The 243,793-nt window shown below is 45.5% G+C and overlaps 2 protein-coding genes across 3 annotated transcripts; one reads left to right on the forward strand and one right to left on the reverse strand.

Moving 5' to 3' along the window:
- The first annotated feature begins 89,482 nt into the window (after window positions 1–89,482).
- On the forward strand, window positions 89,483–243,242 carry CLVS1 (clavesin 1). Of its 2 annotated transcripts, none has more exons than XM_088469354.1 (6): window positions 89,483–89,562; window positions 101,071–101,672; window positions 158,397–158,571; window positions 207,582–207,692; window positions 225,554–225,789; window positions 242,415–243,242. In XM_088469354.1, the coding sequence occupies exons 2-6, from the start codon at window positions 101,284–101,286 to the stop codon at window positions 242,500–242,502; spliced, it is 999 nt and encodes a 332-aa protein (XP_088325480.1). In that variant the 5' UTR covers window positions 89,483–89,562; window positions 101,071–101,283; the 3' UTR covers window positions 242,503–243,242. The 2 variants fall into 2 exon arrangements, with proteins under 2 accessions (XP_088325480.1, XP_088325481.1); XM_088469355.1 differs by lacking the exon at window positions 89,483–89,562 and adding an exon at window positions 89,684–89,766.
- Window positions 122,609–123,694, reverse strand: LOC148527229 (uncharacterized). Its single transcript, XM_088469346.1, has one exon. It carries the CDS (start codon window positions 123,692–123,694, stop codon window positions 122,609–122,611), a length of 1,086 nt encoding a protein of 361 aa, XP_088325472.1.
- Window positions 243,243–243,793: the final 551 nt, after the last annotated feature.

Here is a 243,793-nt window from a genome sequence, read left to right on the forward strand (position 1 = left end):
GTCCCATGGGGGAGAATACACTTCCTCCTGGGACTGCCTGTCCTATGTGTGATTGATGAATAGTGCTTTAAATGAGAAGTCAAGCCACTGCCAATATAACCAGTGCACGGACTCGCTGGCTCACTAGAGGTGGCAGATTTTACTGGGGGTGTCTGCAGCCCCTAGGTAAATTTTACCACTGATGGCATGTAGTTTATATCCCGGATGTCGGGATGCCAGGGCTCAGAATGCTGGCGCCGGAATCCCGACACCAGTCAAATTCCCTCCACAGCATCCCGACCGCTGGCAGCCCAACGGTAATATTGAGGTTAGGGGGAAGGTTAGTCACTAGGGGGAGGGTTAGAGCTATGGTTAGGCTGCAGGGGGAGGGTTTGGTTTAGGCAGCGGCGAGGGAGGGTAGGTTTAGGGTTAGGATTCTGACTGCCGGGATCCTGAGCACCGGCATCCCATACCCAACCCTTATGCATTTATCATGAAGATGATTGTACATAAAGCATCCTAGCACACCGTCACTGAACAACTATGTAAAATTATTAATAAATAACATTTGAATATTTGTTTAGGTTTATTTTGAGAAAATCATTTTTGCAAACTATATATGTAGTAATGTGCTGCAAAATTCATTAAGAAGACAGCTAAATCTATATAATAAGCAAGAAAGTGTGTCTGTCTGTCTGTTTTTTTGTCCTTTAACTTCATCAGGGCCACACACTGTCACACAATCGCTAAAAATGGGGACACTCTTAAATTACAGATGCTCCTCACTTAATGACCTACCTATTTAGTGACTGCTCGGACTTACAACCCACCCTCCAACCAGCTAATGGTGGCTTGCACTGCAGTTCCAAAATAGTTGCAGACTCTTCCGCAAGACGGGGCGTGGCTGTAGCGCGGTACACACAGAAGACCCTGCCTGCATGAGGGAAAGGACAGACGGGGATGTGGCGCACTCTCGGAGGAGCTGGGGAACATACAGGCATGCGTCACCCTCTGCCCGAGTCCTGTTTCTTCCCGGCCACACTATACATCCTCGCTTAGCAACTTATTCATTTAACGACCTAGTCATAGGTACGGAACTCGGACGTTAAACGAGAAGCATCTGTACACAGGTTCCAGTGGAAATTGGTAGTCTGCCAAAAATCTGTGAGAAAGCTACAAAAGTATCCTTTTAACATCAGTCTGAGCAAACCTGCTGACTCATGTAAGTTCATATGAAATCTAGAGCCTATGTGTGTGCATGCAAGAACTTAACTATAACTTTGTGGGTCACATAACAAGATCTTAAAAGGCCCCCCCAGAGGTAAGCTAATTACACACAATTTGAATCTGATGCCGGTCACGAGCCAATCGGAGCTCGCAAACAAGCAGCCAATCAGGAGCCGCAACTGCCAGTCCACGAGCTCTGATGCCGCAACTGCCAGTCCGCGAGCCTCATGACCAGCGGCACTGTCTCTCCGTGACTTCAATGGAATGGGGTTATAGATGAGGACAATGTAAATAATGGCTGCAGGTGTACTTCAGGGTCCAGTCTACAACTTGGGCAACGCCGAGTGTCTCATCTAGAAGTTTAATATAGTCTCAGCTAACACCTAAGAGCAGTTAAACTTCGACCTTTGACGTTGAACAAGCACATTGTAAAAAAAAGGTGCAAACTTGGTAGTGTTGTATGTAACAATTATAATCTCCATGTTTTCAATTTTAGCCATACATAATAACTTTTTTAATGGAATCAGTTGGGAAGCCGACGGACGGAACCTCGACCGCCAGCTTCCTGACTGTCTAATCCTGGCAAGGGTTAAATGTCAGGTGTCGAAATCCCGGCGCCTGTAATTTTCCCTACGCTGGGAGACCGACGCCCAGCTTCCCAATCGAAAGTAAGCCCGGCGCAGGACGTGGACAGCTGCGGGGGGGACTTAGGGTTAGGCACCCCCCCGGGAGGGTTAGGTTTAGGCTAGGGCAGGGGGGGGGTTAGGCACCCCCGGGGGCAGGTTAGGGTTAGGCACCCCCCCAGGAGACTTAGGTTAGGGCTGCGGGTAAGGGGGGGTTAGGTTTAGGCACTTGGGCAGGGAGGTTAGGGTTAGGCACCCCTAAGCGAGGGTTAGGGGGGAGGGGGTTAAGTTAGTTTATATTTACCTTTTCCGCTGTCGGCATTTGACGATGCGGCAGGTGGTAAATCATACTGATCCCCTTTTTTACTGCATAATTTTTAGTACACTATATCTAAATATAGATGTGTGACCACACAAGGCAGTGCATTAACTGACATGGGGCCTGATTTATTACGGATCGCTACTGTGATCGCAGCTACGATTACACATGCAGTCCCACTGCAAAAATATGGTAATGATTGCGATTGCAATGCCATATGCAGCCTAACATAAGGACACCCACTTCACCTTACACACATCCGTAACACTTTTCAAGTCTGCAAAACCATCGTAACATTGAGTACCATCGGAGCCTCATGCACACTTGCACAAGGTCTGACCCTGTAACGGTGTCCAAATGCACTGGCACACCTGCGTAAGAGGGAGAGACTGAAAAAAAGCAGACTGGCTGAGACTTGTGGTCCCATGCAGAGAATACCGCTAAAGTGAGAGCTGTACTTACCTTTTGCAGGCTAAGTAGCATCCTGACTATACTACTCCTGTAGTAGGGGTGTGCACCGGCCACTTTTCGTGTTTTGGTTTTGGATCTGGATCTTTCTTCGTGTTTTGGATCTGGATTGGTTTTGCCAAAACCACCCTTCCGTGTTTTGGGTTCTGGGTTTTGTGTTTTGGATCTGTATTTTTTTGAAAAAAAGCATAAAAACAGCTAAAATCACAGAATTTGTAGGTTTTTCTGCTCCTATGCTATTATTAACCTCAATAACCTTAATTTCCACTCATTTCCAGTCTATTCTGAACACCTCACACTAGTGTTTTTATGTCCAAAAGGTTGCACCGAGGTAGCTGGATGACTATGCTAAGCGACACGAGTGGGTGGCACAAACACGTGACCCATCTAGGCGTGAAACTGCAGTGGCAGACAGGATGGCAGTTTGAAAAACTAGGCCCCAAACTGTACATAATGCAAAGAAAAAAAAGAGGTGCAATATGGAATTGTCCTTGGGCCCTCCCACCCACCCTTATGTTGTATAAACAGGACATGCACACTTTAACAAACCAATCATTTCAGCGCCAGGGTCTGCCACACAACTGTGGCTGAAATGATTTGTTCGTTTGGGCCCCCACAAAACAAGCTGGCAATTAATCTGTCCCTGCACAAACTGGCTCTACGGAGGCAAGATGTCATCCTCATCCTCCTCATCCACCGATTCCTCACCCTCTTCAGTGTGTACATCCTCATCCTCACAGAGTATTAATTCGTCCCCGCTGGAATCCACAAACACAGGTCCCTCTGTACGTTCTGGAGGCTGGTCTCCCTGGAAGAGTTGATAATTCATTTTATGAACATCATCTTCTCCACATTTTGTGGAAGCAACCTCCTACGCCTTTCGCTGACAAGGTTCCCGGCTGCACTAAACACTCTTTCGGAGTACACACTCAGGTAAAATAGAGCCAGTTTGTACAGGGACCTCCAAATTGCTTCTTTTTCCTGCCAGTACAGGTACGGACTGTCTGACATGCCTACTTGGATGCTGTCACCGATGTAATCCTTTAACAGACAGACGCACGCTTGTCGCTGCTGCTTTGAGGATGCAAGTGCGGCTACAGCCCACACAATTCACAAAGACAGAAAAAAAAGAAGAATATTTTTATTGTTTGTGGAGCGCACTTTGAGGGTTACACCACCCTTTAACAGACAGACGCACGCTTGTCGCTGCTGCTTTGAAGATGCAAGTGCGGCTACATCGCACACAAGTCACAAACACATTAAAAAAATAGTTTTTTATTTTTTGGAGCACTTTGAGAGTTACACCACCCTTTAACAGACAGACGCACGCTTGTCGCTGCTGCTTTGAGGATGCAAGTGCGGCTACAGCCCACACAATTCACAAAGACAGAAAAAAAAGAACAATATCTTTATTGTTTGTGTAGCACACTTTGAGGGTGTCACCACCCTTTAACAGACAGACGCTCGCTTGTCGCTGCTGTTATAAGGATGCAGTTGCGGCTACAGCCCACACATTTCACAAAGACAGAAAAAAAAAGAACAATATTTTTATTGTTTGTGTAGCACACTTTGAGGGTGTCACCACCCTTTAACAGACAGACGCACGCTTGTCGCTGCTGCTTTAAGGATGCAGGTGCGGCTACAGCCCACACATTTCACAAAGACAGAAAAAAAAATAACAATATTTTTATTGTTTGTGTAGCACACTTTGAGGGTGTCACCACCCTTTAACAGACAGACGCACGCTTGTCGCTGCTGCTTTGAGGATGCAGGTGGAATCTAGACGGGATTTGGAACCGGGGACACACTACCTCCATCAATTGTCTAAATCCCACTGCACTAATGGCGGATACCGGACGCACGTCTAACACCAACATAGCAGTCAAGGCCTCAGTTATACGTTTTGCTTCAGGATGACTGCTGTCGTACTTCATCCTCATCGCTAGGGACTGTTGGAGCGTCAATTGTTTAGTAAAAGTAGTGATGTTCCTACTTCCTCTCTGGGATGATGAACAACTCCCAGCAGCAGCAACAGCACTATGAGGAAGTGGTTCTTGATCTTTCCCTATTTTATTTTTATCGGAGAAAGTTTGGTCCTCCATTTATGTTATATTGATATATACGTGCGGCTAAAGCGCACACAAACACAGAAAATATTTTTTTATTTTTGCTGGAGAGTAGTGCACTTTGTGGGTTACACCACCCTTTAAGAAATGAGCCAGCCGGCTCTTTACTTATGGGACACAGGCGCACGCTTCGCGCTGCTCCTTTGTTGATGCACGTGCAGCCACAGTGCACACAAGTCACAAACACAGAAAATATATATTTTTTTGGTTTGGACTGGAGTGTACTTTGGGGGTTACAGCACCCTTTAACAGTCAAGCCAGCCGGCCCTTTACTTATGACACAGGCGCACGCTTGGCACTACTTTGTTGATGCACGTGCGGCTACTGCGCACACAATTCACAAACACAGAAAATATATATTTTTTTGGTTTGGAGTGTACTTTGGGGGTTACAGCACCCTTTAACGGTCAAGCCAGCCGGCCCTTTACTTATGACACAGGCGCACGCTTGGCACTACTTTGTTGATGCACGTGCGGCTACTGCGCACACAATTCACAAACACAGAAAATAATTTTTTTATTGGTTTGGACTGGAGTGTACTTTGGGGGTTACAGCACCCTTTAATGGTCAAGCCAGCTGGCCCTTTACTTATGACACAGGCGCACGCTTGGCACTACTTTGTTGATGTTCGTGCGGCTACTGCGCACACAATTCACAAACACAGAAAATATATATTTTTTTGGTTTGGACTGGAGTGTACTTTGGGGGTTACAGCACCCTTTAAAGGTCAAGCCAGCCGGCCCTTTACTTATGACACAGGCGCACGCTTGGCACTACTTTGTTGATGCATGTGCAGCTACTGCGCACACAATTCACAAACACAGAAAATAATTTTTTTTTTGGTTTGCACTGGAGTGTACTTTGGGGGTTACAGCACCCTTTAACGGTCAAGCCAGCCGGCCCTTTACTTATGACACAGGCGCACGCTTGGCACTACTTTGTTGATGCACGTGCGGCTACTGCGCACACAATTCACAAACACAGAAAATATTTTTTTATTTTGTTTGGAGTGTACTTTGGGGGTTACAGCACCCTTTAACGGTCAAGCCAGCCGGCCCTTTAGTTTTGACACAGGCGCACGCTTGGCACTACTTTGTTGATGCACGTGCGGCTACTGCGCACACAATTCACAAACACAGAAAAAATATATATTTTTTTGCACTTGGGAGGAGCACCCCTGATGGACAGAGCACCCCCTGGACAACACTACAGCACCCCTTTAGGACTGGGACACTGCACAGGACTTTGGAGTGGACACAGCCCCTATGGACAACTCACTGCACAACACAGTCCAGCCAGCCCCTATGGACTTTGTAGGAGTGGACACAGCCCCTATGGACAACAGCAGCACAGCACAACACAGCCAGCTCCTATGGACTTTGGAGGAGTGGACACAGCCCTTATGGACAACAGCAGCACAGCGCAGCACAGCACAGCACAGCACAACACTACCCTGCACTACACTACACTACACTACACAGCCCAGCCAGCCCTAACTCCCACCCTCCCTCTTCACTGTCCACAGCCGAGTGAGAAAATGGCGCCGACGCGGGTACCTTATATAGGATCCAATACCCGCGAGACCCGGAAGGCAGGAGATGACGTTTTGCCTCGATTTCAGATCCGAGTCAGGTGGGAAAAGTTGAGCCTGACTCGGATCGGCCTCGGATCGGGGGGGCTCGGGGGGGTTCGGATTTCAGAAATCCGAACCCGCTCACCCCTAATATATACATATATATATATATATATATATTAATAAAACATGTAGAGGGGCACTCACAGTTCAGTAGATAAAGTGCCGGGGTGCCTTCCTTGTATTAGTATACTAATCCAATGTCCATACAAAACGGAACAGGCGGCACTCCCACAGACTTCATAAACAAATATTCTTTATTTAGCCAATGTTTCAATGCCCGGCAAGCCTTGTCATTAGTGTGTAATAGTGCCTTGTCATTAGTGTGTAATAGTATAAATGGTGCATGTGCTTACCTTAAATAAGGAGACTAAGGACCTTATTCAGAGGCGGTCGTTAGTTGCAAGCGGTCGCACTGAATCTGGACGGCCGCTTGCATCCTGAACGACCACCTCCTTGTCGATCACTAAGCTGTGGGTTAACACCCACAGCTCTAGCGTCGACATGGGTGATGGTCACGATGCTCAAGACCATCGCGACCACCGGGGCTTACGACCAGACCCTAAGGTTGGGTCTGGGCACTCGTAAGCCCCAGGGAGCTTCCTGCTCGATCAGATATATTATTTTTTTAGCACTTGGGGGGAGCACCCCTGATGGACAGAGCACCTCCTGGACAACACTACAGCACCCCTTTAGGACTGGGACACTGCACAGGACTTTGGAGTGGACACAGCCCCTATGGAGAACTGACTGCACAACACAGTCCAGCCAGCCCCTATGGACTTTGAAGTAGTGGACACAGCCCCTATTAACAACAGCAGCACAGCACAACACAGCCAGCCCCTATGGACTTTGAAGTAGTGGACAACAGCAGCACTACACTACACTACACTACACAGCCCAGCCAGCCCTAACTCCCACCCTCCCTCTTCACTGTCCACAGCCGAGTGAGAAAATGGCGCCGACGCGGGTACCTTATATAGGATCCAAAACCGCGAGACTCGGAAGGCGGGATGATGACGTTTTGCCTCGATTTCAGATCCGAGTCAGGCGGGAAAAGTCGAGCCTGACTCGGATCGGACTCGGATCGGAGGGGCTCGGGGGGGTTCGGATTTCAGAAATCCGAACCCGCTCACCCCTATCCTGTAGTATACTATATTGGTGAAATATAACCATGTATATGTCCAAAGGCATCCATTGTTGTGGAATAGTCATCGCTTGTGATACCTTTATACATAGCAGTGCTGCTACGCTGCTATCTGACTCCTAGTTGTGTATACTCCGTGCACACGTAGGCTCAGATGTGACCCGAATTACAAGCTTTGACATCATTTAGAGAGTCTTTATTAGATTACATAGTGTCCTGGACATTGGTATTTGGGGTAAAGGACCCTACATTACTGTAAGGGATCTTTGTAGAGTGCTAGAGTAGCAAAATGCATACCATGTGAGGTTTATGTGAACATCCCGATTTTGTGTATAAAAAATATGGGTCAATTCAGACCCGCTCGCGAGCGCATAGCGCTCACAAGCGGGTCGATGGTGGGCCAGTGCGCACGCGCGGGGCTCACTCGCTCCGGGGCTCACTACAAGATGGGGTGGCTGTCAATGTTGATCGCCCCGTTTTGTAGGCGGGGAGGGGGGGTGGCTGCACAAACGGAGGTGTTCGAGAAGGAACGCCTGCCGTTTGTGGGCGGCCCTACTGACTTCAATAGTGATGTCAGTAGTGGACTTCCTGCTCTATTAGAGCAGGAAATCCACTCGGGCTTGCGAGACCTGAGACCCTACCACAGATACTTTGTTACCAAAACAGACATACAGACATTTTGTTGAAGTTATTGCTGCAACATTAAACTAGAGGGATTCTACATAACTAATTGAGGATTAAAATCTTGGCTTTTACCTCTGTTGTACTTCCAGCGAAACTGCTATACAATATTAGATACGTTTAGCGCAAAGAAAAGGAGCTAGTTACAGCTAGTTATCCACCGGTGTAGTCATTTATATTACACTTTGAACATCGGAACTCTCCCACCGCTAAAGCTGGCCATACACGCTACAATTATCGGCGGACCAATAATTATAGCGTGTGTGCGGGCGACCGAGGGTTAAATATTGCTCGGTCGGGCATGCTGGATTGTCCACAATGCCCGCCCGATGCAATATTTAAGAGGTAAACTGTCGGCCGCATCGGGCAGTGTATGCCCAGCCGTGGCCAACAGACAGACACTTCCTGTGTTCCTTCCCATGGAAGGTACAGGGAAATGTCTCCTCCCCGGGGGTGGAGCGCAGATATCGGGCTGATACACTGAGTAATCTCACAGTGTATGCCGCGGACTTCTGAGGCTGGCATGCTGCCAGATAAAATGTCTGTCGGTCTGACAGGCATTTTATCTGGACGTGTATGCCCAGCTTTAGGAAGTTTACAGGAATACTCAGGAAGCCAGTTATAAAGGACTCATATTCACTATCTCTAAAGTAGGACTTTTTAAACAGTTAGTTACATGCCAAGGAACTGCTTGACCTACAGGTTATTCTGTAATTGGAAGGAATTATACTCCCAATTGGATGTTCTTTAGTAGCTGATTTTATACTTGCTAACTGTTATGCATTTGTGATATTCCCATTCTGTTCAGATAACACTTGAGATATTTATGGTGACAGGTGTACTGTATATGTATATTATGTCTGTATAATAATATGTAATGTGAAAACTGTATTCACTGGACAATATTTGCCAATATAAATGAAAAGTTAATATTTAAATATAAGTGTGTTATATACCTGAGGGAGCTTCAAAATCAATGTGATACGTAAAAGGAAGAAAGAAAGATAGAAACAGGTTAGAACACATAGGGCTGTATTCAATTGCCGGCGAAAAGTCTCGGACTTTTCACATGCCGGAGTTTTCGGCGTCATCGCTAGTTTTGGTTCCGGAAAAATATTGCACTCATCACAGTGATTCGCCCTATTCAATTGTGAAGAACGCGAGAACGCATCCCAGCAACACTGAAATCAGCAAAACGTCCTGTCAGATTTGGGCAAGTCACCCTGATACCCCCCAAAAGCTGCACTGACATGGGGGATCACTATGGTTACCCCCGAATAGCCCTGCTGAAGGTATTTGGGGTGCTTAAATGCTCTAAATTGGTGCTATTTTGTGTCTTTGCACAAGTAGTGAAGAATGGCATTTAGCATTTTTTGGGGGTACATGCAAATGGGTGCAAGCATGGTTAAAGATCGCTAAAGTGCATTTTTAAAAATGTAAAAAACACACCTTCAGCACACACCTGCAATCAAAAAAAAAAGCATGGGCATACTTGGGGGCCCCCTGGAGTCGATTTTGCTAGTTTTTAAGTTTGTTCCCCAACTTTGTTTTTTTTTGCCCCCAAAATGAAAGTACTTTTTTGGGATGTTCTAAAGTATTTTCAAAACTTTTTTACGCAGTTTAACTTTGGGGGACTGTCCCAAGGCTGCAAGTGTGTTCCCACAACTTTGCCCCCAAACTCCCAATTTTTACCTCCTTTCAGAGGCAAATCTTCCCCGCCGGTTACAAGGCGCAGACTTTTCGCACCGGTGAAAAGTCTTTGGAATTAAATACGGGGAAAAGTTCTCGCCTGGCGAAATTATGTCACCGGTTAGAACTTTTCGACGATCACGGCTTTTCGCCAGCAATTGAATACAGCCCATAGTGATAAACCATACCTTATATACATAAAGCAAAGTTACTAAAAAATTTGGTAAATTTACCAAAGTGGGAGTTTTTAGATGTGGAGATGTTGCCCATAGCAACCAATCAGATTCTAGCTATTATCTTCTAGAAGGTGCTAGTTAAATGTTAAGTAGAATCTGATTGGTTGCTATGGGCAACATCTCCACTTTTAAAAACTCTCACTTTAGTAAATTTACCCCTTAATGTATAACAGGCTTACCCAAGCAAGCCTTTTGATAAAGTATAACTTTATTCCAGTGTAGCTTGGGTTGAGGCACTAACACAACTCAGAGAGAGGGGGTTACATGAAGAAACATTCTGTAGTGTTATAGTGATAGTTTATTAGTGATAAAGCTACCAGTAATTGTGAGGCTGTATTTCATTTATTGTGAACCTAGGGCCTGATTCTGAGATTTACGATAATGTAATCACAACTAGAATCTCTTTGCTAATGCCTTCCAAAGCACAGCAGAGCATAGGGACGCACACTGCTGCCTTCTCATATCCGTCTGACGACGTACAACTGCGTAAACATCGGTGACAATGAGGCAGATCGGACAGCCATGCAGCATGTAAGTCAAATCTGAACAACTCTCATGCTGCAAAGGAGATCGCAATAGCTAATTTATGCACGCCCATGATACAAAGTTTAAATGGTCCCTACATGCCTGCGTTTGCCTAGCCACCCCCGTTACCTCCCCATCCTCTGTGCAAGCTTGATCGCAATACAATCGCTGCGTGGCATTCACAATGCCTAATAATTGCTCGATCTGCGTAAACATCGGCATTTCCTAAGTCTCAGAATTAGGCCTATAATGTATATGTAAATCTCCTTTAATTTATTACAACAATTACAGTACTCACCTGGGGTCAGTTAGATTAAATATTCCATTCTTGTGTATGCTAATCTGGTTGCACATTTATGGTGTCTGGGGGAAGAACTCTTGCTTCTCTGCAGGGGTGCCTTCTGAGTTGGAAGTTGCAGCCGAACAAGAAGCCAAAATGTCGATTACTCATAACTTTTATTTCTGAATAATGGGGTTCTGGATAAGAGAATATGTTCGTAGACGCAGTCCCTGGCTTTGCCACTCTCGGTAAATGGGGCCGACACGCCCCCGTTTCCGGGAACGCAGGCCTTCCCTGCTCCACCCCTTATATTCCCTTGCCTCTCAATCAGGCAGAGGCATAGAAGAGTCTGCATGCGATCACGCAGGACCCGTTGTGCACATTCGCAGAATGGGTCCTGAGCACGCACAGATTCCCGATAATCGGGAATCTGCATTCAGGGCCTGATCCCGGTGCTCCGGGTCTCGCCCAAAGGGGGCGAGCTGTTGATGTTGAGTGAAAGCTCGCCCCCTTTGGTGGGTGGGCCGGGGTGGTGGCTGCCCAAATGGAGGCGTTCCTATGAGAACGCCTGCCGTTTGGGGGCAGCCCCACTGACATCACATGTGATGTCAGTGGAGAGCTTCCGGCTCTGTTAGAGCCGAAAGTTCTCTGGGGCTTGCGATAAACAAGACCCTACCACAAGGGTCTCGTCGCAAGCCCGATGGTCGCGATGGTCTTGACCATCACAGCCATCATCATGGCCGCTCGCTATAGCTGTGGGTGGTCCAAAAAAAAAAAATCCCGGCCCTGATTCAGAGCGAGCGCTCTGTCAGAGCGAGCGGCTCGGAAGCAGGCCCTCAGTTTTGCACGTACCTGCCATGCTGAGTCAGACCCAGAGTCTGATTAAAGTTGTATTACCTTCCAAAATGACATTAAGCTGCCATTGCTGTCTTATTGCGTCCTGCCCAGTTGCTTGTCAGACAAAATATGACTGCAATAGTGCCCTAACCTTCTACAGAGTGACAGGGAGAAAAACTGTTTTATCACACTACCTGCCAGCCCGTCATTCTTCCTTCCATTTACTAGGGAATAAGTAGGTGAGTGATTTATAATGAAAACAAATATAAGTTATGACTTCCCTGGAATACACAGATGTAGGAGGAGTCTGGAGAGAGGTAAAAATGTGGTTTATATTCTTAAGGAAAATACTGTATAGACACCAAAAACCCTACAGCCACACATAAATGAACTCAATACATGGAGATAAAGCATAATAAATAACTAAAGAACATGTCAGACAATTAATTGATAAATTAAACAAATAGTAGACTGCAATATGGAAAACTCTGGCTTTCAGAAAAAATAAACACCTAAAAAGATATAGGGCTCTATTTACTACAATCCGCATTGGTAATGCAGATTGTAGTGTGATATTACCGAGGCAATATCACAGGGATTTACTACAAATCCCTTGCAGGGACAGAGCTTGCGATAAAGCTCTGTCCCTGCTAATCCCCTTCGGGGTCTTATCACGGTATTTTCGCAAAAAATACCGTGATTAAGTGCCCGCGCATGTGCCGACCGTTTGCCGCAGCTACCCGGCGCTAAGCCCCACCCCCGCAATCACGGACCCCCTGCGACCCCCCCTCCACCCCCCCTCCCTTACTTACACTTACCTGCATGCTCCAGGCCTCCGGTGATGTTCTCCATTCCTCCGGTCAGGTGATCTCCCATACTGCACTGGGGCCCGATCACCTGATGACCGGGCAGCAGTGCACTGTGGGAGACCAGCTGACCGGAGGGGAGTCATCACCAGAGGCCCGATCACCGGTCCCTGGAGTCAGGTAAGTAATTTTTTTTTTACTATTTTTTTTTCTTTTTTTTACAGTAATCAGCTTGCGGTCTGTTTAGACCACACAGCTGATTACTGGGACTGACTACCGGCTCTGCTCTCCCCGTTAGAGCTGAGCAGGAGTCCGGTAACCGGGGGAGACCCTGGATAACGCCACCTCCAGGTGGCATTATTATCACAGGGCTTCCCCCGGTATTTTTTCACATTTTATTTTTAGTAACTATGGGCCTGATTCAGACCCACTCGCGAGCGGCTGTCCGCTCGCAAGTGGGTCGATGGTCTGCACTGTGCATGCACACGACGGAGGGAGCTCTGTCGTGCGCATGCGCGAGATGCGACGAGCGAAGGACTTTCCTTCGCTCGTAGTGTCTGATCAAAGGGGGTGTGCTGTCGATGTTGATTGACAGCACGCCCCCTTTGGTGGGCGTGCCTCCCAGACGGAGGTGTTCCCAAGGGAACGCCTACCGTCAGAAGCCGGCCCCACTGACATCACTAGTGATGTCAGTGGGAGTGATTTTGGCTCTGATAGAGCCAAAATCACTCCGGGCCTTGCGGTTGAGAAACTCAACCGCAGGCTTCTGCTCGCTGTGGCGATGGTCGCGATGGTCAAGACCATCGCGACCATCATCCTGCACGCTCGTATATGCTGTGGGTGGTGACCCACAGCTATACGAGCGTCCAGGAGGACACTCCATATTTATGGAGGTGGGCCCTGATTCAGAGCGAGCGCTCTGGTCAGAGCGTCCGGCTCTGAATCAGGCCCTATGGTCAGATCACATTTCCCATTACAATTATGGGAAATGCGATCTGCTTACTAAAAATAAGTGATACTTAGGGGTTGGAGTAGAATTTTACGAATTCTACTCCAATTGCCCTGTAATAACTATAGGTGATACTAAAATAATGTGAAAAGGGTGTGAAAACACCCTTTTTCACATTATTTTAGTAAAAATAATGTTGATAAATAGAGCCCATAATATCATTTAAAAATGAAACAGAATGTGATATTATGATAATCTCTAAGCTGCAAGGCAATAATGTTTACATTTCAGAGAATAGTACCATATAAGATACAATTACATATACCAGGGGCGTAGTGCATATACAGGAGTATTTGAAGGTCCCATAGCAAAAGTTTGTATAGCCCCTATATACCACCCAATGGTGATATATATATACAGTCAGGTGCATAAATATTGGGACATTGACAGAATTTTCATATTTTGGCCTCTAATCACCACAACAATGGCTTTGAAATTAAACAAACAAGATGTTCTTTAACTGCAGACTTTCACATTTAATTTGAGGGTAATTACATCCAAATCAGGTGAACGGTGTAGGAATTACAACGGTTTCTATATGTGCCTCCCACTTTTTAAGGTGCAAAAGTAATGGGACTATCAACTCAAAAGCTATTTCATGGACAGGTGTGGGCTATTCCCTCATTATTTCATTATCAATGAAGCAGGTAAAAGGTCTGGAGTTGATTCTAGGTGTGACATTTGCATTTGGAATCAGTTGCTGTCAACTCTCAATATGAGATCCAAAGAGCTGTCACTATCAGTGAAGCAAGCCATCATTAGGCTGAAAAATCAAAACAAACCCATCAGAGAGATAGCAAAAACATTAGGTGTGGCCAAATCAACTGATTGGAACATTCTTAAAAAGAAAGAACGCACCGGAGAGCTCAGCAACACCAAAAGACCCGGAAGACCATGGAAAACAACTGTGGTGGATGACAGAAGAATTATTTCCCTGGTGAAGAAAAACCCCATCACAACAGTTGGACAAATCAAGAACACTCTGCAGGAGGTAGGTGTATATGTGTCAAAGTCAACAATCAAGAGAAGACTTCACAAGAGTAAATATAGAGGATTCACCACAAGATGTAAACCATTAGTGAGCCTCAAAAACAGGAAGACCAGATTAGAGTTTGCCAAACAACATCTAAAAAAGCCATTACAGTTCTGGAACAACATCCTATGGACAGATGAGACAAAGATCAACTTGTACCAGAGTGATGGGAAGAGAAGAGTATACCACCTCATCAAGTGAAGCATGGTGGTGGTATTGTCATGGCGTGGGCATGCATGGCTGCCAATGGAACTGGTTCCCTTGTATTTATTGATGATGTGACTGCTGACAAAAGCAGCAGAATGAATTCTGAAGTGTTTCAGGCAATATTATATGCTCATATTCAGTGAAATGCTTCAGAACTCATTGGACGGCGCTTCACAGTGCAGATGGACAATGACCCGAAGCATACTGCAAAAGCAACGAAAGAGTTTTTTAAGGCTAAAAAGTGGAATGTTATGCAATGGCCAAGTCAATCCCCTGACCAGAATCCGATTGAGCATGCATTTCACTTCATGAAGACAAAACTGAAGGGAAAATGCCCCAAGAACAAGCAGGAACTGAAGACATTTGCAGTAGAGGCCTGGCAGAGCATCACCAGGGATGAAACCCAGCGTCTTGTGATGTCTATGCGTTCCATACTTCAGGCTGTAATTGCCTGCAAAGGATTTGCAACAAAGTATTAAAAAGTGAAAGTTAGATTTAGGATTGTTTAGTTTGTCCCATTACTTTTGGCCCTTAAAAAGAGGGAGGCACATATAGAAACCGTTGTAATTTCTACACCGTTTACCTGATTTGGATGTAATTACCCTCAAATTAAATCTGAAAGTCTGCAGTTAAAGCACATCTTGTTTGTTTCATTTCAAAGCCATTGTGGTGGTGAATAGAGGCCAAAATATGAAAATTCTGTCAATGTAGCAATATTTATGCATCTGACTGTATATAATTATATATATATATTAGGGGTGTGCACCGGCCACTTTTCATGTTTTGTGTTTTGGTTTTGGATCTGGATCTTTCTTCGTGTTTTGGATCTGGATTGGTTTTGCCAAAACCACCCTTCCGTGTTTTGGGTTCTGGGTTTTGTGTTTTGGATCTGTATTTTTTTTTTAAAAAGCATAAAAACAGCTAAAATCACAGAATTTGTGTGTTTTTCTGCTCCTATGCTATTATTAACCTCAATAACCTTAATTTCCACTCATTTCCAGTCTATTCTGAACACCTCACAATAGTGTTTTTATGTCCAAAAGGTTGCACCGAGGTAGCTGGATGACTATGCTAAGTGATACGAGTGGGCGGCACAAACACGTGGTCCATCTAGGAGTGACACTGCAGTGGCAGACAGGATGGCAGTTTGAAAAACTAGGCCCCAAACAGTACATAATTCAAAGAAAAAAAAGAGGTGCAAGATGGAATTGTCCTTGGGCTCTCCCACCCACCCTTATGTTGTATAAACAGGACATGCACACTTTAACAAACCAAACATTTCAGCGCCAGGGTCTGGCACACGACTGTGGCTGAAATGATTGGTTCGTTTGGGCCCCCACAAAACAAGCTGGCAATTAATCTGTCCCTGCACAAACTGGCTCTACGGAGGCAAGATGTCGTCCTCATCCTCCTCATCCACCGATTCCTCACCCTCTTCAGTGTTGTGTATATCCTCATCCTCACAGAGTATTAATTCTTCCCCGCTGGAATCCACAACCACAGGTCCCTTTGTACGTTCTGGAGGCTGGTCTCCCTGGAAGAGTTGATAATTCATTTTATGAACATCATCTTCTCCACATTTTGTGGAAGCAACCTCCTACGCCTTTCGCTGACAAGGTTCCCGGCTGCACTAAACACTCTTTCGGAGTACACACTGGAGGGGGGGCAACTCAGGTAAAATAGAGCCAGTTTGTACAGGGACCTCCAAATTGCCTCTTTTTCCTGCCAGTACAGGTACGGACTGTCTGATATGCCTACTTGGATGCTGTCACCGATGTAATCCTTTAAAAGACAGACGCATGCTTGTCGCTGCTGCTTTGAGGATGCTGGTGCGGCTACAGCCCACACAATTCACAAAGACAGAAAAAAAAAGAAGAATTTTTTTTTTTTTGTGGAGCGCACTTTGAGGGTTACACCACCCTTTAACAGACAGACGCACGCTTGTCACTGCTGCTTTGAGGATGCAGGTGCAGCTACTGCGCAAACATTTCACACACAAACACAGAAAAAAAGATTATTTTATTTTGTTGGAGCGCACTTTGGGGGTAACACCACCCTTTAACAGACCGACGCACGCTTGTCGCTGCTGCTTTGAGGACAGTATCATATGCAGTGACAGTAGACTTGTCAGAAATTGTTGGCACGTCCTTCAGTCCAGACCAGATGTCCAAACCGGCCCTTGACTTATGACACAGGCGCACGCTTGGTGCTGCTACTGTGTTGATGCACGTGCGGCTACATCGCACACAAGTCACAAACACAGAAAAAAAAATGTTTTTTATTTTTTGGAGCACTTTGGGGGTTACACCACCCTTTAACAGACTTAAGGGACACAGGCGCACGCATCGCGCTGCTCCTTTGTTGATGCACGTGCAGCTACAGTGTACACAATTCACAAAGACAGAAAAAAAAGAATTTTTTATTGTTTGTGGAGCGCACTTTGAGGGTTACACCACCCTTTAACAGACAGATGCACGCTTGTCGCTGCTGCTTTAAGGATGCAGGTGCGGCTACAGCCCACACATTTCACAAAGACAGAAAAAAAAGAAGAATTTTTTTATTGTTTGTGGAGCGCACTTTAAGGGTTACACCACCCTTTAACAGACAGACGCACGCTTGTCGCTGCTGCTTTAAGGATGCAGGTGCGGCTACAGCCCACACATTTCACAAAGACAGAAAAAAAAAGAAGAATTTTTTTATTTTTTGTGGAGCGCACTTTGAGGGTTACACCACCCTTTAACAGACAGATGCATGCTTGTTGCTGCTGCTTTAAGGATGCAGGTGCGGCTACAGCCCACAAATTTCACAAAGACAGAAAAAAAAAGAAGAATTTTTTTATTGTTTGTGGAGCGCACTTTGAGGTTTACACTACCCTTTAAAAGACAGATGCATGCTTGTCACTGCTGCTTTAAGGATGCAGGTGCGGCTACAGCCCACACATTTCACAAAGACAGAAAAAAAAAGAAGAATTTTTTTTATTGTTTGTGGAGCGCACTTTGAGGGTTACACCACCCTTTAACAGACAGACGCACGCTTGTCGCTGCTGCTTTGAGGATGCAGGTGGAATCTAGACGGGATTTGGAACCGGGGACACACTACCTCCATCAATTGTCTAAATCCCACTGCACTAATGGCGGATACCGGACGCACGTCTAACACCAACATAGCAGTCAAGGCCTCAGTTATACGTTTTGCTTCAGGATGACTGTTGTCATACTTCATCCTCCTCGCTAGGGACTGTTGGAGGGTCAATTGTTTAGTAAAAGTAGTGGTGTTCCTACTTCCTCTCTGGGATGATGAAAAACTCCCAGCAGCAGCAGCAACAGCACTAGGAGGAAGTGGTTCTTGATCTTTCCCTATTTTATTTTTATCGGAGAAAGTTTGGTCCTCCATTTATGTTATATTGATATATACGTGCGGCTAAGGCGCACACAAACGCAGAAAATATTTTTTTATTTTTGCTGGAGAGTAGTGCACTTTGTGGGTTACACCACCCTTTAAGAAATGAGCCAGCCGGCCCTTTACTTATGGGACACAGGCGCACGCTTGGCGCTGCTCCTTTGTTGATGCACATGCAGCCACAGTCACACAATTCACAAACACAGAAAATATTTTTTTATTTGTTTGGAGTGTACTTTGGGGGTTACAGCACCCTTTAACGGTCAAGCCAGCCGGCCCTTTACTTATGACACAGGCGCACGCTTGGCACTACTTTGTTGATGCACGTGCGGCTACTGCGCACACAATTCACAAACACAGAAAATATTTTTTTATTTTGTTTGGAGTGTACTTTGGGGGTTACAGCACCCTTTAACGGTCAAGCCAGCCGGCCCTTTAGTTTTGACACAGGCGCACGCTTGGCACTACTTTGTTGATGCACGTGCGGCTACTGCGCACACAATTCACAAACACAGAAAAAATATATATTTTTTTGCACTTGGGAGGAGCACCCCTGATGGACAGAGCACCCCCTGGACAACACTACAGCACCCCTTTAGGACTGGGACACTGCACAGGACTTTGGAGTGGACACAGCCCCTATGGACAACTCACTGCACAACACAGTCCAGCCAGCCCCTATGGACTTTGTAGGAGTGGACACAGCCCCTATGGACAACAGCAGCACAGCACAACACAGCCAGCTCCTATGGACTTTGGAGGAGTGGACACAGCCCTTATGGACAACAGCAGCACAGCGCAGCACAGCACAGCACAACACTACCCTGCACTACACTACACTACACTACACAGCCCAGCCAGCCCTAACTCCCACCCTCCCTCTTCACTGTCCACAGCCGAGTGAGAAAATGGCGCCGACGCGGGTACCTTATATAGGATCCAATACCCGCGAGACCCGGAAGGCAGGAGATGACGTTTTGCCTCGATTTCAGATCCGAGTCAGGTGGGAAAAGTTGAGCCTGACTCGGATCGGCCTCGGATCGGGGGGGCTCGGGGGGGTTCGGATTTCAGAAATCCGAACCCGCTCACCCCTAATATATACACATATATATATATATATATATTAATAAAACATGTAGAGGGGCACTCACAGTTCAGTAGATAAAGTGCCGGGGTGCCTTCCTTGTATTAGTATACTAATCCAATGTCCATACAAAACGGAACAGGCGGCACTCCCACAGACTTCATAAACAAATATTCTTTATTTAGCCAATGTTTCAATGCCCGGCAAGCCTTGTCATTAGTGTGTAATAGTGCCTTGTCATTAGTGTGTAATAGTATAAATGGTGCATGTGCTTACCTTAAATAAGGAGACTAAGGACCTTATTCAGAGGCGGTCGTTAGTTGCAAGCGGTCGCACTGAATCTGGACGGCCGCTTGCATCCTGAACGACCACCTCCTTGTCGATCACTAAGCTGTGGGTTAACACCCACAGCTCTAGCGTCGACATGGGTGATGGTCACGATGGTCAAGACCATCGCGACCACCGGGGCTTACGACCAGACCCTAAGGTTGGGTCTGGGCACTCGTAAGCCCCAGGGAGCTTCCTGCTCGATCAGAGCAGGAAGCTCCCTGGGGCTTACGAGTGCCCAGACCCAACCTTAGGGTCTGGTTGTAAGCCCCGATGGTCGCGATGGTCTTGACCAATTTCTGATCGAGCAGGAAGCTCCCCACTGACATCAGCAATGATGTTAGTGGGAATGCCTCCGTTTGGGCAGGCACGCCCCCTGCCCGCCTCCCAAATGGGGCGAGCTGTCACTCACCATCGACAGCTCGCCCCGTCTGCTGCGAGACCCCTAGTGACGGAGCGTCTGTCGCTAGCCGGGTCTCGCGCATGTGCACGACGGAGCCGGCTCCATCGTGTGCATGCCCAGTGGGACAACATCGAGTCGGTTGCGAGCGCTCAGCGCTTGCGACCGACTCTGAATGACCCCCTAAGTCTCATAGTGAGCCATTACTGGTGTGGCTTCCTCTTCCTGCAAAGTGGAGCGCGAAGTATGACATCATGGGACGCGGCGCTGCAGCTAATGGCAGAGAGTGGGTAACCATAGGAACCCAGGACGCTGTCTGGTACAGAGCCCAGTGTGGGTCAAAAAGCTGTTAAACGTATATCGCGCGGCACCCTGGAGGAGAAGGAACATAGCCATATGTGTTCATAATCCATAGCTTCAAGTAAATTTGCATACAGAAATGAGTAACATGGCAGCCTCTACTATTTGATGATAAGAAGAAAGCAGAAAGCACTGCCCAGGGAAATTAATCCCTAATAAAGATAAAGATAAATATCTACTGAATATATAAATAGAATCACAAAAAAGACACATTAAATAAAAGCGTTCCAAGCAATTTTGTCATTTAAACCTTTAGGGGAGATGGTATCTAAAAGGTGTATCCATCTTGATTCTACCTGCAACAATCTTTTGGCCCGGTCGCCTCCTCTAGTGAAAGGTGAGACGTGGTCTATGATTTTATACCACAGACAAGAAAGAGGGTGACGAGCATCCCTAAAGTGTCTGGCTACTGGTTGGTCAGACTCCTTTCCAGACACGAATAGAGGAACGATGCATAGCCATACGCTCCTTGAACATGCGTGTTGTCTGACCCACATAACTGAGGCCACACGGGCAAGTGATTAGGTATACAACATATTTGGAGGAACACGAGACCACATGTTTAATTTGGCATTTTTTACCTGTATGAGGATGGTTAAAGGTGGAACCCACCTCTAGATACCCGCAGGTGACACCTGAGACACATTTGTAACAGTCAGGTTTTTTATAGATAGTGTCCTATCAAAATGGAACAGGCGGCACTCCCACAGACTTCATTAACAAATATTCTTTATTTAGCACTTCTCACCTCTGCCCTCCCTGTCTCTCTGCTCCCTGGGTGCCATAAAATTAATTTTTCAGCTCCTCTTCATAATAAACGATGGTTTATGGCCGATGTTGAATGCTTTAGCCACCGATGGGGGAGAAGCAGATGGTTTCCCTCCATCGATGTCTAAGCATAACCAAATGCTTTTTGTTTTTTATTAAAAGGTGGCGGGACTCCGCCCCCGGTGCCCGCGAAGCTCCGACCTCATGTTCTGATTGGCCTACGGGCCAGTCAGTCACAAAAAAGGGATGACCATCGGTTGGTAAAACCATCGATGGCCATCCATTGAATTATTTGTAGCCATCGATGGCTACTTGCTATTTTGCCATCGATGTTAACCATCAATGGTAACACCACTGGTGGCCATCCCTAGCTCCTCTTCCCTGACAGACTCCCCAATAAGCCCCGCCCCCTTTCTCCACTCTCCAGCTTCTAGGGTTCCTGGGAAAGGACATCTGGCTCCCCACCAGTCGACAGTGGCCATCTTTATGTAGCCTGGTATGGGGGCAGCCATTGTTTCTTAGCCTCTGCAACTCAGATCTCTCTAGCCAGACAGCCACCCGTCGGAGCTGAAGCATCATCTGCCTGACAGTACTCCCACACAGGGGCGTATCTATAATGGGTGCAGGATGTGCGGGGAACACAGGCCCCTGGGTCCAGGGGGACACCGCACTGCAAACCCTGCACCCATAATATTACTTACCTCTCTGGAGTCCCACGACGGCGCGGGGGTCCGGGGCTGTACAACGACTGGAAAATGGCCACGGCGCCCATTTTCCCATCGTTTGCGCATGCGCAGTACAGGGAAAATGGCTGCCGCGGTCATTTTCCCGGTGACCTGTGCAGACACTATAGACTCTGGGCACACTCTAGTGCCCAGAGTCTATAACTCCGGCACTGGCCGCGCAAAGCTCAGTGCACTGCCGGCCGCTGGGCGGAGAGGAGGGGGCCCGTGTTGGAGACTGCACACAGGTCCCCTCCTCTCTAGAAACGCCTCTGCTCCCACAGCCAGGCGGCCATTGTACATTGTACCAGCCCGGGGGGGCAGATGGCACCCTGCTCCCCGGCCCAGTCCGCCACTGATTGCATGGCTATCTTGGGCAGTGACTGGAGGGTGTTTAATGGCAGCAGGGGTATCAGGGGAGTGCCAGTGTCAGGGACTGCGTCAGAAGATGCACCAATGGGTTGCTGAAATGTCTGATGGTGTGACCGATGTTGGATCGATGGTGCGCCTTTGTGCACACCGTCTGACTAGCACCGCAGTCAGTGGGCGTCTCATTAGGATGCCCATAGGCCACAGCATTACCATCCGCTACTGCGTCCATCTCTGAATCACCCCCAATGTCATTCACACATTTATTCCACCCAATTTCTCTCATGTATAATGAGTTTTGAAAAATACTGTATGATATTTTATTTTATTGGATCTTGATTTTCTTTTTTAACCAGAAAGTATATTACACACATTATTTACATTTTGAAGCAAACTCTGGGCCTGATTCAGAGCCGGACGCTATTTGCGCTCGCTCGTTCAGAAAAAGGGGCCGGCTATTTAAATTGAGCGCTCGCTCTTTGCGGTCTGTTGACGCCTCTATGTCTGAGCGAGCGAACGAAACATGCGCTCGCTAATTGTAAAGACGCCCCCTGGCCGCTCGCATCCTACGTCATCTCCGCTATTTATTTGATTAATCGAGTACATCGAAAGGCGTCTGAACTGCTCGCAGTGCTTATGGTAGGATTTTCCTACCGCAATCATGCGAACAGTTCAAGCTAAGAAACAAACCAAGTGACGTGATCGATGACGCTGCTTTGTTAATTATGCACACCCTTAAAACGCCCGTTTTGACCGTTTGGCACGCCAAGGTTCGGATCTCCACTCCCCGTTTTCAAGCACCTTCCCCTGTTACCACCCACAAACGCCTCATCCTGTCACTCAAATTAGCAGGCACTCGCTATTTTGGGAGCGCTCGATTTCCGACCGCACTGACTGGTTGGCGCATGCGCATTACGACCCATATGCATGCGCAGATGTGCGAACATCGCTCGGAGCGAACGAGCGGCTCTGAATCAGGCCCACTGTGTTTTATTATATTTTGTTATCCTGTGGTCCTTTATTAAAAGTGTAAATATAAAATTTTAGAGCAAGAAATACCATTGCTGCCACCTACTGATTAGAAGTGGAACCATTATCTTTTTAGTGATAATACATTTTAATAATAATTGTATTGCTAATATTAAGAGAACTACTTTATGTTTGTATAAATAGAAATGGAAATGAAAGAAAGACAATAGTAACAGTTATACACATGTAAAGGCGTTTTCTGTACGTTTGCTAAAAGTGTCATTACCTGTGACAATATTGGCTACTAATAATCCTGATTTGCGATTGCTCCCAGTAAATGTGTTGTGTATGGTTAACAAATTATTTTCTCTTACCATAAGTGTTGGCAAAGAGATAAAACAAAAATGTTACCAGTCTATGAGCCTAATTCAGAGATCTACATAAATGCGATAATTACGTACATCCCCAATGTTTGCAGATCTGTGCAGGAGCTGCACTGCCTATGTGCAGATCTGTTTCTGTGATATCGCTCGCAGTGCCCCAAAAGCCGCAGCATGATGGACATGCTGCTGGCGTTTCGGCTTGGTGATGAGGTGGCGACGGGCAGCGTTCCAGAAAACAAAGGCGTGACATCAGTGGCGGGCCGGGCTGCGGGGCAGGGTGCCATCTGCTCCCCGGGCCGGTGCAATTGTGCAGCACTAGGGCCGCTGCTGCGCTCTATGAGCATATACCAGTGACAGCCGGGGAGGTTCCTGTGCCTGCCTCCCAGCTGTCACTGTCAGGCTGCGCTGCAGCAGTGCAACTAGATCGAGAAGATGCCAGCCCAACAGACACAGACAGGCACTAGGGAAACTAAAAGGTGGTCTCCCGGAGGTATGTGCTGACCACATGTGTCAGCACATACACTAATAGCTCCGAATCTGCAGGAAGAATGGAGGGTTCGGGAGGGTGGGCGGAGCCTTAGGGGACCACCTGCTGAGCCTGCATTACATTGAGAGATCAGTGCTTTCAGACAGGGGGGCGTGGTGTGGGCGGAGCGTGACTCGCTACTCCTGCCACGCCCACACCACACCCCCAGTATGGAGGCACTGATGATCTCTCAATGTAATGCAGGTTCAGCAGGTGATCTCTCCCCCCTGTGTGTTCTGTGTTAGGGAAGGCGGGGATCTATGTGTGGGTCAAGCACTGTGTCAGCATGGTGGGGGGAGAGCTGTGTGGGGGGTCCAGAGTAAGTGGGGAGAGTGTTTGTGTAAGGGGGGATCTAAGTAAGGGGGAAGATCTTTGTGAGGTGGGGGATCTGAGTGAGGGGGATCTGTATGGGTGCAGCACTGTATATATGTGAGGAGGTGATCTGTGATTGGGGAGAGGTGTGTGGGGGGGTTCCTAGTCCCAATAATTATAATTTCTTGTCGCCAATATTGCACGTGTGTGTGTGTACACAGTATATAAATGGATATAATATGCACCATTCCAAGCTCTAACTTGTCTCCAGGTGAATGGGATGAACTTACGCTGCTGGGTGCGGTGGTTGGATGTTGTATGACGCAATCGCAGTTTGTCAGTGTGAAGAGGAGCCGGTAAAGAGGCTGAGGAGCTGCAACCAGGGACAGCCAGATGCTGGCAGTAATACTGTTGGCAGGACAGCTGGAAGAGAGGCAAGTGTGTTGATGCTGGATGCTATAGGGGCGGGCTGCGCATGTGAGGCCATGGCATATACTAAGTCCTGACAGTGACAGTCGCACTGGCAGCCGCAGTCATCTCTCTCATGTCTGTGTGTGTCTTCCCTCCCTCCTGGCTCTCTAACATTTGTTAATGTACTTTGTGAGGCGCTGTGGAACCCTTGTGGCGCCATATAAATTAAGGATATTAATAATATCCCCCTTCTGTCTCTATCAGCTGATATAGTGTATATATAAAAAATAAAATATTGGTATGTATCCACAGTCTCCCTACCCCCCGAAATGTTTTACCTGCTCCATTTCTTCCTTTCCTTCCTCTATGTCAGTGGTTCTCAAACGTGGCCCTCAGGACCCCACACAGATCACGTTTTCCAGCTCACCCAGCAGGTGCACAGGTGTATTCATTATTCACTGACACATTTTAAAAGATCCACAAGTGGAACTAATTATTTCAATTGAGATTCTGTGAGGAGACCTGGAAAACATGCGCTGTTTGGGGTGCTCCTCAGATCCTATTTTCCTATTTGGAGTTGTGGCCTTTGCTTGCCAATTGGGTGCAGCCAAACAAAGGAAGCAAGGTTGAAATAAATGTAGTGTAGGGATATACATGTGCACTGTGTGCCCTTAACTAAACTGAGGGCCTGATTCAGACCTGCTCGCAAGCGGGTCGATTGTGAGCCAATGCCCACTCGCGGCGTGCGCGAGCCCCGGAGCGAGCACAAAAAGTACTCGCTCCGGCGCTCGCATCCAAAAGGGGCGGCTATCGATGTTGATCGATAGCTCACCCCGTTTGGAAGGTGGGGAGGGGGGAGGCTGGGCAAACGGAAGCGTTCCTGCAGGAACTCCTGCCGTTTGTGGGCGGCCCTACTGACATCACTCGTGATGTCAGTAGGTGGACTTCCTGCTCTATTCGAGCAGGAAGTACACTGTGGCCTGCGGCAACGAGACCCTAAGGGGTCTGGTCGCCCCACCTGGCTGCCCGCTAAAGCTGTGGGTGGTCACCCACAGCTTAGCGAGCCGCCAGGAGGCCGGCTCAGAAAAAACAAGCAGCCGCCCTGATTCAGAGCGAGCCTCTGAATCAGGCCCTGAATTCCTTAACCACATACAGTCCCGCTGCTAAAAAGAGCAGTTCAAAGAAAAAAATCTAAATTCAGGAGTGCTATAATGCACAGGCAGTGTAGTGTGACTGCAAACTGGCCTAATAAGAACAACTGAGAGAGGGAATCAGAGGAATGTGGCTCTCCCCTTACTTTGGCTGCTCTGGTGCTGATGATCCGTTTCATCAGCGCCGCTATGTCAACAACGCCATTAGTCATTGCCGATGCCCATGTCTTGCTTTGCACACGGACATAATCAGGTGATCTGCAGTGCTTTTTTACAGAGGGAACCACCTTAGCAGGTGGGTATGGCTGCCCCCAGTGTAAGCCATGGGCGGAAAGGCATAACGCTATTACACTGCTTTCTGGTTTGGGTCCTCGGTGCACGTTGTGCATGCACGGCTGTTGGTCGGTGCATATGTCACTGGGGGCTGACGGAGAGGGAGCCAGAGCACCCCTCTCTGGAAGAATTTGCTAAATAGTAGCCCAAAGGCTACTATAGGATAATGGCCCTGATTCAGCAAGGAACACAGTTGCAAAGACGCATGCAATCGGTCGATTGTTGCGTTATGCGCATGCGTATGCATAAACTAGCAATTGTGATGGAAACTGCATTTGCAGAGGCTATTCAGACCCAGAGCATAGTGATTGACAGGAAGTGCCATTTGTGGGTGGTGACGGGGGGTGGTCGGGCGAATGCAGGCGTGCTGGTGCGTTTCAACTCTGTTACATGGGCGTGCATAAATTAGCTACTGTGATACCTGACGCCTCCTGAGGTCTCATAGCCCTATCAGGGGCAAGCCCTTAAATGCCCTATCAGGGCCAAGCCCCTAAATGCTTCGCAATATGCTAGTAGAAAAGCCGGAGCCACTTCCTTGTGTTTGCCCCCCCAGGCTGAAAGTTGCCAGCCAGCCCCTGCGTGACATTATCTTCCTTTGCCGAAGCAAATGGCAGCATCACTGGCCCCGTTAGCATGATTTCACCGGACATCCTGAGTAACCTGAGGATTACGCAGATGTCTGATGTTCACACAGTTGATCAGATGCTGCGTCTTTGGATGCAGCAGCTGATCACTGAAGCCAGCAGTGGACGTCTTTTTACTTAAGACACCTTTGGCAGCTTTTGCACATACAGCCACTGTATACATAAATGCAGCAGCTGTGCTATGGCGCCAATCTCTGAATCAGGCCCTATTTTTGGTAATCCATGGAATTAAAACTATTATGTGGTAAGAAGATGATTTTTGCTAATAACATACAGTCTGTGAAAGGAACTCACCGGAAGTGTTTTACATAAAAGGGGGGGTTCCGGTTGCCTGGAAACCACCCTCCCCAGTCCACACGATGTCCACATTAGAAATAGTAACAGAATAGAATTTTACTAATGCTGCATGCAGTGGCGTCACAAGGGGGGTGCACTGTAGCATTAAGTGCAGCACTGACACAAAGGGAGCCGGCCAGCACTCCACACAGATGCCTCCTGTACCCCTTGCTCCCCCCTAAATAATAGGCACGGGTTCGGACCATGCCCTACCCACGTGGCCACGCCCACTTTTCAGCGGGGGGTGCTGCTTCACACCTTTCCTCCCAGAAGCAGGTGACAATGCGGAGAGGGTCGCCGCTGGCTGCATGTTCTTCTCAGTGCCACAAATGAAATAATCAGCACCACCTGTGCATTTTTTAACAAGTGTCAGCCAGTAATAAATACACATGTGTACCAACTAGGAGCTCTGGAAAACATGCACTATTAGGGGTGCACTGCATCAGACCAATGTGTACATATATGTCCAGGGTAGTGCTAGGTTCTTCTACTGCTCCCCCAGAAGGGATGCGGTTAATATACCGACGGAGTGGATTCCAGTGGTCAGAATGCCGGCGCCAGAATCCCAACACCTGTCAGAATTCTGGTGTCGGCATCCAGACCACCAGAATCTCGAAGGTAAGTAGCGGGGTTAGGGGGAGGGTTAGGGTTAGGCACTAAGGGGGGAGGGTTAGGTGTAGGGGCGGGGAGGGAGAGGTGAGGTTTAGGCACTAGGGTGGAGGTTAGGTTCAGGCACTGAGGAGGGAGAGTTAGGGTAGGCAAAGGGGGAGGGCTAGGATACCAACCAACAAAGTGTCGGGATTTTAACCCTGTCACGATGCCGGCTCTGACCGCAGAACACCGGCATATCGTACCCATCCCCCCAGACTTGCTCCAATACTCTGGAATGGTGCCCACATCTTATATATAAAGTTCATTGGCCTTTTTATTTGTTTATCTGTCTGTCCGGTTATGCATTCGGACACCCCTGCACTGATTGGGATGAAACCAACGCAAAGTGGTCCAGTTGGATCCTGTCCAGATTTTAGGGGGGTTAGGGTCCCGTTCGGACCTTCTGTTGGTGTACGCAGGGCCGAAATTTGACTCAGGGAGCATGTTCTCAGCCATCCACTGGATGGATTTAGACAAAACTTCACAGAGTGGTAACATTGGATCCCAGAAGACATACTATTGGGTTGAGGTCCTGGTTGGACCTCCCGATGTACGCTGGGCAGAACTTTGACCTGGGGATGCTGGCCAGAACTTGAACCCGTGGAGCCTGTTTTGGGCCTTCAACTGGATGGATTTGGATAAAAACTTCACAGCGGGGTGGCAATTGTCCTGGGATGCCTAATGGAGTGGGTGGGGTCTCGGTTAGACCCCATGGCAGAGTGTGCCGGGCAGAACTTTGACCCAAGGAGCCTGTTTTGGGCCTTCCACTGGATGGATTTTGGATGACGTCACAAAATTTAGACAAAAACTTCACAGAAGGTTAACTTGGATCCCAGAAGACATACTAGTGGGTTGAGATCCAGGTTGGACCTCCCGTTGGAGTACGCTTGGCAGAACTTTCACCCGGAAAGCCTTTTCTGAGCCTTCCACTGGATGGATTTGGAAGAAAACTTCACAGAGTGGTAACATTGTAGCCCAGAAGACATACTAGGGGGGTTGAGGTCCTGGTTGGACCTCCCATTGTACGCTGGGCAGAACTTTGACCTGGGAATGTTGGCCAGGACTTTGACCTGGGGAAACTATTCTGGGTCTTCCACTGAATGGATTTAGATAAAAACTTCACAGACGGGTGGCAATTGGGCTGGGATGGCTAATGGGGTGGTTGGGGTCCCGGTCGGAACTCATGGCGTAGTGCGTCGGGAAGAACTTTGACCCAGGGAGCCTATTCTTGGTCTTCCACTGGATGGATTTAGACAACAGCACATAATAAAACTTAATAACGTGAAGATTTAAACTCTGGCAATGCCGGGTACTTCAGCTAGTATGAAATAAAAATATTCAGCTCAGGCAGGATGGCCCTACTGCAGCATTTAATGGCTTACTGTGATCGCTGGTCCTGTATATGCTGGAATTATGACACACAATACACTTTGTAAGACGCATATTAAAGCTGGTTAAGTGCTAATTATGCCCTCTTCATGGACTGGCCACACTCTAAAATCATGAATTTGGTCCCTCCCCCCCCCAGAAATTCTGCGTTTGCCACAGTTCAAACATTCTTTGCAATGACCATATATACTGTATTTGCATCCTGTTATAATGTATTTCCCAACTGTGCTTCTTCTGGAGAAACTCTTTCCTTATACTGTACGTCATCTTTTCTGTTTTACCACTTTAATTTGGGCCTGTGGGTCTGTTGTATCTATACATACTGTAGTATAAAATAAAGTCCCTGGTAGGCGTCTGTCTGTTTGTTCAGGCAAATCTCGAGGACCACGGGACAGATTTTGATGCAGTTTTCACTATTCTATAGTGCTTTTGTCAAGGAAGGTTTAAGTGTATGAAACATGAATGTATGACAAAAGCAGCCAAGCAGTGATGATTTTAGTGAGCAAGTCAATGAAAAAATGGACGTCCAAGTGCTTATTTGGCTTATGCTGCCAAAACCATTAAAGATATATCACGATGATGGACTTTATTTTATACCATGCAGATCAAATATATCTATATATCTATATACAGTATATCTCTCTTTCTATATATATATATATTAGGGGTGTGCACCGGCCACTTTTTGTGTTTTGGTTTTGGATCTGGATCTTTCTTCGTGTTTTGGATCTGGATTGGTTTTGCCAAAACCACCCTTCCGTGTTTTGGGTTCTGGGTTTTGTGTTTTGGATCTGTATTTGTTTTTAAAAAAGCATAAAAACAGCTAAAATCACAGAATTTGTGGGTTTTTCTGCTCCTATGCTATTATTAACCTCAATAACCTTAATTTCCAGTCTATTCTGAACACCTCACACCTCACAATAGTGTTTTTATGTCCAAAAGGTTGCACCGAGGTAGCTGGATGACTATGCTAAGAGATACGAGTGGGCGGCACAAACACATGGTCCATCTAGGAGTGACACTGCAGTGGCAGACAGGATGGCAGTTTGAAAAACTAGGCCCCAAACTATACATAATGCAAAGAAAAAAAAGAGGTGCAAGATGGAATTGTCCTTGGGCCCTCCCTCCCACCCTTATGTTGTATAAACAGGACATGCACACTTTAACAAACCAAACATTTCAGCGCCAGGGTCTGCCACACGACTGTGGCTGAAATGATTGGTTTGTTTGGGCCCCCACAAAACAAGCTGGCAATTAATCTGTCCCTGCACAAACTGGCTCTACGGAGGCAAGATGTCATCCTCAACCTCCTCATCCACCGATTCCTCACCCTCTTCAGTGTTGTGTACATCCTCATCCTCACAGAGTATTAATTCGTCCCCGCTGGAATCCACAACCACAGGTCCCTCTGTACGTTCTGGAGGCTGGTCTCCCTGGAAAAGTTGATAATTCATTTTATGAACATCATCTTCTCCACATTTTGTGGAAGCAACCTCCTACGCCTTTCGCTGACAAGGTTCCCGGCTGCACTAAACACTCTTTCGGAGTACACACTGGAGGGGGGGCAACTCAGGTAAAATAGAGCCAGTTTGTACAGGGACCTCCAAATTGCTTCTTTTTCCTGCCAGTACAGGTATGGACTGTCTGACATGCCTACTTGGATGCTGTCACCGGTGTAATCCTTTAACAGACAGACGCACGCTTGTCGCTGCTGCTTTGAGGATGCAAGTGCGGCTACAGCCCACACAATTCACAAAGACAGAAAAAAAAAGAAGAATATTTTTATTGTTTGTGGAGCGCACTTTGAGGGTTACACCACCCTTTAACAGACAGACGCACGCTTGTCGCTGCTGCTTTGAGGATGCAAGTGCGGCTACAGCCCACACAATTCACAAAGACAGAAAAAAGAAGAAGAATATTTTTATTATTTGTGTAGCACACTTTGAGGGTGTCACCACCCTTTAACAGACAGACGCACGCTTGTCGCTGCTGCTTTGAGGATGCAAGTGCGGCTACATCGCACACAAGTCACAAACACATTAAAAAAATCTTTTTTTATTTTTTGGAGCACTTTGAGAGTTACACCACCCTTTAACAGACAGACGCACGCTTGTCGCTGCTGCTTTGAGGACAGTATCATATGCAGTGACAGTAGACTTGTCAGAAATTGTTGGCACGTCCTTCAGTCCGGACCAGATGTCCAAACCAGCCCTTGACTTATGACACAGGCGCACGCTTGGCGCTGCTACTATGTTGATGCACGTGCGGCTACATCGCACAAAAGTCACAAACACATTAAAAAAATAGTTTTTTATTTTATGGAGCACTTTGAGGGTTACACCACCCTTTAACAGACAGACGCACGCTTGTCGCTGCTGCTTTGAGGATGCAAGTGCGGCTACAGCCCACACAATTCACAAAGACAGAAAAAAGAAGAAGAATATTTTTATTATTTGTGTAGCACACTTTGAGGGTGTCACCACCCTTTAACAGACAGACGCACGCTTGTCGCTGCTGCTTTGAGGATGCAAGTGCGGCTACATCGCACACAAGTCACAAACACATTAAAAAAATCTTTTTTTATTTTTTGGAGCACTTTGAGAGTTACACCACCCTTTAACAGACAGACGCACGCTTGTCGCTGCTGCTTTGAGGACAGTATCATATGCAGTGACAGTAGACTTGTCAGAAATTGTTGGCACGTCCTTCAGTCCGGACCAGATGTCCAAACCAGCCCTTGACTTATGACACAGGCGCACGCTTGGCGCTGCTACTATGTTGATGCACGTGCGGCTACATCGCACACAAGTCACAAACACATTAAAAAAATAGTTTTTTATTTTATGGAGCACTTTGAGGGTTACACCACCCTTTAACAGACAGACGCACGCTTGTCGCTGCTGCTTTGAGGATGCAAGTGCGGCTACAGCCCACACAATTCACAAAGACAGAAAAAAGAAGAATATTTTTATTGTTTGTGTAGCACACTTTGAGGGTGTCACCACCCTTTAACAGACAGACGCACGCTTGTCGCTGCTGCTTTGAGGATGCAAGTGCGGCTACAGCCCACACAATTCACAAAGACAGAAAAAAAAAGAACAATATTTTTATTGTTTGTGGAGCGCACTTTGAGGGTTACACCACCCTTTAACAGACAGAGGCACGCTTGTCGCTGCTGCTTTGAGGATGCAAGTGCGGCTACAGCCCACACAATTCACAAAGACAGAAAAAAGAAGAAGAATATTTTTATTGTTTGTGGAGCGCACTTTGAGGGTTACACCATCCTTTAACAGACAGACGCACGCTTGTCGCTGCTGCTTTGAGGATGCAGGTGGAATCTAGACGGGATTTGGAACCGGGGACACACTACCTCCATCAATTGTCTAATCCCATTGCACTAATGGCGGATACCGGACGCACGTCTAACACCAACATAGCAGTCAAGGCCTCAGTTATAAGTTTTGCTTCAGGATGACTGCTGTCGTACTTCATCCTCCTCGCTAAGGACTGTTGGAGGGTCAATTGTTTAGTAAAAGTAGTGGTGTTCCTACTTCCTCTCTGGGATGATGAACAACTCCCAGCAGCAGCAACAGCACTAGGAGGAAGTGGTTCTTGATCTTTCCCTATTTTATTTTTATCGGAGAAAGTTTGGTCCTCCATTTATGTTATATTGATATATACGTGCGGCTAAGGCGCACACAAACACAGAAAATATTTTTTTGTTTTTGCTGGAGAGTAGTGCACTTTGTGGGTTACACCACCCTTTAAGAATTAAGCCAGCCAGCTCTTTACTTATGGGACACAGGCGCACGCTTGGCGCTGCTCCTTTGTTGATGCACGTGCGGCTACAGTGCACACAATTCACAAACACAGAAAATATTTTTTTATTTTGTTTGGAGTGCCCTTTGGGGGTTACAGCACCCTTTAGCGGTCAATCCAGCCGGCCCTTTATTTATGGGACACAGGCGCACGCTTGGCACTACTTTGTTTTTGCACGTGCGGCTACTGCGCACACAATTCACAAACACAGAAAAAAAAAATTATTTTGTTTGGAGTGTACTTTGGGGGTTACAGCACCCTTTAACGGACAAGCCAGCCGGCCCTTTACTTATGACACAGGCGCACGCTTGGCACTATTTTGTTGATGCATGTGCAGCTACTGCGCACACAATTCACAAACACAAAAATATATATTTTTTTATTTTGTTTGGAGTGCCCTTTGGGGGTTACAGCACCCTTTAGCGGTCAATCCAGCCGGCCCTTTATTTATGGGACACAGGCGCACGCTTGGCACTACTTTGTTGATGCACGTGCGGCTACTGCGCACACTATTCACAAACACAAAAAAATATATTTTTTTATTTTGTTTGGAGTGCCCTTTGGGGGTTACAGCACCCTTTAATGGACAAGCCAGCCGGCCGTTTACTTATGGGACACAGGCGCTGCTCCTTTGTTGATTCACGTGCAGCCACAGTGCACACAATTCACAAACACAGAAAACATATTTTTTTTTTTTAGCACTTGGGGGGAGCACCCCTGACGGACAGAGCACCCCCTGGACAACACTACAGCACCCTTTTAGGACTGGGACACTGCACAGGACTTTGGAGTGGACACAGCCCCTATGGACAACTGACTGCACAACACAATCCAGCCAGCCCCTATGGACTTTGAAGTAGTGGACACAGCCCCTATGGACAACAGCAGCACAGCACAACACTACACTGCACTACACTACACTACAACACTACACTACACAGCCCAGCCAGCCCTAACTCCCACCCTCCCTCTTCACTGTCCACAGCCGAGTGAGAAAATAGCGCAGACGCGGGTGCCTTATATAGGATCCAAAACCCGCGAGACCCTGAAGGCGGGATGATGACGTTTTGCCTCGATTTCAGATCCGAGTCAGGCGGGAAAAGTCGAGCCTGACTCGGATCGGCCTCGGATTGGGGGCTCGGGGGGGGTTCGGATTTCAGAAATCCGAACCCGCTCACCCCTAATATATACACATATATGCACACACACATTTGTAATCCACAGGGAGGGGAATAAACCACTGTCCAGTTTTCGTAAAATTTGCAAAAGAAAGTCACACATTTATTTTAACATACGCAGTGAATACACCATACAGCCTTCTTCAAGGTGGTCATGCTTTTGGCAAACACAGTATCATGCTGATGTCACTTCTGGGGAGTCACGTTTTAATATTTTTTTTTACATAAATGGGGTATTCCCACTCTGTAAAGACATGTACTAGGTCCATAACAATTATCTTTGTTGACATATTGTGCAATGGTATCACTTCCGGGTATCTGGTAGCATAATCCATTAACACTAAAATATACTGATGTCCCCAGGCAGAATTTATAAGTAGACCAACCAAATCCAAAGCTATTCTCTGAAACGGGACCTCAATAATGGGTAATGGGAAAAGCAGACTTCTATAATGTGGCCTGGGAGCATGGTAATGACACTCAGTAGTCAGATACATCTTTATGGACCCCTGGTCGGAAAAATGCTGCACAGTTCTCTCAGTTGAAAAAGGGGGGAAAGGGTAAAATATTACCCAACTCCTGGCGCTAATATTGATGAATGTAAAATTGTCAATCGTGATTAGCTGCAGCTGCTTAGAGTTTAGTGTGAACTCTAAATATAAACACATATACAACGACACAGGCACTGCGCTGTAATCACATATGACTAGATAAAATGTTCTTACATACAATGGGACACACACTGTATAATAAAAAATGAATTTTACTTCTGAAAAATTAATACACACAATACAAACAATACATGAAACATGTATAGACACTGAACATAAAAATGGAAACAAATAAATGGATGAGTAGTAACAGCATAGATATTTGTATCAGAAGGTAGATCTTCTATTAAGCATGTGTCTGATAATTAGAAACACATCAGTTCCATTGTATCACATCAAAAAATGGAATAGTGCTGAATGTGTCCTTCTACATGTACAGGTTGAGTCTCCCATATCAAAAATGCTTTGGGACCAGAGGTATTTTGGATAACGGAACATTCCGTATTTTGGAATAATTGCATATCATAATGAAATATCTTGGGAATAGGACCCAAATATACACACAGAATGCATTTATGTGTTATATACACCTTATATACACAGCCTGCAGTACTTTTATACAATATATTCAATAATTTTGTGGCTCAAACAAAGTTTGTGTACTGTACATACATAAAATTCATTTATGTTTCATATACACCTTATTCACACAGCCTGAAGGTAATTTTATAATTTTAATAATTTGTGCCTTAGACAAAGTTTGTGTACATTGAACCTTCAAAAATCAAAGGTTTCATTATCACAGTCATGCCAAAAAAACTCAGTATTTTGGAATATTCCGTATTTCGGAATATTTGGATATGGGAGACTCAACCTGTAGTTCAAAAGTACTGCATTCTGACACCTGAAATAAATAATTAGAATGGTTGTCTTTATCCTGTAGATGTAAAGAGTGGTATTAGGTCCTGCTGGCGTCCCAGCAATAATAGACTCAAGTAGAAACCAGGTATAATATGAGACTTCTAGTGTATTGTGAAGTCTTATTCTTGAAAAAGTCTCTGTGATAGAGAGACTAAACGCGTTGACGTCACTGCCTGCCAAGTCCTTCTACTGCATTCCATACACCTGCACCTGGGATAGATTCCGGAGCCGATCGTGCAGCCACAGACAGCGGAGACATTGGTCTCACGGAGCGCTATCATTCAGCCCCCCACAGTGACTTCATTGGTCTGGGAGAGTGCTACCATCTAGCTCCTGACAGCGGTAAGACACTTCTCATCTGTGCCGACGGACACACTCTCCCACGGGGAGACTTCACAATACACTAGAAGTCTCATATTATACCTGGTTTCTACTTGAGTCTATTATTGCTGGGACGCCAGCAGGACCTAATACCACTCTTTACATCTACAGGATAAAGACAACCATTCTAATTATTTATTTCAGGTGTCAGAATGCAGTACTTTTGAACTACATGTAGAAGGACACATTCAGCACTATTCCATTTTTTGATGTGATACAATGGAACTGATGTGTTTCTAATTATCAGACACATGCTTAATAGAAGATCTACCTTCTGATACAAATATCTATGCTGTTACTATTCATCCATTTATTTGTTTCCATTTTTATGTTCAGTGTCTCTACATGTTTCATGTATTGTTTGTATTGTGTGTATTAATTTTTCAGAAGTAAAATTCATTTTTTATTATACAGTGTGTGTCCCATTGTATGTAAGAACATTTTATCTAGTCATATGTGATTACAGCGCAGTGCCTGTGTCGTTGTATACAATTCTCTCAGTGGTTTTTTCGACCCCTAGATGTACTGCAGTTATGTGACCATGAGCCAGGTCTAACACCGTTCTTCTATATGCCTTAGGAACTATCAATTGTTCCACAATATATTCTCTTTCTTGAACACTTAATACAGCAAGTGTAGACATACTGCCATGTGAGGGTATGACTAGGGCACACATACACACTCACTGTCCAACAGTCTCCAAAACAGGCTGCCCCATAGCCTTCCCCCATAGCCACACACACTGCCCCATAACCACACACACTGCCCCCATAAGGACACACTGTCCCATAGCTCCACACACTGCCCCCATAGCCACACACACTGTCCCATAACCACAGACACTGCCCCCATAGGTTCCCTCATAGCCACACACTGCCCCATAGTCTGCCCCCATAGCCACACACACTGTTTCCATAGTCACACACACTGCCCCATAGCCTTCCCCCATAGCTGCATACACTGGCCCATAGCCACACAAAATGCCCCATAGGCTTCCTCCATAGCCACACACACTGCATCATAGTCACACACCCTGCCCCCATAGCCACACACACTGCTCCATAGTCTGCCCCCATAGCTACACACCCTGCCCGAGAGCCTGCCCTCATACCCACACACACGCCCCCCGTGGTCACACACACTGCCTCATAACCTGGTCACATAGCCACACACACTGCAAAATCCATAAAATGTATCACTCACTGCCCCATGAACCTGGGCAAACTGGTATTGAAATGCCGGCGGTTAATACCGACTGCGGATGCCTGACAGGAAGAAGATCCCGACTGGGGCAGGTAAGTACTATTCCCCTCCCATGCCCCCCTAACCGTCCCTTAGGGGTGCCTAACCCTAAAACTCCCGGGGTGGTGCCTAACCCTAAAATTCCCAGGGTGGTGCTTAACCCTAAAACTCCCGGGGTGGTGCCTAACCCTAAAACTCCCGGGGTGGTGCCTAACCCTAAATTCCCCTAGGGGTGCCTAATCCTAACCCCCCCTTTCAAGCACCCTAAACCTAACTCTCATGGGCATTTGGCTAACCCTAACCTCCCCCCAATGGCGCCTAACCCTATTCCTAAGTAGGAGGTACATCATTCTGCGCCCCACTGCTTGGGCAACACTCCCACTGCCACTGTCTCAGTAACATTATCAAATGGGTTTGGGTTATTTATTTCTGTAATAAATTGGGTTTCCCACAGCTTCCGGAAGTGGGGAAAATCTCTCCCCAACATAGCATCAAGCCCATGTGTAGTTGTATACAGGTTACACCAACAGTTTTCCCCTGACATTTTGAGGGGTTCACCAACTCGGCTTTAACAAAATTAACAAGGCTACCAGAATCTAACAGAGCCTCTACCCGTTTGCCTTCTACAGTAATTACACATATTTGTTTATCTGGCTCAGTCTGTCAGTCTGCAGTGCAGGCAACATGAGTAAAAAATGATACTGCTTATGTAAATCGTAGAATATCATATTGCATAGGTTCAGAGGTAAGTGGACAATTAGCAGCAACATGACCCAAGCCGCCATATCTAAAAAATGTGATCTTATTTTTATCAAGTCTTATACAAGGCGGGAATGTTCCTGGTACATCTTTTTTTCCCTGGAATATTCTTACTAAAAGTCACTAGAGATCACCATTGCGGGACTAAGGGCTGGTGAGATGCATTCAATAGTTCCTCAGCTATCACATACCTCTCCACCATTTCAGGATAGTAGATATTGGTCCATAACGAGCATTTTCACAATCTGTGGTCCTATCAGAGTCTCTGCCTGTAGCCACTTCTTGGTAAGATGGGAGAGGTCATGTATTTGGGAGTGTGATAGTTTATCCACTTGTTATCCCCAGCGATGAACTCATTGTGCTCAAACGACATCGTGTCACCCAAATGAGTTAAAATTTCAGTTTTGAGTTTGTCATAGTCCTTGGCATCAGTAAGGCTCATGTCAAAATATGCCTTTTGCGGTTCTCCTAACAAGAACGGTGCCAAAAGGTCTAAGTGCTGATCTTTAGCCCAACTTTCTCTCTCAGCTGTTCTTTCAAAAGTTGTTAAATAGACTTGAACATCATCACTGTTTGTCACCCTTGGCATAAAATGACTAGCCTGTATTGAGCTGGGGCTAGTTGTGACCATTGTGGCAGCATTTCCAGACAGTGCTGCTAGATGCTGCACCACCTCTTTTAAGGTTTCGTGGTTGTGGTGCTGTTGCCTGAATTTTCCATCTATAACCAATTGCTGTTGCCTCTGGGTCTCCTCAGTTGCCAATTGCTGCACCCTGGTGGCTTCCTGCTGAGCTCTGGTGGCTTCTTGCAGCACCAATATAGCCTGTAGCAAGACCTTAACTATGTCTTCCATGTATATTATCTCTTGGTAGAGGGGAAAATCAGAATCTGGTTTCCCTAAGCTCCTGATGAAACCACCATGAAGTTCATAATATTACAGTCTTTTTAAAAAAAAAAAAAAAATGGTTAAAATAAAAAGGATGTCTTCACTTTTCACATAGATCAGTGGTTCCCAAACTGTGCGCCGTGACACCCTGGGGTGCCTTGGGACACTTAAAGGGGTGCCTCAGGTTGGTGATCCAGCACCAAATCAAATTATTTATGGTCAATGTAATGTATATATGTGGACAAACAGAAGTGAACTGAACCTAAGGATGATAGGTAAGCACAATTTACTTCACTTTACTACTTTACTTCATTTTTTTCTGAATTTCTCAATAACAAACTTAAACTTAAGGGTGCCGTGAAAACAATGCTGATACTCTAGGGGGCTGTAATTCAATATAAATTTGGGAACCACTGACATTTTTGTCAGTGGTTCCCAAATTTATATTGTTTATGGGTGCAAGTTAAGTGTAGTGCTTGCATTCTCCACCATGTGTCGCAGCATAAAATAAACAAAACATAAAAAGGGTCTGCATGTGTTGTGAGGTCTGAACTGGACCCCAACCACTTGAACCAATCAAATAGGCATCCCAGAACAATTGCCACCCGTCTTTTCATCTAAATCCATCCAGTGGAATGCCCACAACAAGCTCCCCCGGGTCAAAGTTCTGCCCAGTGTTCCCAGGTCAAAGTTCTGCCCAGTGTACACCAAAGGGAGGTCCAAGGAGGTCCATATGAAACCAGTATGTCTCCTGGGATCCAATGTTACCACTTTGTGAAGTGTTCATCCAAATCCATTCAGTGGTAGGCTCAGAATAGGCTCTCCGGGACAAAGTTCTAGCCAGCATCCCCAGGTCAAAGCTCTGCCCAGCGTATACCAATGGGAGGTCCATCTGGGACCCTAACCCCCCTAAAAACTGACAAGGATCCAACTGGACCACCTCGTGTTGGTTTCATCCAAATTAGTTTAGGGGTGTCTGAATGCATAACAAATAAACACACCAATGAATATATATGTGTATATATAAATATATATATATATATATATATATACATACACACATGTAGTCCAATACAGACAATCCACACACCTTGATAATATGCCGAAAATCTTTTATAAATCCTTGTATTTATTCCATCAGCCAGCAGATCACCAATAAAAACTGCAACAGTGCAAAAAGTGCATTATATTAGAAATTACAGAGTACTTATCATCTCAATATCTTCTTAAGAGAGGATCTGTGGCAGAGGACCGGCAGCAACGTTCAATTAATATGATGAATGTAAATTATTGTGTATGAATTTACATATGGCAAATGTGCACAAGAAGCTGTGTTATTTGGCAGAAATAAGTCAGAGTGGTGATAATACTACATTTTAATTAAAAGGAAGCACATCATTAGCAAAATAAGCTTGTTGGACAGCAGAGGTCACTACAGTATAAAGATAGAGGTTCCTGCTACTCCACATAATTTATGACACAGGCAGGTTATTGAATGAGGTTCAGCATTCAGCTACTGAACTACATTGCAAGGACAAACAAAAGATATAAAAGCTTTGCAGTTTTGCCAAGATTTACTATACAGTTGAATATATACAGTATATATATCATACAAACTCAGCACTCACCATTATATTCCAAACTGTACTTTTAATTCCAAGGGATGTTAGTTCCAAAATATTGCAATAATCTTTTATGCTGACCCACCACTTCACGGTCTTCCCATTCTGGTCCGTCCCTACACTGACTCTTAAAAATATGAGCATTTGCCTCCAGGTATCACATAGATTTTACATGCACATTATGCTTCTTCAATGGGTTTAAGCACTGACTCACTGGGCAAAATTTACTAAGCGGCAGTTTGACGGCGGGTTCTATTCTGTTCTAAACCCTGGGGGTTTGGTGGCGGTTTTGCAGCGGTTTCTAAATGATAGCCATGTTCTATTCTATTCTAAATGTGTTTTGACTGTGGTTTGGCGGCGGTTTTGCTATCTGCAGATTTACTAAGGCCAAAACCGCTGCAAAACTGCCATCAAAACACATTTTAGAATAGAATAGAAAAGGGCTGTAATTTAGAAACCGCTGCAAAACCGCCACCAAACCCCCGGGGTTTAGAACAGAATAGAACCCGCCACCAAACCCCCGGGGTTTAGAATAGAATAGAACCCGCCGTCAAACCGTCACTTAGTAAATATTGCCCACTGGCTTAAAGAGACAGAACCACACCCAAGCATACTAACCAATGACACCTGGGAGATAAGCTGACAAAATCTGGCTTACATATGGGAACTTTGGGTGCAAGAGTGTGACCACAAAAAATTTCACATAAACAATTGATATTGTTTAGATATAAATACATATAAATAAATACTCTGTGGATGATCACTTAGAATAATTAGTATTAAACATAAGCAGGAAATGATGTATGCACAAATGCGCAATTAAAAGTGTATGCTTGCTTAGTCGAGCAACTCAAAATAAGAACATTGCACCAGACGTACTGTACATCATGCACACGAGTATAAACTTATACTTAAATCCGTGTAATAAATGGGAAAGTCACTTTACCCTTTTTTGTAGAAATATAATAATGTTATAATACACATATACACTGGAAACAGTAGTTTGCAGGAATCTATGACCTGCAAACTTTATTTGTTCTAGGGAATAGGATTGCCACCTAGCAACAGCTGGTGGGTAGATGAGCAAAACTCCCAAATACCGCTGGGACAAGGTAAAGTGAAAACATTTCACTTACTTAGCTTGTCCCTACACAGGAGGGCGGGGCCAAGCAGCTGCTCTCTGACCTAATGGTCATGTGACCGCTTGAGCCTGCCCTCAGGCAGATTTTTCGGAAGCCTACTGATGGCAATTCCAAGACTAGACTTGGATAACGAAGGAAAGTTTATCAGTTCAAACGCAAGGAATGAAGACACTGACATAAATCTTTCCAGTTAAATTGTTAACTAAACTGTAACAAAAACATAGTTTTGATCAATGCAATGAAGTAATTATACAGTACAAACAGCAACATGAAGAGCAACCACAGGCTAGGCACAACTATAGGCCCAAATGGCATGAAGGCAAAAGAACAGATGGGACTTGATCATAATTTGGACAACCAAAAGGTAAGACAAAGAGATTTTTTTGATGTCTCTAGCAGTTGATGCCTGTCGCTTGTCATGATCCTCTGGCCCACTCAGGAGAAATTAATAAAGGTATCTCCTGGAGCAACTTTGGACAGACCAACCAACAGCCCTAGCAAGGTATAAGGTGGGTAGGGTGGGTGCTGTTGCTAGGTGGCAATCCTATTCCCTAGAACAAAAAAAGTTTTGCAGGTCATAGATTCCTGCAAACTACTGTTTGTTCGGTGGGAGGATTGCCACCTAGCAGCAGCTGGTGGGCAGACTACCACATACCTGGTGGTTGCTTGGAAGATCAGTTGGTTTCCAATAATGCTTGGCAAATGTATGCTCAGAGGATCAATGAGTGGCATGCATTATGGAATGTAGGAACATAAGTTTTGCTGCTGCACTAGAGGTGGCAGCTCCCCAGATGGAAGTGTCCCTTATAGGGGTTAATGGCAAGTGATACATAACCTCGAAGCTTCACCTTTTAGTGGAGCAGTAAGTTTCAATGATGAAATAAGTTACCAAACAAAATAATTGGATTTGTCCCATCTTTGAATATATCAAACTCAACTATACAATTTTTAAAGGAGGGTTTTTTGGATTGGTAATATAGTTTAAGATTAGCCCAGCACACCTGGCCTCTAAGGCTAAATCTAGAAATAAAGCAAATGTTATCAATAAAAGTACACTCTGAACTGTGTCTAAGGCAGCTTAGAAGGTTAGAACAGGTTCTATATTCTATATTCAAAGTACTAGAACACTGTGGATTTAAAGCGCTGGGTAGAAAAGAACTCCTCTTACATAAAATGTCTTCAGTTAGCCTTGGTGATAAAAAGGCAAGACCTGAACCATAATAGCAGATAGTGGCTGGTGCAAGTCCTGCATCATATTTGGCAGGTAGAAGTCCAGGAAGTTATTCTAGCTGTAAGCAGTACTATGCCATACATCAAATATGCATGGTGGCAACATGTCCAGGAGATCTGAAGAACCCTAGAAGCAGTTTTGGTCCTTGCTCAACTAATTGATTAGAGGAAACAAAACCCTGGATTGCCAGAGAGGATAAACTAGTATTAAAGGGGACACCTGGTCTGCTCTTTTTCTGCAGTATCTTCAGTAAAAAGCAGGTGGTGGAAGAACATATGGGAGAAGGTCTGACCATGGGAAAGACATTACATCCTCCATGAATGATTACTGTTTCCATACTCTGGACACAAAGGTGTGAACCTGAGCTTTAGAAAAGAGTTGCAAAACAATCTATTCAAGGTACCCCTGAAGGTTTGAACTATTGTTTGGAATATTTAAGGCAACATTGCCCAAAATCAGATGATATCGATGGAGAATTGTCCAGTTCGTTAGTTTCATTAATATCCCAGAATGCAATTGTTGTGAGGTGAGCAGCCTTTGAATGGCCCATTTCCTAATCCCTAGGGTTTTTGTGACAAAGAACAAGAGTGCACCATCCTGTTCAGGTAAGATACTACAGTTGTTATCCAGACAATTTTAAACTGCAAATTCCTGTAGGTGACTTGGGATTTAAAGATCTAAGGACTAACATGGCTGGTCTTAACTTGAGCAGATTGATATAAGCTTACTGCTCCATTGTGTACCATTTGCACTTTAACTGCCTGGTTCTGAGTGAATGCTCTCCAACCATTAAAAATGCAAATCTCAATAGGTTTTGTAATTGTTTACAGTGTAAGGGAACATGGAAAAGCCTCAGGTGTAAGGCCCTCATTTTTCTAATAGCTTTGTCTAAGTCCTTTAAATGTATACTCTCACTTTGGACTATCATTGAACTTAATTTTGGCCACTTTTCTGGAAGAAACACCAGAGAAAAAGAAGGGATATTTCCTATGGGATGTAGTCATAAAATAATTTATCTCATTTATGGATAATCCAAGCTTGGGCAGGGTATACAGAGTTAAGCTGGCCACACATATAAAGATTATCTGTCCAACCAGCCAACTAGTTGATTGGTTGGAATGAAAATCTGGTAAGGAATACAATCAGCAATTTGCTCCCAAACACTGGAAAATGGACCAAAACTGTTGTTTGAACAAATAGTTTAGATCAACATTTAACAAACTTGTCTGAAAGACCATTTTCATCTGTTTTCTGGCATTTAGGAGCAAATTGCTGATCATCATTTACTCCCATACATTACCAGATTTACATTCCAACCAATCAACAAGTTGGCTGGTTGGATGTAAGTTGTGCTAGTGTGTGGCCAGCTTTAGACCTTGATGAATGATTAATATGTCCCAATCTATTATGCAGTGGACTCCTTTTATACGAAGGTGACAATAACATAGTATGAAACCTCTGCTTTCATTAAACATGTGCAGGTGTAAGGTGCTACTGAGAATCCAACCACCATTACAGTCCACTGAAGCAGGTGGTCTCTTTATTAGAAAATGGCAAAGATTTCAATGGTTGCGGTAGACTGAGACCAAATGGAAAACCTCCTATAGGTATAATTGAGGCAAAACCAATTAGTGGTCAAAAGAAAAAGGGGATATGTTAGTAGGGGATATGTTAGGGATATGTTAGGTATACAGTGCCTTCATATTTAGCTCTAGTTGTCATTGAATGACACATTTCACCTCTATGGGAAATTAATTGTGCAAACTTTGGAGGCCCTACTGCTAAGCTATACTGCTTAGACAATTAGATGCTAAGCTATAGACAAGACTTTGTCTAGCAAGGGGCTGCAACTCCTTGAGCTTATTTTAGAAAGAAGAGTAAATGAGGGTACTCTTGACTGCTTGAAAGTGTTTTTAGGAGCCGTCTGTCTGAGCATGACCTGTGGGCCTTGAATGTGACCCCTGACCTCATCTATGAAATCAGGCCAAGAGTTCTGCATGTACCAGAATGGGCATAACAAGTGGCCTCGGGGCTAAACACAGTCTAGCACTGGTCAACCTGCTAGCCTATCGCCAATAATGAGGGTGACTCTACTAATTGCCTTGAGTAAGATACACTTAAAAGATACTAGAGACTCTCATCCTCATTCAGAGGCGCTCGCAAAATGCGACGCTCGCTCTGAATGAGGGCGGCCGCTTGTCTTTTGAAGTGCGGCCTCCTGGTCGCTAGCTAAGATGTGGGTTTCCACCCACAGCTTTAGTGAGCGACCAGGTTGATGGCTTGCGACGAGACCCTTGAGGTTGGGTCTCGGCAACCGCAAGCCCCAGGGAGCTTCCTGCTCTAATCGAGCAGGAAGCTCCCCACTGACATCACTGCTCATGTCAGTGCGGCCGCCAGCAAAACGGCAAGCGTTCCTTAAGGAATGCCTCCGTTTGTGAAACCACCACCCCCTCCCCGCCTACAAAATGGGTCGAGCTGTCGATCAACATCAACAGCCGTCCCTTTTGTAGTGAGCCCCGGAGCGAGAGAATTTCTTTCTTTCAGTGCGTCCGCTGCGCGTATGCAGGGCCTAAACATCGACCCGGGTCTGAATGAGGTCCTCTATTATGCAGAAAAAGCCTACAACTCCTGATCTCCCATCCAGAGCCCTGCAGGGCTCACACTGCTTAGCTTCCTAGGTATGGCAGAATCAATCTTTTTGAACAGAACATAAAGGACCAGCAGCACCAGTTATTTTTAAACTGAATTTGCCTTAACATTTGGTGCATTGGGTCACTTTAGAACTTATCACCCCCATGTGAACATAAAGATAAGTCAAATTCAGGGCAAATAGTGCGGGTGCATCCAGTGGCAAATGCAGGATTTTGAAAGGGAGGTTTCCAATACTTGGGTACAAAACCAATGGCAAAAAATCTCACCAGATACAGGCAGCACTAGTCCTCGGGTACTCAATAATACAAGCTTGTTAATCCATTACTGTGACGAAATATGTAATAATTGCATCTGAAACGTTGCACAGTAATGGATTAACAAGTTGGGTTATTGGGTACCCGAGGACTAGTGCTGCCTGTATCTGATTGTATGTTCAAGACTGTGCGGTCTGCTTAGTTTTTAGGATCTGCACCCCGGCTGTTGAACTTTTTTATTTGGAGTGCTGGTCTACTTGTCTATATTTATGTGGAGCTTTTCAGCTCCTCCAAGAAATAAAAAGGCGGCACTGCAACATACACAGTGACATATACACGCACACAGACACACACTTACACAGACACACACACACTAATAAAGCCTACACACCCACACACTGACAAAGCCTAGACACACACACTGACAAAGCCTAGACACACATACTGACAAAGCCTACACACACACACATTGACAGACACACAAACTGCAGTGACAAAGCCTATACACACAGACACACACACACTGACAAAGCCTAGACACGCACACACTGACAAAAACACACACTTCACTTAAAAGTCTATACACACAGACTGACACACACACTGATAAAGCCTATACACACAGACAGACACACACACATACACTGACAAAGCCTAGACACACACAGACTGACAAACCCTAGACACACACACATACACCCTGACACAGACACATACACTGACACAGACACACACACACTGACAATGCTAGACACACACACACTGACAAAGCCTATACACACACACATGCACACTGACACACACACACACACATTTACAAAGCCTATACACACACACACAGACTGACAAACCCTAGACACATACACACTGACAAAGCAGACACACACACTGAAATACACACTGACACAAGCGCTGGCATGGCTAATTACAGATCACCTCTCCGCCCCCACCGGCTCCCCCCACATATAATACATTACACCTACCTGTGGTGTGGGTCCGGGAGAGAATGCTGGTCACTGACTATCCCGGCAGGCTCCGATCTCTCAGCCTTCCACAATGCCAGGGCACCATTGGAAATACCCGGGAGGAGCTGCACGCTACAGCTGCAGCTCCCCCTACAGCCAGCTCAGCCAGGTTCTTTGCAAAAAAATTTTAAGCTGCGCTGTGATGGAGTGGTGTGCAGGGAGGTTTTCTACGTGCTCGGAAACCCCCCCTGCATGCATGTATGGGTGCATCTGGGAGTCCTGTATAACTCTATAAACCCCATTTACAATTTTTGACTATGGTTGCTCTGCAGTAGGGGTGGGAAATAACTAGCTCCTCAGCCACTGCTGAACCACACACCCCGCCATAGTCTTAGCATGCCCTGATAGCCAAACTGAGGCAGGGCATGCTGGGATGCACAATCCCACAGCAACTGGAGGGCAGCCGACAGCTCCTGTACAGGCTAGCTGTGCGAACTTGTATACCTCATACCACTGACTGAGGTTCCAGAGTGAGGCATTTAATTAGGTGGGAGATTTTACCTGCTAGTGCAATGCTGGCCATCTGTATGTTGCTAGACTTGCCTCTTTGAAGAGGCTGAGGACCTAGTCACCTCTTCCTTTAATAGTGAAACATTGGGTTGGGACCCCTTTGTGTCCTAATGGTGCCAGCTTCGGGCAGAGGTACTGTGCCAGCTATGAGCAGGAGAAATGTGTCTGGTGTGGACACTGGTGCTTTGCCACCTCCAGGCAATTTCAGGGAAGGATCCATTTGTGCCTGAACAGGCATCCCTGTGTGAATTTTCCTCCATATTCACTTTTGCACCTCATGTTTTGCCACCTTTGGCAATTTCAGGGGCTGCTACATTTCTTTTCTGAGCCAGCATCCATGAGTAATCTCTGGATGGAGAGGTGTCTTCTGGCAGTGATTTGTACCTCACACTCTGAAGTAGAAAAAAAACTGTATTCCACTTGACAGAAAAATATATTTTTTAACCATAATTAACAGCTTAAATGAGAGAGAATCACTGCTAGCAGGAAGAAGCCACTTTACTTCTATCTCTTGAACAGAGGAGAGAGGTTACTGTTGGCAGTGGCTTTACCTCAGACTCTGATGTAGAAAACAAACATTACACTCACCCGAATATATAATGAACAGCAGAGCCATAGCTAGACATTTTGGTGCCCTGTGCAAGAAAGTTCATTGGTCCCCCCCCAAATCATACTGTATATATATATACACAGTGGTCGAAGTGGGGCAGTATACGGCGGTATGACATACCGCCATTTCCCAGACCCACTTCATATTAGCCGCAGAAGAGAATGTACCAGAGCTAAGATCCAGTATGGCATCCCAGCACTGGAACAGCGACGGCAATGTGTATAGATGTGTCCCACAGGGGACACATCTCGATAGGCAGCAGCGGAGGTGCTGGCATGTAGCCGGGACCTTATGCTAAAGGTCCCGGCTGCACTGTAAGAGCGGACTGGCTGCCAGCCAATAACAAGGCTCATGGCTGCCAGCCAATCATGGGGCTCGCGGCCGCCAGCCAATCGCGGGGCTCACAGCCACCAGCCAATGAGAAAGTGCCAACTGGCAGCTTCTCATTGGCTTGCAGAGGCGCCGGTTTGGAAACTTTAGTGCACTACTGCAGTGGCAATGAACCCTGTGCTCCCGGCGGCTTAATTCCAGCAGCGCAGATCAGGGGGAATTAGAGGGGAGGGTTAGAGAGAGGGGCAGACAGAGGGAGGCAGGCAGTTAGTATTGTATGGGGTGAAAGAGAGAGGGAATCAATAAATGAGAAGGGCAGGGTGTGAGAGAGGGGAGCAGGCGGGGAGAAGGTAGGGGGGGGGTGAGAAGCACAGTAGGTTGATATGGAAGCAGGGGCCCAAGGGGAGAACATTCTATCTCCATACCCCCACCTCTAAATTCCTACTTCGGGCACTGTGTATATATGTATATACACTACACACATATATACATACATTTATATGTGTGTGTGTGTATATATATATATATTTATACTGTGTATGTATGTGTATATATATATATAATATAGGTATATACTGTATATACATTTATTTAATACTGCCAGTCACACCTCACCTGGCGCTGGCAGGTCCTCGGTCCTGTGTCATCCAGTCCTGTGTGCTGTGTCCACTGCGCCACTCCTTGCCAGCCAGCTCCCACCACACAGCAGCCAGCAGCTCCTCATTGACCTCTGGGAGCCTTGGACGGAGAGACGTCATGATGTCATCACGTCTCCGTCTCTCCTGCCCTAATAGATTGCTGGAGTCGGGACATCAGATGGAGGTGGGGAGGTTGCGTCTATCTTCCCTGCCTCCTCTGTGCTGGGTGCCACGGACACGCAGCAGCAGCCACCCAGCACTAGATTAAAGAACAACAGGGAATATACTATTATATATGAGATGGTGGGCGGTCGGTGTTCCGCGCTCAGCAATGTTTCGCTCTGTGTGGAGGCACCGACCGCACCACCCTAGCTATGGCCCTGAATAACAGTGTAAATGATAAATAGTCACTGCCAGCACTGGTTAGTGGCTGTCCTATCACAATATGGCAAGACAAGGGAGGATAGCTGTAAGTATTCTGTCAGAGAAACAGACCCAGCTTCCTTCCATGTCTGCGCTGTAGAAAAATCTGACTGAGGGCGGGCTCAAGCGATCACATGACCATTAGATCAGCGAGCAGCTGCTTGGCCCCGCCCTCCTGTGTAGGGACAAGCTAAGTAAGTGACATTTTTTCACTTTATCTTGTCCCAGCGGTATTCGGGAGGCTTGCTCATCCACCCACCAGCTGTTGCTAGGTGGCAATCCTCCCAACGAACAAAGAATGGTGTCTTCACAGTTATTGAAAAATGTGAACATCGAGTTTTCCATTTAAATGTAACTAAATATAAACACCTCCACAAACATGTCGAAATCGTGTAGCATTTAGGTAGGATACGATCCTATGCACGCTGCCGACGCTCTTAAAACGTATCGTATGATCAGATGTGCAGCCCATCATACTGTATCTATAGTAATCGTATGCAGATCGTGTGTGTTAAAAAGCACCAAATCGTGCTGTCGGGACTGCCGGGGAGTTCAAGGGAAAACGTACAATGAATCGCAATGTACTACATCGTACTAGTGTATGGCCAGCATATGAAACGTGTTTTGGAGCCAACCAGTGCTGTGGACTGTGAACTCCAACCACATATCCCAAAAGAGTTTAACATTGTTGCAATCAGCAAGCTTTGGGCCTGATTCAGAGCCACTCGTAAGCGGCAGCTCGTTCGCTCCGAGCGATGTTTGCCCAACTGCGCATGCGTACGGATCGTTATACGCATGCGCGAACCAGTCAGTGTGGCCGAAATTCATGTGCTCGCAAAATAGCTAATGCCTGCTAATTTGAGTGACAGGATGAGGCGTATGTGGGTGGTAACAGGGGAAGGTGCTTGAAAACCGGGAGTGGAGATCCTATCGCAGGCATGCTTAAAGGTCAAAACGGGCATTTTATGGGTGTGCATATTTAAAACAGCAGCGTCATTGACCACGTCACTGGGTTATTTTAGAGCCAGAACTGCTCGCAAAATTGTGGTAGCAAAAACCAACCACAAGAATAGCGAGCAGCTCATACCCTGTTCGATGTACTCGATTAATCTAATAAATAGCGGACATGACGTAGGATGCGAGCGGCCAGGGGGCGTAGTTTCCCAAAAAACGAACGCAAGTTTTGTTCGCTCCTTCAGACCTAGAGGCGTGAACAGACCGCAAACAGCGAACGGTTCATTTGAATAGCCACCCCTATTTTCTGGACGAGCGAGCGCTAATTGCGTCCGGCTCTGAATCAGGCCCTTTGTTTTAAAATGGGGTTTTATTTTCTTTCTTTTTCAGTTCTGCTTTGATAACTATTGCAGTTTATGTTCATGTGTTATTGCTGCAGTTTATGTTACACTACACATGGGGGGTAGCGCTGTCTTCTTCTTCTTCCTCCAGGACTCTGTCTTCTGCAGCAGTGTGTGGTAAGTGTGTGTAAAGTGTATGTGTGTGTGTGAGTGATTGTGTGTCTGTGTGACTCCCGTGTCTGTGCGCGAGCACCCCCAGAGGCAGCAGCAGGGAGAAGTACATCTCCCAGCAGCCTCCTCGTCTCCCAGCAGCCCCCTCAACTCCCAGCAGCCCCCTTCCCAGTGCAAAGATGGAGGGAAGATGACCGAAAGCCATGGAGACCACCGGACTGGTAAGTTACTTTTTTTCAGTGCTAAAAACCCTACGTGACCTTTTCTTTTGTTAGTTTTTGACATCTTGAATTAAATGCTTACAATAATTACGAATAATATGGTAGCCCAACAAGGCATATCATTTTAGTGATAAACAAAGCTACTGCATGAAATGAGGGGACCGCGTATTTGTTTGACATATGATGGGTACGTTCTGGGTATTAGAGCACTGCACCCATCTCTGGAAAAATAAATGTTTGCTATAGTGTTGGGTATAATTGTCTGGTACACACATGTGTATATAAAGTTTTTAGTGTTTTAAGCACCTCTTACATCCTGATGTCCCAGGAAAAAAAACTAGATTCTACGGCTGTGGAGATGGAGTTATGGGTCAGGGACAGCTTAAAAATAAAAATATATTATATATAAATATCAGTGATCACATTAATGCATGTACAGGCATCTATGACTCATCATTCCCCATTTTCCAGGCACTCTTCCAGATAAGTCTCATTTGTCTCTGAACATATGAGCTGGATCATTATCTTAAATAAGCACACAAAAAGCCTATGTTCTTATTACAATGAAGGAAATCACACCAGATCATATATAACTTATTATTATTTACTGAATATACGTACATCATACATAAAAATACAATATTGTGAACACTACAGTATATCTCATAACATATATATTAAAAATACATAATAGAAATCATTATCTTCTAGAAAATACATTTAAACATCAGGAGGAGACAGCAAATAAAGTAGGGGTGTGCACCGGCCACTTTTCGTGTTTTGGTTTTGGATCTGGATCTTTCTTTGGGTTTTGGATCTGGATTGGTTTTGCCAAAACCACCCTTCGGTGTTTTGGGTTCTGGGTTTTGTGTTTTGGATCAGTATTTTTTTTTAAAAAAAGCATAAAAACAGCTAAAAATCACAGAATGTGTTGATTTTTCTGCTCCTATGCTATTATTAACCTCAAAAACCTTAATTTCGACTCATTTCCAGTCTATTCTGAACACCTCACACCTCACAATAGTGTTTTTATGTCCAAAAGGTTGCACCGAGGTAGATGGATGACTATGCTAAGCGACACGAGTGGGCGGCACAAACACGTGGCTCATCTAGGAGTGACCCTGCAGTGGCAGACAGGATGGCAGTTTCAAAAACTAGGCCCCAAACAGTACATAGTGCAAAGAAAAAAAAGAGGTGCAAGATGGAATTGTCCTTGGGCCCTCCCACCCACCCTTATGTTGTATAAACAAGACATGCACACTTTAACAAACTAATCATTTCAGCGCCAGGGTCTGCCACACGACTGTGGCTGAAATGATTGGTTCGTTTGGGCCCCCACAAAACAAACTGGCAATTAATCTGGCCCTGCACAAACTGGCTCTACGGAGACAAGATGTCGTCCTCATCCTCCTCATCCACCGATTCCTCACCCTCTTCAGTGTTGTGTACATCCTCATCCTCACAGAGTATTAATTCGTCCCCACTGGAATCCACCACCACAGGTCCCTATGTACGTTCTGGAGGCTGGACTCCCTGGAAGAGTTGATAATTATTTTTTATGAACATCATCTCCACATTTTGTGGAAGCAACCTCCTACGCCTTTTGCTAACAAGGTTCCTGGCTGCACTAAACACTCTTTCGGAGTGCACACTGGAGGGGGGGGCAACTCAGGTAAAATAGAGCCAGTTTGTACAGGGGCCTCCAAATTGCCTCTTTTTCCTGCCAGTACATGTACGGACTATCTGACATGCCTACTTGGATGCTGTCACCGATGTAATCCTTTAACAGACAGACGCACGCTTGTCGCTGCTGCTTTGAGGATGCAGGTGCGGCTACTGCACATACATTTCACACACAAACAAAAAAAAAGAAGATTTTTTTATTTTTTGTGGAGCGCACTTTGGGGGTTACTCCACCCTGTGACAGACAGATGCACGCTTGTCGCTGCTGCTTTGAGGAGGCAGGTGCGGCTACAGCCTACACAATTCACAAAGACAGAAAAAAAAACAATTATTTTTTTATTGTTTGTGGAACGCACTTTGAGGGTTACACCACCCTTTAACAGACAGACGCACGCTCGTCGCTGCTGCTTTAAGGATGCAGGTGCGGCTACAACCCACACATTTCACAAAGACAGAAAAAAAAGAATTTTTTTATTGTTTGTGGAGTGCACTTTGAGGGTTACACCACCCTTTAACAGACAGACGCACACTTGTCGCTGCTGCTTTAAGGATGCAGGTGCGGCTACAGCCCACACATTTCACAAAGACAGAAAAAAAAACAATTATTTTTTTATTGTTTGTGGAACGCACTTTGAGGGTTACACCACCCTTTAACAGACAGACGCACGCTCGTCGCTGCTGCTTTAAGGATGCAGGTGCGGCTACAACCCACACATTTCACAAAGACAGAAAAAAAAGAATTTTTTTATTGTTTGTGGAGTGCACTTTGAGGGTTACACCACCCTTTAACAGACAGACGCACACTTGTCGCTGCTGCTTTAAGGATGCAGGTGCGGCTACAGCCCACACATTTCACAAAGACAGAAAAAAAAAGAAGAATTTTTTTATTGTTTGTGGAGTGCACTTTGAGGGTTACACTACCCTTTAAAAGACAGACGCACGCTTGTCGCTGCTGCTTTAAGGATGCAGGTGCGGCTACAGCCCACACATTTCACAAAGACAGAAAAAAAATAATTTTTTTATTGTTTGTGGAGCGCACTTTGAGGGTTACACCACCCTTTAACAGACAGACGCATGCTTGTCGCTGCTGCTTTAAGGATGCAGGTGCGGCTACAGCCCACACATTTCACAAAGACAGAAACAAAAGAAGAATTTTTTTATTGTTTGTGGAGCGCACTTTGAGGGTTACACCACCCTTTAACAGACAGACGCACGCTTGTCGCTGCTGCTTTAAGGATGCAGGTGCGGCTACAGCCCACACATTTCACAAAGACAGAAACAAAAGAAGAATTTTTTTATTGTTTGTGGAGCACACTTTGAGGGTTACACCACCCTTTAACAGACAGATGCACGCTTGTCGCTGCTGCTTTGAGGACAGTATCATATGCAGTGACAGTAGACTTGTCAGAAATTGTTGGCACGTCCTTCAGTCCGGACCAGATGTCCAAATCGGCCCTTGACTTATGACACAGGCGCACGCTTGGTGCTGCTACTGTGTTGATGCACGTGCGGCTACATCGCACACAAGTCACAAACACATAAAAAAATAGTTTTTTATTTTTTGGAGCACTTTGAGGGTTACACCACCCTTTAACAGACAGACGCACGCTTGTCGCTGCTGCTTTGAGGATGCAGGTGCGGATACAGCCCACACAATTCACAAAGACAGAAAAAAAAGAATTTTTTTATTGTTTGTGGAGCGCACTTTGAGGGTTACACCACCCTTTAACAGACAGATGCACGCTTGTCACTGCTGCTTTGAGGACAGTATCGTATGCAGTGACAGTAGACTTGTCAGAAATTGTTGGCACGTCCTTCAGTCCGGACCAGATGTCCAAATCGGCCCTTGACTTATGACACAGGCGCACGCTTGGTGCTGCTACTGTGTTGATGCACGTGCGGCTACTTCGCATACAAGTCACAAACATAAAAAAAATAGTTGTTTTTTTTTGGAGCACTTTGAGGGTTACGCCACCCTTTAACAGACAGACGCACGCTTGTCGCTGCTGCTTTGAGGATGCAGGTGCGGATACAGCCCACACAATTCACAAAGACAGAAAAAAAAGAAGAATTTTTTTATTGTTTGTGGAGCGCACTTTGAGGGTTACACCACCCTTTAACAGACAGATGCACGTTTGTCGCTGCTGCTTTGAGGATGCAGGTGGAATCTAGACGGGATTTGGAACCGGGGACACACTACCTCTATCAATTGTCTAAATCCCACTGCACTAATGGCGGATACCGGACGCACGTCTAACACCAACATAGCAGTCAAGGCCTCAGTTATACGTTTTGCTTCAGGATGACTGCTGTCGTACTTCATCCTCCTCGCTAAGGACTGTTGGTGGGTCAATTGTTTAGTAAAAGTAGTGGTGTTCATACTTCCTCTCTGGGATGATGAACAACTCCCAGCAGCAGCAACAGCACTAGGAGGAAGTGGTTCTTGATCTTTCCCTATTTTATTTTTATCGGAGAAAGTTTGGTCCTCCATTTATGTTATATTGATATATACGTGCGGCTAAGGCGCACACAAACACAGAAAATATTTTTTTTATTTTTGCTGGAGAGTAGTGCACTTTGTGGGTTACACCACCCTTTAAGAAATGAGCCAGCCGGCTCTTTACTTATGGGACACAGGCGCACGCTTGGCGCTGCTCCTTTGTTGATGCACGTGCAGCCATAGTGCACACAATTCACAAACACAGAAAATATTTTTTTTATTTTTGCTGGAGAGTAGTGCACTTTGTGGGTTACACCACCCTTTAAGAAATGAGCCAGCCGGCTCTTTACTTATGGGACACAGGCACACGCTTGGCGCTGCTCCTTTGTTGATGCACGTGCAGCCATAGTGTACACAATTCACAAACACAGAAAATATTTTTTTATTTTGTTTGGAGTGTACTTTGTGGGTTACAGCACCCTTTAACGGTCAAGCCAGCCGGGCCTTTATTTATGGGACACAGGCGCACTCTTGGCACTACTTTGTTGATGCACGTGCGGCTACTGCGCACACAACTCACAAACACAGAAAATATATTTTTTAATTTTGTTTGGAGTGGCCTTTGGGGGTTACAGCACCCTTTAATGGACAAGCCAACCGGCCTTTTACTTATGGGACACAGGCGCACGCTTGGCGCTGCTCCTTTGTTGATGCACGTGCAGTCACAGTGCACACAATTCACAAACACAGAAAAAAAAATTTTATTTTGTTTGGAGTGCCCTTTGGGGGTTACAGCACCCTTTAGCGGTCAATCCAGCCGGCCCTTTATTTATGGGACAGAGGCGCACGCTTGGCACTACTGTGTTGATGCACGTGCGGCTACTGCACACACAATTCACAAACACAAATTAATATATTTTTTTATTTTGTTTGGAGTGCCCTTTGGGGGTTACAGCACCCTTTAATGGACAAGCCAGTCGGCCTTTTACTTATGGGACACAGGCGCACGCTTGGCGCTGCTCCTTTGTTGATGCACGTGCAGCCACAGTGCACACAATTCACAAACACAGAAAAAATATATATTTTTTTGCACTTGGGAGGAGCACCCCTGATGGACAGAGCACCCCCTGGACAACACTACAGCACCCCTTTAGGACTGGGACACTGCACAGGACTTTGGAGTGGACACAGTCCCTATGGACAACTGACTGCACAACACAGTCCAGCGAGCCCCTATGGACTTTGAAGGAGTGGACACAGCCCCTATGGACAACAGCAGCACAGTGCAGCACAGCACAACACTACACTGCACTACACTACACAGCCCAGCCAGCCCTAACTCCCACCCTCCCTCTTCACTGTCCACAGCCGAGTGAGAAAATGGCGCAGACGCGGGTACCTTATATAGGATCCAAAACCCACGAGACCCGGAAGGCGGGATGATGACATTTTGCCTCGATTTCAGATCCGAGTCAGGCGGGAAAAGTCGAGCCTGACACGGATCGGCCTCGGATCGGGGGGGCTGGGGGGGGTTCGGATTTCAGAAATCCGAACCCGCTCACCCCTAAAATAAAGTGTCTAAGTGGCATTGCACATGCATCAAGGTACGTTGCCATAGTCACTTGCTACAACTTTTTATTTGCACTGACTGATTGTTTGGGGCGGTAATGGTGAGTGGAGACAAAATTCCAGACATGTTGCGACCATGTTCGGGACATGTCACTGCCTGCGTCTTCGATCCTGTATGCAATAAAAATGGCATCTCAATTCCCATTGCCATTCTGAGCAACAATAGGGTTACTATATATACCATACCTCCCAACTGTCCTGCATTTAGCGGGACAGTCCCATTTTTATGGGACTGTCCCGCTGTCCCACCCGCAGGCCACAGTGTCCCGCGGTGGGGGGGGGGAGTTGGGGAGAGCACACCCGCTGCTCTGCAGAGCAGCGGGTGTGCAGAAGGTGAACAGATGCCGTGCGATGCGCACGGCATCTGTTCACTAGTGTAGGGAGAGGCTGGGGGGCTGCCCAGCATCTCAGATAGTGCCTGGCACGCCCCCTATAGTGACATAAATGGGGGTTGCCGCACGGCTCCGCCCCGTTTCCTAGATGATCCGCCCCTTCTCGGGAAGCCATGCCCCCTTCTCGGGAAGCCACACCCCCTTTTCAGGCACGCGCGCTTACGGTGCGCGAAGGGTCCCGCATCCCTGTCTTCAAAAGTTGGGAGGTATGATATACTGTACCTCAGATAAAGACGGTGGTCTGTATAATCCTCAAATTATGGTACTGTTCCTGGTTCCTATTCCCCTCAGATAAGGCCCTGACCTCACTCTCTTCTCCTTACAATATGCTCTTTGCCATCATCCTACAGCAGTGTTGGCTAACCTTGACACTCCAGCTGTTATGGAACTGCATAACCCAGCATGCACTGCTACAGTTTTGCTATTACGGCATGCTAAAACTGTGGAAGGGCATGCTGGGATATATAGTTCCACAACAGCTGGAGTGTCAAGGTTAGCCAACACTGTCCTACAGGATTCCTCCTGATATACAGTCCCCAGCACCTGTTCTTCCCATACTCACTGACATTTATATTTTCCATCCGGGAGTTGCCCGGATAGGAGATTCTGGTGGGCGATGATGGGGGCGGGGCCAGACTATTTGGATCATTAATCCTGCATATTTAACTAGGGGGAGGGGCCAAATTACACGATTCTCATAGAATTGCAATTACTTTTTGGTAGAAGTGGTCACTCTACAATTTTTTGGAGGAAATTCATTATTTCTCTCAACACTTTAAGGACTATTTCGGTCCTAAGAAGAGAATGGCAAAATAATATATTATGCCATTATAATTACCCCATGCTGCCACTGTGTCACCCATGATTAGACTGCAATAATTACCCCATGCTGCCTTCACTCACTTCACATTGCTATATTTATCACAATTGGCTGGAGGTTTGGGTAGAAGCAGGGCGTACCTGAACGAAAAGGGCGTCCATTGACTGGAAGTAAGCAACATGTGATCAGCCTACCTCCTTTCCTTTTTCCCTGCCAATGCCTCAGACAATCACGATTCATTTTTAATGTGGCCAGAAACTTTCATCCTCTTTAACAGTTTTTTTTTAAAAAAAAGGCCAGGCTAAATTTCCCAGACAAACCGCATTATCCATACACTGCTTTCATCTACAACATACATTTCATTACTCTTCAATGACTGTGACAGTTTAAAAATCCTTACACAGTCTTATTGTTCAGGACACGATGGAATTGAGTTATCTAGTAACGCACCATCCAGCTTTGTTTATTAGTGGCAGATGGAAATCTTTCAGCTGCAACTGATATTGACAAGAAATATCTCACATGTGCCCGAGAAAAAGCTCTGACTGTCACACAAATCAGAGACAAAATATTCACAGCTGCGTTCTGTCTTATTGCTCTGACACAAGGTGATCTCTATCTATCAAGTGTCCTAATGTAATGGTTTATCATATCTGCTCTCATTCTCATTCTAAGCTAGAAGAAGTATAGAGAGAATCATCCTAACTCTAATTAGAAATTCTATCTTATAGCTAAAACATTCGATGAAAGTCCCTTTTCCTGAGACCTAGCAGTTCATGGAAAGTGACCCCTGCAGGGGTAACGGTGGAGGGAGGGGGTAAGAAGAAAACCTGAAACTTACCGCTGCCTTCCACGTTTATCTTCAAGAAGTTGGTGGTCAGTCTGGCAACAGATTAATCATGTTCCTAAAGTAAGAAAAAAAACCAGATTAATACTTTCCACTATGGATCTGCGCCGACCCCCGTGTTTTGGTTTTGGATCTGTATCTCCTTCGAGGCTTTGGATCTGGATTTGTTTTTGCAAAACCGCCCTTGCGTGTTTTGGATCGGTATTTATGTAAAAAAATTATAAAAACAGCTAAAATCACAATTCTAGACATGTGCGGGTTCGGTTTTACTCGGATATGTTTGGATTTCAAAAACGGCATCTTATTGGCTATCGGCTATCACATGTTTTGGATAGCCAATAAAATAAATCCAAACTAATCCGAACTTGCGATAATTTTGGCGAAAAGAACCGAGTAAAACCGAACCCGCACAAGTTTACATAATTTGGGCCTGTTTTTGTTCCTACAGTATTTTTAACCTTAATAACAATAATTTTCAGGCATTTCCAGTTATTATTATCCATCTCACAGCTCACAATATTGTTTTCACTGCTGTTTTTCACCAATATAGGCCATAGGCTGCAGCGAGCTGGCTGGCTAAAGTAAGCGACAGAGCAGCGGCACAAACGCACGGCAGTTTAAAAAAATATAGGACATCTATGAAACATTGCCACACAGCAGTAGCAGATAGGAAAACAGTTTCATAAACTGTAAAAATGTCAGTCGGCAATGCCCCAAATTGTGCAAAATGTAAAGAAAAGAGGTGCAAGATGGAATTGTCCTTGGGCCCTCCCACCCACTCTTATGTGGGATATTAAAAAGGACATGCACAGCTTAACAAACCAAGCACTTTAGCGACAAGGACTGACACTTTTGTGGCTGAAGTCCTTGGTTTGTTTGGGCCCCCACAAAACAATATTTTGGAAGGACTATCTCCAATCATTAAGGAGGAGGTTGATGATAAGAGTGTTGGTGGTGGAGATTGCATGTGCTGGTCCAAACTGCTGGTACTGTAGCTGACACTGGACTACTTGTTATTAAGATACAAATTATTATAATTTTGTTAAAAAAATAGCTTGAACTCGCTACAAATGACTTAACAGGGAGGAGGTGCCTAGATGATTAACGTCCCTATCTCTACTAACTTTGGCTTCACAAATGGTACAGATGCCTTCGCAACTTTTGTCAGGATTTGGAATAAAATAATTCCACACCCAAGACTTGGCTTTTCTGGTCTCATGCCCAGACATCACCCCAGCCTATAACCCCAGTTTATATTGTTACCCCAGCCTATACCATCACCCCAGAATATATCACCCAAGTCTGTATAGTTACCTCAGCCTGTAACCCCATTTTATATTGTCACTCCAGTTTATATCTTCACCCCAGTATAACCCCAGTTTATATCATAACCACAACTTACACCATCACCAGCACCCAAGCCTATATCGTCACCCCATCCTGTGTTGTGTATAAATTACAGCTGCGCTTCCTGTTAGATTGGGGATTCATTGTCCACTTCAGTGGGTGTGTGTTCCATTTTAGTCCATATCACCACACCCCCTACACATCTTCTGACCTGGGTTACAGGAGGAATACAGCTGCATGGAGTTGCCCCTCTGACTCGCTGGAATTCGGGTAGAGGGGCCACGGGTAGGGACACTATATTAGAGAATGCAGTTTTAGCTGCTTTATTATGTTTTTTTAAACCGTATCCTCTAATTTTACCTTTGGAAAATATGTTTATGTGAATCTCAGCTGAGGCATTTGTGATGTCCTTACTGTATGTTTTATATATTATGCATGTTATTTAGCACTTTTTTATGGTCTTGTAGTCAGCGTGTAGACTAATCATTTATTCACGATTGAGGAAAGAAGTGAAAGCTTGTATTTTTTATTTCTAAATTTTATGTTATTAAATTATAAAATTGTGAATATTACACTGCATTTCCACTACAGTGTCACAATACGTGTATGATATTACACTGCATCACTCACAATATAACAATATAGCCACAGCATCACAGTGTTTTGTATACACGGGGGGTAGGGGGTACAGCATACAGCGTCACAGTGTGAGCTAGAGCACAAAAAATATTTTAAACTTTTTTTAACTTATTATTTTTTAAAACTTATAGTTACTCTTTCTTTTTTACAGTCTGTGGACAGACAACACACTGGATGGACAGCACACTAGATGGACAGCACACCCCTGGTTTAGCAATGATAAATAACGCAGCCCCCTGGACAGAGCACAGCACCCTTGTATTGGACAACACAGCCCAGCCCAGCACAGCACACACCTGTATTGGTCAACACAGCCCAGCACAGCACACCCCTGTATTGGACAACACAGCCCCCTTTGGACAAAGCACAGCCCTGACAGCCTGGGGAATCAGCAAGCAAATGGTGCCGATCACCGTGGGGAAGGACTTATACACAATCCAAAGCCCGTGAGAATCCGACAGCGGGATGATGACATTTTGCCTCGTTTTGGAATCCGAGTTAGGAGGGAAAACCCGAGCCGGACTCGGATCCTGGCCCGGATTGCGAAGTCCGGACCTGCTCCCCTTTACTTACCACCCTTGTGAACAGGGTTGTATTAACAGCAGTGTGGGCCCTGGGCAAAGCAATGCACTGGGGCTTCTACCCACCCATTCACGGGAAAAAATGTAAATGGTCAATAAAATTAAACCCTTCTGCATGCTCATCAGACCTCCCACACATGTAGAGAGACTGGTCTGAAGCTGGCGGATGAAGTGAAACTGGGACTTAGGTGAGTACTCGTCACCGAGGAGGGGGATGGGCTGGGGGAGGTTAGATCAGAATACAGTGCACTGGTGGCAGGCTTATAAAAATATCACAAATTTACCAACTGGCCGCAGCTGCAGGGGGGCAGGTTAGTGGGCCCCTGCAAGCTTCGGGCCCTTGGGCAACTGCCCAACAAGCCCAATGGAAGAGATGGCCCTGCTTACGAACCTGAACAAGGGGAACCTACATCCATTAGACCTTGCTGCCTGGTTGGGTCTAATGTCACCTCCAGTTTCATCTAGACATGTATTCAGACATATCAGATGATGTCTGTCTCTAGCACCCACATGCGATGTGTCCTTATTATCCTCAATCTATTATATTGTCACCCACCTTAGGTTTCTGCCGCATGTGCAAACCAAACTCTGTGCTGTTTATCCTACCCCTGGACTATGTTTAGTGCCCTACTTTAGCCAAATTACCTAAATTTACTATGCTAACACTAGGCTCTTATAACTATACAATACAACTGCAATGCATCAGACATTTATTTATTTTATTTATTATTATTTATTACCAGTTATTTATATAGCACACACATATTTCGCAGTGCTTTACAGAGAATATTTAGCCATTCACATAAGTATGTGCCCCAGTGGAGCTAACAATCTATGTTCCCTAACGCATACACTATAGGGTACATTTTTGTTGGGAGCCAATAAACCTACCAGCATATTTTTGGATTGTGGGAGAAAACCCACTCAATAACGGGAAGAATATGCAAACGCCACACAGTTAGGGTTGTGATGGGAATTGAACCACAAAGCTGTGAGGCAGTAATGCTATCCATTACCCCATTTGTGCTGCCCAGACAATATGGCAAACAACACAGTAAATAATGAACATAGCTCATAGCAACCAATCAGCTTCTACCTATCCTTTTATAGAATTAACTTGATAAATGTTACCTCGAAGCTGATTGGTTGCTATTAGCAATTTCTCAAATGGTCCACTTCTCCACTATTATCACTGCTTGAAGTCACTGTTTGTTTTTTATGCTGTTTTATGCACTTTTAGAATTATGTGGGGGTGTTTGTAAGTGAAGTATTTATTTCTAAAGCTGCATACACACACAACGATTTTGTTACCAACGATTTTATGAACGATTTTCTGTCAGATTATCTGTCAGATTTTTTAAAGTTTAATGAACGATTTTTTTGAACTACAAACTATTTTTGCATATTCCCTTAATGAAAATCGGTGAGTTGACAAGTCTGACTGAACTACAAACTACAAACATGAACGCACAAGAACGATTATCATTCATCATTTGACTCAGAAAGTGAAAGATTTTTTCAAATGATTATCGTTAAACGATATCGTTTAACGATGATCGTTCAAAAAATCGTTGTGTGTGTATGCAGCTTTATTAATGAATAGGGATCACTTATGAAATCATTTTTAAAAAAAATTAAATTTAAGTTAATTGATTCCATTTATTCAGTCACAAGTCAATTTACAAAGAAATGTAATCATAGCACTTGTCTTTTTTTGTATATGTTATATATATATATATGTTAGTAGAAATTATAACTTACCACTATCTTGAAAAATTTAGGGGAGATGTATGAAACCTTCGACAGAGATAAAGCTTAGATAAACATAGCAACTAATCAACTTATTGACATCATCTGTCTAGCACAGTTTAAAGAAATGACAAAAGTTGATTGGTTTCTATGGGCACCTTCTCAGCTTTATCCTTACTGCCCACTACAAATCGTTAATGTAGTTCTATTACAACTGATATTGGATTGATAATGCTAGCATTTTCCTTAGCAGTAATTTGCAGCTGTTTTGTCAATACTTGAGTAGGACATTTCCATTAGGGATAATGGTAGTGTACTTTATAATGTAATCAAATCCTGTGCTGCTATGGAGGATATACTTGGCATGTATTCGGCTGCTTTTGAAGATTCAGACATGATGGCTTACACTCATCAGCCATAACATTAAAACCTTCTGCCTAATATCGTGTGGGCAGGTGCGCCAAGGGGCTGGGGAGCGGGTACTCTTTACCCGGACCTGCTGCCCCCCACCCTTCCTTATAACAGGAGGCGGCAATTCGGGCAGGGAGAGAAAAGAGATTGCAACTGCAGTAACCTCCCCCCCAACTGAATTTGCCACCAGCGCCCCCCTTTTGCGACCACGCACATAGTATGTTATTTTTTGAAGGAGAGCATCTGGCCACACCTCCTTGAGTTGACCACGTCCCTCCCAGTATTGTGGCCCAGCAGAGCTGTTGGTGTATTTGTGTGTAAGTCCCCATCGTGCCACCAAAACTGTTCTGACCCATTGAGGCATGAACTCCACAAGACCTCTAAAGATGACCTGTGGTATCTGGCACTAAGAAGTTAGCAGCAGATCCTTTAAGTCCTGTAAGTTGTGAGGTGGGTCCTCCATGACTTGGACTTGTTTTTCTAGCACATCGCACTGATGCTAGATAAGATTGAGATCTGGGGAATTCGGAAGTCAACACCTTGAACTCTTCGTCATGTTTCTCCAACCATTTTTTTGCAGTGCGGCAGGGTCTATTATCCTATTAAGGCACTTCCATCAGCGAATGAAGGGTTGTACATGGTCTGCAACAATGTTTATGTAGGTGGTATGTGTCAAAGTAACATTCACATAAATGCTATGACCCAAGGTTTCCCAGCAGAATATTGCCCAGAGCATCACACTGCCCCAGCCGGCTTGCCTTCTTCCAATAGTACATCCTGGTGAAATCTCTTCTCCTGGTAAATGATGCAGACACACCTGGTCATCCACATGATGTAAAAGAAAATGTGATTGATCAGACCAGGTCACCTTCTTCCATTGTGCCATGGTTCAGTTCTGATACTCACTTGCCCATTGTAGATGCTTTTGGTGGTGGGCAGGGTACAGCATTGGCACTCTGACCGGACACCGGTCTGTGGCTATGTAGCAAACTGTGATGCACTGTGTGTTCTGACACCTTTCTAACATAGCCAGCATTAACTTTTTCTGCAATTTGTGTTACAGTAGTTCTTCTGTGGGATCGGACCAGACAGGGCTAGCCTTCACTGCCCACGTGCATCAATGAACCTTGGGCGCCCATAACCCTTTTGCCAGTTTACTGGTTGTCCCTCTTAACCACTGCATACCAAATAGACCCCAGAAGATTTGGAGATATTGTGGTGCGAGTGGTTGTCTCTCATCTGAATTGCCCACATTCTGATGGGATAAGCTCCCTCCAAGGGAGAGGAAAACAAGACCAGCACATTCTGCAGTTACAATAGAAATTTGGAATTCCGGGTTTTCTGGGCTGCACAGCTCAAAGTGGAGATATGGAACTCTTTGTTTTCCAGGTCGCCTAGAGCCAGCAGGAAGTCAGCAGCACAGGAAGGGTTTAAAGCTCCTACACACCTGATGCTCCTTGCTCCTGATGCTGGATAAGTTAGCCAGGCAATAGGCTGGGGCTGGGGGTGGTGGTTAGCATTAGGTTGCCAGGACCTGGAGTGTCCACAGACATTAGCACAAGGAGTGCTGAGATATTTACTATTATGTTGTTTGCTTATTTTCTGTTATGTGCCTGTGTGTGTCCTGGCCTATGCTCACGTATTCTATGGTGCAGTGTCTATAATTAAAAACTATTATTAAGTTTTTAATTATAGGCTACTATTAAAAAGACACTACTTCACCAAGTACCTGTCTGTCTGGAGTCCTCATTTCAATACCCTGTGTTACAATATGTATACATACTGGACCTCATTCAGAGCCGCTCGCTAAATGCGATCGCTCGCATCCAGCGTATGCAAATTTTTCAAAGTGACGGCATGGGAAGCGATCGCTTGCCAAGGCATAAGCACACCCATTAGTGTATGTAGAGATGCCCACTAGCGCACGTCATCTCCAGGAAGTGTATTAAAACATTGGTATATCGAGCACCATTGGTAGCGAACACACCGCTTGTGGTTGCCTTACCCTGCCGCAAGCACTGCGAGGACTTCAGTGTAAAAAACAGGCATGTGACGTGTACTATGACGCTGCCTGTTAATTATGCACGCCTTAAAAACAGCATTGAAACCCCGAGGCACGCCTGCGTTCGCACCTCCACACACCTGTTATTAGTGTCCTGCCCCTGTTACCACCCACAAACAGCCTCTCCTGTAACTCATTACCCTGGGCTGCCTTTGCTGGGCGAGCGAGCAGGCTGCGATCGCAAAGAGTAGTTTGCGTACGCGCAGCACGAAGCGTGCGCAAGCGCATACGCAAACCATCGGGCCGATTGCGAGTGGGTCTGAATAAGGTCCACAGTGTGGTATTTGTTTTGATTTTTTTTGTTTGTTTTTTTTAAACATTAGATTTTTATTGAAAAGTTTTCAAACTGAACATAAGATGGGTACAGAAAGTAAAAAAGGACCTTACATGGGGAAATAACAGTACACAGACTTGGCCTAGACCCAGGGTAAGATGCACAACTAAATTTTAAATCAGGCAAAATTACGTAACTTAGAAAATATAGCAATAACACAGAAATATCAAGAATCACCTCAAGAGAATTAAGAATACCAAGGTCTACATACTCACTATAAATTGAAGAATTATCTTGTACCTCTCTATATTCATTCCAACCACATCAACTCATCAGAGGGGATGAGGCAGAGGAGAAGTATGTGCAGTCTGATTTTTCAAAGATAGAGGGGGAATTGATTCAATTAGCTGCGATAAGCAGCTTTTCCGTGAATAATGGCTTATCACGCAAATTTGTACTTAACGTGCAGTCCTACTAGCCGTCACTTTTTGTGGGTGTGAATTCTCCATACCATTTGCCACGAAACGTTTTCACCACCTTCTTAGGTGAGAACTTGTGTAAAACCCCTATTTTTGGTTAAAAATGTCAGGACTTGGGGCCTGATTCAGAGCCGGACGCTCTGACCAGAGCGCTCGCTCTGAATCAGAGCCCTCCTACCTAAAAATGGAGCGGCCTCCTGGCCGCTCGCATAGCTGTGGGTGACCACCCACAGCTTATACGAGCAGCCAAAAAGATGGTCACGATGGTCATGACCATCGCGACCATCGGGCTTGCGACAAGACCCTCTATCAGATTCAAAAGCACTCCCACTGACATCACTAGTGATGTCAGTGGGGCCAGCCCCAGATGGTAGGCGTTCCCATGGGAACGCCTCCGTCTGGGCAGCAACGCCCCCAACACGCCCACCAAAGGGGGCGTGCTGTCACTCACCATCGACAGCACGCCCTCTCTGGTGCGTGACCCATAGCGACAGCTTGGCTGTCGCTATGCGGGTCTCGCACATGCGCACGACGGAGCTCCCTCCGTCGTGCGCATGCACATTAGGGCACCATCGACCCGCTTGCGAGCGCTCAGCTTTTTTAAATTAAATGAAAAAAAATTAATTAGCTTAATTTGGCCAATAATGACATGTCATCTTTGGGGTGAAAAAGTACAAAATGCAGGAAAATGGATTAATTAATGTGGGACAGTTATATGGGGGTGTTATATGGGTGGGACAGGTGGTTTTAATATTGCAGGTGAGTGTTAGAGGTGTATTTTGAAGGTTTTTAAAAAGTGTCTTTTAATGACACAAATATATATTACATTTATTTTGCAAAAAAACACTATTTCACTGCTTTATAAACATGCATATAACAGCCATTTCACACATTTTAAAAACCCCAAATACTTTTATTATGACCACCAATACACTTTAAAATTGCTATCCTGGTTTTGCTGATCACCGTACTACTGCTTTGAGGGAACACCAAAAGTTAATTATAGAGGTTTATTATACCCCTTCTACACCGGAGCTAAAACCCGGGTTTTTGAAGGGTCAACCCGGGCAGCTCCCTAGTGTAAAAGGGGAGAGGGTTGTATCGCCGGGTCGAGTGACCCGGCAATCCAACTCAGGTAACTAGCAGGGTTTAACACTGGCGTAGCCCGTGAAACTCTGCTGTGAGAACAGCGCACTCCGGGTCACGATGACCTGGAGTGCGCTGCTAGCCGGCCGATTGGTCTGGCTTCAGTGGCGCTTGGAGATGACGTCACGCTGCGAAAGCCGGGTCTACGCAGACCCGACTCCGGTGTGAGCGGCGCTGACTCGGGAATATCCCGAGTCGGCGCCGGCAAAATTCCGGGTCTGATCCGGATAGGACCTTTGTTCCAACTCCAGGTCAGACCCGGAATTTAGGTGGAAAAGGGGTATAAGTGTAAAAAAATAGAGAGAACCTGCTGTTAGGCCTGTGAGATTCAGGATGTGACAACAGTTAGGGACTCAGACGCCAGCGGACAGATTTGCATAGGCAAACACAGGGGGGGTTTCCGTCTGCCTGGAAACCCCCCTCCCCAGCCCACACCATGACCACAATAGAAATAGTAATATAATGGAATTTTACTAGTGCAGCGTGTTCTTCTCAGTATCATAAATTAAATAAATAACACCACCTGTGGATCTTTTATCATGTATCAGCCAGTAATAAATAACCTGTGCACCAATTAGGGGATTTGGAAAACATGCACTGTTAGGGATGCACTGCTATAGAGCCCAATATGTAAATATATGTCCAGGGCAGTGCTAGGTTCTTCTGCTGCTTCCCCAGACTCCCGGACTTGCTCCTATGCCCTGAAATGGTGCCCACATCTAAAATAAATACGTTCAGCTCAGGCAGGATGGACCTACTGCCGAATCTAATGGCTTACTGTGATTGCTGGTCCTGTATATGCTGGAATTATTACACACAATACACTATGTATGAGGCATATTAAAGCTGGATAAGTGTTAATTCTACCCTCTTCAAGGAATGGCCACACTCTAAAATCAAGCATTTGGATGCACGCCTTTCATTAGTGTCCCATATAAGCAAAGGTGAGTGGTCAATATATATATTTTCTTAATGGCGGATAGGGTCCACTTATCCAACAGAGCGAGATCTATCCTAAAATAGAAATTATGTTCATGTGAGTAGAAAGAATAATCTCTCACCATGGGGAGTTTAGATCTCCATACATAATATAATTTGAATTCAGCTAACAATTGACAAAACCCCTTAGAGAACTTGTGGGACTGACAGGAACGAGATGTCAAAGTCTTAAGGTGCACACACACACATAGCGATCTGCACACGATCAGCCGATGTGTACGATTTCCCTTGAAACTCCCCGGCAGCTCTGCACATGATCTCTACACGCTCTGCACACGATTTGGTGTCCAATCTTCATACGATCTCTCCTGCCTCCAGACTTTACAGTGCATCGCCTCCTAGATTGTCAGATCTGCCCTACTGCAATGCAGATCTGATGATGCGATGTGCGACCAGCGGGGACACGCATCGCATCGTGATCGTGAGTGGGGACTCACGATTTACTCAGGATTTGGCCATATTTTACACGATCTGTTGATCCAGTGTGTCGGAATCGGCCAGATCGGGTAAAATATCGCTATGTGTGTGGCCAGCATTAGACTTATCCATTATTGGGCCAAGAACCGTGTTGAAATTGTCAAGAAGTAACACTTTTTCCTTACTATGTTTCTAGAGGGCCGTACAAAACACTCTGCAGAATGAGAGTTGGCGGGTATTTGGAGCACAGATGGATACAATGGTTGCCTCCAATACATCTAAACAACCAGGCCGTAGCCAAGGTGGTGCGGCCGGTGCTGCTGCACAGAGCGCAACAGCTCAGAGGGCGGAACTGGCCGCCCACCGCATTCTCTCCCATTGAAGTGGCAGCCTCGCCCCTGCAAAGTAATACCCCACTTCCCCAGTTACTGAGGTCCGCGGCAACTCCCTGTCTCCAGCTGCGTCCGTAGAGCTTAGAGAGATGTTGTTATGTCAGCTCTCAGCCAATAGGAAGCGTCCTCTTCCTAGGCCCTACCCACTGACTGAATTCACTGGTTGTTGTATCCAGACCACACTCTAGAGGCAGAGAGACAACGAGAGGAATGGAAAACGACAGCTGCTGGTCACATACATGCATACAGTCATGTGATTATGATCTCCCATGTGTCTGCAGATTATTTAACAGGATAACATGTTGTGTTATACAATGTGTACTATACTGTGTGGTTAGTGTTATATAGTGTGTGTTTATATGTTGTATAGTGTGTTCTATATTGTGTACTTATACTGTGTCATATAGTGTGTTGTACAGGGTGTGCTATACTGTGTAGCTATCAGTGGCGTAACTAGGGTATTTGGAGCCCAGGGCAAATTTGAAAATGGAGCCCCCCCCCCTCACTGTGTGCGCGCGTGGTGAAAAATGGGCGTGGTAACAAGGGGTGTGGCCATTAAAAAATGGAGCATGTCAACATGACACACACCCTTTTCTTGTCACTGGGAACATTTCTTTCCATTTGCACCTTAATGCAGTGCCCCTTATACAGTCCCCCCTATGCAGTGCCCCTAGTAGTGGTCCCCCTTATATAGTACCCCCAGTATACAATGCCCCCAGTAGTGGTCCCTCTTATGCAGGCCCCCAGTAGTGCTCCTTATACAGTACCCCTTGTAGTGGTCCCCCTTATGCAGCCCCCGATTAGTTCCCCTTATACAGGCCCCCAGTAGTGATCCCCCATATGCAGTGCACCTTACACAGTTCCCCCTGTAGTAGTCCCCCTTATGCAGCTCGCCATTAGTTCCCCTTATACAGTGCCCCCAGTAGTGATCCCCCATATACAGCCCCCCAGTAGTGCCCCTTATACAGTGCCCCCAGTAGTTGTCCCTCTTATGCAGGCCCCCAGTAGTTATCCCCAATATTCAGTGCCCCCTGTAGTGGTCCCCTCTGTGCAGTGCCCCCAGTAGTAAGCCCCTTATATAGTGCCCCAGTAGGAGTCCCCCTTGATGCAGTGCCCCCAATAGTAGTCCTCCCCCCAGTAGTGGTCCCCCCCAGTAGTAGTCCCCAGTAGTGGTCCCCCCCAATGCAGTGCCCCCAGTAGGAGTCCCCCTTAATGCAGTGCCCACTGTAGTAGACCCCAGTAGTGGTCTCCCCCAAAGCAGTGCCCCCAGTAGTAGCCCCCAGTAGTGGTCCCGCCCCCCCCACGAAGCAGTGCCCCCAGTAGTAGTTCCCTCCTTAGTAATAGTCCCCTCCCTGTAGTACACCCCAGTAGTGGTCCCCCCCGAAGCAGTGCCCCAGTAGTAGTCCCCTCCTTAGCCCCCCCGATAAATACACACTGAAATGTAACAAATAAAGGAAAAATTCTTACCTGAATCTACGCTGCCATCCACACATCAGTCCTCCTGGGCTGGCACACTCTGCATTATGGGAGGGACGTCATGACATCTCTCCCATTACCCACTGCAGGAGCCAGAAGGGAGCCGGCTCTTGCAGTGGGCGCTGCGGCTGCAGCAGTCAATGAGAGGCTGTCTGACTCTCATTGGCTGCTGTTTAACACACACATTGTCGCCAGTGCTGGCGGTGATGTGCGTGCAGCAGCAGCAGCCAATGAGAGTCTGTCTGACCTCATTGGCTGCTGATTCACACACACATCGCTGCCGCTCGGCGGTGATGTGTGTGCAGTAGCAGCAGCAGCCAATGAGTGTCATCTGACTCTCATTGGCTGCTGGTTAACACACACATTGCCGCCAGTGCTGGCGGCGTGGTGTGTGTTAGCACAGCCTGAGCCTGCCCGCCTTCCACCCTCCTCCTGGCGCTATTGGGCAAGTGCTCAGGGGGAGGGAAGAGGCTCAGCTGTGCAGCACAGGACCTGCGCTGTGTAAATGTGTAGCGCTGACCGCACTCACTGCGGACGGCTCTACACTGGCAAACTAGGTTGGGCCGGTACCGTCCTCCCCGCACCGCTGGTTCCACTGTGCCAAGGGCACGTGCCCTGCTCACCCTGCCCTAGTTACGCCACTGGTAACTATACTGTGTGTGTTATATTGTGTGTGTGTGTGTGTGTGTGTGTGTGTGTGTGTGTGTGTGTGTGTGTGTGTGTGTTATACAATGTGTGTATGTGTTGTACAGGGTGTGTATGTGCTGTGCAGTGTTTGTGCAATACAGTATTACTAAAACAAGTATAAGAATGCAATGACTCAGGGCTGTGCAGGCGGTGCCGCTGTGCAGAGCTCAACAGCCCAGTCACCCACCTCAATCTCTATCCACCGGGTGCCTGCTGCTATATGGGCGCTGTTTGGACCTGTCAAATTTCTGTTTATTATCAGTCTTGCTTGTAGCTTCCTCTTATTTCATCCCCAGCATCTCCTGGCCTCTCCTATGTCTTCCCTGGCCCTTCCCCATGAAGCCATGGCCCTTTTTTGGGTGCATTATGTCCCTTTGAAAAATGAGGGGGGCGCCAATGCTCTTTCTGGCACAGGGCACCAAAAAGTCTAGTTACGGCTCTGTATATATTTTAGGGAGAATCAGATTATATCTGCGACCATTCCTCAATCGTTGCAAATGGAATCTTACCAATGAAGTAAGCTATATGCGAATATAAATACAGCACCGTAATTGTCACTATTTCCCTCTATTCTAAATAGACCTGTAGTAATTTGGAAAATGTTTCAGTTATTCCATAAACAATTACCAACGTGATTTTAATGTTTGGTTTAGTTGCTCTATGCTGTAAATTCCCTTTTCCCAATCACACACTTTTCAAAAATAATTGTAAGTTTATTGCATGGTAGTATATGATTGAGCGTTATGCTTACTAGTATAGAACTGGTCATTCAGGAATATTGCATATATGCCGAGCATGATTGTAATTAGTGACAAAATATTGGAGGGATAAAATAAATAATCCTTTAAGTTACTGAGGTTGATAACTAATGATCAGTCTGTTATCTATGTATAATATATATACCGTATATATATATATATATATATATACATATAAGTTAATACACATGCCCCTACAGACTAGTTTGCACATACTCTTAGCAAATAGGAAGCAAGTAGTTTCTATTAATCTGTCCATTCACAAGGATGAAATAAGTGACATATTGATATTGTATCAGCAGAGTTAATCACATAAACAGCTGTGCCCGCACTGACTAAGAGCATGGATACAATGTGTGCATGTGCTAGGATGTTTGTTACAATATTCCTTGGTTGCATTACATCTTCCTAGCAGTGACTCAGTGCACACAGCTGCTGGAAGACAATCTTGCTCGGCATTCAGACACAATTAGTGAAGCTGTGGTCAGCATTAGTAAGTAGCATGCAGTATGAGGGAACCCCTGGCACAAACCCCGATGCGCATTTCGCCTAGAGCTTAATCATAGTAAATATCTCCAAGCAAAAGGAAATTATCTAGTTACCCAAACATTGCATGATGCAGTTGATGGCAATAATTGTTAACACTTTCATTGCAATCATTATCATATTTGGGGACAAAAAATATTACAAAGAGACAACTTATATCCAATAAGGAGAAATTGTTCCTCAAAAGAAAAAAGTGAGGAGCAAGTGGAGATATTTACCAAAAGCATTTAAAAAGAAACAATATCTAAATTACTACTTATAGAATCAGCTAACGAGACAGTATTGGGGATAGATAGAAACCCACTTCTTATACGCAGAATAAAAAGGAAGCAGTGAGAAAGTTTTGTTAATGATCAAGATGACTTTGTAAGTAAATTCTCATTTATTTCCAACTTCAATGACTCACCTGGGGCTACTGAAAAGAATATTAAGAAAAATTACTAAATTTGACTTAAATATCCATCATTGAAAGAAGTGATTGATCTGTCCCCACTGTCATATTTAGGAAGGCAAATAACCTCTGAAACACGTTAGTGCTGAGCTTTGTTTAAGATCCTATACAGTAAAAATAGCATGTATATATTTTGGCTACTAGTGAAACTGAATGGTAACTTTGAAATTGGAAGACCGTGTTATATTATATGCTCTTTTATTATGCATCATTCTTTTAGATCAAACTTTTAGTAAATTATTAGACTAGTATGTTATTGATCTTTTACAATGTTTATGTAATTTACAGTACATTGTACAGGCAATCTATTATTTAAATATAGGGTTCCTAGAACACAGAAGAAACATTATAAATAAGTTGGTGAAACATTAGTTCTAAATGGCGGTTTTACACACCACAGATTTTCAGTATTTTTCCTATATTTTTTGTGTTTAAAAGTACAACAACTAGTGATTAACAATCTTCTCTGTGATAAAGAGTTAGGAGCATATTAAAGGAATTTTGGAGGATACCCACAAAAAGTATCACCAGGAATTAAGAAGGGATTTCTGCAGCAGATATCAGCCATATTTGATGCGATACCTCCTCTTTGTGCAGTAGTGCAGCCGAGGTCTGAACCCAGAAGTAAAGTCACTTTACTTCTAACTGATCGCATGTATAGCCTTTTATTACAGTCCCTGACCCTGCATGTGTTTTTTGGTACTTTTGGTTAATACTTAATTTTGTATTGTCGCAATAAATGGCAATAAGTAATTATAAGGAGGGCCGCCATCAGGGGGGACTGCCGGGACTGGAGTCCCGGGCCCGCACACATGGACATTGAATGGGCCCGCTCCTACCACCCACCTGTTTTACCGCCTTGTATTACAGTGAGAGGGGTAACTGTGCCTGCTCCCACCACAAAGCAGGGTTGGAGAGATAGAAGGGGACAGGATAGGCTAAGGGACTGCGCAGGGTTGGAGACAGAGAAGGGGTGCTGGCTGACAGAGACAGAAGGGGTGTTGGCTGACAGAGAGACAGAAGGGGTGCTGGCTGACAGAGAGACAGAAGGGGTGCTGGCTGACAGAGAGACAGAAGGGGTTCTGGCTGACAGAGAGATAGAAGGGGAGCTGGCTGACAGAGACAGAAGGGGTGCTGGCTGACAGAGAGACAGAAGGGGAGCTGGCTGACAGAGAGACAGAAGGGGAGCTGGCTGACAGAGAGACAGAAGGGGAGATGGCTGTCAGAGAGACAGAAGGGGTGCTGGCTGACAGAGAGACAAAAGGGGTGCTGGCTGACAGAGAGACAGAAGGGGTGCTGGCTGACAGAGACAGGAGAGGTGCTGGCTGACAAAGAGACAGAAGGGGTGCTGGCTGACAGAGACAGAAGGGGTGCTGGCTGACAGAGACAGAAGGGGAGCTGGCTGACAGAGAGACAGAAGGGGTGCTGGCTGACAGAGAGACAGAAGAGATGCTGGCTGACAGAGACAGAAGGGGTGCTGGCTGACAGAGAGACAGAAGGGATGCTGGCTGACAGAGACAGAAGGGGTGCTGGCTGACAGAGAGACAGAAGGGATGCTGGCTGACAGAGACAGAAGGGGTGCTGGCTGACAGAGAGACAGAAGGGATGCTGGCTGACAGAGACAGAAGGGGTGCTGGCTGACAGAGAGACAGAAGGGGTGCTGGCTGACAGAGAGACAGAAGGGATGCTGGCTGACAGAGACAGAAGGGGTGTTGGCTGACAGAGAGACAGAAGGGGTGCTGGCTGACAGAGAGACAGAAGGGGTGCTGGCTGACAGAGAGACAGAAGGGGAGCTGGCTGACAGAGAGACAGAAGGGGAGCTGGCTGACAGAGAGACAGAAGGGGTGCTGCCTGACAGAGACAGGAGAGGTGCTGGCTGACAAAGAGACAGAACGGGTGCTGGCTGACAGAGAGACAGAAGGGGTGCTGGCTGACAGAGAGACAGAAGGGGAGCTGGCTGACAGAGACAGGAGGGGTGTTGGCTGACAGAGAGACAGAAGAGGTTCTGGCTGACAGAGACAGGAGAGGTGCTGGCTGACAGAGACAGAAGGGGAGCTGGCTGACAGAGAGACAGAAGGGGTGCTGCCTGACAGAGACAGGAGAGGTGCTGGCTGACAAAGAGACAGAACGGGTGCTGGCTGACAGAGAGACAGAAGGGGTGCTGGCTGACAGAGAGACAGAAGGGGAGCTGGCTGACAGAGACAGGAGGGGTGTTGGCTGACAGAGAGACAGAAGAGGTTCTGGCTGACAGAGACAGGAGAGGTGCTGGCTGACAGAGACAGAAGGGGAGCTGGCTGACAGAGAGACAGAAGGGGTGATGGCTGACAGAGACAGAAGGGGTGCAGGGCCGGAATAAGGATTGTGGGGGCCCCGGGGCAACTAAAGTGTGGGGGCCCCATAAAAAAAAATGGCCACTGCCAGGGTAAAATGCAGGATTTAGAGTGGGGAGATATATATATATATATATATATATATATGATACATATTTATAGATCAAGATAGAGAGTGGGGGGGAGGGAGGAAGGGAGGAAGGGACAGGGCGAGAGAAGGAAGAGAGAGAGAGAGACAGACGGAGTAAGGGGAGAGAGAATTAGGAGAAGGAGAAAGGGAGGGGGGAGGGAAGGAGAGAGGGGGAGGGAGAGAGACAAAGAGGGAAATAGAGGAAGAGAGGTAGAGACAGGAAGGGAGAGAGAGAGAGATGGAGGAAGGGAGCGCACACTAACCTTTTGCAGCTGCAGCAGGCAACCCATCAGCCTCCTTATGGGGCAGGCACTTCACTGCATTAAGCCCCGCCCCCTACCCGTGCACCCGCGAATCGCGGCATTGTCAACAAGGGGGTGGAGCTTCCATAGACAGACACTGTCGGGTGAATCAGTGCCTGAGGCAGTGGACTGCTGTGATGCTGCCGGGACCGGAACCCGGCCAGGGTGGGTGGCCAGATCACAGTCATTATTTTCTTCAGTGTGGGGGCCCCCAAGGTGTGGGGGCCCCTGGACGATTGCCCCGTTCGCCCTTCCTATAATCCAGCCCTGGACAGAAGGGGAGCTAGCTGACAGATAGACAGGAGGGGTGATGGCTGACAGAGAGACAGAAGGGGTGCGGGCTGACAGAGACAGAAGGGGTGCTGGCTGACAGAGAGACAGAAGGGGTGCTGGCTGACAGAGAGACAGAAGGGGAGCTGGCTGACAGAGAGACAGAAGGGGAGCTGGCTGACAGAGAGACAGAAGGGGAGCTGGCCGACAGAGAGACAGAAGGGGTGCTGGGGGGGCCCATCTATTTTTTTGGTCCTGGGCCCCACAATTTCTGATGGCAGCCCTGAATATAAGTATCAGCATCACTTCTTGAATAATGATAAATATACCCCTTAATATGATTTGTTATACGGTCACTGCACTATACATGTGATTGAACAATTTCTTCTCCATTATGTTAAAAAATTGCTAAGATACTGTATGAAGTTAGGTGAACGGTGGTTGTGCCTACCACAAATAAATGGTTTTATTGTAATGCGATATGGATTGTGAATATGTCCCTTAGTGACTCTTAATTCTGACATATTTTATAGTATATATTCCTATGTCTGGTTTTAGGTGTATTTTTATTTCTGAACATTGGCCCTCATTCAGAGCCGTACGCTCTGAGCAGAGCGCACGCTCTGAATGAGGGCCGGGCTCCATTTTCATGGAGCGTCCTCCTGGACGCTCGTATAGCTGTGGGTCACCACCCACAGGCTATACGAGCGTGCTTTTTGATGGCCGCGATGGTCGAGACCATCGCGACCATCGAAATTGCGAGCCGGAGCCTGCGGTTGAGGTTTTCAACCGCAAGCTCCGGAGTGATTTTGGCTCTATCAGAGCCAAAATCACTCCCACTGACATCACTGGTGATGTCAGTGGGCCGGCTTCTGACGGGAGGCGTTCCCGTGGGAACGCCCCCGTCAGGGAGGCACGCCCCCGGCACGCCCACCAAAGGGGGCGTGCTGTCAATCAACATTGACAGCACGCCCCCTTTGATCGGACACAACGAGCGAAGGACTTTCCTTCGCTCGTCGCGTCTGGCGCATGCGCACGATGGAGCTCCCTCCGTCGTGCGCATGCTCAGTGCATAACATCGACCCACTTGCGAGCAGACAGCCGCTCGCGAGTGGGTCTGAATCAGGCCCATTATTCAATGCTACTTTGTTTTTATTCTTTTTTTTGTTTTATTTCTGATTTTAGAACAAAACTGTATTCTTAGGGGTAAATTTACTAAGATTCGAGTTTGGTCGAGTTTTGGGGGGTTTTTTTATCTCAATTTGCATCGCCGGATCTCGGGTGATTTTCCCGTTTTTCATCTCGCAAATTTACTAAGAAGTGAGTTTAGCTGAAAGTGAGTTTTCCGATGGTGATGCAGATTTAGATATCTCCGAGTTGCAAGTTTAGATGAGATTACTCACCCAAGATTGCAGTGTTTTCTCTCTGCAAATCTCTCCCGAGCTAGCAGCCTGCACATATCAGTGAGATATGTGAAGGCTGCTTGAGTTATACCTGTAAAAGAAGGGTTCATTATTTTTTTTTTAAATGACGTAGGGTCCCCTCCCAAAAGCCATTACCAGCCCCAGACTGGTCAGCTAGTCCTGGTTCCAGAAATTATGGGGAACAGAACGAGTAGGGTTCCACCGTAATTTAGAAACCAGCACCTGGCTGCAGGGCCAGTGCTGGTTTTAAATATGGGGGAAAAAAAATTGCATAGGGGTCCCCCTATATTTAAAACCAGCACCGGACCCAAACCGACCGGGGTGTAATGCCACCGCCCGGATTACCGGGTCTCCATGACCAAAGCATTCTCACCCCAAGCCGGTTAGGCCAAGCCGGAGATCTCAGGGGAGGTGGGGACCCCCCAAAAAGTGGTCCCCCCTCACCCAAACCCCAGGCTTGGTCTGAAGCCCAGGGCTCTTTTACTGAATGAAGATATATTGGAATGATGGTTAGGAATATTAACAATATATATTTAAATGGCTCCTAATTAAGTATCTAGTGCTTGGTGCCTAAGCCACACCTGCTGATTAATGAATGTAACATTTGGTTAGGATGGGGGATATTTATATTTCATATCTGGATAGGCTGACATATGCTTCTGAAGAAACGACAAAAAAAACAGAGAAACGTGTCAAGTAATTGTCATTTTGTGGCAACACTGGTAACTTATCAATTTGAGCCATTGGGCCTGATGCATTTAATTACCACTTATTTTTGGATCATATATTGCGTGTTTTCGCACTGCATATACTTGGGAGCAGTATGCGAGTACAGGCGATGCAGAGTCACATGCATGAATCACCTCTCCGCTTGTGCCTGAAGGCGAGTTTCTGGGCTGCAATGGTGCGCTCTCATATATGCAATGTACTGTAAGCGTAAACACACCTGTTCTCAGGTGTATCATTTATACCAAGTATAAGCTGGTACACATGCGCAGTGATAAAGATTACTACTACCAAAGTGTACAGATAAAGAGTGGGTGTACTGCAATGATGAGTACAGCTCTGACTACAGATCAGTATACACATTTATTTCCATGTACACAATGTGGGAGCAATTATGGGAAGATTTGCGTTCAAGTCTGCATCAGGCCCATTACCCTCATATAAGTGCATATACAGTGCATTTTGTATAATCGTCATTCTAGAGGACAAAGCACTCTGCTTGTGAATTGATATACAAAGCTGCCAGGAGCAATGACACTCGCATGCACTTTTTCCATATTGATGGATAATACATTTAAAGTGAAGGGACTCTTTAGTAGTTCCAGATGATCAGCCTTTTGCGTGTCCTCCTCGGTTAAATATATATCGGGACTTGATAGTTTGGGAATATTATCTATTATATGATATATGGCTGTTATTGATTTTATGTAAGTTAGATCTACCGCTATATGAATTATTTAAAGATGAATCTCATTTTATACATTTATTGTGATTTATATTTGTGCCAATGTCCATTATATTTTCTTAAGTTTTATTTATTTACTAAATTATTTCTTTATTAAATATCAAGGAAAACCAGTGCATTATATTCTTTTTTTACACAAGTTGGTAATTAATTTCAAATAATACATTATATATTGTTACAGCTTCTAGTGAAGAAACAATTGACAATCAACATTAACGAGTATGTGAACATCCTAATTCTTTCCTTACCTTCAGGTGGAACTTTGACGTTTTACTGCCCTGAATGGCTGCAGGTTAATGCATCATCATCGTCAAAGTTTACTGTATTAATGAGCTCATATTCACAGTGCCAAACAGGTAAGGAAATAAATAGAAAAAGGCAAATAAAACAAAATATACATGAACATATAAGTTATGTGAGAATAATGCACTTAAAGACAGGATGTGTGTAAATTCTCAAACAGGGCCTTAACTAGCGGTGTGCGAGCAGCGCCATCTCACATGGTGCAGGGCCCTGGAGGCGGCACCATTGCTGCCCCACAGCTCCAGCTTCTGACTTGGAGGGTGCCAAATACGCTTGGACACTCCAGGCACGCACCTTGCAGTCTGTACAGCAGCTCGGAGCCTCCTCAGCACTGGTGACCCCGTCCCCTCTGTGTGACCTCATGATGTCATGTGCTCAGGGCACAGGACGCACTGCAGCCCTGTTATGCTGCTGTTCCCAAAGCAGGTACAATCATGGGAAATGTGAATCATACAAATCATGTAAAGTTCATACAGTTACAGATAACAAAAAGGATAGACAATGTGAGAATGTGTAGATGCAAAGGGATAGACAGGAGATATAAGGTCCAAGGCATGATCTATCCATACTGTTCATACTAGCAGTCTTTTCTCTATCCATACTGTTCATACTAGCAGTCCTTTCTCTATCCATACTGTACATACTAGCAGTCCTTTCTCTATCTATACTGTTCATACTAGCAGTCCTTTCTCTATCCATACTGTTCATACTAGCAGTCCTTTCTCTATCCATACTGTACATACTAGCAGTCCTTTCTCTATCCATAACGTTCATACTAGCAGTCCTTTCTCTATCTATACTGTTCATACTAGCAGTCCTTTCTCTATCCATACTGTTCATACTAGCAGTCCTTTCTCTATCCATACTGTTCATACTAGCAGTCCTTTCTCTATCCATACTGTTCATACTAGCAGTCCTTTCTCTATCCATAACGTTCATACTAGCAGTCCTTTCTCTCTCCATAACGTTCATACTAGCAGTCCTTTCTCTATCTATACTGTTCATACTAGCAGTCCTTTCTCTATCCATACTGTTCATACTAGCAGTCCTTTCTCTATCCATACTGTTCATACTAGCAGTCCTTTATCTATCCATACTGTTCATACTAGCAGTCCTTTCTCTATCTATACTGTTCATACTAGCAGTCCTTTCTCTATCCATAACGTTCATACTAGCAGTCCTTTCTCTATCCATAACGTTCATACTAGCAGTCCTTTCTCTATCCATAACGTTCATACTAGCAGTCCTTTCTCTATTCATAATGTTCATACTAGCAGTCCTTTCTCTATCCATACTGTACATACTAGCAGTCCTTTCTTTATCTATACTGTTCATACTAGCAGTCCTTTCTCTATCCATAACGTTCATACTAGCAGTCCTTTCTCTATCCATAACGTTCATACTAGCAGTCCTTTCTCTATCCATAATGTTCATATTGGCAGTCCTTTCTCTATCCATAATGTTCATACTAGCAGTCCTTTCTCTATCCATAACGTTCATACTAGCAGTCCTTTCTCTATCCATAACGTTCATACTAGCAGTCCTTTCTCTATTCATAATGGTCATACTAGCAGTCCTTTCTCTATCCATAACGTTCATACTAGCAGTCCCTTCTCTATCCAGAGCCGTAACCATACTTTTTGGCGCCCTGTGCCAGAGAGAGTATGGCCACCCCCCCCCCCCCAATTTTTAAATAGGGACATAAGATAATGCAGCTGAAAAAACGCCATGGCTTCATGGGAAAGGGCCAGGGAAGAGATTGGGGTACTATTGGGGCAGCCAGGAGGCGCTGAAGATAAAAGAAGAGGAAGCTACAATTAAGAATGATAATAAACAGAAAAACTGACAGGCCCAAACAGCGCGCCCTGCCCTGCGGTCGCACTACCCTAGTTACAGCCCTGTCTCTATCCATAACGTTCAAACAAGCAGTCCTTTCTCTATCCATACTGTCCATACTAGCAATCCTTACTCTATCAATACTGTTCATACTAGCAGTCCTTTCTCTATCCATAATGTTCATAATAGCAGTCCTTTCTCTATCCATAACGTTCATACTAACAGTCCTCCATAATGTTCATACTAGCAGTCCTTTCTCTATCCATAATGTTCATACTAGCAGTCATTCCTCTATCCATAATGTTCATAATAGCAGTCCTTTCTCTATCCATAACGTTCATACTAACAGTCCTCCATAATGTTCATACTAGCAGTCCTTTCTCTATCCATAATGTTCATACTAGCAGTCATTCCTCTATCCATAATGTTCATAATAGCAGTCCTTTCTCTATCCATAACGTTCATACTAACAGTCCTCCATAATGTTCATACTAGCAGTCCTTTCTCTATCCATAATGTTCATACTAGCAGTCATTCCTCTATCCATAATGTTCATAATAGCAGTCCTTTCTCTATCCATAATGTTCATACTAGCAGTCCTTTCTGAAGAGTATGAATTAGTTAAATCAATAAACTTTTGATTCTTACTAAGTGGAAATGTATCAGACCGTCTAAAGAGTGGAGAAGTAGAGAAGTTAACCACAGCAACCAATCAGCTTCTAGCTAGCATTTATCAAGTACATTCCATAAAATGATACATAGAAGTTGATTGGTTGCTATCGGCAACGTATCCACCCTTTCGTAGGTTTAATACATCTCACCCTAAGTTTCTATATACATTCAGGCATTAAAAACAGCTGTTATTGGGACCTACCTTGTTAACGTAGTCTTTAGACTTCATAGGGTTATCCTGTATGTGTAACTGCTCCTGTGAAGATCCCTAGTTTTATAGTCCTCATGTGATGTTCGTGACAGTTGGACCTGTTTCACCTGGCCAGGACTTGTGAGTGTTATATGTGGATGGGGATGTAGTTATGACACCGGCAGCCGACGCCTATCTTAATCCTGACACCAGAATGATGAAGGACGCCAGCCCGAACAAGGTAAGCCTTGGGCGCCCTTAGCGTTAGCGGCAGGGGGGGGAGGGTTAGGTTTAGGGAGTGTAGCAGGGTTAGGATTATGTTTTGGGGGGTAGCGTTAGGAACCCCTAGAGGGAGGGTTAAGGTTAGGCACCACTGGAGGGGGGTTGGGCACTAAGGGGGGAGGGTTAGGTTTAGGCACTAACGGGGAGGGTTAGGGTGCGGTGTGGGGAGGGTTAGGATTAGGCTACAAAAAGGGAGGGTTAGGGGGGAAGGGTAAGCATACTTACCTGACCCCTGTTGGGATACCAACCTTCAGGATGCCGTTGTTGGTATTCTGACAGGGGGCATCCCGACAGCCGGCATTACATGCCCATTCCTGTGGATGTACATCACAACATGTAAGTAGATCACTTACTATTATTTTACTTTATCTTCAATTATTTAATCATCATTATTATTATTATATTTTATTTATATGATCCAACAATGTATCAGTAGTGCAGTATAGAAGTTAAACAACACAATTATACATCATTACATAGAATAATATAGGATAACACAACAATACAACCAAAGGCAGACAGAGTATGTAGAAATTGAAGGGTAGAGATGAATGCAGAGGAAGTAACAAAGAGGAGAGGATAGAGAGCTAAGAGATTAACTATGAGAGGTGGGAAACAAAGTGGTGGGGCGGTGATAGAAAAGCTGCTCAAGGATATTGGTGGCAAAAGGAAGGAGAGAGATATGGAGTTAATTAGAGATACAAAAGGGGTCTATGTACTAAGCTGGCCATAAGGTTGTCCATAAATCATAAGAATCAAAGGGATCAATGTACTAAGCCTTGGACAGAGATAGGGCAGATGGAGATAAAGTATCAACCAGTCAGCTCCTGTCACTTTAAATGCTGTGTATGAAAAATTACAATTAGGAGCTGATTGTTTGGTACTTTATTGCCATCCACTTTATCTCTCTCCAAGGGCCTGATGCATTAAGGATCGCTATTCCGCAACGCAGTTGTTAATATCAGCAGTGAAATGTAAATGTGTGCATTCACATTGTGATCGCAGCCTAACATAAGGATGCCCACTTCCCCTTACACACATCTGTATACTTTGGTAACATAGCAAAATAATCGGTAACATTGAGTAACTTCGGACCCATACGCACAGTCAAGGCAGGTCAGACCTCACTCAGGAATTGCTAACTTCAGCGCATGCTATGAGGCCTCAGGCTGCATATGGTATCGCAGTAGATAACTTATGCACGCCCATGCAACGCCGTTTGCCCAACCACCCTCCTGTTACCACCCACAAACAGCACTTCCTGTCAATCACTCTGAGATGAGTCTGCGTAGCTGCTGCGATCGCACTGTGATGCGTATGCATGAGCAGAATGCAACAATTGGCCAACTGTGCGTGTATTAGCAAATGTGATCCTTGCTGAATCAGGCCCAAAGTCTTGGGTTCCAAGATGATTGTGGTCCCTTGAAATCTGTCATTGAGTAGGTAAGTCTCTGCCTCACACACCACAGCCAATACCAAAAAAACAAGTTCTTGCGTACCAATTTGAAGTTCAACAGCTAGTAAATGTAAAGTTATGTGACTATATAAACACAGAAAGCACCCAGCACCCACTGCAATTATGTCTGAGTGTAATCATGTAGCCTGACTCGGTGGAGGATATTGTGTTTAATGTACATGCAGCACACGAGGTGAAATCTTTATTCTGCAACTTTATCAACCTGACTTACCTGGCTTGACTGGGGTGCAATCTGACAGTGAATATTCCACATATACTGTAGTTTCTACCCCAATCAGTAACTGAGACATTGGGAAATGGTTTAAAGGTTGTTTTGTTTTTACATATACTATATATATATATATATATATATATATATATATATATAAAATAATACAGGTACTGGTCACAGCGCTAATCAAGTCGGAGTATAGTCCAAAGAATTAGTCTCTCATAAGTAATGTGCACTATATTCCCAATCTTTAAGGTGGCAGCTCGAAGATTCCCAAAAGTGGCCTCTGTTGTATGGTCCTCAGCATTTATGAAATACAAAAGGTGGAAACAAGCGCCTTATGGTGTAGTATGTTTATACAATTTGTTACGCCACACAAGTATAAGATTGCGTACCATATGGCCCCAAAGTATGGTCATGTAGTAATGGTCTTTTAATATGTCCCCTTTGGTCCCTCTCACTGTTCAGCTTTAAACTTGACACAGGACTCAGTCATTCATAGGGAAATAGATAACCCTCTCATGGTGTAGTAATTTGAAAAAAATGTATTATAAGGACATACACACAACTAATATATAATGACATTAAAATAGAGTTTAAAAGGCTTATCTGAGTGCTTGGCAGAATCAGTAAATCGGGGTCACCTTTTCCTCGACGCGTTTAGTCTCTTATGTCAACTTGACTGGACTTTGTCAGGAGGATCTTTTTTTGTTTTCTTTTTTTTACATATAATGTGTGTATATATATATATATATTTATTTTTATTTTATTTTATTAACAGTTTCTTATATAGCGCAGCATATTTCGTTGTGCTTTACAATTGGAAACATAAATAGAACAAAACTGGGTAATAACACACAGATATATAGGTAGGAAGGCCCTGCTTGTAAGCTTACAGTCTATATATATATATAGGGTTTGGTATGGGATGCAGGCGCTCGGAATCCTGGCAGTCAAAATCCCAATGCTGGCCGATAGGGTTAGGATACCGACACTTGTTTGTCGGTATACCAACCCTCCCTCTTTCCCTACCTCTAACCCTCCCTCCCCGGTGACAAAACCTAACCTCCCCCCAGTGCCTAAACCTAACCTCCCCCTCCCCGCACCCTAAACCTAACCCTCCCCTTTAGTACCTAAAGAAAAAGATGTAACAATTCAGAATGTTTTGAGACATTGTACACATTCCTTTGTATGAATGTTAAGGTCCCACAGGAAGATATTGAATTAGTGTTTTAGATCGCAGTGACTGCAGGAGTGGAAGGTTTGTTTCTTGTAATGAGAGGAAAAAATAAGAGCTACTATCTACTATTGTAGATTTCATACATGGCTGGTGCAGAAATGTGCCTCGTATTTCACCCAGATCATGCATCAAATAAATTTCCCATTGTGAATCAGGGGGTGTTATTGTGAATTTTCAGAGGTTACCAGGTGGCCACATAACACCTCACTAACCACACAATTACCTAATCTATAAGTGTTTCCTATACATTAAACATTAAGTGTTTTGCACTATCCATGGAAGTTTAATGCATGAAGGTGCAAATCTATCAATCAAGTACATACAGTACAGTATAAATGTGTAACTGTCGCACATGAAATGAACATAATGCTGATGCGACCTTACTGTTATGACATGTAAGAACTGAATGAGGTTTGGCCACGCAGCATATTAGAAGAGAAAAATAAATAATAAATGAATGAACAGGGAGATGCTACAGTGATAGTAAGCAGGTCTTGGAAAGAAAAACATTCCTTCTTCCACAATACAGATTTCTATTTGGGCACAATAAGAACAAGTGGGTCTGAAACACATTTGCATGGGGGATATATTTTTAGAAAAATATGGGTGTGTACTTTGTTATTTTACAGTTAGCAAATCGCCAATATTTCCTCTACACTGGGTAATCTGGAAATGCTAAAGATAGAACTCATTAGGACAATCCATTGCACACAGCTTTATGGCAGAGCAGATTCTAAAGTGACTGTTCAGAGTTGAGTTATTACAAGACTTTAACTTCACTGAATTTAGAAGTAACACTGAGGGGTCTATTCAGCAACAGTGACGATGTAGCCCAGAATATTATAGGCAACATCGTCACAATATTTTATCAATTATGATAAAAATATGTAACCTATACAGCAATATTTTGAGCAGGGACAGCGGTTGCGGAAACACGCTGTCCCTGCGATGTCCCAGAAGGGATTGTTTTCGGGATTCCGAAAACAATCCCTTCTGTTTGTTCCCTCATGCGCTCCTGAACAGTCTCCGTCCTGGCTTCCCGGTGACCGTGGAGGGGCAAGTACAGCTCCAGCCTCCCGAAATTGATTGATATGTGTATACAGGTTTTATACTAGCCTGTAAACATGTATATTTATGTGCTTTTATATTTAACATTTATATATAAATGTTAAATATAAGTGCACATAATATACATGTATACAGGCTACACCTTGGTAAAGACCCAGATAGTGTTTGAAACGCGTTGGTGATTGTATTGGACGCATACCCAGACGGGGAAGGTAATGCTCTATAGGGGGAGCAATAATACCCCTATATGTGTTTGAGTGTGCCTTTCTCAAAAGGTTATATTTGGTACGCTTCCATTTTTATGTTTCTATATATTCCTAATAAAGTGTAAAAGATTTTATGCTATGTTGGCTACCTCTCTTTGTGTTTTTCATGTACATATATCATAAAAAAATTACACAAATGAAGAGCCGCATCTAAAAGAGGAATACAACTGAAAATTTATTGGATTGGTGAATCTGCAGTGAACTGGTTATAAACATTTTATCTACTGTCTTTGGACTTTCGGACATAATTTTGAATAAGGATTGGTTTCTCACTTGCACAGTGGTATATTATAGCCACCCTTGTGGATGAAATAGAATAGTGAAATCATCAAGTCCTTTAAGATATAACAAATATAAGGATTTCCACAAGGACATAGTGGTTAAAATAACCTAAGTGGATTTATGGAGTAGCAACATCATTACGGATATCGATTATTGTGGACATATCAATTGTAAAAGTTTATCCAAATCCCATTAGGAGCACACTGAAACTTCTTCGTTTTATCTGTAGGCTAGTATAAAGCCTATATACACATATCAATCCATTTTGGGGGGGTTTAAAAGCCTCTAGAGTGACTTACCTGCCACCGATCACTGGGAAGCAGGGACGGAGACTGGGCGGGCTTACAAGATGCTGCAGGGACTTATGGGAAAATTTCACTCTGTCCCTGCAGTTTTCGGGAAATATAAGTATTTTCTTCATGTAAACGCCATTCTGAAATGGCGTTATATAAAGGAAATATTTATCGGGAGAATTAACACTTTTTGCTTTTCTGAATAGCAAAAAGTGTTAAAGCACTGTAGAGATCAATGGACTGATCCCTACAGTGCGGTATTCCGCAAGATGGGAATCAATGGAGAAGATAATTGCTGAATAGGAGAGCTACATAAAAAAAACGAAAATCATAGTTTCCGTATTTTTTATGTAAACAAATCAATGCTGAATAGACCCCTTAATAACTATTTTTAGGAATCTCTGTTAATTGTATGCAAACTCTTGCATCCTCTTCTAAAGAACCTACTAGTACCATGATGGGCACAAGTTACTGAATCTCATTCGGGTACCATAAATCCACTTAAAATGCTTCACTTACAGTAATAGTGTTGTCAGTCACAGATTTCTAGTTCTATGTTCCCTATAGATTGTAAGCTTGCAAGCAGGGCCTTCCTACCTATATATCTGTCTGTTATTACACTGTTTTGTTCTATTAATGTTTACAATTGTAAAGCGCAACAGAATATGTTGTGCTATATATAAGAAACTGTTAATAAATAAATTAAATAAATAAATGACGTGAAACAAAAATATTTTCTTCAAACTGTTTAGGGATGAAAACTTTGTAATGGAAAATTGTGTAGGAAATATAAATATAAAAATGTGTAACTTTTTGCTGCTGGCTTTCAAGTCCATGCAAATCTGGGATTTCAGCTGTGAAAAGAAATAATTTCATTTTATCACAAAAAAGTGGCCGAACATGGGGATCGGGGCATTCAATATAGAATGCAAAAAGAAATTATCAGAACCTTCATGCCCTGTCCAAAAAATAAATAAATAAAATACTGAAAGATACTTATCAGTCTTAATACATAAGGCCAATCCTGATGTTCCATTAACCCATACATAATTTAGGACATAAATGAGACTCCAAGATCTGTACAAAAACAAAAGTATGTATGCAGTGTTCATATTCAGACAAGAAAAGAATAAAGCCCTGCTTGTGTTTTTAAAAATATGGCAATAGTGTACATTTGAAGTTGTTTATGATCCTTATTAATGCATGTGGCTTTTCTTCTTAAAAATAGCAAATGTTATATTTTTGCAAATCTGGGTTTAAAAATTAGAGTTACTGTAGAAACAGTTACAGTAGGTTTCTGCAGTGTCTGCTAGATTTATGTACCCAAAATGCGCACTGCATAAATAATGTGGAAGTTTGCATGTTAGCCACTTTCTTGATTGTCCTTGGATCATTGTCACATGCCAGCTGGCCTTACTGATTCACAAATTCACTTACATTATGGGGCTGATACAGAGTTGTGAGCAAAGCTAAGCAAAAAAAGAGTAACTTTGCAACTGGACCAATCATGTTTCAATCATGCAAATGGTATAAATATATTTATGTTTTTTGCATGCAGGGTACAAACTGTCTGCTTTTACATGTAGCCCACAAATGATGGACAGCTTTATATTAACGCAGCAATTTATATTTCAGTACAGGCACACCTCTCCCATCTCTAAATCTCTCTGCATATTTTACATATTTTCCTCCTCTAATGCAAAATGATTTTGTCAAAGTGCAAATGTAGCCTTTATCTCTTTGCTCCCAACACTAAATCAGCCCATATATCTACAAAGGTGCAACGTACATTTATCTTCAAATATTTCCTCCACAAATTTATTTCAACCAATTAGACATCAGGGGGATGGGCCTGTTTGGAAGAACAGGTTTTTTTTCGTTTCTTTTTGCCTTGAAGACAACCAGTGCTCGATTGGACCCTTTCACTACCTCATTCCAGTTCAAGCCTTCTGGAAAATCACCCTCTTCAACAGCTGAAGACATTATTCAGGAGACAAATGGAGACAGCCGATACTGCAATATCCAAGATGGACTGCTTGTGTCTTTCCCAGCGGGAGTAACGTGTAACAGGTATGTGGGTCTCATTGCTGGTACGCAGCTGCAGTGTTTCAGCACTGTAGCGCATGGACAGCTCCCATCTGCAGTGTCTCGGAGGCTCAGCTCTGCCTCCCCCTCCAACAATGCTCTGCATAATATGTCTCACACCGACCCTATGCTATTAAGGAGACAAAGCACTGAATGGGAGTTCAGAGCCAGGACAAGCTGCTAGGTCTGGTGAGTCATCGGAAAGAAGCAGGATCTGTGATGCTAATATAACCTTTACTTGTGGAATCTATGCCGCTATGGATCATGCAGCTAATGCGTTTTCTTATCGCTGATAATATTTCTTTAATATCTTCCAACGAGAGAAATGCTGTGTTTGACGCTCGTAGAATTAAATGCAAGGCTGGTGGGAGATCTGATAGAAGGCAATGCAAAGGCAGCAATCAGCAAAGGGGTTAAGTGATGGGAAAGGTAGGCAACGAGCAGGGAGTTATGGGGGGAAAGGAGGGTACCGTGGGTGTTTCAGTTGTGATAATGCTGGATGGTTAGAACTAAAGGGGGTTAGTGCAATTCACAGCAGACAAGAACAGATACTGTGCCAGTGGATAAGATGTTGGGATGGCTGTGAATGGATTTCAGAGACTATTATACACTGCTGAATTGACCAATGCATCCATCATATACTCTATACATTATGTAACAATCTTACTTGTTATATACCTATTGAGGTAGGATGTGAATTCCCACAAGTCATCTCACTTTCCATATGAACCTTACTGATGTATTTAGCAATTGTGCCTTTCATGTATATAATACCGAAATCATTTACATCTTTATTTAGAGATATATAAATATATGTACCTGTATACACAATCTGTCATTTTGATACAAGGGTGATAGTTTTGTATGGGTACATTATGCTCTCTTCGGTTGCAGCATAGAGTATATTCACCTCCTAAATGTGATGCAAATGACCTAGATGGTGTAAAGACTGCTTAGGACTTCAGATGGCTCTTGATCTATATATCAATAAATCACAACCGTCAATTTACTTCTGGGACTATTAATGGATATTAAAAGACAATTAGAAAAAAAAAGTCTTATTGAATAGCCTATATGTACAATTGCAGTACAGTACATGTACAATAAATATTCTACTATATTTACTCTGTATCCAATTTTATATGAGGGACTTCTAAAACAACACTTTAATATTAGGTGATATACTAAAACATGAATATATTCTGTGTTGTAACATTGCACATGAAGCTGAAGATATCACATATTCTTGTGCATTTTTTTGTGAAAGAATCTTTGACCCAATATTGTGACAAGGATTTAATTATTATTGTAAAAAACTCAGTGCTGCATCTTATATTGCGGCTCCTTAAATAAGAAACAATGGCCACTGCTTGCGCTGTACACTATTGCTACTCATTTACTTTTTAAAGAAATCTTTTTGTATCTTAAAAAAAAACTTTATGCTGTAAGACTTGAAAGTAGCACACAAGCAGAACACTTTGGGGTTAATAGCAGCAGGCCTGAAACATTATTCACTAAGCATTGTCAGAGACACAGTCATGGTTTTGTGTCTAATTTCCTGTAATTATTTGCAAGAATAAAATGAACTGTTGCCGTGTGGGTCATACACGATGCACTATTACAGCTGCCATTGGGCAATTTGCCCAATATTGCAACATGTATAACCCAATAATTAACACAATTTCTCTGAGCTAATTGACAATATTATTATTGGGCATTTAAGTACATGTAGCTGGAAGATGACCACAGATAATCGCGATGGGCCTAGCCCAAGTTACCTAAATTGTAGGCACCAGTATTCGCAGTATCCTGACTTAAGGTTTTTCTGGGATCATCCCAGTGTAATGGACTACTGACTGGGTTATCCTGTGGGTCCCATGTCACAATCATAGTAGGCCATAATAGCCAATGAAGGAGGTGGGGCTACATGTATTACACTTTGGCATGGGTTGTAAGGGGCATTTCAGTTTGCTGGACAACCCAAATTCTCAGTACTGTGATGTTGTGATCAGTGGCGTAAGTTCATCCCGGACGCCTGGAGGCAAGTTATAATTTAACCTGCCTCCCGTGCCCTCTTACCCGCAGCTCTGGTGCATTCTTGTTGACATCCAGCTCCTGGAAGATCTGCACCTGTGCTTATGCTCAGGCCCATCGCACAGGTCCGCGGCTAGAGCTGCCACCAGGAAGGAGTGGAACGGGGAGTTTTGGGGTGAGGGGTGGTGCCAGAGTCACACTAGCTTGAGAAGCTGCTGAGGAGAAGTGACATCAATGAGCAGGGACAGGCTACAGGTAGACCGAAGCAGCATCTGATGGTCTGACATGGAGCCCTCTACTAGTATATGGTTATGGTGGCTTCTCAGGTGACGGGAAGAGGTGCCATGTATTGGGCGGCAGTGACAGTACACTCCGGGTACATATTTACAGCCCTAAGTGGGGTGAATATATTGTGGGCAATGGAGGATGTGCTTCTTTAGTGCTGGCGCCTCCACTGTCTCCCATAGTTCTGCCCCTGGTTGTGATGTTCTGACCTGGTTTCATAATTATTTGATTTACTAGTATTGTATAAACCCTTAATTTAACTTTAACTGCAAGAAAATGTATATGTCCAAATTAATTCCTTCTATTATATTTCCCTATAAACTATTTTTACCAAAATATTTGCAGTTGCCCAAATTTGCCTCATTCAAAACAAGTCATTGAGTCACAGCACACCATTTACTGTATATGGTCTTCTCATTATTCTTATCCTTTATCCATAAGGTGCTGACATATTACACAACGCTGTACATCGAGGGGATCTTGATACAAATATCTTACATATAAACATAAAACAGAAGTTAAAGACGACCCTGCCCAAATAAACTTACAATATCTGCAAAGATGCTCCTAAAGTAGTTACTGGTATTTTAGCTTCCTTTAGAAGTGCACATGGCATCTAGGGCCTGATTCAGAGGTGGACACTAATGCATGTGTCGCAGTGATTTATTTTGTATTCGCAGCTGAGATGACATGCAAATGTTAGTCTCGCCCTTCCACTTGGGATGGGAGCCATCATGTACGCAACAGAGATCTCTGCATACAATCAGTGATATGCATGTCCCGCAGGGGTTTCCAGGGACTTCCGCGCATGAGCAGTAGCAAATAGTCACTCAAATGCGCAAACATGGACACTGAGTCTACCTCGGAATCAGACCCTTAGTCACAGATTTATTGATATGTTCAGATGCACTGTATTCCCGCTTGTGGTTCCAGGAAAAATAATGGGGAAAGGGGGAGGGGCTGGACTGCACACCTTAATTTAAAACATACTGTAATAAGAGGTGCTATTAGGGTGAGACTTCCATGGGAGTGCCATGAAGGAAAAAGAGGATGCTGGTACACCCTCTGAGGCTGATACTGAGTTGGGAGTTATGCTGGGTACACACTTTACCCGGCGACCGCACGTACACTGGCTGCTAGTGTACTCAGCATAACAGAAAAAAGAGCTAGTAACTTTGCACCTGGGTAAAGCAATGTTGCTCTGCAGGTGGGGCAGATGTAAAATGTGGGGAGTGAGTTAGGCTGGGTACACACTATACAAAGCGTGTACCCAGCATTGAAACGACATGATGTAACGATACATTGTGCGCTCTGTACACACTGCACTATCCAGTGTACGATGGTGCGATGTATCGTTACATGGTCAATTTAACAGCACCGCGTTGCTCATTGCATTGTCCCATCTGCTGTGCAGAACAGCAGATGGGACAATGTGATGTACGACTGCTGTGAACATGCATTCAGGCTTACACACTGCACAATCTGTACGATATATCGTTCTGATCCACATCGGAACAATATATTGTACACTATATCGTATAGTGCAGGCCTGGCCAACCTGTGGCTCTCCAGCTGTTTGAAACTAAAAGTCCCAGAATGCCTTGCCAGAGTTTTGCTATTAGGGAATGCTAAAACTCTGGCAAGGCATGCTGGGACTTGTAGTTTCACAACAGCTGGAAAGCCACAGGTTGGCCAGGCCTGGTATAGTGTGTACCCAGCTATAGATGTGAAAGGGTCATGTCCAAACTCAAATCAAAAATTGCAGTGTAAAAATAAAACTTTCTAGTAATTGTGGGCTACATGTAAAAGCAGACAGTATTTACCCTGCATTCACAACAAATAAATTTATTTACGCCCCTTGCAGTGCAACATGGTTTGTTCCGGATGCAAAGTTACTTGCTTTTTTTGCTTTGCTCCCAACTCAGAATCAGGCACTATAATACTGGGTACACACTAGACGATATGTCATCCAATCCAGTGGATCGATCAACATATCAGGCATATCCCGCGCATCATCAGCGACATTGCCCATCAGACCTGCATGCAGGTCCAATGGGCGATATCATCAGTGGGGCCATGCTGCTGAGCGTTGCAAGTCCCCCACCATCATTCCTTCGCTGCCGGCATCAGCAAGTGTGTATGCACTTGCCGTTGCCGGCACCCCTGCCGGATCCCGCCACTAGCGACATCATGCTGGATACACATCGTTTAGTGTGTACCCAGTTTAAGTACTAAAAACACTGATAGCCAGGTCAAGTAATAATAGTGTGTCTAACATTACCTAACAATTTGCAATTTGGTTCAGTTAACGTTATCTACCCCTAAGGTTTTGTGTTTTACATCTTTATTCCTGAGAATTCTGTACACAATATAACAGAACCGGCAATACTATGAAATTACTACAATGACAGCTGCAGTTATGCACATGGTAATTCTGACAAATTGCATCACATATTGTTCTTTTGTATTATTAATCATCTCAATTCTTACTATGAAAAAATCTTCTAGCATACACACAAATGCCCTTGGCTTTTCTTGTTTCCTGTATTTTTCCATTTTCATTTAATCATAAGACTTACTGTATATCTACTATAGATAATTTCCTAACTGGAGCACAAAATAATATATTATTGCGTTATATGTTCATGTCACTGTTACAAAGATCTTTGTATTCTGAAAGCAAAACATAAAAGACACATGCAAATCAATTCTAAAAGTAATGTTTGACTAAGCCACCACATTTTTATGTCCCGTTCTAAATTTATATACTATTGATCTAGTGCACATTTACATACACATCTGTTTAGACTGACTGAATAAAGAGATACATTGTATTTTACATGGTTAAGGGAACTAATAATTTGAGATGAGTAATATAATACAAAAAAATAACCTTCATAGAATTCAATATATAATAATTCCTGCAGACCGTTATGTCCGTACAAACACCTTCATATTATGAGCTTGGAATAATTATTTTATTCTTTGTTCTACTGTTAATGATTATTCAATAGTGTTAAATCTCAGCTAAGCACTGGTGATGTATTAAAAAATGCATAAAAGTTGTGAAATTGTAATTAATCTCATAATTAGAGAAATAAAAGAGACTTCTGATCTTGGCTCATGGCCTTTCTAATAGAGGTAAATCTGGGGACAATTTGGTAGCAGGTTTCCATTGACTAGGTTTAATTTGCTAGACTGTGACAGATGGAAGGCACACAAAGCAGGAAGTTTAAAGAAGCAGGGTGCAAGTGGAAATGTGCCAACATAATAATTAGTTACCATTGATTAAATCACACTCCTTATAGGGAATCCCATTCAACAATCAAGTACTGTACAGTTATTGAATCTAGAGGGTCGTTTGAACAGTGATTGTTTAATGTTTAAGTGTCCATCAAGACTATAGACAACAGAGGCTATGAGCATTGAACAATATTGGCTAACTACCTATTAACCTAAAGAACTATGATAATTTAATTATGAAAATCTCTATATTAGAAGTGTCAACAATCTGATCTAAATAACATGGACTGGTACAGATGGGATGTAGTTAAATTACCGACGGCCAGGATGCCGTCTGGTGAAATCCCGGCATCGGAATTCCCGACCCAGGATTTAACATAGGCGGCTAGATCCCAACACCAGCCCACGAACCGACCCCGGAATCCCGACAGATGGCATCCCGTTCGATGGTAAGCCAGGGTGCCCTTAGCTTTTAGCCGCAGGGGGGGTGAAGGTTAGCATTAGGCCCCACGGGGAGTTAGAGTTAGGCTTTGGGGGGGAGGTTAGGGTTAGGCACCCCTTGGGAGGGTTAGGTTTAGGCACTAACGGGGATGATTAGGGTGTGGGGTGAGGAGGGTTAGGATTAGGGTGCAAGAAGGGAGGGTTAGGGGGACAAGGGGGAGAGTTAACATACCTACCCGACCCCTTGGGATTCCCAGTATCGGGATGCCGCTGTTGCCATTTTGACAGCAGGCTTCCTGACTGCCGGGATTTCATACCCAACCCGTACAGATTATCCTTTGAAGTATTAGGCATACTTCTATATAAATATGTACTGAGTTATATCAGCAATTAGATGATGATACGCATGTGTGTGTGTGTGTGTGTGTGTGTGTGTGTGTGTGTGTGTGTGTGTGTGTGTGTGTGTGTGTGTGTGTGTGTTATAGACAGATAGAAAGCAATTTATTTTGTGTGTGATGTGGATAGAAATATGCAATGCATGCAGTGAGTGTGATATAGATATATACTGTATATATAGTATGTGTGTGAGTGTGTGTGTGTGTCGGGGTAATAGCCATGCATTATTTGCCAATCTATTTCAAAGTGAGCTTAAAAAAATTTGACATACTGAATGTGTGTGATATAGATAGATAGATAGATAGATAGATAGATAGATAGATAGATAGATAGATAGATAGATAGATAGATCGATAAAGGTGTGTGTAGATAGATAGATAGATAAATAGATAAAGGTGTGTGTAGATAGATAGATAGATAGATAGATAGATAGATAGATAGATAGATAGATAGATAGATAGATAGATAGATAAAGGTGTGTATAGATAGATATATATATAGATAGATAGATAGATAGATAGATAGATAGATAGATAGATAGATAGATAGATAGATAAAGGTGTAGATAGATAGATAGATAGATAGATAGATAGATAGATAGATAGATAGATAGATAGATAGATAGATAGATAGATAGATAAAGGTGTAGATAGATAGATAGATAGATAGATAAAGGTGTGTATAGATAGACAGATAGATAGATAGATAGATAGATAGATAGATAGATAGATAGATAGATAGATAGATAGATAGAGGTGTGTGTAGATAGATAGATAGATAGATAGATAGATAGATAGATAGATAGATAGATAGATAGATAGATAAAGGTGTGTGTAGATAGATAGATAGATAGATAGATAGATAGATAGATAGATAGATAGATAGATAGATAGATAGATAAAGGTGTGTGTAGATAGATAGATAGATAGATAGATAGATAGATAGATAGATAGATAGATAGATAGATAGATAGATAGATAGATAGATAGATAGATAGATGAATGCTATGTATAGTGTGTATGTTGTTTGGTTTTGCAATGGATAATAATTTCTATACACAACACAGAAATACTTATGGATATTATGTATTGTATTAGCATATGTGCAGACCTTCTTTTCACTGAAACATCTGCTCCATTGTAGAACACACACATACGTTCTCAGCTGCAAAGCAGATCTTGTGAAACCTTTTGTAAAGCAGAGCATTAGTGGGATTGAGTGCTGCACTGAATTATTACACTTACAAAGGATTGAAAAATAGGCAGACACTAATCATGTAGTTGCATTCAATCATTTTGACTGGGAGAGAAATGCATGCAGAGTAGAGACATACATTTTCTGTTTATATCTGTGAGTACATGCTTTATAGATGCACATTCATTTCCTCGTTTTTCTTTATCTAATTGCTATAAATAAATTGTCATATATAAATCTGGATTTAAAATTCTTACAGATCCTGACACATCTGGTCAGTGCACTATAGTACATTTAGGTTTACGGGGACTGGAAAATGTAGGGGTTGCTATGGGCAACTTCTCCACTGGTCCACTTCTATACTCTTTTCACTGCTTTCTACATCAACCCCACACTGTGAGAAATGCTCTGGCTCTGCTTATATTAGTAGCATGGTGAACTCACCAGAAATCGTCTGTAATACATATGAGCAAAATGATACATTAATAATCATTGGTCTAATACAGACCACAATCACATGACCAAGTAGGCGCGTTCTCCCCTTTCTGCCACACCGGGAGGCGCTCATACTGACACTCCTCCATGCACACACACACTCTCGGAGCACAGACTACTCACTGCATTTGGGGGGAGATGTATCAAACCTGCAAGAGTGGAGAATTTGATGATAGCAATCAGTCAGCTTCTAGCTATCATTTATCTACAGCAGTCTATAAAATGACAGAAGATGATTGGTTGCTATGGTTAACTTATCCACTTTATCTTACTCAAAGTTTTGATACTTGTCTCCCCCTTGGAAATAAGTAACAAAACACACTGGATAATATTCAACCACATTTGAAAATCTAACTTCTAGCATAAAATCTCTGTCTAAAGCATCATTCGAAATAAACACGGTAACTTGACTGTGCAGTGGCAAACGCAGGATTTCTAGAGGGGGGTTTCCAAATGCTGGATTTTAGAGTGAGTGTGGCCAGTCCATGAAGAGGGTAGAATTAGCACTTAACCAGCTTTAATATGCGTTATTTCATTTGTGATACTGTGAAGAACGTACAGCGCTAGTAAAATTCTATTACATTACTATTTCTATTGTGGTCATGGTGTGGGTTGGGGAGGGGGGGTTTCCAGGCAGACGTTTGCCTATGCTGTGGTTTTCCTTTCTCTCAGTGAACCTCTAGCACATTCTTGAATGATCCTTATATTAGGGACCCTGTCAGCCAGGGCCAAATTAGGTGGGGGTAGGCAACAGAGGCGGTTTCCCCAGGGCCCACACACACACAGAGGGACCCCCAAGGAGGGTCAGTGTAAGCCTGCAATTGCCGAGAACAGGTTCCCAGACAGGAGCTGCCACGTCTCTGTGTTCTGCATTCAGTCAGTGCTGCATAAAGCACAGAGCGGCTCCCAAATCCCCACATCAGCGTCATGTGACTCAGGAGCTGCTCTGCGCTGTTTGCATTGTGCATGCACAACACACAGAGCCAGAAGCTTTCAAGATGGGCCAACCATGGGAGGTGAGTACTTAGGGGCACTGGGTGGGGGAGGCACTATATACCATACAGGGAGCACTGTAGGGCATATTGGGGGTGGGTCACCCTGTGCTATATAGGGGAGACACTGTGGGGCATATTAGGGGGCACTTTGGGGAAGGGAATACATATTATTGGAGGGGGTCCCCACAACTTTATTGCCCCAGGGCCCCCACAAGCCTTAGTCCGGTCCTGCTCTCTGCAAAGAAAGGGCCAATCAAAATGATAAAATAAAGAAAGAATGTAATTCTGCATTGATCTCCAAAATTGTCTGCCTTGTGACACTGCCACTGTTTAACATGTGAAATTCAAGTAAAGTACTTAAATATACTCTAGTGACCAAGGTATCAGTTTTGTGCTGTTCACAATAGTGAAGCAATGTGGGGACACATAAGACACATTGCAAGAAAAGGTGCCAACTATATACTGTATATATCTTATGTACTGTACAGTACTTTCTAAGTCAGTGATGTTCATGAATGAGCAAGACCTGGCTCATGCTTTGTTTGCTATAGATGCATATCAGGCTGTGTTTTATATACTCTAGAAAGGTGTGACATTTATTGTGAAGAACAATGTGTAAAGCAGACCTTAATGAGTTATTAAATGTACCGTGAACATCTTACAGCTACTTCACCAAGTGTATTACATGACTTGCAATTATAGAGACGGACCAAACAGCACTTAGTTCCTCTCCAGTAATGTTTCTACCAGTAGCATTTTTTTGTGTTCCTCTCTGGCAATGCTTCTACCACTGGCAGTTTTTCTGTTCCTCTCCGGAAATGCTTCTAGCAGTGGCAGTTTTTGTGTTCCTCTCTGGAAATGCTTCTACCATGGCAGTTTTAGTGTTCCTCTCCGAAAGTGCTTCTACCAGTGGCATTTTTTGTGTTCCTCTCCAGCAGTGCTTCTACCAGTGGCAGTTTTAATGTTCCTCTCCAGCAATGCTTCTACCAGTGGCAGTTTTTGTGTTCCTCTCTGGCAGTGCTTCTACCAGTGGCAGTTTTTTTGTTCCTCTCCGAAAATGCTTCTACCAGTGGCAATTTTTGTGTTCCTCTCCGAAAATGCTTCTACCAGTGGCAGTTTTTGTGTTCGTCCAGCAGTGCTTCTACCAGTGGCAGTTTTTATGTTCCTCTCCAGCAATGCTTCTACCAGTGTCATTTTTTGTGTTCCTCTCCAGAAATGCTTCTACCACTGGCAGTTTTTGTTTTGCTCTCTGGAAATGCTTCTACCAGTGGTAGTTTTTGTGTTCCTCCCTAGCAGTGCTTCTACCAGTGGCAGTTTTTGTGTTCCTCTTCAGGAATGCTCCTACCAGTGGAAGCTTTTGTGTTCCTCTCCGGCAATGCTTCTACCAGTGGCAGTTTTTGTGTTCCTCTTCAGCAGTGCGTCTGCCAGTGGCAGTCTTTGTGTTCCTTTCCAGCAGGGCTTCTACCAGTGGCAGTTTTTGTGTTCCTCTCCGGAAATCCTTCTACCAGTGGCAGTTTTTGTGTTCCTCGCCAGCAGTGCTTCTACCAGTGGCAGTTTTTGTGTTCCTCTCTGGAAATGTTTCTATCAGTGGCAGTTTTTGTGTTCCTCTCCGGAAATGCTGCTACCAGTGGCAGTTTTTGTGTTCCTCTCCATTCAATGCTTCTACCACTGGCAGTTTTTGTGTTCCTCTCCGGAAATGCTTCTACCAGTGGCAGTTTTTGTGTTCCTCCCTCTCCATTCAATGCTTCTACTAGTGGCAGTTTTTGTGTTCCTCTTCGGCAGTGCTTCTACTAGTGGCAGTTTTTGTGTTCCTCTCCGGCAGTGCTTCTACCGGTGGCAGTTTTTGTGTTCTTCTCCGGCAGTGCTTCTGCAACTGGCAGTTTTTGTGTTCCTCTCCAGCAGTACTTCTAACAGTGGCAGTTTTTGTGTTCCTCTCCATTCAGTGTTTCTATCAGTAGCAGTTTTTGTGTTCCTTTCCAGCAGTGCTTCTACCACTGGCAGTTTTTGTGTTCCTCTCCAGCAATGCTTCTACCACTAGCAGTGTTTATGTTCCTCTCCAGCAATGCTTCTACCACTGGCAGTGTTTATGTTCCTCTCTGGCAATGGTTCTACCAGTGGCAGTTTTTGTGTTCCTCTCTATACAATGCTTCTACCAGTGGCAGTTTTTGTGTTCCTCTCCATTTAGTGCTTCTACCAGTGGCAGTTTTTGTTCAGGTTGTTGCTTTACTCTTTTATTGTCTTTAATATTCAATTTAGCCCAGATAGTGGTTTCCTGCAGACAAATTAATCATCATAACATAGATCTGTATATAGCAAAGACAAATATGAGAAAATAAATGTTAGAATTTAAATTAAAATGAAGGTTACAAATATTGTATTAATTAAATAATTTTATTTCTTATGTTTGTAGAGATCAATCTAGTTTTCGTGCGGAAGGATATAACATCAGCATTTCATCATTACATTTGTTCCTGGTGGCTTAAAGACCTTGCTGTTCTGAAGCACATCTCTAAAGTCACTCGTCACTTTGAAGGATTTGATTTCAAGCCTTGGTGGATGGGATATGTATCTCTGCAACTAATTCATCAAAGACTGAGATTTACAAAACCGAAAGGTGATAAAGATGACCCACTTGCAAGCTGGACTTAGTCCAGAGACTATAGAGAAAGCCCGCTTGGAATTAAATGAAAATCCAGACACTTTACATCAGGATATCCAACAAGTCAGAGACATGATCATCACTAGACCGGACATTGGCTTCCTACGGACAGATGATGCCTTCATCTTAAGGTTTCTACGAGCCAGGAAGTTCAATCAGATGGAAGCTTTCCGCCTCCTCGCTCAGTATTTCCAGTATCGCCAGCTTAACTTAGACATGTTTAAAAACCTTAAAGCGGATGATCGAGGTGTTAAACGAGCTCTCATGGATGGATTTCCCGGCGTTCTTGACAACCGTGATCATTATGGGCAGAAGATTCTTCTACTTTTTGCAGCAAACTGGGATCAGAGTAGGTAAATGTAGATAGTGTTTACATATTTTCTATTGACTGTTATATGGAATAGATGCTAAAATCAATTGAACTGAAAAAAAACCTTAATAATAAGCATAGGCACATTATCTGAGAATATTACTTGTATGTATATATCATAAGATTATTAATACAAAACCAGCATAATAGACATATTTTGGATATAGATATTAATTTCACTTGTAAACAAAACAGTTTCCTGAACGGTAAACATATTCTCTTTACAGTGGACTCATCACCATGTCCGCGGGTTCCAGACTATAGATAGGCAGTAAAAAGGTTAACAATGTCTAGATAGACCACAGATGTTAAACAGGCAGTAGGTTGACTGCGACAAAAGATAAACAGGAACACATGGTCGACACAGAAAATGTCGACATGGAGGAAGGTCGACTGGTACAGAAAGTCATCAGGATCAAAAGGTCGACATAAAAATTGTCAACACAAAAATGGTCAACGTATTTTATTTTTTAATGTTAAGGTTAAGCACTTACTGGAGGGTTAGGCACTAGAAGGGACGGTTAGGATTAGGCACTTACCCCGACAGTTAGGCTTAGGCACCAGGAGTTAGGGTTAGGCACCAAGGGGAGGGTTGGGGTAAAGATTAGGGTTAGAAGACAAAAAAGGGGTAGACCATTTTTTTGTCAACCATTTTTGTGTCAACCTTCTGACCCTTTTGTACCTGTCGACCTTATTCCATGATTACCTTTACTGTGTCGAATTTTTGTCCCAGTCGACCTATTGCCTGTCTAACACCTGTTGTCTATCTAGACATTGTCTATCTAATTCCTGTCTATCTTTTATACCAAATAAATATATTTTTATATGCTTTACTAATACTGCCTTCTGTCCCAAAAAACTTCCTTGAAACTAGGGGTGTGCACCGGCCACTTTTCGTGTTTTGGTTTTGGATCTGGATCTTTCTTCGTGTTTTGGATCTGGACTTGTTTTGCCAAAACCACCCTTCCGTGTTTTGGGTTCTGGGTTTTGTGTTTTGGATCTGTATTTTTTTTTAAAAAAGCATAAAAACAGCTAAAATCACAGAATTTGTGGGTTTTCTGCTCCTATGCTATTATTAACCTCAATAACCTTAATTTCCACTCATTTCCAGTCTATTCTGAACACCTCACACCTCACAATAGTGTTTTTATGTCCAAAAGGTTGCACCGAGGTAGCTGGATGACTATGCTAAGCGACACGAGTGGGCGGCACAAACACGTGGCCCATCTAGGAGTGACACTGCAGTGGCAGACAGGATGGCAGTTTGAAAAACTAGGCCCCAAACAGTACATAATGCAAAGAAAAAAAAGAGGTGCAAGATGGAATTGTCCTTGGGCTCTCCCACCCACCCTTATGTTGTATAAACAGGACATGCACACTTTAACAAACCAATCATTTCCGTGCCAGGGTCTGTCACACGACTGTGGCTGAAATTATTGGTTCGTTTGGGCCCTCACAAAACAAGCTGGCAATTAATCTGTCCCTGCACAAACTGGCTCTACGGTGGCCTCATCCTCCTCATCCACCGATTCCTCACTCTCTTCAGTGTTGTGTACATCCTCATCCTCACAGAGTATTAATTCGTCCCCGCTGGAATCCACCACCACAGGTCCCTCTGTACCTTCTGGAGGCTGGTCTCCATGGAAGAGTTGATCATTCATTTTTATGAACATCATCTTCTCCACATTTTGTGGAAGCAACCTACTACGCCTTTCGCTGACAAGGTTCCCGGCTGCACTAAACACTCTTTCGGAGTACACACTGGAGGGGGTGCAACTCAGGTAAAATAGAGCCAGTTTGTACAGGGGCCTCCAAATTGCCTCTTTTTCCTGCCAGTACAGGTACGGACTGTCTGACATGCCTACTTGGATGCTGTCACCGATGTAATCCTCCACCATTCTGTCAATGGTGACAGTATCATATGCAGTGACAGTAGACATGTCAGAAATTGTCTGCATGTCCTTCAGTCCGGACCAGATGTCCAAACTGGCCCTTGACTTATGACACAGGTGAACGCTTGGCGCTGCTGCTGTGTTGATGCACGTGCGGTTACTGCGCATACATTTCGCACACAAACACAGAAAAAAAAGGATTGTTTATTTTTTGTGGAGTGCACTTTGGGGGTTACACCACCCTTTAACAGACTTATGGGACACAGGCGCATGCTTGGCGCTGCTCTTTTGTTGATGCATATACAGTGCACACAATTCACAAACACAGAAGAAAATGTTTTATTTTTGTTGGAGTGCACTTTGGGGGTTACACCACCCTTTAACAGACAGACGCACGCTTGTCGCTGCTGCTTTGAGGATGCAGGTGCGGCTACAGCCCACACAATTCACAAAGACAGAAAAAAAAAGAAGAATTTTTTATTTTTTGTGGAGCACACTTTGGGGGTTACACCACCCTTTAACAGACAGACGCACGCTTGTCGCTGCTGCTTTGAGGATGCAGGTGCGGCTACTGCACATACATTTCACACGCAAACACAGAAAAAAATAAGATTATTTTATTTTGGTTGGAGCGCACTTTGGGGGTTACACCACCCTTTAACAGACAGACGCACACTTGTCGCTGCTGCTTCGAGGATGCAGGTGCGGCTACAGCCCACACAATTCACAAAGACAGGAAAAAAAAGAAGAATTTTTTATTTTTTGTGGAGCGCACTTTTTGGGTTACACCACCCTTTAACAGACAGACGCACGCTTGTCGCTGCTGCTTTAAGGATGCAGGTGAGGCTACTGCGCATACATTTCACACAAACACAGAAAAAAAGATTATTTTATTTTGGTTGGAGCGCACTTTGGGGGTTACACCACGCTTTAACAGACAGAGGCACGCTTGTCGCTGTTGCTTCGAGGATGCAGGTGCGGCTACAGCCCACACAATTCACAAAGAGAAAAAAAATAACTTTATTTTTTTTGGAATGCACTTTGGGGGTTACAGCACCCTTTAACGGACAAGGCAGCCGGCCCTTTACTTATGACACAGGCGCACGCTTGGCACTGCTCCTTTGTTGATGCACGTGCAGCCACAGTGCACACAATTCACAAACACAGAAAATAATTCCTCCACCATTCTGTCAGTGGTGACAGTATCATATGCAGTGACAGTAGACATGTCAGAAATTGACATTGTTGGCACGTCCTTCAGTCAGGACCAGATGTCCAAACCGGCCCTTGACTTATGACACAGGCGCACGCTTGGCGCTGCTGCTGTGTTGATGCACGTACGGCTACTGCGCATACATTTCGCACACAAACACAGAAAAAAAAGAATTGTTTATTTTTTGTGGAGTGCACTTTGGGGGTTACACCACCCTTTAACAGACTTATGGGACACAGGCGCACGCTTGGCGCTGCTCCTTTGTTGATGCACGTGCAGCCACAGTGCACACAATTCACAAACACAGAAAATATTTTTTTATTTTGTTTGGAGTGCACTTTGAGGGTTACAGCACCCTTTAACGGTCAAGTCAGCCGGCCCTTTACTTATGACACAGGCGCACGCTTGGCGTTACTTTGTTGATGCACGTGCGGCTACTGCGCACACAGGGCCTGATTCAGAGCTGCTCGTAAGCGGCCGCTCGTTCGCTCTGAGCGATGTTCGCACAACTGCGCATGCATATGGGTCATAATGCGCATGCGCAAACCAGTCATTGTGGTCGGAAATCGTGCACTCGCAAAACAGCGAGGGGCTGCTAATTTGATTGACAGAATGTACCGCTTGTGGGTGGTAACAGGGGAAGGTGCTTGGAAACGGGGGAGTGGAGATCCGAATGCAGGCGTGCCTAACGGTCAAAAGGGCGTTTAATGGGAGTGCATAATTAGTAAAGGAGCGTCATCGACCACGTCACTTGATTGTCTTTTAGCCTAAACTGCTCGCAGTGATAGCGGTAAGGAAAACCTACCACAAGCACTGTGAGCAGTTCAGATGCCTTTCGATGTACCCGATTAATCTAACAAATACCGGAGATGACGTGTGATGCGAATGGCAAAGGGGCGTCTTTACAAAATAGCGAGCGCATTTTTCGTTCACTCGCTCAGACATAGAGGCGTCAACAAACCGCAAAGAGCGAGCGCTCAATTTAAATAGCTGGCCCCTTTTTTGGAATGACCGTCCGCAAATAGCGTCCGGCTCTGAATCAGGCCCACAATTCACAAACACAGAAAAAAAAAATTATTTTTTTTGGAGTGCACTTTGGGGGAGCACCCCTGATGCACAGATCTCCCCCTGGACAACAGTACAGCACCCCTCTAGGACTACAGCCTTTATGGGACACTGCACAACACAGTCCAGCCAGCCCCTATAGACTTTGGAGTGGACACAGCCCCTATGGACAACTGACTGCACAACACAGCCCAGCCAGCCCCTATGACAGCAGAACAACACAGCCCAGCCAGCCCCTATGGACAACAGCAGCACAACACAGCCCAGTCAGCCCCTATGGACTGAGTGGTCACAGCCTCTATGGACAACAGCAGCACAACACAGCCCAGCCAGCCCTAGCTCCCACCCTCCCTCTTCACTGTCCACAGCCGGAGTGAGAAATGGCGCCGACGCAGGAACATTTTATAGAATCCAAAACCCGCGAGATCCGGAAGGCGGGTTGATGACGTTTTGCCTCGATTTCAGATCCGAGTCAGGCGGGAAAAGTCGAGTATGACTCGGATACGACTCGGAGCAGGGGGGCTCGGGGGGGTTCGGATTTCAGAAATCTGAACCCGCTCATCCCTAATATATATATATATATATATATATATATACACATAATAACCTCCTTCACCTAAGAGAGAGCATTTTATTCAGCACTTCTTGTTCCAGCTTGCACAGTAGTAAAACTATGACACATGTTTGTAAGAAGCTGGAGCAAGCATAATACAGTCTAACAGCTCATCTTGAATCTGTATTGGGCTGTCAGACTAGAGTGCTCATTTCTGGCTTTCTATGCATGTCGCAGCTCTACTGCTGTGCAAACTAAAGGAATCCTGCCCAGGAGCATAGTCTTGTGAATTAAATTCTCTTTACCAGGTAAATGGTTTTTAAGTAGAGTTGAGCTGCTTTGTTTTAGCTCAGTTCTTCCTGCCAAGTTCGCATCTAAAAAAAAAAAAAAAAAAGGCAAAAATTAAAATTTCCCAGAAATGTAAATATTGTGTATACTCCAAAACACGCCGACCTTTTTTTCAGGTCAGAGTCAAATCCAAGCTGCTCATCTTTATTTTACTTCATAGTGTTTCAGATATATTTAAGGAATGAAACACAGGAACTTCATTAAAAAGTACTAGTAAAAGTACAGTATTACTAATTGGAATACTGTGCCTCTTTCACTAAACATGGGGGAAGTCTGTAAGGTGCACTAAGCACTTCCATGTAACACTGGAGGACCAGTGTGCAGCCTCCATGCGTCCCCCTTCACCCTCTCTCTCCAGTTTTTTCCATAGTAAACTCTGGTACGCATGCACCGATTTACAGGAAAAAGATGTTGGCACCATTTTCCTGGTGATTTCTTCAGAGAGCATATACAGAGCTTTGGAAACATGGCACCTGCGACACGTTTCCAATGATATATGCGGTGCAGGTCTTCAAAAACATGGTGCTTGCCCCATGTTCCTAGTGATACCTGTGGGGTCGATGGGGAGGTATTTTGAAATGGTGTGTGGTGTGGACCGCCCTTCAACAAGAGGCCCCTTGTGCACCGCACACCCTGCACTGATTATACTGTAGATACGCCCATGCTGTCAGGGCTGCCAAGAGATCTGCTAAGCACAGATACTAGAGGGAAAGTGGCCAAGCGTGAGGTGAAATACCGAGGCCCCCTGCAGAAGCTGTGCACTGTCAAAGACAGTGTAGCCACAGCATCTTGGCAGGGAGAGATCACCAGACTCACTTCCCCTAGCGATGAACATCGTAATTCCGGTATCAATGATTGCCGGACTTTCAATAGCAAATCCAGCAATGCAATGGCTGCTAGCTACTCCTTTTAGTGTGCATGTGCGCAGAAGAATTCCGAGCTGCACACATGCACACATTAGCTGTGCTGCGAACATCACCTCCGGGTGTCCGCAGCTGCACAGAAACAGCCAGCTCTCGGATGGGCATCAGAAAGCCGCATCTGATGGTTGGCAACCAGCAAATACCTGCAATTTGATGGGAAAAGTACTTCCATCAAATCAGGAATATCAATGATTGCTAACAATCATCTTACAATGTTTGGTACCCCTGCAAGTGGTCCTAGGGTCACATGTGGCTCCCTGAGCCTTCATCTACAGTCCCCAACACAGGGTAACATGTGTCTCCCTGAGCCTTCACCTACAGTTCCCAACACATTCCTGCTCTATGCTCTGTTGGTCTTTTCTCAGCTTTACGCCCTATTGACCTCAGATTTTATTCTTTGTTTTATGCCCCACTGAGAAGAGGTTTGAACTTGATCTTTACATAAATCGCAGGAAGGTCATGCACCTCCAGCAGCGCATCTGAAATCAGAGGAGAAACGTGCAGTCTGCAGAACATTACCTCCCCCTCCTCTGTTGAAGGAGGAAGACAACATGGTGCTGACATGTTATTTTCTGTAATACTTTGTAGTGTTGTATACTGATTTGCTCTCAGTCATTATATGCTGATTTTAAATATCGTATTTGGCAAATATTTAGTTATGTGATATTATACACAGCCCCATTGTGTTATCTGACACTGTATAATATTGTGCAGTGTGAATTTGTATCAGACTAAAGCAGTGGTCAGGGAACAGGAGTAAATTACCCCGCTTGGGGTAAAAATTAAATTCCTGGGGATAATGGATGGACAGCCGGGCATGCATATGAATATAGAATGAATCATATGCATGCCCGGCTGTGCCGCAGGGAGGCTCTAAGACGGACGCCCGCTGAGATGTTAATACTAGCGGGCGCCCGGCTCCTTCCCTGCAGCGCCGCGTAAGCCGGAGGCTGGAGTTCTCTTCTGAACCCCAGCTTCCGCCTCTCTCCATGCACACTATGGGAGAGACGTCATGATGTCTCTCCCATAGTTCTGAGAAGCAGCCGGGCGGACAGGACGGCGACGGATGCAGGAGCGGGGATTAAGGGAAGTGGGTTTTTTTTTGTACAAGCGGCACTACAGAGGCATTATATGGGGGCACTACTACAGGGGCATTATATGGGGGCACTACTACAGGGGCACGTTATGGGGGCACTACTGCAGGGGCATTATATGGGGGCACTACTACAGGGGCATAACTATGGGGGAACTACTACAGGGGCATAACTATGGGGGAACTACTACAGGGGCATAACTATGGGGGCACTACTACAGGGGCATAACTGTGGGGAACTACTACAGGGGCATAACTATGGGGGCACTACTACAGGGGCATAACTATGGGGGCACTACTACAGGGGCATTATATGGGGGCACTACTACAGGGGCGTTATATGGGGGCACTACTACAGAGGCATTATATGGGGTACTACTATATGATTTCCTTCCTTTCAAATCAAGGGGGTAATGTCGGCGTATCTAAATATATTTTGGGATAAATGGTAAAAAAGTTCCCTGTCCCCTGGACTAAAGTGTCTAGATTTGGAGAAGATACACTGACATGACAACATCAAGGAGCATGACAAGTAGCATGTTATCACAGCCATGTAACATCTTTCTGTATCTCCAGGCTATGTTATTTGCATCTCTGCTATCTAGAAAGTTGTTTCCACCTTGGAAGAAATGTTGGAGGGCACCCTTTGCTGTAGAAAGTCAGTACTGCTGCATGTTCTGCATGAGGTGGCATCACAATAGGGGTTGCAGAAGTAGCATCCACAACAAGGCCCAGGGGCTCTTTGTCCCAGCTTTGACCCCAAATACTGTACATACTTACCTAAAAGCATTTCAGGGAGATTGTGAAAAAACACCTATAAGCTTACATTAAAGTGGGCGTGTACTCCTCCATCTGAGAGGCGTGTCATAAAATGAATTTGCATCCAAATGTAAATGAGACCCAAAGCAGTTAGTAAGATCTATTTGTTGATGAAAACACACTAATACTTTTCAGAATATGCATGTAGCCATAGGGATCATTGTGTCTTATAACCAATGCAGGGACATGATACCGATGATCCCAGGTGAGTGTATATATCTGTTTTTTGTTATATAACAGCTAAATAATGGGGGTAAGGTGTAATCAGGGAGATTGCTGGACTCTTCAGGGAGTCAGGGAGATTGCTACTATTTCAGGGAGTCTCCCTGACAATGAGGGAGAATTGGCAAGTATGCCCCAATATGCTACATAGGGCTCTATTTATTAACATTATTTTTACTAAAATAAAGTGAAAAAGGGTGTTTTCACACCCTTTTCACATTATTTTAGTTTCACCTGTAGTTATTACAGGGCAATTGGAGTAGAATTAGTAAAATTCTACTCCAACCCCTAAGTATCACTTATTTTTAGTAAAGCAGATCGCATTTCCCATAATTGTAATGGGAAATGTGATCCCACCACAGTTACTAAAAATAAATTGTAAAAAAATACCGGGGGAAGCCCTGTGGTAATAACGCCAGGTGGCGTTATCCAGGGTCTCCCCCGGTTACCGGGCTCCCACTCTGCTCTAACAGGGAGAGCAGAGGAGGGAGCAGGTACCAGTAATCAGCTATGTGGTCTAAGCAGACCACAAGCTGATTACTGTAAAAAAAAGAAAAAAAAATTAAACATTTTTTTTTTTACTCACCTGAATCCAGGGACCAGTGATCGGGCCTCCGGTGATGGCTCCTCTCCGGTCAGCTGGTCTCCCATAGTACACTGGGGCCTGGTCATCAGGTGATCGGGCCCCAGTGCAGTATGGGAGATCACCTGATCGGGAAGCCCGGAGAAGATCACCGGAGGCGATCACCGGAGGCCAGGAGGATGCAGGTAAGTGTAATGAAGGGAGGGGGGGTCGCGGGGGGGAGGGGGGGTCGCGGGGGTCCGTGATCGTGGGGGGCGGGACTTAGCACCGGGGGCGGGGCTTAGCGTCGGTGGGGGAGTAGTAGCGGTGATTGGTCGGCGCATGCGCGGGCTCTTAGTCGCGGTATTTTTTCCAAAAATACCGTGACTAGAGTGCGGATGGGATCCGCAGGGACAGAGCTTTATCGCAAGCTCTGTCCCTGCAAGGGATTTATAGTAAATCCCTTGCGGATTGTAGTAAATAGAGCCCATAGTCTCTGAGCTACTGTGTTTCCTTTTTTTCCTTGCTGTGACAGTGGGACCACCAGCTTTGTCTGTATAGCAGGTGAATTTATAAATCAGTAGTACCGTGTGACAGGATCGTTATATTTTGTCGAGAGAATGTCGACAGCCATCATGTTTACATGAGAATGATGATATTTAACATGTCGACGCTGACAAAGTTGACTTCCTGGCCCTGGAAGTGTGAAACCACCAGCAATGCTGTGTAACCTGCTTGCGTCACACTTCTCAATGTTTTCAGTGGTAATTCTGATGAATATCAACATTCTAACAATGACCACAATCGGTGATGCAGCTGTGCCGGTGGTTGTGGAGGTAAGACCCCTTACCCAGCAGTTGTGGTTAATGTCACATGTTGCTGTTAATGTAGGATGCATCTAATATTGCGGTTGCAGCAGTAAGTATTTCCCTATCACTAAACACAATCCTAACCCTAAACCTCACTGTAAACCTAATGTCAGCATTTTGCAAAAATGTCAGCATTTCACTTGTCGACATTTACATTTGCGACATTGTCAACATTTTTGAGATGTCAATATATTAGCTGTCGACATTTCAACAATGTCGATATTATAACTGACGACATTGTACTGAAGACATAATGAATGTCAACATTTTGGCTATCAACATGCTGATGCTATACACTTGTGATGACTATCCCTGTCAGTGCACCTGTAAGAAATAAGAATGAGGAAGGAAGGGGACCTGGGAACCGGCACTGAAGAAATTCATAGAAGGCACCAAGATGGGGAGGGAGGGAGTAGTGAAAAGAGGATGCATAAAAGAGACAAATGGGCAAACAATAAACTTGAGAGACAAGGGGGAGGTATGCAGGTACTGTAACAGGATTAAGGGCCTGATTCATTTTGTTGCAAAGACGCATGCAAACGGTCAATTGTTGCGTTCTGCACATGTGCATGTATCGCAGTGTGCAATTGCACACTGCGATACATGCAATTGTAGCAATTGCAAACAGAATTGGGTTTGCAGAGGCTACGCAGACCCAGAGCAGAGAGATTGACAGGAAGAGCTGTTTGTGGGTGGTGACGGGGGGGGTGTTTGGGCGAAAGCAGGCGTGCCAGTGCATTGCAAAGCCGTTGCAGGGGCGTGCATAAATTATCCATAAGCAGCCATAGCACTGATAGCGTGCGTGGATGTTAGCAATTTCTGAGCAAGGTCAGGTCTTGTGCAAGTGTGCCTATGGGTCCGATGTTACTCAATGTTACCGATTGTTTAGCTGTGTTCCTCTAGTATACATATAATATATGAGTAAGGGGAAGTGGGCGTTCTTATGTTAGGCTGTGCACGCAATGTGAATGCAATAAATAGCACTGCTGATATTAGCAACTGCAGTGCATGTGTATAAGCAGAATTGCAAACCGTAGTGAATCAGGCCCAAAGAGTCAGATATGATTTGGGCAGACCAGAGACAGGGAAATACAGCTGACAGTATAGTAAGTCAGAGACAAGCTGAGGTAGGCATGAGGTGATTGGAGGACAAATTCCAATTCTATAGCAGCAATATACTCTGTATTACATTTTATGCTGCAATACCACCTTTGCCATCATGCACCTCACTCTATTGTGCAGCAATTGTAGAACTAAATATTTGTCTATAATGGCATGCTAATTTATCACATATATGCTATATACTCAAATTCTTCCTACATACATCTGTGGATAACAGTCATGGAGACTGCTTGTGGAATTTGTGAGCATTTAAGTTATTCTCAACCATCTTTATGCTGGCAGACATCACTAATTCATTGTACAGGTTGAGTCTCCCATATCCAAATATTCCGAAATACGGAATATTCCGAAATACGGAATTATTTTGGCATGACTGAGATAATGAAACCTTTGATTATTGATGGTTCAATGTACACAAACTTTGTCTAAGGCACAAATTATTAAAAATATTGTGTAAAATTACCTCCAGGCTGTGTGTATAAGGTGTATATGCAACATAAATGAATTTAATTTCTGTACACAAACTTTGCCTGAGCCACAAATATATTGAAAATATTGTATAAAATTACCTGTAGGCTGTGTGTATAAGGTGTATATAACACATAAATGCATTCTGTGTGTATATTTGGGTCCTATTCCCAAGATATTTAATTATGGTGTGCAATTATTCCAAAATACAGAATATTTCGTTATCCAAAATACCCCTGGTCCCAAGCATTTTGGATATGGGAGACTCAACCTGTAATATCATTGGTTTGTGCCTATATATTTCCATGTCATATGCCTTTGGGTTATGTTTAGGAACCAGTCGTGTAATGATCAGTGATCTACAACAACAATATAAAAATGTTTAGGTAAAACATTTTGTGTTTGCCCACATATCCCAGTAAAGATTCCCGAATTATGGACCTGATTCAGAGCCGCTCGCAAGCGTCCCGATGGTCTGCGAATGCGCATGCTTCATTCTGCACGTGCGTGAACTACTCTGTGTGATCGCAACCCGCTCGCTCGCCCAGCAAAGACAGCCCAGTGTAATGAGTGACAGGAGAGGCCGTTTGTGGGTGGTAACAGGGCAGGACACTAATATCGGGGGAGTGGAGGTGCGAACGCAGACGTGCCTGAGTGTTTCAATGCCATTTCTAAGGCGTGCATAATTAACAGGCAGCGTCATAGTACACGTCACATGCCTGTTTTTTACACTGAAGTCCTTGCAGTGCTTGCGGTAAGGTAAGGCAACCACAAGCTCTGCGTTAGCTTCCGATGGTCCTCGATGTACCAATGTTTTAATACATTTCCTGGAGATGACGTGCGCTAGTGGGCGTCTCAACATACCCTAATGGGTGTCTGCATACACAGAGCGATCGCTCGCACAGCCAAAGTGGGCGTGCTTATGCCTTTCCGAGCGAGTGCCTGCCATGGTGTCACTTTGCCGAATATGCATACACTGGATGCCAGCGATCGCATCTAGAGAGCGGCTCTGATTTAGGCCCTATTTCTTTCACTTTATCAAGAGAAATTGCATGAAGTTTGCAAACGGTTGTTTCTGATATTTTTACATCTTTATTATGAGGTCTTTGGGCGGTTATTTCTATGTAAATGTGCTTGCAATGTAGGATTGTAATTGCCAAGCAGCAATTCTAATATTATTGTTGTTGTCGGATTTGATTAAATTTTATTATTTCAAATGTGATGCTAGGGAGATTAGGAAGCTATTTAAAATGAGTGAATGCATTGTTCAAAGTCCTCTGTGTCTCATGTTTATATATTTCTTTGTTCCCAAGCAATCCACATTGCATAGGATCCAGGTGTCAAGTGAATATCTTTTCTCCAGTCCATTTCATGGTAACTGAAGAGCAGTCAAAACTGTTAGCAACGTGTTTGCATTATAGGAAGTCAAATTACATATGGGTCTGGCGCTATTACTCATAAAATCACTACCACATTTTAAATGATTTTACTATTGTGTCCCCACTCTGTACCTGGAGCATCACGCAGCCACTTTTCCCATGCTCTGCCATCTCAGCAAAACCATTTAGTTACCACTTTTAGATGGTGGTGAAGGTGGTTTAGGGGAGGGGAGGGGAGTGGGAGAAGTAATCATAAGATGGAATCTCTTGGTTGACTTTGATTGATCTCCCTGCTCATATACAGATGTGTCCACATACATCTATCCTCCGTGCGCTACAAGTCACGTTACACATAAGGCGTGAGGGGATGCAGTCAGGAAGCCAATTGTCAAAATGCCGACCGCCGGTTTCCCGACTGTCTAATCCCGGCAGGGGTCTAATGATAGGCGTCGAAATCCCGACATCTATCATGATCCCTACGCCGGGAGCCCGATGCCCGGCATACCGAACGGAGGTAAGCCAGGCGGCGGGCGCGGACAGGGGAGGGTTAGGTTAGGGGCTCCCGGAGTGGACTTAGGGTTAGGCACCCCCCCAGGAGGGTTAAGGTTAGGCTAGGGGAAGGGGGGTTAGGGTTAGGCACCCCCGGGGGGAGGTTAGGGTTAGGCACCCCCGAATAGGGTTAGGTTTAGGCTGTGGGGAAGGGGGGTTAGGTTTAAGCACTTACAGGGGGGGTTAGGGTTAGGCACTTGCAGGGGAGGTTAGGGTTAGGCACCCCTAAGGGAGGGTTAGGGTTAGGGGGGCGAGGGTTAGTAATAGTAAAAAAACGTACCTGTCAGGATCTTCTGTTGCCGGTCTTCCGGCGTCAGGATTTCATACCAATCCCGGCGTGAGAGCTGTGTCACTCGGTAGCGCCAAGCATCTTTTCATGCAACTTTTTACCTTCAAATGCGTCTTAGTTGCGATGTGAATATGACACATAAGCAGTTTCTGCTGATTAAAATGATATGCGGCACGCCAATATTCTGTGTGCGACAAACCAAAAAATGGGTTCCCCCCTCTCCCACAACCCCAGGCTTGGTCTGAAGCTCAGGGCTCTGGCTGACCAGTCCGAGGCTGGTTATGGCTTTTGGGGGGGACCCTACATATTTTTTTTCAAATAAAAACACTATACATTAACTACACATGCAGAAACCTACACAAATCACAATAATCTGTGTATGTTTCTGGCAAACTCTCAGCTCAGGAGGGTGAGTGTTTGAAACTTCAATTTCTCTGCGAGTTTGCTCTAATCTCACCCGAGATTGAAACCTCGAATCTTAGTAAATTTGCAAACTGCATCTTTTTCATGAGAAGTACTTCCGAGTTTGCCCGTGGTGAGAAGATTCGAGTTTGCGATCTCACCCGAGTTTTACGAGTGAGATTAAAGAGCTCTCTCCCAAACTCACCCGAGTTTGTCTTTAGTAAATTTGTTGATATGAAAAACAAGCCTAAACTCACCCGAGATTGTCATCTCAACCAAACTCGAATCTTATGGCCCCCATACACGGTGCGATAAAGCAGCCGATCCGACTGATTGGTATGATTTACGATTTGGCTGCTATATCGCACCGTGTATGGGCCTGATGTCGGACCGAGCGCGCACCCGTGGGGTCGTACATCGCACCCCCTGATCTTACTGCAGGTTTCAGTTGATCAGGGGATGCAATGTGCGTTACCATGCAGTGCTATGCGGGAGGGGGGAGCCGGCATATCAAGCGGTTGGCCATCCGACTGCACCATGTGTGGGACCGCCCAATATGTCGGACGTCGGATCCCCCGTTGCGTCACTCGGTGCCTATTGCACCGTGTATGGCCGGCTTAAGTAAATTTACCCCTGGCAATCTAAATTATTGCACCTTACCCCCATGATGAAGCTGTTATATAAATAAAAAAACAGAGATATATACATCCAAATTGGATCATTAGTATAATTTCCCTGCATTGGTTATAAAACACAATGATCCCTATAGCTACATGCATTTTCTGAAAGTATCAGTGTGTTTTCATTACCAAGTAGGTCTTACTAACTGCTTTGGGGCTCATTTACATCTGGATGTAAGTCAGGTTTATGACACGTCTCTCAGATGTAGCAGTACACGCCCACTTTACCGCCGCGCTCATTGGTGTTGCTTTCACGATCTCCCTGAAATGCTTTTTCAAAAGTACAGTAGGCAAGGATGGCGCTACCGTGTTGTTGTAACCTTGACTTTATGTGGTAAGTAAAAAGTTTACCTTGTGTGTTGTGGTTCAATCTTCACTCGACTTACGGAGAGGTGAGAGTAATGGAAGCACATGAAGGGGTGACGAGGCAGCTTGTGGTTTTTATTTTGTGAACACAGGTTTATTAGAGAGTAGGGATGTGCAGGCTCGGATAGGTTCGAGTTTGCACGTGGAGTTCGGATTTTTCCCTCCAAAAAAACGGAACTCAGAACGAGGCAAAACGTCATCTTACATGGACGAACATCATCATTCCTGGACAAAAGTCCAGGAATGATGATGTTCGTCCATGTAAGATGACGTTTTGCCTCGTTCTGAGTTCCGTTTTTTTGGAGGGAAAAATCCGAACTCCACGTGCAAACTCGAACCTATCCGAGCCTGCACATCCCTATTAGAGAGTCGGCAGGGCACTTGCATAAATAACACTCCGCATTCAATGAGGCAGCCTTTGTATTGCACCAGTGGGAAAAACATCAATAATGAGATTACACATAAAAACAATGGCATTTGCACGGCACCATACGGATTTGTGTACTAATACTTCGGCAGTATGACCATACAATCTAAGGCAACTTTTACGTTACTATTCACAGTTAAATTCAGTATCGAGCATACATTCTTATCTCAAATGGTTGCACACTACAAGAAAACAATTCAGCAATGATGTCAGTACTAAACTAACTAACAGTGTCAATGTCCAGATGACCTTAAACACAAAACACTGTATTCCTACCCGTCTTCGCTGCTGCAGCTGGTGGAGCTCTTATAGATCAGTTTAAGTTGACCATGGTACTAGTCCCACTTAGTGTAACGTTTGTTAGTATTAAATCTGGGAGGGAAGAGTCGCCAAAGTGTGTATGGAAGTCCTGTACACAGTACAGTAATTCAGTCACTGAATGTTAATTCCACTTTTCTCTCTATAGGCACATCCAATTCTCAGGCAATCAGGTTATTCAATATTACTAGACAGCTGTTACTGTAAAGTGTCCCGCAGTTCTATCCCAGTTTGATGGGCTATATTATCTCCTTTAAGCAGTGTATTCCAGCCTTCAAGTATCAAAGAATCACTGTGCTGTGAAATAGGACAGTCTTGGTGTGGTCCGGAAAACATACAGGGTAAATAGTGGTAAGCTTGGTCAGTGAAGCAGATAACTCCTATATACTGAAAGTGAAAGTAACACTGAGGTTCTGCTATTTGCAACAAGGTATGAGAAAGTCCAGTACTACAGTACAGTGCAGCTCTGCCTGTGGTGCAATCAATCTTCCACTCACCACTCCTGTAGCTACCTCTGGTGCAAGGCTATGTAACTTTTCCACTGCTGGAGCTGTATGTCTATACTGCAGTTAATCGGTGGCCATCTTGTGGTTGGCAGCATGGCAACTCAAAGCAATTGTTGCTGTTGGCCTGCGGCCATCTTGTGGTTGGCAGAAAAAGTTATAAATCACAATAGGACAGCGACTTCTCTTATAAGTAGTATAACTGAAATGAGGGTGCTTTGAAGTTACCCTATGATGGCTGCTGCTGTGGTATGGGGCAGGGGGATGATTACCCTGTACTGTGTGTTGCCACTGTGGCTGTGTACCTCCACGAGCGGCTCTTGCTGCTGCGCTGGACGCCTTAATGGTGTGCTGCTCTTCGTTGCTGTGGCTCACCTGACCCGGTCTATCTTCCGCGGGTCCCCGGCGTCCACGCTCCCGGCTCGGCTGCTCCGCACTCCACTAGAGCTTTGCAGCTTGGCGGTCTCTGCCCGCTGTCCTCGTGCTGCACGCCACACCTCCTCAGCTCCTGGCACGCCCTCCTTTTCGCGGGCACCTGACCACACCCACCGCTTGAGAGACAGGACAGGCTCATCCATTCAGCACCAGCTGTCCCCTTGCTTCACACGTGCTGGGGAGACATGTATTAACTCCTTCCTTGCCCAAAGTGGTATTAACCCCTCACAGTCCTAGGGGTGTCCGTTTCATGGGTGTCACATCCCTCCATACTGAAATGATGCGTGTCCTCACGCTTGGTCCAATAATAAAGGGAAACAGAACAAAGGATAATTCCCAAATAACAGAGTATTGGCATCTGTAAGTCACAAATCCTGGGCATCAATGAACATAGGATGAATAGATCATGACCCTGACTACACCTAACCATTAACTATCACACTAGCACAAATGTACACATAAATACAACATATCAATGTCAAACAGATTAGTGCAATCAGGAAAATATAAACAGTACTAAAGGTGCCTCTACCGACCTCTCTATTGTCTGTAACGTGTGGGCAGTATTCCTTGGGTGCTCCTGGTCGAGCGTCTCACTTCACCAATTTCAGGGACGTCTGCAATGACTTCCTCAACCACAGGCGGATGCCTCATTTCTGGGGTCGGGGAACCGGCCACGACAGGCCAATACATACTCAGGACAAGACTCAATGGGTCATTTAGTATCGACAACTGATCTCGGGCTGGGTGTGATGGTGTAGAATCAGGTAGTAATTCTGGAGCTCTGAGATGGTTAGGGCACAATTTGAGTTGATCCCGATGTACAACTTTCGGTTGACCACCTTCTACCTTATCAATCTGGTACACGGCTATTTCAGCGTTGGGTATGCCGGTAACTACATATGGATCAGGCTCCCATTGGGAATCCAATTTGCTGTGCCGCCGATTATTTCGCCTTAGCACGACTTCTCCTACGGTTAATGGTCTGGCATGTGCGGTCGCATCGTATCGATCCTTTTGTCGATCACGGATAGCATCCATACGTTGGTCCACAAGAGCTCGAGCAGTCTGTAATCTACGCTGGTGTTCTACGACCCAATCCCCTTGGAAGCAAGAATCTGTGGCATCATCCGAAGCCAGGCCTAAGTTAACGTCAGCGGGTAGTTTCCCAGATCGTCCAAAAAGCAGATAATATGGCGTGTATCCTGTGGAGCTGTGCACAGTGTTGTTATCACAGTTTGGTTCATCCTTTCGCAGGCCCCGTTGCCCTGAGGATGGTATGCTGTAGTGCGTAATTTCACACACCCATACAACTGGCATAGTTCTTGGAAGAGTAGTGCTTCAAACGCAGGCCCCTGATCCGTCAGAATACTAGCAGGGTACCCGTAGGGCCGTACAAATGCTCGCCAGATGATTTCTGCTGTCGTCTTTGCCGTGAGATCCCGAACTGGCAGTACAACGGCAAACTTGGTGTAATGGTCAATTATGGTTACAGCATATTGATATCCATTGCTACTTGGTTCTAGCTTCACATGGTCGATAGTTACGAGTTCCAGTGGTTGTCGGGTAACAATGGGGTGCAGCGGTGCTTTCTCTTCTGATGGAGCCGGTCTACGTGCTGTGCATATGTCGCAAGATTTGCACCAGTCTTCCACATCCTGACGCATATTCCCCCAGTAAAATCTTCGACGTAGGGTCGCCTCTGTCTTTTGACAGCCGAAATGGCCAGAGTGATCATGATAGGCCCGTAGGATAAGATCGATTTTCGCAGGGGGCACCACCAACTGCTCAATCAACAGATGTGTCTTTGGATCTGTGCTCTGTCGTAGCAATAGGCCTCTTCGCAACGTCAAACGGTCCTTTTGCCGCCACAATTGGATTAGGTCCGGGGTTGCAGCTTGTCTCTGAATTCGGGTCAACCCCTGACGAGAGGCCAGCAACTGTTTCACCCTTTTTAAGGTTGGACTTGCGTCCTGCCAGACAGTCCAATCTCTTTCCATCTCCACGCCCTGAACTTCCTGCACTCTCGCAGGGATGGGAACCATAGCATTCTGTTCCGGTGCTCTTCTTTTCAAACTGAAGTTGGGAGTTTCAATCTGCTCCCACCTGTCTATTCCTTCCAATTCACTTTCGCCCGTCTGTAGCCGGGAGAGTGCATCGGCATTCGCGTTACTTCGCCCACTTCTGTATACTACTTTGAACTGGTAGTTGGCCAGTCTGTAGGACCACCTTTGTTCCAAAGCTCCTAGAGGGGTGGTGGCTTGATGAGCCAGTGGGTTACAGTCCGTATAAGCTACAAACGGTGTTGCCGCTAGATAGTCTCTGAATTTTTCTGTCACTGCCCACACCAAGGCAAGAAACTCGAGTTTGTAGGCGCTGTAATTGGCGTCGTTCCGTTCGGTGGGACGTAGACTGCGACTAGCGTAAGCGATCACACGCTCTTGATTTTCCTGAACTTGGGCAAGTACAGCTCCCAACCCTTGCTTGCTGGCATCCGTGTACAGCCGGAACGGGTGGTTGTAATCTGGGTAGGCCAGCACAGGGGCCTCTGTCAAGACTTTCTTCAGCAGGTCGAAGGCTGTCTGTCGTTCAGTCGTCCACTCTATGGGAATTCGTTTGTTATACTTATCCTTAGGGATCCCTCGTAGAATTTCTAAAAGAGGGGCGGCGACTTTGGGAAAGTTCTTCACAAACCGTCGATAATATCCTACAAATCCAAGGAACCGTCGGACATCTTTGACTGTCAGCGGGATGGGCCATTCCAATACTGCTTTCACCTTTTCGGGGTCCGGGGTCACACCCTCAGGGCTTACAATGTGACCTAAGTACTGAACTCGGGGCTTGAGCAGGTGGCACTTGGATGGCTTCAGCTTCAGACCGAATCTAGTCAGCTGTTGGAAAACCTCCCGTAAGTGTTGCAGATGGTCAGAGTAGGTTTTTGAAAAGATGATAATGTCATCCAAATATAGGAGAACCACATCGAAATTCCTATGGCCTAGACAATGCTCCATCACGCGTTGGAAGGTGGCGGGAGCATTGCATAAGCCAAATGGCATACGGTTGAATTCATAGAGCCCCATTGGTGTGACGAAGGCAGTCTTCTCCTTGTCCTCTTCCTTCATCTGAACCTGCCAGTAGCCGCTGGTCAAATCTAGGGTTGAGAAATATTTGGCAGATTTAAGCGCCGTCAGAGACTCCTCAATTCGGGGTAGAGGATAGGCATCCTTATGTGTGATAGCATTCAGCTTCCTGTAGTCTACACAGAATCTTAGCTGGCCATCCTTTTTGCGAACTAACACCAATGGGGCTGCCCATGGGCTGTGAATCTCTCTGATGATGCCATTGCTCTTCATGTCCTCCAACAGTTGCCGTACGGGCTGATATAGCGCTGGTGCCAATGGGCGATGCCGCTCTTTTATGGGTGGGGCATCCCCTGTCAGGATACGATGGTGTATCTCCTTCACGATACCCAGATCTGTAGGGCTATGGCTGAAAGTCTCAGCATTATTCTTCACAACCTGGAGGATTCCGACCTTATGGTCTCTCGGTGTACTGCCATCCCCTACCTGAATCTCTGCCCACCATTCATCTTCCTGCTCGTCAGCTGTACTACTCTCCGTGGTTACGTGACACTGATTAGCTTGTAAGGATGGATATATACGACATCTTGAAATGAGGTCCACAATAATCGGGCCAGTGGCTGGCGTCGATACAACTTGATTGCGTAATTATGGGGATTTAAGATCCGCACTGGGACTCGTCCGTTCTTCACAGTGACTAGGGTACTGGCTACTACCGCCTCCTGGCGAGCGGATGTTAAACAGGGTTCAATTAAGGCCTCATAGCTTCTGCCAGCTGGTCCGCATCGTGCCTTGCCCCAGAGGATGGTCTCTGAATTGGGTTGCAATTTGATGGGCGTACTATCCATTAGTCTAACCTTTCCAATCTCTCCCTCATTATGGGCGAACCTCTGGTGACCTTGAAGCACCCTGATAGTCTTCTGTGTGATTCTTCGCTCCCCGGTGACCAACTGAGACAATTCACTCCTTAGTGTGGGCAATAGCTCCTCCGGACATTGCTGTAAGACGTTCATTCCTAGAATCACCGGTGCTACTTTAGCTTCACTGCTCTCAGTGATCAGACATCCCTGTAGTGGAAGGAGGGTTACTCCGATCTGCATATTAGCCTCCCAGTACCCCACGCAGGAGATCCCCAGTCCGTTACTAGCAATTAGTTGCAGCCATGAGGGAGGTGGCATCAGCAACTGCCCCTCCTTCCAATAGCGTTGAAAAGCAGGTAGCTGTGTGGTGGTGATTTGGGATCCTGTGTCTAACATGGCCAAAACTTCCACGCCATTTATGACAGTTGGGATTGTCGGACACGTCCCGACATACCAGGGCCACCACTCTTCAGGATTCGGGTCTAATCTTCCTGTTCTCCCCGAGGCTTGACCCCCACTCTCGGGGTGTTGCAGTTTAATGTCTCCTCTTGCCTGCAGTGTCTCTCCACATGACCTGCCTTCTGGCACCGCCTGCAGATGGGACGGCCTTGAGCATCAAACTGATCTGTTGATCTTCTCCCTTGTCCCCGGGGTGGTTCCCACCAGTCATCAGCCCTTTGTCTTCTCGGCCGCCACCGCAGCTCTTCATAATCCGCCGGTTGGGATTGAGCTAGGCTATGCACCTCCCTACGTATCTCTGCCATTCCCAATGTCATTTCTTCCATCTGTTTCCTCAACAGTTGTATTGGGTCAGAGGATGGCAGCTGCAGCCCATGGGAGGCGGGGTTGGTTTCTTTGGGTGCCTGACATGCATTCCGTAAGCCAGCTTCTGCCGAGTAGGACTGACTTGGTAATTCTGGGAATTCCGTATTATGCTCTTCGACCGTGCCCAACATTTTGATAGCCGCTTCTTTAAAGTCTAAGAAAGTATGCATCGGAAGTTGTAGTCGCAGTAGTCGCAGTTGAACTTGTGTTCCTTCTCTGTTAGCTCCCTCTATCAATTGGGTGACCAAGGTCTCATCCGGGTTCCTGACTTCTTCCTGATCGACAGCCTGGATTGCCCTCAAGGCCTCCTGCAGGGTGAGGGCGTAGTCACGCAGACTCTCCCCAGGTTTTTGTTTACATGCATATAACCTCATTTTCAAGGTGGATAAGGTACGGGCATCAAAAGTGGTCGCTAGTCGTTTAAGGACTTGTTCTACGTTCTGTTTTTCTCTGGCGGGCCAGGACGTCACTTCCCTGAGTGCCGAATTCTTCAATTGCCCAATGAGTATCTCGACCTGCTGCTGATCACTTAGCGGGTACAAACGGAACATAGAGGTCATCTTCCTTTTAAACTCGGTGAGAGTGCTTCCTTCTGTGCCATGGTCCTCACCAGAATACGTGGGGAGCCACGGGGCTCCGAAGTAATAGGGGAGCGTGATAGGATTGATCTGTGCCACAGGTGGGTTGATCGGTGCTCCTGCGCCAGCAGGCGGTACTGCCTGGGCTGGTGGATCGGTCGACATGGCTCTTCTATACTTCCAACCTTCTCACTTTGGACTCCATTAATCCTGTTGGTGACGCCAGTTGTGGTAACCTTGACTTTATGTGGTAAGTAAAGAGTTTACCTTGTGTGTTGTGGTTCAATCTTCACTCGACTTACGGAGAGGTGAGAGTAATGGAAGCACATGAAGGGGTGACGAGGCAGTTTGTGGTTTTTATTTTGTGAACACAGGTTTATTAGAGAGTCGGCAGGGCACTTGCATAAATAACACTCCGCATTCAATGAGGCAGCCTTTGTATTGCATCAGTGGGAAAAACATCAATAATGAGATTACACATAAAAACAATGGCATTTGCACGGCACCATACGGATTGGTGTAATAATATTTCGGCAGTATGACCATACAATCTAAGGCAACTTTTACATTACTATTCACAGTTAAATTCAGTATCGAGCATACATTCTTATCTCAAATGGTTGCACACTACAAGAAAACAATTCAGCAATGATGTCAGTACTAAACTAACTAACAGTTTCAATGTCCAGATGACCTTAAACACAAAACACTGTATTCCTACCCGTCTTCGCTGCTGCAGCTGGTGGAGCTCTTATAGATCAGTTTAAGTTGACCATGGTACTAGTCCCACTTAGTGTAACGTTTGTTAGTATTAAATCTGGGAGGGAAGAGTCGCCAAAGTGTGTATGGAAGTCCTGTACACAGTACAGTAATTCAGTCACTGAATGTTAATTCCACTTTTCTCTCTATAGGCACATCCAATTCTCAGGCAATCAGGTTATTCAATATTACTAGACAGCTGTTACTGTAAAGTGTCCCGCAGTTCTATCCCAGTTTGATGGGTTATATTATCTCCTTTAAGCAGTGTATTCCAGCCTTCAAGTATCAAAGAATCACTGTGCTGTGAAATAGGACAGTCTTGGTGTGGTCCGGAAAACATACAGGGTAAATAGTGGTAAGCTTGGTCAGTGAAGCAGATAACTCCTATATACTGAAAGTGAAAGTAACACTGAGGTTCTGCTATTTGCAACAAGGTATGAGAAAGTCCAGTACTACAGTACAGTGCAGCTCTGCCTGTGGTGCAATCAATCTTCCACTCACCACTCCTGTAGCTACCTCTGGTGCAAGGCTATGTAACTTTTCCACTGCTGGAGCTGTATGTCTATACTGCAGTTAATCGGTGGCCATATTGTGGTTGGCAGCATGGCAACTCAAAGCAATTGTTGCTGTTGGCCTGCGGCCATCTTGTGGTTGGCAGAAAAAGTTATAAATCACAATAGGACAGCGACTTCTCTTATAAGTAGTATAACTGAAATGAGGGTGCTTTGAAGTTACCCTATGATGGCTGCTGCTGTGGTATGGGGCAGGGGGGATGATTACCCTGTACTGCGTGTTGCCACTGTGGCTGTGTACCTCCACGAGCGGCTCTTGCTGCTGCGCTGGACGCCTTAATGGTGTGCTGCTCTTCGTTGCTGTGGCTCACCTGACCCGGTCTATCTTCCGCGGGTCCCCGGCGTCCACGCTCCCGGCTCGGCTGCTCCGCACTCCACTAGAGCTTTGCAGCTTGGCGGTCTCTGCCCGCTGTCCTCGTGCTGCACGCCACACTTCTCCTCAGCTCCTGGCACGCCCTCCTTTTCGCGGGCACCTGACCACACCCACCGCTTGAGAGACAGGACAGGTTCATCCAATCAGCACCAGCTGTCCCCTTGCTTCACACGTGCTGGGGTGACATGTATTAACTCCTTCCTTGCCCAAAGTGGTATTAACCCCTCACAGTCCTAGGGGTGTCTGTTTCATGGGTGTCACATCGTCACACCACAGTATGGCGCGTCTGGAAGAGCTGTTTAACGCGCAATGAGGCTTGATGTATGAGGACAAATCTGTAGGCCCTAGTTTATGGCCAGATCTGTGATACATAAAAAGGAGCACAAGAAAATGTTGGCTGTATTGAGCAAAACCTGGGGCTGCAGCTAATGCGAGGAGCTCACAAGCAAAATGTTTTCATAGGTGGTAGGCATAGCTGCTTTAACACCAAGATCTCCCTATAACTTTTTCCCAACTTTTAAATAGATTAGCATTTATTCGGAAGGGTACCCGGACCTCCTTAATAGCTATGCTCTTAAAAACTACTATCAAGGGAAGTTCTGCCCCTGTTTTGACAGTATGACTCTGGTCAGAGCATCGTTTTGTTATCAGTCTTCGGGGGAGATGTACTAAGCCATGGAGAGAGATACAGTGGATACAGATAAAGTACCAACCAATCAGCTCCTAATTGTCATTTTACAATATGTTTGAAAAATGACAGTTAAGAGCTGATTGGTTAGTACTTTATCACCTATCACCCCCTTCATTTCCTACGCATCCTAATATTCCCAGTTTGGAAGTCACCTGTGACAGAACAGTCTATAAACAATCAGGCCGCTAAAATCTTCATAGCACAACAGAGCAGATGATTGGATTGTTCATAGCAGCGTAAGGATTGTCAGGAGATACATCTTTTCATCTTATGGAAGGCAGTGACCTGTCCACTTCATGTGTATGCTGTGACATGGCTCGTGCAACGGGAGGAGTGAGCAAGGGAATGGGGGCAAGCCTGGCCTGCAGTTAGGTAATCATCTCTTTTTGTTGTGTGGACTGTACTGATGACCTTCCGCCTGTTGTCATCAGTACAGTAGGGGAAATGATTGTCCTGTACAAGGCCAGGTCTGTATATACAATGTAGGTAAAGTGAGGAATGGGCAGGTGACATGTCTATACTTCCCTCTATAAACCAGACGCATATTCTAACCTTGCTTTATTCATAGCGTGTATTTAGTGTGCAGGGAGGAGATATCATCGTGGATGGAATCAATTTGGAGGTAAAGTACGTGGCATCAGGTGTAGAGAGGATGTACAGTGATATAAAACTGCTGCGTCCTTCTCTGCATGCGCAGAAAGAGTCGCGACACAGGGGGTGCTGGGAGGGATCTGATTGGATTCCTTCAATGGGGGTTGCATCGCAAATAAAAGCTCATAGGCTTACAGTATATTGGCTAACGCCATCTAAAGATGGCGTTGCCCACAGTATCAAATTCCCGGAATATATCGCATTCCAGGGCTTGATGCATATGAGAAATGCGGTCAGACCCCTGAAAACTGCATTTTCAGAGGGTTGACTGTAGTTCTTGCTGTGCTGCGTCCCGCCCATAGTATGGGAAAACTTTATGGAATATAATGCAGGTAAACATAGCGTCAAATCAGGGGAAGGGGCTAATTGATTAGAATGACATAGTGCTTAACATTGAGACATGCAGAAAAAGGACAACATACAAAATTACACCCAGATCTTCCAAAAACTCCCACTTTTAGGTGACACTTTTCCCAATTTCATGTAAATGCCACGTCTTTCAAAGTATGCAATTTGGGACCGTCCTGCAAAAATCAGCAATTGGTCGGTATGGCATATAATGAGTGAGGTTTGTTTGAACAGTGCTGTTTTGCATTACCAATTAATGATGATTGTGGTATGTAATGTCGACATGAATGTCAACAATCATTATGTTGACATGTTCAGAATGCCGAACATGTTCAGTATGTCGCCATTCCAAATCCTAATCCTAATTGTAGCCTAACTCTAATTTCATGTGTCAACATTCATAATGTCAACTTTATAAATGTGAACATTCTGACTAACGACAATACAAAACATAATAAAATGAAATAAAAAAAACATTGAACAATATAATTAGTTTAACAGTAATAACTTCCTTTACCACCTAGGGTCACCACAAGATCTGTCCATAGGCCGGAGGGTTGATCATCCCAGACGGGTAGTGTCCGTAATTCTCGGGACTCCGTGTTGCTCCGCCTCCACCCACCTGCGTCACCCTTCGTGTTTGTGCAGAGCGGGTCCTGCAGTATCACTTACAGTGCCTCTTGAGCCGCAGTCTGATTGACAGAAAGGGAGCGGCACTGGGTTCATTCCACAAAACAGAGGGGTGTTGTCTCCATTATGTAAGAGTGCCGAGTCCAGGTTCTGCCTCTTCTGACGCCGACTTCCTGGCCCCGGCAATGTGAAACCACCATGTTGCGTAACCTGAGGGTTACTCAGATGGCCGATGTTCACACAAGTGATCCGATGGCTGTGTCCGTGGATCACTGAAGCTGCTTTTGTATATGTTAGCATCTAACATATAACGGAATCGGTATATTATGCCGACGGCTAAATAGTCCGAACGTCAAGGATCCCGACATTCGTGGTAAGTACCCTAACCCTCCCACTCTCCCCCCCCCCCCCTAGCCCACTCTTGGTGGTGCCTAACTCTAAGCTCCAAGACGGTGCCTAACCCTAACCTCCCCCCAGTGGTGCCTAACCCTAACGCCCCCACCCCCTTCCCCGCAGCCTAACCCTCCCCGGGGGGGCGCCTAACCATTATCTCCCCCCCATATCCCCAGAGAAACTTTAATACTTGCCCGAATCCTTTGTTCGGGATTCCGGTGTTCGGGATGCAGGCGCCAGTATTCTGATCTCATTCGGGATAGCGGCTTCTGCATTTTGCCGGGCGGCGGGATTCCGGCATTGGTATAGCGACGTCCGGGATCCCGTCCGCCGGCAATTTAAACGTATACCGATATAACATACGCACCCAAAGACGCATCAGAGATGCTAAATCCATCCACATCAGAATTAGGCCGAGTGTTTCAGTAGTAATTCTCACAACATTTTATGGAGTTTGGTGAAGCTTTGTTGATTCTCCTACCGAGGAATAAAATAACACAGAAGAATGGATTAACATTCATAGTAAGTGTATTCTCACTATACTTGCTGACTCTATCTGAGGGGTAAATTAAATAAAGGTAGTTTTTTCCTTTGATTGTGCAAGCTGACCAAAACCGCATACTTACTAAAGGCAAAACGACTTTAAAACACTTTAGAACATTGGACCAACAATCCAATACTTTTACATGGACAACTATACAAGCTGAAGATTTACTAATGGTCGGTTTTAAAACCGACCAAAACTTGACGGCAAAACGACGGCAAACGCGCCCAAACAATAGACCTACCTGTTGCAGGAGAGTTACAGGCTTTGTTATGTTAAAATGTGATTAAAGGGGTAAATGAAAAAAAATGCGTGGGATCCACCTCACTCCAAATCCATAACTAGCACCGAGCCTCTCAGCCTGGGCTGGTGTGGGGAAATAGGGGAAAAATTGTACATTAACCAGTTTGGGCTTGGTAAATGTGGTGGCAGGGGACCTCACTCTGTGTGTCCCCCTGCTATTGCTGGTTCATACTGGTGCTGGTTATAGAAAATAGGGGGAACTCTATACCAATTTTCCCCCCAATTTTCAGAATTACCGCAGCTGTAGGCAGTGCTGCGCATGCGCCGATTTCGCGAATGTAACGGCGCATGCGCAGCACAGATTACAGCTGCGGTAAGTTAGTGCAGAGAGGGAAAAGTATCTATTTCCTGAAAAGCTGTCATCACATAAATGACAGCTTTTCTAAATAGATAATTATGGGGAGGAGGAATAATGAATTCCTCCGGTAATTAGGTAGAACTCGATGCGAGGTCTAAACCTAATTACCTCCAGAGATTTTTTAGTTATGATGAATAGGCCCCATTATTACATACTTGCCAACTCTCCCTCATTGTCAGGGAGACTCCCTGAAGAGTCCAGCAATCTCCATGATTGCACCTTACCCTCATTATGAAGCTGTTATAGTAAAACAAAACAGAGATGTACACATTCAAATGGGATCATTAGTATCATTTCCCTGCATTGGTTATAAGGCACACTGATCCCTATGGCTACATGCATTTTCTGAAAAGTATTAGTGTGTTTTCATCAACGAATAGATCTTACTAAGGCCAGGATGTACTAAAGGAAAAATGTGGTAAAACCCCCGTTTTCGTAGTTTTTACCGCATTTCCATATGTACTAAGCCCCGGCCGCACTTTTATCGGTGCAGAGGGTAATGCCAGAAAAACCTGGAGACTCACGGAGACCCCGACACCCGGCTTTGGCTGCTTCACAAAGGGCAGCTCTTAGCGCAAGAGCTATCCTTTGCGATACTAATCGTATATGTTAGTACATATGCAATTAGCAAGGTTGCTGTGACTGGCGGAATGGTCACCGCAACCTTAGTACATCCCGGCCTAAGTGCTTTTGGGCAGTTTTACATTTGGATGTAAGTCAGGTTTATGACAGGCTCTCAGATGTAGCAGTACACGCCCTCTTTATCACCACACTCATTGGTGCTGCTTTCACAATCTCCCTGAAATGCTTTTTCAAAAGTAGGCAAGTATGTATTATTATTATTATTATTATTATTATTATTATTATTATTATTATTATTATTATTATATACATGTTTATCTTGACTGAATGTCCTTGTAAACAAGCCTGTATTATTAAACATGATGGTAAATATATTAGTTCCAAAGTTATATCTTTATTGATCAGTTAAGAATGTAGTGACATGTACTGAATTATTAACAACATTGTGAAATTGAATGGAAAATCAATTTTCTGAGAATACTATAAATATTGCATGGTCAGAGTCAAGCTAAATATGAGATATTACAGAGTGAGAAGCCTTCAATAGCAATTTTATAGTACTGTATATCATAGCAAGGGCTGGCTGGTAACTTTTTGGGGCCTATTCATTAACACATAAAATTATCTGGAGGTAATTAGGTTTAGAACTCGCACGGAGTTCTACCTAATTACCGGAAGAATTCATCATTCCTCCTCCCCATAAGCATCTATTCCGAAAGCTGTCATTTTTGCGATGACAGCTTTTCCAAAAATAGATACTTGTCCCTGCCTGCTCTAATTTACCGCAGCTGTAATCTGTGCTGCACATGCGCTGTTACATCCGTAAAAGCAGCGCATGCACAGCACTACCTACAGCTGCGGTAATTCTGTCCCCTCCAATAACCTTCCCCCTGTCCCCTACTTACCTGGCCGCTGCAGCCGCCTCCCTCTCCATCTGCTGTGCTGACACTGTGTTCTCCCGGCAGAGCACAGCAAAGTTTTTAGAAAAAAAAACAAGTTTTTTTTTTTCTAAACTTTACTGTGTTCTGCTGGGAGAACACAGTGTCAGCACAGCAGACGGAGCCTGAGAAGCGACCATGGTGACGGAGGGAGCCGGCGGAGGACCTCCCCAGCTGACAGCAGGTAAGTGTAACCCGCTATAAGCTACCTGACAGTGGCTTATAGTAACACCTTCAAATTTCGAAAATACATACAGGTAATTTTCAGAATTTGATGAATAGCATAATTTCCATATCCCCATACTAATGTACTAATGTATGGGGAGTGTGGAAATTAACGCAGGTGGACTTAACCAGGAGATATCAGTGATATCTCCTGTGTTAAGTGTCTTCATGAATACTAAAATAACGGTAATTAAGGAAAATGTCCTTAAAAACGTTATTTTAGTGTTGGTGAATAGGCCCCTTAGTCTGCGGAGCACATGGGGGTTGATGTATCAAGCAGTGAAAAGAGTGGAGAAATGGATCAGAGGAGAAGTTGCCCATAGCAACCAATCAGTTTTGAGGTAGCATTATCAAGTACATTCTATAAAATGATATGTAGAAGCTGATTGATTGCTATGGTTTACTTCTCCACTCTTTTCATAATACTGATGTGTATCAATAACACTGACATTTAACGACATTGGATTTTGGCTATACACTGTAATAACCAGGTAAGCTAATCATTTATGCTCATGCAATGTGGTATAGTCTGTTGCCAAAAAGAGAGCGGCGTGGCAGCATAGCAGAAAATACATAATATATATTCTCCCCTGAGCATCTCACTGATGGACACTAACTAGTCTGTGGGCCTGACTCATACATGTACAGTATGCAATGGCGATTACGTACGTAGATCAAGTGATTGCCATCGCATATGCGTATAAGCTGCACTGCACATGTGCAGCGATCGCATTGTGATTACGGACGCACATAGGAATCTATCGCAAAGTGAGTGACAGGTAATCAGCGTTTGGGGGGTGGTCAGAAAAACGCAGGCGTATCTATGCGTTGAACAACATTACATGGGCATGCATTAATTAGCCCTGGCGATCTCCTACACCCTCTGCATGTTAGGGGAGCTGCCAAGTCTGCGGCAGGTCAAACCTGCTGCTAGGACAAGATGGGCGCTCGATATGCGTAAATTTTACTGATATTTACACAGGTAAGCAACATCGTACACATATGAGAAGGCAGCAGTGGGCGTCCTTATGCTCGGGTAAGCTCTGGAACTATTCGCATATTTTCGCAGCTGCAGTCCGTGTGAAATCGCCATGTTTGTTGTTCTGTAAACAAGAAAAGTGAACCAGTCAGTTTAGTAAACCTCACACACTAACTACACCATTGCTGCTCAGCATTGGGATCTGAAAATGTTAGTTTCATTCATTTTGTTGGATAATTTGTGGATTATTCACTAATTACTTTATCTACCTGTTTTTCTTGAGTCATCTCATTAAAATATTTCACCCTATATATGTACTTAACAGCGATTTGCAATTCATATATATTCTTAGAGAAACGACCGAATGATTACACAAGTAGATCATTCTTTTTGACTTGTTCTGGTTTGAGATTACAAAATGCCCACCAGGTCCTTCTGTATACCAGCAGGGTCCTTGTGCCTTTTATTTCACATCATGTAGCTGTTTTGGATGCTACAGTATATTTATTGGTTTCTATGTTTCCCTAATGTACAGTGCTGCGGATATCTCATTATAATTGAGAAATTACCCTGTACCTTTTATACCAAGAATTCACCCCTGAGCAATGGTAATGCTGAACCACATGAGTACCTTGCAGCCAATAAGCACTCTGGTCTCCATGGCAACCTCACTACAGCTTTCATCAACTACAGTACATCTTAACCTCTGGTGTGACTAGATGCATTTTAGTCTTTTTGCAAAAAGTGAATTGTAAAAAAATTCACTTGATTAAATCACAACAAATACAATTCAGATGCAGGAGCTAATACTCCAGCTGTTGTATGTTATTACTAGGGGTGAGCGGGTTCGGATTTCTGAAATCCGAGCCCCCCCGAGCCCCCCCGATCCGAGGCAGATCCGAGTCAGGCTCGACTTTTCCCGCCTGACTCGGATCTGAAATCGAGGCAAAACGTCATCATCCCACCTTCCGAGTCTCGCGGGTTTTGGAACCTATATAAGGTACCCGCGTCGGCGCCATTTTCTCACTCGGCTGTGGACAGTGAAGAGGGAGGGTGGGAGTTAGGGCTGGCTGGGCTGTGTAGTGTAGTGTAGTGTAGTGCAGAGTAGTGTTGTGCTGTGCTGTGCTGCGCTGTGCTGCTGTTGTCCACTACTTCAAAGTCCATAGGGGCTGGCTGTGTTGTGCTGTGCTGCTGTTGTTAATAGGGGCTGTGTCCACTACTTCAAAGTCCATAGGGGCTGGCTGGACTGTGTTGTGCAGTCAGTTCTCCATAGGGGCTGTGTCCACTCCAAAGTCCTGTGCAGTGTCCCAGTCCTAAAGGGGTGCTGTAGTGTTGTCCAGGGGGTGCTCTGTCCATCAGGGGTGCTCCCCCCAAGTGCTAAAAAAATAATATTTTTTGTGTGTTTGTGAATTGTGTGCGCAGTAGCCGCACGTGCATCAACAAAGTAGTGCCAAGCGTGCGCCTGTGTCATAAGTAAAGGGCCGGCTGGCTTGACCATTAAAAGGTGCTGTAACCCCCAAAGTACACTCCAGTCCAAACCAAAAAAAAAATATTTTCTGTGTTTGTGAATTGTGTGCGCAGTAGCCGCACGTGCATCAACAAAGTAGTGCCAAGCGTGCGCCTGTGTCATAAGTAAAGGGCCGGCTGGCTTGACCGTTAAAGGGTGCTGTAACCCCCAAAGTACACTCCAGTCCAAACCAAAAAATAAAATATTTTCTGTGTTTGTGAATTGTGTGCGCAGTAGCCGCATGTGCATCAACAAAGTAGTGCCAAGCGTGCGCCTGTGTCATAAGTAAAGGGCCGGCTGGCTTGATCGTTAAAGGGTGCTGTAACCCCCAAAGTACACTCCAAACCCAAAAAATATATATTTTCTGTGTTTGTGAATTGTGTGCGCAGTAGCCGCACGTGCATCAACAAAGTAGTTCCAAGCGTGCGCCTGTGTCATAAGTAAAGGGCCGGCTGGCTTGACTGTTAAAGGGTGCTGTAACCCCCAAAGTACACTCCAGTCCAAACCAAAAAAAAATTATTTTCTGTGTTTGTGAATTGTGTGCGCAGTAGCCGCACGTGCATCAACAAAGTAGTGCCAAGCGTGCGCCTGTGTCATAAGTAAAGGGCCGGCTGGCTTGACCGTTAAAGGGTGCTGTAACCCCCAAAGTACACTCCAGTCCAAACCAAAAAAAAAATATTTTCTGTGTTTGTGAATTGTGTGCGCAGTAGCCGCACGTGCATCAACAAAGTAGTGCCAAGCGTGCGCCTGTGTCATAAATAAAGGGCCGGCTGGCTTGACCGTTAAAGGGTGCTGTAACCGCCAAAGTACACTCCAGTCCAAACCAAAAAAAAAAATATTTTCTGTGTTTGTGAATTGTGTGCGCAGTAGCCGCACGTGCATCAACAAAGTAGTGCCAAGCGTGCGCCTGTGTCATAAGTAAAGGGCCGGCTGGCTTGACCGTTAAAGGGTGCTGTAACCCCCAAAGTACACTCCAGTCCAAACCAAAAAAAATAATATTTTCTGTGTTTGTGACTTGTGTGCACTGTGGCTGCACGTGCATCAACAAAGGAGCAGCGCCAAGCGTGCGCCTGTGTCCCATAAGTAAAGAGCCGGCTGGCTCATTTCTTAAAGGGTGGTGTAACCCACAAAGTGCACTACTCTCCAGCAAAAATAAAAAAATATTTTCTGTGTTTGTGTGCGCTTTAGCCGCACGTATATATCAATATAACATAAATGGAGGACCAAACTTTCTCCGATAAAAATAAAATAGGGAAAGATCAAGAACCACTTCCTCCTAGTGCTGTTGCTGCTGCTGGGAGTTGTTCATCATCCCAGAGAGGAAGTAGGAACATCACTACTTTTACTAAACAATTGACCCTCCAACAGTCCCTAGCGATGAGGATGAAGTACGACAGCAGTCATCCTGAAGCACAACGTATAACTGAGGCCTTGACTGCTATGTTGGTGTTAGACGTGCGTCCGGTATACGCCATTAGTGCAGTGGGATTTAGACAATTGATGGAGGTAGTGTGTCCCCAGTTCCAAATCCCGTCTAGATTCCACCTGCATCCTCAAAGCAGCAGCGACAAGCGTGCGTCTGTCTGTTAAAGGGTGGTGACACCCTCAAAGTGTGCTACACAAACAATAAAAATATTGTTCTTTTTTTTTTCTGTCTTTGTGAAATATGTGGGCTGTAGCCACACCTGCATCCTTAAAGCAGCAGCGACAAGCGTGCGTCTGTCTGTTAAAGGGTGGTGACACCCTCAAAGTGTGCTACACAAACAATAAAAATATTGTTCTTTTTTTTTCTGTCTTTGTGAAATGTGTGGGCTGTAGCCGCACCTGCATCCTTAAAGCAGCAGCGACAAGCGTGCGTCTGTCTGTTAAAGGGTGGTGACACCCTCAAAGTGTGCTACACAAACAATAAAAATATTCTTTTTTCTGTCTTTGTGAATTGTGTGGGCTGTAGCCGCACTTGCATCCTCAAAGCAGCAGCGACAAGCGTGCGTCTGTCTGTTAAAGGGTGGTGTAACCCTCAAAGTGCTCCAAAAAATAAAAAACTATTTTTTTAATGTGTTTGTGACTTGTGTGCGATGTAGCCGCACGTGCATCAACATAGTAGCAGCGCCAAGCGTGCACCTGTGTCATAAGTCAAGGGCTGGTTTGGACATCTGGTCCGGACTGAAGGATGTGCCAACAATTTCTGATAAGTCTACTGTCACTGCATATGATACTGTCCTCAAAGCAGCAGCGACAAGCGTGCATCTGTCTGTTAAAGGGTGGTGACACCCTCAAAGTGTGCTACACAAACAATAAAAATATTGTTCTTTTTTTTTCTGTCTTTGTGAAATGTGTGGGCTGTAGCTGCACCTGCATCCTTAAAGCAGCAGCGACAAGCGTGCATCTGTCTGTTAAAGGGTGGTGACACCCTCAAAGTGTGCTACACAAACAATAAAAATATTGTTCTTTTTTTTTCTGTCTTTGTGAATTGTGTGGGCTGTAGCCGCACTTGCATCCTCAAAGCAGCAGCGACAAGCGTGCGTCTGTCTGTTAAAGGGTGGTGACACCCTCAAAGTGTGCTACACAAACAATAAAAATATTCTTATTTTTTCTGTCTTTGTGAATTGTGTGGGCTGTAGCCGCACTTGCATCCTCAAAGCAGCAGCGACAAGCATGCGTCTGTCTATTAAAGGGTGGTGACACCCTCAAAGTGTGCTACACAAACAATAAAAATATTCTTCTTTTTTCTGTCTTTGTGAATTGTGTGGGCTGTAGCCGCACTTGCATCCTCAAAGCAGCAGCGACAAGCGTGCGTCTGTTTGTTAAAGGGTGGTGACACCCTCAAAGTGTGCTACACAAACAATAAAAATATTCTTCTTTTTTCTGTCTTTGTGAATTGTGTGGGCTGTAGCCGCACTTGCATCCTCAAAGCAGCAACGACAAGCGTGCGTCTGTCTGTTAAAGGGTGGTGTAACCCTCAAAGTGCGCTCCACAAACAATAAAAATATTCTTTTTTTTTCTGTCTTTGTGAATTGTGTGGGCTGTAGCCGCACTTGCATCCTCAAAGCAGCAGCGACAAGCGTGCGTCTGTCTGTTAAAGGATTACATCGGTGACAGCATCCAAGTAGGCATGTCAGACAGTCCGTACCTGTACTGGCAGGAAAAAGAAGCAATTTGGAGGTCCCTGTACAAACTGGCTCTATTTTACCTGAGTTGCCCCCCCTCCAGTGTGTACTCCGAAAGAGTGTTTAGTGCAGCCGGGAACCTTGTCAGCGAAAGGCGTAGGAGGTTGCTTCCACAAAGTGTGGAGAAGATGATGTTCATAAAATGAATTATCAACTCTTCCAGGGAGACCAGCCTCCAGAACGTACAGAGGGACCTGTGGTTGTGGATTCCAGCGGGGACGAATTAATACTCTGTGAGGATGAGGATATACACAACACTGAAGAGGGTGAGGAATCGGTGGATGAGGAGGATGAGGACGACATCTTGCCTCCGTAGAGCCAGTTTGTGCAGGGACAGATTAATTGCCAGCTTGTTTTGTGGGGGCCCAAACGAACCAATCATTTCAGCCACAGTCGTGTGGCAGACCCTGGCGCTGAAATGTTTGGTTTGTTAAAGTGTGCATGTCCTGTTTATACAACATAAGGGTGGGTGGGAGGGCCCAAGGACAATTCCATCTTGCACCTCTTTTTTTTCTTTGCGTTATGTATAGTTTGGGGCCTAGTTTTTCAAACTGCCATCCTGTCTGCCACTGTAGTGCCACTCCTAGATGGACCACGTGTTTGTGCCGCCCACTCGTATCTCTTAGCATAGTCATCCAGCTACCTCGGTGCAACCTTTTGGACATAAAAACACTATTGTGAGGTGTGAGGTGTTCAGAATAGACTGGAAATGAGTGGAAATTAAGGTTATTGAGGGTAATAATAGCATAGGAGCAGAAAAACCCACAAATTCTGTGATTTTAGCTGTTTTTATGCTTTTTTTCAAAAAAATACAGATCCAAAACACAAAACCCAGAACCCAAAACACGGAAGGGTGGTTTTGGCAAAACCAATCCAGATCCAAAACACGAAGAAAGATCCAGATCCAAAACCAAAACACAAAACACGAAAAGTGGCCGGTGCACACCCCTAGTTATGACACGCTAAAGCTTATTTATGAATCACAAAATATACTGGAGAGAAATACATATTAAATTACGCAATTTAATTCCACATTGCACACTACAAAGGATATACCCACATTCTGTTTTGGGAAGTACCCCAGTAAATAATTTGCACAACCTTCTACAGATTTTGGGTTCAGATGGAAAAGTACATTAGTCAGACTGAAAACACAATTTCAGTGTCTAGCCTACACTCATTTTAATACAATAATCACTACAACTTTTACATTTTAGTTCTAAAGCACTGTTTAGTTAATGTTCTTCTTTAAATGATTCACTACTGAAGGGCCTCATTTACTAACGAGTTTTATAACCAAAACGAGTGATAAATGTCACTGTGTATGATAAATGGTGCTCCAGCCAATCAGCTCCCAACTGTCATTTTTCTAACAGTTGACAGTTGGGAGCTGATTGGGTGGAGAACCATTATCATACACAGTGAAATTTATCACTCGTTTTGGTTATAAAACTCGTTAGTAAATGAGGGTCTGAGAGTGTTATAATACAGAGGTGCAGTTTCATCTGGATTCTACTTAGTAATGCTTCATAAACAGGGTCGGCTCCAGGAGAAGCCACGTTCTGTGCAGAACGGGACTGAGGCACCCATTACCTTTGCGCGGCAATGTCGTGCGTGACCGAAAATGGGTGCGTGGCCTAATTACCATTATTACCACGTCTCCTATTTAACGTCAGGCTGGGGCGAGACCAACACTCCGTCAGTAGCTGGGCTGCCCTCGGCCCTCTTCCTGCACTGAATGGATGCCTCGCTCATTCACTTCTCTGGGGTCCGGAGGTTCGGGGTCCAGTGGAGGTGCCCAACCTCCCGGCCACCCGCGGGACACTTCGGCCTGTGGGTGGAACAGCAGGGCGATGCCCAAAAAACTGGACTGTCCCGCTGAAATCGGGAATGGTTGGGAGGGGCCTCTATGGGGTGGCACCCTTGTTTGACTGCACTGTTCATAAATATAAATATATATATATATATATATATAGTATATATATATTATAATCCGGCACTCTGAGGTAGCTGGTACCCGACGGCGTAACTTGCTTGGATGCCCTTCACATGGGCGTCTACCACCCTCCAAATAGGAACACAAACAAGGTGGCACTCCAAGACTTTCTTTAGTGAAGAAACATGTGTCTTTGGGCTCTATTCACTACAATCCGCATTTGTAATGCAGATTGTAGTGTGATATTACCGACCGAGGGCCTGATTCAGAGCCGGACACTCTGAACGAGCGCCCGCTCTGAATCAGGGCGTTTTGGGGTTTTTTGTGCGTCCTCCTGGATGCTCGCATAGCAGTGGGTTACCACCCACAGCTTATGCGAGCATCCATAATGATGGTTGTGATGGTCAAGACCATCACGACCATCGGGCTTGCGACGAGACCCTTGCGGTAGGGTCTCGTTGCCGCAAGCCCTGGAGTGATTTTGGCTCTATCAGAGCCAAAATCACTCCCACTGACATCACTAGTGATGTCAGTGGGGCCGGACCCAGACGGTAGGCGTTCCCATGGGAACGCCTCCGTCTGGGCAGCCACACCCACCAAAGGGGGCGTGCTCTCACTCGCCATCGATAGCACGCCCCCTTTGGTGCGAGACCTGGAGCGATGGCTTCCCCATCGCTCGCCGGGTCTTGCGCATGACGGAGCTCCCACCCGTCGTGCGCATGCGCACTTGGGCACCATCGACCCGCTTGCGAGCGTATAGCGCTCGCGAGCGGGTCTGAATGAGACCCTGAATTCGCATTGCGAATTCAGGCAATATCACAGGGATTTACTACAAATCCCTTGCAGGGACAGAGCTTGCGATAAAGCTCTGTCCCTGCGAATCCCCTCCGCACACTAGTCACGGTATTTTCGCAAAAAATACCGTGACAAAGTGCCCACGCATGGACCGAACAGCCGCCGCTGCTACCCCCCCGGCGCTAAGCCCCGCCCCTGTGACCCCCCCCATCCCTTAATTACACTTACCTGCATGATCCAGGCCTCCGGTAATGTCTTCCATGTCCTCCGGTCAGGTGATATCCCATACTGCACTGGGACCCGATCACCTGATGACAGGGCCGCAGTGCAGCATGGGAGACCAGCTGACTGGAGGGGAGACATCACCGGAGACCTGAACTCCGGTCCCTGCAGTCAGGTAAGTTTGGTTTTTTTTTATCCTTTTTATTTTTTTGCAGTGATCAGCTTGCGGTCTGTTTAGAGCACACAGCTGATCATTGGGGCCGGCTCCCGGCTCTGCTCTCCCCGTTAGAGCAAGGCAGGAGTCCAGTAACTGGGGGAGACCCCGGATAACGCCACCTCCAGGTGGCGTTATTATCACAGGGCTTTCCCCGGTATATTTTTACAATTTATTTTTAGTAACTCTGGTCGGATCACATTTCCCATTCCAATTATGGGAAATGCGATCTGCTTACTAAAAATAAGTGATACTTAGGGGTTGGAGTAGAATTTTACGAATTCTACTCCAATTGCCCTGTAGTAACTATAGGTGATACTAAAATAATGTGAAAAGGGTGTCAAAACACCCCTTTTCACTTTATTTTAGTTAAAAAAATATTGATAAAAAATAGAGCCCTTTATTTCAACGTTTCAGGGAATGTATCTTCAGGATCTTCAGGACAGATATATATATATATATATATATATATATATCCTTCATTACATTGAAACTTCGGATTGATCCTGCTGTTTTCTGTGTTTATTTAATCTGAGTGCCGCCTCCTGTGTGTTACATTGACGGGCTCTTTGTGGAGTTTGTTTCGAGGGCATCGGGTGTAGCTACTGCTCTGTAACGTGAGGTCCTCCTTAACAGGACTGTATATATATATATATATATATATATATATTGAGGACCAGGGTGTACCTACCCCGATGTTTTATGACCAGCTATTATCAGATAAGCTCATTCTCTATCTTTTAAATGTAATTATTCATTTTTGTGTGTGTTTATTGTATTTTGATTAAATTCCTTTAAAAAAACACTACACTATGAGAGTACCCCTCCTTTTGCTTTTCTCTATGATTCTGAAGTATAATGTGATGTGCATTGGAGCTTTAGAGGAATCTTCCCTGTGGAACAGGAAAAGGTATATATAAAAAATCTAATGCTCACTTACTTGGGTTAATACGGTACGCAGTACCAATTTAGAGTGTGCCGTTTATGTCCTAATTTACTACACTATAAGGCGCTTTTTTTCTCACTCTTCTATTTTTTATATATACAGTCAGGTGCATAAATATTGGAACATTGACAGAATTTTCATATTTTGGCCTCTATTCACCACCACAATGGCTTTGAAATGAAACAAAAAAGATGTGCTTTAACTGCAGACTTTCAGATTTAATTTGAGAGTAATTACATCCAAATCAGGTGAACGGTGTAGGAATTACAACAGTTTCTATATGTGCCTCCCACTTTTTAAGGGGCCAAAAGTAATGGGACTATCAACTCAAAAGCTATTTCATGGACAGGTGTGGGCTATTCCCTCATTATTTCATTATCAATTAAGCAGGTAAAAGATCTGGAGTTGATTCTAGGTGTGACATTTGCATTTTAGAATCAGTTGCTGTAAACTCTCAAAAGGAGATCCAAAGAACTGTCACTATCAGTGAAGTAAGCCATCATTAGGCTGAAAAATCAAAACAGAGAGATAGCAAAAACATTAGGTGTGGCCAAATCAACATTCTTAAAAAGAAAGAACGCACAGGAGAGCTCAGCAACACCAAAAGACCCGGAAGACCACAGAAAACAACTGTTGTGGATGACAGAAGAATTATTTCCCTGGTGAAGAAAAAACCCCTTCACAACAGTTGGCCACATCAAGAACACTCTCCAGGAGGTAGGTGTATATGTGTCAAAGTCAACAATCAAGAGAAGACTTCACAAGAGTGAATATAGAGGGTTCATCACAAGATGTAAACCATTCATGAGCCACAAACACAGGAAGACCAGATTACAGTTTGCCAAACAACATCTAAAATAGCCATTACAGTTCTGGAACAACATCCTATGGATAGATGAGACAAAGATCAACTTGTACCAGAGTGATGGGAAGAGAAGAGTATGGAGAAGGAAAGGAACTGCTCATGATCCAATACATACCACCTCATCAGTGAAGCATGGTGGTGGTAGTGTCATGGCGTGGGCATGTATGGCTGCCAATGGAACTGGTTCCCTTGTATTTATTGATGATGTGACTGCTGACAAAAGCAGCAGAATGAATTCTGAGGTGTTTCGGGCAATATTATATGCTCATATTCAGTCAAATGCTTCAGAACTCATTGGACGGCGCTTCACAGTGCAGATGGACAATGACCCGAAGCATACTGCAAAAGCAACCAAAGAGTTTTTTAAGGCTGAAAAGTGGAATGTTATGCAATGGCCAAGTCAATCCCCTGACCTGAATCCGATTGAGCATGCATTTCACTTGATGAAGACAAAACTGAAGGGAAAATGCCCCAAGAACAAGCAGGAACTGAAGACATTTGCAGTAGAGGCCTGGCAGAGCATCACCAGGGATGAAACCCAGCGTCTGGTGATGTCTATGTGTTCCAGACTTCAGGCTGTAATTGCCTGCAAAGGATTTGCAACAAAGTATTAAAAAGTGAAAGTTAGATTTAGGATTGTTTAGTTTGTCCCATTACTTTTGGCCCCTTAAAAAATGGGAGGCACATATACAAACCGTTGTAATTCCTACACCGTTCACCTGATTTGGATGTAATTACCCTGTTTTGCTATCTCTCTGATGGGTTTGTTTTGATTTTTCAGCCTAATGATGGCTTGCTTCACTGATAGTGACAGCTCTTTGGATCTCATATTGAGAGTCGACAGCAACTGATTCTAAAATGCAAATGTCACACCTAGAATCAACTCCAGATCTTTTACCTGCTTAATTGATAATGAAATAATGAGGGAATAGCCCACACCTGTCCATGAAACAGCTTTTGAGTTGATAGTCCCATTACTTTTGGCCCCTTAAAAAGTGGGAGGCACATATAGAAACTGTTGTAATTCCTACACCGTTCACCTGATTTGGATGTAATTACTCTCAAATTAAATCTGAAAGTCTGCAGTTAAAGCACATCTTTTTTGTTTCATTTCACAGCCATTGTGGTGGTAAATAGAGGCCAAAATATGAAAATTCTGTCAATGTCCCAATATTTATGCACCTGACTGTATATATATATATATATATATATATATATATATACATACATACATACTTTATGTATCAGACTTTACTCAGTACCCAGAAAAATTCCAACAAGGGGTGCTGCATTAAAGACATGCTTAGTCCAAAAAATAGAAATTCCACAGATGGGCACTCACTAGGTTTCCACAGAGAAAATAATTATTTATTTAATTCACGAACATGATACGTGTTGACGTTTTAGTCCGGCTGGACATTTGTCAAGACCAACTGCTCAGAGACATCACAACTACCATCACAAGTACATACCCCGTACTCACCCAGAGCCAGCTTAAATACTGTCTGTTATCACTCAGTGGTTCCACCTGGTCCATGCCCCAAATTCTCTGCTTCTGGGACCGTCAGTATATGTATAACTATAAGTGCTCCTAAACCACCACCGCCCATGTCGATAGACCATCACAAGGTGGTCCAGTGTACTCAGCATATTGTATTGTCAAAGCTGCCGCTCTATAACCGTGGCCTAGATCAGTAAGGTACAGTAAGCTGCTGTTTATATATATATATATATATATTATCGTAAGTCCGCACTCAAAGCTTCAAATATAAGTCACATATATATATATATATAAAGGTGGTGCTCCTTAGAGATCCAGCAGAATCCAAAAATACAAATATAGAAAAAAGGCACTCACCAGGTAGAAAATGAAGATAAAATCACATCTTTAATAGAATCATCTTTAAAAACATCACCATATTGTCGACGTTTCGATCCTCACAGGGACCGTCATCAGGACAATCCAAGCCAGTGTGAACAGAACAACACCATGCTTTGTGGTGTTGATTCTATTAAAGATGTGATTTTATCTTCATTTTCTACCTGGTGAGTGCCTTTCTTCTATTTTTATATATATCTATATATATATATACACATACACACACATACTTATACGGGATGGGTACGGGATGCCGGCATTCAGGATCCCAGCAGTCAGAATCGTGATGCCAGCATCCCAACCCCTCTCCCCAGGGGCACCGAGAGGGGGGGTGGAGCGGGTACTATTTACCCAAGCCCTGGCGCCGCTCTCTCCCTCCCTCCCTCCTCCCACCCACACAGTAGCCGCAGCAGTCTCCTATGCCTGTGGGGGGGGGCATTCACACTGATCGCGTCCCCCTTTGGATTTGCGCTGGGCTGAGGGGCTCATAGCTCCCCGCTCCCCAGCGCGCAGCAATGCAAAAGTGTTTTTTCCTCTTTTTTTTTGTCGTGGAGGTGTGGCACAGCCTCCCACAATTAGGCCATGCCCCCTTCACCTGGGCCTGGCCGGGCTCTCTACGCCCCTGCCTCTCCTTACCCTAACCGTACCTCGCCGGTGGCTAACTCTAACCTCCCCCCTAGTGCCTAAACCTAACCTACCCCTCCCCGCACCCTAAACCTACCACCCTTCCCTAGTGTCTAAGTCTAACCCTTCCCCTAGTGCCTCACCCTAACCCCTAACCCCGCTACTTAACGCCGGGATGCCAGCACTGGGATTCTGACAGGTGTTGAGATTACTGCACCGGCATTCTGACCGCCGAAATACCCTCCGTCAGTATTTTATCTGCATCCCACTTATAAATACACATACATATACATGTACAATACAAATTACCACCCACTTGGTTGCGTATACAGGAGTCTTGTGAGGTGTATGATCACAACAAATTGCTTCACAAAGATCCTATGTGCTGGATAGAAACAACAGCTGTTGGCTTTGCGTCACTATGTTGCAGCATACTGTATGAGCTAATAAAACACTTACCTGATCCCTCTATTGTGTTCTTGGTTTATTGGTTCTAAATAAAGATATATATATATATATATATATTAGGGGTGAGCGGGTTCGGATTTCTGAAATCCGAACCCCCCCGAGCCCCCCCGATCCGAGTCCGATCCGAGTCAGGCTCGACTTTTCCCGCCTGACTCGGATCTGAAATCGAGGCAAAACGTCATCTTCCCGCCTTCCGAGTCTCGCGGGTTTTGGATCCTATATAAGGTACACACGTCGGCGCCATTTTCTCACTCGGCTGTGGACAGTGAAGAGGGAGGGTGGGAGTTAGGGCTGTGTAGTGTAGTGTAGTGCTGCTGTTGTCCACTACTTCAAAGTCCATAGGGGCTGGCTGTGTTGTGCTGTGCTGCTGTTGTTAATAGGGGCTGTGTCCACTACTTCAAAGTCCATAGGGGCTGGCTGGACTGTGTTGTGCAGTCAGTTCTCCATAGGGGCTGTGTCCACTCCAAAGTCCTGTGCAGTGTCCCAGTCCTAAAGGAGTGCTGTAGTGTTGTCCAGGGGGTGCTCTGTCCATCAGGGGTGCTCCCCCCAAGTGCTAAAAAAATAATATATTTTCTGTGTTTGTGAATTGTGTGCGCAGTAGCCGCACGTGCATCAACAAAGTAGTGCCAAGCGTGCGCCTGTGTCATAAGTAAAGGGCCGGCTGGCTTGACCGTTAAGGGTGCTGTAACCCCCGAAAGTACACTCCAGTCCAAACCAAAAAAAAAATTATTTTCTGTGTTTGTGAATTGTGTGCGCAGTAGCCGCACGTGCATCAACAAAGTAGTGCCAAGCGTGCGCCTGTGTCATAAGTAAAGGGCCGGCTGGCTTGACCGTTAAGGGTGCTGTAACCCCCGAAAGTACACTCCAGTCCAAACCAAAAAAAAAATTATTTTCTGTGTTTGTGAATTGTGTGCGCAGTAGCCGCACGTGCATCAACAAAGTAGTGCCAAGCGTGCGCCTGTGTCATAAGTAAAGGGCCGGCTGGCTTGACCGTTAAGGGTGCTGTAACCCCCGAAAGTACACTCCAGTCCAAACCAAAAAAAATATTATTTTCTGTGTTTGTGAATTGTGTGCGCAGTAGTCGCACGTGCATCAACAAAGTAGTGCCAAGCGTGCGCCTGTGTCATAAGTAAAGGGCCGGCTGGCTTGACCGTTAAAGGGTGCTGTAACCCCCAAGTACACTCCAGTCCAAACCAAAAAAAAAATTATTTTCTGTGTTTGTGAATTGTGTGCGCAGTAGCCGCACGTGCATCAACAAAGTAGTGCCAAGCGTGCGCCTGTGTCATAAGTAAAGGGCCGGCTGGCTTGACCGTTAAGGGTGCTGTAACCCCCGAAAGTACACTCCAGTCCAAACCAAAAAAAAAATTATTTTCTGTGTTTGTGAATTGTGTGCGCAGTAGCCGCACGTGCATCAACAAAGTAGTGCCAAGCGTGCGCCTGTGTCATAAGTAAAGGGCCGGCTGGCTTGACCGTTAAAGGGTGCTGTAACCCCCGAAAGTACACTCCAGTCCTAACCAAAAAAAAATTATTTTCTGTGTTTGTGAATTGTGTGCGCAGTAGCCGCACGTGCATCAACAAAGTAGTGCCAAGAGTGCGCCTGTGTCATAAGTAAAGGGCCGGCTGGCTTGACCGTTAAGGGTGCTGTAACCCCCGAAAGTACACTCCAGTCCAAACCAAAAAAAAAATTATTTTCTGTGTTTGTGAATTGTGTGCGCAGTAGCCGCACGTGCATCAACAAAGTAGTGCCAAGCGTGCGCCTGTGTCATAAGTAAAGGGCCGGCTGGCTTGACCGTTAAGGGTGCTGTAACCCCCGAAAGTACACTCCAGTCCAAACCAAAAAAAAAATTATTTTCTGTGTTTGTGAATTGTGTGCGCAGTAGCCACACGTGCATCAACAAAGTAGTGCCAAGCGTGCGCCTGTGTCATAAGTAAAGGGCCGGCTGGCTTGACCGTTAAGGGTGCTGTAACCCCCGAAAGTACACTCCAGTCCAAACCAAAAAAAAATTATTTTCTGTGTTTGTGAATTGTGTGCGCAGTAGCCGCACGTGCATCAACAAAGTAGTGCCAAGCGTGCGCCTGTGTCATAAGTAAAGGGCCGGCTGGCTTGACCGTTAAAGGGTGCTGTAACCCCCAAAGTACACTCCAGTCCAAACCAAAAAAAAATTATTTTCTGTGTTTGTGAATTGTGTGCGCAGTAGCCGCACGTGCATCAACAAAGTAGTGCCAAGAGTGCGCCTGTGTCATAAGTAAAGGGCCGGCTGGCTTGACCGTTAAAGGGTGCTGTAACCCACAAAGTACACTCCAGTCCGAACCAAAAAAAAATTTATTTTCTGTGTTTAGCCGCACGTATATATCAAATCGATATAACATAAATGGAGGACCAAACTTTCTCCGATAAAAATAAAATAGAGAAAGATCAAGAACCACTTCCTCCTAGTGCTGAAGCTGCTGCCACTAGTCATGACATAGACGATAACATGCCATCAACGTCGTCTGCCAAGGCCGATGCCCAATGTCATAGTAGAGGGCACATACAATCCCAAATGGCAAAGTTCAGGAAAATGACCTTGAAAAAGACATTTAAATCAGCTGAAGAGAAACGTAAACTTGCCAATATGCCATTTACGACACGGAGTGGCAAGGAACGGCTAAGGTCGATCCCTAGTATGTTCATGACTAGTGGTTCAGCTTCACATGACGATGGAAGCACTCCTCCCACTAAAAAAATCAAAAGAGTTAAGCTGGCAAAAGCACAGCGAAGAACTGTGCTTTCTAAGAAGATATCACAAATCCCCAAAGAGAGTCCAAGTGTGGTGGTGGTTGCGATGCCTGACCTTCCCAGCACTGGACGGGAAGAGGTGGCTCTTTCCACCATTTGCACGCCCCCTGCAAGTGCTGAAAGGAGCACCCACAGTCCACTTGCTGATATGCAAATTGAAGATGTCACTGTTGAAGTACAACAGGATGAGGATACTGGTGTAGCTGGCGCTGAGGAGGAAGTTGGCGAGGAGGATTCTGATGGTGATGTGGTTTGTTTAAATCAGGCTCCGGGGGAGACAGTTGTTGTCCGTGGGATGAAAAAGCCCATCACGGTCATGCCTGGGCAGAAGACCAAACATTCCACCTCTTTGGTCTGGCAATATTTCTATCCAAATCCGGACAACAACTGTCTTGCCATATGTACCATATGTAAAGGTGAAATAAGTAGGGGTAGGGACGTCAACCACCTAGGAACATCCTCCCTTATACGGCACCTGCAGCGCGTTCATAAAAAGTTACTGTCAAGTTCAGAAACTTTGGCTCAGACCGTAAGCAGTCCAGGGACACCTAAATCCCGTTGTCCTGTTGTATCCAAGCGCCTGCAAACCACACCGTCAACTCCCTCCTCGTCAATTTCCTCCTTAGTCAGGATCGGAAGTAGTCCTGCAGGCCATATCACTGGCATGACTGACTCTCCTATCCGGGATTCCTCCGGAGGATCCTGCATTGCTACGCCTACTGCTGCCGCTGCTGCTGTTGCTGCTGCTGCTGGGAGTCGTTCATCATCCCAGAGAGGAAGTAGGAACACCACTACTTTTACTAAACAATTGACCCTCCAACAGTCCTTAGCGAGGAGGATGAAGTACGACAGCAGTCATCCTGAAGCAAAACGTATAACTGAGGCCTTGACTGCTATGTTGGTGTTAGACGTGCGTCCGGTATCCGCCATTAGTGCAGTGGGATTTAGACAATTGATGGAGGTAGTGTGTCCCCGGTTCCAAATCCCGTCTAGATTCCACTTCACTAGGCAGGCGATACCGAGACTGTACAGAAACGTCAGAAAAAGTGTCCTCAGTGTCCTGAAAAATGCCGTTGTACACAATGTCCACTTAACCACGGACATGTGGACAAGTGGAACAGGGCAGACTAAGGACTATATGACTGTGACAGCCCACTGGGTAGATGTATCACCTTACGCAGCAACAGCAGCAGCGTCACCAGTAGCAGCATCTCAGAAACGCCAGCTCGTTACAAGGCAGGCTACGCTGTGTATCACCGGTTTCAGTAAGAGGCACACCGCCGACAACCTCTTAGAGAAACTGAGGGAAATCATCGCCCAGTGGCTTACCCCACTTAGACTCTCCTGGGGATTTGTGATATCTGACAACGCCACCAATATTGTGCGGGCATTACATCTGGGCAAATTCCAGCACATCCCATGTTTTGCTCACACAATAAACTTGGTGGTGCAGAATTTTCTGAAAAGCGACAGGGGCGTGCAGGAGACGCTTTGGGTGGCCCGAAAAATTTCTGGCCACTTTCGCCATTCAGCGACTGCGTGCCGAAGACTGGAGCGCCAGCAAACACTCTTGAACCTGCCCCGCCATCACCTGAAGCAAGAGGTTGTGACGCGGTGGAACTCAACCCTCTATATGCTTCAGAGGATGGAGGAGCAGCAAAAGGCCATACAAGCCTATACATCCACCTATGACATAGGCAAAGGAGGGGGTATGCACCTGACTCAAGCGCAGTGGAGAATGATTTCCGTGTTGTGCAAGGTTCTTCAGCCCTTCGAACTTGCCACACGTGAAGTCAGTTCAGACACTGCCAGCTTGAGTCAGGTCATTCCCCTCATCAGGCTTTTGCAGAAGCAGCTGGAGAAAGTGAAGGAGGAGCTAAGACGGAGCGATTCCGCTCGGCATGTGGGACTTGTGGATGAAGCCCTTCATTCGCTTTGCCAGGATTCCAGGGTGGTCAATCTGTTGAAATCAGACCACTACATTTTGGCCACCGTGCTCGATCCTAGGTTTAAAGCCTATGTGGTGTCTCTCTTTCCGGCCGACACAAGCCTGCAGAGGTGCAAAGACCTGCTGGTGAACACACTGTCAGCTGAAGCGGAACGTGACACGTCAACGGCTCCTTCTTCATTTTCTCCCGCAACTGGGGCTGCCAGGAAAAAACTTAGGTATCCTAAGCAACCCGCTGGCGGTGATGCAGGGCAGGCAGGACCAAGTTTGGACATCTGGTCCGGACTGAAGGACCTGGCAACAATTTCTGACATGTCTACTGTCACTGCATATGATACTGTCACCATTGACAGAATGGTGGAGGATTACATCGGTGACAGCATCCAAGTAGGCATGTCAGACAGTCCATACCTGTACTGGCAGGAAAAAGAGGCAATTTGGAGGCCCCTGTACAAACTGGCTCTATTTTACCTGAGTTGCCCCCCCTCCAGTGTGTACTCCGAAAGAGTGTTTAGTGCAGCCGGGAACCTTGTCAGCGAAAGGCGTAGGAGGTTGCTTCCACAGAATGTGGAGAAGATGATGTTCATCAAAATGAATTATCAGCTCTTCCAGGGAGACCAGCCTCCAGAAGGTACAGAGGGACCTGTGGTGGTGGATTCAAGTGGGGACGAGTTAATACTTTGTGAGGATGAGGATGTACACACTGAAGAGGGTGAGGAATCGGTGGATGAGGAGGATGAGGATGACATCTTGCCTCCGTAGAGCCAGTTTGTGCAGGGACACATTAATTGCCAGCTTGTTTTGTGGGGGCCCAAACGAACCAATCATTTCAGCCACAGTTGTGTGGCAGACCCTGGCGCTGAAATGATTGATTTGTTAAAGTGTGCATGTCCTGTTTATACAACATAAGGGTGGGTGGGAGGGCCCAAGGACAATTCCATCTTGCACCTCTTTTTTTCTTTGCATTATGTACAGTTTGGGGCCTAGTTTTTCTAACTGCCATCCTGCCTGCCACTGCAGTGTCACTCCTAGATGGGTCACGTGTTTGTGCCGCCCACTCGTGTCGCTTAGCATAGTCATCCAGCTACCTCGGTGCAACCTTTTGGACATAAAAACACTATTGTGAGGTGTGAGGTGTTCAGAATAGACTGGAAATGAGTGGAAATTAAGGTTATTGAGGTTAATAATAGCATAGGAGCAGAAAAACCTACAAATTCTGTGATTTTAGCTGTTTTTATGCTTTTTTTCAAAAAAATACAGATCCAAAACACAAAACCCAGAACCCAAAACACGGAAGGGTGGTTTTGGCAAAACCAATCCAGATCCAAAACACGAAGAAAGATCCAGATCCAAAACCAAAACACAAAACACGAAAAGTGGCCGGTGCACACCCCTAATATATATATATATATATATATATATATATATATATATAGAACAAGTATTGGTGTCACTCTCCGGTCTTGGTAATAATCCACAATGGCAAATGTGTCACAAGTAAACGTTTCGCGTTTATTATAAAACTCATCATCAGGACATATACAATCATATACATCTACCTTATATACACCTAATCTCCCCCCTTTTGGGGCGCGAGTGACCGGCACCGTTCAGCCCAGCTTCCGGCTTCCGCTCAGCCATCGCCAATCAACGATGATGTCACGGTAGTCGTTGCGTTGCCTAGGGAACCGGACATGCTCCATCCGTGTAGAAAAAATCACATTACGTGTAAAATGTCTTTATATTAAACAGTAAATGATAGACAAATAAGTGCAAGCTAAAAACTCCAGCTGAGTCCTAATTGAATATGTAAGCACATAGATATGTTACACAAAAATAGATAACCTCTCAGGGTGATACCTACTATCCATACATTATCAATATAAATCCATTATTGTAAAAAACATTTGAACAACAACCCCTCAATGTTACAACCTAATTAATAGATAAACCTAACTGTCCAAGGATGTCACATTTGTATATTGCTAAAGTACAAGTCTTAGGGTAAACACCCTCTGTTTTCTTTATAAATATTATTAATCCCCAACACGATGAAGCTACATTCATAGGGAGTAAATAAAATAATCCTATATCTACCTCAGGTAAATGCTGAAAAGACCAGGTGTTCATTGAGACCCTTAGGTTTGATGGTATCTAATAAATGTATCCATTTAGTTTCCAATCTTAATAGAGCTTTGTGTCGATCACCGCCCTAGGATTTTCGGGTATGTGGTCTATGACCATATGTCTCAAGTTAGCCATATTGTGTTTTTTTCACAAAAGTGTCTGGCCACCGGCTGCTCAGATATTTTACCATTAAGTGCCATTCTAATGCCAGACCTATGTAGTGCCATCCGTTCTTTAAAAGTACGGATGGTCTTACCCACATAACAAAGCCCGCACGGGCATTTGATCAAGTATACAACGAATGAACTTGAACAGGTAAGGGGATATTTTATAGAAAATTTACGTCCTGTATGAGGATGTGTGAAAAATGTGCCAGTAATCATATGGCCACATGTCACACAGCCCATGCATTTATAACAACCTCCACTTTTCTTTTGTGTATTTGAAGATCTAACCTTCAATTCAGTGATGTCAGATTTGACTTTTAAGTCCTTAAGATTTTTATTCCTTTTTAGGCACGGGCGTATCATTGTATGTTTAAGACCTTTAAGGTCCTTATCATGTTGCACAATGGGCCAAAGGGAACGAGTGGTAGTATTTATAATGTTATTAGCTACATTATATCTACGTGGCCAATTAATTTTACTCAGATTATTGTCATTATTGTCGATACTTTTCTTCAATAGATCGCCTCTTGTGAGTTTATCAACCCTATTTTTGGAATGTTGCAGGGTTTTTGATGAATATCCCGTCTTTGAACTAGTCACACATTTTATTTAAATCATGCTCCACTTGATCTATATCGCTTGTTATTCTTTTCACCCTCACTAATTGTGAGAAAGGCAAGCTAGTTTTGGTCGCAATAGGGTGAAAACTAGATGCTGTCAACAGCGTATTACGATCTGTAGGCTTAGAAAAAATGTATGTATTTAATTTGTTGCCATCTTTTTTGATGGTCACATCTAAGAAATGTATCTGTTCAAGACTAAGATTAAAAGTAAATTTAATAGGACATTCCTTGCTGTTAATATCCTCCATAAGGGTGTGGAATTCATTATAATTCCCTTGCCAAAACAGGATCACATCATCGATATATCGACTATAAAATATGATCTTATCCCTCACTTCCCTGTTGAAAAAAAAAATTTTTCTATGTAAAACATATAACTGTTCTCATTCGCCGGTGCGACATGAGAGCCCAGTACGTTGTAAGAAAAATTTCCCATTAAAGTAAAAATAATTTTTGTATAGTACCTCGTCTAGCAAAGACATCAAAAAAGATAAATTGGGGCCCTTATATAAGCTATTATTATTGAGGAGTTCAAATGTAGCCTTCATACCCTCGCAATGTGGTATGTTCGTATATAAACTAGTTATATCCAACGTACACATCCACACATTCGGGGGTAAGTTCCCCAATTCCTCCAATTTATTTAATAACATTGTTGTGTCTTTTAGATAGGTAAGTTCAGATGAAGCTACACAAGGTTGGATATAATAATCTATATATTCAGAAATAGGACTAAATAAAGCGCCCCTGGCCGATATTATCGGACGCCCCGGAGGTCTAGTCAGGCATTTGTGAATTTTAGGTACACTATATAATAGTGGAGCCTTAGGATATTCTGTTTTCAAAAATTCACATGTATCAGTATCAATAATTTGATTGGAGACTGCTGTGTTAAGGATAGTGTCCAGATCTTCCTTGAATTTCACAGTAGGGTTAGAGTCCAATTTGGTATATACATTTTCATCTGAGAGCTGTCTTTCAATCTCTTCTATGTAGTCTCCAAGGTCTTGGATCACAATTCCACCCCCTTATCGGTGGGGCGGAATACTACATTGTTGTATGAGCTAAGGTCTTTGATCGCTTTGTGTTCATCTCGTGTCAAATTGTAACTAATCCTTGGTACTTTTTTTATATTTTCAAGTACTTGTATGTCTAGTGCTTTCATAAAGCTCTGTATGGATACATTGTTTGAAACTGGATCAAATTGTGACTTCTTTTTGAACTTTCTGTCCGATGTACCAGCCACCATCTTTGAGTCTTTACCAAAAAACTCTCTGAGTTTTAGTTGTCGGCACAGTGCATTTTGTTCAATCTTCCATTCAAAGTCATCAAAAGGTACAGTGGGAATGAAACAGAATCCTTTATTAAGCACTTTAATCTCTGTATCAGAAAAAACTTTAGACGACAAATTAAACACGGTGCTTAATTCTTGCGCCCCCTGCCTTTGCCTCTTGGTGGTACCACGGCGGCATTGGCCACCTCTACGGGTGTTCATCCATTTCGCCCGTGTCTTGCACGGGTATTCACCCCTAAAGGGGGTCTGCCGGAAGTATGTGCACCCTGTGTAGAATGGCTGTCCTCTCCTGATGAGGAACAAATATCACTGGTTGGCGATTGATCTGGTTTCCAATGACGTCTGCGGGGGCCAGTAAATCGTTGTCTGCCTGTTTGTGGCTTGATACCATCAAGCAATCTGTATACTCGATGTTCACTATAATCTTTGTTAACTTTTTCAAGTTTCTGATTCCAAAAAAGGGGGGGAGATTAGGTGTATATAAGGTGAGATGTATATGATTGTATATGTCCTGATGACGAGTTTTATAATAAACTCGAAACGTTGACTTGTGACACATTTGCCATTTGCACTGTGCCGACAACTAAAACTCAGAGTTTTTTGCTAAAAACTCAAAGATGGTGGCTGATACATCGGACAGAAATTTAAAAAGGAGTCACAATTTGATCCAGTTTCAAACAATGTATCCATACAGAGCTTTATGAAAGCACTAGACATACAAGTACTTGAAAATATAAAAAAAGTACCAGCATTAGGTACAATTTGACACGAGATGAACGCAAAGCGATCAAAGACCTTAGCTCATACAATGATGTAGTATTCCGCCCCGCCGATAAGGGGGGTGGAATTGTGATCCAAGAGCTTGGAGACTACATAGAAGAGATTGAAAGACAGCTCTCGGATGAAAATGTATATACCAAATTGGACTCTAACCCTACTGTGAAATTCAAGGAAGATCTGGACACTATCCTTAACACAGCAGTCTCCAATCAAATTATTGATACTGATACATTATATAGTGTACCTAAAATTCACAAAAGCCTGACTAGACCTCCGGGGCGTCCGATAATATCGGCCAGGTGCTCTTTATTTAGTCCTGTTTCTGAATATATAGATTATTATATCCAACCTTGTGTACAGGCTGAACTTACCTATCTAAAAGACACAACAATGTTATTAAATAAATTGGAGGAATTGGGGGACTTACCCCCGAATGTGTGGATGTGTACGTTGGATATAACTAGTTTATATACGAACATACCACATTGCGAGGGTATGAAGGCTACATGTGAACTCCTCAATAATAATAGCTTATATAAGGGCCCCAATTTATCTTTTTTGATGTCTTTGTTAGAAGAGGTACTATACAAAACTTATTTTTACTTTAATGGGAAATTTTTCGGGATGCGCCATGGGCTCTCATGTCGCACCGGCGTATGCGAACAGTTACATGTTTTCCATAGAAAAATTATTTTTTTTCAACAGGGAAGTGAGGGATAAGATCATATTTTATAGTCGATATATCGATGATGTGATCCTGTTTTGGCAAGGGAATTATAATGAATTCCACACCCTTATGGAGGATATTAACAGCAAGGAATGTCCTATTAAATTTACTTTTAATCTTAGTCTTGAACAGATACATTTTTTAGATGTGACCATCAAAAAAGATGGCAACAAATTAAATACATACATTTTTTCTAAGCCTACAGATCGTAATACGCTGTTGACAGCATCTAGTTTTCACCCTATTGCGACCAAAACTAGCTTGCCTTTCTCACAATTAGTGAGGGTGAAGAGAATAACAAGCGATATAGATCAAGTGGAGCATGATTTAAATAAAATGTGTGACTAGTTCAAAGACGGGATATTCATCTAAAACCCTGCAACATTCCAAAAATAGGGTTGATAAACTCACAAGAGGCGATCTATTGAAGAAAAGTATCGACAATAATGACAATAATCTGCGTAAAATTAATTGGCCATGTAGATATAATGTAGCTAATAACATTATAAATACTACCACTCGTTCCCTTTGGCTCATTGTGCAACATGATAAGTACCTTAAAGGTCTTAAACATACAATGATACGCCCGTGCCTAAAAAGGAATAAAAATCTTAAGGACTTAATAGTCAAATCTGACATCACTGAATTGAAGGTTAGATCTTCAAATACACAAAAGAAAAGTGGAGGTTGTTATAAATGCATGGGCTGTGTGACATGTGGCCATATGATTACTGGCACATTTTTCACACATCCTCATACAGGACGTAAATTTTCTATAAAATATCCCCTTACCTGTTCAAGTTCATTCGTTGTATACTTGATCAAATGCCCGTGCGGGCTTTGTTATGTGGGTAAGACCATCCGTACTTTTAAAGAACGGATGGCACTACATAGGACTGGCATTAGAATGGCACTTAATGGTAAAATATCTGAGCAGCCGGTGGCCAGACACTTTTGTGAAAAAAACACAATATGGCTAACTTGAGACATATAGTCATAGACCACATACCCGAAAATCCTAGGGGCGGTGATCGACACAAACCTCTATTAAGATTGGAAACTAAATGGATACATTTATTATATACCATCAAACCTAAGGGTCTCAATGAACACCTGGTCTTTTCAGCATTTACCTGAGGTAGATATAGGATTATTTTATTTACTCCCTATGAATGTAGCTTCATCGTGTTGGGGATTAATAATATTTATAAAGAAAACTTAGACTTGTACTTTAGAAATATACAAATGTGACATCCTTGGACAGTTAGGTTTATCTATTAATTAGGTTGTAACATTGAGGGGGTTGTTGTTCGAATGTTTTTTACAATAATAGATTTATATTGATAATGTATCAGTAGCGCACGCAGGGGGGGGTTTCTGAGTACCCGGAACCCCCCCCTGACGAACCCAGTGATCACAAAATTTGAGCATGGTCCTGTAATGTATGGCTGTGCTACATGCAGAGCACCGCAGCAGCCAATCGCCGATGCCATCTCTCTAACCAGTCCCCGACTCCCCACCCCGCTGTGTCTCCTCAGCCAGCATGCAGCTCCGTCCAGCCACACAGACAGTGGCCGGCCCACGCCGCCGACTCCCGGGATGGCCAGGCCCCGCCCACTGCCCTGGAGCAGCAGCAGCGAGGCCCGCGCACAGTCTTCCCCCGCTCCCAGACTGTACTCGGAGCAATGTCCTCATGCAGCCACTGATTGAATAGACATAAGGAAGGTCAGTACACCCGGCTGCACAGCACTCTTTCTGCATCAATCACACAGTACTCATCTCTCACACACAGTCATACACACAGTGTATGTATATATATATATATATATATATATATATATACACATCTAATGTATATATATATATATATATACACGTGTGTGTGTGTGTATATATATATTTGATGTGTGTGTGTGACTGTGTGTATGTATATATATATATATATATATATATATATACATCTAATGTGTGTGTGTGTGTGTTTATAAACTTTATATATATATATATATATATATATATTTGATGTGTGTGTGTGACTGTGTGTGTATGTGTATATATATATATATATATATGTATATATATATATATATATATATATTATTTTTTTGGAAACCCCCCCCCAAAAAAAATCCTGCGTTTGCCCCTGTGTATGGATAGTAGGTATCACCCTGAGAGGTTATCTATTTTTGTGTAACATATCTATGTTCTTACATATTCAATTAGGACTCAGCTGGAGTTTTTAGCTTGCACTTATTTGTCTATCATTCACTGTTTAATATAAAGACATTTTACACGTAATGTGATTTTTTTCTACACGGGTGGAGCGTGTCCGGTTCCCTAGGCAACGCGACGACTACCTTGACTTCATCGGAGATTGGCGATGGCTGAGCGGAAGCCGGAAGCTGGGCTGAACGGTGCCGGTCACGCGGGCCCCAAAAGGGGGGGAGATTATGTGTATATAAGGTGAGATGTATATGATTGTATATGTCCTGATGACGAGTTTTATAATAAACGCGAAACGTTGACTTGTGACACATTTGCCATTGTGGATTATTACCAAGACCGGAGAGTGACACCAATACTTGTTCTATTTACCTTTAACTGCGCACCACGGCAAGTAATTCATTTGGAACAGGTGTGCCTACACCTTGGAAGCTGTATATATAAATTATTATATATATATAATATATATATATATATATATATATATATATATATATAAAGTCCCCGATTTTGAGACAGATGCAAGTGGAGATCGCGCAGATATATGCAAACTGCGCAAAGCTCCGTAGAAAGCAATTGGCAACTGCGCGTGCTCTGCACCATGGATGGAGTTTGCAAGTGCAGACATATTAATCCCTCTGTTGACATACTACTCTTCCCATGAAATAGGCATCTCTATGCTGTAACTGGACGGTGATCGCACAGAACTGATCTGTCTGTGGGTGTGTCAGGGGTGCATAGGCCGGCTTCCCTGCTCTCTGGTAGCATGCGGACAGAAGTGGGGCGTCTGCTTCAGATGGATCTTTTGCATCCAGCATTGAGTGGGTACAAGTCCTGATTCTAATGATGACAGCTGTGGATGGAAAAACAATGGGCAGGACACATGGGTACTGGGCGTACACAGGCGATTGCCCACATTAGCAGATTGCTGTGGCTGTAAGGAAAAGCAGCCACAGATGTGTCTGACTCCGAATCAGCCTCAGAGTCTACATACTAAATAAAACATATGTTCTTTTTATTAGTGCACAGATTTCCCTACAATACAATCTACAGAGCTACAGAAATATACATAAAGGTTACATTTTATCAAAACAATACACTGTATAATAAACAGATGTGCACTGTCATCGTATGACACTATTCATTCCAATGACATTTCCTGTATACCAGTGACATACTGTAAGTGCCCTCCTACTTCTTTACTTAATTGTTTTACTTTGCTTCTTTAAGGAACTCCTTTGTGGACATCTTACGTGCCATCCTCCTTTCTCTAGAGATTCTAATTGAAGATCAGGAGCTTCAAATCCATGGATTTATTTTAATTATAGACTGGAGCAATTTTTCCTTTAAGCAAGCCTCCAAACTCACCCCGTCCATCCTCAGGCTAGCCATCGAGGGCTTGCAGGTATGTGGAGAATGAAACTTTGCTTATTTTTATTATATATTTTATATATATATATATATATATATATATACATACACACACAATACTTATACATACGTCTGCATGGTATATAAACATTTGCATTTGTTTTTCATTACTGCTGAAATCATTGTTACAGCTCGTATTCTCTTTCTTAAATGGTGTATGGAGATTTGCAGTGTAATCCTCCAGTGGGGTTCTGGGGATTAAAATGCACCGCATCTATTAAAATGAAACAAACAAACACATGATTCAATATATGATAAGTATATGAAAGTGGTGATTACTATAACTGCAATGTGAAACATCTCACAAGGTAACCCTGGGGTGTTTTACGGTTTAGGGTCGCACAGTCTAGACAACAGGAAAGAGTCAAATGTATCTTTATTATACTTTTACGATAATATAATGTTCCAAATGTGCGCTATCCGAGACTTTAAGAGGTTCCTCACTCACCCTCTAAATACATACAACTGAATAAAAGTCAAGTTTCACCCTTTGGCGCTGCCAAACAATGTCTCTTTACACTTCCAAAAAAAGAACCACAATGAAGTCCTCCGCATGTAAATCTTCTTATGCTTATTTCTCCAATTTCAATATGTATTAAATTCCCATTCCAATTCCTTTGTATCGATATATGTTTCAAATGAATAAACAACGTGTAGTATTCCCAATCTGTTACATCATAGGAGACTCCAACTTCAAATGTAGATCAGCTCAAAGAGAAGGCGATAACCACAAATAGTGCAATACTGTATATATTTACAGAAAGTTTTATTCAGACAACAGAACACTCACATTTGTAAAATTTAAATTCAACTTATAGTGTCATTGATAAAACCCTGGAGATGCTTATTCACCATGCTCCTGAGAAAGGATCAAGCTATCCCAAATGCGTTGAGCAGGTGACCGCACATGGAACGCTGAGACTGGTGAACTGTGAACTGCACGAGGGACTCCTTTGGTATCCGGAACCATTGGTTTCTCCCCATCTAACACCCTTTATCGGTACCCATATCCTGCTTTTCCGGTGTGATGCTTATCAATGACACTATAAATTGAATTTTATTATACTTTACAGGTAATAGTATATTTAACAATCGCCAGATCAATCACCAACCCCTAATTTAGGATTTAGCAGTTCACCTTGGAGGAGACAGCAATCTAATCCTTACCTCATCCCATCCTCTGTGTTTAATCACAGCTCAATTACCACAATGTCGGGATAAACCTGTAAGCAGGTAACTCACTAGTATGTCCCTGGTATTGGGTATCCCAGAAAAGAGGTTATATGGGTCTTCAAGGAACCTTCCCCTTTGTTTACTGCTTTCCTTCTATGTTGTGGGTACTGTTGTGTCTAAAGTCTAACTTGGTAAAAACAATGTGTCCCAGTGAATAGTAATACAGATTGGCAACTAGGATAATGAAGGAACTTTTCCGAGTTAACTTGTTTCATGCAGGACCAGATTAACAATGGGGCAGATGGGACTACAGCCTCCACATAAAAATAGGCGCATCACGGTGACAGCATGACGATGACCAGCCAGCTGTTGGCCACACGGTCGGCCGTAAATCATAAATATTAAAACTGTATTTCTAGAATTTCTCACTAAATTTTAGGAACCAGGATTGGCTGACAAGTCCGGGGCTGGTTATGCTTTTGAGGGGGGCTACGTTATTTTCTTTTTATACAATTAACCAGTTTTTACAGGTACAACACAAGCAGCCTTCACATATCTCACGGATATGTGCAGGCTGCTTGCTAGGGAGAGTTGTGCTGAGAGAAATCACTGCAATCTCGGGAGAGATAACTCGAGCTTGCTTTAAAATCACCCGAGAAACTCGACCTATATCACCATCGGCAAACTCGTTTAGCCTCATATTGGCTGATGGTAAATTTGAGAGATAAAAAGTAATTAAATCACTGAGTTCAGGCGATCTGGAGCGAGATGAATCGCATTGCAAATCAGGAACATCTCAAATCTTAGTAAATTTACCCCATTGACTTAGCTAAGCTTTATTTTGAAAGGTCAGGTAACTATTCTGTAATAAATATATAATGGGGCTGATTGAGTTGAAAGTAAAGCAGAAAAAGACCTAGTAACTTTGTAGCTGGACAAACCATGCTGTAATGCAAGGGATGCAAACACACTTTTATTTTTTGCATACGGGGTAAATTCTGGCTGCTTTTGCACTGAGCCCATGAATGCTGGACAGCTTTATTTTTATACTGTAATTTAGAATTCAGTTTGGACTCTCAAATCTAAATCTCTCTGCACATTTTACATCTGTCCCACCTGTAGTGGAACAAGGTTTTACCACTGTGCAAAGGGGATGTAACTATCTACCATCCTGGCTGTCGGGAAACCGGCACTCAGAATACCAGTGCCAGAATACCGACTGCTGTCGGTTTCCTGGAGCCAGAATCTCGACCGCCGGCATCCCAACAGTAAATATTAGGGTAAGGGGGAGGGTTATGTTTAGGCACTAGGAGGAGGGTTAGGCTGAGGAAGGGAAGGGTTAGAGTTAGGTTGCAGGAAAGGTGGGTTAGGGGGAGGGTTAGGGGTTAGCGTTAGGACACTTACCTAACTGGATCGGGATTCTGACTGTCGGGATGCAGTTGTCGATATTCTGTTCGCCAGCATCCCGACAGCAGGAATCCTATATCAAACCTGTGCAAGCAAAGTCACTTGGTTTGTTTAATTTGCTCCCACCCAGGGCCGGTGCAAGGTTTCAGGGCACCCTAGGTAAAGGTTCACAATGCCGCCCCTGTTTTCCCCCAAACCCTCCGCCCATGACGTCACTCCCATAGTGCACTGCGGGACCCGGAAGCCGTAGCTCAGGAGTGAGCTCCGTCCTTCGGCTGCCGCTGGCGCCGGGGCGGAGGAGAAAGGAACCGGGCACCCGCTGGTAACACAATCTCAGCGGGTGCCCGGCAAATGGGGGGTGCAGGCAGGGCCGCCATCAGCTGGGGACTGCCGGGACTAGACCCTGGCTGAACGGGGGCTGGGGCCCACTGGGGCCCACCTGCTCCTACTGTCCAACACAGTACAGCCTGTAGCCCGCACTACCTCTTTGACCAGTAGAAAGGGGGCCGGCCATTGCTACCGCCCACCATCGCCGCCGACCCAGTCCCCAATGGAGGAGGCAACCTGGGCCGGTTCAGGCCACTCCTCCAGTGCAGCCTACAGGACAACCGCCAGCCTCATGTTCAATAAAGTTTGTTCTGGGATCGGTGCGTGACGTCATGACGTCATGCCGCGCCGTTGGAAGGAGAGTTCTGAGGAGCCCCGGCGCGTGAAGAGCAGCGTCTGCTGGGGAAGAAGCAGAGAAGATGCCAATGGGAACAACTCTGAGCCTTCCTCAAGGAAACAAGGTAAGTGGTAAAAAGCTGTGCACAGCGGGCAGGGCAGGGAGGAAAAAAAGAGCTGGGCAGACTCGCAGAGCACTGGATTTAATAACCGTGGGCGGGGGGGTGGGGAGTAAAGTGCTGAAAAAGAGCTGGGCAGACTCACAAAGCACTGGATTTAATAAGGGAGGGGGGAGTGAAGTCGGGAAAAAGAGCTGGGCAGAGCACTGGATTTAATTAGGGGTAGTTGGGGGGAGTAAAGTGCTGAAAAAGAGTTGGGCTGCCAGGGCAGAGTACTGGATTTAATAACCAGGGGGGGAGTGAAGTGGCAGATTGCAGAGCACTGGATTTAATAATCAGGGATGGGGGTAGTGAAGTGGGGAATAAAAGAGCTGGGCAGAGCACTGAATTTAATAATGGGGGAAGTGCCGTTTGTGGGTGGTGACGGGGGGTGGTCGGGCAAACGCAGGCATGCCAGTGTGTTTCAACGGCATTGCAGGGGCGTGCATAAATTATCCACTGCAATAGCCTACGCAGTGTGAGGTCTCATAGCGTGCGTGGCTGTTAGCAATTTCTGAGTCAGGTCTGGGCTTGTGCAACTGTACGTATGGGTCCGATGTTACTTGATTGTACCGATGGTTTCGCTATTCTGCAAAGTATTACGGATGTGCGTACGGTAAAGTGCAGAGGCGTAGCGTGTTGCCAGGGCACCTGGAGCACGTGCATGCTATGATGCCCCCCCCCCAAGTGTTCCAGGGAGGAGGTGTGTCCAGTATATGGGGTTAAATTAAAGGGATGCAAAAATAAACATTAGGAGAGGTATTGAAATTATATATTCCAAGCTACTAAAATAAATCCATTAATAAAAATAACAATACAATAATGGTGGTTCTCTGCAATGGAGAACCTCTAATCGGTCCCCCCCCCAACTGAATTTATCAGGCCCCCATTCACTATAATACTCATTATTACACCCTCACTGATCACATCATATATCTGTGCTCCAACTCCAGCTCTCACTGATTGTAGCAGCCCCCATTGTCTATAATACTCATTACACCCACCATACTCACTGACTGCATGATATATCAGTGTCACCCCTCCCTCCAGGGGCATATCTATAATGGGTGCAGGGAGTGCGGTACATACAGGCCCCTGGGTCCAGGGGGCCCCGCACCGCACACCCTGCACCCATATTATTAAAAACTTACCTCTCCAAGGTCCTGTGTCGGGTGTCTCAGTACCGCACAAAACGCTGGAAAATGAGTGCCGAGGTCATTTTTCGCCATTTGGCACATGTGCAGTGAGGAAATTGCAGGGAAAATGATTGCTGTGCCATTTGCCTGGCGATCTGCGCATGTGCAGTAGACTCTGGGCACACTCTTGTGCCCATAGTCTACTGATGCTACAGTGGGACCAGGCGCCAGGGAGTGAGGAGGGGGCCCCAGAGGGGGAATGCACATGGGCCCCCTCCTCTCTTAAGACACCCCTGCCTCCCACACATATCCCCATCCCCTCTTATACACCCCTCAATTACTGACCACAAAACTGTATATATCTGTTCCCCGTACGCACACCCTCCTAACTGATTGTAGCAGGCTCCATCCCCTATAAAACTCCTCAGCCATTAACTTATTATATGTGTCTCCACACACATACATTGGCCCCCACAGAAACCAAAACACACACATACATTGGCCCCCACAGAAAACAAAACACACACATACATTGGCCCCCACAGAAAACAAAACACGCACATATATTGGCCCCCACAGAAAACAAAACACGCACGTACATTGGCCCCCACAGAAAACAAAACACGCACATACATTGGCCCCAACAGAAACCAAAACACACACATACATTGGCCCCCACAGAAAACAAAACACGCACATATATTGGCCCCAACAGAAAACAAAACACGCACATACATTGGCCCCCACAGAAAACAAAACACACACATACATTGGCCCCCACAGAAAACAAAACACGCACGTACATTGGCCCCCACAGAAAACAAAACACGCACATACATTGGCCCCAACAGAAACCAAAACACACACATACATTGGCCCCCACAGAAAACAAACCACGCACATATATTGGCCCCCACAGAAAACAAAGCATACACATACATTGGCCCCCACAGAAAACAAAACAAGCACATGCATTGGCCCCCACAGAAAACAAAACACACCCATACATTGGCCCCCACAGAAAACAAAACACGCACATACATTGGCCCCCACAGAAAACAAAACACGCACGTACATTGGCCCCCACAGAAAACAAAACACGCACGTACATTGGCCCCCACAGAAAACAAAACACGCACGTACATTGGCCCCCACAGAAAACAAAACACACACATACATTGGCCCCCACAGACAACAAAACACACACATACATTGGCACCCACAGAAAAAAAAACACACACATACATTGGCCCCCACAGAAAAAAAAACAATTAAATTGGCTCATGAGGGTATTACAGATAGTAATACATTTTTAAAACCAGGAGTTATTAGCGTTGATGGTGCCCAGGCTAAATAATAAAAATTGCACCCCTTAATAACTGATCTTTAAACTACTGTCTGAATTCTTCTATTGGTACTTAAATAAACACACGAGTTGCACTGTATTTACTGCCTCCATTAGGGGCAAAAGCAGGATATCTAGCGGGGTGTTGCTGTAATACCTGTTTTATTGTATATGGGGGGAGTTAATGCTCACAGGGATTTATTGCATCTGGGGGGTGCAATGAGAGAGAGAGAGTGTGTGAGTACAGGACACACAAACATGGGGGGTGAGAGATGGGATAGGGGAAAAAGTATAAAATGCATATGTACACTCACCTAAGTTGTAGTGTGAGTGGGATCCGCGCTGTGTGATCTTTAGGTGGGCATGAATCAGGGGTCCCTTTTAGAAGGCCAAGTCTCAACTGCAGATGTAAGGGACAGTGCGCAGCAGTGATAGGCTGCTTCAGAGCTCCTTCTTCTGGCAGCCTCATCATGACATAACGGGGGCTGCTGCCGTCCCAGGAAACCCTCGGAGAGGTCAGTTGCTGGCCTCCAGTCTATACTACATGATGTTCCCCACCAAACCCCGTCAGAGCGCTCTGGATCAGTGATGCTGCCCTGTCTGCGGCCATTCACTCTGGCATTCCCCGCCGGCACAGCTCTTGCTGATGGGGTTATGGTGGGTAACAGGTACCCGCTAGGTCCCCGCTGCGCTGCATGTCCGGCGGCACGGCTCCTCTTCATAGTAAGCGCGACGTGACGTCATGACGTCACGTTCACGTCTTACAACAAGCCTGTAGTTTGCAGAGCAGAACTCAAGGAGGCGGAGCTGCTTAGCCTCCGAGGATGCTGCTGCAGCTGCTTTGCTCTGTGTCTGTCACTGTCCGCTGGAGGGGCATGTGCCTCGGTGCCCCCCCCCTCTTAATCCTCCACTGCCGTCACGCCCCGCATCTAAAAAGGGCACGCATGATCCTGCCATCCCAAAAGAGCCAGCGCTGCCCGGGCCCATTGTACAACTGTGTGACACAGCACCGGAGTCTATGTTCAGCCAGCAGGCGCATCGTCCGTGCGGCGCCTTCTGACAATTTCGGCGCCTGGAGCATGCGCTCCACTGGAACCGCCCTCCCTACGTCCCTGGTAAAGTGGACATCACTATGTAGTGTTGAGTTTGCATTGCAATCGCAGTGGGTTAGCATACTATCACAGTTGAACTGCGCGCGTACGCAGTATTGCGATCCGTAGTGAATCAGGCCCTGAGTTTGATAACCACTGATATAGAGCATACTGTATATTTTCCCTCTACGGCAGGTGATCGCTTTCCATTTTCAACAGTAAATAATAAGCAGAAATTGTTATTTAGGCCGTCTGTAATGTCTTTAGCTCCTTCAACATATTCAAACCCTGTGTACACATTTTAAATGTCAGTGACATTGTCAAAAATGGCTTTTCTGTGGATTGCTTATGTCTAGACTATAACCATTTCTTCATGTAACATTTTTCTTGCCAATCATTTTTCGTAGAATTCTTTTCCTGCCTTAAGGCACACATCCACTAAGCGATTTTATTGAGCAATTGAACGATATCATTATCGTTCAATCGTTCGTAAATCGTTTGCAAATCGTTTGCAAAAATGTCTTAAATGACCAGTGATGCGCGCTCCCGCTGGTCGTTTAGACATCTACCATCGGGCAAACATGCTGTACAACCTGACAATATCGTCAGGTTGAGCATGTTTACAGATGATTGATGTGCCTACACTGAACGACTGCTCGCTCAGTGTAGGCACATCACAGACTGACAAACGACTGCACGATTACAATGTTGTAATCGTGCAGTCGTTTGCATATCTTCTAGTGGATGTGTGTCTTTACTTTATAAACTCGCACTAGGATTAGATATTCTACAGCATATGGTGACACTATTGCTGTTCCATTGCATGCTGGTTTCTGAGAGCCACGGGAGTTCCTTGCTAGAGTTAGGTCTGAAGCTAAACAATAGAAAATATAAAGTGCTTGTTACGCAGTTAATTATACTTGCCTGTTGGAAATATATGTGTACAGGTTTGTAGGCGTGTCCAATACATGCCAGCAGAGACAACGAACAGCCCAATTGCTTTACTAGTGGAATGGTTTTATTGGTGTAATTGGGTCTATTTATCAAGCAGTGAAAAGTGTGGAGAAGTGAACTGGTGGAGAAGTTGCCCATAGCAACCAATCAGCTTTGAAGTGGCATTTATCAAGTACAGTCTATAAAATAATTGGTAGGAGCTGATTGGTTGCTATGGGCAACTTCTCCACTAGTTCGCTTCTCCATACTTTTCACTACTTGATAAATAGGCCCCATGAGATAGTCATACTCACTATTATACACTGGTTTGATAGAGCGGAGCACGGTGATATACAATTTACCACCTAATGAGTGTATCTGGTGCAGGGGTGCCAAGAGGGGAGGGGGCAGGTACTAATTACCCGTACCCTGGCTTGTTGGAGGTGCCAGCGGGGGACTGGGTCATGCGCCCCCCTCCCTCTTACCTCACAGCAGCCCAGCTATCCCTGCCAGGATACCGGCGTGGGGATTTTGACTGCCGGGATCCCGAGCGCCAGCTACCTGTACCCATCCCGTTCATGATGTAGACATGCATAATGTCGATATTTTGACAATGTAAGCATGCTCTATGTCGGCATCTTGCATGTCGACATTATGACCGTAGTTGTCAACATCCAACATGTTGACATTCAAAACCATTTAACATTAGGGTCCACATTCTGAATGGCGACGCCGACACTTTGACTCCAGACCCTGCATCAGGCTTGCATACCCTCCCGATTTGGCCGGGAGCCTCCCGATTTTCGGGTGCTGCTCCCGGCCCCCTGGAAAGGCAGGCAAGCCTCCCGGAAGCCGGCATCCCTCTCTACTCCCCACAGAGTTAATATCAAAACCCCCGCAGCGGGGGGGGCCCGGTGACGAGATTCACTATGAATCGCGTCATCGTGGCCCTGCCCCCTGCTTCACAATGCCGAAAATAAGGGCATTGTGAAGAGGGGCGGGGCCACGATCACGCGGCTCCACCCCCAAATGTGATGTCATGGCCGGGCATGCCCCCCACTGTTAGCCGACAATCAGCTCCCTCCCGGAAGGAGGGAACTGATTGTCGGCAAGTATGCTCTGCATAGATGCATGTGCAGTAATTATAATTGATGCTGTCCAAATAATTTCATTGCTTCCTAAGCATACTTCCCTGCATTGCACAGAGGGGAGGTCCCATGGGATACTAAGTAGGTGGGGGCGCATATGACGATATTTGCAGCTGGGCCCTGACCCAGCTGCAAAATTATGCAATTTGCAGCAGAGTGCAAAGCTGCTTTGAGGCAAATTATCATGAATTATATCTATACATCCTTGCTCATTGGGGATGTGGATGGGATCTGGGAGTTTAGTCTACTCTCCCATGAGGACAGGAGAACTCCCCCCTATTTCAGGAGTCTTTAATACCTTCCAGAAGAGTATGCAAGTATGATCCTAGGTTAATGGCTGTTCTACTTGCATGCTCATGTTTGTCACAACCAGGGTTTTCCGGCATAGGGGACAACAGGTATTACCTGTGAGGGCGCTGTGGCATGGTCCTTCCAGCGGAGGGGCTGGTGTCTGGCGGCAGGCGTTGGCTATGCGAAGTGTTTTGTGGGCACTGTGTCATTCTGGCTGGGGTAAGTCTGGTGTTGTTTCCAATCCGCTCTGGTATGGGCGCCGCCATCTTGCTTCTAGTCATGTGACTTAGTTGCTACAATCCTGGCATGTCACATTCTCTCTCCGACCTATCACGATCCTGCACTGGGTACTTAAGGGAGTTCAGAGCTTCCCATAGTTGCCAGCGCAACGTGTTTCACAGCGCTAGCTGTGAGAGAGTTCCTGTGCTCCTGAGACCTGTCTGTTCCAGTGCTCGCCTGTGCTCTTGCTGGATCCCAGCTTCCTAGCTGCCTTCACAGCTCTGCCTGCTCCCAGCCTCCAGCTGGAACCACCCTGCACCTTCTATCAGCCCTTTTCCTGCCAAAAGACCTGAGTGTGCAGTTAACCCTGTACCTACACTGCATCCTCTTACCTAGCTCTCTGTTGGCTCATATTGCAGCTAATGCAGTTTCTACACTAACCCATCTCCATACAACTCTCCAGTTAACCCAATAACTACTACTATTCAAATTACTCCATAACCTCTCTGGATTTCATCTCACCTGTATCAAATAGTAACCTGATGTCCTTTCTGCAGCCTTGCAGTGACCCAGTATACAATGCCCCAAGAAGTGGTCCCTCTTATGCAGGCCCCCAGTAGTGCCCCTTATACAGTACCCCCAGTAGTGGTCCCCCTTATGCAGCCCCCAATTAGTTCCCCTTATACAGGCCCCCAGTAGTGATCCCCCATATGCAGTGCCCCTTACACAGTTCCCCCTGTAGTAGTCCCCCTTATGCAGCCCGCCCTTAGTTCCCCTTATACAGTGCCCCCAGTAGTTATCCCCCATATGCAGCCCATCGGTAGTGATCCCCCATATGCAGTGCCCTTTATACAGTGCCCCCAGGAGTGATCCCCCTTATGCAGGCCCCCAGTAGTGCCCCTTATACAGTGCCCCCAGTAGTTGTCCCCCTTATGCAGGCCCCCAGTAGTTATCCCCCCCATGCAGTGCCCCCTGTAGTGGTTCTCCCTTTTCAGTGCCCCCTGTAGTGGTCCCCCGTGTGCAGTGCCCCCAGTAGTAAGCCCCTTATATAGTGCCCGAGTAGGAGTCCCCCTTGATGTAGTGTCCCCAGTAGTAGTCCCCCCCAGTAGTGGTCCCCCCCAGTAGTAGTCCCCAGTAGTGGTCCCCCCCAATGCAGTGCCCCCAGTAGTAGTCCCCAGTAGTGGTCCCCCCCATTGCAGTGCCCCCAGTAGTATCCCCCCAGTAGTAGTCCCCAGTAGTGCCCCCCCAAAGCAGTGCCCCCAGTAGTAGTCCCCTCCTTAGTAGTCCCCCCCTGAAGCAGGGCCCCCAGTAGTACTCCCCTCCTTAGTAATAGCACCCCCCAAATCAGTGCCCCCAGTAGTAGTCCCCTCCTTAGTAATAGTCCCCCCCCGAAGCACTGCCCCCAGTAGTAGTCCCCTCCTTAGTAATACTCCTCCCCAAAGCAGTGCCCCCAGTAGTAGTCCCCTCCTTAGTAATAGTCCCCACACGAAGCAGGGCCCCCAATAGTAGTCCCCTCCTTAGTAATAGTCCCCCCCCCGATAAATACACACTGAAATTAAACAATAAATAAAAGAACAATACTTACCTGAATCTATGCTCCGGCTCCCGCCGCCATCCGCACGTCAGTCCTCCCGGGCTGGCGCGCTCTGCATTATGGGAGAGATGTCATGACTTCTCTCCCATTACCCACTGCAGGAGCCGGAAGGGAGCCGGCTCTTGCAGTGGGTGCTGCGGCTGCAGCACTCAATGAGAGTCTATCTGACTCTCATTGGCTGCTGTTTAACAAGCACATCGCCGCCAGCGCTGGCGGAGATGTGTCTGAGCAGCAGCAGCCAATGAGAGTCTGTCTGACTCTCATTGGCTGTTGATTAACACACACACGCTGCCACGCTGGCGGCGATGTGTGTGTTATGCACAGCATGAGCCCGCCTGCCTCCCTCCTCCTAGCACTATTGGGCAAGGGCTCAGGGTGAGGGAAGGGGCTCAGCTGTGCAGCACAGGACCGGCGCTGGGAAGCCTAGTGCCGGTCCTGTGTAAGTGTGTAGTGCTGACCACACTCACTGCGGTCGGCACTACACTGGCTAACTAGGACGCCGCCCAGGGCACGTGCCCCGCTCGCCCTGCCCTAGTTACGCCACTGCCATTCATACTTCACTACAGTTTCTGGTCATCACTTGCCTATCTATATTCTGGACTTTATATTATCTGTGTACATGTCTTCAAGTTCACCCATTAAAAAAAACACTATTTCATTTAAATCTGTTCAGGTGTCTGCTCCTGTTACCACTCCAGGTCCTCAACAAACCCAGATCCTAACAATGCTGCTCTGTTCAGCAACTCCATAACCTCAGGGCCTGATTCAGAGCCGGACGCTATTTGCGCTCGCTCGTTCAGAAAAAGGGGGTGGCTATTTAAATGAACTGTTCGCTCTTTGCGGTCTGTTCACGCCTCTATGTCTGAACGAGCGAACAAAACTTGCGGTCGTAATTTTGTAAAAGACGCCCCCTGGCCGCTCACATCATACGTCATGTCCGCTATTTATTAGATTAATCGAGTACATCGAACAGCGTATGAACTGCTCGCTATTCTTGTGGTTGGTTTTTCCTACCACAATCTTGCGAGCAGTTCTGACTTTAAAAAAACCAAGTGACGTGGTCAATGAAGCTCCTGTATTAATTATGCACACCCATAAAACGCCCGTTTTGACCTTTAAGCACGCCTGCATTCTGATATCCACTCCCCGTTTTCAAGCACCTTCCCCTGTTACCACCCACATACGCCTCCTCCTATCACTCAAAATAGCAGGCATTCGCTATTTAGCGAACAAACGATTTTTGGCCGCACTGACTGGTTCGCCCATGCGTATTACAATCCGTACGCATGCGCAGATGTGCGAACATCGGTCATAACAAACGAGCGGCCGCTTACGAGCGGCTCTGAATCAGGGCCTCAGTTCACACAGGCACACTGTCACTGCTGAGTCAGACTAAAGTAGGATTTGCGGGGAGAGCTGATCTTTGAATCAGAATGTTAATTATCAGAGGCTGCATGGCGCCCGATTATTAACATAATCAATAGGCCCCTAAACTTGGATTTATTATTTCCATATATGACCAGAGGGGGTAGTTAGACATGAGGGCTTCCACAGCAGCCGGAGAGCAGCAAATGGCCTAACTCTTCTATACCTGATTGTTTTATCATTTATTTGGCATTTGGCATCTATAAAATTCCCATTACACTGTTAAAGACTTTAAGTCTGTTAATCAGATATTTCATTGCTAGAACATTGGCGACATTTCACACATAGCGATTTTCTTTACTGCATTCTAGATTCTCTTTATTGCTGTAGTTTCACGCAATTGATCCTCTACTTAGCTACAGACATTATAATTTGGCACAGGATTTGTGCCAGTTTACTATGGCGGTTCCGTTCATTGCCACCGTGGGCAAAACTGGATTGTCGTCCAGAGCCCAGATGTAAATTAGTAGAGCTAAATAGCTATTGGAAGCATTATATTTGTATCACTTTACTTAAATAACACAGATAAGCATACAAAAATATGACCCTCTATTCCATATCTCAGAGAGAGACTCTTCATAATAATAATAATATTATTATTATTATTATTATTATTAATAATAATAATACTTATTTATATAGTGCACACATTTTCCGCATCGCTTTACAGATAATATATAAGTCATTTACATTAAACCCTTCCCCATTGGAGCTTACAATCTATGGGCCTAATTCAGAGCGATTTTATTTGCTATTGCGCATGCGTCAAAGTCGCACTGCGCATACAGGGCTGCCATCAGGGTGAGCTGCCAGGACAGGAAACCTGGGCCCAGACAGGGAGGGGGACCCTCCCCTGGCTTCTACTGCAGATAACTGGAGAGCTACACCAGGCTGTACAACAACAGCGGGCCAATGCGCAGGGAGAACTTAAAAACAAGTCTTCACTGCGCATCGGCACCCTGTGAATCATTCCTGCAGATCCACGGCCCTCCAACCATATGTGACGGCACCACGTGTAATGTCACATAGGGGTGGAGAGCCGCTGTGTGGCAAAATATTATGTCCTAGAGTTCCAAGTGAGTGAAGATTGCATTATATAGAGGAGAGGACCAAAAGAGCAGCCAAAGAAGAAGGTAAGTAATAAAAATTTTAAGCAGATCACAATTGGTTCGGAGGGGGGGGCTACTACCTATTTTGACAGGCCCGGGTCCCACAATTCTGATGGCGGCCCTTTCCGCACGCAGAGTGATTGTCTTGCAATTACATATGCACAGGGAACCCATTTAAAAACTGAGTCACGGGTGGGTAGCATTTAGGGGAGGTAACCGGGGGTGGTCAGAAAAACGCAGCTGTGTCTTGCCGTTTAAATGGCGAAATATAGTTGTGCAAATGTTAGCCTTTGTGATCTCCTACGCAGCATGAGAGCTCTCTGAATGTCAGGAGAGCCGCTGTATTTGTCATAAGGGCTGCATGGCTGGTCGATGTGCGTTGATATTACCAATATTTACGCTGGTACGCGACGCCAGGCGCAGATGAGAAGGCAGCAGCGGGCGTCTCTATGCTCGGGTAAGCTTTGGAACTATGCATATGTTTGCAGCTGTCATCACATTAGTGTCCATTACTGCATCAGTCCCTATGTTCCTTATCAAATGCACACACATACACACTACAGTTCATTGTTTTGTCAGAAGCCAATAAATCTACCAGTATGTTTTTGGAGTGTGGAAGTAAACTGCAGCACCTGGAGGAAACCCATGCAAACACTAGGAGAACATACAAACTCCACAGAGAGCCCATGACCAGGAATTGAGTTAATGACCTCAGGGCCTGATTCAGAGCCGGACGCTCTGACCAGAGCGCTCGCTCTGAATCAGGGCCCTCCTATCTAAAAATGGAGCGGCCTCCTGGCCGCTCGCATAGCTGTGGGTGACCACCCACAGCTTATGCGAACGGCCAAAAAGATGGTCGCGTTGGTCAAGACCATCGTGACCATCAGGTTTTGGACGAGACCCTGCGGTAGGGTCTCGCTGCCGCAAACCCAGGAGTGATGTCAGTGGGGCCGGCTCCAGACGGTAGGCGTTCCCATGGGAACGCCTCCATCTGGGCAGCAACGCCCCCGGCACGCCCACCAAAGGGGGCGTGCTGTCACTCACCATCGACAGCTATGGTGCGAGACAGATAGCGACAGCTTGGCATGCGCATTAGGCCACCATCGACCCGCTTGCGAGTGCTCAGCGCTCGCGAGCGGGTCTGAATTAGGCCCTCAGTGTTCTGAAGCAGCAATGCTAATCACCACACCATCGTGGGCATGATCCTATTGCTATGTTAACAAATTAAGACAGATGGAGTATAGGTCAAATTATTTGTACTTGTTTGGATTTTGATCACTATTGGAGTGGGACTGAGGTTGGTTGCATAGCAGGGGGTGTAATGTAGAGGTGGGTTGGGGCATTTTTAATGATTCCAAACAGGTAGTGAGACCTAATAATTAGGGGTGTACACCGGCCACTTTTCGTGTTTTGTGTTTTGGTTTTGGATCTGGATCTTTCTTCGTGTTTTGGATCTGGATTGGTTTTGCCAAAACCACCCTTCCGTGTTTTGGGTTCTGGGTTTTGTGTTTTGGCTCTGTATTTTTTTAAAAAAAAGAATAAAAACAGCTAAAATCACAGAATGTGTTGGTTTTTCTGCTCCTATGCTATTAATAACCTCAATAACCTTAATTTCCACTCATTTCCAGTCTATTCTGAACACCTCACACCTCACAATAGTGTTTTTATGCTAAGCGACACGAGTGGTTGAAAAACTAGGCCCCAAACAGTACATAATGCAAAGAAAAAAAAGAGGTGCAAGATGGAATTGTCCTTGGGCCCTCCCACCCACCCTTATGTTGTATAAACAGGACATGCACACTTTAACAAACCAATCATTTCAGCGCCAGGGTCTGCCACACGACTGTGGCTGAAATGATTGGTTCATTTGGGCCCCCACAAAACAAGCTGGCAATTAATCTGTCCCTGCACAAACTGGCTCTACGGAGGCAAGATGTCGTCCTCATCCACCGATTCCTCACCCTCCTCAGTGTTGTGTACATCCTCATCCTCACAGAGTATTAACTCGTCCCCACTGGAATCCACCACCACAGGTCCCTCTGTACGTTCTGGAGGCTGGTCTCCCTGGAAGAGTTGATAATTCATTTTTATGAACATCATCTTCTCCACATTTTGTGGAAGCAACCTCCTACGCCTTTTGCTGACAAGGTTCCCGGCTGCACTAAACACTCTTTCGGAGTACACACTGGAGGGGGGGCAACTCAGGTAAAATAGAGCCAGTTTGTACAGGGGCCTCCAAATTGCCTCTTTTTCCTGCCAGTACAGGTATGGACTGTCTGACATGCCTACTTGGATGCTGTCACCGATGTAATCCTCCACCATTCTGTCAATGGTGACAGTATCATATGTAGTGACAGTAGACATGTCAGAAATTGTTGCCAGGTCCAGATGTCCAAACTTGGTCCTGCCTGCCCTGCATCACCGCCAGCGAGTTGCTTAGGATACCTACGTTTTTTCCTGGCAGCCCCAGTTGCGAGAGAAAATGAAGAAGGAGCTGTTGACGTGTCACGTTCCGCTTCAGCTGACAGTGTGTTCACCAGCAGGTCTTTGCACCTCTGCAGGCTTGTGTCGGCCGGAAAGAGAGACACCACATAGGCTTTAAACCTAGGATCGAGCACGGTGGCCAAAATGTAGTGGTCTGATTTCAACAGATTGACCACCCTGGAATCCTGGCAAAGCGAATGAAGGGCTTCATCCACAAGTCCCACATGCCGAGCGGAATCGCTCCGTCTTAGCTCCTCCTTCACTTTCTCCAGCTGCTTCTGCAAAAGTCTGATGAGGGGAATGACCTGACTGAAGCTGGCAGTGTCTGAACTGACTTCACGTGTGGCAAGTTCGAAGGGCTGGAGAACCTTGCACAACACGGAAATCATTCTCCACTGCGCTTGAGTCAGGTGCATACCCCCTCCTTTGCCTATGTCATAGGTGGATGTATAGGCTTGAATGGCCTTTTGCTGCTCCTCCATCCTCTGAAGCATATAGAGGGTTGAGTTCCACCATGTCACAACCTCTTGCTTCAGGTGATGGCGGGGCAGGTTCAAGAGTGTTTGCTGGCGCTCCAGTCTTCGGCACGCAGTCGCTGAATGGCGAAAGTGGGCAGAAATTTTTTGGGCCACCCAAAGCATCTCCTGCACGCCCCTGTCGCTTTTCAGAAAATTCTGCACCACCAAGTTTATTGTGTGAGCAAAACATGGGACGTGCTGGAATTTGCCCAGATGTAATGCCCGCACAATATTGGTGGCGTTGTCAGATATCACAAATCCCCAGGAGAGTCTAAGTGGGGTAAGCCACTGGGCGATGATTTCCCTCAGTTTCTCTAAGAGGTTGTCGGCGGTGTGCTTCTTACTGAAACCGGTGATACACAGCGTAGCCTGCCTTGGAACGAGCTGGCATTTCTGAGATGCTGCTACAGGTGATGCTGCTGCTGTTGCTGCGTAAGGTGATACATCTACCCAGTGGGCTGTCACAGTCATATAGTCCTTAGTCTGCCCTGTTCCACTTGTCCACATGTCCGTGGTTAAGTGGACATTGGGTACAACGGCATTTTTCAGGACACTCTGAGGACACTTTTTCTGACATTTCTGTACAGTCTCGGTATCGCCTGCCTAGTGAAGTGGAATCTAGACGGGATTTGGAACCGGGGACACACTACCTCCATCAATTGTCTAAATCCCACTGCACTAATGGCGGATACCGGACGCACGTCTAACACCAACATAGCAGTCAAGGCCTCAGTTATACGTTTTGCTTCAGGATGACTGCTGTCGTACTTCAACCTCCTCGCTAAGGACTGTTGGAGGGTCAATTGTTTAGTAAAAGTAGTGGTGTTCCTACTTCCTCTCTGGGATGATGAATGACTCCCAGCAGCAGCAACAGCAGCAGCGGTGGCAGCAGGAGGCGTAGCAATGCAGGATCCGCCGGAGGAATCCCGGATAGGAGAGTCAGTCATGCCAGTGACATGGCCTGCAGGACTATTTCCGATCCTGACTAAGGAGGAAATTGACGAGGAGGGAGTTGACGGTGTGGTTTACAGGCGCTTGGATACAACAGGACAACGGGATTTAGGTGTCCCTGGACTGCTTACGGTCTTAGCCAAAGTTTCTGAACTTGACAGTAACTTTTTATGAATGCGCTGCAGGTGCCGTATAAGGGAGGATGTTCCTAGGTGGTTAACGTCCCTACCCCTACTTATTCCACCTTTACATATGGTACATATGGCAAGACAGTTGTTGTCCGGATTTGGATAGAAATATTGCCAGACCAAAGAGGTGGAATGTTTGGTCTTCTGCCCAGGCATGACCGTGATGGGCTTTTTCATCCCACGGACAACAACTGTCTCCCCCGGAGCCTGATTTAAACAAACCACATCACCATCAGAATCCTTCTCGCCAACTTCCTCCTCAGCGCCAGCTACACCAGTATCCTCATCCTGTTGTACTTCAACAGTTACATCTTCAATTTGCATATCAGCAAGTGGACTGTGGGTGCTCCTTTCAGCACTTGCAGGGGGCGTGCAAATGGTGGAAAGAGCCACCTCTTCCCGTCCAGTGCTGGGAAGGTCAGGCATTGCAACCACCACCACACTTTGACTCTCCTTGTGAATTTGTGATATCTTCTTAGAAAGCACAGTTCTTCGCTGTGCTTTTGCCAGCTTAACTCGTTTGATTTTTTTAGTGGGAGGAGGGCTTCCATCGTCATGTGAAGCTGAACCACTAGTCATGAACATAGGGAAAGACCTTAGCCATTCCTTGCCACTCCGTGTCGTAAATGGCATATTGGCAAGTTTACGTTTCTCTTCAGATGATTTAAATGTTTTTTTCAAGGTCATTTTCCTGAACTTTGTCATTTGGGATTGTATGTGCCCTCTACTATGACATTGGGCATCGGCCTTGGCAGACGATGTTGATTGCATGTTATCGTCTATGTCATGACTAGTGGCAGCAGCTTCAGCACTAGGAGGAAGTGGTTCTTGATCTTTCCCTATTTTATTTATATCAGAGAAGGTTTGGTCCTCCATTTATGTTATATTGATATATACGTGCGGCTAAGGCGCACACAAACACAGAAAATAATTTTTTATTTTTGTTGGAGACTAGTGCACTTTGTGGGTTACACCACCCTTTAAGAAATGAGCCAGCCGGCCCTTTACTTATGGGACACAGGCGCACGGTTGGCGCTGCTCCTTTGTTGATGCACGTGCAGCCACAGTGCACACAATTCACAAACACAGAAAAATATATTTTTTTATTTTGTTTGGAGCGCCCTTTGGGGGTTACAGCACCCTTTAATGAACAAGCCAGCCGGCCTTTTACTTATGGGACACAGGCGCACGCTTGGCGCTGCTCCTTCGTTGAAGCACTTGCAGCCACAGTGCACACAATTCACAAACACAGAAAAATATATTTTTTTATTTTGTTTGGAGTGCCCTTTGGGGGTTACAGCACCCATTAGCAGTCAATCCATCTGGCCCTTTATTTATGGAACACAGGCGCACGCTTGGCACTACTTTGTTGATGCACGTGCGGCTACTGCGCACACAATTCACAAACACAGAAAATATATTTTTATTTTGTTTGGAGTGTACTTTAGGGGTTACAGCACCCTTTAGCGGTCAATCCAGCCGGCCCTTTATTTATGGGACACAGGCGCACGCTTGGCACTACTTTGTTGATGCACGTGCGGCTACTGCGCACACAATTCACAAACACAGAAAATATTTTTTTATTTTATTTGGAGTGTACTTTGGGGGTTACAGCACCCTTTAACAGACAAGCCAGCTGGCCCTTTACTTATGACACAGGCGCACGCTTGGCAGTACTTTGTTGATGCACGTGCGGCTACTGCACACACAATTCACAAACACAGAAAATATTTTTTTATTTTGTTTGGAGTGTACTTTGGGGGTTACAGCACCCTTTAACGGACAAGCCAGCCGGCCCTTTACTTATGACACAGGCGCACGCTTGGCACTACTTTGTTGATGCACGTGTGGCTACTGCGCACACAATTCACAAACAAAAAAATATATTTTTTTATTTTGTTTGGAGTGCCCTTTGGGGGTTACAGCACCCTTTAATGGACAAGCCAGCCGGCCTTTTACTTATGGGACACAGGCGCACGCTTGGCGCTGCTCCTTTGTTGATGCACGTGCAGCCACAGTGCACACAATTCACAAACACAGAAAAAATATAATTTTTTTTAGCACTTGGGGGGAGCACCCCTGACGGACAGAGCACCCCCTGGACAACACTACAGCACCCCTTTAGGACTGGGACACTGCACAGGACTTTGGAGTGGACACAGCCCCTATGGACAACTGACTGCACAACACAGTCCAGCCAGCCCCTATGGACTTTGAAGTAGTGGACACAGCCCCTATGGACAACACCAGCACAGCGCAGCACAGCACAGCACAACACTACACTGCACTACACTACACTACACTACAACACTACACTACACTACACAGCCCAGCCAGCCCTAACTCCCACCCTCCCTCTTCACTGTCCACAGCCGAGTGAGAAAATGGCGCCGACGCGGGTACCTTATATAGGATCCAAAACCCGCGAGACCCGGAAGGCGGGATGATGATGTTTTGCCTCGATTTCAGATCCGAGTCAGGCGGGAAAAGTCGAGCCTGACTCGGATCGGCCTCGGATCGGGGGGGCTCGGGGGGGTTTGGATTTCAGAAATCCAAACCCGCTCACCCCTACTAATAATTAGGGGTGTGCACCGGCCACTTTTCGTGTTTTGTGTTTTGGTTTTGGATCTGGATCTTTCTTCGTGTTTTGGATCTGGATTGGTTTTGCCAAAACCACCCTTCCGTGTTTTGGGTTCTGGGTTTTGTGTTTTGGATCTGTATTTTTTTGAAAAAAAGCATAAAAACAGCTAAAATCACAGAATTTGTAGGTTTTTCTGCTCCTATGCTATTATTAACCTCAATAACCTTAATTTCCACTCATTTCCAGTCTATTCTGAACACCTCACACCTCACAATAGTGTTTTTATGTCCAAAAGGTTGCACCGAGGTAGCTGGATGACTATGCTAAGCGACACGAGTGGGCGGCACAAACACGTGACCCATCTAGGAGTGACACTGCAGTGGCAGGCAGGATGGCAGTTAGAAAAACTAGGCCCCAAACTGTACATAATGCAAAGAAAAAAAGAGGTGCAAGATGGAATTGTCCTTGGGCCCTCCCACCCACCCTTATGTTGTATAAACAGGACATGCACACTTTAACAAATCAATCATTTCAGCGCCAGGGTCTGCCACACAACTGTGGCTGAAATGATTGGTTCGTTTGGGCCCCCACAAAACAAGCTGGCAATTAATGTGTCCCTGCACAAACTGGCTCTACGGAGGCAAGATGTCATCCTCATCCTCCTCATCCACCGATTCCTCACCCTCTTCAGTGTGTACATCCTCATCCTCACAAAGTATTAACTCGTCCCCACTTGAATCCACCACCACAGGTCCCTCTGTACCTTCTGGAGGCTGGTCTCCCTGGAAGAGCTGATAATTCATTTTGATGAACATCATCTTCTCCACATTCTGTGGAAGCAACCTCCTACGCCTTTCGCTGACAAGGTTCCCGGCTGCACTAAACACTCTTTCGGAGTACACACTGGAGGGGGGGCAACTCAGGTAAAATAGAGCCAGTTTGTACAGGGGCCTCCAAATTGCCTCTTTTTCCTGCCAGTACAGGTATGGACTGTCTGACATGCCTACTTGGATGCTGTCACCGATGTAATCCTCCACCATTCTGTCAATGGTGACAGTATCATATGCAGTGACAGTAGACATGTCAGAAATTGTTGCCAGGTCCTTCAGTCCGGACCAGATGTCCAAACTTGGTCCTGCCTGCCCTGCATCACCGCCAGCGGGTTGCTTAGGATACCTAAGTTTTTTCCTGGCAGCCCCAGTTGCGGGAGAAAATGAAGAAGGAGCCGTTGACGTGTCACGTTCCGCTTCAGCTGACAGTGTGTTCACCAGCAGGTCTTTGCACCTCTGCAGGCTTGTGTCGGCCGGAAAGAGAGACACCACATAGGCTTTAAACCTAGGATCGAGCACGGTGGCCAAAATGTAGTGGTCTGATTTCAACAGATTGACCACCCTGGAATCCTGGCAAAGCGAATGAAGGGCTTCATCCACAAGTCCCACATGCCGAGCGGAATCGCTCCGTCTTAGCTCCTCCTTCACTTTCTCCAGCTGCTTCTGCAAAAGCCTGATGAGGGGAATGACCTGACTCAAGCTGGCAGTGTCTGAACTGACTTCACGTGTGGCAAGTTCGAAGGGCTGAAGAACCTTGCACAACACGGAAATCATTCTCCACTGCGCTTGAGTCAGGTGCATACCCCCTCCTTTGCCTATGTCATAGGTGGATGTATAGGCTTGTATGGCCTTTTGCTGCTCCTCCATCCTCTGAAGCATATAGAGGGTTGAGTTCCACCGCGTCACAACCTCTTGCTTCAGGTGATGGCGGGGCAGGTTCAAGAGTGTTTGCTGGCGCTCCAGTCTTCGGCACGCAGTCGCTGAATGGCGAAAGTGGCCAGAAATTTTTCGGGCCACCCAAAGCGTCTCCTGCACGCCCCTGTCGCTTTTCAGAAAATTCTGCACCACCAAGTTTATTGTGTGAGCAAAACATGGGACGTGCTGGAATTTGCCCAGATGTAATGCCCGCACAATATTGGTGGCGTTGTCAGATATCACAAATCCCCAGGAGAGTCTAAGTGGGGTAAGCCACTGGGCGATGATTTCCCTCAGTTTCTCTAAGAGGTTGTCGGCGGTGTGCCTCTTACTGAAACCGGTGATACACAGCGTAGCCTGCCTTGTAACGAGCTGGCGTTTCTGAGATGCTGCTACTGGTGACGCTGCTGCTGTTGCTGCGTAAGGTGATACATCTACCCAGTGGGCTGTCACAGTCATATAGTCCTTAGTCTGCCCTGTTCCACTTGTCCACATGTCCGTGGTTAAGTGGACATTGTGTACAACGGCATTTTTCAGGACACTGAGGACACTTTTTCTGACGTTTCTGTACAGTCTCGGTATCGCCTGCCTAGTGAAGTGGAATCTAGACGGGATTTGGAACCGGGGACACACTACCTCCATCAATTGTCTAAATCCCACTGCACTAATGGCGGATACCGGACGCACGTCTAACACCAACATAGCAGTCAAGGCCTCAGTTATACGTTTTGCTTCAGGATGACTGCTGTCGTACTTCATCCTCCTCGCTAAGGACTGTTGGAGGGTCAATTGTTTAGTAAAAGTAGTGGTGTTCCTACTTCCTCTCTGGGATGATGAACGACTCCCAGCAGCAGCAGCAACAGCAGCAGCGGCAGCAGTAGGCGTAGCAATGCAGGATCCTCCGGAGGAATCCCGGATAGGAGAGTCAGTCATGCCAGTGATATGGCCTGCAGGACTACTTCCGATCCTGACTAAGGAGGAAATTGACGAGGAGGGAGTTGACGGTGTGGTTTGCAGGCGCTTGGATACAACAGGACAACGGGATTTAGGTGTCCCTGGACTGCTTACGGTCTGAGCCAAAGTTTCTGAACTTGACAGTAACTTTTTATGAACGCGCTGCAGGTGCCGTATAAGGGAGGATGTTCCTAGGTGGTTGACGTCCCTACCCCTACTTATTTCACCTTTACATATGGTACATATGGCAAGACAGTTGTTGTCCGGATTTGGATAGAAATATTGCCAGACCAAAGAGGTGGAATGTTTGGTCTTCTGCCCAGGCATGACCGTGATGGGCTTTTTCATCCCACGGACAACAACTGTCTCCCCCGGAGCCTGATTTAAACAAACCACATCACCATCAGAATCCTCCTCGCCAACTTCCTCCTCAGCGCCAGCTACACCAGTATCCTCATCCTGTTGTACTTCAACAGTGACATCTTCAATTTGCATATCAGCAAGTGGACTGTGGGTGCTCCTTTCAGCACTTGCAGGGGGCGTGCAAATGGTGGAAAGAGCCACCTCTTCCCGTCCAGTGCTGGGAAGGTCAGGCATCGCAACCACCACCACACTTGGACTCTCTTTGGGGATTTGTGATATCTTCTTAGAAAGCACAGTTCTTCGCTGTGCTTTTGCCAGCTTAACTCTTTTGATTTTTTTAGTGGGAGGAGTGCTTCCATCGTCATGTGAAGCTGAACCACTAGTCATGAACATACTAGGGATCGACCTTAGCCGTTCCTTGCCACTCCGTGTCGTAAATGGCATATTGGCAAGTTTACGTTTCTCTTCAGCTGATTTAAATGTCTTTTTCAAGGTCATTTTCCTGAACTTTGCCATTTGGGATTGTATGTGCCCTCTACTATGACATTGGGCATCGGCCTTGGCAGACGACGTTGATGGCATGTTATCGTCTATGTCATGACTAGTGGCAGCAGCTTCAGCACTAGGAGGAAGTGGTTCTTGATCTTTCTCTATTTTATTTTTATCGGAGAAAGTTTGGTCCTCCATTTATGTTATATCGATTTGATATATACGTGCGGCTAAACACAGAAAATAAATTTTTTTTTGGTTCGGACTGGAGTGTACTTTGTGGGTTACAGCACCCTTTAACGGTCAAGCCAGCCGGCCCTTTACTTATGACACAGGCGCACTCTTGGCACTACTTTGTTGATGCACGTGCGGCTACTGCGCACACAATTCACAAACACAGAAAATAATTTTTTTTTGGTTTGGACTGGAGTGTACTTTGGGGGTTACAGCACCCTTTAACGGTCAAGCCAGCCGGCCCTTTACTTATGACACAGGCGCACGCTTGGCACTACTTTGTTGATGCACGTGCGGCTACTGCGCACACAATTCACAAACACAGAAAATAATTTTTTTTTTGGTTTGGACTGGAGTGTACTTTCGGGGGTTACAGCACCCTTAACGGTCAAGCCAGCCGGCCCTTTACTTATGACACAGGCGAACACTTGACACTACTTTGTTGATGCACGTGCGGCTACTGCGCACACAATTCACAAACACAGAAAATAATTTTTTTTTGGTTTGGACTGGAGTGTACTTTCAGGGGTTACAGCACCCTTTAACGGTCAAGCCAGCCGGCCCTTTACTTATGACACAGGCGCACGCTTGGCACTACTTTGTTGATGCACGTGCGGCTACTGCGCACACAATTCACAAACACAGAAAATAATTTTTTTTTGGTTTGGACTGGAGTGTACTTTCGGGGGTTACAGCACCCTTTAACGGTCAAGCCAGCCGGCCCTTTACTTATGACACAGGGGCACTCTTGGCACTACTTTGTTGATGCACGTGCGGCTACTGCGCACACAATTCACAAACACAGAAAATAATTTTTTTTTAGGTTTGGACTGGAGTGTACTTTCGGGGGTTACAGCACCCTTAACGGTCAAGCCAGCCGGCCCTTTACTTATGACACAGGCGCACGCTTGGCACTACTTTGTTGATGCACGTGCGGCTACTGCGCACACAATTCACAAACACAGAAAATAATTTTTTTTTGGTTTGGACTGGAGTGTACTTTCGGGGGTTACAGCACCCTTTAACGGTCAAGCCAGCCGGCCCTTTACTTATGACACAGGCGCACGCTTGGCACTACTTTGTTGATGCACGTGCGGCTACTGCGCACACAATTCACAAACACAGAAAATAATTTTTTTTTAGGTTTGGACTGGAGTGTACTTTCGGGGGTTACAGCACCCTTAACGGTCAAGCCAGCCGGCCCTTTACTTATGACACAGGCGCACGCTTGGCACTACTTTGTTGATGCACGTGCGGCTACTGCGCACACAATTCACAAACACAGAAAATAATTTTTTTTTTGGTTTGGACTGGAGTGTACTTTCGGGGGTTACAGCACCCTTAACGGTCAAGCCAGCCGGCCCTTTACTTATGACACAGGCGCACGCTTGGCACTACTTTGTTGATGCACGTGCGGCTACTGCGCACACAATTCACAAACACAGAAAATAATTTTTTTTTTGGTTTGGACTGGAGTGTACTTTCGGGGGTTACAGCACCCTTAACGGTCAAGCCAGCCGGCCCTTTACTTATGACACAGGCGCACGCTTGGCACTACTTTGTTGATGCACGTGCGGCTACTGCGCACACAATTCACAAACACAGAAAATATATTATTTTTTTAGCACTTGGGGGGAGCACCCCTGATGGACAGAGCACCCCCTGGACAACACTACAGCACCCCTTTAGGACTGGGACACTGCACAGGACTTTGGAGTGGACACAGCCCCTATGGAGAACTGACTGCACAACACAGTCCAGCCAGCCCCTATGGACTTTGAAGTAGTGGACACAGCCCCTATTAACAACAGCAGCACAGCACAACACAGCCAGCCCCTATGGACTTTGAAGTAGTGGACAACAGCAGCACTACACTACACTACACTACACAGCACTAACTCCCACCCTCCCTCTTCACTGTCCACAGCCGAGTGAGAAAATGGCGCCGACGCGGGTACCTTATATAGGATCCAAAACCCGCGAGACTCGGAAGGCGGGATGATGACGTTTTGCCTCGATGTCAGATCCGAGTCAGGCGGGAAAAGTCGAGCCTGACTCGGATCGGACTCGGATCGGGGGGGCTCGGGGGGGTTCGGATTTCAGAAATCCGAACCCGCTCACCCCTACTAATAATACATTTTGTTTTAAAAAAGGTGATTGTCTTTAAAGTGGTGGGTATTCAGCAAGCTGGGTGTAAGTGCATGCATTCAAAGGAGATGTATGGTGATATTATATAACACCTATACGCATAGTTACTAGGAACTCCTGCTGCCCAGCCTTAGTAGTCATCTCTGAGCATCAGAAGATTTAACATGTGGCTAGATATTATAGCTGACATCAGGTTGGATGCATGCAGTTGATAACCAATCAAGTGTAACTGTAATTTATAATTCTGCACATATCCCTCACTCCAACTAATTAAAAATTATCATGGAGTCTGGCTAATGGCAGACCAATTATACATATGTGATCCTTGCTGAATTCAGTCCTCGGGTCAGGGAAAATTAATAATAAAGTACAAGTATGGTTATGGGATAGTTTAAATAAACTTAATTTAGAATGTAAAACCTATTTTAAAAGTGCACGGTCTGTTCACTAAGCTTGCCTATTACAGCTATGAAAGAGTTATCCGTTGCAACAAAAGATAATTGTGAAGGCATGTGTAGCATTGTGCTTTATCCATTAAGTGTTATTACCAACCATTACAGGATTAGTATACTATAAATCTAGAATTTATTCTTCATTAAATATTCAATCTCATAATAACATAACATAAAAATAGCACAAATCACCTTTGCAGGTGATTTTCTTTACATTTGTTGTTAAGATAACCCTGGAACATCTCCTAGAGCGTGTGCTAGAGAGGGAATCATAGGTTAGCAAGCAGTACGAGCAGCCAATGATAATCTGTGGTCTCCATTTTATATACTATGTACACAAAAGTGATTGGACAGCAAATAGATCAACGAGATTTTATTGACGTCAGTACTTTGCAGTAATCACTACATGTGGTAAACCTACAGTCACCCTTCTTGGCAAACTGTCCACAAGTTCTTGGACAACAGCAGATGGTATGTTTTGCCATTCCGCCTCAAGTACAGTGACCAACTGTGACACTGAAGAACGTCGAGTCAACCTAGAACGCACCCGTCTCTCCAATTCGTCCCAGAGGCTCTCAGTGGGGTTACGATCTGGACTCTGAGCACGCCAGTCCATCCGGGTTACCGTATTTTCTGTATACCAGTCCAGCGTCACCCTGGAAACATGACAGGTGGGGTTGTTGTCCTGATAAAAACATATGTTGTTTCCGTAGTACTGCAAGTGTTCTTGTTGAAACCGCCACTTTGGTGGCCATTTGGAACTCGCGTATAATGGTATGCATTGTATGCATTTCGCTTGTGCAGGGGTGTCCAATCACTTTTGTCTAGGTAGTGTAGTAGTTACCAAAACATAGTTTGCATTGTACAATAATCTCACTCTGTAGAATTGGATCTTCAGTGTACAGTGGACACAAGATTGTATTCTGTTTTGTATAGTGGACACCATAAATCACTGTGTTGTATATCATTTAGCAGTTTGCTCTCTCTCTCTGTATTGGATATTGGTCACTAGAATGATTTGTCCTTTGGGGATGAAGTCAGCATCCCGGCGTCCAGGATGCCGATGGACAAAATGCCGACGCCAAGATCCCGACATTATTGCACTCAATTTATTTTTATATGTGAAGGAGGAAATAGTTTTTCATTATAAATAAATATAACAAATTGCCTTATGTAGTTAGTTTATTACGTAACTGACCATAATTTAGTCATACTATACAAACTACTTTATTAAACCAAATTTATGCTGAAAATATCCTTAATTGCTCATTAGCATATGCAATGCTTCATTGGGAGTTGTGCTTCTCAATTCATTACATTCAGGAATTATTTGTGTTCTAGACAGATATGTTCAGGTGGCTTCACGGAGGTCCTAAGGGATTATGTAGGTGGGAAAATAAAACATTGGAAATACAAAGGCCATAAGAAAGCCTGCTGCATTGTACACTCATACTGCATATCAAATGCATCATTAAAGAAATGAGTCTTACAAATTGGGAATTTTATTTCTGAACATTTATTTTCCCAGCAATAATAGCAGGTAAAAGCAGCAGGATATGGCCTTATTACCAGCCCTATCACAGTTATGTTCAGCATTAACTGAAGAATGAATTTTAAGTATGTTGTGCAAAATGAAACATTTGCTGGTTTCATTTATTTAATTAAAAAAATATAATGTTCTAATAAGTATGTAGTCAATGTTTGGTATTAAAATGATCTTTATTCTGGTTTTCCTCAATAAACCCAGTAGGATGACTTCAGAGCTATATTTACCATATAGAGAAACCAGGAACACAACCAGGGCATTTTTACCTTTTATATATTTTTATTTTATTTTTGGACGTTACCAACTACTTATGCGACCAATCATGTCCATAAGAGTCAATACTGACAATATTGAGGCAAGAAGATGGTGTGTGGAGAAAGCTGTTTGCTGATGAGATGTCGTACCCCATGTATCTTGATGAGGTTTCACCATAGAACGCTATTTGTTCACCAGTATTTGATTGTCCACACTGGGGGCAATTCAATTTAGTGCAATGCTGAATAGCCCTGGGAATTAGTTCAATGGACCACGCTGTTAAGTCCGACTAGAATCACTTAAGTCGCAGAATGCCGGTTACCGCGCCTTAAGCTGGGTGTTCAGTCACAGTAACCGGCAGGGGCAGAACTATGGGAGACGATGGAGGAGCCTGCCTCTGGCCTCCAGATCTAAAGGGGCACCTCCTCCATTGTCCAAAACATATTCACCCCACTTAGGGCTGTAACTATGTACCCGGAGTATACTGTCATGGCCGCCCAATACATGGGACCCCTTCCCGGCACCTGAAAAGCCACCATACACTAGTGGAGAGCTCCATGTCAGACCATCAGCTGCCACCTTTGTCTATCTATAGCCTGTCTGCATGCAAATTGCTACATTACAGTGTCAGCGGCAGTGATGGGTGGAGGGGGGGTGCACCAAGTTATAACTTGCCTCCGGGTGTCTGGGATGAACTTACGCCACTGGTAACCGGCATTCTCTGACTAAAGCACTGGCTGCGAGGCTGATAACGCCGCGCTAAGCCGGAAAACAGCATCGTGGATAGCACTTAAGTCAGATTTATGCTCACATCTCAGGAGGAGTAATCCTGTAGTCAGACCTAACAGCGTGGTCAATTGAATAGCTCCAGGAACTCCTTCCCGGGGCTATTCCACATCGCGCTGAATTGAATCGCCACCACTGATATCTAACTACACAGTTTTGTCAATGTGTACAGACAAATGCAACATATTCTGTTTCACCATGCTTCCACCCCGTGCATGTGTACAGACTGCTTGGTCACTGGAAGGTTTGATAATATATCAGGTGCAGTTTCATAGAAGATAGATACTATATCAGACAAGGAATGACCTGCAAGGACCCCTTCAAAGTATTACTGAAGAACTTCAGAACTTGCACCAATGGATTCAAAACTCACTGTGCAATACTTGAATGCAGGGAATGCCAGGCTGCGACAAAGACTATCCACAATAGAAGTGGCATTCAGGAATTAGTAAACCAATCAATAACACAGTACGGCAGATTAGAACAAAGTCAATGATGAGGTAAATACAATAGCGAGAACTTAAGTTGGCAGTATGCAGCCAGCAATAGGAAAAGCAGAGTAGTGTCCATGTGGTCCAGTCAGTAGACAAAGCTGAGTAGGGGTCACAAGCAGCATGTCAGGAAAAGCAGCAAACAAGGCAGAGTCACAAGCAAGAGCTCAGACCAAGCAGCAGACAAGATACATAGTCAGGTCACAAACTGGAGGTCATTCCAGGTGGCAGACAAGACATAGTAGAGGTCACAAACTGGAGGTCATTCCAGGTGGCAGATATGGCAGAGTAGGAGGTCACATACAGGAGGACATTCCAGGTGGCAGACAAGGCTTAGTAGAGCCTTGAAGAAGAGACTGTACGTCTCGAAACGCGTCGGCGACCTGCACCTGTGCCAACCTCCGGATTACAAAACTTCAAAGGACTTCCTCCCTGACTGGGTACATGCGATTGGAGTCACTGCAGGGCAACCTGGGATCCTGCAGCCAACACCAGCTGGCTTCCCAACTCCCTGTCGTGTAGGACTTTCCTCAATTCATGAACAAATCCATTCATTTATAATGGCATTTTAACTTCAATTATTTTATTTACATTGAGAAATGTTTCATTTATTTTATTTTTTCATTCGGGTTTTGTGAATTCCAACCCTCCATGGGGTATTATTCAATTCACTGCCACAATTTTATATTAACAGTATCGAATATACTTTCAATTTGTGAAAAATTGTGTTTCTAATATGCATATGTTTATTCTTTTTATCAATAAATGTATATATTTGAGATTTATCCGAGACCTCTTGGGTCCATTAGTCGTTAGCATCCTAATTAGCGCCTAACCAGGACAAATACTCCCTTTTTTCCACATACTCTGAACAGTTTCCACTAGGGGAAACTTTTTGTCCACACGGCTTCCACACGGCTTGCTTACAATAGGGAGCACCCAGTTTCACTTTTAAAACCTTCTTTCCAAAAGAGGTCACAACTCACAAACAGGAGGTTAGGCGAGGTGGCAGACAAGGCATAGTAGGGTGTCACATACAAGAGGTCAGGCCAGTCAACAAACATAGCAGAGTAGGGGTCACAAGCAGAAGGTCAGGCCAGGTGGTAGACAAGGCATAGTAGAGGTCACAAACAGGAGGTTAGGCCAGGTGGCAGACAAGACATAGTAGAGGTCACAAACAGGAGGTTAGGACAGGTGGCAGACAAGGTAAAGTAGAAGGTCACATACTGTACAGGAGGTCAGTCCAGTCAACAGACATAGAAGAGTAGGGGGCACAAGCAGGACTCTCACTCCACATTTCCCAACCAAACTGCAATATTCCCCATGTACTCTCTCCTCTATCCTTTATCTCCTGCTCTTTCCCTTCTTTATCTTTCAGTTCTCTCCCTCATTTTCCCTTTTATAGTTCTTTTTCTCCTCTCCCCTAATCCTCTCTGTTCTGGCTCAGTCCGGGTACACATCAGAACGATGTGTATCTCGGCCAACAGTAGAACCAACGGGACGAGATGTCAGTCGCCAGTACACACTGAACAATCGCGCACTGTATCGTCCATAGCTGCTTTTAGCCGCATGATGTCAACCGCGGGGTCGTCCCATCTGTCATGTCTGCGGGCGGGCAAGCACAAGCATGGGTACACATCAGACGATATGTACGATATATTGCTCCAATCCGTGGGATCGGACTACATATCATCTGATGTGTACCCACCATTAAACCGCCAGCAGCCCCCCCCGCTAACTGTCTTCTATACTGTCACACACATATACACCCTTTTTCCCCCTGCTGTCTCCCCTCACACTGATTTCTCCTTAACTGTACTTTTAAATTCAGTGACAAAGCTGCTTAGGCCAATCGTAGCAGTCACAGATCCTGCAGATGAGCCCCAGCTGCTGCTAGTCTGCCAGCTTCTAATGATTGGTCCTGTGTCCCTGTCAGTGACTAAATAACAGTTAGTTCCTGTGCAGGGGGATGTGCAGCAGAGCCCACCCATCTATGCTGCTGTAGCACTGATGCTGTCCTATCCTGCCCACCCGCCACACTCCTCCTCCAGTCCGCCCTCACTCCTTCTCCAGTCGGTCCCCACTCCTCCAACCCACCCTACTCCTCCTCTGGCTCGCCCCACCCCATACCTCCTTTGGCCCACCCACTCCTCAATCGGCCTGCTCTCAATCGTATCCTACCATAGTGGGGTGTCCATCGATGGTCAGCATTGATGGTTCCATCAGTGATTACCATTGATGGCACAAAACCATCTAGTTTACACCCCTCCATAGCGACCGCTGATGCGGACACGACGGGCCACATGCTAGCCAGAAATGGGGGTGGGGCTAAGTTTCGTCCCATCAAAAGAGAAAAATCATTGGGTGCCACTGGGCCATTGATGGCAGAAACCATCAGCAGATAGCAATCAATGGTTAACTACTGATGGTCGATGGCTATCCTGATCATATGGGCATTACATAATGCATGTATCTGCACAGTGCCATGCTCCATGTGCATAGGACAGAGCAGGCAAGGCGAGCCTCACCCTTAACCAGGCTCTGATAAAGTTCCTATTTATTCAAAAGTGTAACTTAAATGTCATTATTTAATTGTATGCTCTAGAAATGCTACATCAAAATATTAAACCTACAAAAAAAACATAAAATTTACTGTATATAGATCTTAATATGCTTCTATACAAAGTGCAGATAAGACTGCTCCTATAAGAAGCTTTCCCCAGAAGCAGCCTAACATCTACACTTTCATTTACACTGCTGAGTTCTCACCTTGCAGTGTACAGTGGGCCTAATTCAGACCCGCTCGCTAGCGCTCGCAAGCGGGTCGATGTTAGGCCAGTGCACATGCGCACGACGGAGGCGGCTCCGTCGTGTGCATGCGCGAGACTCGGATAGCGACGGGCAAGCCGCTGCTTGTCGATGGTGAGTGACAGCACACCCCCTTTGGTGGGCGTGTCGGGGGCGTGACTGGCCAGACGGAGGTGTTCCAATGGGAACACCTACCGTCTGGGCCCGGCCTCACTGACATCACAAGTGGGGCCGACATCACAAGTGATGTCAGTGGGAGTGCTTTTGGCTCTGATAGAGCCGAAAGCACTCCAGGGCTTGCGGCAACGAGACCCTACCACAAGGGTCTTGTTGCAAGCCCAATGGTCACGATGGTCTTGACCATCGTGACCATCTTTTTGGCCGCTCGCTATAGCCGTGGTTGGTCACCCACAGCTATGCGAGCGGCCTGATTCAGAGCATCCGGCTCTGAATCAGGGCCAGTGTGAGGTACCAAGGATGCAGAGTGGTCCACATGGATCCCTCTTCACAATCCAGTCCCTCTTCCTATAGGAAGCAGCGGGCTAACACCATCTACTGTTCCCGCAGTCAGGCACCAAGAACTTTCAGTTTTCGGAGCATGATAAATTGGATAATAACAACGACACAATACACTGTACAATACACCGTGGGCCTGAATCAGTGCCCTCCCTCCCTTTTTTTAGAGCGTTCCCCTGGCCGCTCGCATAGCTGTGGGTGACCACCCACAGCTATAGCGAGCAGCCAAAAAGATGGTCGCGATGGTCAAGACCATCACGACCATCGGGCTTGCGACAAGACCCTTGTGGTAGGGTCTCGTTGCCGCAAGCCCTGGAGTGTTTCGGCTCTATCAGAGCCAAAGGCACTCCCACTGACATCACTTGTGATGAGAATGGGGCCGGCCCCAGATGGTAGGCGTTCCCATAGGAACGCCTCCGTCTGGGCAGCCACGCCCCCAGCACGCCCTCCAAAGGGGGCTTGCTGTCACTCACCATCGACAGCACGCCCCCTTTGGTACGAGACACATAGCGACGGCTTGGCCGTCACTATCTGGGTCTTGAGCATGCGCACGACGGAGCCGCCTCCATCGTGCGCATGCGCACTGGGCCAACATCGACCCGCTCGTGAGCGGGTCTGAATTAGGCCCAGAGCCCATTCATGTTATGCCACACAGACCCTATTCAGGTTATGCCACACAGGCCCTTTATATACATTATGCCATGCAGTAGTATTGCCCCTTATACATTATGCCACGCAGTAATGCCCCTTACACACAGTAACACTCTTTACAGATCATGCCACATAGTAGTAGTGCCCCATATAACACATTATTCCACACAATAGTAGTGTCCCCCAGCAACTCACCTCCCCGTGTCCCTCCAGTAGCCTCTCATCTCCCCGTATGTGCCATTAGCAGCCAGCTGTCACGTCTGATACTGGAGTAGAGGACGTGGAGGGCCTAAGTTGGGGGAGGAAGCGGGGACGAGGGGCCTGGATATATGTTCTCCTCATCCACAGGTCTTGAGTGTTGGCGAGACCTGGGCAAAGGTGCGGAGTCTAACCCACAGGATGGTGTTCGCCAGTGACCCCCCCAATTGGGATTTGGGCTTAGCTGCACCCCGTGAGCAGGTCACGGTCCTTTGACCAGGTACCCAAGCCCTGCAGGGATAGAGACACAACACCCATGGCCCAGAGAGGTTATGCCTGCTTAGGCACAAAGCGATACCCTAACCGTACAGTAATACACCTTGACACGAGGACCAAATATCAATAAGGATTTCAAGTGGAGAGCGACTCACGGTTACTTGAGAATTCACCAGAGACGTTAAGGCACACAGGTAGAGATGGTAACACTGCTGCACGGATATTCACCAGAGACGTAAAGGCACACAGGTAGAGATGGTAACACTGTTGCACGGATATTCACCAGAGACGTAAAGGCACACAGGTAGAGATGGTAACACTGTTGCATGGATATTCACCAGAGACGTTTAAGGCACACAGGTAGAGATGGTAACACTGCAGCACGGATATTCACCAGAGACGTAAAGGCACACAGGTAGAGGTGGTAACACTGTTGCACGGATATTCACCAGAGACGTTTAAGGCACACAGGTAGAGATGGTAACACTGCTGCTGTAAGGAAAATAGGAACCTGGACCGGGAACTCACTAAGGCACGCTAGGAGACAACCGTTCAGGCAACTTCCTGTAACCTGTGGAACAGTTATATACCCAGGGGAACCCTTAGACAGGTGCACAGCATCAGCTGATCACAGACCTATCAGGAAGGAGGATACAGTCACATGGGCCGACTGTCATGGCGGCGCCCATGTCCGGACTTGTGATGCCAGACACCAGCCCACCAGGAAGCCACTGCATGCGGGGGGAATGCTCAGCTTCTCCCCCGCCGTCGCGCAAGCTGCCCGACCACCCAGGATGACAGGGGAAGCCGGCGGCGCAGTAAGCGGGAGCCGATCCCCGGCTGAGCCCTGACACCAGCAGGTGTGGATTTGGGGCCTGGGCCTTCAGCTAATTACAGCTAGTGCACCAGCAGGCAGCAGCAGGCATGAACATACAGTGCCGGTGCAATTTGAATCTGGCACCAGTCTCAAGCCAATCGGAGCTCACAGACCAACAGCCAATCAGGACCCACCACTGCTGATTGGCTGCTGGTCCATGAGCTCTGATTGCTTCGCGACTGGTGGCACTGCCACTCCATGACTGCCTGCCAGTGTGCCAGCTGTAATCAGCTGGCGGGCCAGCAGCAAATCAACATCACTAACACCTGGCCTGATAGGACCGGCCCACCTTGTGTGTAGCACTGGATGCAAGGGGAGTGGTGGGCCACAGAGGCTGCTCGGGCACCATAGCAGCCGCACCCCTTGCACCCACGGTAGTTACGCCACTGTTTGCATGCATGTTAGCAAACAGTGAGGAAATAGAAGCAGGTGCGCAAAATAATCTGCTGGAAAGCTATCTTGTCAAATGAACAGCTACACAAAGTGGGAACTGCAAACCACTAAAACACAATAGATACAGGTTCTGATTAGATTTGTATCTTTATGATATTGAATTGACACATTGTGTTTATTTGTCCCATTGCAACATGCTATATGTGATATAATAAATTGGTTTTATTTTGTCAATCAGCGCTACCTTTCTTTTATTCACATATGTTAGCAAACAGTGGGATCCTTTTCAGGATCAATGGAATAGGGTTGTAGGGGAGGACAATGGAAACAAATAAAGGCTACAGGTGTACATCAGGTGTATCCATCCCTGGTACATAAAGCACGTCTTGCATTTTTGTAACTCTTGTTTTAGTCCCAATTTTTAAATGGGCTGTAATTGTTCCAACTTTCATAGCTGAAAGCATTTAATTCCCAATTCCTTTGATTGCTATAGGATCACACGTGGCTAATGTGGTTAACCACTCTTTATTGCAGCTGAAATGATTGGTATCAACTGAATCGATATACAACAATTTTTTCTGCGACTGTGACACTCAGTGCCTGTGCTTAAAATGGTCTTAGAGACGTAGTGGAACTCAATGGTGTCTGTGTACTGCTGGCCATGTAGCGTGGGGCCTGCGTAACTGTAGATTCTATACATGGGCCCATAACCTGCTGGAATATGTGTGTACAACTGGTGCCAGTATGGCAGAGTTGTAGTTACACACCAGCGGAGTTAATGAACAGCCCAATACTTAACCAGTGGGGTGGTGTATTCAGCATCAATGTGAAATTTACAGCCATATTCATAGTTATACATACACAAACTCATAACATGGAGCAGAGCTTACAGGTCACCAGCTGGTATATGGGTAGCGGTGCAGGATGCAGGAAGCTGTACCAATGTCTCTAGCTTCATGGATCAGTAGGAGTACACCAGGTCTCTCTGAGCTAAGTGGAAGACGTCCATCTTCCACTGTGGTGCTCCAACATGGTGACAAGATGGCGCCACCCATGTGCTTAAGTAATGTTGGTAGCCATCTTCATTATGGATTTGAAGCTTTCCTGTAGGAACCAATATGGAGTGAGCGCAGTAGCGCTCTCCACCGTCAACATGTCTCACATCTGGGGCATATAGGAGTTGATGTATCAAGCAGCAAAAAGAGTGGAGAAATTGGCCAATCGGCTTTGAGGTAGCACTTATCAAGTATACTCTATAAAATGATAGGTAGAAGCTGTTCTAGAAATGATAGGTAGAAGCTGATTGGTTGCTATGGGCAACTTTACCACTTCTCCACTGCTTGATTCATCAACCCCATAGTTAGTAGCAGTAGCTGGTAAGTACATTCAAATTAACAGATACCTTGCAAACTGTGGATTGCTTACATGAGTGGTATCTTCATGGGAATTCCATTAACATCAAATGTGTATACATGGTGTCACCTACACACTCTTAGATATTTGAAATATATCGCCTTTAGAAATAAAACCCTCTTACCACATCTGGGGTGGGATGCATGATGCACCGCATTCTGGCTGCGATGCATTCTGCCACCCTTCACATGCATGCCGGGGTTAGCAACACTGGTATGCATGAAGAACACCGCAAAGGACCGCTCTCTCGGTAAGAACAGTCCTTTGTGGTGGAGGACTTCCAGGTCTATGACCCAGAAGCCCCTCTATTGTCCTGCGCATGCACAGAAGGATGCATGCGCCGCGGGAGGTGCTGGGAGGGATTTGATTGGATCCCTCTGATAGCACTCTTCCGATAGAGGCCCATAGGCTTCCATAGGGTAACACCATCAGGAGAAGACGTTACCCACCGCAACCAGAGAAATGACAAATGCAGTCAAACCCGCATTTTTGGGATTTGACCGCATTTCCACCTTTACTGCAGCTCGCTCCTGATGTGTTTTGTCCTTCTTACTGTAGTTTTTGAAAAAATCTGATAAGTTCTCTCTAGTTCTTCAAAGTAAGTTTTCCAGATCTAATTACACTAAATCCTGGGACGGCACAGGTCTACCAGCTCCCTTGGAGAGAGCTAATCCCACATTCCTGTGGGCAAATCAGGTGAGAGACAACCCCTGTCACAATATATATATATATATATTAAAAACAGCAGAGAGGACATTATGGTGATCAGCCAAGCTCCTTATACATCAAATGCAGATAATAGTGAATACAATGACATCAATAAAACATAACTGTAACATGTGAGCGACTTAGCTTCATGTAGAAGAGGCTATGGCTGTGCATAGAGGATAATGAGACTTGGCTCGTCCCTCTTACAGGGTCAATTTCAGCTGAACCTGGTGGGAAATGGGTAGAGGTGTTTGGGAGTGATGCCGCAAGGAATGAGGGGGTAGGGATGGGGGATGCCATGTTGGGGAAGTATAGTGGAATTTGGGGCCATGGGGAGGAGAGAAAGGACAAAGGGGGAGCTGAGGGGGTAGAGGGGATAAACATGAAGTGGGAGGTGCAAAGTAGGAATGAGGATTGATCTGTGGTTGAAGTGAGAAAGGAGCAGTGCTGGTCCCAGAGAGGGGGCTTGCCCACAGAAACTAGCCACACTCTGTAGTAGGGATGGACATCGGAAGCCCATCATTAAAATGATGGTTGGGCTTCCACCATCAAAACCTCTTGCAGTGGGGAAGAGGGCCCCGGAGGCGATTCGGGCCCCATACAATGGCACCACCTGCACCCATGGTAATTACGCTCCTGCTATCAGGTCTATAAGTAGTATATGGATGGAGAAAGGTTGTGGGGAGGTAGAAGTTGGGGCAGAAAAGGGCTGTTGGGTGAGAGAAGGTGTGTTGAGAATGGCTATGGAGAGGGAGTAGGTGGGTGGAGAAGGGCAGTGGAAAAGGAAAAGGTGATTAAATCTAATACCCCAACCATATTGTATTCTTAGAAGAGATAATTTAATTTAACATCATGGTCCTGTTTTTGAAAGACACGAGCGCATGCAAAGCATATGGAATTTAGCTTGTTATTGTACATAAAGCATATGGAATGAACGTGTCATTTTATGAAAAGTATATGAAATTAACTTGTCATTGTATGCAAATCAAATGGAATTAGCATTTAATTTATGCAAAGCATATGCATTATAGTGTCGCTGTATGCAAAGCAAATGGAAATAGAGTAACAATATGGCAAACTGGTACTAGGTGCATTCATTCTACTTAGTTTAAGGTAACATGTAAAAATAAACATTCCATTTTGCCGATCATAAATGTTATTCAAGATGTAGGGAGATAGGGCTGCTGTCCATACATTTAATTAAATCTGTTGCACCTATCAGGCACATTAGCAAGGCACTTTTACAGGTGGATTTCTATAAAAGTAATAAAGAAATTAAAAAATATTGAAATATACAGTACAATAATTAAGACTCAAATCCCCCTCTTTAGTCTAAAGGTGCCCATACATCTGCGACGGATCGCCGCGATGCAGGGATGCGATCGGAAATTTCCGATCGCCCACCATCGATGTTCTGCAATCCGTCGCCGGATCGCAGCTGTTTGACATGTTAAATGTCCCCGATTTGACGATTGCGATCGTCAAGTCGCCGAAACATGTTGGATTTCTGCGATCCTGCGATGCACAGATGTATGGGGCCCATGAGTCAATCAACCAGTATTGTTTAAGAGAACAGTGAAGTGGAGATGAAGGAAGGGAATGGTCTTACAATGTAGGAAGGCCACTGCAAGAGGTACTCTTTCTCCCTTTATCCATCCAGCCCTACAATCCCAAAACAGCAGCATCCAGTTTACAGTAGTAGTAAAATAGTTACAAAACACAGAATATAGGAGGTTACCTATGTATGTGCGAAGGAGATCAGTAGGCGCATTTGCTCAAAATCAAATTAACTGTTGGAGTGTATTTTTCCCAGTCTGTAAATTACTTTATGTGTCATTCTGTGAATTGACAACTGCAGTTTATGCCAAACAGTATTCCCTGGCATTAAGCTGTTAAAATAAGCTTTATAACAAAAAACTCTACTTGATTTAATGCTATATAACTGTTTTGTAATTCAAAAAATGGATATCATGCTTGGGCTGGACATACACACTATTGCCTACCCTCCAACACGACCCATTCTATTAGGTACAATACACTGTGGGCCTGATTCAGACCCGTTCGCAAGCGCATAGCGCTCGCAAGTGGGACGATGGTGGCCCAGTGTGCAAAATGCACTCGCTCTGTGGCTCACTACAAAAGGGACGGCTGTCGATGTTGATCGACAGCTCGCCCCGTTTTGTAGGCGTGGCGGGGGGTGGCTTCACAAACGGAGGCGTTCCCAAGCGGACACCTGCCGTTTGTGGGCGGCCCCATTGACATCACCAGTGACGTCAGTGGGAGAGCTTCCGGCTCTATTAGAGCCGAAGCTCTCTGGGGCTTGTGGCCACGAGACTCTACCACAAGGGTCTCGTCGCAAGCCCGATGGTCGCAATGGTCTTGACCATCGCGACTATCATCCTGGCCGCTCGCAATAGCTGTGGGTGGTCAGGAGGCCGCTCCAATAAAAAAAAAAAAAAAAATCGCCCTGATTCAGAGTGAGTGCTCTTTCAGAGTGTCCGGCTCTGAATCAGGCCTTCTGCTCCTGGACTTCCCACAGGTGTTTCAACTAGGGGTGTGCACCGGCCACTTTTCGTGTTTTGTGTTTTGGTTTTGGATCTGGATCTTTCTTCGTGTTTTGGATCTGGATTGGTTTTGCCAAAACCACCCTTCCGTGTTTTGGGTTCTGGGTTTTGTGTTTTGGATCTGTATTTTTTTTTTAAAAAGCATAAAAACAGCTAAAATCACAGAATTTGTTGGTTTCTCTGCTCCTATGCTATTATTAACCTCAATAACCTTAATTTCCACTCATTTCCAGTCTATTCTGAACACCTCACACCTCACAATAGTGTTTTCATGTCCAAAAGGTTGCACCGAGGTAGCTGGATGACTATGCTAAGCGACACGAGTGGGCGGCACAAACACGTGACCCATCTAGGAGTGACACTGCAGTGGCAGACAGGATGGCAGTTAGAAAAACTAGGCCCCAAACTGTACATAATGCAAAGAAAAAAAAGAAGTGCAAGATGGAATTGTCCTTGGGCCCTCCCACCCACCCTTATGTTGTATAAACAGGACATGCACACTTTAACAAATCAATCATTTCAGCGCCAGGGTCTGCCACACAACTGTGGCTGAAATGATTGGTTCGTTTGGGCCCCCACAAAACAAGCTGGCAATTAATGTGTCCCTGCACAAACTGGCTCTACGGAGGCAAGATGTCATCCTCATCCTCCTCATCCACCGATTCCTCACCCTCTTCAGTGTGTACATCCTCATCCTCACAAAGTATTAACTCGTCCCCACTTGAATCCACCACCACAGGTCCCTCTGTACCTTCTGGAGGCTGGTCTCCCTGGAAGAGCTGATAATTCATTTTGATGAACATCATCTTCTCCACATTCTGTGGAAGCAACCTCCTACGCCTTTCGCTGACAAGGTTCCCGGCTGCACTAAACACTCTTTCGGAGTACACACTGGAGGGGGGGCAACTCAGGTAAAATAGAGCCAGCTTGTACAGGGGCCTCCAAATTGCCTCTTTTTCCTGCCAGTACAGGTATGGACTGTCTGACATGCCTACTTGGATGCTGTCACCGATGTAATCCTCCACCATTCTGTCAATGGTGACAGTATCATATGCAGTGACAGTAGACATGTCAGAAATTGTTGCCAGGTCCTTCAGTCCGGACCAGATGTCCAAACTTGGTCCTGCCTGCCCTGCATCACCGCCAGCGGGTTGCTTAGGATACCTAAGTTTTTTCCTGGCAGCCCCAGTTGCGGGAGAAAATGAAGAAGGAGCCGTTGACGTGTCACGTTCCGCTTCAGCTGACAGTGTGTTCACCAGCAGGTCTTTGCACCTCTGCAGGCTTGTGTCGGCCGGAAAGAGAGACACCACATAGGCTTTAAACCTAGGATCAAGCACGGTGGCCAAAATGTAGTGGTCTGATTTCAACAGATTGACCACCCTGGAATCCTGGCAAAGCGAATGAAGGGCTTCATCCACAAGTCCCACATGCCGAGCGGAATCGCTCCGTCTTAGCTCCTCCTTCACTTTCTCCAGCTGCTTCTGCAAAAGCCTGATGAGGGGAATGACCTGACTCAAGCTGGCTGTGTCTGAACTGACTTCACGTGTGGCAAGTTCGAAGGGCTGGAGAACCTTGCACAACACGGAAATCATTCTCCACTGCGCTTGAGTCAGGTGCATACCCCCTCCTTTGCCTATGTCATAGGTGGATGTATAGGCTTGTATGGCCTTTTGCTGCTCCTCCATCCTCTGAAGCATATAGAGGGTTGAGTTCCACCGCGTCACAACCTCTTGCTTCAGGTGATGGCGGGGCAGGTTCAAGAGTGTTTGCTGGCGCTCCAGTCTTCGGCACGCAGTCGCTGAATGGCGAAAGTGGCCAGAAATTTTTTGGGCCACCCAAAGCGTCTCCTGCACGCCCCTGTCGCTTTTCAGAAAATTCTGCACCACCAAGTTTATTGTGTGAGCAAAACATGGGACGTGCTGGAATTTGCCCAGATGTAATGCCAGCACAATATTGGTGGCGTTGTCAGATATCACAAATCCCCAGGAGAGTCTAAGTGGGGTAAGCCACTGGGCGATGATTTCCCTCAGTTTCTCTAAGAGGTTGTCGGCGGTGTGCCTCTTACTGAAACCGGTGATACACAGCGTAGCCTGCCTTGTAACGAGCTGGCGTTTCTGAGATGCTGCTACTGGTGACGCTGCTGCTGTTGCTGCGTAAGGTGATACATCTACCCAGTGGGCTGTCACAGTCATATAGTCCTTAGTCTGCCCTGTTCCACTTGTCCACATGTCCGTGGTTAAGTGGACATTGTGTACAACGGCATTTTTCAGGACACTGAGGACACTTTTTCTGACGTTTCTGTACAGTCTCGGTATCGCCTGCCTAGTGAAGTGGAATCTAGACGGGATTTGGAACCGGGGACACACTACCTCCATCAATTGTCTAAATCCCACTGCACTAATGGCGGATACCGGACGCACGTCTAACACCAACATAGCAGTCAAGGCCTCAGTTATACGTTTTGCTTCAGGATGACTGCTGTCGTACTTCATCCTCCTCGCTAAGGACTGTTGGAGGGTCAATTGTTTAGTAAAAGTAGTGGTGTTCCTACTTCCTCTCTGGGATGATGAACGACTCCCAGCAGCAGCAACAGCAGCAGCGGCAGCAGTAGGCGTAGCAATGCAGGATCCTCCAGAGGAATCCCGGATAGGAGAGTCAGTCATGCCAGTGACATGGCCTGCAGGACTACTTCCGATCCTGACTAAGGAGGAAATTGACGAGGAGGGAGTTGACGGTGTGGTTTGCAGGCGCTTGGATACAACAGGACAACGGGATTTAGGTGTCCCTGGACTGCTTACGGTCTTAGCCAAAGTTTCTGAACTTGACAGTAACTTTTTATGAACGCGCTGCAGGTGCCGTATAAGGGAGGATGTTCCTAGGTGGTTGACGTCCCTACCCCTACTTATTTCACCTTTACATATGGTACATATGGCAAGACAGTTGTTGTCCGGATTTGGATAGAAATATTGCCAGACCAAAGAGGTGGAATGTTTGGTCTTCTGCCCAGGCATGACCGTGATGGGCTTTTTCATCCCACGGACAACAACTGTCTCCCCCGGAGCCTGATTTAAACAAACCACATCACCATCAGAATCCTCCTCGCCAACTTCCTCCTCAGCGCCAGCTACACCAGTATCCTCATCCTGTTGTACTTCAACAGTGACATCTTCAATTTGCATATCAGCAAGTGGACTGTGGGTGCTCCTTTCAGCACTTGCAGGGGGCGTGCAAATGGTGGAAAGAGCCACCTCTTCCCGTCCAGTGCTGGGAAGGTCAGGCATCGCAACCACCACCACACTTGGACTCTCCTTGGGGATTTGTGATATCTTCTTAGAAAGCACAGTTCTTCGCTGTGCTTTTGCCAGCTTAACTCTTTTGATTTTTTTAGTGGGAGGAGGGCTTCCATCGTCATGTGAAGCTGAACCACTAGTCATGAACATACTAGGGATCGACCTTAGCCATTCCTTGCCACTCCGTGTCGTAAATGGCATATTGGCAAGTTTACGTTTCTCTTCAGCTGATTTAAATGTCTTTTTCAAGGTCATTTTCCTGAACTTTGCCATTTGGGATTGTATGTGCCCTCTACTATGACATTGGGCATCGGCCTTGGCAGACGACGTTGATGGCATGTTATCGTCTATGTCATGACTAGTGGCAGCAGCTTCAGCACTAGGAGGAAGTGGTTCTTGATCTTTCTCTATTTTATTTTTATCGGAGAAAGTTTGGTCCTCCATTTATGTTATATCGATTTGATATATACGTGCGGCTAAACACAGAAAATAATTTTTTGGGGGGTTTGGACTGGAGTGTACTTTGTGGGTTACAGCACCCTTTAACGGTCAAGCCAGCCGGCCCTTTACTTATGACACAGGCGCACGCTTGGCACTACTTTGTTGATGCACGTGCGGCTACTGCGCACACAATTCACAAACACAGAAAATAATTTTTTTTTGGTTTGGACTGGAGTGTACTTTCGGGGGTTACAGCACCCTTTAACGGTCAAGCCAGCCGGCCCTTTACTTATGACACAGGCGCACGCTTGGCACTACTTTGTTGATGCACGTGCGGCTACTGCGCACACAATTCACAAACACAGAAAATAATTTTTTTTTTGGTTTGGACTGGAGTGTACTTTGGGGGTTACAGCACCCTTTAACGGTCAAGCCAGCTGGCCCTTTACTTATGACACAGGCGCACGCTTGGCACTACTTTGTTGATGCACGTGCGGCTACTGCGCACACAATTCACAAACACAGAAAATAATTTTTTTTTGGTTTGGACTGGAGTGTACTTTCGGGGGTTACAGCACCCTTTAACGGTCAAGCCAGCCGGCCCTTTACTTATGACACAGGCGCACGCTTGGCACTACTTTGTTGATGCACGTGCGGCTACTGCGCACTCAATTCACAAACACAGAAAATAATTTTTTTTTGGTTTGGACTGGAGTGTACTTTCGGGGGTTACAGCACCCTTTAACGGTCAAGCCAGCCGGCCCTTTACTTATGACACAGGCGCACGCTTGGCACTACTTTGTTGATGCACGTGCGGCTACTGCGCACACAATTCACAAACACAGAAAATAATTTTTTTTTTGGTTTGGACTGGAGTGTACTTTGGGGGTTACAGCACCCTTTAACGGTCAAGCCAGCCGGCCCTTTACTTATGACACAGGCGCACGCTTGGCACTACTTTGTTGATGCACGTGCGGCTACTGCGCACACAATTCACAAACACAGAAAATAATTTTTTTTTTGGTTTGGACTGGAGTGTACTTTCGGGGGTTACAGCACCCTTAACGGTCAAGCCAGCCGGCCCTTTACTTATGACACAGGTGCACGCTTGGCACTACTTTGTTGATGCACGTGCGGCTACTGCGCACACAATTCACAAACACAGAAAATAATTTTTTTTTTGGTTTGGACTGGAGTGTACTTTCGGGGGTTACAGCACCCTTAACGGTCAAGCCAGCCGGCCCTTTACTTATGACACAGGCGCACGCTTGGCACTACTTTGTTGATGCACGTGCGGCTACTGCGCACACAATTCACAAACACAGAAAATATTTTTTTTTTTGGTTTGGACTGGAGTGTACTTTCGGGGGTTACAGCACCCTTAACGGTCAAGCCAGCCGGCCCTTTACTTATGACACAGGCGCACGCTTGGCACTACTTTGTTGATGCACGTGCGGCTACTGCGCACACAATTCACAAACACAGAAAATAATTTTTTTTTGGTTTGGACTGGAGTGTACTTTCGGGGGTTACAGCACCCTTTAACGGTCAAGCCAGCCGGCCCTTTACTTATGACACAGGCGCACGCTTGGCACTACTTTGTTGATGCACGTGCGGCTACTGCGCACACAATTCACAAACACAGAAAATATATTATTTTTTTAGCACTTGGGGGGAGCACCCCTGATGGACAGAGCACCCCCTGGACAACACTACAGCACTCCTTTAGGACTGGGACACTGCACAGGACTTTGGAGTGGACAGCCCCTATGGAGAACTGACTGCACAACACAGTCCAGCCAGCCCCTATGGACTTTGAAGTAGTGGACACAGCCCCTATTAACAACAGCAGCACAGCACAACACAGCCAGCCCCTATGGACTTTGAAGTAGTGGACAACAGCAGCACTACACTACACTACACTACACAGCCCTAACTCCCACCCTCCCTCTTCACTGTCCACAGCCGAGTGAGAAAATGGCGCCGACGCGGGTACCTTATATAGGATCCAAAACCCGCGAGACTCGGAAGGCGGGATGATGACGTTTTGCCTCGATTTCAGATCCGAGTCAGGCGGGAAAAGTCGAGCCTGACTCGGATCGGACTCGGATCGGGGGGGCTCGGGGGGGTTCGGATTTCAGAAATCCGAACCCGCTCACCCCTAGTTTCAACACAGGTGGCTGCAATCATTAATGAAGAAGAAAGTCCAGGAGCAGAGTATTTTGTACCTAATGGAATGGGTCATGTTGGAGGGTCTGCTATTGTACTACTGGATCAGGATTTAATTTTACATGTGAAGATAGCTGGTAACATGGCATGAAGACATGAGAAATCTTATACTAAGGAGCCAGCGAGACAATGGGCCTGATTCAGAGATGTCTGCCAATATTTACGGATTTTGAGCGATTTTTGGCCATTGCTCATGTGTGTAACTCGTACTGCGGACGAGCAGCTATTGGTTTGCGATTGCACTCACACAGAAGATTCACTCGCCAAGTGAGTGACAGGTAGTCAGTGTTTGCCAGAGGTAAAGGGGGATGGTTAAGGAAACTCATGCATTCCGGGACTGTTAAAACAGTGTTTCATGGGCGTGCATAAATTAGCCATTGCGATCTCCTTTGCAGCATGAGAGCTCTCAGCTGCGGTTAAGGCTGGTCAGACTTCACTCAGAAGCGGTGTGGCTGCCTGATCTGCCTCAGTGTTGACGCTGATGCATGTTGAACAGATATGAGAAGGCATCAGTGGGCGTCCCTATGCCCCGGGAGGCTTTGGAAGACATCAGCATATTTTAGCAATTGTGATCCATAAAGCTGGGCATACACGTCCAGATAAAATGTATGTCAGGCCGACAGACATTTTATCTGGCTGCCTGCCAGCCGCAGATCCGTGGCATACACTGAGATTTCTCACAGTGTATTAGCCCGACATCTGCGCTTTTCCCTGAGACATTTCCCTGTTCCTTCCATAGGAAGGAATACAGGAAATGTCTGTCGGCCGCGGCTGGGCATACACTACAATCCGGCATGCCCGACCGAGCAATATTTAACCCTCGGTCACCCGCACACACGCTACCATTATCGGGGCGATCCACAGATATCGGGCGGATCGCCCCGATCATTGTAGCGTGTATGGCCAGCTTAAGAGATCGCAGTTGCAATTGCATTAACGTAAATCTGGGATTCAGGCCCAGTGTATGTATGGAGTTAGAGCAGTGGACGTACTGCATTCAGAGAAATACCAGACTTATACCCCTTTTACACATAAATTCTGGGTCTGACCCGGAGTTGGAACAGGGGCCCTGATTCAGAGCCGGACGCTCTGAAAGAGCGCTCGCTCTGAATCAGGGCGTTTTATTTTTGTGCGGCGCCTCCTGGCCGCTCGCATAGCTGTGGGTAACCACCCACAGCTATAGCGAGCGGCCATGATGATGGTCGCGATGGTCAAGATTATTGCGACCATCGGGCTTGTGACGAGACCCTTGTGGTAGGGTCTTGTTCATCGCAAGCCCCAGAGAGCTTTCGGCTCTAACAGAGCCGGAAGCTCTCCACTGACATCACTCGTGATGTCAATGGGGCCACCCCCAAATGGCAAGCGTTCCTTCTATCACTCAACATCGACAGCTCGCCCCCGGATTGCCCATGCTCCGTCGTGCACATGCGCTGTGGGCCACCATCAACCCAGTTGCGAGCGCTCAGTGCTTGCGACCAAGTCTGAATCTGGCCCTAGGTTGCAATCCGGGTCAGACCCGGAATTTAGCCGGCGCCGACCCAGGACATTCCCGAGTCGGCGCCGTTCACACCGAAGTCGGGTCTGCATAGACCTGGCTTTTCCGGCGCTGAAGTGGATGCTTGGAGATGACGTCATCTCCAAGTGCCACTGAAGCCGGACCAATCGGCCAACATGTGGCGCGCTCCAGGTCATCGTGACTCGGAGTGCGCCGTTCACACTGCAGGGTTTCAAGGGTTACTCCAATGTTAAACCCTGCAAGTTGCCTGGGTTGGATTGCCGGGTCACTCGACCCGCAATCCAACCCTGTCCCCTTTTACACCAAGGAGCTACCCGGGTTAACCCTGCAATAACCCGGGTTTTAGCTCCGGTGTAAAAGGGGTATAACTTATACTTCATTCCATTTCAATTAATTCCTATGGGAAATCAGTATTTGTTTACTGCTCTTACAGTTAGCACTTCTATTCAGAGTTTTTCCAATATGTTTTTTTTTTCCACTGATTCGAATAGTATTTAATGTGGTCTTATTCTACTAATTCAACATAGTGTGAAGATATGTACACCCATATTATTATTATCAATGCATTATTAATTATTATTATTTATTGGGCGATTTACCAATAATCGGGTGATCGGCCTCATTTGTTGTATAGTGTGTATGAACTATCGTTTTAGCGTTTCCCCGCTAATACGGTTAGAAAACATCCACAAATGCATTCCTTCATTTATCCGATCTGTCGGTCAAAACCGAAAATCTCGACCTCAATTTCCCTGATATCATGCAGTGTGTGCATTCACCATAATCTGCCCATGTTCCCTATGTTTTCCTGTCACTAAGTCATCCTCCTTGTGGGCAAATGCACTGTGAAATTCACCAGATATTTCTTTTAAATTGTATAGTCTGTAGCACAGATTTCAGAATCATGATTTTGCTGAAAAAAATCGTCCCAATTATCGGTTTGATTAAAAAAAATCGCATAGTGCCCTACCTATCTTTAGATATGTTGACACTTTTTTCTAGAACTACAAGTACATTAAATAATTTATATTTGATTTAAATGTGCTGTACCATGCCTCACAAGACTCAAAAAGGCATCCGATCGCTATTTCTATATAATGGTTGCTGTGTAGTTCGGTTCACTGATAAAACTGTGTCCTCTTGCTTGTATAATGAATTGCCTTTCTAACCAGCTGGCCATCCTATTATATATCCGGTAATGAGCTTCTGTTTTTCTCTTACATTTAGGACAGCTTTCCAGCTCGGTTTGGAGGCATCCATTTTGTCAATCAGCCCTGGTACATCCATGCGCTGTACACTATAATTAAACCATTCCTTAAAGACAAGACACGGAAAAGGGTAAGACATGTCAACATATGTAAGGCCGGTTTCCTGATCTGTCTGCAAATCCCTCATGGCTGGTAAATCTGTTTTTCCTGGTGACCTCTGAGATGAAATCATATGGCGTGTGGTGGCCACAGCTGTGGTTTGCAGATTGTCTGTTTCTGATCAATAAGGCTGAGGCAATGGATTATTTGCAGTGTCCTGCTCCAGGCTGCGGGTAGCTTAGATGTGTTTAGAAACAACAGGAACTAACTGGTCGGAATCTCATCTCTGGTATGATAAAGGGAAATATATTAAAAATAGTGGCAGTAATAGAAATATGTAATTACATACAATAGTATAGAGGTAATGCCATACACAATCTGTTTGCAACTAGAAGTATTGTAATTCGTAATGTCATTATTTTACTGCAGCTGCAGCTATTGAGCTTATGTATTTTACACTGGACATGTTAAACTCAGATGCACGTTCTTTAGATTTCATTAGAAAAAGAGACATTTTTATGTTTTATAATCTCTAAACAGGGAGATATATGCTGCATCCATTGCATGGGTATGTGGTTGATACCAAATTTTCCTCAGCAGCCAGAGATATAAACACGCCATTTAACCCATTAATGCATACTTACCAACTCTCCCTGATTGTCAGGTAGAATCACTGAAACAGTAGTAATCTCCCTGACTCCCTGAAGAGTGTAGCAATCTCCCTGATTGCACCTTACCCCCATTATGTAGCTGTTATATACAAAAAAAATAACAGAGATGAAGACCCTCCAACATGACCCCTTCCATTCGGTACAATATACTCTGCTCCTGGACTTCCTTCTTAATTGATTATTGCAGCCACCTGTATTAACTAGTTCAACATCTATTAACTAGTTCAACACAGGCGTCTGCAATCACAGGTGTCTGCAATCATTAATTAGGTGGGAAGTCCAGGAGCAGAGCATTTTGTACCAGGTGGAGGGGGTCATGTAGGAGGGTAGGCAAATGGGATCATTAGTATAATTTCCCTGCATTGGTTATAAGGCACAGTGATCCCTATGGCTACAGGCATTTTCTGAAAAGTATCAGTTTGTTTTCATCACCAAGTGCAGTAGATCTTACTGACTGCTTTGGGGCTGCTACTGTTAAAACTTCTGCAAGCTGCTACATATTGTCAGCCTGATCGATGCATTTGACAATATTGTATGTATCAATAAGGCTGATTTTTTATTTTTTTTGCAGAGATAAAAAAAAAATTCACCTATCACTACAATTTCTCAATAGAATAACGCTGGGCAGCTGCACCGGCGATACTGTCACAGACTGGTAAGGTCTAATTTGTCGCTTCAGCGAGCCAGTCTGAGGGGATATGAATGAACAGACTAGGTTAATGCATGTACAGTGGCCCTAAAAGGCCTAACTTGGGCTTTCAGTTCCACTTGGCATGAAAAACTAAGAAGTAAAATAAAATAAAAGTTGAAAATAGAGTGAGTTTCTTTAGGGTATCCGTGTCATTTTTTTTGCAAAGGCAGCAGATCCTTACTGGCCCAACCTGCCCTCATCGATTGTACATTAGGGTAATGCTAGTACATACAGTAATCACCTAAGCCAGGGGTCTTCAACCTTGTCCCTCCAGCTGCTGTGGAACTACACATCCCAGCATGCACTGCCATAGTTTTAGCATGCTGTTATATCAAAAAGGTGGCAGTGCATGCTGGGATGTGTAGTTCCACAGCAGCTGTAGGGCCATGGTTGAAGACCTCTGACCTAAGCAAAATATGCAGTACCGTAGCAGGGCCTCTGTGCACCCTGGTCTGGCACCCCCAGCCATGGTGCACATGATGTCACACAGCTAGTGCTGAGGGAGGAGCAGGAAGGTGGCAGCTGGGCACCATTGCATTGGGTGTCTCTCCAGGTACGCCACAAGTAAAACAGTGCAGCAGGGTGCAGTGGAGTTTGGGCCTGATTCAGACCCGGTCGCAAGCGCTCAGCATTCGCAACCGGGTCGATGGTGGCCCACAGCGCATGCGCACGACGGAGGCGGCTCGGCCGTGCGCATGCGTGAGAGCCAGCTACCGACGGGCACTCCGTCGCTCCAGGTCTCGCACCAAAGGGGGCGAGCTGTCGATGTTGAGTGACATCTCGCCCCGTTTGGTGGGCGGACCAGGGGGGTGGCTGCCCAAACGGAGGCTTTCCCATGAGAACGCCTGCCATTTGGGGGCGGCCCCACTGACATCACAAGTGATGTCAGTGGAGAGCTTCCGGCTCTGTTAGAGCCGAAAGCTCTCTGGGGCTTGCGATGGGCGAGACCCTAACACAAGGGTTTAGTCGCAAGCCCGATGGTCTTGACCATCGCGACCATCATCCTGGCCGCTCGCAATAGCTGTGGGTTATCACCCACAGCTATGCGAGCGGCCAAGAGGCCGCTCCAAAAAAAAAAAAAGCCCGGCTCTGAATCAGGCGCTAAATTCATCCCCGACGCCCGGAGACAAGTTATAATTTGGTGCCCCCCCCATCACAGCCACTGACACTGTACTGTAGCAATCCGCATGCAGTCAGGATATAGATAGACGAAGGCAGCAGCTGATGGTCTGACATAGAGCTCTCCACTAGTGTATGGTGGCTGCTCAGGTGCCGGGTAGAGGTGCCATGTATTGGGTGGCCATGACGGTACACTCCGGGTACATAGTTACATCCCTAAGTGTGGAGAATATGTTCTGGACAATGGAGGAGGTGCCCCTTGAGACTTGGAGCCCGGCGGCAGGCGCCTCCATTGTCTCCCATAGTTCTGCCCCTGGCAGGGTGCCATATCTTTGGTTTTTATTACTTTCATCAGCAAAAGAAACACTACTACATATAGCAAATAGAAGAGGCTTCTTATCTGACCTGAGAACCATAGAGTGCTGAATAGGACAATGCAAACTGTCTTATGCTATTATAATAAAGTTCAGTGGTATAACTTTCACAAAACTCTATTGTGAACTATTGAAGTCCACCCCTGATGTAGGCCAGATTGTGAACCTGCTCTCAGTTTTAGGTTAACAGAAGTTGTCATGGGAAGCGGATATCCCAATTTTACATTGTATACATAATAGAAAGATTTATTTAAATAAAGTTTGTTCAACCCCTTAAACTGAGGAAATGACTAATGCACTTTACTGTAGGTCAGATGAGGTATTGTAACTGAAGAGGGGTAAGTTGGAGCAGGGTAATGCTGTAGCTCTCTCTGACAGAATCAGAAGATTACTGAAATATTCATTATGATGGTGTGGCCTGGGTGACGGTCTAGTCAATATGGGTTGTGTTTCAGGGAGCATGATATAATAATAAGTCTATGGCTACCACTGATATGAATCCGAGCATGGTCCCTCTGTTTTTTTCAATGTGTTATTATGTATTGTTTATGTATTTAGGGAAATATGGTCGCGCAATGAATAACTATGCGTTCACATAGCACTGGTGTCATGGGTTTGATCTCAACATGAGTTATCAGTGTGGAGTTTGTATGTTCTCCATATGTTTGTGTTTCAACTTCCTTTGGGTTCTCTGGTTTCCTGTAGGTGTGCGCTATATAAATAACTGTTAATGATAATGAGTTGTGTAAACAGAAAGTGCTACAGGGAGACTAGGACATGTCAGATTCTCTGTCGCCATTAGAAACACACTATAAAAACACAAGTCACTCTGCTTACTGATTCCAAGCAGGACATTGAGGCATACTTACCTACTCTTCTGGAAGTCACAGGAGGCTCCTGAATTTTCATGGTAACCCCCTGTACACCCGGAAGAGTAGGCACTTCTCCTGCATCCTGCCCACTTCCTAGTGAAGTGGGTAGAATGGGGAGAATTTTCACAGAGATCGGCAGCCCCAAGTAGGGGGCGGAGCTTAATGATGCCATTCTACAGTAATCACATCATTTGGCCCCGCCCCTATTAAATTTAACATGAGGGGGCGGTGCTTAATGACGTGAAAAGTCTGGCCCAGCCCACCAGGCTACTCCCTGGGAGGAAGAATAAAAGTAGGCAAGTATGCATTGAGGACTGTTGGACAAGTGTAGTAATTTGTGATTTAGGGGCCTATTCATCATCGAAGGCCGTATGCGAGTTAGATACTTAACTTAAGTATCTAACTCGCAACGGGGGATAGATTAAACCAGAGCAATTCATCATTGCTGTGGTGAGGGAAAACTGCTCCGAAAAGCAGCTGTCCCCTCGGTTAGTATCACAGCTACAGATGTAGCTGCGTTACTTACCTCCTCCCCGAGGTCAACCATGCGCACAGGCGCTGGGGAGGTAGTGAGGAGGCGTTGGAGGGATCCGCTTGGATCCCTCTTCGCTTCCCCGGAACTCCTTCCCATAGGAAGGAGTGAGGCTACGAGAGCAAGTGCAGTCTTAAGATGGCGCTTGTTCTCGGCAGCAAACTCGGAAAACTTTTAGTTGCTGAATTCCAAGGGGGTCCTATTTTTATTGAAGACAACTCACCACAATTTCGGCATTCATATTCCTTGAAGATGGTGGCTACCTTGTAAATCTGGTTTTCTGTAAATAGTCCTCTTTGACAGCCAGAGAGGAACTTGCTTGGTCTAATTACTGTGCAAGCTCCCATGTTGGTTTTACCAGTCATTGTTATTTATTATACTGCAACATATTATCTGCAACACTAACAGTTATCTGTTTGTATATAGTATTACAGATCATAGAGCACTTTTGTTTGTCTCCCATGGGTAGCGAAAGTGTATTATGGAAGGTAAAGAAGTTATGTGAGAGCCCAAATTAAAATCTTTATAAAGTTCCATGACCCAGGTTGAAGAGGCTCCAACAGACAAGTAGATCTGTCAAAAACAAGTTTAAGAACTGCTTCACCTTAAGCTTCTGTTGTGGAATTAGGGTTACAGTTTAAAATTAGTTTCCAATTTAATTCTGTTTTTTCTTTTCTTTTTTTAAACCAAAAAATATAATAAAAAAAAAAGTTATTAGTCTCCCTAATTCTGATAGGTATGATATATATAACGTACAGTAGCCATAATCCAATTCTGCCCCTAATGTTTAACTGGTGCAATTGCTACACCTCTGGCCATGTTTTCTACTAGAACTAATGAGGAGAGATGGAGCTGGCTGGCTGGGCATGTGACAGCCGCACACCTAGCTGGAAACATTTTGCTATGCAAATGATTTATGTAGCACACTTGTGAGTCTGTGTACGTTCCTGGTTTATTTTCTACCTCAGATTTCTTTTTCTCTTTCTCTGCCCACTTGGGCACACAAGAGTTTGTTCTTCTACACATTCCTTAGTGGATGAATACATTTTTACACTCTCAATTGCTACCTGTAAGCTGAATACATCCAAATGTACCCCTTTTCCTGACCTCTCCCCTTCTCTCTCATGTGTCTAGATGTCTTCTTTATGGCTATCCCAACAAAATATAAAACCTTTTCTGCTAACGTCACTCCCACTGGTCCATCCCCCCCCCCCACACACACACAAACATATCCTTCCTCTGTGTCACCCTCCCTATACACACTCACAAACTCCCTCTGTGTCACCCTCCCTACACACACACCCTCCCTCTGTGTCACCCCCCCCTACACACACACCCTCCCTCTGAGTCACCCTCCCTATACACACACATCCTCCCTCTGTGTCACCCTCCCTACACACACACATCCTCCCTCTGTGTCACCCTCCCAACACCGACACCCTCCCTACACACAAATACTCCCTCTGTGTCACCCTCCCTATACACACACATCCTCCCTCTGTGTCACCCTCACTACACACACACACCCTCCCTCTGTGTCACCCTCCCTACATACACACACACACACATCCTCCCTCTGAGTCACCCTCCCTATACACACACACCCTCCCTCTGTGTCACCCTCCCTACATACATACACACACACACACCCTCCCTCTGTCACCCTCCCTATACACACACACCCTCCCTCTGTGTCACCCTCCCTACATACATACACACACACACACCCTCCCTCTGTCACCCTCCCTATACACACACACACCCTCCCTCTGTGTCACCCTCCCTACACACACACCCTCCCTCTGAGTCACCCTCCCTATACACACACATCCTCCCTCTGTGTCACCCTCCCTATACACACACATCCTCCCTCTGTGTCACCCTCACTACACACACACACACACACACACACACCCTCCCTCTGAGTCACCCTCCCTATACACACACACCCTCCCTCTGTGTCACCCTCCCTACACACACACCCTCCCTCTGAGTCACCCTCCCTATACACACACATCCTCCCTCTGTGTCACCCTCCCTATACACACACATCCTCCCTCTGTGTCACCCTCACTACACACACACACCCTCCCTCTGTGTCACCCTCCCTACATACACACACATCCTCCCTCTGTGTCACCCTCACTACACACACACCCTCCCTCTGTGTCACCCTCCCTATACACACACATCCTCCCTCTGTGTCACCCTCCCTACACACACACCCTTCCTCTGTGTCACCCTCACTACATACACATCCTCCCTCTGTGTCACCCTCCCTACACACACACCCTCCCTCTGTGTCACCCTCCCTATACACACACATCCTCCCTCTGTGTCACCCTTGACGATATTGGATCAGAACCTCTATACACACCTTCCTATACCTTCTAATATCCTGCCTATACCTTCTAAGGATGACGCTAATTTGCGTACGCAGTCATACAGTAAATAAAGACTTAGACCTGGAATCTGTGGTTCCAAAGCACAAAATATTATTCAAGTAAAAGTACAGCAGTTACACGCAATTGATCCAGACACAATTTAGGCGCAAAGGTATTATACAGACCCAAGTACAGTATACATACACAGCGCTTCCGGTACCAGATGTTAGGCATCAGCAAGAAACCCCTCAGTCAGCATTCAGCAAGAAGACTAAAGACCCAGTGTTTGAGCACAGAATAGACAGGACAATAGAGAAGTTTGTTGCTGATATCATTGGTTCCCAGGGGAGAAGCATCTGTTACAGAGCATTTAACAGGCTGGTTCAAATAGACTCACCCAGCCTCTAACAGCTGGTGATCTCTGCCCACCTGCTCCCTGCAACATCATAACAGTTAATACATTTTGTTGCTTGAAGTCTCTGCGGTCCATAACTCGAGAATGCATGATGCGATCTCCCCACCGATTACACCGGAATACTCCAGCTGTGAAGCTAGAGCCATTCTGTCTGGGTGTGAAACTAAAATCTGTTTAGGATTCAGACAAATCCAATTGTGTAGATCAATGCCTGGGTTATATTACAATTGCCACAACTATACTTATCTGCATACTGGGATTCCTAATTTGTATGTAAAGCACTCACAGTTTCTGGTGCACTGTCTATTCTATTTACTTTTTCTCAAGAGGCTGTTCTTCTAGTTGCCCTTGGTAGATTATCAAAAACATTGCCATCTGTTCTTAGCTCGTGAGTTGTAACTTAAAATGACGCTGGTCGCAAAATGGCGTCTTGCACATTCTTGTTTCTAAAATGGAGTCTAGCTGCCATTCACAAGATGGCGTCGCGCACGCTTCAATTTTAAACTGATCTTGTCTCAGCCAATTATCCAGCATTGACAGTCCACCCTTTGATAGCGAACAACATGCTATCACAATCTGCTATTAGAATTTAATTTAGGCTTACATTTACATATTATTTAGTGTTATTATGGGATGGCACAAGGTGGTTCTTAATCCATCAATAATGTGTCTCTGGTTGGGGACATAAAATTACTATTATACGCACACCGCGGATCTTGGAAGATCATGTGAAAGGTGTGGGGATGCATCAGTCTTATAAAAGCAGTCTTGAAGGGGAATTTAGACTTTACATTATCTGAGGTGTTTTAAAATTAACATTTCAATAATACATTCTATGCATGTCTAAATATAATACATTAAATGATGGTATTTTCTAGCTCAGGGTTGTAATGCAGTTCTGTATTTACCTCGGTATTCATACTGGCCACCATCATGATTTCATTCTTTCGTTTTACTCTATTTTTACATTTTCCACACTTCAACACAATAGGAACACACCGGACGCATATGCCAATTACTATGGCAATGACAATTAGTATAAGGATCAAGAATTTGCCTATGCTGGCGATCACTTCCTGGACCCATTCCCCTAGACCTGAGAACCATTTCACTGGGTTCAGCCATGAAAGCCATCCTTCTATCTTTTCTCCTACTTCAGCCACTGAAGCATTATGGTTCTTACGAAACTCCCATTTTAGCTGCAGAATTTCATCCATCTTCCGGTCTATCACCTCCTTGGGATCGCTTGTATCATTGGTGACATAGGTGCAACATTTTACTCCGAACTGGGTGGCCAATGTTACGCAATACCCTCCAGTAACAGCAGTTTAATAATTCAGCACTAGTCTGTGTTGCACCAGTTCTTTCTTGTACGCTTGCAATTCTCTCCCTGTATACCTGAATGTGTCATCGTACATCTTGGTGATATTATCTATCAATTTAGCAAGTTCCTGGATATATCTAAAATTTAGTGTTCCCCGAGCGATCCTGGTGGGATCCAGTGCCACTAAAACTTGAAAGCCAGTTGTCTCACTGATTAACTGGGTGGCTTTATGCACATCACCAGATATCATGTTTCTTTTGCCTCTGTGTTCATATTGCGTGTGAAGATATGGTGATGGTATGTTTTTATGTATACTAAGCATTTCATCATGTGTGAGGGTCATAACTTCTGGAAGTATTCTTCCCAAATAACATAACAATTACAATACTAAAATTGGTCAGACACTCCCCTGATTGGCATTGCACTCCTCCCGACTCCACTCCATCAGCATTGCCATCAGCTCCCATTTCCTTAATCGGTCCTCCATCACAGACACTGAGTATCCCCAAACAGATCATCACGACAAAAACTCTGGAAAGAAAAAGAACTAGGATGACCACAGCAGACCACTCCATTGCTGGAAGCACTGATCTACACATTTCTTTAGCTCAGATATCTCACCGTCACCTTTTTAATCCTTCCAGCACAAGCTCGCAATCGACAGGTCCATGTTATCGACCTTGTCTCCGCCTTGTATCTCCACCGGTTGGTTAACCTCCCTATAGTGAGTGGGATGGACCCACATACCTTCCTCGGCCACCCTTTGAGGATGTGGTATCGTCAGATATGGACCTTTCCACTGATCAGTCAAACAACCTGAGCTAAAAAAAATTTGGATCATAACAAATTCTCCAGGTTTGACATTATGACAGTTTGCATTAGACATGTTAGTTAATAATACTTTCAATTTCGGTTATTCTCATTCATCTTCGTGAGACCCTGCACAGTAACCTCATTATCATATTTTCACATGAGGCTGCCTGTTTGAACAGTATCTCAAAGGGGGGCAAATAAAGGAAAAGACAGTCTGGGATAATCTTAGTGTTGTTACCCATCACCTTACGCATGTTCTTGGAAACGTCACCTGTAAAATAAGTCTCCCTATCATTTTTAATAATTCTAGGGATATAGTATCTGCATACAGGTTCCTGCAATTAAATCTTGTTATTAATAGCTACTGCTCTAAATAATGACTGGGCCACTGGGTTGGATAGTATTCCTAGTAGTCGACCTCAGCCTGGCATGGCTGCCGTTTATCCTTAGCAACCTTGTGTCCTATGAGTGGGAGATAAAGCACAACAGTTTAATATCATTTAAACATGACCTAAAATACAACAATAAATCGTCCACATTTTACATTTGAACAGATACATTGGCAGGTTGAAAAGATTGTAAACAGTCATATAAGGCCTTGGAGAAGATACTGGGGTTACCTATGAACCCATGGGAAATCCGTGTTCATGTGTGGTGTTCTTTACTTTGCAGTACTTACTTATGTGCCCCACTTGGTGACAGTTAAAACATATTTTTGAACGGGTTGGATGAAAGGATTATTGTGGGAATTGAGCAAGAGGAAAAGATGGTGGGTATGGGTAAGGATGTGAAGGATAAGGGTATTGTGGGAGGTATGAAGTTTGTGGGTAGTATGAGGCCTGTGGTTGTGTATGATATGTGGGGTAAGGATGTGTTTGCTGTGGTGTGGAATTGGTGTGGACGTGTAATTGTTCAGGTGCAGGTGTGTGTGAGGGTGCAGGTGTGTCGGTTGGCTGTGATGTTATTGTCATTCCTTCCAGAGCTTGGATACTGACAGCCATTAGTTTTTCGCTCTGGGCCTCTCTCTCTTCTTTGTGATATTTTTATCATGTTCTGTGGCAGACTCTATGAGGTTATCTATTGTGACTCCCCTCCAGCCAGGTTGTGAGGTCTGAACCCGAGTCTTTAAGTCGTCTTTCAGACCATCCATGAGTACCGTGACTATCATTCCCCTGTGGTGAGTGCTATCTTTAATATCTTCTATCCCAGTGTACTGGGTGATAGCCTGCAGAGCCCAGTCGCAATAATATTCTGCAGTTTCACTCTCCTTTTGCTTAATTGTGAAAATTTTGTTCCAGTTAACTACTACTGGAAAATATACACCCAATTGAGTTACAATGCGTGAACTTGGTCTGTTAAGGGAACGTCACCATCCAATACACAATCCGTGATAAATTTTGTCACGTCGGTATTACGTGGCAGAAAGGCCCTTAACACCACACGCCAATCTTTATTAGTTGGCTCATGAGAACTACCCAAATTTCTCAAAAATCTTCGACATTTGGCTAGTTCCTTTTTGGGATCGGGGAAATCATTTATGATGGAATTTAGTTCTGCTCTTGTCCAGGGACAATGCATTGCTACTTCCCTCGTGGGCACTACACCGTTCGCATCTGCATTTCCATTCGGAATAGTTATCGTCTGAATGGGATGCAGACCGGTAGCATTGCTACCTCTGACCTGGTTACCTAGCTGGGGGTTTAATCTGCTGCTGCTACGTATGGTATGAACAACTTCCACTACGGGTGCAGAGGGTGTTAACACTTCCCTTGCTGTTACCGATGGAGATGGAGGCACCACCCGTGATTGTGGTGATGCAGCATCTATCATTTGCACAGCATGGGAAATGGCAGACATTACAATAGGCTCATCATCCACATCATAAACATTTTCCTTATGGTTGCTTAAGAGAGGGTACAAATTGCTTGTTACATTTTTATGGGTATTTTTGGTAACTGTACTTGCACCTCCATCCACATAAGGTGGGGGAGGTGAGCGTGAACTGCTGGCAATACTCACCCACAACGCTACCTTGCCGCATGTGCGCGCCATTTTGCGGCTCGCCCGTATTGCAATTTAACGTTGCAGATGTATTTTCTTTCAATGCGCTCGCGACGCTAGTTTGCGTCGCTTGCACATTTTTAAGCCACGCATTCCCTTCATGCTGCCACAATTTTAAACATTTACAATATTTCACCTTTTTCTCTCGGGAGCGCATCAAACTGATGTGATCCCGGACATTATCTAACACATTTTTATCAAAACTACCAATTCTGGAAAACGGTCTAACACTCTTCCTCATCATATTAAACCATAAATCACAATACCTTATTGCATAAGTACCGTACTTAGTATGCATAATACGACGGGCCGATCCGATCGGCGCCTCCATTAGCAGCACATCATTGTCTAACATCTCTACTGATTGCATGGCTCCCATTCTGAGACAAAATCCTACGCTTTTCAATAAAGATTTAAACTGGTGAAAGACAATTAAGATACTTTCACTTACCTGTGGACGATTTAAGTCGGCGGTGCCCACACACCTGGATAAGATTTGAAAAAGGCAACTTCCACACCCGGATAAGATTTAGTAAGGCAACTTCCACACCTATGGGAGTTTATATGTCGGCCACTCCCACGCACCTCTCTACAACAAAGACAACATGTACACCTGCTACTGTGTATAGAACGGTAAAGCTACTTACCGAGAGGCTAGACTAACCCTTGCACCTAGCCCTTAAGGATCATATGATACCCCTAACTTTGTCCAACAAATATTCACTGTTACACACTTTTTTCCTGCGCAGAAAAATACACGTTAACCCAGATATTGGTAATAATTAAAAAAATGTAAACCTCAACGGCTTTGTTCAAACACGTGGCAGCACAACCGGAAGTACGTATACGCTATTGTGCGACCAGTTGCATACACAATAATGCGACTACCACACAACCGTATAATGACTTTTTAACTGCGTACGCAAAAGTGCGTCTTTGCGACTCAGCCACGTACTCAATACTGCGGCACCCTTTTAAACATTAGGTTCTATCAACAAAGGAAAACAAACTTTTTCCTCTCTTGTCCCTGGATTCTAGTCAGCTTCCTTTGCTCACACAAAAACGGATAGCGATTTTTCAGCACAAAGCGGTTGCAGTAAAACCCTGCATGTGGCCACTCCACCCTTTGCTGAGATATCGATAGCCGTATGTGCCGTGTGAGTAGGTAAGTGACTTTACTCGATGAGCCCCCATCTGACGATATTGGATCAGAACCTGTATACACACCTGCCTATACCTTCTAAGGATGACGCTAATTTGCATACGCAGTCATACAGTAAATAAAGACTGAAGGTGCATACACACAACGATTTTTTGAACGATTATCATTTAACGATATCGTTTAACGACAATCGTTTGAAAAAATCGTTCACTTTCTCAGTCAAACGATGAACGATTATTGTTCATGCGCATTCACGTTTGTAGTTCAGTCAGACTTGTCAACTCAACGATTTTCATTAAGTTAATATGCAAAAATCGTTTGTAGCTCATAAAAATCATTCATTACATTTAAATGAACATAGTAAATGAACAACTTTAGTAAACGATTTTAGTTCTTTTTTCAAGGTAGAAAATCGTTTACTAAAATCGTTCATTAACTCAATCGTTGTGTGTGTATGCACCTTTAGACCTGGAATCTGTGGTTCCAAAGCACAAAGTATTATTCAAGTAAAAGTACAGTCAGCTACACGCAATTGATCCAGACTCAATTTAGGTGCAAAGGAATTATACAGACCCAAGTACAGTATACATACGCAGCACTTCCGGTACCAGATGTTAGGCATCAGCAAGAAACCCCTCAGTCAGCATTCAGCAAGAAGACTAAAGACCCAGTGTTTGAGCACAGAATAGACAGGACAATAGAGAAGTTTGTTGCTGATATCATTGGTTCCCAGGGGAGAAGCATCTGTTACAGAGCATTTAACAGGCTGGTTCAAATAGACTCACCCAGCCTCTAACAGCTGGTGATCTCTGCCCAACTGCCCCCTGCAACATCATAACAGTTAGTACATTTTGTTGCTTGAAGTCTCTGCGGTCCATAACTCGAGAATGCATGATGCTATCTCCCCACCGATTACACCGGAATACTCCAGCTGTGAAGCTAGGGCCATTCTGTCTGGGTGTGAAACTAAAACCTGTTTAGGATTCAGACAAATCCAATTGTGTAGATCAATGCCTGGGTTATATTACAATTGCCACAACTATACTTATCTGCATACTGGGATTCCCAATTTGTATGTAAAGCACTCACAGTTTCTGGTGCACTGTCTATTCTATTTACTTTTTCTCAAGAGGCTGTTCTTCTAGTTGCCCTTGGTAGATTATCAAAAACATTGTTCTTGGCTCATGAGTTGCAACTTAAAGTGAAGCTGGTCGCAAAATGGCGTCTTGCAGATTCTTGTTTCTAAAATGGAGTCTAGCTGCCATTCGCAAGATGGCGTCGCACACGCTTCAATTTTAAACTGATCTTGTCTCAGCCAATTATCCAGTTTTGATAACCTCACTACACACACACACACCCTACCTCTGTGTCACCCTCCCTACATACACACACACATCCTCCCTCTGTGTCACCCTCACTACACACACCCTCTTCCTGTGTCAACCTCCCTACACACACACATCCTCCCTCTGTGTCACCCTCCCTACACAAACACATCCTCCCTCTCTGTCACCCTCACTACACACACATCCTCCCTCTGTGTAACCCTCCTTACACACACATCCTCCCTCTGTGTAACCCTCCCTACACACACATCCTCCCTCTGTGTCACCTTCCCTACACACACATCCTCCCTCTGTGTCACCCTCCCTACACACACATCCTCCCTCTGTGTCACCCTCCCTACACACACACACACACACACATCCTCCCTCTGTGTCACCCTCCCTAAACACACACACATCCTCCCTCTGTCACCTTCCCTACACACACACATCCTCCCTCTGTGTCACCCTCCCTACACACACATCCTCCCTCTGTGTCACCCTCCCTACACACACATCCTCCCTCTGTGTCACCTTCCCTACACACACATCCTCCCTCTGTGTCACCCTCCCTACACACACACACACACATCCTCCCTCTGTGTCACCCTCCCTAAACACACACACATCCTCCCTCTGTGTCACCCTCCCTACACACACATCCTCCCTCTGTGTCACCTTCCCTACACACACATCCTCCCTCTGTGTCACCCTCCCTACACACACACCCTCCGTCTGTGTCACCTTCCCTACACACATCCTCCCTCTGTGTCACCCTCCCTACACACACATCCTCCCTCTGTGTCACCCTCCCTACACACACCTCCCTCTGTGTCAGCCTCCCTACACACACACACACACACACACACACATCCTCCCTCTGTGTCACCCTCCCTAAACACACACATCCTCCCTCTGTGTCACCTTCCCTACACACACACATCCTCCCTCTGTGTCACCTTCCCTACACACACATCCTCCCTCTGTGTCACCCTTCCTTCACACACATCATCCCTCTGTGTCACCTTCCCTACACACACACATCCTCCCTCTGTGTCACCCTCCCTACACACACACACATCCTCCCTCTGTGTCACCCTCCCTACACACATATCCTCCCTCTGTGTCACCCTCCCTACACACACACCCTCCGTCTGTGTCACCTTCCCTACACACATCCTCCCTCTGTGTCACCTTCCCTACACACACATCCTCCCTCTGTGTCACCCTCCCTACACACACACATCCTCCCTCTGTGTCACCCTCCCTACACACACATCCTCCCTCTGTGTCACCCTCCCTACACACACACACATCCTCCCTCTGTGTCACCCTCCCTACACACACACCCTCCCTCTGTGTCACCCTCCCTACACACACACCCTCCCTCTGTGTCACCCTCCCTACACACACATCCTCCCTCTGTGTCACCCTCCCTACACACACATCCTCCCTCTGTGTCACCTTCCCTACACACACATCCTCCCTCTGTGTCACCCTCCCTACACACACACACACCCTCCGTCTGTGTCACCTTCCCTACACACATCCTCCCTCTGTGTCACCCTCCCTACACACACACATCCTCCCTCTGTCACCTTCCCTACACACACACATCCTCCCTCTGTGTCACCCTCCCTACACACACATCCTCCCTCTGTGTCATCTTCCCTACACACACACATCCTCCCTCTGTCACCTTCCCTACACACACACATCCTCCCTCTGTGTCACCCTCCCTACACACACATCCTCCCTCTGTGTCACCTTCCCTACACACACATCCTCCCTCTGTGTCACCCTCCCTACACACACACACACCCTCCGTCTGTGTCACCTTCCCTACACACATCCTCCCTCTGTGTCACCCTCCCTACACACACATCCTCCCTCTGTGTCACCCTCCCTATACACACCCTCCCTCTGTGTCACCCTCCCTACACACACATCCTCCCTCTGTGTCACCCTCCCTACACACACACACACACACACATCCTCCCTCTGTGTCACCTTCCCTGCACACACACATCCTCTCTCTGTGTCACCCTCCCTACATACACATCCTCCCTCTGTGTCACCCTCCCTACACACACATCCTCCCTCTGTGTCACCTTCCCTACACACACACCCTCCCTCTGTGTCACCCTCCCTACACACACACACACATCCTCCCTCTGTGTCACCCTCCCCCTACACACTCCCTCCCTGTGTCACCCTCCCTACACACACACACACACACACACACATCCTCCCTCTGTGTCTCCCTCACTAAACACACACACATCATCCCTCTGTGTCACCCTCCCTACACACACATCCTCCCTCTGTGTCACCTTCCCTACACACACATCCTCCCTCTGTCACCCTCCCTACACACACACACATCCTCCCTCTGTGTCACCCTCCCTACACACACACATCCTCCCTCTGTGTCACCCTGCCTAAACACACACACTTCCTCCCTTGCTTCTACCTCTGCACATTGTCTGAAATTCCTATCATACTCCAACACCTTACTTTATTATTTCTCATGAACTGTATTATGGTTTTAATCTCACAGTTTACATGCTGTATTACACTGTTATACCATACTTGCCTACCCTCCCGATTCGGCCGGGAGCCTCCCGAAAATTAGGTTCTGCTTCCGGCTCCCCAGAAAGGCAGGCAAGTCTCCCTTATAAGAGAATCCACCACAGAAGGGGGTGGGGGGGTGAATCGCAACATTTTGGCCCCGCCTCCTGCTTCACAATGTCGGTAATCACAGCATTGTGAAGCAGGGGGCGGAGCCAAAATTATGCAATCGAGTGGCCACTCCCCCGCTCTGCCCAGGAATGTTGGCCACGCCCCCTTTATTTGCCGATCTGGCTGCCGCCTCCCGGAAGGGGCAGCCAGAAAGTCAGAAACATCCTCCCTCTGTGTCACCTTCCCTGCACACACACATCCTCTCTCTGTGTCACCCTCCCTACATACACATCCTCCCTCTGTGTCACCCTCCCTACATACACATCCTCCCTCTGTGTCACCCTCCCTATACACACACATCCTCCCTCTGTGTCACCTTCCCTACACACACACCCTCCCTCTGTGTCACCCTCCCTACACACACACACATCCTCCCTCTGTGTCACCCTCCCCCTACACACTCCCTCCCTGTGTCACCCTCCCTACACAAAACATCCTCCCTCTGTGTCACCCTCCCTACACACACACACACATCCTCCCTCTGTGTCACCCTCACTAAACACACACACATCCTCCCTCTGTGTCACCCTCCCTACACACACATCCTCCCTCTGTGTTACCTTCCCTACACACACATCCTCCCTCTGTGTCGCCCTCCCTACACACACACACACATCCTCCCTCTGTGTCACCCTCCCTACACACACACACATCCTCCCTCTGTGTCACCTTCCCTACACACACATCCTCCCTCTGTCACCCTCCCTACACACACACATCCTCCCTCTGTGTCACCCTCCCTACACACACATCCACCCTCTGTGTCACCTTCCCTACACACACACATCCTCCCTCTGTGTCACCCTCCCTAAACACACACACTTCCTCCCTTGCTTCTACCTCTGCACATTCTCTGAAATTCCTATCATACTCCAACACCTTACTTTATTATTTCTCATGAACTGTATTATGGTTTTAATCTCACAGTTTACATGCTGTATTACACTGTTATACCATACTTGCCTACCCTCCCGATTCGGCCGGGAGCCTCCCGAAAATTAGGTTCTGATTCCGGCTCCCCAGAAAGGCAGGCAAGTCTCCCTCATAAGAGGATCCCCCACAGAAGGGGGGGGGTGAATCGCAACATTTTGGCCCCGCCTCCTGCTTCACAATGTCGGTAATCACAGCATTGTGAAGCAGGGGGCGGAGCCAAAATTATGCAATCGAGTGGCCACTCCCCCGCTCTGCCCAGGAATGTTGGCCACGCCCCCTTTATTTGCCGATCTGGCTACCGCCTCCCGGAAGGGGCAGCCAGAAAGTCAGAAACCCTGTGTTACACTTCCAGTATTGCACTTTGTACAATACATGTTGCAGAGTTTATGTGGTTCCTTTATAAATGAATAATGATAATAGTAATAATCATACTGTATGTGCTGTAAATACATATGTACCTTTTTTGTTTTACAGATATTTCTTCATGGTAACAATCTGAATAGCCTGCACCAATTAATCCACCCAGAATGTTTGCCGTCTGAATTTGGGGGTACGCTTCCTCCTTACGACATGGGGACCTGGGCTAGGACATTGCTTGGTCCTGATTACAATGATGAAAATGAGTATACGCACACTTCCTACAATGCTATACATGTGAAGTATGCACCCAGCAACATAGAAAGAGAGTGTTCTCCAAAATACATGAAAAGGTAATGATTTCTCATGTTACTATTGCTCAGAGTAGTGAAACATTATAATAATATACAGATGTGTCCCCATAGACTATTGCTGCAGACACACCAAACAGCTCCTCTCGGCACGCCAGGTTCCGTGTGGCTCTGCTAGAGCCGAGCGTCTGTTGTGTTTGTATACACCAATTTCCTTCATATACAGACATAGGGCCTGATTCAGCATGTATGCACCGCACTGCACATGCGCGGCGATCACACTGCAATTACGCACACAGACAGGAATCTATCGCAGAGTGAGTAACAGGCTGTGAGAATTTGGGGGTAGTGACGGGTGAGTAGTAGCAGAAACGCAGGCACGTCTGTCCGTTTGAACGCCATTGCATGCTGAATCAGGCCCATAGTTGCACACAGATATACAAGTGTGTTGCATATTAGATTATTCAATGCAGTGTCGTGGTGCATCTTAGTCCCATCGCTTGACGCCTATTCATCATCACTTTAGTGGCCCGTTACACATGTCCGCATTCATCTACTTCTTACTTCCTACAAGGGCACCTAACACTTACGCCCTGCTGCTCATTATGGGGCAGATGTACTAAGCGCTGGAAAATTATAAATTGGGGAGTGATGAACTAACAACCAATCAGCTCCTGTCATTTTTCAAATATAGCCCGTAACATGACAGTTAGGAGCTGAATGGCTGGCAGTTTATCACTCTCCACTTTATCACTTTCTAGAGCTTAGTACATCTCCCCTTTTGATTGTTATGATAGCTAATGCAGCAGTGTGTATAAACCATATCCTTGTCCTGTATTGCATTGTAATGTAAGCCACTGGTTTTTTGCTCACTTATTTATGTACTTTGTAAGGCGCTGTGGAACACTTGTGGCGTCATATAAATAATGGATAATAATAATAATAATTAATTATTAAGGGTCAGATAGGGCCACCTAATATTCAGCAAATTCTGAAAACCCTATGGGGTCCGGGATTACGACGAGGGATCTGAGCAGATCCCTTTGCCGCTCCCTCACTGCATACCCAGCGGAGATATACTGCGCCATTGTTAAATCAACATGACTGGATAATCCAATAGAATCTGGACACACATAATACATGCAAGGAGGATATTACCTGGTATTCAGTAATGACACAGAGCAATTAATGTACTTAATAACCGCCAAGAGACCAAGGGCCTCATTCAGAGGCTGTCGTTAGTTGCAAGCGAATCAGGGCGGCCGCTTGCATCCTGAACGTCCGCCTCTTTGTCGATCGTTAAGATGTGGGTTAACACCCACAGCTCTAACGACCGACATGGGTGATGGTCGCAATGGTCAAGACCATCGCGACCATCGGGGCTTAGGACCAGACCCTAGGGTAGGGTCTGGGCACTTGTAAGCCCCAGGGAGCTTCCTGCTCTGTTTGAGCAGAAAGTTCCCCACTGACATCAGCAATGATGTCAGTGGGGCCGCCCCCAAATGGCAAGCGTTCCGACTGGAACGCCTCCATTTGGCCGGGCACGCCCCCGGCCCGCCCAGCAAACGGGGCGAGCTGTCACTCAACATCGACAGCTCGCCCCATCTGTCGTTAGCCGGGTCTCGCGCATGCGCACGCGCTGTGGGGCAACATCGAGTCGGTTGTGAGCGCTCAGCGCTCACGACCGACTCTGAATGAGCTCCCAAGTACTCAGTGTCATAGTGCTGCCGAATAAGGCTCTCACTTATCAGGTCCGGCTGCGCTGGGGTCCAGGTCGGCATAAGGCAGCGTGCGGGGAGTCCCCGGCAACTGCTGATAGTGTTCCGGGTTCCGTCGTCCCCTCTCGTCCCACCTTAGCAGCTGTAGTGCAGGCGGCTATGGCTTCCTTATAGGGGTGTGCGTGCCGACCTGAAAGGACATTTAAAGAGACACACACCCCAAACATGATGTTTGGCGCGACAATTAAACTCATCCCTATATAAGGGAGTCCCTTGGCACTAGGCAGGTGCCAGAGTATAGGCTCCCAAACCTTACTCCGTTTTCCCAGTGATTACGTTTGCTCGTTGCTGATCTGACTCCGTCTCGGTCCTGGTACTGTGCTTGGTGTTCCGGTTTCGACCTTGGCTTCCCTCCGAGACCTATTTACGTCTGCTTCCTGGTACCGCCTTGTCTGTTTGGTTCTGACCTGGCTTGATGACTATGTGGTACGCCTCTACTCTAATCCAGAAGAACACCAGCACCTGTACAAGGGGACCAAGTCTGAGGGCCGCGACCTGTGTGTCGGATGCATCCAAGTCCAAACCTCTTTGCGGGGGTCCCTGGTGAATACCGCCAGCAGTTTAGACTCTGCGCCTCAGTACTGGTTCTCGCCAGTCACGTAGTATGAGCTAGAATTCATTATCCATCTGTGAGTTGTGACACTTAGGGGTATATTTACTAAAGTGTGGGTTTTTAGAAGTGGAGATGTTCCCATTGCAACCAATCAGATTCCACTTAACATTTATCTAGCACCTTCTACAAGATAATAGCTAGAGTCTGATTAGTTGTGATGGGCAACTTCTCAACTTCTAAAAATCTGCACTTTGGTAATATACCCCTTAGTATTAGATGTGAATACACTGTATTAGAGGGTGATATCAGTGACATGACAACCAAGTATATTATATAACTCACAGACATAGAAAACACATGTACAGCAGTTACAAGGAACCCACATTTCACACACGTAAGAGCAGTGAACCCAGATACCACAGATGACTCTAAACCCCACAACATCACCCTTTGTAACTGTAGCAGACTTCATTGTAGCAATCCCAAATAGTGGACCTCAAGGCCCCTCTGAGCCACTTTGACAGATTCTTACTGAATAGAAGTCAGAGGGGAACCTCAGCCATACTCACCTGCACACAGGGCATGATTCAGATGTGGACAGTAATGCTCAGCCGCAAGTAAGCCAGCTTAATGCAATTGCAACAGGAGATGTCTGTTGGAAATAGACACCTATTGCTTGCGTGTGGCATGTGCAATGCAAGTGCAGCTTCATATCACCATCGGTCACGGTGGTCGCTGCCCTCGCCCAGGCTGTGTAAGCCGATACCTACTCACCCTGGCTTTCCTAATCCCTCTGCTTGGTCCAGGAAATCTGCCTCCGGCGATGCAGACCCTGGACTTGGCACTCCCACAAAACAGAGGCAACACGCCTCCGGTTTGTGGAACGGACCCAGTCGCCATCCACAAATGGCCACAGCCGGTTAATCGGGCGTAGTGCGACCTTAAACAGGTCCTGCGCATGTGCCCCACCATCGGATATGTACCATTGAGTTTACTTAAAAATATGAATCAGGCCCACAGCACAGTCACCAGCAGACACAGCAACTTTCCCCATACCTAAACTCCCAACCCCTCACATCAGCCACCCCCAAAACGGCACCAGCAGACACAGCAACTTTCCCCATACCTAAACTCCCAATCCCTCACATCAGCCACCCCCAGCACGGTCACTAGACAGTCATGCCACGACACCCCAAGCCACCTTCTTATTGGCTCACGGGACACCCCTCTGCCTGACGTGTTCAGGGAAACAGAGATCCCTTTAGACCTGATGTCTTCCCATCACACTGGGACAAACTGCTTCTGAGTTTTGTCTCATTCTAATAAATAGGCTCATACATAAAATAATGCATGTGACTGATTTTGAGCCTCTGGTGCTTGCAAGTTGTCATAGATACCTACAGTATACACGCTTTAATGTGATTACTGATTTTGTCTCCTGCTGGCACCCCAGGGGCTTGTCCCCAGGGGCTTCCCTGTCACCTCTTCGCCTCCTTGCGTCAGTCTAGGGCATTCCATCACCCCCCAGGGCGGGTACCACCCACTTTGGCAATCACTGATCTAGAGTTAAACAAAGTTGTATGGGAAATCTGCGCAACAGAGATCCCCCTTATGTGCATGCCTGCATGGTCGGTGACCCTCCCACAATACATAATTCCCATGGGAGGACATAAATACTTTCTCCTTGGCTTGCTAAAACGATTACATTGTGGGGGATGTGAATAAAGCAAGATTTATATTAGTGTTATGAAAATAATGAGAGCAGCAGCACAGTAATTGTGATGCATAAGAAGCTTTATGTTATCTGCAATCATCCGCTTATATATAATTAAACAGGGGACAGCTCATTTGTTTCGAACTGATAAACACGGTGATACAATAATTATTTCTTGCAATTACTTTGTGTGCAAACATTTTTATTTCAAAATGATTATCTCGCAACTATTATTTGAAGATGGGAAATGGTTATTGCTATTAATCATTATCAGACTGTGTATTTACTTTCTTCAGTAAATACACAGTTGGAAGTAATGTACAGTATACCATTATACACAATATTCTTCAATATTGACTTGTGTCACGACACCGTGCCCAGCTTGCGCTCAGATACGCCAACCTGATGTAGCTGGGTGCTTGTTACGTGGGTTTTACTTAAGCTGCCACCACGAAGAGTATTAAAATAGCGCTCTTACATTCGCCAGACACTTAAACTCACAGTGATTACGCAATTATAGCATGGGCCTCTCCAGGCATGTGAATTCATTAGAGCACAGAGATAACGCTGATAAAGTTTTAGTATTTATTGAGAAATATCTCCAGGGTTAAATTACAAGAAAAATAGGTAAATAAACAAGACATACATATAGTAATAATAATAAATGTACAGATTGATTACAGATAAGTAAAGGTTAGAAAGTCAGAATCCTAAGGTATCTTACGCTGAGATCTTAGGGGATCTGTGTGGAGGGAGACCACCATAGACAGACATGGGGAGCACTCCTTAGCTCTCAGCTATTCCCTCAGAGTGAACACCTAGCAGTGTGGACTGCTGAGTATTATAGTTCCACACCCTCAGCAACCCCCACCCTTCCCAGGCTCAAAAGTACAGTCCTTTGTTCTCCCAGGTTCTTGTGTAAATGCAAACTAGCACAACTACAAGACCTGACACTAATATACTTCCCTGGAGCCTTTAGGGTATTGTATGATAGGAAGATTGCTAGCATGAGGTGTTACAAATGACCCTCCTAGCAGCCAGTGTGACTGCACTGCTCCTTGAGCAGGGCCACCTAGTGTGTGAGCAGACATTACGTCCCTGAAGCTTTTCTTCAAAGGCTAGGTGTCATGTGGCCACTAGCTAAGGCAGTCCAATTTTGACATATTTTGACTGCAGGGAGAAAAGAGATGAGGCAGCAACAGCTCAGAGCTAATAGAGGCATGCCTCTGAGTATGGGGGGGGGCGTGCCTTGAGCACTGATGGACACCTTGGATGTGTCATGTGACCAGAAATGCACTGCAGTGTTTGGAGATCAGAGATCACTCAGTCCAGTCAACAGCAGCAAGAGAAGACACAGTGATGCAGGTGGGAGAATCAATGGACAATGAAGCTTAGTGTAATGAGGGAAGCGCTATAGTGAGTAGGGGGTGAGATAGGCTCCCAGCACTCAGACCCATCTCCATGTGTGCCTCCCCCGCCGTTGACCTCACCTCACATCACTGTTATTGGCCATTATGACCTTACTTCTAAATATTATATTTGCTTACCTCCTTCCAACACAATGCTCTCCACCTGACCTTAAACGTGGTATACATTATACATGAGCTTTCGATTTTGGATTATCCTCTTCCAGGGTATAGCAATAAACAGCGGTGGCTCCTACCCTCTTGGACGTGCTGTAGTCCGGGGACAGTCGGACTTCTGAGCTGCCAGAGTCATGGTGCCTGCCAGGTCCAGATTCTAGAAATAATGGTAGTTCTCAAAGGAAATTTCTTTATTTGCCAATAATATCACACGTGACCAGTATACAATTCCCATTTGATCACTAGTAGCCTCTGACTAGCAGCACCCAATAGCTCAGAGGTTCCGAAACACGGTCCTCAAGGCACCCCAACAGTTCAGGGTTTAGAGATACCCATGGTTGAGCACAGGTGGTGAAATTAAATAGACTGAGGTACCAATTAAATCACTTGTGGACAATTTCCTCTCTTTTCTCTTCAATATTTACTTTGCTTTCATGTACAGGTATACTCCTTATTAACCCTCATTATCAGATAATTCTAATTATAACTGCATTACCTTAATAATGCCAGAGAGAATGTTGTTGATTTTATAGCCTGAGCAAAGTTTAGATCACTGTCCTGTGTTTTGTGTCCTGAGCTATGCCCATATTCTGTAGGTTTCTTTTGCTATTTATTTCAATTTGCAACGTCCATCATACTCGTACAGCCATCCTCAGTAACCGTTACATATGGCAGATGTCTCTCCCTTATCTACAATAGCCAATCCATGTTTAGTTAATGCTGGTTGTCTTCTGGTGATCACAGAGAGGAAATCAGCATTCATAGAGATCAGAGGTCAGTGCCTCCCTGATTAACAGCGGTTCGTCATTTCCATCTCCAGGTTTTACTATGGTCACACCAAAATGCCCCCCCCCCCAAAAAAAAAAAATGCAGAACTGCAAAATGAGCAAATTACATATTTTAAAAACAATCATAAACATAGTAATGGTAATTTACACAGAGCAAGACTCACACATCTCATTAGGCGCTGAGTGCCCTTCCTAGCCCGACAGGAGCATTCCAGGGTGCCCACCAAATTCCCAATTCCTGGAAGTGCCATCATACAGAGCCTGTCTATACGGCTAGAGATATACACATGAAAACATACATGGTGAAAGCAGTACAACGTCACTTGGAAGTCTGAGCTTTCCATCCTCTTTTAATACACTCTTCAATTAAGCTTCATTTATGTCTTGAATTAATCATGAGAGTGAGGGGACATTAAAGCTGTCTTTATTAAACTTTAACCAGTTTGAATGTCTTATTACATTTGTCAAAAAGTGCCTAAAAAATAGACTTTCCCTGAGCAGTACAACTGGAGTATGCAAAATGCCGTCCATTAAAAGTAAAAGATGTGACCCAACCACTGACACAGATGCAGTGGAAAAAATAAAAAGTCAGTTTAAAAAGAGAAAGTCGATGTCCAGCTCCTACACCTCTGTAAATCAGGGGCGTAACTATAATTTTGTTTGCCCCGGCCATTGCCACTACAATGCCCCTTAGGGGAGCAGGAGAGAAAGGGAGTGAGGGGAGTGAGAGAGAGATGAAGAGGGTATCATGGGGAGAGAGAGAAAGAGACAGAGGGGGGGGTCAGGGAGAGAGAGAGAGAAAGTTTCATGGAAAAAGAGGGACTGACAGAAAGAGGAAAGAGGAGCGAGAGAGAGAGAGAGGGCGTCAGGGAGAAAGGGATGAGAGGGGAGAGAGAGAGTATCAGGGAGAGAGATTGTGTCAGAGAGAGAAAGGGAGGGAGAAGCAAGAGAGAGAGGGAGGGGAAGGAGTGGGAGAGCGAGTGTAAGAGAGGGAGGGAGAGAGAAAGAGAGAGGGGAGCAAGAGATAGTGTCAGGGAGAGAAAGAGAGAGAGAGAGGGCGGAATTCAATTGTTTACACGGTCCGGATATCCATCTAAAGTGACAGGAGATCGCGGCCCGCTATTCAATTGTTACCGTTTTTCTTGCTCAATTTGGTCATTGCCCAACTTGGTCGGGTTTAGCCGCGTAAAGCAGCTACCCCTGACCAAAGTGCTGGGTGCGACCTCGAAAAGTGATGTTTGGGCGCCAAACAGGTCATTTTTTGCACATTTCAGCTCTCACCCAACTGGGGCTGCGAGCTGAAATGGAGCTCTGACAGCTGATCGCGCCCGACATGAGCAACAATTGAATAGCTCAGTTGGGCGCAAAGGGGGCTCGAAACAATTGAATTCTGCCCACTGAGAGGGAGGGAGAGAGAGAGAGAGAGAGAGTGAATCAGTGAGAGAGAGAGGGAGGAAGAGAGTGGCACTGACTCCGACAACCCCGTCCGTCCGTCAACCACTGCTGCAGTGAGGTATGCTTCCAGACTCCTGACTCATTGTGTGCACGGAGCCTACAGAAAGACTCACGGGAGGATGATGTCATCATTTCACAAGTTCTTCTGTAGGCTCCGTGCACACAATGAATGCAGCTCTACAGTCTCTGACTGCCGGTGACACCCCTCCCCTACCCCCTTTTCTACTAGTAAACTGCCGGGCCCAGAGTCTGGCGCATGGGCACACTAGTAATTTTAAAACAACAAGGAAAAAAATGCAGTGGGATTGCTTTCTGGGTCCCGGGCCCCCCAAGCGGCAGGGCCCCATAGCAGTAGCATCCACTGCACCCTCTATAGTTACGCCACTGCTGTGAATGCTATCTTTATTAAATAACCTAGTGCATTTGCACTGCATCCATAAATGAGTCTTGGTGCACACTATTGCAGCCGTGACTGCATCTTTTGCTGTAGTGCGACTGCGTCTAGAGATGCCCACAGACTGGGGTGCTAATCCGCTGCTGTGCGCATTAAGATGCAACATCAGCTGCACGTCGGAAGCACTATCGGAGACTGCACCAGGCCTAAGGAGGCGCAGAATCTCCGCCTAAACATGGCCGACGATGTCAGAGCAACTGCGGCTGAGGCCATAGTTGCTGACCGCGACACACCAGTGTGTGCCTGGTCAGCCACCGGTTACCACCAAGAAACTCCCACTGAAAATGCCTCTCTCTGCGTCCAAGCAGGAACCATCGGGCCACAGACGCAGTGCGATTCAGGCGCATGCCCAGACTCAAAACATTGGCCGCTTACATCCGACTGCGTGCAAATCTGAATCAGGCCCTTAATGTGTAGCCGGTTACCCACAGGCATTAACAAATCACCAACCTCACTAGAAATGAAATGTGACGTAACATGCAATATTCAACTTGCTCTTACACCTGAAACGTATGTAAGTGTTCAAAGCAGGCAGCATCCAAAGGACACATGCAGAAATGGGTGCGGGTCTTCAATAGAACTTGTTCAATCCCTGAATCCATTATACACATTTGCTGGTGTTAAACAATGTTCGCAAAAGCAGCATTTTTAGCTCACATGCAGGCACCAGTATGAGTGACTATCAGAGAGGAGGATGGGGAATGGAATGCGATGTGAGCAAATCCTCTGACTATATTGGCCTACAGAAACACATGCTATAATAAAACATTTATTCTCGGCTCAGCCTCAGATACCAGGTCAGCACTTGCAATTCTACAGACCAATAGCCAATTGGAGATATCTGAGCAAAAAAAAAAATCAATCTAGAGGCTTCAACATATACAGTGCATAATTCTTATGTGCATACTGTTTAACTAAATAACATGACAGAAAATACACGTAACCTCTATAATGAAAGGGAAACAAGCAACCTAATATTTCTCAGCTCTGTTCCAGCCTGTAGCACAAGAAACAAGCGTGAATTGACAGCAGCAGCTGTGAATTGCAATCAGATTAATGATGTTGACCTCAACCAAGGACATATCTGCAATTAAAATAGCAATTGCATTTATTATTCCTCCAGACGCTGTTTCAAGCAATCTGTATTCTATGCAGTACTTTCAGTTTTTTTTTAAAGTAGAATATTTATGCATATTTTTGTAACAGTGGCAGATATAAGGGGCATTTATTAAAGCTGGTGCTGATATAAAGGATGGTAAAGATGCTTGCTTTCATCTACTGAACTGCACTGGAAAGTCACAGAATCAAGTTGCATTCCTACCAACAGTCCCAATTCATTTGGGACAATCTTGGCTATCTAATACCCCTTTTACACCAGAGCTAAAACCCAGGTTATTGCAGGGTTAACCCGGGTACCTCCTTGGTGTAAAAGGGGAAAGGGTTGGATTGCCGGGTCAATCCAACCCAGGTAACTTGCAGGGTTTAACACGAGAATAACCCGTGAAACCCTCCAGTGTAAACGGCGCGATCCGAGTCACGTGACCTGGATCGTGCCGCATGCCTGCCGATTGGCCGGCTTCAGTGGCGCTTGGAGATGACGTCATCTCAGTGTCCCGGCTCCGGTGTGAACGGCGCCGACTCGGGAATATCCTGGGTCAGCGCCGGGGAGATTCCGGGTCTGATCCGGATTGGAACCCTGTTCCAACCTCCGGGTCAGACTCGGAATTTCGGTATAAAAGTATAAAAACGGTATAATAGAGACATAACTGGAAATGAGTATAGTTTAGGCACTTCAGGACATGTTATAAATTCTCCAGTTTCTATGTTGGGAATCTTGCCAGGTTAAAAGTTGCTATAGTTATAGGACTTTTATTTTCATCTTCTAGACGAAACTAAAAAATACCATTCTGATTCTTGTTATGGATTATTACACCTTTATTTTTACATACATTTTTTTTTATATTAATCACGGTAAGCAAGTTAAGCTGCATACACACGTAAAGATTTCCTGTCCAACTAGTTGATTGGTTGTAGTGAAAATCTGGGAACGTATGGGCAGGGCAGTTTCTAGGGTTTGAGGCTCCCAGTGCGAGCACTCAAAATGCGCCCCCCCCCCTCGAAGCAGTAATATTGTGGAGTGGGCGTGGCCTCATCGTGAGGGGGTGTGGTATCACAGTAAGGGAGTGTGATCTCGAAAGACCACAGAATGTCAGCCACTGTGACTACTGAGCCCAGGGGTGGCAAACCTGTCAGAGGCAAAGCGCTGAAAAATATATGTAGCTAAACAAAAGCCAGACAGCATACGCGCGCCGTAGGTGCGCGCTCAAAAAATGGGGTGTAGCCCAGCTGTCACAAGCCCACACCGAATTTCTGTGTGCATGCCTTTGGTGTGACATTTGCAGAAGTATGACCTTGCATCACACTCGTTTTTAGTGCGTTGGGAGCGAATCCAGCACATTGAAAATACAAGCCAGATCCACATATAATACACTGCAACAAACCACTTCCACATAATAGATTGGAAAAGCCAGAGGCACATAAACTACGTTTTAAAACCACATCCACCTCAAATACATTATTAAATCCAGAACCACATAAAACACATTGAAAAAACAAGATTCACATAATACACACTTCATTCCAGCCCCCTCCCTTGCCATTCCATCCCGACAGGTCTTAGGCTCCCCCCCCCACTGGCTCTCAGGCAAAAGTGCCCATTATGCAGTGCCCCCTGTAGTTGTCCCCATATGCAGTGTCCCCTGTATTTATGCCCCTTATGCAGTGCCCACAGTGGTAGTGCAACTTATGCAGAGCCCACAGTAGTGGTGCCCTTTATGCAGTGCAGCCAGTAGTAGTGCCCCCAGGTGTGGTGCCCCCTATGCCATGCCACCATTAGTAGTGCCCCCTGCAGTCATGCCCCCATCAGTAATGCCCCCAATAGTAATGGTCCCTGCTGTAGTGCCCCAGTAGTAGTGTCCCCAGTTGTATTGCCCGAAATATTAATGCCCCCTGTATTAGTGCCCCCAATAGTAATGCTCCCTTTGTAGTAGTGCCCAAAGTAGTAAAGCCCCAAGTAGTAGTGCCTCCAGTAGTAGTGCCCCTGGGCCCTGAGTAATGCCCCCAGTAGTGGCACCTCCTAAGCAATGCCCCCAGTAGAAGTGCCCCCCGAGTAATGTCCCCAGTAGTAGTGCCCTGGTGCCCCCAGTAGTGGTATCTCCCCTAGCAGAAGTGCCCCCAGAGTATTGTCCAGGCTGCCTGCACATAAAAAAAACACACTAATACTTACCTTCAACCCCGCTCCAGCGTCCGCTCCGCTCGGCTGCTCCTTTGCACTATGGGAAAGACGTCATGACGTCCTCCCATAGTGCACACTGGGGGAGCCTGGAGCCGGAGGCTCCGTCTCTCCGGCTGCTCTGCTCTGCCGGGCGCCCCCTGGTAACTGAATCTCAGCGGGCGCCCAGCAGTTAACAGGCTGTTTCTGCTGGGCGGCGCGCCCCGCGCGATTGCACGGGTCTCCTGCCCCTAGAAACGGCCCTGCGTATGGGAGTAACTGATGATCAGCAATTTGCTCCTAAATGCCAGAAAACAGATGAAAATGGTCGTCAGACAAGTTTGTTAAATGTTTGATGTAAACAATTTGTTCAAACAACAGTTTTTGTCCATTTTCCGGCGTTTGGGAGAAAATTGCTGATTGTCATTTACTTCCATACGTTACCAGATTTTCATTCCAACCAATCAACTAGTTGATGGTTGGACAGAAAATCTTTAGGTGTGTACCCAGCTTTAGGTTTCTGTGATTTTCTATACAATAAGCAGGATCCTCACTGCGGTCTTCTGTACAGTAGTTTGTTGAACGTCTTTCTATGCTCATATTTATCTCCTTCCGTAGTTAGATCAATGTCTTGCTCAATATGCCTAACACGTAGTGTTCTCAGTTTAGGTTTTAATTAACTGCATATGAAAATGAGCCACTAAATACCACTGCCAGGAATATATTTATGTTATAGTGAAGTCAGCTTACATCATTGGGTCACTGCTGTCTCAGTAATGTAGCAGGAGACAAATATAAAATGGTGCAAAAAAAAGGTGACATAACCTGTACCTACCAACCAATCACGTAAGCAGTTTTCTCTATTAGTTTAAAAACTAAAGGTAATATCTGATTGGTTGCTGTTGGTTATAGATCTTTTAGCATAGTCTGAGCACCAGTAATCATAAAGGTTTCCCTTGCTTTATGCTCCTGGACCGTAATGTTAAATACCAGTGGTATATTCATTAGTATCACTGCAATAGTAAACAAATATGCTGCTGGTAATAACATTTGTTGTTAAAAGGGGCCCCCACTGCCCACAGATCTATATCCAGTAAGGGGTTGCGAAGTGCATCTGGTGTCACCATTCAAGAGGGTGACACCAAACTGGCGGTTCCTCCTCTGTGACCTGGAGCTGGTAACGGTCACTGAGGATGAGTCGGCAGTGTGAGGAGAGTCTCTGGGTGCAGACCAGCATCTGCGGGAGTGCTGGGCACGCCCCCAGAGTGGCAAAAATGTTGGGTGTCATGTGACCATGCCCCCTTCTCACTAGGCCATGCCCCCTTTTCAGGCACTGTTGTCACACTGGGTGACACCAACCCCAGTGACGCCACTGTATCCACTCATTACATTATAACGGTTAGTGATTCACCCACATAAATTATTCAGATGATTTCCAACTAGGTAAATAAGGATTAAAGGCAGTAGCAATATAAACCAGTGAAAATGGCCATTACACTGTTGGATTGAAGCTAAAAAATTTTGTTTCAGTTGTTCAATTTCTATCACAAGGCTCCCTCCATCTAAGAGATAGAAATGATTAATTATACACATTTCAGAACCATTATATTTATTCAATGTAGTGTAATATAAAGAGGGAATATATTTCATGTACTGGACAGCTATAAATGCCCTCACACAAATACAATCATGCATTCATTCAAATTTGATAACAAAAAAATCCTTATATTATTATGTTAGGTATAGATATATAGCTTAACACATGACTCTAATAGACTACATACATCTAATAGATGGACCTTCATTTTTATGTAGCATACACACGGTCAGATCAGACAACAATAACGATATTATTGTCTGATCGTCCTGCATGTGCTGGATGATCGATATTGATCATCCAGGACACCACTAACCCCCAAACGACTATAACGACTTGCAATCAACGATCACGGGACCTTATAGTAACCTGGTTGATATCGACCAGATTGGACTGCATGCACAAGCAATGGTCATTATCAGGGCCGGCCCGAGCCTAATATTTTTGGTAAGCGAAGATACATTTTGGCGCCTCCTAAGGTGCGTGCACCCGACAAAGGCAAGGGGTGTGGTCTCATGGGAAAAGCCATAATCACAAGTGCCGCCCCGTAATTCCAATCATGCTGGGTACATGCCCAGTGCTCTTGGAGCTGCTGGGCATGCTCCCAGTCCCTTTCTCCAGTCAATAGATGCCGCAAGCGTGCGCATAACATCTATTCACCCCCAGTAGCCCCTGTAGAAGTGCCCGCAGTAGCCCCTGTAGAAGTGCCCCCAGTAGCCCCTGTAGTAGTGTCCCCTGTAATCAGGGCCGGATTTCACGCTAGGCATCCTAGGCGCTCGCCTAGGGCCCGTGGACGGGCCCCTTTGTCCTTAGAAATTACAGGCTCACAGCGCTCCCAGAGGAGCACTGCGCGAGTACCGTGTTACATGACGTCATGCGGTCCCGCCTCCTCTCCCGTGCGGCTGTCTGAGAGGGACTGCACGAGGCGCGGCCTCCGGCCTGCAGACATGAAGAAACCCAGAGACAAAGTGACTGACCGGGTCTGCGCCCCGCGCCCCTCCCCCCGCCCTGTCCGCAGCCAGCCTCAGCAGCCACACTGCCAGCCTTCCAGACCCGCCGCTGCTCACCAGCAGCACCCAGCAAGGCCAGGCAGGTAGGGCCCCTAATTATATATATGTATATATATATGATATGAAAATGCATATATATATATATATATATATACTCTGTGTGTGTATGTATGTATATATATATATATCTTTTTTTATTATTATTATTATCATCATTTATTTTTCTCATCTGTGGACATTGTAAAAACTGCATATATCCAGTAGGTGTCACTAGGTCAAGACTTGACCTGTTGACACCCATTGGATTTATGAACAGTTTTTACAATGTCACTAGAATATATATATATATATCTATATATATATATATACTGAGTTACTACTTATTGTGTAGGTATTTGTATCTTATTTTCTGTTCCCTCACCTGCTCCCATCTCCCTCTGTTCATCCCCCTTTCCTCCCGTCTCCCTCTGTTCTTCTCCCTTTCCTCCCGTCTCCCTCTGTTCATCCCCCTTTCCTCCCGTTTCCCTCTGTTCATCCCCCTTTCCTCCCGTCTCCCTCTGTTCTTCTCCCTTTCCTACAGTCTCCCTCTGTTTATCCCCCTGTCCTCCCGTCTCCCTCTGTTCTTCCCCCTTTCCTCCCGTCTCCCTCTGTTCTTCCCCCTTTCCTACCGTCTCCCTCTGCTCTTCTCCCTTTCCTACAGTCTCACACTATTTTTCCTCCTGTCTTCCTCTTCCTCTGTTCATTTGACCCCCTTTCATCCCGTGTCGCCTATCACACTGTGTATGTATATATGTATACACATTGAACCAGGATGATATATATATATATATATATATATTGAAGCAGAAGGTGCGGCACTCACGGACCAAACTTGAAGTATACAACGGTGAACCAGGTAATAACGTTTCAGTCTTTTATAACTGTCTTCAGAAAAAGGAAAAAAAAATTTTTTTTTCTGAAGACAGTTATAAAAGACTGAAACGTTATTACCTGGTTCACCGTTGTATACTTCAAGTTTGGTCCGTGAGTGCCGCACCTTCTGCTTCAATATATATTACTTTTCCTACTGTGGGGGCACCCGGCTGAGTGGTATTTTCGTAAAGAGTGCCGGTCCTGTGCTGTTCTATATATATATATATATATATATATATATATATATATATATATATATATATAATGTGATCTACGAAGACTGTAGTAACTGTGCATATAGTACAGTAGGTGTCAGTGGAGCAAGATAAGGAAAACCTGTCCCACCCCGTGTGGAAAACAATAGGTGGCATTCTTTTGCCTCCAAAAAAAAGTGTATTGATCACCGATGGATTAAATACATAGTCAACGTTTCAAGGTCCTAAGACCTTTTTCGTCAGGATTCAAGAGTGCCGCCTATTCCTTTCCAGAGGTCGGACAGGTTTCCTTTGGAGATATAAAACTGTGTATGTATATATATATATATATATATATATATATATATATATATGGGATGTGCAGGCTCGGATAGGTTCGAGTTTGCACGTCATCTTGCATGGACAAACATCATCAGTCCAGGAATGATGATGTTTGTCCATGCAAGATGACGTTTAGCCTCTTTCTGAGTTCCGTTTATATACATATAATGATGTGAGTGTCTTGCTCCAGTGACACCTACTGTAACATATGCACAGGATTGTTTGAAGGAGGGGGCCCCTAACTAATATCTTGCCTAGGGCCCTGTGAGGTCTAAATCCAGCTCTGCCTGTAATAGAGAAACACAAAACACACAGAAAAAAAAACCAAAACAGTTTACTTACCTTAAGCCCGGATCCTGCGTCCACTGCCGTCCGCCGCTCCTTGTTACTATGGGAGAGACGTTATGACGTCTTGCACATAGTGCCCGTGGGGGATGGTCACCGCCGGGATCCTGACTATATCCCCACTGAGACACTTCCTGAATAATATTCATAGTTATTTGTTCCTAGGAAACTGATGAAATTAATTAAATTAATTAATGAAACATGGAAATTAATTCAGCCCATCCCTGTGTGTGGATGGCAGGTTTACTTTAAAAATGCCACTTACTGTATCTTAAAACCTGACAATAGCAACCATATTTGGAGAAGGGCATATTGCACAATTCTCAGAGAAGAGGGAGGGTGGTGTGCAGGGGCCATGGTGCGGTGAGTACCGTCATGAAGTCCCAGTGACGTGATTCACAGCAAATGCATACTACAGCTCTACCCCAGTGATTCAGTTGGAACCAAGAGACTGGCCTGCTCTCTTGGAAGGAGAGCTCCCCAAAAGAGTCTTCTGCATATTTCAGGAAAGTGGGCAACTATGGGTTTTTCACATGAGTGGGCTCATTAAAAACTCAGTTCTGCCCCATGTACAATGGCACAGTGAAACAAGGCATGCTTGCTCACACCCTGTAGGTGTTGGTATCTAGTAGCCAGTGATTATAAGGTCTATGTTTTTGTTTTTCATACAGGTCCCAGTCGGTGGTAGAACCCGGCACATTGATGCACCAGGAGCACAGAGATAGTGAGAACACTCAGCCGTTGCTTGCCCTGGACTGATCTCTCGGACATCACTGCAATCACCTTAGATTTCACCAGTGGCTATTTTTGTTTTTATCACTTTGCAAAATACTCACCAGCTACTTGCACACGGTGTCACTGTGCAAAGACCTATTTAATTTCATTGCCATAGTGCCAACAAACAGGAGCAGCTTTATAACTGTGAAGATTCTTTTACTGCCAAAAGGACCCAGACAAAGTGCATTAGAGTCTTTAATGTTGTAAGATATATGCTACAAGGGAGATGTAATATAGGCACCCTTCTGTTAGGAAAGGCTTAGTGGTCAGTATTTTTATATCATGGTCTATGGACCCGCGATGTTTCATTATTATACTTATTACTGTACAATCACCAGCAGAAAGTTGACAAAACATACTGTAATTGTGTCAGACAAATGTAAAAGAAAAATATGTCTGACAAATAGTAAATGAGTCTATTATGAAATATCAGGTTAGGGGGTTACAGAAGACTGGATAAGAGATACATTTGAAAATACTTTTACTTTGTTTATTTTTTTTAATCCCGTAATTTAAAATTGTACTTTCCCTTGTGCTTAATTGGATCTGTATTGAATGTTATTTCCACTAAAAAAAAAAAAAAATCTATAAACATATACACAGATTAGATTGAATGTATCAATTTTTGTCTATTGATTGGTATTGCCTGTTTTCATTGTTCCAGGACAGAGGATTTCTGTTTAGCTATCTGCACATTGCTACAATAGATTAAAGGAGATGGTGTACTGACATTAAACACATTTGGTAATTTTGAATTATTTATACACATTGACATAGCAGTGTTTTTTATAACCTTTTATGCAGTCAGGAATCACGAAGGGTTATACACTCTGATGACAGAAAACACTTAGCAGACTTTGGAGCATATTCAATTGGGTGCGAGGTTTAGTGAGGAAAAAACCTTGTGCCCCTTGAGCCCAATTGTGGATTACCGTGGGTATGCACACTCCCGTTACCCGAGGAATCCAATAAAAAAAAAGTGGTTGCGGGGTTGTCAGAGCTGAAAACCCTGCGTCGCGTAAAAAAACAAGTACCTGACCGAGGGTCTCCGGTGGTTTCTGAGGCTCCCGGTGGCCTCCCCTTCATCTTCTCACTGGGGAGGGGGCTGCTGGGAGATGGAGTTCTCCCAGCGCCCATTACGGGGGGGGGGGCATACTTACACTGGGGACACACACACATTGGGGGTCACACACACACGCACACATAAACACTGACACACTCACCGCTGCTGCAGGAGACCAGGTCCCGACGCTGTATGCAGAAGACAGCACTT

Source organism: Taudactylus pleione, unplaced genomic scaffold, assembly GCF_031769625.1.
Source record: "Taudactylus pleione unplaced genomic scaffold, aTauple2 ptg000090l, whole genome shotgun sequence".
Classification (NCBI taxonomy): Eukaryota; Metazoa; Chordata; class Amphibia; order Anura; family Myobatrachidae; genus Taudactylus; species Taudactylus pleione.

Coding starts and splice junctions, on each gene's coding strand:
- CLVS1 (XM_088469354.1), top strand. CDS start 101,284: ATGACCCACTTGCAAGCTGGACTTAGTCCAGAGACTATAGAGAAAGCC. Junction 101,673..158,396: donor GCAAACTGGGATCAGAGTAG/GTAAATGTAGAT, acceptor TGCTTCTTTAAG/GAACTCCTTTGTGGACATCT. Junction 158,572..207,581: donor TAGCCATCGAGGGCTTGCAG/GTATGTGGAGAA, acceptor TCTTACATTTAG/GACAGCTTTCCAGCTCGGTT.
- LOC148527229 (XM_088469346.1), bottom strand. CDS start 123,694: ATGTCGACCGATCCACCAGCCCAGGCAGTACCGCCTGCTGGCGCAGGA.